Source organism: Epinephelus fuscoguttatus, linkage group LG9 (assembly GCF_011397635.1).
Source record: "Epinephelus fuscoguttatus linkage group LG9, E.fuscoguttatus.final_Chr_v1".
Classification (NCBI taxonomy): Eukaryota; Metazoa; Chordata; class Actinopteri; order Perciformes; family Serranidae; genus Epinephelus; species Epinephelus fuscoguttatus.
In genome coordinates this window covers 45,310,239-45,588,217 of record NC_064760.1, presented here as the reverse complement: position 1 = coordinate 45,588,217, position 277,979 = coordinate 45,310,239, and the positions used below count along the sequence as shown (strand labels likewise).

Sequence of the window (277,979 nt, the reverse complement as noted above, 5' to 3'; positions counted from 1 at the left end):
AATCAACACTGAGACTCTACTGCTAGCATATTTTAGATGCTCTGCCACTATTTGATCAAGGCCACATGCTTTATTCAGTGATAATTTCTCTATAGCATACAATACCTCATCTGGTCTTATAACCACACCATCATGGTGAGGAACATCTCCAACAATAAATGCTTCACCTCTAACACAATTAAAAATATCACAATGATGTTTCTTCCATAGCTCAGCAACATTCTCAGATCCAGTTATACCAGAGATGCTAGATGGTAGAGGCATCTTGTTGTTGTTAATAGCTTTAACTTCCTTCCAAAATTCATATGTTTTATTCTGCTGAAGCTTTCTGGCCATTGAATTAGACCTCATTGCATCCTCATTTCTTTTTATAAATCGTACGGCATACTTAAATCTAGCATTCGCCAGTTTCGTTCTTTCACACTCTGGGCAATGCCTTGCCTTTCCTGATGTCACCCAGTTAGTGAAGGCTTCTTTAGCTTCCGCATGTAATTCACGCACATATTCATTCCACCCAGGCCTTGTATTATGTTTAATCCTTTTTTGACAGAATGATTTACTGCTGTTAACTAGACACTTCACAATGGTTTCATACATGATACACAGATCCTTATTGTGTTTTTGGTTCTTACAGTTAATGTTACCACATATTATAGCCTCAATTGGTAGATCAATGTCATTAAGGTTATAATCAGTCAGTGACCTGTAATGTCTAAGGTCATCATCTTTAAGGCTCATCCAGTCTAATTTCCCACTCTGCTCATGGTTATTAATACTGTTACATTCAGGTAGACTACCAACATTTAACATCATGGAAAGCAGCTAATCCATACAATATTGCAACATTTTCTAAATTGTCATGAGCATCGGCTGTACACATAATGTGATCGAGCCAGGACGTTGTGTGCCATGCTTCACTAATGTACGTGTCTACAGGCAGGCTGGAGAGAGCCAGCTTGCTATCTTGACAAAACTGTATTAAGTGCTGACCAAAAAGAGACTTTTCATCTGAAATATCAGCATTTATTCACCCATCACGTTTATGTTGGTATATGCACTTTCCTCAGTGAATGAACCTATAATCTAATCTATCTAGGTATACCTCCTCATTTCTGTGACAATCATATGGAGTATATACATTTAAAATAATAATCATTTCTGTGACAATCATATGGAGTATATACATTTAAAATAATAAAAACATTAATATTATGTACGACTTTAATTGCTATACACCAGTCCACCTCAAGCCTGACAACAGTGATCAGTGGGTCATAGTTTTTGCACCACAGAATGGTCACACTGCCGGGTATTCTGCCACGCACTATTCCTGTGCTTAGGTCCGTTGTGAACTCTCCTGCCCCATGAAAATCACTGTGGACAGAATTAAGTTTATCCAAGTCTTGTTTGGCTAAAAACGTCTCTCATAGAAGCACCGCACAAAGGCACCTTCAGGCCAGAGCGTTGGATCGTACATTTCAGCTACCTCCTTGCACTCAGCGGTTACTTTAAAGAAGCTGAACCGGCTCTGTACAGTGTCTAACTTTTGACAGGTTACCTCACGGCCAAGTTTGTCTTTCAAGTAGCTGGCCAGAGTCTCCAAGTCTAAAGTAGGCGAGAATTTTGTCGCAAAAACACTCACCAGCTTTGTCTTTATAACTCGAATGCTCCCACCGGCACTAGTTCCAACAATGCCGCCTATCTTCTTCTCACTTGGGGGATTCAGAAGGGGTTTGTGCTTTGCCGTAGTATCTCCTGTGACATGTTTCAGCCAGTGGCCCACCTTGACTACACGGGACCAGGTTGAGGAGTTTGTCGCATCGCTCCACTTCGTGTGCGAGGCTCCCGTTGCTGCGCTGCTTGGCACATCCAGGCTCGAGGCTGAGCTTTCCACCCTCCGGCTCGAGTCTTCCTCACTGGTTTGGACCTCCACGCTGCTCTGGGTCTCCTCACTGGCTTGTGAAGCGGGCGCTCTCCCTCCGCTTGTACCAGGCCGTTCAATAGCACCCAGCCGTAGGTTTATATCAGCCGTTACAATACGCAGATTGTTACAGACACTTGTCTGCATAGACAAAGCCTGTTTCATGGCATGAACATCTGCACCTAGATGCTCCATCTTCCCCAGAAGGCAAGAAATGTCGAGGCTATTGAAAGTCACAGGTGGTAATTCATCAAGGAAGTGAGAGACAAAGCGAGGAGTGTCCTCACCCACCTCGCTGAGTAACCTGAGGCAACTCTTGCATCTTTTTGCGCCCCCGTATGTGCTACAAGCTTACGAGTGGTGCTTGGGCAAAGTTCAAAAAGCACTTTGGTAGAGTTCACAATCCACTCCGAGCCGAAGTGGTCGACAGCCACTGCAACAATGTCATCCTGGCTCAGAGTTTTCATTTTAACAGCTAGGAAATTTAGAAGTTCATCTTCCACAATAATTTTCCCTGTGTCTGTTCGGTAAATGTCTGGTTTTATCCGAGTTTTACTCACACCAGCAGCACCTCTGGCAGCACCGTCCGCCATCTTGCATCAACAGAGTGAGTTAGACAGAGGAATGTTTATAAAACTCTGTTTTTTAGGGGGAGGTTCAGTTAGTAAATATGTTCCTTACACACTAACAGAGTTAAACAAAAATGACACGTCATTGTCCTTCCCTCAGATCACTCCCCTACCTTCTCTTGAGATTTTTTTCCTGAGTCTGGCAGAGAATCATGGAATAAGATGTCCATCTTCTCTGCTCTGTTCAGCTTATCATTTTTAGTTTAATGGTTGTCAAAGTTTTCTTGCTCTTGTGATGATTCCAACAGGGAGGAAGAAAAAAATGAGAAATTGATTTGCAGAATGGAAAGGGAGATAAGAGAAACCTGCTGAATCTGAATTATTCTATCAGTGCCCATGTCAAAACATGTAACTGAGATACTCAGTGTTACAATAAAAGTAATGCCATCCCTTAAATCTGTTAAAAGGAAAGACTGATTTCTGCAAACCTCACTGCACACATTTTATGCTTTAAATTTTCAACTCTTTAGGGTGGAAGTCAATTAATCTACCCTGCTTGCCTGCTGCAGCTTCTTGCTGTTACGTAATTCATATTGGAAGAAGAAATGCAAAGACGTTTTAAGTGAGTAATAGGAAACAGGAGTAGCTGTTAACAAGAGGTCTGACATATGACTGTGTGCATTCATCATTTATAAAGGAAAGACTCAATGATGAAGAGATTGGATTTGGTGGTCATAGGTTAAGGACATTGTGACCTTGCATCTGTCTCATTCTTGTGAATGTGATACCTCAGATAATAGAAGAGGAGCAGCTGCGCACATCAAGTAAAAAGACAGGTACTGGACCAATAAGATCAGCATCAGAAATGAAGAGGAAAGTGACGCGTTTCAAGCAGTGCATACGCTGCTCTTCGTCAGAAGAGCACATGCTGCTCGAAACGCGTCACTGGTTTTTTGGGTCTGCTAAATAAATTTATATTGCACTTCAACTGGGAGCTAAAAGTGTGCGGACTTTCCTCTTCTTTTCTGAATGTGATATCTCAACAACACCTAGAAAAAAATATGTTCATCGTTGAGCCCCAATGGACATTTGTGCCAAATCTGAACAGATTAGATTTTGGTGGTCAAAGGTCAAGGTCACTGTGACCTCATCTGTTCCATTCTCATTAATGCAATATCTCAAGAACACCTAAGGGAATTTCTTCAAATTTGGCAAAAATGTTCACTTGGACTTAACAGTAAACCGAATAGATTTTGGTGGTCATTGGTCAAGGTCACTGTGACCTTGCATCTGTCTCATTCTTGTGAATGTGATATCTCAACAACATCTTGACAAAAATATATTCATCGTTGAGCCCCAATGGACATTTGTGCCAAATTTGAACAGATTAGATTTTGGTGGTCAAAGGTCAAGGTCACTGTGACCTCGTCTGTTCCACTCTCATGAATGCAATATTTCAAGAACAACTGATGGAATTATTTCTTCTTTCTTTTTTTTCTTTTTTTAATTTGACATAAACATCCAGTTGAACTCAATGGTGAACTGGTTAGATTTTGATGGTAATGGGTCAAGGTCACTTTGACCTTACATCCATCTCATTCTTGCGAACATGATATCTCAAAAACACCTTGAAGGAATACCTTCAAATTTGGCACAAACGTCCACTTGGAATTTGGTGGGCAAATATCAAGGTCACTATGACCTCATAAAACATGTTTTTAGCCATAATTCATATGTAATTATGACATTTTTTTAACAAATGATGATAAGTAAATGAAATTTTATATCCAAAAGTTCAAAGGTCATTTTCACTGTGACTTCATAATGTTTTGCAAAAACATTTTTCCATTCATTACTCAACATCATACCTTAAGAACAGAAAGGGAGACATTTGGTCAGATACCTATTGGTGATACTAATCAATTGTGCTGATTGTATAGATCTTCTGTGCTGCAGAGGGGAAGATGTGTGCTAAACATCCATGTTTTCACAGACATGGATGTACACTGTAAGTACAACTTGAGTGGTGCACAAACTCATACAACAGCAAGGCAGTAATTCTAGTTTAATTTATTATTTTCTATCTTTCCTTTTCTATTATACCCTCCATTCTCCTTTTCCCCTTGGACTATGCAGACCACCCGTCAGAGTATATTGGTCTGACAGGGAAACCTGTGAGAGGAATAACAACTATCCTGGATTAGCAGACAAATTCAGTCAGTCTTGGAACCCATCATCTATTGCCTGATGGCCATAAAGCCAGCAGACATCCACCATTTTTGCCTAAAACTTTAATGTGTCACTTAGAGCTACGTCACACAAAGCATTCTCATCCCAACTTGGTCAGTGGACTTCCACATCTACATATGATGTGCTGGTGATGCACTAGTGACATGCTGAGTCCGTTGTTGACATTCTGGGATGCTGTGTTTTTAGGTATCATTCTTATTGCAGATCAATTTAAAAAGAACCAAGCAAGCAATGAAATCCCAATGCCATCCACAGGAGGTCCATTTTTAAAGGGTAAAAGAACCTGAAGTCTGCACTGTGCAGCTGTTTTATAGAATGGAAGTATTGGATCAGGACTTGGTATTGGCAGATATTAAATGACTCAGATTGGTATGGAATGCAAAACAACTTATTCTGAGCCGATGTGGCCAGTAGATATCCAGGCCAAGACTTCCTCTTTCATGCACCGCTAATTTTGGCTAATTTCCATAAACAGATATCTGCATATGAATTATGTCCTGCTCAAGTTGTTTTGTACGGAAGCGCATTGCATTCACTGGATAAAAAAAAAATTAGACACCTTATCTCGTAATTACGAGATCCTGATCTCGTAATTATGAGAAAAGATCTCATAATTACGAGCGCAGCAGTGGCTGATGTGGCACCTTTCCTGATCTCGTAATTATGAGAAAAGATCTCTTAATTACGAGATTAGGATCTTGTAATTACGAGAAAAGATCTCGTAATTACGAGGTCAAGATCTCGTAATTACGAGATAAGGATCTCATAATTATGAGATCAGGAAAGGTGCCACATTAGCCACTGCTTCGCTCAGAACCACATACTGCACATACACGAAGGGGGGTCAGAACTACTGTAACCAGTTGCCACTCGGGTGATGCCATCTTGACTATATCCCATCTCTTTATTATAATGTGTATATATTATAAATTACGACGGAGTATTACACTAAGCAAGGACAACAGTGCGCACCATATATATTTTGATCTATTTTATACTTCAGAATTATATTGTTTGGCGTTAATTGTTGACAGAAAAGAGCGAATTTCATTCTGCAGGGAAACGTGTGTCCTTAATGTGAATATTGAATCTTGAATCTATGTTTTATGAAGACCCTGTGTGCGCTCAGAGCTGTGCCACAAGTTACGCACCGAAATCTGGCGGAAGAAAAATAATAATACGACGAAAAATAAGTAGGCTGTGTGTGACTAGCCTATGCGCTGATTTAGTTTCAGCACCACGGCAGTGGCCAGCTCCTGTTAAGATATAAACGGAATGAAAGCGGACAAGGTAATTACAGAACTTGTCTTGAGAAATAGCTTTCAATAGAGGCAACTTTTTAAATTAGGCTATTGCTTTCTTTTCACTTTCTGCATCCATTTAAGATTTTACTTGAGATCGCTCTTTAAGAAACTCTTAAAAGGAGCTGGCCACTACCGCGGTGCTGAAACTAAATCAATCAATGTCAGGCACATCGATCACTCACCACTTCATCAGCGCATAGGCTAGTCACATTATTATTATTTTTCTTCCACCAGATTTCGGTACGTAACTTGTGCCACAGCTCTGAGTGCACACAGGGTCTTCATAAAACATAGATTCAAGATTCAATATGCACAGTAAGGACACACATTTCCCTGCAGAATGAAATTTGTTCTTTTCTGTCAACAATTAACGCCAAACAATATAAATCTGAAGTATGAAATAGATCAAAATATATACGGTGCGCACTGTTTTAATATCTCCTTGCTCAGTGTAATATTAATGTGCCTGCCGCGGCTGGATCTGCGGGCATTTGGTCGCTAAGAAGACTGTTAAGAGTGGGTCAGCTCGATCATACAACTCCTTCTTAGTGAAAGATCTTCTTAAGCTAAGAGTGATCTGGGAAAAGCGGCCATTATCATGTCAACATACAGGGAAAATGTGTCCAGAGTTTATGACATTTACCGGGAGAGCTAGAGCCATTTGACTAAAGCTGACGTTATTACTGCTGTAGCATGATGTTATTAGGCTAAATACTACATTTCTAACAGTGTCTGAGCTGATTTATTGACACAGTATGCTTGTAGGCTGCTGTAACGTTAGGTTTACAGAGGAAATAACGGGATGTGACTTAATCATGTGAAAATATCGTTAGTGAAACAGAAACAAGCGTTAGTTACGGGACAGGAGTCAAGAGTCACAAAGACTCACGTAGGCTATGTTAAAAGTTATTTACAACCGGTGTATTTACTGTAGGCTATGCATCCGAGGTCCTTCGCCTGTGGAACAAGTAACAAGCAAGTAACAAGTAATGACCACTAACTTGTCCCCAAACGAACGCATGTTTCTGTTAGGCCTATGTGTTTCACTAACGTTCTTTATGTATTATGAAGGATGTCAGACTGGCCAATCAGTGGCAGAGCTGGGCCCGGAGTCACAAACAGCGCATTTCGACTGACACAGAACCAAAATGTCAGAACACCGGCATGCTGCCGGTTCCCAAACCTAATTAAGTAGGCTACTTACAATGGCATAAAAGACAATCTGACATTCTGATTGTTGTTGGTTATTTCCTTAAAAAACTACGACTTTATTCTCGTAATATTATGACTTCAGTCTCATTAAATAACGACTTTAATCTCATAATTCGACTTTATTCTCGTAGCCTAATATTATGACTTTTTGTCAGTTATGACTTTATTCTCGAAATCTCCGAATTTTTTTTCTTCAGTGTGGCCCTAATACTCCGTCGTACCCTAATACTCTGTTGTAATTTTCAATATATACACACTATAATAAAGATATGGGATATAGTCAAGATGGCACCACCCGAGTTACAGTAGTTCCGACCCCCCTTCATGGATGTGCAGTATGTGGTTCTGAGCAAAGCAGTGGCTAATGTGGTACCTTTCCTGATCTCATAGTTACGACATCCTTATCTCGTAATTATGAAATCTTTTTTCATAATTACGAGTTCAGGATCTCGTAATTACGAGATTTTTTCTCATAATTACGAGATAAGGGTCGTAATTATGAGATAAGGTGTCTAATTTATTAATTTTTTTTTATCCAGTGAATGCAATACGCTTCCGTAGTTTTGCATTCCATCCCAATCTGAGTCATTTGATATTAAGTATCTGGGATATCATTGCTTGCATGGTTCTTTTAAATTGATCTACTATAAGAATGACACCTAAATACATGGCATGCCAGAATGTCAACAACGGACTCAGCATGTCACTAACGTGTCACCAGCACTTCATATGTAGATGTGAAAGTCCACTGACCAATTTGGGATGAGAATGCTTCGTGTGATGTAGCTCTGTGTGACACATGAAAGTTATAAGCAAAAAAGGTGGCCTTCTCACAAACCTTCTCATTTTATAGCTAAACATTACAATAAAGGGTACTTTTATGAAAACATCTGAGGCATAAAAAAGGCAATACAGTAACAGTATCTTGATTCATATTTGATCAGCACTACCTAGTTTGACAGTTTGATAGCTTGGAACAAACACGGTGGAGTACCGCCAACAGTCTAAGGTGTCAAGGCCATATATCCTATTGCTCTGAGATGAACTCCTGTGCCCCCAGGCATTCATCATCCTAGAAGAACATTAGATTTCCCCAAGCAGTGTGCTCTTGCTTGTAGATGGAGGATAGATTACTTTATCTTTATTCTTTCAAATTGTTATGGGCTTGTTACTGGTTGCTTGGACTGCAGTTGTTACTGGCATGTTATAATGGGCTGTTTTCTTGTTAATATGGCCTTGTTATAATGCCAAGATTTATAGTAAAGTTGACGTTTAAAAGTTTTTTTTTCTTGTTTTTTTTTGTTAAATATAATGTTTGAAATAAAGTGAAGCTATAATTATTACTTGTTGTAATATGCCTTGGTAGTACATTTCCTGAAGTGTAAATTTTGAAAACAGACAAGTCATGTAACAGGCAAAAGTTGGCATGGTGTCCCGGAACTTCAACAACCAACACACCAAGGGTACCTTGCACGTCATATCTCGACATGGAAAGTCCAAGACCAAATGTCGATATGTGACGAGGTCAGAGTGAGAATGTATTGCACCTGTAATGATGCACAGATCAGATGAGTTGGACACAGTCTTGTGTGTGTTTGTGAAAGAGAGACACAGAGAGGGGAAGAGAAGGTGGACTATTGCAAGCAATTTAAATAAAGTTAATTGTTAACTTAGGTTCGGTTGCAGGGCCTCGCCTCAACTACACCCCTGATTACCTGTCAAGCCTACTTATACCTGGTCAACTCATCCTGCTCCATTTGTCACAGATTTCTCAACCCACCTTCCATTTCCCTTTCCGTCACCCGTCATCCTCCCTTCCTCATCCCTACTAACATTCCTCCACCCCCTCTTCCCTTCTTCCGTCATCTCTCCTCATTCAGTCTGGTGCATACCTCTCCCATAAGTACCGTCTGGGGGGCCTGTAATCAGCTCGGGTGGGAAAAATGAGACAGAATCCCCACACTGAGTCTCCCTCAGCCCGATCTCCAGTTCATCCTCCCAAACCATCCTAACAGAAGACATCCCCCTTCCACCTTCACCCCCACTTACATCTATTCACCATTCCTCAACAACTAACACCTCCTAAGTAAGGGTTAACGCCTGATGAGGTCTCCATTATCAGGAATTAATGGATGACGCGGAGGCATGAACCGCTCGATGCGAAGGGCATTAACCAACTTATACCATGGTCACTTACCAAAGAAATTAATTTTAAATCAATTATTTATGCTTTAATGTGTTTTACAGTTAAAATCATGAGTTTTTCACAAGCCACAGCTGAGCGGACTATTTAATCTCTGTAGTTCACAGGCGCTGCCATGGAATCCCGTTGTGACTGCAGCGTAGAGAGCATAGCGACTCTGATCAGTGAAGGGAAGTGAGATGATGGCTAAACGTTACGTGATATTATTCAGAAGATGATTATTTCAGAAAGCCAGTGCACTTCTTACCACTTGTGTGTTACAGACTCTGGTGGTCAGAGGATGATGTGCAAAAAAACCTTGAGATATTACTTTCATGATTCATTGGCGTTCATTTATAGGCCCAAGAAAATTTGTTTCAAATAATCGACATCCAAATAGTAGTCAAAATCATTTTTAATTGCAACAAATAATTCAAAGCATATAGTAGTCGAGATTAAATCATATAAACACATTAACAAATTAACGATTGTTTCCTATTTAAAATTAATTGCTACATTACCATTAATAGTGAAATTTGACAGTGATATGGGTAAGTCCATCATAGTGGCATTTGAACTGCCCATTTCGTTGTCTTCTTGGTGTTGGGCTCATCCTTCTCATCTTCTAAATTATTTAATTCTTCCGGTGTCACCTCCTTGTGCCGTTTCTCCCTTTTCTTTTCATTCTCTATCCTCTCTTCTTCTGCATCCCAGTCATGAAAATTATCAAATTCACCAAATAAATTAAATGAAACAATAAAATCAGGCAGTACAAGCTAGAAAAAGATGGACATTATTTTTCAAGGACAAAAATATGCCAATAGTGGTGAGTTGAATTGATGTACAATTAATGTACCAATGAATTAATGTTAAGGTTAATGGATAAACTTCAGTGCAATTATGTTTTTATAAATAACTATCACTTTTTCTTCATCTGGCCTTCTGTGATGAGAAACTATCATCAAATGTCTGAGAAACAGTTATTTCATTTTAATCTGCCAAGAGTATAAAAACTGACTTGTGCTGCTTATTTTGCAGGCCTGTTGGGCTACAATAAATAGAGCTAACAAAACATATTGTGCTCTATTGTTCCACAACTTACTTTTAATCATAGTGATAATAAGTACAATCATAGATGAAAGTGTGATGGTTGACTTATCCCACACTGTGCCACAGCAACAATCAAATAAGCTATGTGTCCATTAATATGAGAACTGAGACAGATATTCAAAAGTAACCCATAAGTTACTGCCCAAAGTAACTATTACTTTTATGCAGTAATTGGTAAAGTGATTCAATTACTTTTGAGATAAGTAACTAGTAACTGTAACAAAATATTAATTTTCAATAACTTGAACAACACATTATCACAGTGACCATCATAACCGACAAAAATATTATTAGATATGCATATTAAGTCAATGAAGTTAAATCATTTCCCTGGCCATCGTGTATATTGTTATATATGGACATATTCTTTAGACTGTTGGACCTGCTTTACTCCACTTACTTTAGATATACCTGTGTGTATGTGTAAATATCATCAGAATAACTCAGGAGTGTTGAGAAGGCCCCCAGGAAACTCATGACATTTGAGATGTTGACTTCTTTTGTTTGTTTGCAAAGTGAAAAAAAAATGATTCGAATTCTCAAAGTAATGGGGAAAAAGTGTTTATATGGACAAAATTAAAGATATTTGTAGCCTAAAGTCACATCACAGAGTGTCAGACCAACTGTAATCAGTTAATCAGCTCCCCTTCACATTCTTCGGAGGGAGTTCCCTGTTTATAAGAACACAAGGATTAAGTCATATTTCTCTCTGCTTATAACTGAGCATTAATGACTGATTTTGTAGAAAACTTGATCTTCATCTGAGAGCAGTAAAGTGTATAATGGAGATGTCCTTGACTACTGGATAATTAAAGTGGTGCTAGGCCTGAGATGTGGATGTGCGGGAACAAACAAGGTCTGATTTATTCTAATGTTTCCACTTCAGATACACTCAGGGGAAATTGTAATACTTAGCTTTGGCGTGGAATCAAAGAATCCGATTTCCTGGTCTCTCTGCTTATCTCATTACCAATTATCATTAACTGCTGCCACCGCCTCCTACTGAGTACAGAGCAGTCCTATTGAGAGGAAGTGTTCCTTCTGCTGATGTGTCTCACTGAGAAGTTAAACAGCTATCATTGACATAAACTCAAAGTCATTGTTACTCCTGCATCTCAAGGCAAAGGAATTAAATTCTAAGAATTCTAAGAATATCCAAAAACATGAGCTGAAGTTGGTGTGAGTGACATAAGATATTAATTGCTACCTGAAAATTATTCCAAAATTAGACATAAATTATTCCAAAATTAAAATAATAATAATAATAATAATAATAATACTAGCAGCGTGAGTTAAAAAAAGATTAGATTTATGAAAGTACCAATCATGTAAAATACCCTGGCTGCCTTTCAGTGTCAGACAATGGTTGTTTCGTTTTCAGCAGATATGCTAATACCTTGGTAATGATGCATAGCTTGTAAAAGGTTTTGTAAAATGTAACCGAACTCAGACCTGAGATTTGCAAGAAATTGCTGTTTTATTTGTGTATGGGATGAAAACACTGTGGTTTAGTTAAAATAAAAAATTAGAACCAACAACTCTGAAACATCAGTAAAAGGCTGTGTTTGTTTCTTCCTTCCACTACTTAGTGTGGAAACATCCTCAGCTGGCCTGCTTATATCTGACCATTACCCATTATTTTGTCATGCTGGTTTCAGATACCTAACCTCTCAGACCTCTAAGACCACATGTCTTAGTTTAGTTTAACATTTGTTTAAAGTTAAGATTGATCATCATCAAAATTTTCAATCTAGTTTAGTAGATTAAAGCCTCTGGAAACCCAAATCCACAATAGCCTTCTAACTATGTAATTTAGGGTCTTATGTGCATAATATTAAACATGTAAAACAATTAGAAATCTGTTTCCATCCAAATTCGAAATATCTGTCTTTTAAGTTTTTGTACATCCTTGAAATTGGGTTTGATTTGGCTGTGGTTATCTCTGAGATTTATTACACAATAAATTCCAAACCAATCATAAATCATTAGTCAGTTGTCTCATCCCGCCCCCCAGTGGCAGCGCAACAAAACCTTTCTGCTCCAGCTAAATTGAGAGAGACGGCTGGCTGGCACCGGTCTCTCCCGCTTTGACGGTCGGTGTGTGTGTCAGAGTAAAGACATATTTAATCTATTAAGACTGGATGTGTTTGAATGAAAAAGGCTATTATCAGAAAAACGGAGCAGATTTATGTTTTCAATGAAAATGTATCTCAATGAAGAAAGGCAAAGCGCTAGCCTCCCGTTCTCATTCATCTCAGCTAACGGCCAGGCTCAACCCGGCACGTCTGCAGCGCAAGCCCCGTAGCAGCTCGCCCCCCTGTAAATCAATTACAGCGGCTCCACCGGCAAAGGGAGTGGCGTGACAACTCTATTTTATGCAGCTCTTCTATTGTTTATCCGTGACACTGTGTCCGTGGCGGACATTTGAAAGCGAGTAGATGACAAACAGTACAGTAAACTTGTAGATAACTCAAATATATGTAATAACTTAGGTGGAAAATGCTTTAACATTTCATGCAGCCTACATGCAGCCTCTCGGCTCAGCAAACAGTAAACAACCCCGCTGGCTTCTCTACGTGTCGCTTCCGTACGCAGTCAGTGGAGCCCAAATGAATACGCTGCGACGCTACGCTGTACATCTGCAGCCGGTGGAGCCTGGCCGTAACATTGCATGTAAAAGTTATGCTAACTATTCTACGAAGTAACATTAATATGAATCACAAAACATTTTGAAACTTAACATTCAGTGACCACCTGAAAGGAATCATTTTCAGCTTCTGCTTCGTCCTCTGAATCGTCAGAGGGCTCAAACATGTACGGCTGGATTAAATTTGTGGCAGCCATTGCTGAGCCAGGGAGATGTCAATCAAAACGAGGGAGCTGTCAATCTGAGCGTTATCTGCCACGCCCACTCTGTCCTGGCAAGTGGTCTAAACAGCAAAATGACCTGTTTTTAAACCAGGTTTTCTAATAGTTATTAATGGTTATTTTCACTCAGACTTTTGTGGATGATTAATGAGACACTCGACTTTGATATAATATATGCATTTTTACTATTTCAAGCTGTGTTTCCAAAGGCTTTAATATATTTAGTTTGTTATCATTCAAGTATTTGTTTCTTTGGTTTCTTGTTTGATTTGAACTTTAATCCTCGTTTCCATCCCAATAACCACAACTGCCATATTTATGAGAAGTCAAGTGCCTACTTCCATGACATATGTCCAGTGATTGCCAACCATGCCCAAGTAGACCTAGAGACTGTTATTGTTGGGACACTCTACATGCATCTAACATATTGTTACCAATTACGGCAACAGAATTGACATTATCCTTAGACTGTTAATATGAACTATATAAGATCTTCACAGATATCAGCAAAGAGACTCAAACATGTTGCTACTGATTACAGCAACAGAATTGACATTATCCTTAGACTACTAATATGAACTATGGAAGATCCTCACAGATACAAGTATTGACAATGCTGACAAATGACAAAGACTTAATGCTGACAGTGCCACTGCTTTGAGTATTTTTATTTATTTATTTAATAGTTTATTTGTTTAAGAAGGGACATTGTACATCAATGAACATTCCTTTTAAAGAAAAAAAAAAGAAAATGTAGATGCACCCAGTTGCAGCCAGGGGCTGATTTACATTGGTAGTCCCTCTGCCAGATGTTTATCAGCATAGTTCCTAAAAAGTAATAAAAAATTTAGCTCCCAGGTCCCTCCCAAAAATTCCAGGCTTTTTTGCTAGAGCGCCAAATCCAAGATGGCCACCAGCAGCCATCTTGAAAAATTTACTTTTGAACCGGAGCACCTAGAATCATGTATGAAGACACTTTTTCATATAAGTCGACCATGATGATTTCAATTCTGACATCAGTTTGACGTTATGACATCATTTTGACCCAGAAATGCAAGATGACTGCCATCCAGTAGTGTGAAAACTTAACTTTTGAATGTAAAGGTTTTTTTCAAAGAAAATTATTTATAAAAGACACCCTCTAAAATGCATTTTACTTTTTAAGCTATATTTGATCATTTATTCAGGAAGATCATGTCAATACCTTTCAAATGATGTATAATACACCAAGGTTTAAACAAAAATGACTTTGTTGACACACAGTAAAAAATATCTTAAGACATGTATTAACCATGTTAATGTGTGTGTGTGCGTGTGCGTGTGCGCGTGTGTGTGTGGTCACTGCACTTTAAGTAGTTAGTATCAATTTTTAAAAAAAAAAAAAATTCCTTAACATTCCTACCCAGTTAGGCAAAAGTAAAAGGAAAATTGAATCACATTTCATAATCTGAAATATTTGTTAATAATCATCATATTTGCTAGCTTGATCACAACCACTACCAGTTGCTAACTTTAGCTATCACACACACACACGCACACTCATACACACAAACACACAGTAACACACAACTTACCGGGAATTAGAGCATAATTCCTCCCGGTCACTTACCACATACTTTCCCAGGAGTCAGAGTATCCCTCGGGGTCACTTAGCACATACTTTCCTGGGAGTTAGAGTATTACTCCTCCTGGTCACTTACTGCATACTTGTCCGAGAGTTAGAGTATCCCTCGCGGTCACTTACCATACACTTTCCAGGAGTTAGAGTATCCATCACGATCACTTAGCACATACTTTCCCGGGAGTTTCCCGAAACTTATGGTTTAATTTCCTCGTATGAATCTGTATGAAGTGCAATAAAAACAAATGCTTTTGCCCTTTGCTCATGGCAGTTGATTCAGTCACTTTTATGTAGCCTATGTGTCATCAGGCAATTTCACCCACACTCCAGGGTTTTAACATTTATGTTTTGTTTACATTTCATTGAATGAGTTTGAATATGAATATGTCAAGAAATGGGTCTATATTCTGCAAATTGCCTAATTTACGGGCAGGCTGGAGTACAAAGCAAACTTACCCCTCTCAAGTGCACATCTCTGGAAGTCTTGTAGTGCGATCCGAGGACGAAACACAAACAATACAGTCATGTAATAATATAGCCTACGTATATCTTAAAATACACAATAATGAGTCATGAAAAGTTATAAATGTTTTTATTATTTAATTACACAGAAACCACATGGTAAGTGCTGTTCTCACATCTACAGCGTACTTTCACCAAAACTTACAGGGAAACTAGCCAGTACTTTCCACCTAAGTAAATACTAACAAAAGAGACTGGGCTGGATTGTGAAGTTTGCACTGTTTGCCTGTCTTTAGTCTGAAAGTACTAGGTAATTTCCCCAAAACTTACAGGGAAACTAGGGAGTACTTTCCACCTAAGTGTATACTAACAAAAGAGACTGGGCTGGATTATGAAGTTTGCACTGTTTGCCTGTCCTAGTCTGAAAGAACAAGGTAATTTCCCTAAAACTTACAGGGAAACTAGCCAGTACTTTCCACCTAAGTAAATACTAACAAAAGAGACCGGGCTGGATTATGAAGTGTGCACTGTTTGCCTGTCCTTAGTCTGAAAGTACTGGGTAATTTCCCCAAAATTTATAGGGAAACTAGGCAGTACTTTCCACCTAAGTATATACTAACTAAAGAGACCGGGCGGGATTATGAAGTTTGCACTGTTTGCCCGTCCTTAGTCTGTAGCTTGGCACTCAGATGTTAACCCTTTAAAAACAGTTAGTTCAATGCTTCACAAGGTAACAATATTAGCAGAAAGTAATACAAAGACGAATCAAAGTGTAGTGTCCCTGACAAAAAAATAACAGAGTTCCACTGGTTGTCTTATTCAAGTTCAGTTTTGTTCCTTCTGTTATAAACTGTTCAGTTTAGTTTTAATCCTTTATTGTGACAAATGCACTTTTTAAGTCACAAGTCAAGTGGAAAAGGTCGTCGTGATAGTACTACCACACAGTGTGATGCTCAAGTGATGGAGATAGAAGAATGGATGGGCTCCTGTGGATAATAAATGATCTTGATCCAACTCCTTAGGTCAAGGCAGAGATCAGGTTCATGGGTGGCTCGCCATCTCTCTCGCCAGGTAGAATCTCAAATCCACACGTAATTTTCCATAGGATCTGAAAAACCTCACCTGTGTAGAAACAGAGCTATTACTATTTTGCATCATCAACTTCAATAGTTTGATGGCCATAATCAATATCACATAAATACATCACGGTAACACAAAGTGAGCAGATGAATAACTTACTAACTGTACAGTTTTTCTCAGCATGGAATATTTTGTCCTGTCTTTACATTTCAAATCATGAATTATTTGCCTTTTAATCCATAACTTGTGATTATTAAGCTTATTAATCAATTACAAATACTACGTATTTCCTTTTCAGCTACAAAGTTAATGTTTTTAACCATTTGTTTAACATTTTTCAACTTAACTATGAATAACAAAATCATGTATGCTATTAACAGACATATTTCGAAACTGTGGGCTACACCAGTACACACACTGTGTTACGCTTGACTATTCATCGTTAATAACATCCATAACCAACTGTAATGGTGCAAATGTATACAGTACACTACTAACACAAATACAAACGGCAATGACCTCGATGAAAAAACAACTGAAGCACTTTACAGTTACGAGTAGGTTGCAACGCCAAGTTAGTGTGGTGTCGAGGGAAGCACACACTTTACATGGCGGCGGACACCGATATCATCTGCAGCACGAGCTAACATCGCTAGCTGTGTTAGCATTAACTCACCAAGACGCTGATAAACACGGTAAAACTCCCATCGCACAGGTCCTCGGTTCCTCCCTCCTGCAAGTATCTCGGAGTGTTAGCTTTGTGTTTACATCAACATTTCTCACCATAGACATTGTGTAATTTGGCCTAGGAGTACAAGCTCCTCCCTAAGAGGTGGGACTTTCTACCTTTAACCAATGGGAAGTGTGCACCTCCCTGTTTGACCAATGACAGCTGGTCTAAGCAGAGTGACTGTGATTGACACCTTGTTTGATCAATAAGACTATGCCAGAGCGATGTAGTTAGATTGACAGGTAAAAACAAACAAACAAACAAACATTCAAGCAACTGGAAGACAACTGAGGGATGACACGGGAATATTGTAAGAAATAAACTCTACGTACAGAGAAAGTATACTGCACTTTCTATTCAAACTCATTCAATGAAATGTAAACAAAACATAAATATTAAAACCCTGCAGTGTGGGTGAAATTGCCTGATGACACATAGGCTACATAAAAGTGACTGAATCAACTGCCATGAGCAAAGGGCAAAAGCATTTGTTTTTATTGCACCTCATACATATACAGATTCATATGAGGAAATTAAAACATAAGTTTCGGGAAATTACATAAGTGACGAGTTATACTCTCCCGGGAAAGTATGTGCTAAGTGACCGCGAGGGGTACTCTAACTCTAAGTATGTGGTAAGTGATTGCGTCGTTATACACTAACTTCCTGAAAAATATGTGGTAAGTGACTGGGAGGAATTATGCTCTAACTCCCGGGAAAGTACATGTAAGTTCCCGGGAGTTATACGCTAACTCCTGGGAAAGTGGGCGAGAGGTACACTCTAAAATGTGGGCTGTGTTACCATAACTTTCATTAGAAAAAAACTTTACATTCGAAAGTGCCTAACTGGGTAGGAATGTTAAGGAATTTTTTTTTTAAAAAATTGATACTAACTACTTAAAGTGCAGTGACCACACACACAAGCGCACATGCACCAGCACACGCACACACACACACACACACACACACACACACACACACACACACACACACACATTAACATGGTTAATACATGTCTTAAGATATTTTTTACTGTGTGTCAACAAAGTCATTTTTGTTTAAACCTTGGTGTATTATACATCATTTGAAAGGTATTGACATGATCTTCCTGAATGAATGATCAAATATAGCTTAAAAAGTAAAATGCATTTTAGAGGGTGTCTTTTATAAATAATTTTCTTTGAAAAAACCTTTACATTCAAAAGTTAAGTTTTCACACTACTGGATGGCAGCCATCTTGCATTTCTGGGTCAAAATGATGTCATAGCGTCAAACTGATGTCAGAATTGAAATCGTCATGGTCATCTTGTATGAAAAAGTGTCTTCATACATGATTCTGCTCCGGTTCAAAAGTTAATTTTTCAAGATGGCTGCTGGTGGCCATCTTGGATTTGGCGCTCTAGCAAAAAAGCCTGGAATTTTTGGGAGGGACCTGGGAGCTAAATTTTTATAAAAGGTCTATAGATGTCAAATCAATCATCAAAACATGTTAGCCAGAAAATGGTCACGGAACTGAGGTTCTGGACCCTACTATATCATTTGTAAACATCCATTGCCTGAATGTCCAAGGGAAAAATCTATTCAGTGCACAGTTGAATCAAGAAAATGGTAAAATGAATGACAGAAATCTACAATTGATTTTATTTAATTCAGTTTTACAACTTAGGTGAAATCCAACCACAAGACACACACAATCTTAATTTGAGAAGAAAGAGTTACAAAATAAATATATATATTTTTTTCTTTTAGTACTGTTGTATTTTTTAACTGAGACCTGAGAAACCAATTGCATTCCTTTCATTTACCTTGTATCATGTTATGGAATGACAGTAAAACTCCTTGAATCCTTGAAATAAAAAAAATACTTTTTTTTTTTTTTTTTTTTTACATGTAACATGCATTTTTTTTTGAAAAATCACTTGCCTTGTCAAATGCAAATGCCAACAGAAATTTATATGATTTACAGTGGAATTTCCAGCATTTACTTTCTGTGGTTACATAGAACCTTATCAAACCTCTTTTACGAATGTCTTTTTATTTCCTTGAAGATCTGCAGCAGGCTTTTGGTTGAAATTGAGCATCCGCTAACATCTTTCAGATGTCATCATTCGTACAGGGAAGATTGGGGTGAGGAACTAACTATTGAAATACTACTGAAACACTTGCTGTCCCCAAATATAATGATTGTCAACCAATTTGCAAGATAGCAGCACAAATTGAAGAAGACAGAAGAAAGTCACCACCTACCCATGAGTGATCATCTGCACAGCATTGGATGGGGCTTTGCCTGCTTGGCCCAAAATTACGCCTTCAGCAAAGCTGTTTGTGCAGTCAGCTGGTGCCATATTGAAGTTTAAGCTCTGCACAAACACAAAGAGTATTACTTCAATTAGCAGTTGATTTAATTCAAATGCAGACCATATGTGATCACACTGGATGATTTATTTACATCTTTGTAGGTGATCCAAGATCAGTTCACCACACACACACATTCTCAATGCTAACATTCACCTCAGTGACTAACATTGTCCATAGCAGGTTCCCCAAAGTACAATTGCTAGTATAATATACAGTAACCCTCCTCATCACCATATTATCACTCTCACCACCATCATACCCATCAACTGCAGCATAGTGACAGAATTTCATGGCTACTTTCTCCCTTTGTTTCTTATAAAATGATGGCATTACCATCAATACAACTTCTTGATATAGCAACACATCAAAATGCAGAGGAAGTCAATTCAAACACCCCAGACTGCCTGCCAATAAAATATACATTGTCTTGCACTGGTGTGGTTTCCAGACATTAATAACCATATGTAGGCGGAGGCTGTCTCCCTCCTTGCCACTATTCGGCACTGTGTCAGCTTTTCAGGCACCGTGATTGCTGGGCGGTGCAATGCGCACCTTTATATACAGGTGTGTGGTCACGCCCCGTCCTTTCTTCCATTCCTCGCTTGCTCCTGTGGTGGCTGTGGCTTGGCGTGGCAGCCTTGTGTTTGGCGTGACAGCCTTTGTTTGGTGTGACAGCCCTGTGTCTGTTACCCCCCCCCCCCCCTTGAGGCACACAATGTTTTCTATGCAGGTAAGCACTCTGCCGTCTTCTCCTCTTTGTATGTGTGCGTAATGCGCATTTTGGTCACGCGAGTCGAAGTTATCCGCTGAAGCCCTGCTTTGTTTAGCTACCTGCCCGCTCTGGCACGTCAGTCTGCACGTTGTCTGCCTGTCCATCTCCATCTCCATCTGTCACTCCACTCCCGGCTGATTAATGTCTGTGCGTAATTCTCAGGCTGTGTGTTTGAGCCCCGTCCTCTGAGGCTCACATCCTCCGGTTGCCTAGGGTTTGCTGTGCCTGGTATGTATTAACTTGTTTCGAGGTTAGTTTCGATTCATTTAATTAATTTACTAAATATCAGGTTTCTGTGCTTCTTCTTTTAGGGCCCTCTTTAACTGTTTGGCCCGCTACTGACCACCAGTCCCTGAGCTGCGCTGCTGTTTTGGCTCTTCTTGTTTTGGTTCTTTTCTTTTTATTTCTTTTTCTTTGATCCTGTTTTTTTAGTTTGATTTTCTTTTGTAATTTTGTTTTATTTTGTGTTTTGTTTTGGCCTGCTTGGGGCAGACTCAGTCTTGGTCCAGCGCAACTGATCGCTATCTGGGCCCGCAATTATTTCAGAGGTCTGGCTATTTCACGGGCTGTTCTGGGGCCTGCATGATTGCCCACGCCCAGTGATTATGACTCGAATGTTTTAAGCCTTATGTATTAATTTGTTTTCTTTGATTGTGTTATTTAGAAATTAGTTTAGTAATTTTAATCCTTTGTATTTTGGTTTCATTTATTGTGTTAAATTGATCCAGTCATTCATATTTTCTTGTATTTGGTTTCAGTTATTGTGATGAATTAGTTTATTAAATTGTATTTCTTTCTTTTGGTTTCTTTAGTTATGTTTAGTTAATTTCTTTAGTCCACACCAGTTTTGTCTAGCCCTTGGGCATGTTTTATTAACATTTGTTCTGTTTTGTTTTGGTTTCATGTGTGTGTGACCGAGTGATTCATTTAAGGACCCCTTCTCTGATTTTGGTTGTCCTTGCCGCTTGGTAAGCCCCAGCCCTGTCTTTATTCCCTTCCTTGCCCAAGTACTAATTTTATAGTGTGTGTGACTGGTGTACAACTTTATTTAATTATTTTCCTTTGAATAATTTTGTTAATAAAATTTGTTTATCTTAAAATCTTCAGAATGCAGCAGCACGTGTACTAACAGGAACTAAGAAACGTGATCATATCTCTCCTGTTTTAGCTTCTCTGCACTGGCTCCCTGTAAAATCCAGAATTGAATTTAAAATCCTACTGTTAACTTATAAAGCTCTAAATGGTCAAGCTCCGTCATATCTTAGAGAGCTCATAGTGCCATATTATCCCACCAGAACACTGCGCTCTGAGAACGCAGGGTTACTCGTGGTCTCTAAAGTCTCCAAAAGTAGATCAGGAGCCAGAGCCTTTAGCTATCAGGCTCCTCTCCTGTGGAATCATCTTCCTGTTACGGTCCGGGAGGCAGACACCGTCTCCACATTTAAGACTAGACTTAAGACTTTCCTCTTCAATAAAGCTTATAGTTAGGGCTGGCTCAGGCTTGTCCTGTACCAGCCCTTAGTTAGGCTGACTTAGGCCTAGTCTGCCGGAGGACCCCTCTATAATACACCGGGCCCCTTCTCTCCTTCTCTCTCTCTCTCTCTCTCTCTCTCGTATCCTATTACTGCATCTAGCTAACCCGGCCATTCTGGATGTCACTAACTCGGCTTCTTCTCCGGAGCCTTTGTGCTCCACTGTCTCTCAGATTAACTCATATCACAGCGGTGCCTGGACAGCGTGACGTGTGTGGTTGTGCTGCTGCCGTGGTCCTGCCAGATGCCTCCTGCTGCTGCTGCCATCATTAGTCATTAGTCATACTTCTTCTGTTATTATACACATATGATTATTGTCACACATGTATACTGCCAGGTATTAATACATACTTTCAACATATTGTACCGCAGTAACCAGAACTATAACTATAATATTATTACTTTCATTAATGTTGTTGTAAGCTACTGTCATTACCTGCATCTCTCTCTCTCTCTCTCTCTCTCTCTCTCTCTCTCTCTCTCTCTCTCTCTCTCTCTCTCTCTGTCATATGGATTACTGTTAATTTATTATGCTGATCTGTTCTGTACGACATCTATTGCACGTCTGTCCGTCCTGGAAGAGGGATCCCTCCTCAGTTGCTCTTCCTGAGGTTTCTACCGTTTTTTTTCCCCGTTAAAGGGGTTTTTTTGGGGAGTTTTTCCTTATCCGCTGTGAGGGTCTTAAGGACAGAGGGATGTCGTATGCTGTAAAGCCCTGTGAGGCAAATTGTGATTTGTGATATTGGGCTTTATAAATAAAATTGATTGATTGATTGATTGATTAATTGAAAGCCATCTCGCCCCAGCAATATTAACGAATCTGTGTGACCTTGTCTATTTACCACTTTAGTTTTCAGAGGTTAGACCCCCATATATTAAGTTGGATGTCTGCAGACATGAGCAAGTTATAACTAAGGCTTTCTAGACACTTTAAATGCTTATTAGATAGATCAAAGACAGTATGTGGAGTAGACTATGTGTGTGTATATATATATATATATATATATATATAGCCTATGTGTGTGTGTATATATATATATATATATATACATATATATCTATCACACACACGTAGGCTATATATTATATATTTATAAAATCATTAAAAATTCAACATCACCCTCTAAACTTTTGGATATCGGGTGTCAGACTTGCATGTCCTGTACGCACACTGCTTCAGTAGCCTATGTGCCGAAGCAGTGTGCGTACCGGCGTTTTATTTCATATTTGTTTATTGTCCTAACGTAGACGGATTCACTATGAACTGTACGATTTATGAGCAGCAACAGCAGCAGGTCAGAGGATCCACCTAACTAACTTACCAGTTAACAGTGAGTCATTACGTTTGCTTTTGTGAACTAACTGACACATGCTGAGAGAACGACGAGCAACATTTGTTTATAGAAGGAGGTTGTTGTTGTTGTTGTTGTTGTGGCGGCGGCGATATAGCTAGAGATGTTATTCAGAGGATACGCAGAGTTTTTTTCATATTCCCAGTTCATTCGACTTGAGCAAGTGTTATAATGATGGGGGAAACCCTGCCTTCACCTCCCAAATGACAGCTGTAGTTTTAAAGCTTTGATCTGGGCTTTTAGGCGAGGGATCCTCCAGACAGGGACTGTTTTCAGTGACTGAAATACAGCAGCGAGAAAATAAAAAAGCTGGATACTGATAATAATCACCCAAAACTTGTAGTTTGACAACGTCTCTTATGTTAATGATCAGTGATATGACATAAGTATTCATAGGTTGATAGATGGAAATTAACAGTCCTTACTTCTGCTCTGTACAGTGTCCAATCATGTCGTTGAACCACTGTTTTGCCCTCCATCTGCGTGGGTCACGTCACTGAAAACTATGAATGATCTTTGTGATCTCCGAACAGTTTATCCATAAATTTGCTGATATTTCCTTTAAAACCGATGCTAATATTGTGAAAACTCCATATTTCTTGTGCTAGGAGCATGGCTGGTATTATGCCGAGATCTGCATGCCTGCTGAGAACTGCATGCACCTTGTGGGAGCACATGCACAGCTGAAAGGAAAGCTACCGTCTTGAGTTTTAAGGAAACATACTGTTTAAAAACGAAATAATCTTTGTCAGGTTCATCAGTGATGATCACTGATCTGAAGTCTAGTTTTTTAACGTTTAGCGTCATCAATGTTTTATTAGAATCGGTAACGTTTCCTCGATTGGTCTGAATAGTCTGCTTGATTAATCTCATTATTTCTTAATGCCAACTGCGCCCGCCAATGTAATAATGTCCACAAACATAATAAACCACAAACATAATAAAAATCTGCAGCATTTAATGTAATAAATACACAAATGTAATGAATTTTCCACCAAAGGTAACAGTGGCTGCATACTACAAACCTAACACGTGATTTCCCACAAATGTAATAACTATTACGTTTGCAGGGATTTATTACATTTGTGGGGAAGTGAAAATCTTTATTGTAATAACTTCCCACAAATGTAATATTGAATAACGGTCGTTGTGGTTGTTGTTTGTTTGTTTGCCTATACACCTACTAATACTACTGACCGTGGGTGCAAAATCCAGCTGCTGACTCTCCGCTCCGCTATCACACAACGGATCCCCCAGCGCCACCAGGGGGTGGCCTGCCAGTTAGTCCGACCACAGCACTTCCAACATGAAGCAGTCTGTGCATTTCTCCCTTACTGTGTCGGCACGGACTGTGAGGACAGTTGTGTTTATCTCATCGACGGGAAATCACATCCATCTGCTATATGTGACGTACATGTCCTTATTTGGATAACACATCCTGGTATTCCCCACACATAAAGCCTATTGACAGCGTAATGCGCTCTGGCTGCAGATGTATATTAAGCATTAATCCGTTCTTGCAGCATGTCTACAGAAAGTATTTTGTTAGAGACAAACCATCCATCTGTTTGTCATCTCACCTGTACTAACGTTTTGCCTAGCCTTGACGAATTCATCAGCTTGTAACAATTCGCTACTACAGAAACTGAGGCTTATGTCACAACGCTACCTTTACAGGTCACGGGTTCATGAAACCCCAAAAAAACTTTACTGTTTTTGCTTTCAAAATGTAGCAATAAATTGTATAAAATGGGAAAAGGACTCATATGGTTAGTTTAACTCAACAATTTTAGTGTAATTAAATTAAATCAAACTCAAATTAACACGCGTCCGGCTCGGACGATTCACTCAATTAACACAGTGCGTCATGCCGATACAGAAAACAAATAACCCCCACTCTGCATTTACCGCTTGTTTATTAATTCCAGTCACATTTTATGTGTGTGAGATCCTGCTTGTGCGTGCACCTTGAATATCATATGTAAGGCTATTTCATAACTAACATGGTGGTGAAAATATTTAACTTTGCTAGACAGCATTTCTCTGAGCCATTCGTTGAAAGGAAATAATTTATTTGCTGTGGAAAGAAGGCAACATAATGCAGAATTATAGGTTAAACAGTCTTTGCTTCCTTTAATTTAGTTTGGATAAAAGTAGTAGCCTAATAGTAGCTGCAGCAGCAACAGCGTTAGTTGCCAACAGCTGTCTTGTTTTTATTTCTTTATTACCTCCACCAAGGAGGTTATGTTTTCGCTGGCGTTGGTCTGTTTGTTTGTCTGTTTATTTGTCTGCAAAATAACTCGGATTTTGATGAAATTTTCAGGAAAGGTCGATAATGGGACAAGAAACAGATGATAAAATTTTGATGGTGATCAGTTGAAGTGAAGTGGATAAAATAATAAAATATCGGGAAATCCGAGCTGCTTGGCGGAGGTCTGTGCTCTCCAAGTGCTTTTCTAGTTACAGATATGCAACGTTATTTGGCCGTGGTGATCGCCGCTTGATGGTGGTTTGCAGGACTTCTGTTTTTCTGCTGATGTTGTTTTTTTATCCATGTACACTGTCTTGGTTCGTCGTGTCAGAGGTAGGGAGTTTTTGAGTATAGACATTTGTTTGTTTTTGCATCTTCAGCACTAAGGACGGCGCTTAAAGTGATTTTGTTATAACTGCTGCCTGTAACAGGCTCGGGGACATCTTCAGCACCAAGGACAGTGCTCAAACTACGGTAGTTCTTGTCTGCTTTTGTCATGTGGTGAATTCTACTGTTGGCCTCCTTATGAAAAAAATGTAATAAAATTTGCATTTGTTAGAACTTCTTAATGTTTTATTTGTGTGTAGCTTATGGCAGACAGTCAGCAGCCTAGTGAGTGGCGATGTGCGATGCACTATACAGCAGGGAAAAAAATACAATGATGTCACTCATTCATTCATTCATTCATTCTGTTGGCAGCCCCCGCTACTTAAAACAGCATCCCGTGTTGGGGGAATACCAGGATGTGTTATCCACATAAGGGCATGTACCTCACATATAGCAGATGATGTGATTTTCCGTCGATGAGATAAACGCAACTGTCCTCAGAGTCCGCGCATAGAGACATTGCAGCTGTTTAGTGGTACCGCTGCTCTGTGTTTACTGACAGGGGAAAGTTGCCTGGTCCCCCCTGAAATGTAACTTTCTGCGGAGCGGAGAGTCAGCAGCTGGATTTTGCACCCACGGTCAGTAGTAGTAATAGGTTTATAGGCAAACAAACATACAACAACCACGACAACCATTATTCATTGTATTATTACATTTGTGGGAAGTTATTACAATCAAGATTTTCACTTCCCCACAAACGTAATAAAGCCCTGCAAACGTAATAGTTATTACATTTGTGGGAAATCGCGTGTTATGTTTAGGCAGCGGCTATTACATTTGTGGAAAATTTATTACATTTGTGGGTTTATTACATTAAATGCTGCAGTTTTTTATTACGTTTATGGTTTGTGGACAGTTATTTTTAGCAGGCGTTACAGTTAACTCTTCACTATTTTGTGTGTGGCTGCGTTTTTAAGCATGGGATTTCAGATAGCTTTACGAAAACAAGGTTTTTAAATGCGGAAAATTAATGTAGGAAGTCATTCGCACTGTCAAGGCCCATCAAATAAAGTACGCTATGTGCTAATAAAGCCATGATGGTGTGTAGCAACCAAAAACGTAATAACGGCCAATAATGTAATAACTACCAATAACGTAATAATTTTGGCCATTTTAAATGTAATAAAGCCAATAATGTAATAACTTGCCAATAATGTAATAAAACCTTTGAGCCAATAACGTAATAACTTTTTGCCAATAATGTAATAAGTTATTACATTATTGGCTGGTTATTACATTATTGGCCTAGTATTTAAAAACCCTTTGAAAATGTAATAACTGGTGCTGATAATGTAATAATATTATATATGACTGCAGTTCTTGGGAATAATACACTTTTTTGCAGTTTTTGTGCAGTTCACTGAATTAAAATAAGTACAGTGGACAAATTTAAGATTTAGATTCTCTCTCTATCTCTCTCTTGCTTGCTCTCTCTCATTATTAATATTGATCAGAAAAAAATGATATTTGATCCTGTAAGATCCTGTGATGTCATCCAGGTGTTTAACAGAGGGTTTACTACAACTCTATGATATAACAGTCTATAGATCACATCTGGACTCTGTGAGGAACTGGAGCTGTTTTATAAAATATATGTGACATTAATTAATATCCATCTAATAAAAGACAACAGGTCTGAGACAACTGGAGCAGAACAATTGAACCTCTATGTAAGCTGATGGAGGATTTTCACTTCCACTCCAAACCTCTTCATTAGCTCTCTCTCTCTCTCTCTCTCTCTCTCTCTCTCTCTCTGGATGTTGAGGTGTCAAATGAATTAACAATATTTTTTTCTTGGACTATTATTTATTTCCAATCAAAAATTCTCAACTGTAATATACAATATACAGCATATTGTGTGAACAACAAAAATAAAATTAAAACTGTTCATCCTCAAATGAAAAATGGCTTCACAGTATGTGCATTCCAAAAAGCTAAACTGCATATATATATAAAATGAAATTAAAACTGTTCCTTCTCAAATGAAAAGTAGCTTTCACTCAAATGTAAAAACCAAACAAACAAAACAACAACAAAACAAACTTAAGACAGATGATGAAGGAGGAAAAATTAACATAAAACTGGCATTACTTTTTCCAGTAGATGTCCTTAACTTTGTACTGCCCAAAACTCAGATAGCTTAGAATTAGCCAGGCTTTCATCCATTGGCTATGTTTGCCAAACAACTCCCTTATCCGTGCACTGAGACCACTGCTGCGTCCAGCAGCCTTGTATAGCTTCATAATACTGATGGTGAAGTCATTTTCTTTGTCCAGCTCTAGGCTCTCCTCAAGTGTTTCTCTTATATAGAGGTTGGGATAAAATGCTGCCGACAGTGCCTGGAATGAGCGCGAGACTTGATTGAATGTCCCAAGCATGGACATATCTTGGATTAGAGCAAACTCAATAATTCTTGATAGGACTTCTGGAGGTAGGTATTGCTCTCCCAGCTCATTTCCAGCATCCTCAACCATGTTAACCAAAGGGGCCATAGACTGATCAACAGAATTATGTTGAAACACAGGTTCACCTTGAGACAGAAAGCCTGGTTCATCAGCTATACAGGCAGGTTCGTCAGACATAGAGGGGGGGTTGGCATCAGACTGAGAGCCAAGTTCAGTGTCAGACAGAGAACTAGGTTGGGGCACTTTCTGCAACTCTGCCTCCTGAATGGCCTGAATATATGGGTGAACATGTCCATCTAAACTAACGTAATGCTCCCCCTGTCCCTCAGCAAAATGTCCCAGAATCAAAACAGGCAAGTTTTCAAAGTATCCACCAGATGGTGATATTACGGAGGTGGCATCCAAACCAAGAGTCGACACAATAAGGAACTGAACGTTAAATATCTGCGATGCTCTCTGAAGAGTTAGATGGTCTCCGTATGTGCCATGTTGTGCCATCCCCTGTAAATATTCAGCCCATGTCTCCTCAACATACTCTGAAAGGGGTGTCCCATCCACTCCATATGGATGTGATGTTAAGTTAGCCACTATTTCTTCACGCAATGTTGCTGCAGAACGGAAAATTCCAATGGTGGCCAGTTGATCAGAAATAGCAGCAAATTGGCAGTTGCCATCAGGGACTGGGTCAAAGCGAATGTTCAGGTTTGATGATTCAAAATTCTCCAATCTGTCCTCATGTGAGAGAGGTATTCTCAGGTCCACTTTTTGGGCTGAAACTTTTGGCGCTGGCTTTCTTCTAATCTTGTCACACTAGTCACATCAGAAACTTGGAACCACCTTCGTGTTGGAGTGAGGCTATTTGGCATGTGAAACTCAACCTTGTATTTGTGCAATTTACGGTTTATTGCCACAATCACACCTGGTATCACAAAATGTTTCTGTGAGACTCTGTGATGGACACTCTTCACCCTGACCAAGACATGCTCATGTAGTCTATATATAGAGGGTTTAAACCTCCCAGATTGGTTCTGTCGACGTATGCAACGCTGGGTTGCTTCTTTTGCTCTTTTCCTGATCCTATTTCGTTTGTGCTCGAACAAAAGTCTCTGCTTTTCGGTGGGCATTGCTTTGTTGCTTGGTGGGCTGGGTTCTTCAAGGACTTCTTGAGAAATTAACTGGTTGGACCATGCATGACTTTGCCTTCCATAATACACCTGAAAAGGAGACATCCAACTCAAAACCTCCTTTGGATCTTCATTCATTACCTTTGCATAAATTGGCAAGTGCTTAACCCAGTTAACTCCTCCTTTTTGATATTGGACCAGGTCATACATTATCTTCTTCCTCAGGAGACGGTGACTTCTCTCCACTTTACCCTGGCTCTGAGGATGGTAGGGAGAGCTCTGAATTATTTTCACTTGTAAGGAATCCATAAGTTTTTTTTACAGCACCTTTGAACTCCTTCCCTTGGTCATGCTGTAAGACTTTTGGTGGACCATGCTCATTGTAAATGTCTTCAAGGTGTCTAGAAATCTCTGCACTGTGTTTACCTTTCAGTGGTCTTAGCCATACATACCTACTGAACACATCTATTACAGTCAGGATGTACCTATATGTGACCCGGCCATACTTGACCCTCCATTCACCCATGTCAACAAGGTCTACCTGATGTCGATCTTGAACTGCTTTGGCTTTGATAGATTTTGGAATGGCTTTGTTCCGGAATGTTGCCTTGTGAAGTTGGTAACGTCTTGATCGGTCCAAAATGTTTTTCACACTTGCTCGGCTGATCCCAGAGTACTGCTGCCTTAGGAGTATGTTTACGTTTCTTACACCAGAGCCTTTTGTTTTGTCCAAAGCCTTATTTACAACTGCAGAGATCGATGATTTCCTGGGTACCAATTTTCCATCAAATGTAAGTGACTGACCATCCTCACTGAGAGCGTAATGTTCCCTGTTCCGCCATAGTCGAATGAGTGCAGAACGCTCGATCCTGGATCTCTCTGCTACTGGAACTTTAAATTCTCCCTTAAGTGCCTTAAGTATGACATTGTAGGTCTCATCTGACATTGGCCTCTGTCCATGTCCTCTGCATTCCAAGCTGATGCAGATGAGGAGGATGAAGACTGTTGGAATTACTTTCATTTTTTCCAGATATGTCAAATACCTAAAATGATATTAAAAACAAAGTTATTCCCTTTTACACTCTAAGCACATGATGATATGACCTGACATACTGTATATTACAATACCACACACTAATGTTATAAATTAATTATGCAAGACACAGGCCCAGTGTAGCTACTGTCAAAGTCAATATTTCATGGTAAAGCAGGCTGATGAACTCATTAGGTTAGTAGCCTATATTTTTCCACTCATTCTTTCAGTGTCATTTTTACACCAGGTTTAGCTAATGTGATATGAATCTTTGAATGTACGATATAGACTACACATAAACATGGACATGAATAAAACTCTCAATTAATCTTCAATACACAAATTTTACATGAACAACTACACAACCATAAGCATACACAAGAATGCACACATGGCATTGTATCAGAATATTTTAACAGATTTAGCACTAACATTGTAATTCCTTTTCCTACACTGCCACTTGTTGTAAACCTAGTCTCACATAGCCGCCTTATTACTGATATAACTTGATAATACATAAACTAAATGCTACAGATACACACTTTCTCCTACTGTACAACATGAAGGAGACTGGACTTTAGTCAGTGACTTCAGGTGTCAACTAGTACTTTAGACAAATGACTAGCTAGCTAGCTAACTAGCTAGCTAGCAATTTTCTGTTGTCATGCTCTCTCAATGTTTACATATCCCTTGCACTTAATACATTTATGAGGAGGGATTCCAACTAAATTAAGAATGCTGCTAAATCTGAGAATTATTTACCTTTCCACATGCTGCAAGAAGTTCCCCAAGTCTGCAGAAAAAGTCTAATTGCCAGTCACATCAACTGGTTATCTTGACATGACTTTGCCATCTAGTGGTCAGGAGGATGTGCTGCAAAAGAAAACATTTCTCCGAGAAAGGGAATTTTGAATGGGTAAAATTGTGCTGCCACTTAATTAGCAACTTCAGTGACTATGAGTGTTCTGGAGATAACACTAAGCATCAAGTCCATTTGCAAACATATAATTAGCATGGTAGAAGTTTGCATCTCAATGTAGATTAGAAACAGGCACGCAGTGCAGAACTTAAAATGTTTCACAATTGTGTTGAAGTCACTGTGTGGTCATTGCGTGGCATCAACCTGAGCATAAACTAGACATATTCGACAGTGAAAATAAAAAAATAACAGTCATATATAATATTATTACATTATCAGCACCAGTTATTACATTTTCAAAGGGTTTTTAAATACTAGGCCAATAACATAATAACCAGCCAATAATGTAATAACTTATTACATTATTGGCAAAAAGTTATTACGTTATTGGCTCAAAGGTTTTATTACATTATTGGCAAGTTATTACATTATTGGCTTTATTACATTTAAAATGGCCAAAATTATTACGTTATTGGTAGTTATTACATTATTGGCTGTTATTACGTTTTTGGTTGTTACATGGTGTTCCTATCAAACTTTGATTTGAAGTTTGATGAGGGTGTTACGGGGTGCATGCATTTTTCGACAGAACTGATTGCTGCTGCTGAATAATGCATCCCGTTATTTATGCTTAGGTCATTATTAAATGAATGAAATTCACACTGTTGAGCCAAAAGGACCCAGAATATGAGCTGGTAAAATCCTTTGATTCACAGACCTCCTGAAATTACAGCCTGGATGCATTATTTGGCAGAGGTGTATTTATTACCTGCCGAGATTTGCATCCCTTGTTTATTCGGATAGACAAATATATTAGTAGTCTGCACCCATGGTCTGCAGACTGTTTAATCAAAGTTTGAAGAAATAAAAATAGTCCGTTTTTATTTGAGACTGATTTTTCTGAGGCCGTTTAGTCTGACGACTTTTTTTCTGATGCCTTTTGGTCCGATTACTTTTTTTCTGAGGTTGTTTAGTCTGACGACTTTTTTTCTGATGCCTTTTGGTCCGATTACTTTTTTTCTGAGGCCGTTTATTGTGACGTCTGACAGAGGTTTTCCTGAGACCTTATGCCTTTTCATCTAAGGTCTGATGCTGAAGTCTGACACCTGAGGATGTCCTAAAATGTATGCTGTACAGCTGACAAAAACAGGAAAAACTGAAATGAATAAAATCATAAACAAATGAGTTTTTGACTTAAGTTTTAAGATAATGCTTTTATTTCAGTTTTCTTAGACATTACAGTTGTACCGGACAGACCTAGTGACTTGACACAAGCAAAGCCTGTGTTAAGTCAAACTGGACTTTGACAGTTGAGCTAATTAATATTGGCAATTGATGGATTGCTACTATACCAGCGATCCCAGAGAGGGGGGGTATATGCAGAGCAACCCATTATCAAGACTAACTAAGAAACATCTGGTAGCACAGTGTTCCAACATCTGTAACCACCATTGGTACTTGCCATTGGAGGCAAGATGTTGTGCTTCTGCGGCTAACTTGGTGTAGTGTAGATGCTTCCGCTTATAAGCCTTGTCCACTGAGTCCTTGCAGGGTACACTAAGCTTGATGATGAAGACTTTTTTTAGAGAAGCAGACCAGGTCAGCATATCGGGCCTTAGGGTAGTGGCAACCATCTCTGGAGGAAATATGAGTTGCTGGCTAAAGTCAGCCAGCATCTTCCAGTTATAGGCTAAGCACAGCTGGCCTCATTCCAGTGGTGTGGAGCCGCCCCAGTTACCTTCGCCCCTTCATAGACAAAAGACATTGATCCTAGAGGGCTGGATGCAGCTGGTGGTGGTGGGGAGTCAGTGGTAGCTAGTCTGTTTCCAGGGTGGAGGCAAGGTTTTTCAGGACTTGATTGTGACGCCATATGTAATATCCCTGGGTGAGGCTGACTTAACATCCTGTGAGAATGTGTTTGAGGGTAGCTGCCATGAAACAAATGACACAGCCTGGGTCTTCACCCAGCCACTGAAGAAGATTAACTGGTATTAGAAGGAAGCTGCATATAGCTCTGATAATAAAAGCTCAGTCACCTTGCTTCCACTGCCCACATATCTTTAAGATGATCTTTCTACTTTCCACTTTCCATTTCGTCCACTGTCCCTGTTTGCCAAGGGAAACCACCTTGGCCCACTTTGCTGCCTCATCCAGACAGCTTACTTCCTCCACCACCATCGTTCATCGTATTATGTTACAGTGGCCTTATTACATGCTAGGGTACCTTGGAACTCCAAGACATTTCTTGATGTAGCTTGTAATCCTCCTCTCCAGTTTCTCCACTCTTGAGATTGGGACCTCCTAGACCAGGGGTCTGCAACCTTTGCCATTAAAAGAGCCATATTTGACCAAAAATAATCTGAAAAAAATCTGTGTGGAGCTGCAAAATATGTTTGAGCCTTATAATCAAGGTAAATAGCCTATTAAGTCTAAATTAGCGTATACATATGGTCTACATAAACATTTGTTAATATGTTTTACCACAAGGTGAACACTGTGCAGTACACTACATTCTCTATTTTATTCAATTTACTTTTTTGGATTTGGCATCCATAGCTAACCAGCCACTGCTATCGAGGTTCAGCAACACATTTCCATTGACTTCTTTTCTCAAAGGCTCAAGTAGCCACTGGACAGGGGCTAAAGAGCCACATGTGGCTCAGGAGCCACAGGTTCCCTACCCCTGTCCTAGACTGTAAGGGGCCATAGCACCAGGGGTAGAAGCCCAAACTGCAGGTCGTTAGGTACACTGCTAAAAAAATAAATAAATAAATAAATAAGGGAACACTTAAATCACAGCATCAGATCTTGATAACATCAAGATGGCGCCACGGAAGGCTGCTTCAGTGTTTTGGTGCGCATTGTTTTGCCTTGTTTTGTTTATAAACCCTGTTTTTTGCACCAGTTCCCGCATCTCTTTCACCAGAGAAGAGCTTATGAACATCAGGGGAACAACTCCAGCGCATTTTTTTCCCACTTCACTCAAGCTTTCGGTGGATTTGCTGGGCTTTTTGGCCAAAGGTACCCTCACCTTTGCTCGTGAAGTGAAACGCCGGAGGAGGGGGAAACGTGCCAGTGTGCTCGTGCCTCTCCGCCAACGCGGACACTGCACACTGCTGCCAGGTATATTTGTCTCCAACGTGCATTCGCTGGCCAACAAACTGGATGAACTTCAGCTACTGATGGTGAAAAACAGAGACTTCTCTACATCTGCAGTTTTGTGCTTCACAGAGACGTGGCTGTGTGGATGCAGCTGGCAAGCTGCCAACTCTTAAGAGCGGATCGTGACACAGAACTTTCCGGCAAAACTAAAGGTGGAGGTATTTGTTTTTACACTAACAGTAGCTGGTGTAATGACATGACGGTGATCCAGCAGCACTGCTCTCCTGATCTAGAATCTTTTTTCATCAACTGCAAACCCTTTTACTCCCCTCGTGAGTTTGCTTCATTCGTTCTGGTCGGTGTTTACATCCCACTGCAGCCCAACGTGCAGGAGACACAGCGTACGCTCGCCGACCAGATACTGTGTGTGGAGTGGACTTACCCAGAATCCTTATGTAGCAGCATAGAGGTGCTTATTGTCATTGTTTACAATGAGCGCTGCTGGGGGCCGCTAATGAGGTGGGCTGGTACAAAAGCGGCAGTCCTCCCACCGGTTCTTCCTTTGCGCTCCCATCGTCGCCTCTGCGTCACTTCCGGGTCGGAGGTCGTCTGGTCCGACAGGTATGGCTGCACGCTGCTTCACCTCGCTGGTCGTTTGTTTGCCCACGTGCTTAAGGCATTGGTGTTGTGTTGTAGGGCGACTGCCTGTGTGCTGCTCTGGCCCCCCTGTATGCGCTGCTGCGTTTGTTGGCTGTGGTAAGTGTCCTCTCTCTTTGTAGTATAGTTGATGCTATCAGGTGGCTAATGCTAGTGTGGTCGCAGGTAAACGCTGGTGGCTGCATGGAGCCCTCTCTCCCCCTCCCTCCTCTCGTGTGAGTGTGTGTGTGCCCGCGCTGCTGAAAAGGTATGTTATGTGTATTGTAGCACGCACCGAATCATGTTCAGTGTATTTAGCCATGCCAATAGCATTTTCCTTGGTTAGGTGCTAACTGTAGCCAGCTTATCGGGCCGCTGCTGCTTTGTCGCCGCTGCTGCTTTGTCTCCACTGCTGCTTTGTCTCCTGTTGTGTCTCCTGCTTGCCTCCATCACGTCTGCCGTTTGTCTCTGCTGCTGCTTGTCCTCACGGCACGGTGGCACGCTGTGGTCCTGTAAGCCGCTCTGCAGCTCTGCTTCCGCCATAGGCACTGTTGCTCTGTTTCACGTCCGGAGCAGGATGGTTGCTCGTCCGCCCGTCGCGGGCCGAGACATTATTTTTAACCGGGGTTTGGTCCCCCGTATTTTGAGTGAATGAGTGTGGGAGAGTGTGGGTTATATTCTATTAGCTTGTTTATTTTTATATTGTTTGGGTTGAACCTGATTTTGTTTGTTTGTATAATTTATTTGTTAATTAGGTTAATTTGAGAGATTTTGTATATGTAATTGGATAATTGTTTGGGGTTTGTTTTCTTTATTTAGCATTAATTTCTTTTTTTGCTTTGTCTATATTTGAGTATTTCAATTGGGCAGTTATTAGTTGTTATATTTTGTTAAGTTTAAACTTGTGATCTGCCCATTAATTACAATTTTTGTTAAATTTTGATTTATTGATTTTGTTTGTTTCATTGCAACCCCACTAATTTGTTTTATCATTCCCCTTTTCAGTTGCTGGAGGCCGGTGGTGGCGGTGCTGGTGTTTGGTGGTGGTATCCATCCTTCCGTCTTGTCCGCTGTGTTCCTGGGAGTGGGTTGCTTCACTGAGTGTGTCTGCCACGTGTGCCTGGTGATTTAAGTTGGTTTCTCTTTTTTTTGGTGGATCCTTCCCCTTCACTAGTCCTTGTCCACTCACTAGGCCTCAGCCCTGATTAGGTTCTTTCCCCCTCCCTGTGTGAATAGTTTTTTTTTTAAAAGAAAAATGATTGTTTAATAAAAAGTGTATTTTTTTTAAAACTTGGAACCACGTCTCATGCCCCTTTGAGGAAACGAACCTGTGTGTCTTGTATTGAAGAAGTAATTCCCTGGGTGAAATTCCCAGGGTGGCGTTGTCAAGCCCTTTTCTTGGTAACAGTATTAGCTTTATATCCTTTCACCTCCACCTCGCCACACTTAGTTATTGTCCTTGGCGACTTTAACAAAGGTAACCTCACACATGAACTCCCCAAATACAAAAAGTTTATAAAATGTCCGACCAGGGAGAAGAATATGCTGGATCACTGTTACACGACTGTCAACACCGCCTATCACGCCGTCCCCTGCGCCACACTGGGCCACTCTGACAGGCAGAAGTGAAAGGTCTGTAAACCTGTTGTGAGGTCATCTAAGAAGTGGAGCAGTGATGCTGTGGAGGATCTTCAGGCGTATTTCGCCACTACAGACTGGGATGTTTTCAGGACCGCCACCAATAGTCTGGATGAGTACACAGAGGCTGTGACATCATACATCAGCTTCTGTGAGGACTGCTGTATACCATCATGCACTACGGTGAGGTATAACAATGACAAATCTGATGGGAGTAAATTCATCTGATTTGCATATTGTGACGTCACGAGGCAGCGGCCATATCTGATTACATATCTCTCAGTAAAACTGAATTTTGAACAAATTTACACAGTAGATTTTTTTTTTTCGTCATCTTCAAAATGCCCAGTGGTCCTCAGTCTCAGACTTTTCTACAAGCCCCATGCACAAATGAAGTGACAGTAAAGCTTTCATCCACCTGCAGGTGGATCACTGACTTCCCGTCTGACAGGAGGCAGGACGTGAAGCTGGCGAGACATGTTTCTGACACCCGGACTATCAACACTGGATCCCCCCAAGGCTGTGTTCTTTCTCCTCTGCTCTTTTCCCTTTACACCAACAGCTGCATCTCCAGTCATCAGTCCGTCAAGCTCCTGATGTTCGCAGACAACACCACCCTCATCAGACTCATCTCTGATGGGGATGAGTCTGCCTACAGGTGGGAGATTGACCAGCTGGTGACCTGGTGCAGGCTGAACAACCTGGAGCTCAACGCTCTTAAGACAGTGGAGATGGTTGTAGACTTCAGGAAGAACCCAGTCCCACCCACCCCCATCACCCTGTATGATTCCCCAGTCAACACTGTGGAGTCATTCCGCTTCCTGGGGACCACCATCACCCAGGATCTCAAGTGGGAGCTGAACATCAGCTCCCTTACAAAGAAAGCACATCAGAGGATTGTTGGGATTCACAGGACCACAGATGGTTTATCATTTGGTAAAATCATCACTGGACAATTTAAAGGCTTTTTCCTCTGTATGCTCTTTGATTTCAAACAAAGATGGCTATGCAACACCCATCTCCACAGGAGATCTCACCTCGCACCTCAGTGAGACTCAAGTCCCAAAACTTGATTGGACCTTTACAGTGACATGTGAGTCTGATGTCACAGGCATCTGTAGATCTTTGCTCCCTTCCACAGACCTTTCTCTTCTTGCTCCAGCTGCTGTAGCAGCTGCACCCCTCTTTCCAGCTGGGCCTGGGACAGCAGGGGCCCAAACCCCTGCTCCATAGCCCAAACCACTAAAGGGAGGGCAATTGATCACAGACTCTGTTGCAAACACAACGCCATTGCAATTAGCTTTCCAGCAACAAGGAACTAAGTGAGTTAGCGCCCAGCGTCTAACTCTGCAAGGACCCCCGAGCGACCAGCTTCCTCGGATCAGAACCTTTGGAACAAAGGACACAACAAAGACGGCAGCTGAAACCACACCTTCTCAGCCTTCTTCTGCCGGCTAACAAAGCAGTACACCACCAAGTGACTCTTTCTCCCATCCACTCAAGGATCGGTAATGTAACAACTGGGCACAGCTTATCACAGCTTTACAGGCTAAGCAAGACTGTTTGACTTGTTGTATGTGATTTGATGCTGTTCAATGAGTTATTGTTGTGATTGTTGGCAGTTAGGTCATTGATTAGTTGGCTTCGCCAAAGCTAAGTGTTTAGTTTGCTAATACTGTTCACAAACAGATTCTTGCACACAACTAAACAATCTCTGCACTAATCCAGACCATTTGTAACACACGTCACATTGACATAGACTCATTAACAAACAGGCTTTCAACAGAGCTACACCCAAACAGGCATTTCAAAGTTCCCGCTTCTTTTCCTTTGTCTTTGTCCTGACCACATGGTCAGACAAGCACCTCCCCCGAAACTGAAGCAGCCTTGATTCGGCCATTTTGGTAGGTGTCTGTTGTCAGCCATTTTGCTTTGTAGGCCAAACGGCTCCTTGATCACCACACATGCCTTTGTCTTTCTCTTCTCTCTCTCTCTCTCTCTCTCTCTCTCTCTCTCACACACACACACACACACACACACACACACACACACACATATACACACCAAGCTTGTATATAGTTAGTTAGAATTTGTGTGTTTTGGTTTGCTTTGCTAATTTGTGAATAAATGTAATTCTTTGGAATCATGCCTGCTGTCTGTTTAATGTTGCACAATGGTGAATGAATAGTCAACCTCTGCTGTGCCAAGAACTCCAAAATCCTTCAGGCGTTACTGTTAATTTTGGTTGTTGTCATTAATTTAGTTATTAATCAAACTCCAAATTAATAGTTTAACGTATTTTATGAGACTGATATCTTTAACTGGCTATCATTTTTCCCTTTACAGGAATGGTGCCCCACGAGGTGATTTAATGTTAATTAAGTCACATTATTTAACATAATTATTAATTATTAATAATAACTATTAATTATTTCCGATTAAATCCCAACATATTAGGTGCCTCCATGTGAAACCTAGTGTGTTGACCCCAACATTTATGGTGCTGCCGAGTGAGGTAAAAATATGTTGACCCCAACAGGATGTACTTCCTGCTGCAGCTGAAGAAGTTCAACCTGCCAAAGACAATGATGGTGCACTTCTACACTGCCATCATTGAGTCCATCCTCACCTCCTCCATCACCATCTGGTATGCTGATGCCATTGCCAAGGACAAAAGCAGACTGCAGTGTATCATTCGCTCCACCGAGAAGGTGATTGGCTGCAATCTGCCCTCCCTTTAGGACCTGTACGCCTCCAGGACTCCAGGACTGAGGCGTGCAGGAAAGATTGTGGCTGATCCCTCCCACCCTGGACACAAACTCTTTGAGACTCTCCCCTCTGGCAGGAGGCTGCTGTCCATCAGGACTAAAATGTCACACCATAAAAACAGTTTCTTTCTGTCTGCAGCTGTCCTCACCAAGACCAGAGACCCCCACCTACTAGTGATATGCGAGTCGACCCGTAACCCGCGGGTCTCACGGGTTACCTGCGGGTCGGATTGGGTCAAGAAATGTTCACTTTATTGGCAGGGCAGGTGGGGCGGGTCATTAAAAATTAAATATGTCGGATATAGCCTACTTGTCAACAACACTGTTGTAGGTTAGGTAAATGCATGTTACGTAATGTAACCTTCGACCTGACGTCACAAAAGTGCCGAGCAGTGTCCACAACAAACTAGAATCAATGAAGTGGTAAGGATGGAAGAAGAAGTGAGGGAAAGTTGCTAAACCTCATATTTGGGACAATTTCTGTAAGGTAGTTAGTGCAGCAGACGACAGCAGCATTGGCTACGTGAAGTGCAATTCCTGTGATAAGATATACAAGCATGAGAGCCACAAGACAGGTACGTTAATAGCGGCGGGGGCGGGGTGGGGCGGGTTGTGATAATAGATGTGGTTGTGCAGGCGGGATGGAGCGGGTCAAATTATTTCGTAAATGCGGGACCCATCAGTAGGTGGCATCAGTACCACCTACTCTGCCCCCAACCCCCCTACAACTAACACTCAGTCATACACTGCATTCGGTTGATTTTGCACATCCGTACTTTGCACAACTGTTATTTGCACACAACCCTATTCATGTTTGCAGTGTACATATTTTTTTATATTATTATTATTATGGTTATTTGCTTTCAGATTTTATATTTAATTGTTTATAGTATGGGCAGCACGGTGGTGTGGTGGTTAGCACTCTCGCCTCACAGCAAGAGGGTTGCTGGTTCGATCCCGGGCGTGGGAGCCCTTCTGTGCGGAGTTTGCATGTTCTCCCCGTGTCAGCGTGGGTTCTCTCCGGGCACTCCGGCTTCCTCCCACAGTCCAAAGACATGCAGATTGGGGACTAGGTTAATTGATAACTCTAAATTGTCCGTAGATGTGAATGTGAGTGTGAATGGTTGTCTGTCTCTATGTGTCAGCCCTGCGATAGTCTGGCGACCTGTCCAGGGTGTACCCTGCCTCTCGCCCGATGTCAGCTGGGATAGGCTCCAGCCCCCCCGCGACCCTCGTGAGGATGAAGCGGTTAGAAGATGAATGTTTATAGTATGTCTAGCCTGATTGTCAGACTGAAGCTCCCAGAACCTTCAGTCTGACATTACCTCCATTGAAGGCGATTTACAAGGGGGAGGGAATTTGATTTTTCCCTAACCAATCAGTAGAGATCAACGACTCACCCAGAATCTGACGTCATTAGTATCCATGCCTCGGGGGTGCTGAAAACAAGCGAGCATTGCCTGTTTAAAATGTCTCCGTTGCCATGCACGTCCAGCTGCCGTTACATCTAGTTTAGCAGCTTCCTTAATTTGGTCCTCCGTTAACAAGAGTAGCGAAATACCTCAATAGCATCGTTAATGTGGTCTGTAGGATCTGTAGCGGCCGCCATTGTTACTATCCTCACCAGTTACCCACCAGCGCACAACTTGACATCAGCGTGGCGCTGATTGGCTAATTGCTAGACCCGCCCCCACCCCCGGCGTTCATTGGTCCTTCCATCGTTTGGACGAGATAAATCGCGAATTCATTGCAGTATGCCAGACCAGAGATGCAAGCCTACTCAGTTGAGTGGGCGGGGTCTATGGTCTGGAACCAGGCTGTATTTCCCTTTTATACTTGTGCTTCTAAATACTCTATATTTTTATATATTTTATATTCTTTCTTATGCAACAATACACCAAGCCAAATTCCTTGTATGTGAAAACCTACTTGGCAATAAAACCAATTCTAATTCTAATTTTGATAAATGAATCATTTAGGTTGAAAATCTTTACTGATGTACATTGTATAATTTGTTGAGAAGAAAATAACTTAATAATGGTCAATGGAAAACGAAATCATCAACTTACTGAGGATTCCAAATCACACCGAAAATCAAAGTACATTATTGAAATCACTGGCTGATCCAATATGTGAGAACTTTATCACGGCAACTTATGATGTGACTCAGTAGTGTATATGGCCCCTGCTTGCCTGCATGCACTCCCAGCAATGTCTGGGCATGCTCCTGATGAGTCTGCGGGTATTATCAGGGCATCAGTTAGCTTCTGGACAATGCGTGGGAGTACTTGGCGGTGTCGGATGCACCGATACATAACGTCCCATAGATGCTCAATTTGATTTAGGTCAGGGGAACCAGAGGGCCAGTCAGTGGCATCGATGCCTTTGTCATCCAGGAACTGCCTACACACTCTGGCCACATGAGGCCAGGTATTGTTCTGCACCAGGAGGAACCCAGGACCCACTGCACTAGTGTAAGGTCTGACAATGGCTCTGAGCATTTCATCCAGGAACCTAACAGCAGTCAGGGTACCGTTGGCTATGACATGGAGGTCTGTGTGACCCTCCAAGGATATGCCACTCCAGACCATCACTGACACTGCTGGATAATGTTACAGGCAGCACAGCTTTCTCCACAGCGTCTCCAGACACTTTCACGCCTATCACATGTGCTTAGTCTCATTTGTGAGGAGAACAGGGTGCCAGTGGTTGACCTGCCAATTATGGTGTTCTCTGGCAAAGCCAATCGAGCTGCCCTCATGGAATCTGTTTGTGACAATTTGATTAGAAACATCTACACCAGAAGCATGCTGGAGGTCATTTTGTAGGGCTCTAGCAGTGCTCCTTCTGTTCCTCCTTACACAAAGGAGCAGATACCGGTCCTGTTGCCAGGTTGATGCCCTTCTACGGCTCTGTCCAGTTCTCCTCATGTAACACCCAGTCTCCTGGTATCTCCTCCATGCTCTTGAGACTGTGCTGGGAGACACAGCTAACCATCTTGCGACCATACATATGGATGTGCCATCCTGGAGAAGCTGGACTACCAGAGCAACCTGACTGGGCTACAGGTACTGCCTTTTGCTGCCAGTAGTGACAAGGACACTAGCAGAACACAAAACTAGAGAAGAATCAGCCAGTAAGGATAAGGAGAGAGCAACTGTCTTTAGCCACCACATGCAAAACCATTCCCTTTTTGGGGGTTGTCTTGCTTTTGCTTCTCCATTGCGCCTTTTGTCACTTTCATTTGCATCAAAGCAAGTGAAACTGATTTACAATCACTCCTAAATAGACCGATTGACATTCCTGAAGTTTTACTGACTTGGAGTTACACAAATATTTCACATTTCAATTTATTTACATAAATCTGTGACTAAAATGAATAATTTATTTATTTTTTTTTTTAGATATGATGAATTTTCACAATAAATGTGAAAATGAATGCATAATAGCCTGTAGACAATCTTTCGCTGTATTTTGTTTTGTTTTGTTTTGTTTTGTTTTTGTTTTGCTGTATGTCATGTAACTCCGTAATGTAATTTTTTCAGTCTGTTGATTACGGTATGTTGTAAAGTCCTCTAAAGTACTATTCAGACGGGATTAGTTTTACATAGCATATGACACAACTTATTAATGAACCTACCCGTATCACTCCATCATCTCAGACCTTACTTGATTGGATCCTTGTCATGCACCCAGACAGATGTAACACTGGTGTACTACCTGACTACTTCAGTGACCTAAACTAATTAAAATTAGACCAGGTAAGAAACTTGACACAGAACAATTTATTAATGATGTATTAGGCATTAACTGGGATAGATATCAGCTGATCCCCAATGCTCAGGATGCTTGAGACTTTTTACACTCAGAGCTTACAAATGTCATAGATATACATGCTCCCTGGAAAATATCTAAGATCAAAGGAAGACACCTACCTTGGATTAATCCTGATCTTATTAGTCTTTTTCGTCAGAGAGATAAGGCGTGGGCGAATTTCAGGATGTCCAGGTCAAATGCCGATTGGGATCTGATTAATATAGGAACTCTATCTCTAATAATTTCAAAGACCCTAAAAGGTTTTGGAGCACTATTAAAACAATTTTAAATACAAATAATAAACATCATATAAACCAAATTAGAGATGGTAACACTATTATCCATGACTATTGCGCTGTTGCCCAGGTCTTCAGTTGGCATTTCTCCTCTGTTCTCTCTGGTCATATTCCTGATGAATCTCATTATAACCACTGTCATAATGAACTCTCTCGGCATATTAGTTTTTCCTTTAAGAAAATTACACCTACAGAAGTCCTATCTGCTATGAAAGAGTTAAATTCAAGCAGTGGCGCTGGTCTTGATGGGACTGAAGCCAGATATATTAAACTTGCTTCTCAGGTGCTTATGTTCCCACTCCCTGACCTTTTCAATCTGTCCTTATCTACCTGTGAGGTACCAGCTATCTGGAAGCCTCTCTTTAAAGACGGCGACAAACACAATTAAACAGTTATTCCAGCATCATAAGACTAATAATATCCTATCCCCTTTTCAATCTGGTTTTAGACCCAATCATTCAACTTCTACTGCTCGATTGAAATTTACCAATGATGTGTTCTCTGCTTGTGATGCTGGTAATCTCACAGGTGCCATCTTTCTCGATCTTACAAAAGCTTTTGATTTAGTTGATCATTATTTACTTCTTGACAAGTTGTATGCTGTGGGGTTATCCAGAAAAGCATTATTATGGTTAAACTCTTACCTTCACAATAGAAAGCAGTGTGTTGTTCTTCAAGGTCATAAATCTGAAATTTATGTTCAAGAGGTGTCCCCCAAGGTGAGACCCTGGGTCCACTTCTATTTCCCATTTTTATTAACAATCTTCCGGCAATCTGCTCCTACTCCTCTATTTAATTATATGCAGATGACACAGTCATCTATAGCTCCAAATCCAACCTTCCACAAATTCATACAGCTCTTCAATCTGACTTCAATACTGTACAGGACTGGCTCCTATCTAATAAATTATTATTAAAAAAAGCCAAATCTTTTACTATAGTTTTGTGAGTTATCATTCAAAATACATATTGATTCTGTTCTTCATAAAGTGAACTATGGAATTAGTGTTCTGTATCATTCCAGGAACTGTTTCACCCTTGTTGGGAATCAACATATATTTACCTCACTTGGCGGCACCATAAATGTTGGGGTCAACACACTAGGCTTCACATGGAGGTACCAAATATGTTGGGGTTTAATTGGCTATCAGAAATAATTAATAATAATTATTAATAATTAATAATAATTTTAAATGATGTGACTTAATTAACATTAAATCACCTCGTGGGGCACCATTCCCGTAAAGAGAAAAATGATAGCCAGTTAAAGATATCAGTCTCATAAAATAGGCTAAACTATTAATTTGGAGTTTGATTAATAATTAAATTAATGACAACAACCAGAATTAACAGTAACGCCTGAAGGATTTCGTAGTTCTTGACGCAGCAGAGGTTGACTATTCATTCACCCTTGTGCAACATTAAACAGACAGCAGGCATGATTCCAAAGAATTATATTTATTCACAAATTAGCAAATCAAACCAAAACACACAAATTCTAACTAACTATATACAAGCTTGGTGTGTGTGTGTGTGTGTGTGTGTGTGTGTGTGTGAGAGAGAGAGAGAGAGAGAGAGAGAGAAAGAAGAGAAAGACAAAGGCGGGTGTGGTGATCAAGGAGCCGTCTGGCCTACAAAACAAAATGGCTGACAACAGACACCTACCAAAATGGCCCAATCAAGGCTGCTTCAGTTTTGGGGGGAGGTGCTTGTCTGACCATGTGGTCAGGACAAAGACAAAGGAAAAGAAGCGGGAACTTAGAGATGCCTGGTTGGGGTATGTGACGTGTGTTGCAAGCGGTCTGGATTAGTGCACAGATTGTTTAGTTGCGTGCAAGAGTCTGTTTGTGGACAGTATTAGCAAAGTAAACTTAGCTTTGGCGAAGCCAACTAATCAGTGACCTAACTGCAAACTATCACAACAATAACTCAATGACAGCATTAAATCACATACAACAAGTTAAACAGTCTTGCTTAGCCTGTAAAGCTGTGATAAGCTATGCCCAGTTGTTACATTACTGATCCTTGAATGGATGGAAGAAAGAGTCACTTAGTAGTGTGCTGCGTTGTTAGCTGGCAGAAGAAGGCTGGGAAGATGGTCCCAGGTGCAGTCTTGGTTGAGTCCTTTTGTTCCAAAGGTTCTGATCCGAGGAAGGTGGTCGCTCGGGGTCCTTGCAGAGTTAGACTCTGGGTGCTAACTCACTTAGTTCTGTGTTGCTGGAAAGCTTGTTGCAAACCTTGTGTTTGCGAGAGTCTGTGATCAGTTGCTCTCCCTTTAGTGGTCTGGGCCTCTGGGCTGTTTCAAGCCCAGCCGGAAAGAGCGGTGTGAGCTGTTGAAGCTCCTGGAGCAAGAAGAGAAAGGTCTGTGGAAGATCTTGTACAGATGCCTGTGACATCACAGAGTCACATGTCACTGTAAAAGGTCTTGTCCAATCAAGTTTTGGGACTTGAGTCTCACTGAGATGTGAGGTGAGATCTCCTGTGGAGATGGGTGTTGCATAGCTCTCTTTGTTTGAAGACAAAGAGCATGCAGAGTAAAAAGCCTTGAAATCAGTGATGATTTTACCAAATGATAAATCATCTGTGGTCTTGTGAATCCCAACACCCTCAACACCCGGAAGAAATTAGCCTCTCAACTCATTCTTCCTTTTTTTGATTATGCTGATGTTGTGTACATGAATGCCTCCAAGACTAATCTCCTGCCTCTTAATACACCCTATAATAAGCTTTGTAAATTTGTTCTTGGTTGTCCCTTCACCACTCATCACTGATCCATGTATAGTTCACTTAACTGGTCATCACTTGAAACAAGAAGACATATTCACTGGCTTCAACTGATTTTTAAATGCATGCATTTTGACTATCCTCATTATCTAAAACAATATCTAGTCCAGTATTCATCAAGATATCAACTTAGACTTTCAACACAATCCTATTTCACTGTACCTTCTGTTCACAAATTAATTGGAAAGAGAGCTTTTAGATTTATGGCCCCATCACACTGGAATAAATTACCACCACATATTCGTTTCCTGACATCCTACATGTTCAAAAGCAGTTTGTCTTCTTATTTTAAGTTAAACTGCATATGCCTCAGGTGATGGATATTATTTATTTATTTATTTATTTTTATTTATTTATTTTTTTGAATAATCTCTGTTTTACATTTTACGAGTCATTATCTTGGAAATGTAATGGCATTCCACTCACTTTGCTTTTTTTTCTCTTTCTCTTTTCTTAAGCTACTCTATTATAGTTATCTGTGCACTTATTTCTCCAATGTGCTATTGTAACTTGTTTTACTTGTTGTGTGTTACCTGTATTGTTGGGTGTTATCCTTGTATTGTCCTGTCTTTCTTGTAACTGGCCTGTTTTGGGCGTTTATTTGTGAAATGTTTCTTGTATTGTTTTGTAATTTCATTTGTTTTTCATTGTTGTATCAAACCCCCTTGAAAACGAGATGATGCATCTCAAGGGGTTTATCCTTAATAAACTTTGAACATAGGGATGTGGACTAATGTCAGTTTACCACAGGATGTCTGTAATATAAATGTCTGATTTGCACGGGACAAGAAATCTCCGTAATTCTACCAGAGATGGGAGTGGTAACTCAGTTTGCGCCCTGGCATCACCTTCCTGTCGGCATGTGCATGCTATGTTGCTTCCTGTATGTGTCCTGTGTGTGGTGGAGGATGATGGTGGAGCAGGGCATAAAGCATCAGCTGAAGGATAGTAATAATTAATGATTAGCCCAATATGAATTAGTGCCCATGATCAGGATTGTGTGTCCACAATGATTAGCAATATGGATTTATATTAGGCCTACCTAACACAACCAGAAGTCTCGTGGCTCTGAGAAGTGCTTTCTTCTCAACCTTTTTGATTCGTCTTCAGCGTAGGGCTAGGCGATCATTAGAAGAATGTCCACTATGACAACAACACCGAATGCTTCTTCAAGCATCTCCATCATCCAAAAAAGCCGAAAACTAGTTGTAAACATGGAAAAATGGTTATAAACAGGACGTGACGAAATATTTACATACATTTTTACAGAGGATCGCGTTCGCACAGGATTAATATTGCCCAAGGTATTTTCTCCGGACCATTTCACAGAAGGTAAAAATCATCAAATTTTTATTGACATTATCTGTAATGATTACAAACATGTCTCCACGTTAAATTAATCCCGTCCAAATAGGGCTTAACACTAATTATGATTTGTGATACCAGGCTTTATAAATACAATTGATTTAGAATTGAATTAAAGTGAAACTACTTAAAGAGGCAACAGAGAGGATTCCTTTTTTTTTTTTAAGCTTGGCGCCACCTAGCGTCAGCAGTGTTGCTCGCACTGTCGCAAAGACCAAATTGACCGTGGGGATCAGAGATAATCAATAAAATGTAGGCTGTAAAGCCACCAGTATACCTCTGTGTATATGTAGAATGAAAAGGTGTATGGACACTATACTAAATAAATGAGTAAAGAGACTGAGCAATAATTATCAGATTTATCTGAAGAAAAAACAAATAGTAATGCAAATAATTATACCAGAATGCACAGTACCAGTACAAACAACTCACAGTAAATTATACCAATATGCACAGTATCAGTACAAACAACAGTAGACACATAAGGGATAATGTATAGTGAGCCGGTGACTGTTGAAAAATAATGGCAACGAAAATGGCAGCCGACCAACACTTGCTACCCGGTCCCTGGTTACGGCGATTTGCGATGCTGGCCAGCTAGGAATGAACTAGCAGCCAGTACAGTACAGTCCTCTCTCGTCTAGCTAACATGTATCCATGTTACTTACTGATCCTTTAGAAAGAAAGCTAGCTGGTGTAGAAACAAAAGTCAAATGGTCGGGAGCTGGGCCAGAAAGCTTGCGACCTCGTTCCTTTCCTCTCGAACGGACTTTCGTTGTTTTCTTCTAGATATCAAAAACTCAAATACTCAGAGGTAAAAAAAAAAATCACTGGAGACACTTAGAATCAGATGCAACTGAGTTTTATTGTGCACACAGGCATTAGCACAACACAACTCACTGAGTCAAACTCCAGAGCTAGACTGGAATTTCTTTGTTTGTGCACTTCGCTTTTATTGTGATGATTTCTGCTGAGTCGTCTTTTTTCCCTTAATCCTCCCCCCCTGGAGCTAAAACATAACGGTGTCATATTTCTCGTCTCCCCCTGATGGCTGCTTTAATCCCTGCACTCATTCATAATAGTATTCCCCACTCTCCTTTTCTCCCTTGGAGCCAGGTCCACCGTATAATGTTTTTCTGGGCAGTCTAAGACCCGCCTCCTCTTACCAGGGTCATATCAGGGCAAGCTGTAATTCCCCTAACTTTCCACCAGTGTTTCTGAGCCCATCCTCATGCTATTTTTAATCCTAGGTACTTCTCCACCACAATGCTTAAGTGCTGAGTGAGTGTATGTGTGTCATAAGAATACATGAAATAATAACCCAGTGTATGATTTGTAAAAGTCAACTTAAAGGTACAGTATATGTCTTCAGTAATTCAGTATATTACACTACACTGGACATCGGTTTTGAAGCCTTTTGGGTCACGGAGCTCCCTCCATCTCTTGAATGCCTGACTGAGGTTTACTCTTCTTTTTCCTCTTCTTTTATCACTCTCCTTTTTGTGCATCCTCACCTCCTCAGACAGATTAGCTCGTTTTCTTCTGGGAGGCTGTTTTCACTTACCTCCAAACTTTGTCCGTCTGCCATTGTGCTCCTGACTCAACTATCTCATGCCCCGGCCATTTCCTCATAAGGACCAGCTCCAGTCCCTGATTGGCTGACCAACCAGTTTCGCAATACATGACGCATTTCCTGCCGTAAAACAGATTTTTTCTGCGAAAATTCGTCTCTGGTGGCAGAAACTTATTGCAAAGATTGCAAAGCCATTAAGTAAATGCTGATAGTCTGATTTTACTGTGTATACTACCCTGTGCAACCCACATTATTTTCATAATGATATATATATAGGCAAAAATGCTGTCTGTTGCTTCTTTAAGAGTTTTGCCGAAGTTAATAAAATGGTGCTTCATTACAGAGCCAGAGCAAGTTGGAAAACCTGTGGCTTATTTATTTTGTATATAATGGTCATGGTCCACTCTGAGAAAGGGAGGGCAGGCTAGGTTGATTCATTAAATATTCATCCTCTGCATTATTAATGTCAAAGATGATAAATGTTTGGATTAATTACAGATGAAAGGAAAATGTAAAAACATTAATTAATAGATACTGCAAGCTGACCAGTGGAACTGCTAAAATCAACTTAACTGAACAGTAGTCTCAAGGCAGGAAAATGTTTACAGTGTTTTCCCATTAACACAGTTTTTCATTATCAAGGTTCCTGACATTACATTAAAGCTTTCTACCCAATGGCCATTTGGCAAGCCTTCAGCAAGAATACCTGCTTCCCTTTCCCTGTGAACAGAAAAACAAAAAAACAAAAAATCAAATCCCAATAGCTCATGGTAGCAGTGGCTAAAATCGAAACATAATCGAGGTAATCCTTGTTTTGACCCTCTCCAAGTCAGCGGCCTTAATGTATTTCTGTCTCAGGTGACTGAATAGGGGGTCCCTATTGATATAGCAATCCCTTCCCTTCTCAGCTCACCAACTAGCACACTTGCTTCATATTTTCAAAATCCACAATTAAAAAAGAAGAGAAGTGCAATAGCGGTTCTGGCACTGTGATCATGCTGTGTGTGGAAATTGTAAAACTCCGAAAAGGCCAAAGTAATCTGACAAATTCAGAGGGGACAATTAAACTATTACTGCCTAGATCTCTGAAAATCAATACATTAAGTGATAAATATCCCAACAGAAAATGTTTCTTCAGAGAGGGACATGGCTGTGTCACTTTAGCACATTGCAGTAAATTCTGTTTTTACAATATAATCCTTGCAATTGTGTTGCAAGGATGCCTCATTATTCTTGTGGGTCTCAGCACATGCCAGAATATTCTCAAGAGATCCTTACATGTTTTCATCATCATTTTTAATCCTGCTTTATTGCAACAGCTTGCTAACTGTAATGAGTTTCTCCTTAACGTGCAATTAATCCCTGTAAGTGTTCACCTGGGTATTGTATGTTGTCAGTATGGCCCGACAATAGGTTAGAGCCATTTTGAAGAAAATCCTTTGGGCTGTATCTAGGCACAATCATAACGCTGTAGTCTGGGAGCTTGAAGGCACAACTGCCATAAGTGATGCAAAGGTTTATGTAAAAATCACAACTTTCACATATTGGCATATTGTAGAGGCTTTAAGACTGAAATAAAAAGTAGAAATGATGGACCTTTGGTAAATTAAAGTAAGACACCCACACTTCCATGCCAATCAGTTCATCAGATCTTATTCAAGAACCACTCATATAACAAATTATTTCATGAGTGGTACGTACAAGTGGTTAAATATAACTCACATTCTCATAATGACAATTTTCCCTCGAGCACAAACACAACTCAATAGTAATCGAGGTATTTTGTTACAGTTGTGTCTGCAGATAGTCTATTTATTTGCCAAAAAAATACTTGTTTGACATAAGAATTATACTGCTACACTGAAAAAAGTGATTTTGGAGAGTGGTAAATATAATCTATGAAAACCGTATAAAATTTACTTGATTATTGTAGTCAGCCAAGGAATTATAAAGTAATGGGTAAATTTTACACATACTACCTATTCGTTAACAGTAACAACTGTTACATGGAAAAATAGGGTAACCTGCACCTGACAGGAGCCAGCACGTGTCATCTGGTGGTATGGACTCCTCTGGACCTTGTAATCCTGCTCATCCATAAAGATCCACCATGGGCAAGCAACATTAACATTTTAGAAACCATTTATAAGGATTGTTTCCTGCCTCACGCCCTATCACAGATGTGAAATGATTATTGTATTGACCCTGCATTCATGACCTGTTCTAGAGCAGGATTTTCATTCTGAATGGTGAAGCCTGCTGAAGCCTTCCTAAATTTTACTTGTTTATAAGGTATATTCACATCTGTGCAATTGTACCAGTTTAACTGCTGTTTTATGTATTATGTTGTTTTATATATTGTGAGAAAAAATAAGCCGTATCAAGAGGAATCAAATGGAAATGTTTCGGTGTAGTCAAAGTCAAGAATAAAGTGACTGGGAGCAATATAACCAGTGTGAAGATTTGTTTTTGTCAGCTAGTTCAGCTTGCCCTGCACCTAGCCTGTCAAAGTGGATGTCCAAGTACTTCTCTCAATTGTTCATTCAACTGATGGTGGATTAAACAAAATTATTTTTCAGAATATAATGTTGTGACAGACATAAACATAGACTTTAAAGAGAGAATCATTTATTTTTAAAATTTTCAGTTTGGGAAAACTGATTAGCAAGGGAAAAATAACTATTCAAATTTCAATAATACACATTTATACATGTCCAGGAAAAAACAGAAAAGGAATACACTTGAAGTGGATGTCCAAGTACTTCTCTCAATTGTTCATTCAACTGATGGTGGATTAAACAAAATTATTTTTCAGAATATAATGTTGTGACAGACATAAACATAGACTTTAAAGAGAGAATCATTTATTTTTAAAATTTTCAGTTTGGGAAAACTGATTAGCAAGGGAAAAATAACTATTCAAATTTCAATAATACACATTTATACATGTCCAGGAAAAAACAGAAAAGGAATACACTTGAATCACATTCAAGACATCAACCTAAGTTTCTTCACACATCAAATCACAACCATTTCGGTAGCACTTTATAATACAGCCCGTGTTTTACGACGTAACTCCCCGTGTCTTACGGCGTAACTTCCCGTGTCTGACGGCGTAACTCCCCGTGTCTTACGACGTAACTCCCCATGTCTTACGGCATAACTTCCCGTGTCTTACGGCGTAACTCCCCGTGTCTTACGGCATAACTTCCCGTGTCTTACCATATACTTATTGGGACTTTCATGGTAACTCTCTGACATCTACATGGCATTTTAGAGGAACCTGTTGTGTAGTTTCGCTTGTCTTACAGTAGACCTGCCGGGGTCTTACAGTGGAACTGCTACTGTCTTATGCTGTCACTCCCAGTGTCTTATAATGGAACTTCATGCGTCTTACCTTGCACTTACTGGGACTTCCCGGGTGACTCTCTGACATCTACCATGACATTTTGGGGGAGCCTATATGGTTTAGTTTCACTTATGACTTACAGTGTAACTCGCTATGTCTTACAGTAAAACGTCTTACAGTCCAACTCCTGATGTCTTACCATGTAGGCCTACTTATTAAAACTTATAACTATAAAATCAGATATGATTTACAGTTTTAAAATACACGAAAATCATACTGCAATATGTAACCTGTTTAATCACACAATGACAACTTCAGAGTTATAAAATATCTTTATTCTTTACCACGCAGACACCTGGTACTTACATGCTAAGTGCCCAAGACTTCCCCTGTAAGTACCAGGGACCGGGCTGTATTGTAAAGTGCACACTGTTCGCCCTTCCTTACCATGCAGGTACCTAGTACTTACACTCTAAGCACCCGAGACTTCTGCTGTACCTACCAGGGACTTTCCCTGTAATTACCAGAGACCTACACTGTACTTATCAGGGACCGGGCTGTATTGTAAAGTGCACACTGTTCGCCCTTCCTTACCATGCAGGTACCTGGTACTTACACTCTAAGCACCCGAGACTTCTGCTGTACCTACCAGGGACTTTCCCTGTAATTACCAGAGACCTACACTGTACTTATCAGGGACCGGGCTGTATTGTAAAGTGCACACTGTTCACCCTTCCTTACCATGCAGGTACCTGGTACTTACACTCTAAGCACCCGAGACTTCTGCTGTACCTACCAGGGACTTTCCCTGTAATTACCAGAGACCTACACTGTACTTATCAGGGAGCGGGCTGTATTATAAATTGCACACTGTTCACCCTTCCTTACCATGCAGGTACCTGGTACTTACACTCTAAGCACCGAGACTTCTGCTGTACCTACCAGGGACTTTCCTGTAATTACCAGAGACCTACACTGTACTTATCAGGAGCGGGCTGTATTATAAATTGCACACTGTTCACCCTTCCTTACCATGCAGGTACCTGGCACTTACACTCATTGTGTGATTAAACAGGTTACATATTGCAGTATGATTTTCGTGTATTTTAAAACTGTAAATCATATCTGATTTTATAGTTATAAGTTTTAATAAGTAGGCCTACATGGTAAGACAAAAGGAGTTGGACTGTAAGACGTTTTACTGTAAGACATAGCGAGTTACACTGTAAGTCATAAGTGAAACTAAACCATATAGGCTCCCCCAAAATGTCATGGTAGATGTCAGAGAGTCACCCGGGAAGTCCCAGTAAGTGCAAGGTAAGACGCATGAAGTTCCATTATAAGACACTGGGAGTGACAGCATAAGACAGTAGCAGTTCCACTGTAAGACCCCGGCAGGTCTTAGAGGAGTTACACCGTAAGACACGGGAAGTTACGCCGTAAGACACGGGGAGTTACGTCGTAAAACACGGGCTGTATTATAAAGTGCTACCACCATTTCTTCTAATGCTGGGATTTCAGCAAGGACACTTGAAAATATTGTATAATATGTTTACACCATGTCAGTCATGATATTTGATACCATGTTACACATCACATGTTACATAAAACCCCACCTCTCTCACGGTGATGACTCGGAGGAAAGGGAGAAGACACAGAGGAGCTTAATCTTGCTGAGGGTGGGCTTCAGCTGCAGGTTGTAGGTCTGGGTGCAGTTGTAGGTGATGTTGTGTTGTGTGAAGTGACTGAAGGTGTTGTGTGAAGTGACTGGCTATACAAAAAACGTTCAAGGCTGATATTGCCAATGTGGCAGACAGTGACAAACAATTCATGCTATTTCACGGAGTATGGGTTTCTGTAAATTTGTGAGACAAATGCATACTTTCAGTATCTTGTTGGCATGCTTCTTATACTGGTATGGGATGTAGGCCAAAATGTGAAACGTTTTCAGGTGCTGAATGGAACGCTCCACATGAATTCTCGCACTGGCAATAAGTCTGTTGTGGTTAACTTCCTCCATTGTGAAGTGTCCGTTGACAATAAACGTTGGGATGTTCAGCGAAACATCTGCAGGCAAAATGTCATGAACAGTGAAGCCCTTGTCAGCCATCACCATGTCACCTGGTTCTAGCTGTTGGAATACTCCGCAGTCAGCTGTTATTGCCTTGTCCGATGTGCTTCCACCATATAGGTCATTGACAAAGGTTATAATTCCACTGGGAGCCACACCGATCAGAGTTTTAAGCGTGGCGCATCCTTTGTAATGACTGTACAGATGACTCTGGGTGTCCAGTCTTTCTGTGTTGGAGACAGCCACTTCAGTACAGTCTAGCACAATGCGGCAGTTGGGAAATGGCCGGAAGCAATCTGGCAGGGATGTTTGGTTCTTGAATCTGGAGGGGATGTTGTTTTCCATCATGCCGACATACAAAATGTCATACAGAGCACTGGTGATGTTGATGAAGATGTTGGTGACTGTGGCACGGCTGCAATTAAACCTCGTAGAAAGGTCTAGGACACCACAATTCAGTCGGAGCTTCATCAAAGTCAGGAGCAACTGATCAATTAGGGGCATTATTTGGACATTCCAATCAAAGTGATACTGGAGATCAAATTTGGAAAGAAGGGCTTCCAAAAAGAAGACTGTGGCAGCATCTGGCAAGCCAGTGTAATAGTTGACTCTGTCGGGGTGGGAGGAGATTTGACTAAATGAAAATGTTTGTTTTTGTTTTTCCAATTCTTTTTTCAGTTTGTCATTTTCTTTTCTGAGCATCTCATTCTCAATTTCAAGCACCAAAACACTCAAAGTACTAGGGGTCTGTTGAGCAATGTCAAGGTGACTTGGGCCTGGGAGCATTTTCTTTTGGCGTTTGGTAGGATGGCTGATGTGGTCGGGGAAAGCCTTTCCCTCCTTCCAGGCAAACTGTGTCGGCCCAGATGCTTTGCCATTTGAAAAATGCCACCCACAGACCCTTGAGTTGAGGTTTGGGGTGAAATCATCACACCTGTAAAAAAAGAAAAAAAAAGAAAGAAGAAAAGATCATTACTTAAAGAACTAAGTGGCAATGAACATCTTACATCTCAGGCTCCCTCCAACTTGCAGAACCAACTTCGATTATCAGACATGTGTTGCTTTGCTATATATAGACATACTTAAGTGTTTTTTTTGCTTCATTTTTTCCCCATCATAGTCTAATGATTTTCTATGTAGCACAGATACTGTCATCCTTCTTCTTGTGTCAGTACAGGCAATATTGCAGTTGTGTCATCCACAAAGACTTTCAGGTAAATCACACCACTACCATATTACTATCACAAAAAGATTATGAGGTGTGGAAACAAGAGTGATAAATTCTGTTTAGCTAACTACATTCACAGCAGTGCATGTTCTGCATTGCTGTCAATCAAAACAGACACATACGCAGACACACACACTTTATTATTTTTGCTTTTAAGTTACATAGAGACAGGTAACGTTACATAAGCTAATGTTTAACGTTAGCGCTAACACTAGCTAGCTAACGTTAGCTACTGGCGCTAGCTTACACTAAGCTGTATTGTTCATAATTTGAGATCCAACTTACCGTATCAACTTCAGCCATCTTCTTTTCTCTTTTTCGTCCAGAGGAAAGCGGTAGTAAGATATGGTTTTATTTACATCGTTTCTGTTGTTGCAGCAGGGGACACAGCACTGCACCATTGGTCCGCGATTTGGATTGGACACGGAAGTGACGTTTTCGGCTATGATGACGTAGTGACTAGCCATCTGTGCTCCAAATTGCGCATGCGTCAGACCGCGTGTTTGAGCGAGTGGGAGAGGGAACTTTTGGACTTGGCCATCTTCCTCTCGTTCCGGCTGCCATCGAACCACTGCAGTGAAGGTAAGCTATTTACATAGGGCTATTGCTGTGTATAGTGGGAATGCAAATGGTAATTTATGAAATGATGAGATATTCCACTTCACTTGTATTTGGCATGAGTCTGTGTTGCGTGCCATTACTTGAAAGGAAAGTTTGAATCTGTCCCTGGCGGCACCATGGCTGTTTTACCATCTGGACAAATCGCTGCATGGAGAAACAAACATAACCAATATCCCATTATAAAACATATAACTGCCGGTAAGTAGGGTTTGCAATGAAATGTGTTCGCGGTGTGGTTTTTACAAGATTAGTCAGCATGCATGACTGTGTCTGACTGCTGGTTTTAAGGTCAGGAACTAGTCAACGCCCGCTTTTTCTAACGTTGAATGGGCGGAGGTTTGAATAGGCAACACACAGACTGTAAAGGAGATAGTTAAGCTTTTTTTAAGTGTGGTAAAAAACACCAACATGTCGCCAACATCTGAAAAGCTTCACACGTGTATTTGTTTACCTGTTAGCTCCGTCAGCATGGCTGCTAGAGTCGGTCTCTGCAGCGGTCCGTTATTTTATTTTATATTGGGTATTGTTGGAATGTCAGTGTTTAATAAATGTTTTCATAATTTTGTAATTTATTCTATGAAGCATGAATGTTAATTTATGCAGTTCCAATGCCTTTATTTTAGTGAGGTAAGTACACAGTCTGTTATTTCTGTATAACAGACCCTTGTCAAGTATAACAGACAGACAGACCGCTCTGATCAGAGGAGCACAGAGAAACCATGCAGGATATTTACCTTATGTTTAATTTCTACCTTCTTTAAAGAACTTAAGACTTATTGTAATGTTAGATAAATGACTTGTAACTTGTTAGCTGTTACAGGGAGAGTGGAGGTTCTATTCCATATCATGGCTTAAAACCAAACCTGCATGATCAGAGCCTTGGACCCGGTGTCACAGCTCTCGTCTCTGCGGCACTGCAAGTCCGCGCCCTGTAAAGCATAATCTCTGGGTTTATTTCTCCATAACAACCTCTGAACTATACATAATCCCTTATATATTTGTCTTCCCAGGTACATGTCTGATCATTTCTCTTGTGTAATATATTTTTTTTGTTCTTATTTCTGTTGCAGGCAGAGTCTGTATATGTGGACCCTCACTATTTGCCCTCTCTTCAGGTCCTCTCGTCTGTCCTACACAAGCAGAGACTCACAGACTCACTCAGAGACATACAATACAGCAGATGGCCGTATGGTGTCCCTTAAACACTTCATTTGCACATCTGAGTAAGTGTAATGGGTTGATTATTTCTGTTATATCAAATGTGTGTGCTCTTTTCAAGTACAGTTATTGAAAAAAACGGTAACACTTTATAATAACTATACACTATTAAGCATTAGTTAAGCATTGGTTAAGCATAATGTAAGCATTAGTTAATCCTCAATTCCTCATGAACTCATCATGAATTCACCATTAGTAATGCATTACAAAGCATTAGTAAAGACAGTTATAAATGCTCAACTAATACATTACTAAGCATTAGTCAAGCATTAGTAAATCCTTAATTTTTCATGAATTAACCATTAATTCAACATTAGTAATGCATTACAGAGCATTAGTAAAGACAGTTATAAATGCTCAACTAATACATTACTAAGCATTAGTTAAACATTATTAAAGTCTTAATTCATCATTAACTCATCATTTGTAAATAATTAGTTATACATTACTAAGCATTAGTAAACACAGTTATAAACGTTTTAAACTCAACCCATTTATAAGTACTTAAGCAGCAGTTGAGCATTAGTAAATGCTTAATTAATCACGAATTCATGATCTGTATAGCATTTATTATGCATTACTAAGCACTTAATAAACCTGGTTAAAAATGTTTTGTTGCTCATTGATAACCTCAGTTGTTAACACTTTATAAAGGGTTAGCAACCGTGTTAGTATATGTTTTACAAACACGTATTCATACTCAATGAATAACTTATTAATGCCTATTAATGCAGTTACTACTCATTAGTTACCCATTAGTTAAGTATATTCTGTGAGCCCATCTAAAGTGAGGACTATCTATGCTTTATAAAGCATTTATAAAGTATTTATAAATGACACAGAAGCAAAGATATACAAAGTGTCAGTTTTATTGGTCCCAAACAATACCAGCTCTTTTAAATACAAACTTTAAACAAATACAATCTATAAAATTTCAAGTAAACTTGACTCATTTTCTGTCAACCCACAAAGCCTTCACTGTCCTAAGCTAATAATTTGATGGGAAGTGGTGGGATCCCTATGGAGACCCAAGGCCCTTGAGTCTCCATAAGTCTCCATAGTTAAACATTGGAGGAAAATATGGCTATCATCAAATTGTTGGCCAAGGAATGTGACCAAAATGAAAGAATGAAAAAGGCTGTGTGGTTTGAGTAAGCCATAGGAAAAAGATGTTATTTTTGGCACGAACTAGCCCTTTAAAGTGCACCAAGTGTTTTACAGTAAAACAAAGACACAATTTCCAAATGTTCCAAAGATAAGTGTGTATATAAAAAAAAAACAAAAAAAAAACAAACTGACACAGGCTACATGGTGTACAACCCCAAGATGTAAACTAACTTTTGGATGACCTACTGAACACTGAACACCTTCAAAGATTCTTTGACAAACATCTTCAAATAACAACAGTCTGTGATCGCATAAAATAGAAAAATAAAATACAAGCTCTTTTAAATACACACTTTGGAAACCATAACATTTCGAATAAACTCCCCCAAGGAGTACTTCATCATTCACACACACCCGCTCTTCTTCCTCCTTCTTCCTCCCTCTCCCTCCTTCTCTCACACACGCACACACGTACACACACACACAATGACTATGTGGACTGAATGGCTTGCCAAAAAACAACACACTACCTGTATTTTCTTGAAACGTCATGAATTAACCTACCAAATGCACCATGACGGTGCTTTTTGGCAAGCCATTCAGTCCACTCAATGACTGCAAGGTGGTCTTGAAGCAAGGATTCTGTTCGGTTTCCCCTGAGCCTCCAAATCTTCTCTTTGTAAGTTCTCCAGGCCCTTTCGATATGTTGGGTATGGGCTCCAGTAAGGGGATCAACGTAGGACCTGCTATGGTTTACCGTGTGGTGCACATACCCTAATGCAGGGAGCACACGGTAAGCGCGCCACTGATCACTGATGATGTTGGACCCAACCCGCACATGTTGGGTGATCAGAGGCACCAGATGTGCTTGGTTTCTCCGCTCTACCAGGCGTAGAATTGGCCTTCGAGAGTTCTCCTTTACACCAAGCATCCCAAACACCCATTTTTTCCGGTTCCAGGCACCAGCCATTCTTCCTCTCCCATACTGATGCAGAAACAAAACAAATATGTAAACAGATTAGGTACAGTATGAACAAATACAAAACATCGGTTGACTGTATTTCATAATCATAGGAAGCAAATATTAGTAATACACACCTTTCGTTTGTGCCGAAAATGGCTCTCATCGATGGCGACAAACTCCCGTCTGCCGCCCATCCTCTGACCTGTACGTCTTCTCATTTTTTTTAATGCAGTTACACACACTCCCCTTAATCGTTTGGCCATTTTGCTCAGGGTTGCTGAGCTACCCGCAATGGTGTCATCTAGCATGTCGATCTGCCGCAGCCGTAGCCCCTGAGCAAATCTATAAAGACAAAAAATAAATAATGTTTATTGTGAACCTGACATGCTATGTGCACAGATTTCAGTAACTCAACCTAATCCAAATAATTGATAAAACATTCCATGCATGATTTTTCATATTGTATATTTTATGGCTACTACAAAGACACTGGCAATGTAGTCAGCTGTGAGCCTATGACACATGTTTAATGATACTGCTATTACTTGCTTACCTGTAGATGAATTCCATCCAATTACGGATGGGTATTTTTGAGTGGCTGAAGATGGATTTGTGCCTGACTGAAATTTGTTTTGCTCCATGTTCTGGTCATCGACAGACCCTAGAAGAATAGCAACAGGGGAAAAAAAGAATGATAAGAAGAATGATAACAAGGAATTTATTTATTCATTCATTCATTCATTTATTTAATTGCTCTAAATCACATGTTCTCAAAGTCTTTATAACTCCTAAACTGAAAACCATTGGACAAGGTTTTGTCCTGGAGTTACCCATCTGCTATGATTTATCTTTTATTACATGGGAGTGTAACACAAAACTAATTGTCATAGACCCCCTTTGGGTCCCGACCCACAGGTTGAGAACCACTTGGTTAACAGAGTAACAGACCTAATCTGGGGAGAGACACCACCTCCCTGCATAAACCCTGCAGCTTCATATTAAGCTTCCCCCAATAAATTCAAATTTAAGTATGCAATCCCATGCAAATGCATGACACAATTAGACAGACAGACAGACAGACACAGACACACATTGAAGTTATATGATGATATAATTGGGCTTCTTACCAGGAATACTGATCTTGACTGTTTGTCCTCCTCTTCAATTTCATCTGGTGATGGCATGTTGTGCATTTAATTTTCCTTTTAAGAAGTTTCTTCTTTTGAAGCCACTTTATTAGCTTCAGGGCTTTTCTTTTTGTCCTGTCCCCACTAATAAGATTCTTAAACTTTCTGAACCTGCTCATTGTTTCAAACGTGCGGTCTGAAGTGGTTTAGAATATAAATAGAATAAAAATAGACTCGAGGTGTTTTTCTAGAGCTGTGTCATCAATATGAGAAAATTAAAAAACCCGCGGTCTCGCTCTCCAGAACCGCGGAGGAGGCTGGGACTTGTAGGACGCTGGGACGTGTAGGACGCTACTGCGCATGCTCCTACCGTCAAAAACGCTTAGTGCGCATGCTCCAAAATGCGGAAGTCGGAGAGAGAGCCATATCACGCTGGAGAGATGGCAGCTGATCGTAGAGGCAAACAGGTTGCAGAAACGGAGTTGTCCTCAGTGTCAAGTGGGCGCGTCGTTGGTACGCGGAGACGGAACAAAAAAACCACTACGGAAGAGAGTGACATATTACCGGTGGAAGACGGAGATACCGTCGATAGTGGTGAGTACATTTCATTTTCATGTTTCCCTTCCCACATGGAATACAACCCCGGAACGTGTATTACGTGTTTGCTTGTGCGTGTGTTTGTGTGATCTAGACTCTAGATGCTAGAAGGGAGCATGGAGTCCCCGGGTTAATAGTTAGGAAGCAAATAATGGACCCTTATGGAACTGTTAGAGTGTACAAACCATTTGTACATTTCCGGGGCCAGTCAAACATTGACTTTATGTACAGTGGGGTCCCAGGAACACAAATGCCATTAAATGGGGGACCGTAGCCTAATGCATGCCAAACTGGGAATTTCTTGAAATGAAAGTTAATGATAATTACTGCTACAGGCCTACAGCTGTTTAATATGTGCCAATTTGGTGCCTTGAAATGAAAAAGTTTGAGAACCAGCAATCTAGATGATTCATTAATACAATAAACAATTTACTCTGTATTAGGTATGCGGGGAGGACATGCCAAAAAGAAGAAAGCAGCAGTGGAGAATGTGGAGATGGATTCTTTGGAAGAGAGGCTCATTGCAGATGCTAGTGGTGTGTACTGTACCCTTTGATTGACTTGTATCCCTTTGATGTTTACTGTACTGTGTGCTAGAGCTGTAGTAGTATGACTTGACCTGAACTTTACTTTCCATCAGGTGTGTCCATTGCCCCAACTAAAGTCCTGGCAAACAAAAAAATTGCAGATGAGTTGGAGCTGTATAAGCTGAAGGCAGGCTGGCAACAGGAGAGGATTGATGAGCTGACCAAGGAGAGAGATTTTCTGAAAGAACAGCTGGCAGCAGGTAAGTCAAAAGACACTTTACTATAATAACTCTGGACACAACTTAAGGCCACTATAATTGTATTAGATATTGTTGTATTATATTTTATTAATTTTTGTTTTCAATTAATTTCAATTTGTGTTTTTCTTCATTTCAGTTAAGTTGTTTGTTGTTTTGATTTATACAAAATGAGTCTGTTTGCAGAGCGCAGAACGGGGTGGGCTGGAAAATAAGGGGGGCGGACAGATAAGGGAAGGATTGAGGGCTCATCGTATCTAATAATAGCAGTTGTTACTAGGTAGAATTTTCAGACTTAGAAGAAAATGAAACAACATTGACCCTTAGCGGTCAGCAGACCCTTCATAATTTTGACCCCTGCGATGTAGCGCTGTGGATAGCATTGCGCCGACAAGGACATCTCCCAGCCATGGAGGTAGGCTACTACGAGGAGGAGAAGCCAGCTCTGCTAGTATGGCAGCAAAATGTGTTCCTTAACAACAATAAGATTTCCGTGGCTGAACTCTTAAAGCACCGTCCACACTGTCATATCATACCCATAATGTTTTCAGAGGCAGTATGTTTATTTGGAAGGCAACTGGAAACAAATTTCGGAATTCTTAATGCTGCTGACAGAAACAACAAACCAGCACACTATTGGATAGTATGGGCCCGCAATCCATCCTTTATTTGTCTGCTCCCTGCCAGGCCACTGTTCTTGGTCTCCGCAACCGTTCTGTGCACTGCATACTGACCCGTCTTGTTTGTACATAGTTCTGAAGCCCTCAAAAGTGTTCATTTAACTAGTAAGGGGAAGGGTCCGGGGGCGTGCTTTTCTGGTTAAAGGAACACAGCCAACCAGTTTTGTATCATTATTCGTTTGGGAATCATTGAGGTGGTTGATTTGAGTTGTGCACCACTGGTCCACACAACTCGGATAAACTCAATAACTGTCAAACTATATGAATGCATACAAAACAAGCTTTAAACTCTTTCATGTGAGATGATGCCGCATGTTTGATTTCTTTCTGTTTTAAATAGCTCTTAAAAAAGATGGTGCAGCATCCACCTCCACCCTGAACACAGCACCCAACTCCTCCCAGAAACGCAAGACTTCACGTTCCTCTTCTGACGGCTCAATGGAAACGTCCTCCGACAGTGAGAGAGAGTCGGAGTCGGAGTCTGACTCTGTCTCGCCTGACTCGTCTCCGGACAAAAAGAAGAACAAGAAAGACAAGAAGAAGACGGGGAAAGGGAAAAAGAAGGTGAAAAAGTCGAAGGAAAAGGAGATGGGCCCAAAGGCACGTCAGAGAGGTAAAAAAAAAAAATAATAATAAAAACACACAAATGAATAAATGCAGACATTGTTTAACTATGAGTGTCCCTACCCATTACAAGCTAACCATCTCCTCCCATTTACATTGTATGAAAAACTATGCAAACATTGCCAGATCGTTCACGATGGGAGGAGGGGCTAAATTCAAAGTCGACAATGCAAAACAAAGATATTAAAGGGATAGTTCAAACACAATTACATTTTCCCTATGGTTACCCCATGGAAATATGTATTTATTTATTGTCAGCCAATATCTTGATGATAGTTGTATTTGGTTATTGTGGTTAACTGTGGGGACACAAAGGACACTGTGTGCATAATATAGATTGTGTATGTGAATGTGTGTGTGTGTGTGTGTGTGTGTGTGTGTACACCTTTTAATGTGGATAAAACTAATTTTATGTTCTCTGTATTGCAGCCCTGAATCCGAAGCAGGCAGTGCTCAGGTATCAAAAAATACTAAAGGCATTCCGTAAAGGAGGGACCATGGGTGCTGCGTTCTCAACCGTCGGTGTAGATCGTAACACAGTGGTGGCCACTGCACCCATTGCTGAGCTTTTTATCGCTGCACCGAACAGATACAAGGACATCTTAGATGGTCACAAAACTGGTCGTGTAAAACTAGCAGTGTTTGCTTCCGAGAGCTCTCTGGCAATTGAACAGGATTCTGCTATAAAGGAGAATGTGAAAACACTTAAAAACAACAACAAGCTGCTGCCCCTCAACAAGAAGTGAGCTTGGGCTAGGGTGCACTGTGAGAATACCGGTCAAGTGGGCACACCAACATAAAATTTGATATTTTGTCCAATATTTTAAAAAAATGTAATATTTGAAAAATGTTACGTTGGTGTGCTCAGTTGTCCTCACTTGACCGGTTACCTACTTGAATAGCACTGTGATCCACTTGTGTACTTGTGTACTGTGATCCAGAAGTTGTTTTTCTTTGGAGTGTGATTGCTCTTTGTTTACAATTGTTTATTTAATAGAGCAGTTTTATTTGTCAGATAAGAATGTTTTATTTTTCCACCATATAGCCTTGGAGCTGTACACCATGTAGCCTGTGAGCTAGGGTGTGTCAGTTGATTTTTTACACACTGTTATCTAGTGTTATCTAGCAATATTTGAAAATTGTATATTTGTTTTACTGTAAAGCACTTTGTGCACTTTAAGGGCACACACACACACCAGAAGTAGGTGGCTGCCTGATTCTGGGATTCCGCCAGTGTGTTTCAATGGGAAACGAGCATATTCCTCCTATCCTAGGGATAGGGATAGTTCACCAGTTTACTCGAAATGTTATGGTTTCCAAAGTGTGTATTTAAAAGAGCTTGTATTTTATTTTTCTATTTTATGCGATCACAGACTGTTGTTATTTGAAGATGTTTGTCAAAGAATCTTTGAAGGTGTTCAGTGTTCAGTAGGTCATCCAAAAGTTAGTTTACATCTTGGGGTTGTACACCATGTAGCCTGTGTCAGTTTGTTTTTTTTTTGTTTTGTTTTTTTTATATACACACTTATCTTTGGAACATTTGGAAATTGTGTCTTTGTTTTACTGTAAAATACTTGATGCACTTTAAAGGGCTAGTTCGTGCCAAAAATAACATCTTTTTCCTATGGCTTACTCAAACCACACAGCCTTTTTCATTCTTTCATTTTGGTCACATTCCTTGGCCAACAATTTGATGATAGCCATATTTTCCTCCAATGTTTAACTATGGAGACTTATGGAGACTCAAGGGCCTTGGGTCTCCATAGGGATCCCACCACTTCCCATCAAATTATTAGCTTAGGACAGTGAAGGCTTTGTGGGTTGACAGAAACTGAGTCAAGTTTACTTGAAATTTTATAGATTGTATTTGTTTAAAGTGTGTATTTAAAAGAGCTGGTATTGTTTGGGACCAATAAAACTGACACTTTGTATATCTTTGCTTCTGTGTCATTTATAAATACTTTATAAATGCTTTATAAAGCATAGATAGTCCTCACTTTAGATGGGCTCACAGAATATACTTAACTAATGGGTAACTAATGAGTAGTAACTGCATTAATAGGCATTAATAAGTTATTCATTGAGTATGAATACGTGTTTGTAAAACATATACTAACACGGTTGCTAACCCTTTATAAAGTGTTAACAACTGAGGTTATCAATGAGCAACAAAACATTTTTAACCGGGTTTATTAAGTGCTTAGTAATGCATAATAAATGCTATACAGATCATGAATTTGTGATTAATTAAGCATTTACTAATGCTCAACTGCTGCTTAAGTACTTATAAATGGGTTGAGTTTAAAACGTTTATAACTGTGTTTACTAATGCTTAGTAATGTATAACTAATTATTTACAAATGATGAGTTAATGATGAATTAAGCACTTTAATAATGTTTAACTAATGCTTAGTAATGTATTAGTTGAGCATTTATAACTGTCTTTACTAATGCTCTGTAATGCATTACTAATGTTGAATTAATGGTTAATTCATGAAAAATTAAGGATTTACTAATGCTTGACTAATGCTTAGTAATGTATTAGTTGAGCATTTATAACTGTCTTTACTAATGCTTTGTAATGCATTACTAATGGTGAATTCATGATGAGTTCATGAGGAATTGAGGATTAACTAATGCTTAAATTATGCTTAACCAATGCTTAACTAATGCTTAATAGTGTATAGTTATTATAAAGTGTTACCAAAAAAACAATTACTTCACAAAAAGAGTTTTAAGGGCTGCCCACACCAACAACTATATGGCCAGACATCATGTCTTATTTATTTATTGTGATGTTTATTTAACAGGGACGATACATACAACATTGCCACAGAAAATGGGAACATTTGATGCATACTTACTCTCCTCTCCTCTGCTCTCCTCTCCTCTGCTCTCCTTTGCTCTCCTCCTCTCCTCTGCTCTCCTCTCCTTTCCTCTCCTCTGTTCTGCTCTCCTCTCTTCTCTTTCTTTCCTCATCTCCCTCTTCTTAAAATAATAATGACCATCAAAGATTATTTATTCAAATTTCCACTGAACTAAATCTCCATTTATTTATTTGGCAGAAGAATATTGAAGCAAGCCTATGCAAGTAAGCTCATCAACTATTAATATCTGTCTCAATTTATTTTCTTTCTCTGTCTCTACAGCTGAGGAAACACCCCAAACAACAATGGCGGTGCAGTTAAGAGTCATTTTAGAAGAACACAACATTCAAAAGTTGACACTTCCAATAGGAATTCCTAATACAGTGGAAGATCTTGTTTCCATAGTTACTGAAACTTTCCAGTTGCCTGGGGAATTTGGACTACTATACCTAGACAAAGACTTTGACAATCAGTTTTTCAGTGTCACCTCAACTGCTGACTTGTACGACAAGGCCACTCTTAAAGTGATCCTAAAAGAACCGATCGTCACCCTTGACCTACACCCAGTATATGAATCAGGACCATCATCTTCATTGAGCTCTCTGAGTTCAGTGAACACCCATCCTGCAAGTAATACTGAAACGGACATCTGCCCTGCAGATGATGATGCATCCTCACAGGTGTCCGACTGCGCATCATCAAGTTCCAAGGACACCATTATTCTCCCTGATTCATGTCGCCTTGCTGCATGGCCAGTGCCATTTCAAGTACCAGAGTTTTCCCGAGACATAGAACTAATCCTAGCAGAGGCAAACAAATCATATCATGCCACTGGAAGACTTCATGGATGCCAGTGTTAAATCAGCAATAATGCAAGAACTTTCAAAAGTGATTTTTTCCTACACTGCTTACCCATCAAGTCAGCAGATCTTATCAGTGGCTGAAGCCCTGGTTGGCAAGTTTCCATGTCTTAAGGAGCCGGGATCGTTTGCAGGGTTATATGGCTGGCAACAGTGCATAAAAAATAAGATGCACAATTACCGTGCCAAGCTAAAATCTCGAAAATATGCATACCCGGAAATCGAAGTCAACACATTAAGGAGGAAGCATCCAGCTGATGCAGTCCCATCAAAAAACGTGAAAAAGCCCAAAAAAGCTGAGGTTAATTACCTCCCTCCACACCCTATTGGCGAAAGCCAAGACACACTGGATAAAGAGAGGCTTGAATTACTCAACGAAGTGAAAAAAAAAAAAACAATGCAAAGATAATCGCAGATAAAATGAGTAAAACCTTCTCAAGCCGAAGAGTCGAAGTGGTGACCCTCAGCCCCTCTGTGAGTGTGTTTAAAGAAAGGTGGCCAGCATAATTCAGTGAGGCTCAGGTGAGAATGTCTGATAATTCACCAAGAAACATTCATGTGATTACTTTGAGATCTGGTCTGTCATTTAAAATTTCCTTTTTTGTCCTTTTACCTTCTCACTAGATCAAGGAAGAGTTCAGACGTATAATGACAGTTTCCTTGGAGGAGACATTCATGCTGAAGCTTGATGAGTACACACCAGGTCTTTTGCAGCTTATGCGTGCTAAAGGAGGAGCTGTTGGTTCCAAGATACGCCCTCTGCTGGACACTGTAAATGGCGTATGTTATTTTACTTTTTTCACAAATATGTAATAATTGATTTGAGTGAATTAAAAGTGAAATAATTTGTAAACTATTGCTTTGCTGTGCACAAAGTTGAGCTCCTTACCAACTTAACAAACTACAGTTTAACATCAATCTGTGAAATGTTAAAAAATGTTTGTTTTTAAGGAATTCGGCCTTAGTGTATGTTAATCACTGAGTTATACTAACTGTCTTTTCACTAAATTGTATCTCCCTACAGACACAGAGCATTGAGAAAAAAAGGGATGCAGTTGTCTGCTGCCTCATTGACTACCTCGGTGAAAGACAAGAAGATCTTTTCCATGACTGCCAGGTATGTCATATTGATAACAGATGATTGATTAACTCAAGGGATCCTCATGTCTTCCTCTACTCTCCTCTTTTCTTCTCTTCTCCTTTCTTCTCTTCTCTCTTTTCTTCTCCTCTGCTCTGCTCTCCTCTCCTCTCCTCTGCTAGAACTCTTAAAATTTCCACCACAACTGGAACAGCATCTTAAATAATATACTTAAATTAAAAATGTGTATGCTTTTTGTTTCTTCCTTTTTAACATGTAGGAATGTGAGGACTACACAGACAAAACAATGAAGGTGATCGTGATGCACAATATCATGGCTGAGGAGGATCCATCAGATGTGTCAATTGTGATTGAGGGGAACCAAGTGATGGAAGGATGTGGAAGCTGAACAAAGGCATGTGTACTGCTGATGGGACTGATATATGCCCTCAACCTCGAATATCCAAAGCAGCTGAAGAACACATTTGAAGCTTTTCAAAAGCTGTTTTTGGAACTTGATGGAGCAAAACTACTGAAGAAGGTCCACAGCCTCAAAAATAAGCTCATGCAATAGACACACATTTCCTCTCTTGTTCCAAAAGGATGTTTTGTCCGGACATAGCTAGATGGAGTTGTGATGGAGTGTAGTTTTTTATTTTTCTACTCTGCCCTCCTCTGCTCCACACACAGACACAGACACAGACACACACAAATATATAAATATGTACAGATGGATACATAAGTATGTCACAGCCTCTCTCAGCCCACTCCATTGCTCTCTGATTTCCCCAGATTGACAGAAAAGGAACACCGATAGAAAGTGGCCAGTCTAGTCAATACCACTGAGTGTAGCCTAAAGAAATTTGATCTCTCCCTCTATACCCTCCTCTTCCCATCCCCATTTGTGTGTTTCTTTTTTTCTCATCCTATCTCTGAGAGTGAGAGCAAGCACAGAAACTAAAGAATGTTGGTGTTCATCTGTTCTATCCTTATCCAGATGTTCGATACTGTACATGGACAGGAACGACCTTGTAGAGTTTGCATGTGTGCATTAGTCAATTATCCAGAAACAATATGTGAAGCTGTTAGCTTAGTGAGTTATAAAACAGGTTCATTACTTGAAATGTTGTGTGAAGCTGTTGTATTGCACTTTATTCTGTGTTTTTTGATCATTTGGTGGATCATTGCTGCATGTAAACAAGGTGGTTCTGTTATTTGTTGTGTAAATGCACCTGGACTGCAGATTTGGTCAGTCACTGTTGTGTAAAGCTGAAAAGACACAAGTAAGAGTTTGGATACAAGAAAATCTTCATGTAATTGGACATCCCTTGGAGCTCTGCTCTGATCTCCTCACTACTCCTTTTTCATATCGAGCAATCTGGATGTCCTAAAACAGGAAGATATGTTTTATTGTCCAGAAACAACATTTGAAGCTGTTAGTTCAGTGAGTTATAAAACAGGTTCATTACTTGAAATGTTGTGTGAAGCTGTTGTATTGCACTTTACTCTGTTGTTTTTTTTTGTGATGATTTTATGGATTAAAAACATTGAGATGATAACCATCTGAAAGTCTTTTTTGGGGGCTAAATCTTACCTTATCTGAATAAGTAATGTTACTAACTGATATTAATTAACTTTTATTAGTAATTATCAGGTATTACCTAGCAATTAAGAGATAATTTTACCCAGTTTTATTGAGTAAGTAGCTGTTGAATATATACATAAATGTGAGGTAAATTTAACCCAATTTATTGAAGTATTTCATAGCTTTTTATTTCAGTTATTTTATACTCAATATATGGAATTAAATCTACCCAAAAAAAAGTCGATGCAAATTGTTACCTCAGATTTATTGGGTAAATTCTATAGGTTACTTATTACAGTGTATACTTCAGTAAGACATTTTTTGTTATCTACTTTTAAGTCAAACCATTTCTTCTTCATTTCTGTAATTGTGTGCTAATGATACGGCATTGACTGCTGTAGGATTTTTTTTCCCTAATAACGTTACCTTAATAACACCACTGACACTGACAAAGTTAGTTTAATGTTGTGCACCTACACATGGCAATAATCAGATTGAAATAAATGAGAGTTCATTAAGTTGGAACACTTACACAAATAAACCTCACAAAGCTGAACTGAGAGTCTAAAGCCAAGCACTTGACCATTGTTAGTCAAACCAACAGTACCATCCTTAGAGCCACAATACTTGCATTGCAAAACAGGATGAGAGGTTTCGGGTAAGAATGCAAAAATGTTCTTGCATGAGGTTCAGTGTTTTGAAGAACTAAAAGACATTCAACTCATTTCTTATATCAAAAGCAAGCAGCTGTGATTTGGATTGAATGCTAATGTTAGCATGCTAACATGCTCACAGTAACAATGATAGCATACTGTTATTTAAGAACATTATTAGTTTTCGAGGTATTTAGTAAAAAAAAAAAAAAAATATATAAATATATATATATATATATATATATATATATATATATATATATATATATGAATGAATGAATGAATTTTTATTATTGTGTCATGCACAAAGTGCCCAGCCCAAACAGGCTTACAAGACACCAATAATCAACAAAAACAGACCAGAAACCAGAGTAGAAACATAAATTACAATTAATGTTGGACAAATATCCTATCCTGACGCTTCTTCCATGCTTTAGAAACAAAATTAGCCAACTTATAGACATTAAAATTAAACAACCATTCCATTTTATCGTCATCAGACCCCCAGAACATTTCTAAATTTTGAACGAATAAATCACTGAATATCTGTGTTCTTAGATCATCATAGAAAGGACAATACAGAAGAAAATGCGATTCGTTCTCAACTTCTCCCAAATCACACACTTCACATAATCTATCGTCCTCCTGGAGGTTTTTAAATCTGCCGACTTCGAGGTTCAGAGGGAGGATTCCTGTTCTCAACTGTGCAATTAAAGATCTTTGGCTTAGGATTCAGGGCCAAAGTTATGTTTAATTTGAATATACGTTCGTAATTTTGGTTTTAATAAAATCTCATTTAGCCATTTGATCTCAAATCCATCAAGTAACTTTTTTCTGATGGCATCTATGCTGCATGTTAAATTATTGCTATATATATATTGTAAATCACCTTCTCCAAAAATGTAATGAATCTCCTTAACCCATGGTGATTTGTGCAATTTACTCCAAAGAAAAATTTTCTTATTAACTCTGTTATCTGACATATTGAGCAGACGATTCCACATTCTTATCATTTCACATTTGCGTCTTATTGAACCAGGAATCCAACCCAAATCACCCTGAACAGCCAAAATAGGGGCAAACTTATGAACACCTAAGAAGCAGCGTGCAGCTCTGTTTTGAATAGAGTCTGCCACTTTACAGTCTTTAAAACCCCATATCCCTGAAGCATAATTTAATATAGGAGAGACACATGCATCGTAGAGTTGTGAATAAGTAGAATATCCAAGATCTCTACATATTTTAAGTTTGTTAACAACAGATCCTAGAGCTCTCCCAGCTGAATCCGCCAAGACTTTTGTTCCAGCTTCATAAGTCATAAATTCATCAAAAACAAATCCCAAATATTTATATTCAGGTGTAAATTCCAGTGTTGCAGAACCAAAAGTTATTATCTTCTGACTTCTTAAAATACATTTTTTCCTAAAATGAATTATCTGTGTTTTGCTTCGATTTATTGATAACCTCCATCTGCAACACCAGACCTTTAACAAATGTAACATCTTCTTATATATATATATATATATATATATATATGTATATACAGTACAGGCCAAAAGTTTGGACACACCTTCTCATTCAATGCGTTTTCTTTATTTTCATGACTATTTACATTGTAGATTCTCACTGAAGGCATCAAAACTATGAATGAACACATGTGGAGTTATGTACTTAACAAAAAAGGTGAAATAACTGAAAACATGTTTTATATTCTAGTTTCTTCAAAATAGCCACCCTTTGCTCTGATTACTGCTTTGCACACTCTTGGCATTCTCTCCATGAGCTTCAAGAGGTAGTCACCTGAAATGGTTTCCACTTCACAGGTGTGCCTTATCAGGGTTAATTAGTGGAATTTCTTGCTTTATCAATGGGGTTGGGACCATCAGTTGTGTTATGCAGAAGTCAGGTTAATACACAGCCGACAGCCCTATTGGACAACTGTTAAAATTCATATTATGGCAAGAACCAATCAGCTAACTAAAGAAAAACGAGTGGCCATCATTACTTTAAGAAATGAAGGTCAGTCAGTCCGGAAAATTGCAAAAACTTTAAATGTGTCCCCAAGTGGAGTCGCAAAACCATCAAGCGCTACATGAAACTGGCACACATGAGGACCGACCCAGGAAAGGAAGACCAAGAGTCACCTCTGCTTCTGAGGATAAGTTCATCCGAGTCACCAGCCTCAGAAATTGCAAGTTAACAGCAGCTCAGATCAGAGACCAGATGAATGCCACACAGAGTTCTAGCAGCAGACCCATCTCTAGAACAACTGTTAAGAGGAGACTGCGCGAATCAGGCCTTCATGGTCAAATAGCTGATAGGAAACCAATGCTAAGGAGAGGCAACAAGCAGAAGAGATTTGTTTGGGCCAAGAAACACAAGGAATGGACATTAGACCAGTGGAAATCTGTGCTTTGGTCTGATGAGTCCAAATTTGAGATCTTTGGTTCCAACCGCCGTGTCTTTGTGAGACGCAGAAAAGGTGAACGGATGGATTCCACATGCCTGGTTCCCACTGTGAAGCATGGAGGAGGAGGTGTGATGGTGTGGGGTGTTTTGCTGGTGACACTGTTGGGGATTTATTCAAAATTGAAGGCACACTGAACCAGCATGGCTACCACAGCATCCTGCAGCGACATGCCATCCCATCCGGTTTGCGTTTAGTTGGACGATCATTTATTTTTCAACAGGACAATGACCCCAAACACACATCCAGGCTGTGTAAGGGCTATTTGACCAAGAAGGAGAGTGATGGAGTGCTGCGGCAGATGACCTGGCCTCCACAGTCACCGGACCTGAACCCAATCGAGATGGTTTGGGGTGAGCTGGACCACAGAGTGAAGGCAAAGGGGCCAACAAGTGCTAAACACCTCTGGGAACTCCTTCAAGACTGTTGGAAAACCATTTCAGGTGACTACCTCTTGAAGGTCATGGAGAGAATGCCAAGAGTGTGCAAAGCAGTAATCAGAGCAAAGGGTGGCTATTTTGAAGAAAGTAGAATATAAAACATGTTTTCAGTTATTTCACCTTTTTTTGTTAAGTACATAACTCCACATGTGTTCATTCATAGTTTTGATGCCTTCAGTGAGAATCTACAATGTAAATAGTCATGAAAATAAAGAAAATGCATTGAATGAGAAGGTGTGTCCAAACTTTTGGCCTGTACTGTATATATATATATATATATATATATATATATATATATATATATATATTTGATCTGATAAGGGGCTGAAGTCAATACCAGTCTCACAGTGGTGTTACAGGAAAAGTCATGGGATCAAGTAACTAAAGGGTAAGTTTTCTAGGATTCATTAACGTCTCTGCAAATTTTGAAGGCAATCCGTCCAATAGTTGTTGAGATATTTCTGTCTGCACCAAGTATTGGACTGAGCCACAGATGGTCAAACCAACAGTGCCATCCTTAGAGCCACAACACTTGCATTGCAAAAACACGATGAGAGGTTTGGGGTAAGAATACATCAATTTTCTTGCATGAGGTTCAGTGTTTTGAAGAGCTAAAAGATATTCAACTCATTTCTTATATCAAAAAAAGCACTCCATGGGAACAGTAATCTGAGAAACCATTACATGACGGTGAATGTATGTATGCATCGTTTGGCTCGGTAAAGTTAAAGGATTTCTCTTCAACCCAGAGAAAGTCAAATTTGCTACCATTTCTCATCAAGGCAATGGGAATACTTCCACCCAGAGACAATCAATTCTACCATCTCTCATCTAAGCTCACATCCTGCATGAGGACAATAAGTAATAATGAAGTAAACAAATCCAAGTTGAGCTGATGGGGCTTAATACCTAAAGCAATTTCATTTTCTCAGATGTTCATCCCCACCAAACTTTGGAGACAAAGTTTGTGAACTCAATTTGGGAATTTGGACGGACAGACGTTGCCAGACCAAATCACAAATGCGAGTAAGTCTGCAACTTCAGCTTATTTTCAATTTCCAAGGGGCACTATCAATGGCCATAGACCAAATGCCTCTGGACGCAATTGGATAGACCTACGACCAATCAGAGCAACAAAGTATGTGATGTAGCCTTGAGTGATGGACAAATGTAAACAGACTACAGTGTACAGAGATGAGCTGTGATGGTGTAGCATCAGTATATCTTTGATATCTGAGTATTGCTGATTTAGCCATCTGAATGGGAAAAATAGTACTTTGACGGTAGCCATCGTGGTTGTTTTTTAAAAAGCCTCAATGGCACTCTTCTTTACTTATTTAGGTTTATGCTCACCATAGTGTTCCAGACACAAGGAGAGAGAGAGCCAAAAGTGACAACATTATGTACTTTGGGTAAAGCGTGAAGGCTACACAAGTTATCAGTCATCATCTCAAACTTACCCCATATTAGATAAATGGTTGTGTGTGTCTGCCAGCGCACGCAAAACATGACTTTGCACATTCACCTGGTTCCCTGAGTAGAATTGGGACATGTGAAAAATGAGCTCTGACACAGTTAAAGGAGCAGTGTGTAGGATTTAGTGGCATCTAGTGATGAGGTTGCAGATTGCAACCAACAGATACCCCTCCCCTCACCCCTCCTTTTCCAAAGATGTAGGAGAACCTATGGTTACCATAAGGTCACCGTAGTAACACAAATGGCCCTCTCTAGAGTTGGTGCTTGGTTTGTCTGTTCTAGGCTACTGTAGCAAAATGGCAGTGCAAAATGGCAGATTTAGAGGAAGAGGACTGGCACCCTGTGTAGTTATGAAAGGCTCTCTGTAATCTAACAAAAACACAATTTTTAGCCTCACATGATAATGCACAAATATAAACATATTTATGAATATTATATTCTTTTTCTGCCTAGTGATATGAATAAGTGGTTATGGATAATGCATAACTGAATGAATATTCCATTTCTGCCAATAGCTCCTACTATATCCTACACACTGGTCCTTTAACAACATGCTTCCGAAGCAGCCACATTTGGTGCATGCCTTTCTTGTTGACAAGCCAGTGTAAATAGGCATGACGATCTTGGTGTATTTTCCCTTAAATTCCTGCCTTTGGCTTTCAGTGAACTTTAGAATTGATTGCAGGGGCATTCTTAGGTTTACAAAGCTCTCAGTGGTTCACCACCTCAATATATTTCTGACATGTTTGTCAGTTATGAGCCATGCCACTCTGTTGGTCTGGTATTGGCCTTTTGAAAAATACCAAGAGTCAACTAAAAAACTGATAAAGCAGCTGTTTGCCTGTCAAGGTCTCAAGTCTCAAGCACTTGGCCAGACGAAATAACACAAACCTTGATATCTGTCAAAGAACATGCCCAGCTGGTGCACTTTAATCACCCTTCCCTAAGAAACAAAGAGAGAAGGTGCTTCCCCATTTGCTGTATGAAGTGCAAAGCCTTATATTGTATCTTAACTTGACTTCCTTGACTTGGCACATCCTACTCTATGTTAATGTTTCTGTCTCAGGTGATTGATAAGGGGTTCCTGTTGATAGGACAAGTCCTTTCCTTTTCAGCTCACTGGCCAGCACACTTGCTGAGCTGTTTCATAATGTCAAAATCCACAATTAAAGAAGAGGAGAAGAAAGGGGCAATAAAGGCTCTGGCACTATGCTCATATTGTGCTGCAGTATGGAAATTATAAACTCTAAAAAGGCCAAAGTAATTTGACAAACTCAGATGGAACAATTACTGCCTGAATCTCTGAAAGTCAATCTATTAATTGATAAATATCTCACCACATTCGGGTACATTTTATTTTACAATATAATGGCCTTCACTCTGTGGCAAGGAGGCTTGATTATTCTCATGGGTTTCGGCACATGCCAGGAAATTCTCAGTAAATCTTCACTTGCGCTTTTATCATCACTGTTGATCCTGCTTTGTTGCAGCAGATTGATAACCATAATGTGTTTGTCCTTAATGTCCAATTGAGCTCTGTAAGCATTCACCTGGGTATTCAATGCTGTCAGTATGGCCTTACAATAGTTTTGAACCATATTGAAGGAAATCTTTAGGGCCTTATGGTGCTTGATTTTGCAGATAATGACCAGGACTATAGCTACAGACTGTTGCACAATTCACAAAGCTGTAATATAGGAGCTTGAGGGCATAATTGTAAAGTGATGCAAAGATTTATATAAAAATTTGTGCATGGGGATATTGTGTGGAGTACTAAATATAAATGATGGACTTATGGTAAATTACAGTAAAGAAGAGCGGAACCATTGTAATCAATCAACAAAGGGTTTACCGCAGTAACCAGAACTATAACTATAATATTATTACTTTCATTAATGTTGTTGTAAGACATTACCTGCATCTCTCTCTCTCTCTCTCTCTCTCTCTCTCTCTCTCTGTGTCATATGGATTACTGTTAATTTATCATGTTGATCTGTTCTGTACGACATCTATTGCACGTCTGTCCATCCTGGAAGAGGGATCCCTCCTCAGTTGCTCTTCCTGAGGTTTCTACCGTTTTTTTTCCCCGTTAAAGGGTTTTTTTTGGGGAGTTTTTCCTTATCCACTGTGAGGGTCTTAAGGACAGAGGGATGTCGTATGCTGTAAAGCCCTGTGAGGCAAATTGTGATTTGTGATATTGGGCTTTATAAATAAAATTGATTGATTGATTGAAGGGTGTCGCACATGTACTAGTCATAGCAGTAGTTGCAAGATGGTGGATTACATTGGTAACCTGCAAGCTTTTATTTTGTTATCACAGATATTTGTTTTCCATTTCAAAAACAAGCATGAGCCGAGACTTCAACGAGATGTTGGGTATAATGGAGTAGAGATGCTTTTATTTTGCTTCCAAAACTTTTGCCTCCATAACTGTCTAAAACCTGTTATCTCACTTTTCCTTGCAACAAAGTGGTAGATATTATCACTTTTAGCAATGTATCACCAAGATATGGCAAGCAGGTCAACCAAGCACGGTAAGATGGGGAAGCTAATGATAGCAACGAGTTTGGGGGACAGGGCCTTTTCCATTGCTGCTCCCAACCTCTGGAATTCACTCCCTAAACACATCAGAGCTTCCTCCTCACTCTCCACCTTCAAGAAAACCCTCAAAACACATCTGTTCAAGACTGCCTACAACCTCTGAATTCAGTGTACTTCGCCCACCCCTTCTGGACTATTTCCCTCTCTACCTCCCTATGAATTTTTTTTTTTTAATTTGATTGCTGTTGTTGCTCTTTGTAAAGCGTCTTTGAATATCCTGAAAAGCGCTATATAAATCCAAAGTATTATTATTATTATTAAGTTCAGCATAGCAACCATAGCTAGCTTTCTAGAAGACCACCAAAAACCCCTATTTGCTGACTTTAGGGCATCCATCCAAACACTCAAAGCAGTGACTGACCAAGCTCAGAAGATTACAATGCTCAAGCCCATTGGCAACTGACAGGATAAGCGCACATTAGCTCTGGAAACAACTTGTGCTAAACTAACAGAGAGCAATGCTATACTATGGGGTGCCGTTTGTAAAGTGGCTCACGCTGAAAATAACATCAACATTTTTCCACATTTAGCTTCAAACAATGTTTAAAAAAGTGTTGTGAATTTTTTAACGTCACCTTTTACCACATTTACAGCAATATTTATTGACTTAGAAATATATTAAATAGTTAAGTCTAAATATTAAATGTGGCACCTAAATGTTAAATCTAAATATTAAATCTAAATCCAAATCTCAATCTAAATGTTAAATCTAAATGCTAAATCTAAATCTAAATCTAAATATTAAATCTAAATCTAAATTTTAAATCTAAATGCTAAATCTAAAACTAAATGTTAAATCTAAATTTGAAATCTAAATGGGGCGGCACGGTGGTGTGGTGGTTAGCGCTCTCGCCTCACAGCACGAGGGCGTGGGAGCCCCTCTGTGTGGAGTTTGCATGTTCTCCCCGTGTCAGCGTGGGTTCTCTCCGGGCACTCCGGCTTCCTCCCACAGTCCAGAGACATGCAGGTTGGGGACTAGGTTAACTGGTAACCCTAAATTGTCCATAGGTGTGAATCTAAATGTTCTGGGTGAAACTAAATATGTAGCTAATATGCAAATTCACACTGCCGGTCACCAAAAGTACCAAATTAAAAACTTGAGATGGTCAGACTGTGTTTATAGAATCAAATAACTAATTAAAACCAACTTATTGGGGGAAATGAACACTTGAACATACATTAGCGTGATAACTACCTAAAATAACAAAAAACATGTTTGGAGAAATTTTATTTGACGTGTACTTTGAGTTGTTAGTGTCCCTTCGGAGGAGAATCACCTTGTTGTTTATAAATACTTCCGGGTAGAAAACCAGCAGAGTTTAGCCACATATATATATATGAATATCTCACATTTTCCACGTCACTATATCACCATTTAGACTAATCTGGTGTTTGTAAAGTCTATAAGCACAATGATTGAACAACCATTACTATTTCTGTGTGCACGTTTTGTAAATAACATGGTTATCGTAGATTAGCTGGGCTAACCATTAGCTGTTTGCCCCATTAGCGGTGTCTGTAATGACTCATTAACTCTAAACGGTCCGTGAAAAAAATATTTTTTTCCAGCGGATGTCTTGGTTACAACATGATTGAGCTAACTGGAGTAGTTTCATGTCATATTCGACAACGGGAGGCTTTTAACAGATGACGTCCTGATGTTAGCTTTGCTGCTGCTGACCCTGCTTTCTAGACATTGTGATTTCCCAAAACTGATTAAATACCACACATAGCAACACAAAACTGCTTTGCCATTCTTATTCTTATTCTTATTCTTCTCCTTCTTTGTTTGCGATGGCAGACTAGACTATGGCACATTGCTGCCCCCTGCTGATACTACTGGTTTGCTTGTGCCGTGCCCCGTTACAGCAGCCTAGAAGCATGCTGTGTCAATAAATCAGCTCAGACACTGTTAGAAATGTAGTATTTAGCCTAATAATGTCATGCTACAGCAGTAATAACGTCAGCTTTAGTCAAATGGCTCTAGCTCTCCTGGTAAATGTCATAAACTCTGGACACATTTTCCCTGTATGTTGACATGATAATGTTTCCCAGATCACTCTTAGCTTAAGAAGATCTTTCACTACACTGTTAAAATCCAATTAGTTATCATTACTTAAAAAAAGCATGCAAACCGATTGCACCTAAAAAAACAAGTAAAGAGAAATAGGTATTGTAAGTTGTACTAACTAGTGTTTCTGTAGTAGAGTGCACTTAAACATGAGTTAAAGCAACTAAAACAATCAAGTACAATATACTTGATAACTTACTTTAGATGTACTCTCGACTTAGTAAAGACTACTCAGAATTACTATTTTAATCTACTAAATTTTTGCATGTGAAACTTACTCTGTGTGTAGTCCATACAACACACTTATCTAAGTTGGACTAACTTATGTGACATTCCCTGTAACTTAGCATTTCGAAGTTATATTTACTTCAACAGCAATCTGACTTACTTGCTAAAACCATGCAAACCGATTGCCTCGAAAAAAGCAAGTGTTACTTCGGTAACCTAAGTGCTTCAAATATCTAGACATGAATGAAAAACAGGTTCCAATCTCCTAAAATAATCCAATTAATACAGTTCAACATTATAAATCAAGGTAATAACACAGTTAAAATTTCAATTATATCCATTTTTTTTTTTAAAAATTTTCTTCCTTTTATATCAACAACAATACATTCAACTGTTGAATTTCCAGCATCACAATCATTTTGGAACAAAAATGATCCATCTGATTTTGAGTTGCTTATTTTAAACAGTGAGGTAACGGTGAGACAAGCTTAAGTGTGATACAGTAGTTGGTAACAAACTTTAGAAAAAGACACAAAGGTCTGAAAACAGGGTTGGTCCACACAAGATGGCACTGGTTTACATTCATTACATTTCAAAAAGTCAGAGCACACTTTAGTTTCAGGTCTGTTAACACATTATGCCACTCTAAAATCGTATTGTGCTGGTTTAAAACAATTTTAAGAGGCTGTGTGCAGCTATAGTCATGGCAAATACTGGCTTCTGTACACCACAATTTAAATGACAGTATAAAAAAAATAAGATCACATTTATTTAAACACCAAATTTTCACGTTACACTTCTCTGACAACTCACTGCTATAGGAGCACAATGGAGTCTGCTGGACTGTCTGCCTGCATATACACTAGTACCAAAATCTGTGTTGGTACAATAATGTGCCAGTAATACTTGCCAGATGATAAAAAATAAATAAGTATAAATCTGGAAAAAGAAAGTCCAACCCTGACCTTTAATTTGACATATAATCCTGAAAACACAGTTTTAATACTGTAATAACAATAATACACAGTTTATAGACCAACCTTTGTAAAGAACCAACATGCTGACAAGTGCAAAGTGGCTTCATTCAATGAGCGCAACAACATGAAAATGTAATGACTGGCAATGGATCTCACATATGTGTGAATGAATATACATACATCTACTGCCTCTAGATGTAACTTGCTGATGAACCCGTGGACTGACAATCTGGATGGAGTGTCTTAATTTAGTGAACAATAAAAAGCAACTGAATACACTCTCATTAACAAGTGAGATTTGCCACCACTCATACATTTATTTGCATTCTAACTCAACAGGAGATTTTTAAGACTTTGCAGTTTCGGTGGGAGTTTGTCCTCTCCCAAGCCAAGCATCACTCTTTGAATGAAGCCAGAAGTGTTTTTCATGGCTTTAGGGTAGTCCAAATGTAAAGCATACGACAGCCCAAACAAGAGGCAAAGTGTTTCAGGTAGGTTCTGGAGATGATCCATTACAATGCCTCCTTCAACAATGATGGCACTAGACACTGGGTCAAGGTGGAGCTGATTCAGAGAGAGTTGCACATCTTCAAGGACAACAGTCAGCACCCCCACAGATACTTGTGCCCAGGTCTCATCACTGTCACAATCCTGTAATGAAACCAAACAAAAAACATTACAACAGAAATGTTGTGCATTGTCAATTCGAAATTGTCACCATGTCACCTGTCCTGCCGACACTGCCTTCCAGCCTTGCGTATTAAGTTTTCACTTGACATCCACAAGTGTTGATAATAGTTTTATCAACATAAGTAGGCCTATAACATTTTATGATCAGTTGACAGGTGTCTAATAAAGAACATGAAAGAAGTCTTCCTCACATTCAATTAAGCATCATTATACAAGAGGGTGTGCTTTACCGTCATTATTGTCACAACAGTGATGCGGTCAGGAACGAGGCGCTTGCGCCGACTTCCGTGGAACGTAAAAAGTATTCTATTATTATATCAGTGGCATAAAATGGTCTTAAAATGACAATTATATTGTTAAATGCAATTATTTTTGGGACAATATGTTCAACAAAAGTAGTTATCATGATCCATCATAGCACTTGTGTCTGTGCAACCTGTAAAAAAATGTTTGTTTTTTTAAATCAAAATGGCACGGGACATCCTAAAAGTTGCTGACCCCTGCCTTACACCAAATCTATATCAATATAAAAAAACATTTAAGATTTTTTGAGGCATTTCTGCTTTATTTGATAGTGACAGTAGAGAGACAGAAAAGGCAGGGGAGAGAGAGGAGGTGACATGCACCAAAGCACTCCTTCCAAATTAGGGATGCACCGAAATGAAAATTTGGGGCCGAAGCCGAATAATATTAAACGCTTGGCCGAATACCGAGTACCAAGTACCAAGTACCGAATATCGTTGTTTAGTTTTTCATCAGTTTTTGCAGATGAACCCCTCCAGATTAGTGTTGTCGCGGTACCAAAATTGGGACCCACTGTACGATACCAATGAAAATATCACGGTTCTGAGTAGTATTAGGATACCACAGCAAAAATGAGGCAGATGTGCCTTTTGTCACTTTTGTCACAAGATAAATCACTTTTCTATAATACATCAATGATATTTCAATGGAATAAATTACTTATTGACTTATTCATACTTAAAAAACAGCATCAATAAGTGATTAACATAGGGGGGATCAAAATAAAATAAATCAATAAAATCAGAATCAACCAGCCACCCTCCTCCCCTAACGGTTCCTTCATAAGTAAAGAACAGTCCCTAAAATGCGGGGGAACTGCCCATTGGCCCGACAGCCCATTGTTCCAACCATATTAAACCCATTGTTCCGAAGTCCATTCTGAAATCATCATGATGCCCTGTGGTTAAGGTCTGGTTAGGTTGAGGCACAAAAACCACTTGGTTAGGGTTAGGAAAAGATCATGGTGTGGGTTAAAATGAAAAAGAAAGTGACAAACACATAAGCCGTGAATCTGCTCCGCCTCAAGCCTTTCCCAGCTGACCCAGAGCCGGTCGCGGCACACCATACGCCTGCCGCAAGCCGTTCAGCACCGGGGACAGTCGGACCAACGGGATGTCGAACTAATGGGCTGTCGGACCAATGACATGGACCCAAATGCGGTGAGGTTTGTGGGCCGTTACCTGCCACAATGACAGAAATGTGAACGGCTCATTGCTCCTCTGATACGCCACATACCTGTGTTCGGCTGGCTCGGCTGTTCAGGTACTACTGGGCAGTTATGATGCCAAGAAGAGGATATTACTGGAGCCGACTTCTCCATTGCCGAAGGTAAGCCGATGGCCGCCGTATTTGACAGGAATACATTACTGTCTGCGTCTGTGACCCCGGTTCAACCCACAACCGGTGGGATTCGCCTATCGTTTCTGCTGGTGGTTGAAATCTGTACTCACACAGTGTGCTAAATGATTTAAGCCTATTTTGCTCGCTCAAAACTATTTTTAGTTGCAAATGCGAGTGCGGTGATGGACGGATCACCACACTGCCGACATTTTACTCCGCCCGTCTCGGCACGCTGTTTGATTGTGTTATCAAAACACGCCACTATTATTCGGCCTTGCTTTTAACTTATTCCACCGAATACCGAATGTGTGGTTTTTTTTGCAATATTCGGCCGAATATATTCGGTTATCGAATATTCGGTGCATCCCTATTCCAAATCAAACCCCAGCTGCTGTGGTTTGGACTCAGCCTTGATATGTGATACGTCTCTACCAGATGAACTACCAGAAAAACCAAATGCATCTGCATTTAAAACTAGATTTTAATTTTTTAAAATTTTTTAAGTCAAATATGCAAGGTCAGGAGCGCCCTGTTGGCTCTTCTGGTAGAGCGTGTATCACATATGAAGGCTGTGTCCTTACCGCAGCGACCCTGGGTTTGAAGCCAACCTGGGCCATTTGCTGCATGTCATCCTCTCTCTCTCCCTCTGGATTTCCTGTCTCTCTCCACTGGATCACTCAAAATAAAGCAGAAACCACTAAAAATGTATGTACATGGTCTTGTATTTAAGTAACTCAGTTTTGGAGATGAAAGGTGTGTTCCTCTTACTTCACAGGTGCTAGGCTGGTAACCCTGTTGGCACAACAAACTAGAACACTGATGTGAGCCCAAAGTTGCTGCCTGACATGCTGACGTATTGCGGTAAGCGAGTTGTGTCATTTCCGGTGTTTCTGTGACAGCGTCTCTGTACTGCTCTGGTGAATTCTAGTAGCCTGTTTTCTCACTTCAGTTGCTTTAACGTCTACTTCAAGTCTTAACCCACACTAGTTCTGTTTAAGCACTTATAGCTCTCCTTTCTACAACTTTCTCGCTAATCTCTTAGCTGTTGTTTGCACGTTACTAGCCTTGGTAGCTACATTAGCTTTAAAGTTAGCGATGGCTTCTCCCTCTGCTCTTTCTTGCTCGGTGTGCCAAATGTTCAGTTATGCCTCTGCCTCCTTTAGCGACAGTGGTAATTGTAACAAGTGTAGCTTATTTGCTGCATTGGAGGCGAGGCTTAGTGAATTAGAAGCGCGGCTCCGCACCATGGAAAACCATTCAGTAGCTGCGGTAGATAGCCAACACCCTTTAGCCGGTGCGGAGCCACATAGCATAGCCTTAGCCTCTGCTAACTGTCCTCCGGTAACTCCCGTTCAGCCGGGAGGTTGGGTTACGGTTCGCCAGAAGCACAGTTCCAAGCCGAAGCCCACGGCTCACCACCAGCCTGTTCATGTTTCCAACCGCTTTTCCCCACTCAGCGACACACCCGCTGAGGATAAAACTCTGGTTATTGGCAGCTCTATTCTGAGAAACGTGAAGTTAGCAACACCAGCGACCATAGTCAAATGTATCCCTGGGGCCAGAGCAGGCGACATTGAATCTAATTTAAAACTGCTGGCTAAAGCTAAACGTAGATTCAGTAAGATTGTCATTCACGCCGGCGTCAATGACACCCGGTTACGCCAATCGGAGGTCACTAAAATTAATATTGCCTCGGTGTGTGAATATGCAAAAACGATGTCGGACTCCGTAGTTTTCTCTGGACCCCTCCCAAATCTGACCAGTGATGACATGTTTAGCCGCATGTCATCATTTAATCGCTGGCTGTGCAGGTGGTGTCCAGCAAACGATGTGGGTTTCGTTAATAATTGGCAAACTTTCTGGGGAAAAGCTGGTCTGATTAGGAGAGACGGCATTCATCCCACTTTGGATGGAGCTGCTCTCATTTCTAGGAACCTGGCAAACTTTATTAGTAATTTAAATCCCTGACAACCCAGAGTTGAGACCAGGACTCAGAGTTGCAGTCCTATACGCCTCTCTGAGCTTCTAGTTCAGTTACCCAGCCATAGTTTTCATAGTTTTATACAAACGGTGTCTGTCTCCCGACCACCTAAATTATTTAAATCTAAAATTAAACAAAGAGGAGTTGTGCATAACAACCTCATAAAAATTAAAACCTCTTCTGTGACAGAAAGACAAAACAGGAGAATTAAATGCGGACTGTTAAATATCAGGTCTCTATCGTCTAAAGCAGTGTTAGTAAACGAATTAATATCAGATAATCATATTGATTTACTCAGCCTCACTGAAACCTGGCTGTGTCCAGATGAATATGTTAGTCTAAATGAGTCCACTCCTCCCAGTCATAATAATACCCACATTCCTCGAGGCAGCGGCCGAGGAGGGGGAGTTGCAGCCATTTTTAACTCTAGCCTGTTAATCAGCCCTAAACCTAAACTAGATTATAATTCATTTGAAAGCCTCGTTCTTAGTCTTTTACATCCGACCTGGAAAACCTCGCAGCCACTTTTATTTGTTATAGTGTACCGTGCTCCTGGCCCATATTCTGAATTTGTATCTGAATTCTCAGAGTTTTTATCCAGTTTAGTTCTTAAATCAGATAAAGTTATTATTGTAGGCGATTTTAACATTCATGTCGACGTTGATAATGACTCCCTGGCTACTGCGTTTATCTCATTATTAGACTCCATTGGCTTCAGTCAGGGTGTACATGAACCCACTCACTGTTTTAACCATACCCTCGATCTAGTTCTGACGTATGGAATTGAAATTGATAATCTAAAAGTCTTTCCACAGAATCCCTCGCTATCGGATCATTATCTGATTACTTTTGATTTCTTTTTACTCGCCACTCAGCAACAGTTACTATACTAGATGTTTATCAGATAGTGCTGTCGCAAAATTTAAGGAAAAGATTACTCCATCATTAAATTCAATACCAAGTCCCTCAGTAACAGAGGTTTCCTGTACCGACTTTGATCATTTTGTCGATAGTGCTGTAGGCTCGCTGCGAACAACACTTGACTCTGTAGCTCCTCTTAAAAAGAAGTTAAAAAAGCAAAGAAAGTTCGCTCCTTGGCACAACTCTCAAACCCGTAAGTTAAAACAAATATCGTGAAAATTTGAAAGGAATTGACGATTAACCAAACTGGAAGAATCTCGTTTAATCTGGACAGACAGTCTCAAAACTTATAAGAGGGGCCTCCGCAATGCCAGAGCAAACTATTACTCAGCATTAATAGAAGACAATAAGAACAACCCCAGGTTTCTTTTCAGCACTGTAGCCAGGCTGACTGAGAGTCAGAGCTCTATTGAGCCTTGTATTCCTTTAGCCCTTAGCAGTAATGATTTTATGAGCTTTTTTAATGACAAAATTCTAACTATTAGAGGCAAAATTCATGACCTCCTGTCCTCAGATAGTACCTATCTAACCTCAAACACAGCTGTAAAACCTAATATATATTTAGATTACTTCTCCCCAATTTCTCTTCAAGAATTGACCGCATTGATTTCTTCATCTAAATCATCAACGTGTCTCTTAGACCCCATCCCAACTAGGCTACTTAAGGAGGTCTTTCCTTTAGTTAACACTCATATATTAGATATGATCAATATATCCTTATTAACAGGCTATGTACCACAGTCTTTTAAGGTAGCTGTAATTAAACCTCTACTAAAAAAGCCCACCCTGGATCCAGAGGTGTTAGCCAACTATAGACCAATATCTAATCTTCCCTTTATGTCAAAGATCCTTGAGAAAGTAGTCGCAGACCAGCTGTGTGATTTTCCCCATGATAATAATCTATTTGAGGAATTTCAGTCAGGATTTAGAGTGCATCATAGCACTGAGACAGCACTAGTTAAAATTACAAATGACCTTCTGATTGCTTCAGACAAAGGACTTGTCTCTGTACTTGTTTTTATTAGATCTTAGTGCGGCGTTTGACACAATTGACCATCAAATTCTACTGCAGAGACTGGATCACTTAATTGGCCTAAAAGGTTCTGCACTGAGCTGGTTTAAATCTTATTTATCTGATCGTTTTCAGTTTGTTCACGTTCATAATGAATCATCCTTACGTACCAAAGTTTGTTTTGGAGTTCCGCAAGGTTCTGTGCTCGGACCAATCCTATTTACTCTATATATGCTTCCTTTAGGTAACATCATTAGAAATCACTCTATAAATTTCCATTGTTATGCGGATGATACACAGTTGTATTTATCGATGAAGCCAGAAGAAAGTAATCAATTAACTAAACTCCATAACTGCCTTAAGGGCATAAAAACCTGGATGAGCACCAATTTCCTGATGTTAAATTTAGACAAAACTGAAGTTATTGTTCTTGGCCCCAAACAACTCAGAGACTCTTTATCTGATGACATAGTTTCTCTAGATGGCATTGCTCTGGCCTCTAGCACTACCGTAAGAAACCTCGGAGTAATATTTGATCAAGATTTGTCTTTTAATTCTCATTTAAAACAAACCTCACGGACTGCATTTTTTCATCTGCGTAATATTGCGAAAATTAGGCCTATCCTGACCCGAAAAGATGCAGAAAAATTGGTCCACGCTTTTGTTACCTCAAGGCTGGATTACTGTAACTCTCTATTATCAGGTAGCGCTAGTAAGTCCTTAAAAACTCTCCAGCTAATTCAGAATGCAGCAGCACGTATACTAACAGGAACTAAGAAACGAGATCATATTTCTCCTGTTTTAGCTTCTCTGCACTGGCTCCCTGTAAAATCCAGAATTGAATTTAAAATCCTACTGTTAACTTATAAAGCTCTAAATGGTCAAGCTCCGTCATATCTTAGAGAGCTCATAGTGCCTTATTATCCCACCAGAACTCTGCGCTCTGAGAACGCAAGGTTACTCGTGGTCCCTAAAGTCTCCAAAAGTAGATCAGGAGCCAGAGCCTTCAGCTATCAGGCTCCTCTCCTGTGGAATCATCTTCCTGTTATGGTCCGGGAGGCAGACACCGTCTCCACATTTAAGACTAGACTTAAGACTTTCCTCTTTGATAAAGCTTATAGTTAGGGCTGGCTCAGGCTTGCCCTGTACCAGCCCCTAGTTAGGCTGACTTAGGCCTAGTCTGCCGGAGGACCCCCCTATAATACACCAGGCACCTTCTCTCCTTCTCTCTCTCTCTCGTATCCTATTACTGCATCTTGCTAACTCGCCATTCTGGATGTCACTAACTCGGCTTCTTCTCCGAGCCTTTGTGCTCCACTGTCTCTCAGATTAACTCATATCGCAGCGGTGCCTGGACAGCGTGACGTGTGTGGTTGTGCTGCTGTCGTGGTCCTGCCAGATGCCTCCTGCTGCTGCTGCCATCATTAGTCATTAGTCATACTTCCACTGTTATTATACACATATGATTATTGTCACACTTGTATACTGCCAGATATTAATACATACTTTCAACATATTGTAACGCAGTAGCCAGAACTATAACTATAATATTATTACTTTCAATAATGTTGTTGTAAGCTACTGTCATTACCTGCATCTCTCTCTCTCTCTCTCTCTCTCTCTCTCTCTCTATCTCATTGTGTCATGTGGATTACTGTTAATTTGTTATGCTGATCTGTTCTGTACGACATCTATTGCACGTCTGTCCGTCCTGGAAGAGGGATCCCTCCTCAGTTGCTCTTCCTGAGGTTTCTACCGTTTTTTTTCCCCGTTAAAGGGGTTTTTTTGGGGAGTTTTTCCTTATCCGCTGCGAGGGTCATAAGGACAGAGGGATGTCGTATGCTGTAAAGCCCTGTGAGGCAAATTGTGATTTGTGATATTGGGCTTTATAAATAAAATTGAATTGAAATTGAAATTGAATACACCGAACTGTGAGTTAGCAAGCAGCCCATAATGTTTGTACTGAACTCATGGATATATTCGGCATTACATTTTTTTTTTTAATCTCACTCTCAGTGAGATACTGGTAAATACAAAGCTAGTTCCCTCAGAACTGTGTGTGCTCCTTTAAGATGTAACTATCAGAACTTACGAAGCAGGTGTCGGTCACTGGGGTCAACACCAAGTAGAACAGGGAGGCCTCGGAGTACAATGGTGCGCATTGCCGTTACATCTGGTTTCTAGAAGTGGATGATGAACAAATTAAGCTCAAGATAATGCAGCATTCAGAAGTTACAGTGCAAATATGTTCGTGAAAGTCTATATGAAACAAGTGTCACCACATTGTTTGACAGTGCAGCAAACAGTTACTGATTGGAGAATTGATTTTTAAGAAAAAATCCAAAGCTTTAACAGCAAATAGCAATATAAGTTCTATAGGGGTTGTAGGTTGTACTTATATTGTATCTTATACTGTATATTTCTTGGGACACGTTACTGTTATGTCTGTTACAAGTAAGAAAGATAGTTCAGAACAGATACTGTACTGTAGGGCTGAACGATATATCGTTATCGTATCTATATCAAGATATGAACATGCAAGATATTAATATCCCAAAAGGCAACGATATTCACGATATAATTTCCCTGTGAGTTTCCCCAGCTTGACCTGCATGTACAGCTCAGCCAATCACAAACATCCTTTTTACGCTTGCCTGAAATGTACAGCTAAGGCCAGCCAATCACAAACCTCATTTTCTGCCTGCCTTGGATTGACAGCAAAACCAGCCAATCACAAACATCCCCTTGAACGAGGGAGACGTGCTGCTCCTAGCAACTTGCTAGTACACACAACACATTTGCGACTAAAAATATTTTTTTTCAAGCAAAATAAATCATTCAGCACGCTGTGTGAGCACAGAACCAGCAGCAGAAACGAAAGGCAAATCTTACCGGTTGTGAGACGGGAATATGGCGGAGCGCTATGGCCGCTGCAAGATAACGCAGTTTACTGGCGTTTCGCTGTACGTGAAGAGCCTGGTGACGCAAGGGTACCGGCAACCGAGAAGCCCGGCTCCAGGTGAATAAGTTGGTGTCATGACTGCCCAGTAGTACCTGAACAGCCAAGCCGTGGCGGCACACAGGTATGTGACGTGTCAGAGGAGAAACGAGCCGTTCACTTTTCAACAAACCTCACCGCACTTTAGGGACTGTTCTTTACTTGTCAGGGGAGGAGGGTGGCTGGTTGATTTTTATTTTATTTATTTATTTTATTTTGATCCCCCCTATGTTAATCACTTATTGATGCTGTTTTTGAAGTATGAATAAGTCAATAAGTAATTTATTCCATTGAAATATCATTGATGTATTATAGAAAAGTGATTTATCTTTTTATAAATGACAAAAGGCACATCTGCCTCATTTTTGCTGAGGTATCGTGATACTACTCAGAACCGAGATACTTTCACTGGTATTGTACCGTGGGTCCCGATTTTGGTACCGTGACAACACTACTGAATGCTGTATGAACAGTGCCTTGCAATAAAAGACACGGCGAGGACATCTGGGGCCTCCTGTGTCAAGCCCAAGCAAGGTTGGATTGCCGATGCATTCAGTAGCATACTGCCATACCAATCGAGGTCCAGCAGGCACAAAGACATTACAAACGCTATAACGTACCATATTGTTACACATGATTCCCGTGTATTCAGTCACTAAAGAGGGCTTCCAGAAAATGGTTCGGACTCGTTTTTTTACATTTTTTTTATAAAGAATGCTTAGTTTTTGCTGAACCCATAGTCATATCGTATCGTATCGTATCGAGATATCTGGCATAAATATCGAGATATGAAATTTTGTCCATATCGTTCAGCCCTACTGTACTGTTGAGTTGAAGCACTGATATTTCAAGAGTGTTAGTGAACTGTTAAGTTAAAGTGCTGGTATTTCCTGACTGTCAGTGACCACGTCATGTTCAGTGACGCTGCAGCTAGCCCTTCACTCCTCCCCCTCCCCTTCGTCCTCTCCTGTCCACTTCTGTCAGTGAGTGTGTGTGTCGCTGGGTCGAAACTACTTCAAGAAAAAGAGGATTAAGTGCTATTTTCAGACTTTTTCCACAGCGGTTACGTTGTAAATATACTAATAAACACTCACATTCTGCCAGATTATGTTTAAATGCGCTGTGCGATTGTGTCGCTCTGAAATTGTTCCGCTGCAGCTGCAGCATCTCATCTCATCTCATGCCGTCTCGCCTGGATCAGCAGCAATCATAATGAATGCTGTAAAACCGCAAATTAAAGCCTCCGGCTTATAAAAGGGGCCGGCTCTTATTTATTAAAAATTGTTTTAGACCCGGCTACTAAAAGAGGCCGGCTGCAAATAAGTGCCCGGTTTTAAATTGAGGAAATATGGTAATAGCATTATAACCATGAAAAAGGTAGCATCCCCCCCAAAAAATACTACTGGTGCCTCTCCAACCATGTCCCATCTTCTCCCCCCTAACCACTGTTGTTGCAAAAAAAGCCGCAAAACAATCACTATTTGAAGTCAACGTACCATGAGAAATAAAGACCGAAGAAGCCTTTCATAGACTTACCCCTGAATCAATTTGGTGCACCAGCTTAGTCAGGGTCTCTCCCACACTTCCTTTCTTGGACCTGAAGATCGTGACAAGATGTGGTGTGTGGCGGTCCAGGCCATCAAAAAGTCCATCTGTAGGTTTTTGGTGACTATCCTGTTGAACTCTGCGAACACCTACAACACACAGCAAAAAAGCACAGTGGTTGGGCCAGTGTGGAAAAATACCTTCACAACTGTTAATAGTTTAATTGCCAAATACAACAGTAATTAGCAGATTGCCATTTACTAGTGTTGCATGGTACACCGGTACTAAAATAGTACCGCAGTACTAGAGTATTCCAAACGGTACTATACTGCATTTGGAAAATACCGGTACTTTGAAATTGATTCAATTCATTAATTTAGTTAATTTATTTGACTCATTTATGCACACAAACGCCTTTCTTGTTCCTATTGGAGCACAGATTGCACAAGTGGTGTGTATGACAACACCTGTATCAACATTCGCAGCTGGTGCACATCAAAAAAGACAAGAAAAAGTGAAAGGGAGACAACACAAGACAAAACCAACTTGGTGAAACATTTGAGCAACCAAACCGTGATGTCCGTACCGAGGTACTTTCGAACCACGATTTTTTGGTACAGTTACATCCCTAGTAGGGCTGTCAATGAATACCCACCGCAGCTGTCCTCTTTGCGAGTGGGCGTTGGCCTGGGCCAGACGCTGAAAGGATCGAGCTGGCCACGGAGCTGTGAGGTGCAGCGCAGCCGGTGTGGATGACACAATCGGTTAACATGGGCGCCGAAAGGAAACCGGCTTTGCTTCTCGGCACTTCGAGGCTGTTCGCAGCGCTTCCATGGGCGGTATGGCCTGACGGAGGGCGAGCGAGAGGTCCGCGGTCGTTTATAACGTAATGTTATAGATAATTGTTTTATGTGTTTTAATGCGTAGGTATGTAAATGTTTTCAAAGACATTAATGTTGAAATAAACATATCTACAAGTAGTTATGTTTCCTTGTATTAATACATATACAAGTATGTTTCCTTGTATTAGTTTGCCCTCTTGTGGACATAATGCAAAAAATAAAAATTCAAATGGTTCGAACCTATGAGTTATTTTTAGAAGGAATATTCGAACGTCATTTTTGAGCAATTTTGACAGCCCTAATCCCTGCTATTTATTATTCTAAAGGTTTGTAGCCAAAAGGACTTTTCCTTAGGAAAAGTACCGAAAAGTATCGAAATTCATATTGGTATGGGTACCGAAACAAAGATTTTGGTATTGTGACAACACTACCATTTAGTATTTAGTCACCAGGCAGAATGACAGAACAGAGGGGGTGGAGTACTGCAAAGAAAGGCTCAAAAAGGAAAACTATTTAATTTTATTATTATTTTTTTATTTTTATTATTTCAGTACTTACTTGTCTCTCCATAAAAAGAGCTGGCCACCGCTCCTTCAAGGCTTTCACTGGCGGTCCAGCCTCCACAATCCCCCTTCTCCGCATTGGGAAGGTCTGGTCCATCTTTGATGCAATGACAGTTCCACTGGGGTTCCTTTTTTTCATTTCTTCAACCAGGAGTTTTCTCGCAGTCGCTAGGTTATCTTCACTCTGCCCCTCAGGAATGTCCGGTAAGTAATTGACCTCATACCTTTTTGGTCTTTTGAAGCCATTTGTGGTCTACTCCTTTCCCAGCATTTATTGCAACCTCTATACACCCTGCTCTTTTCAGTTTACCATGATAGTTCCCCATTTTGTGTTTCAAGCTATACTTCCAGCCAGAACACCCATCTGGTGAACCTGGTTCTCTCAAGCAGAGATGTTTGCTGATGAGTGCAAGTGCCACAGATTGGAGCCGCTCAACAGTTGGGTAGGTATCAAATTTGTAAATTGTTTCAGCAAGCTTTTCCAGAATACCATGCTTCATGTCTTTTGGTACATTCCAGTGTGTTTTGTCTCGCATGTATGCAAGATTAGCCTGTCTCAGTCTAAATTCCACATCAACTGAGAAATTTGGAATGTCAAAAAACTCTGGCCATGGCTCTTGTCTCATTGATGAAGACGAGCTGTGTGTGGACAGAATCTCTGTATCATCAGAGGCACAGGAGGTATCAGATGTGCTGGCGGTGGCGGCTGTCACCAGCAGCAGAATGACTTTCACAGTACCTCTTGTAGTTGGCAAGTCTCCTATGTCATTGAGATTGCAGAGGGCATTATCGAAGTCAGGATCTTCATACATAACACTGAAGTCATACTGCAGCTTGCATTTTTCCTTGATTTTGGTCTTCAGCTCTTCAACCGTTTCTGGTTTTCCATCTAGTGACACTTTCTGTATGTCCTGTTCCATTATGATGGCTCTCAGTTTGTAGCTTTCCATGGTCCTAGAAAAAGTGAATATAACTTTAGTGCATAGTCCACATACTGTCATTCAGCATAATATGTAACACTTAAGTGTCACATATACATTGCCTTTCACTCGGTAGCAGGATAAGGGGAAAACGTCATTCAGCTCAGACAACTGGGTGACAGTGAGAGACCCTGCTCCACTGAGGCACAACTCATAAGCACGTAAATGTTCAACGTACCACGTGGTCAAAAGCCTGCAGACAAACAGGATTTCTGTGTTGATGACAACAATGTGTGTTATTTTCCTGAACTCTGGGAGACCTGAGCAACTGCCAACTGAAATGATCATATCTTTGCTGTATTTAACACCATGAACACAAGCAGAAGATGCAACCAGTACTGTGCTTTGTTTGGCATTTCGCTGATGAAGCAAACTCTGAACATTTTCAGGGAAAGATGCGACCAAAACTGACCTCACTTTATCAATTTCCAATGGAGGCTTGAAGAATGTTGAGGAGTCTAAATAAAAGGCTATCATCTTCTGGTGTCTTATAGCCAAGGTATGTGCCACATTCTTGAAATTGCGAGTGTCATGCACAACTTTTTTAAAAAATTTGTGCTTCCCCTCAAAACACATCGTTCACACATCTACTAGTGGGCCAAAGATTTTTATCATTTGAGGGTAGTGTTCAATGAAATGATGTTTTGGACGAAGTCGGTAGTTCGGAAAGGTTTCCTGCAGCAACTCTCTGTGTTCTGAGATTTTGCAATCCAGGAAGTGGATTAACTCGTCTGTGAAATGTGTGATGACATTACCAACTCCAGGATATCTTTAAGAAGCATCAGTATCTCCCATGCTTGGTCTCCCTCGGGGATATCATGGCCTATCATCAATGGAAACAGCCTCAGGAGAGACCAATTTTCATGGCCATTTCCCCCAGTAGTTCTCTTTGAGATGAAGGTCTTTGGAATGATCTGTGGTTGGTTAGCTTTATCAGAAAATGTATAAGGAAACTGCCTAATAGCCTTATTCAAAGAGTCTAAAGAAACATACTTCTTGGTAATCAAATCCTTCAGACATAGTGACAGTTCTGCTGGTATTATACCCTCCAAAAAATCGTGCAGAATGTCAGGTGGGAAACCATCCACCACATGGAAGTGTGTCAAGTTTTCCGTCAGTGGACACCCCCTTTTAACACCATGATGTCTGGCCGTAGTAGGGTCACATATAACCTCTTGCACATGTGTATCATGGTTCTCTCTTGTCCTTGGCTGGTGTTGCCCTTGTAGTGTAAAAGTCAAAAAAACCCTCATCAAGTGTTAGACTATATAGGTTGGATAAGATACAAATAGCTATATAACCATGTTTGTGTGTAGACTGTCACAAAAACTAATACTGCATTTATGTGAACTCTTATTGACATATATAACCTATCACGCTCTGTGTAATGATAAGCACATGCACTCACGTGACATGCACTCACATGATATTATGAACTTACAGGGAACTTCCTATAATTCACCATACGTCTCGTCGACCTCCACCAGCATATAAGCCAGAGCGCTGAAAGCAGGTTTTCAGTCGTCCTCCGAAGGCTGACTCATGAGTTTGACTGTGTTGTTGCCTGTGAACACAATAAACTCGATTGCATCAGATCCAGCCTATCTCCAGTGTTTTTCTAAGTACCTGCCAGCCGAACCTAAGATACTGAATTGAAAACAGAAGGCATTTTAGAAGGAACAAGGAGGGCAAGGTCGGGAGCCGTCAGGCCCAATTCCAGGCACCGATTTTTGTCACTTAAAGTGGCGCAGCCAGCCAGGAGGCAAGGAAGGTTGAAGCCAGAGATCGGGAGCACTGGGCTGTACGTCAGACACACAGGTGGCTCCACCAAATAAGGTAAGCAGAGCCTTTTTCTGTTTAAAACCGGGTGTGTCTGGGGTGCAGTGCTTGGAGCCGCCCAGGTCAAAGATATTTGACAAATTCCTCTCCTAAAGAACCTAGTTATATAATGCCCTGATTAATTGGAAAGTAATTAGAAATATCACTGAAAAAGCAACTAACATCACTGCAGACGGGTAACTCTGCTGCAATAAGGTGTGATCGTGGAGCGGAAAGAGTGAATGAGTGTGTGTGATAGACGACAGGCAATAAGGTAGTAAGAGTATTTAAAGTATTTAATGTATTAAAGAGACAAAAGTGCACAATAAGAGAAGAAAAGAGTCAGAGATACTCAAAAGCATATACGTGGTTACCAATGCCGAAACTCGCCAGCACTCCCTTTAGCCTGTAGGGGCGGGGGTGTTGAATGCTGAGCAAATCCGCGGATACCGCTGTTGGCTTGCCAAGTACAGCTTTAAGCCTATAAAAGGAGGGTGTGTCTAGGGGAGACATCAGGACTGCATAGGCGGTTTGCTGTAAGAATAAAAGGCCGAAAAAGCTTCTGTGGATACCGCTGTTTTGAGGAAAGTGACCTCCCAGCCAAGAAGGAGGGGGAGTCACCGTAGACAAAACAGGACTGAACGGGCAGAAAGCTAAAAGTGAAGTTAAAAAGCTCCTGTGGATACCGCTGTTTAGGGGGAAGACCTCTTAGCCAAGAGAGCAGAAAACAGGTCTGAACGGGCAGGAAGCTAAAGAAAAGGAAAAAGGGAAAAAAGAAAAAAGTTGACTGATCGATCTAAGTGTAAATACTGTAATATATCTAAAATTAATCTGTAAAAATAGTTCAAACATAATCCTTGAAGTCGTTGTGCATGTCATCTATATAGTGCTGTAAATACAGCAATCTATAGAGGAAATTGTAAAATTATAGATGTAGAAAAGTGTTGAATAAGATTATGCATGAAGAAAATTGGCAAACCATTTGGCAACGGACTGAATAGAATTAGAAAGATGGGGGCAAGTAGGCAACAGAGATCTAATTAAGTTGTCGAATAAATCAAATAAACAGGCTGCATGGTTGCAACGTTGTGTTAAAGGAAAATTAATAGGGCAAACACATAGAGTCACTACTAACAGCTAAAAGGTGAGGGCAAACATAATTCACAGAAGCACCTAAAAATAGATGGAAGACGGGGAAATCATTGAGGACGAAATTTGGGGAGAAGAACACTGTCTAACAGAGGGCCCTGTAGAATATAGCGGAGTGCGCACACACTTTTGGTTAGAACGGAGCTACATAGATAGCGAAGGGGCTGAGCATTGGCAAGACGAACAAGAGATCAAATAAAAACTCTGGCAAATCACTAAATTTGTTAATTTAAAGAGAGTAAAGGAAGGGTATCCAGGGACCCCGTGGGAAGCGATTTTCCGAAGGCTGTGGGTTCCTTATTCACTAAATCCACTACTACAGAGTCTGTGTGACAATTACCAGAACGCACCAGTAGCCACACTTCCTCTGCACCAAATACGCATACAAAATCCAGCAGGAGGGGAAATATACAATCCACGGCTGCAAATTGTCATTGTGCCCAGAAAAGTTGAGTGGGAAACAGGCAAATTTGGGTGTCTAAGTGAACGGAAACCCCAAGAGGACGGGTCCTGTAACTTAGAGTACAACCCTGATAGAGAAAAGAAAGACAAAACTGCTATAACAGTAGGGAAAATAGTGGTGTTAATATGCACAACAGAAACAGATGAACAACCAGAAATCCCAAGAGCTAGTACAGTAAAACAAGGCTTCATGGGAGCCAACCAGGGAAAAATGAAAGGAGGGGTTTTGACCCCGATACAAATGGCAATGAAACAACACCCAAGTCGAGCAAAGCGCATTCAGCGCTGTGTGACCAAATGGCACAAAAGAACATCAGGGAAGAATTGTTGGCTTATGGATGGTACCTTCAATTTGGCATGCTGTGATGAAGCAGAGTCAGAATTAAGACACATTGAAGCTCAAGACACCAAGGCAAGCTACAAACAAAAAAAACAAGAGAGCCAAAGAAAGAGAAGTGCTAGAATGGTTTAGACAAACTGGAACAAGAATAATGGTGCAGCTGGAGGAAAGAGACAAAGAGCACCAGACACAGGAAGAAGTAACGCCCACAGCACCACCCCCACCCATACCACCACTGCCCCCATACCTACAGGAGCCAACACAGCCAGCAATGGGACAGTACGCACTGAGAGGCTCAAAAGCTATGGAAATGGAGGGCCAATTAGAAGAGAGATTCACCGTGACCCTGACAAAAAATAATAAGCAGAGACTCAATAGCAAGGGGCTACAGGGGCCAAGGAAGAAATTAAAACTGGAAACAGAACCTCTCTCAGAAACAGAGAGCACTGATGGGTCAACAAGTGATGAGGGGGATGGAGAGCTCACTGAGAGTGAAACTGAACAACCTCCAATGATATACAAACATCGTAGTAGAAGGAGCAGTGACTGCACCGGAACTACAGCCAGAGATCCGACAGACAGCGCCAGTAATGAAGACTCTCGCTTCACGGAAGAACAACCACCACCTGCGGAACACAAAGAAAGAGGGAGGCAGAAGCAAGTGAAAAACAGAAGCAAAGCTCACCATAAAAGCTGTTCGAGCCTCTCCACGGAGAGACCTGGCTCCCCCGCAATAGAATTGCATAAGAAAAAAGGAAAAATTGAGGAATTGAAATCCAGGCCCATGAGTGCCTTTGGTTACGAGCACTGGCAACAGATGTTGGAATGGGAGACAAAGAACCGCCAGATGGTCAACTACCATTGACCCACCACCATATCCAGACCCACCGATGGAAAGTGAGCCACACAATGAAAGTGACCACAGTCTCCAAGGACACACCCCTAGAGGCGCGTCACTGATTGACACCCGAGGACAGGAGCTGCTTAAAGAGCTGGAAGGGATCAGCCGGAGAACTGAAGGCAGGCTGCAGCAAATGAGTCAACTATTGGACACAATACAAGAACAGCAGTTAAAAGAAGAGGGTCTCCAGCAGGAGCCAGAGGAGCCTCAAGCCAGCCCTACCACAGAGCACATCACCTTGACACTCCAAGGTACAATGAAATCAAACAAAACACAACCCAAAGAGGTACGGGACACCAACAGACGACCAACAACAGACAACAGAGCTCAGAGTCAAGGAGGCATGAAATTGAGAGGAGGAAAAGTCCTCGGAGGGACTGAAGATCTCCCATATCTGTTTGATGAGGAAGGTAACAGAACCACCATGCGTCCCCTTATAACACAACCTAATGGACAAAGGCAGTACGAGCCCTGGCCTTTCATGGACATGATAGGCCTGGCTGAGCACCTACCAGCACTCACCGATGGCGCAGATAAATGGATAATGGCTCTAAAAGAGACAACAGCTGGAATACAGCTAGCCTTGGGAAATGTCAAAGCTCTGCTCACCTATGTGGCCAGAAAGCAAACCACCCAGGAAATATTCACAGAAGCCAATGTGGGAGCGGCTATTGGAAACAATTACAGCGACGATATGGACTTTGGGCAGTGCCGCTCCAAGGTGTGGCGCCAACTGAGAAAACACTACCCGGCAAAGAGAGACCCATCCAAGTTGGAAGGGGAGACTTTGGGAGAAAACGAATGTCCGTCTAAGTTCCTACACACCTTCCAAAAGAAGTGGAAGGAAGAAACAGGAGAAGCATGGAATGCCAATAAAACCACTCAAAGTCTGTTCAAAATGATGGTCAAGAAGGCCATGCCTGAGAGTGTACAGCGATGTTTGGAAGATGTGGTAGGACTAATGAAAATGGATTGGTCACTGTTCTCAGAACACATCGTCCACCATGTTGAACTCTATAGAAAAGACAGAAAGAAAAAGAATGAAGAAGACAAACAACTAGACAACAAACTGACTCAGCTGCAGCTGGGAGAACTGAGCAAGCTGGTCAAAAAGGAAAAAGAGAAATCTAAAATTCAAGCTCCCATGGTAGCAGCGACTCAAGCAGCTCCTCCAACCATCCAGCCCCAAGCACCTCTGCAGCCACCCCCCACTGACCCCAATGCAACAGGAAAAGATACCACTGCCAACGCCACACATCACCATTATTATTACCAGCAAATACCAAGAGGCGGTGGCAATCAGCGAACCCCAAGAGGGCAGGGCCGTGGGGGACCTGGAGGAAATGCACAGTCTACAACTTTAAGGGGAGGATGGAAAGGAGGCAGAAACTACGTACCAGGAAACCACCATGTCTTCCAGGACGCACCCAACCAGCAACCAGGCCCTCCACACGTAGGAGCAGGCTACCCAGGAGCCAACCCAGCTCCACCTGACTGACAATGCTGGGGGTGTGGTCAACCAGGCCATATACGGGCCCAATGTCCTAGTAACCCATGGGATGGTCCAGCACAGAACTGGCCCAACATGGAACAACCACACCTCTGGTGGGGGTGCCCAGAGGAGCCTGAGGGGGAACTAATGTCACCAGCTATATTGCTACAATCACATGATGAACCAATCATACCTGTTGTCATCTATGACCGAGAGTATTCATTTATGGTAGACACAGGTGCTACATATTCATGCATTGGAAAAGAAGGCTCCAGGTTCCCCCTCTCCACGTCATCGATAAAAACAATAGGCTTCTCTGGGAAATCACAAGTTCTACCATTGACAGAGCCCGTTTCAATGCTCATTGCAGGAAAAACCATATGTGCACCCTTACTATACTCTGCCCATACACCAGTGAATCTTTTAGGAAGAGACATTCTATGCCCGCTACGAGCAAACATCATGTGCACCCAAGATGGACTGTATTTAGACTTCCCAGACGAACCCCCACAAAACACGATGTCACAACTTCCCCAGGGCACAACAGAAAAGCAACAAGCCCTAGCTTATTGGCTCCAGCTGAAACCAACACATCTCAAACGGAATTTCAAACAGAAATGGACAGAATGGGAAACGTGGATTCGCATGCACTATGACACAGCACATACCCCCACTCTGCCACTGCACTGCACGCTCATGTATGACAGAGATCAGACTCACGTAGATTACCAGGAATGTTGGGATGCAGGGATCAATAAAAAACCATATCTCATCACCAGTGAAGACATGTTTTTGGGGCCGGAGGGCGTGGCAGCGGCTGTCCGCCTACCGGAAGAATTATCTGGGTGGTTTCAGGTCCCAAAGTCCACGCCGCATGTCACACTGTTAGTGGCAGAAGGTTATGAGTCCCATCATCTCGGTCCTATGATCAGGCGTGCACTGTAGGTGCAAAAGTGGGTGCCTACAGAGAACAAATACATTCACATTTCAAAAGACAAACAATTTATCAGAATCTCAATCAAAGTAGGCGATGAGACTGTAGCAGACAAGGTAGTGGTAGATGGACACCCACACAAATGGCAGTCGCCACAGAACATGAGGACATGCTAAACTAAGTTCCACCACAGTTGTGGACAGCACACAAGACTGATGTAGGTTTGATAAAATCAGCGCAACCAGTTCACATTAAGCTAAAACCACATGTTAACTTACCATATCAGAAACAGTACCCTCTCAAGCAGCATGCGATTGACAGTATCAGACCAACAATTCAAGGCTTGGTTGAAGCAGGAGTTTTGGTTAAAACTAAGAGCCCCTGTAACACACCCATTTTTCCCATCAAGAAACCAAATTCAACAGACTACCGTTTAGTCCACGACCTAAGAGCTGTTAATGCGGTAGTAGATGGGAAAGTGCCACTCGTTCCAGACCCACACACGCTGCTTTCAAACATACCACCAGAAACCCAGTGGTATACAGTAATTGATTTGTGTTCAGCCTTTTTTAGTGTACCACTACATCCAGATTCTCAATATTTGTTCGCCTTCACATATGAGGGCCAGCAATTCACATACAGGCGCCCCCCACAAGGGTTCTCAGATTCACTGTCCAATTTTAACCGAGTGTTAACACAAGACTTAGCACATTTGAATGTACTAAGCACAGTGTTGCAGTACGTGGACGATCTGCTTATTTGTAGCCCCACAAAAGAGCAATGTGAAAGAGACTCCATTGCCGTGCTCATGGCCTTAGCAGAAGGAGGACACAAAGTCAGTAAAGCTAAACTACAGTTCTGCCAACAGTCAGTAGAGTACCTGGGGAGAAGACTCTGTGGGGACAAAAGGTGTATTGCACCCTCTCAGTTAGAGGCAGTGATCAAGGCCCCTCAACCGCAAACGGTGGGCCAAATGCTATCTTTTCTGGGCATGACAGGCTACAGTAGGCCTTGGATCTGTGACTATGCTATAAAAACTGCTCCCCTCAGGGCTATGATAAGAGCAGCAGGACAAACAAATAACACAGCACAGTTAACATGGACAGAGGAAGCGGAAGGTGCGTTCCAAGCCCTGAAAATAAACATGCAGTCTGCTCCTGCTTTAGGTACACCAAATTATGCTAAACCTTTCCATCTCTATGTTGCAGAAAAATCAGGCTTTGCATGTGCCGTCCTGATGCAAGACACACCCACAGGTAAACAGCCATTGGCATATTATAGTACTAAACTGGATAACATCGAGGCTGGCCTGCCACCCTGCTATCAGGGCCTGACAGCCACTGTTTTTGCCTTCCAGAAAGCCTCATCGCTGACCATGGGACATCCTGTGACGCTGTACACTTCCCACCAAATTCATGCACTACTGACCAGTCCACGATTCGTCTTAACGCAAGCCAGATGCACGGGCTATGAGGTAATCCTATCAGCCCCTGAACTCAATATTCAGCGCTGCACCGTCATTAACCCCGCCACTAAACTGATTTTACCAACAGAAGGTACTCCACACGACTGCATTCATGACACAGAGAAGTTTATGCGGGCCAGAGAAGATTTGCATAATCAGCCAATTCCTGCTGACCTCACATTGTTCGTAGATGGCTCATGTTTTCGTGATGCCACTGGTAGCCATGCAGGCTACGGGAATGTTCAGCTCAAAAATGATGACCACACCTTTGACACATTACAGGCACGTAAGCTTGCTCAGCCCTGCTCAGCCCAACTCGCAGAGATAAAAGCATTGACAGAAGCATGTAAATTAGCTGAAGGAAAATCGATAAACATCTACACGGACTCAGCATATGCCTATGGCGTGTGCCATGTTCACGCTAACATTTGGAAACAAAGAGGATTCCGCAGAGCTGATGGCACCCCTGTAACTCATGGAACTGCCATCCTTGACCTGTTAGAAGCCATGTTGCTTCCCACAGCCCTAGCTGTCATTAAATGTCCAGCCCACCAAAAGACCGACACATTGATAGCTACAGGCAATAACCTTGCAGATGAAGCAACCAAACAAGCAGCAATAGGGGCAGCAATGGCACCCATATTAACCATACAAGATTGTGAACCACTCACATCCTTGCCCTCCCTTATAGCCGTTCAAGATAGAGTAGATGAGGCCGAGAAACGTTTATGGGTAAAACGTGGAGCTATTAAGAATATGCAAACGGGCCCAATACGGGGGTCCATTGTATGGAGTTTGGCTAGATGCTCATGGCCGCATGGTAGTGACCATTGCGCAAGGGGGGAGATCCTAAGGAAACTGCAAGCAGTATGGTGGTCGCCATTCATGGCAGCCACAGTGGACAGAGTACTAAATGAATGTGACGTTTGTGCAGAATACAACATCAGGAAAGTTTTTTCAGCCCCATTGGCACACATACCACCCCCAGACGGACCATTCAGACACCTCATGTTGGACTACATAGACATGGGACCGCAGTCAAGAGTAAGGGGACTGAGATATGTCTTAGTGGTCATATGTAGATATAGTAGATGGGTGGAGGCAAAAGCCACTGCAAAATCAGACGACAAAACAGTTGCAAAATTTTTGTGTCAGGAAGTCTTCCCGAGATTTGGAATGCCAGATACCATATCATCAGGCAACGGCAGCCACTTTGTGTCCAATGTCATACAAGAGACACTAAAGCAATTGGGAATCAAACAAAAATTTGGCTGCATTTACCATCCCCAATCACAGGGAGCGGTAGAAAGGGCAAATGGCATCTTGAAAACCAAAATAGCCAAGATAGTGGCAGACAGCAGAAACAAGCTTAACTGGGTGGATGCTTTACCACTTGCACTAATGTCAATGCGCTCACAAGCCAGCCGAGTCACGCATCTAACACCGCATGAAATGCTTACGGGCCGGCCCATGCCGCTACCATACTTAAGAGGTCCCCATGAGGGACCGTCCCTGGAACAGTTGCAAGGTGAACTATTTGAATATTTACGAAGTCTAACTCGTATCCACAGGGCTGTGTTCCAGCAGGTGAAGGGTGCCACAGAGGACAGAGGGGTCGACATCCCTGCAGACCTCCAGAGAATACGGCCTGGAGAACAGGTGTACGTCAAGGTGTTCAAAAGGAAGTGGGACCAGCCGCGAAGGGAAGGTCCATACAAGGTCATATTAGCTATGCCAACTGCCTTGAAAGTTGAAGGTAAGGACGTTTGGTTCCATCTTAACCACTGCTGCAGAGCTAACACCCCAGAGAGACCACCTGTTCCCCGACCTAGAGCCAGACAGAGAGCAGTAACTCCAGAGCCACAAGGGGACGGCGAAGCCGCCCCAAGGGCAGTAAGAGATCAACAAGAAGGGGATGGCGACGCCTCCCCACAGGAACAGGGGACAAGAAGGTCTGCACGCGTGGCACAGAGACGCAGGGCAGAGAGAGCCCAGAGTGACAGCAGCGGTTCAGCCCAGAGTGAGAGCAGCGGGTCGTTACCAGGAAGGGTATCGACAGGAGCAGAGAGCCCCTGAGAGGAAGGCTCCTCATCCCCGGGGACTGACAGCCAACCTCGATCTCATGAGTCATCACCTACTAGTGATAGGACAGATCAAGAGGAGACAAGTACAGAGAGAAAGATGGCAGCAGAGGCAGAAGGACAGGAGGGAGTGGGAGCAGAGACAGAGGGAGAAGAAAGAGAGGAAAGCCTTAGCTCAGAAACAGGCGAAGAGACACAGACACGAGAGACTCAGACCCCGGAGAGGGAACAGCCCCCCGGCAGACCTAAGGGTCCAGTCAGCATGCAACAAGGAGCTAAAGTAGGAACAATAGCTGTAATATTACTAACCCTATTGCTCATCGCAATAAGAGTACACCAGAGTGAGGGAGCAGCACAGGGTAAGGAAGGCCAGAAAGAGAAAGGCGAATGCTTGCTGGCGCTAGGAGCCTTGGCTGCAAAACAGGGAAAGATACCTGACAGGGAAACAATACAACTAACCTACTATAAATCACATGCTTACGATGATGTATTGGTGGAGGGCTCAGGAGACATTAGACTGCATGGACGATCCACAGGATCACGCTGTAGCGTGGAAGGAATGGTGACGGCAAGAGTTTGGTGTAATATGAGAGGTTGTACTAATATGGAAGTAGGGTTCACTATATCCCTAAAAGTGGCACGACAATGGCTTCAATTAAACCCCAGATCCCCAAGGAAGCCTAGAGATGTGCTAGTGCAACGGGTAGAGTTAATAAGAACCACCACTTGGAAGTCCAATGCCTTCTATCAATGGCTGGAATACTCTGCTAAACAGGTAACCAATATTACGTGAGTAGCATGCCACAGACATCCCCGACATAGATAACTGCTGGAAGCAGGATAAATGTTTTGCTGCATGTGTCATGTGGATGGCAGCGGGCAAAGAGAGATGGACCAACACAACTGCAATTTGTCCAGAAAATCTTAAAAACGCCTCTGATCAGTTCCAGCAAGAATTCCAGGTACCTCCAGTAGTACATCTGACACCAGACCTCATATTCCCATTTTGCGTAGCACGAGGAAACAAGATAGAACATTGGCTAAACAATGCCACCCTCACTAACACTTCCCAGGAGGCGGAGAAGCTGATCTGATGCAGGTATGAAAAGGCTATAGGAAATGTGTCCTCGTCAGCAGGTACACTGCAGCTCTCAGAGGTGCAGAAGGTATGCAATACAACTCAAGAAGCCAAAATCCAATGCCACCAGGTGGTCAATGGAGGTAATGATTCCATAGTGCTAGGCCAAAATTATAATGATACCACCTGGATTTGGGTATTAAATTTGACCAATGGTACCGCTTCACTGGCAGACATATTTTGGATGTGTGAAAGTGATCTTCAGGTGAAAGCAGTACTGCCAGCCAATTGGACGGGACTCTGTGCCCCAGTAATGTTAACAGGGCCAATTACGATACTCAGTTTAACTAACAGCACCCCAGTGAGACGCCACAGGTCATCTGAAACTCAGGAACGTTCCTGGGAGGAGGATGCTAGTGTATACATTACATGGGACCAGGTACCACAAGGAGTCCCCAGGGACCAACAGGCTATAGCAGATGAATGGGTAGAGACAGGCAGAGTCTTGGGGTCCTGGCCAATTTGGGGAACCATAGCAAATGCTCAATATATAGCCGTTAATAGCCGTTGGGTAAATTATTTGTGGTATAACCATAGACATATATACATAGATGCCACATCGACTGCCTGAGCGCGTCCTCGCCGGCCGCCATCTTGGATGGGTCTCGCTTCGCCTCCACAGTGCATTCACTTCTATTGAGGAAGGAGCTGTATGCACAAGTAAAATAGAATAACTCGCTGAATTTTCAACTGATTTTCACGCGGTTTGGTTTGTTACAAACGGCACACATGTAGTTATGATACAGGATGCTTTCGTACATTAAAAATGCGGGATTTCATGCTTTAATACTTCCTACAGAGCAACAGCATGTTATTTAGGTCACAACACAGATATTTTATTCACCTCAACCCCAGAGTGGGATGGATATATATATATATATATATATAGCCTATATAGATATAGATATACACACACATATATATACTGTTTTAACACAATATACACAATACAAAACATAGTATAGCATATTAATAAATTTATTAATATATTTTAATAAAGAAAAAGCTCTATTGTTGATTGAGTTTATTTCTCAAACACACCCACTCTCTTTTATACCCACAGCCATCAGACTTAATAATTCTTTGTTAAATAGATGATCTTACAGACTTCTTTGAAATTTTCTTTTCGGGGATTAGTAAAGTTATTCTTATTACACTGACTGCTGTGATCCCTCAAAAGTAGTAAAAAACATTTTCAGTATATACATAAACACTGAAATTAATTTTGGTATTGTTATTATAACTATGAAAATGGGACTGTGGTCAAGATAATTTGAAAAAAGATACAGAAGGATGAGCAGCAGGGGATATTTGCAGCACAACTGGTGGAAAAGTAAATATGTGCACAAAGGTGTGCTAGGCAAGGCAAGGCAAGGCAAGTTTATTTGTATAGCACAATTCAACACAAGGTAATTCAAAGTGCTTTACAGAGACATTAAAAGCAACAAGACACAATTTAAAACAATAAAAACAGTCGATTGAAAAGGGAAATAGAAATTGAGAATGATAGTGATAATAATAAAATACAGTAACATAAAATAAAAACAGGCTCAATACATTGAACCGTCAGGATAAGAAAAGAAGTAAAATAATAAAAGGCATAAATCAGCAGTGTGTAGTTAAAAAGTACGGGCAGTAGAATACAGCAGGTAAGTATTTAATGTAAGAGTACGCTTCAGTAAACAATAGTGTTTTAGCCCTGATTTAAAGGAGCTGACAGTTTGAGCAAACCTCAGATCTACATATTATGCTATACGTAATATGCTATACTGTGTTTTGTATTGTGTATATGGTGTTTATACAGTATGTTTATACAGTATATAAATACTGTATATATATATATATCCCACTCTGGGGTTGAGGTTGAGGTAAATAAAAGCACTGTGTTGTGACCTAAATAACATGCTGTTGCTATCTGCAGGAAGTATTAAAGCATGAAATTCCGCATTTTTAATGTACGAAAGCATCCTGTATCATAACTACATGTGTGCCGTTTGTAACAAACCAAACTGCGTGAAAATCAGTTGAAAATTCAGTGAGTTATTCTGTTTTACTTGTGCATACAGCTCCTTCCTCAATGGAAGTGAATGCACTGTGGAGGTAAAGCGAGACCCATCCAAGATGGCAGCCGGCGAGGACGTCGGCTCCAATAGGCAGCGGCAGTCAATGCAGCATCTATGTATATATGTCTATGGGTATAACCAACAAAGATTTGTGAATTGGACTATAAGAGCCCTTGAAGGAGTAAATGAGCAATTACATGCCACATCCCTAATGACGGTGCAGAACAGACTTGTCATTGAGACCCTGCTAGCCCACGATCAAGGGGTCTGCGATATAATAGGGGAACACTGTTGTACTGTCATTCCTATGCACACGGGGGAGGGCGGCAATTTGACCAAAGCCTTGGAAGGCATGCGTACCTTACGAGATCAGCATGTGCAGCAGATACAGTAGAAATCTGCCTCCGATGTCTGCCAGATGGAGCACCAGTAACAGCACAACATCTGGAACTGACGGACGAGCTGCGTGACCAGCTTCATCTTGTTCCTGCGGTGCCTTTTCGCCGGCTGGTGCGTAGCTTTCCCCTCAACCTGCGGAAGAGGCTTCACAGAGTCCGCCACGGCACCTACGCGATCAGGAGGGGAGAGAATAAGGGAATGCATAAGGCACACATACGCCAACTTGAGCAGCAGGTGCTGGATCTGCGTGGCCAGGTCCGTGAACTGACTCAGGCCAGGGACACCTTGCAGCAGCGACTTAATGTTTATGAGGCCACACAAGAAGAGGTCGACGCACTAAAGGATCAGCTGGAAACATACCGGCGCTTGCGGATGCCAGCCTGTGGGGTCGAGGGACTGTAAGGGGACAATGTTAACAGCCACGGTAGCCATAAATCCTGCCAACTGTAACCTCTGTATGTGAAATTATAGTACTAACTGTAGTCACAATCACTGTATACAAATGTCATTCTATACCCTCATGCCACAAGATGACATTACTAGGCTAGCTCTTGCTCTCTGTGACTCATGTGTGATATATGTGTGATATCTACTAATGATCTACTGATGTAATCACTGGAAAATGAAAAGATGTATGGTGCTAACAAATCTTAAAGCTAATGTTATGGGAATATAAAGTCCCAAAGGGGGGATATATTTTTTTTCACCCCTTTTTCTGTGATTTAAAAGTGTTGTGTGGAACTATGGAGCCCCAAAGGGGGGAATGTAATGTAAAAGTCAAAAAAACCCTCATCAAGTGTTAGACTATATAGGTTGGATAAGATATAAATAGCTATATAACCATGTTTGTGTGTAGACTGTTACAAAAACTAATACTGCATTTATGTGTAATATGCAATATAACAGTGTAAACTCTTAGTGACACCTCAGTTGTGAACTCTTATTGACATATATAACCTATCACGCTCTGTGTAATGATAAGCACATGCACTCACATGACATGCACTCACATGATATTATGAACTTACAGGGAACTTCCTATAATTCACCATACACTGTGTAGTGATATAATGCAGTAACCTACACTCACATGATGTTGTGAACTTACGGTGACACTCATACAAGTTACCACGTGCTGTGTGATGAAGATAGCACACTCACTTGATTGTACTGCCTAATGTACTTAAGAGTTTATATTACACGGGAGAGGTCACACACACACTCAAATGACTGTACTGCTTAATGTGTACGTAATGGTTCATATCACACGGGAGCACGAGGGACTGTAGCATGTGAGTCCCCAGAGATCACTTTTTTTTTTTAAAAAAAATAGAGTGGGAGCGAGTCCGGAAATACTGGTGGCAGATTCCAGTTTGAGCCAGAAACAAAGGCAAAGTCTGCTACCAGTAAAAACGGATCGAGATGGGAAGGACTACAGAAATGGGTGGAGATCTCGTCGACCTCCACCAGCATATAAGCCAGAGCGCTGAAAGAAGGTTTTCAGTCGTCCTCCGGAGGCTGACTCATGAGTTTGACTGTGTTGTTGCCTGTGAACACAATAAACTCGATTGCACCAGATCCAGCCTATCTCCAGTGTTTTTCTAAGTACCTGCCAGCCGAACCTAAGATACTGAATTGAAAACAGAAGGCATTTTAGAAGGAACAAGGAGGGCAAGGTCGGGAGCCGTCAGGCCCAATTCCAGGCACCGATTTTTGTCATTTCACCCTGATCGGACCTCCTTAACCTGTATGTCATCTCGCTTACACAGACAAAACCGACAAAAGCTATCTGCTGCAAAACTCTCCTGGAATCCTGCCAAAGAGTGAGCCCATAAGTTGTCCGCTGCTACATATAACACAGTGCCTCTGACACTTTCGGCTAGTTGTTCTATATAAACACCATGTTCCTCAAGAGTTGCAAGATCCTGAATGAGAGGACGAAGAACCTCTGCATAGCCATGTTCTGTCACAGTGTTGACCTTACACAAAAGTGCTAGTTGAATGGAGTGAAGAGCTGATCGATATTTGGAGTCAAGATTAGCAAGTACCCAATATATGGCACACAGTTTGTGTTTTTTCTTGGAAGTTCCCAGTGGATTGGCCACTTCAAAATCTATATATAGCCCAAGAGCAATCCTAAATTCTTCCACATTCAAAAGAACATTTTCTTTGAAATGAGAGCCATCTCTAAATGAATGGTATCCTTCTGATGAATTCATCTCTCCACACAGCACCTTGTCCAAAATATCCTTATTGCTTAACAAAGCCTGTAGCATTTTCAGTATGGGGACATGTACAACAGACTGACGATCTCTGTCAAGAAGAAACTCAACTGGCATTACAACTGGAAATTCTCGCAGTATATAAGATGCTCTCCTGGCAGCTGTTGATAGGGATCCTCCTGTATTGGTGTACTTCAGCAGGACATTACTTTGTGAAACTACACTTAAAATTTCCCTCACTATGGAATTATCCACATCACCACAATGTTGACTGATAATCCTCTGGACTGCACTTTGTAGTAATGGCTGTGAAAGTAAATGAATCTGGTTGATCTGCTGAATTACTTCTTGTGCAGCACTTTCAGTTATGTGCAGGATTGCTTGCATTTTCAAAAAAAGTGCAGCCAGGTAACGTTCCAGCTGGATTTCCAAGTCCTGTATGTCATCTACAGACTCAAACTCACCCTCAGTGTCATCCTGTAAAGGGATTTCTTCCTCCACTTCAGTCAGCTGATCTGGACCTTCAATGTTTGACATTATTCCAGTTTTAAACTGTGATGTCGCACTCCCACTGTGTACTCTACTTTTATGTGCATTAAATGTTGCATATACACTGCTCTGAAAATTGCAGCCTTCATATGGACATACAACTCTATGTTTAAGTTTTAAATGGCTGCGTAAATGTTTGAAAAACTCGTCTTCAGTGCAGGGCTCCATGAATTCACATAACTGGCAATGAAACACAACTGTGGGTTTACTTGCTTGCCCAATGTCTGATTGAGAATGCCAAACAGATAAATGCACTTTGAGTACATTAAAAGATTTGAAAGTGCACAAGCAATCCATATGAAGACATGGTATTGGTTGTTGCCGAGTAAAACCTCCATGTTTTAGGCGACAGTGTTTTAACAACTGTCCTCTCTTGTCTGCAGAAAAGATGCACTGCTTACAGATCCAACGCATCTGGAAGAACGATTTTCAAAGGAGATTTTAAGTAAGGATAGTCTCTCAATTTAATCTAATTAAGGTGCAGCATTGTTAACACTTTCTCAAAAACTGTTCTACTGCTAGTTGTAACTCCTAAAGCTGAAATGTCCTCCAGAATATAAGCTACTGGCATCTCACCTCCAGTGCACTGAGGCCTGCGCTGACAAAGCAGCTCTTCAATAGCTCTGAGTACTTGTTCTGAAAAAGAGAAACATTTTTTTTAGTTAAAAGGAAGTTCCACTGATATTGTTATGATATGTAGATTACTGACACATTCCTTAATATGTGCATGCTTTACAGGTATTACAGGAACGTGTGTTTAATATTAAAGGACATTTCCCGGCAAATTCAACCTGGGGCTAGTTTCCGAATATTTCTGGTCTAAAAGAATGAATCTGAAGATTTTTTTGCACAGCAGCTTATAATGGGAGCGGACAGATCTTAGGCTGTTTAGGCTATTTACATCCCAGAATGCAATTTTTTTCACAGACAACGTCAGATGACTATTCAAACGTACACCAAGGGGTTTGTTTACTTCAAGGAAGCCCCCCCCCCCCCAGTGTATGTTTGAATAGCCATCTGACGGTGTCTGTGAAAAAAAATGCGGTTTTGTGAGATTTAAGATCTGAAAATATTAGGAAACTATAGCCCCAGGTTGAATTTGCCGGGCATTGTCCGTTAATGTAAACACATTTATAGAAATAAATCAAAAATCAAAAAAATGCCCGTGCACAGCAGAAGTCAAGGTGCTGGTACTGTGGCAAAAGTGTAACTGTGTAAAGAAAAAAACACGTGTTGTGGCTACATACCGCACACATGTAGCAACAACAGGTGTTTTTCTCTTTACACGATTACATTTATAGAAATATCTATTTAAGGAATCTGTAATGAAAACATTTCAAAAGCAGAATTTCCTTAGCATTAATTTAGCAGTAGTGTGACAACACAGCAAAGAAATTATAATTACTGGCAGAGAAAATGTTAAATTTAACATTTTAATTTTATTAGACCTTAAAGGTGCCCATGTAATTAATCAGTCTTCATTTATATAGCACATTTCTACGTACACCCAATGTGCTGCACATGATAGAAAGACACTGCAACAAAAACAAAAAGCACAGGTGAGCAAAGGCACAACAAAAAAAATAGAATAGCCTTATATAAATCTATCAACTAATAATGGAAGCACCTTACGTAAAAGTCAGGCTAAAAAGATATGTCTTCAGGTTTTGTTTTAAAATATCAGAGGTGGAGGTCATGATTTAAAAATACTTTTTACAGTAAAATTGCACCTTGAAAAACAACTTAGACCCAAAAAGTGACCAAAGTCCCATGGTGTTATAAAGTAATTGAGAAAGCACTGCAAAAAATGATATTAACAATTAACTATCATGGCACCTGGAGCTCTGACAATGAACACATTTTCTTAAACCCTTCATGTGTAAAACATTTGGATAATCAGTGATTATATTTTAGTCAAATCAGGTCATCTTCAAATCAAGAGAATTACAACATGGACAAGGAAATCCATAGAAGGATGCAAGATTTGGATAGCAAGCACTTTCTGGCTAGCTGGCTTTTGCCATGCTGTTGTCATGCATACTGAGCAGTTTACACAAGTCAAAGAAGTTACCAACATCTCTGACACTGAAAAATGTTTGGTTTACAATAAGCCTCCTGGAGATAACAGGGGATACTCCCTTTTTTTCTTTGTTGCAAAATAAAGAATGAGCCGATTTCTCACTCATTGTTGGTCACAGGTCGCTTAACGGGACTTACAGCTTATCATAGCTCGAGAGGGTCAAGGAGAGGACTTGTTGATCAGCGCACTCTGTGGGGCCACAGACCAGTGCGCAACATTAGCTTTTCAGCAGACTCACAACTGCAGTCAAATTTACACAGAGCAAACGACTCCTCTAGTCCATGTAAATTTCACTATGGCCGTGTGGTGGATTGCGGCAGCCCTAACGTTTAATGTACACACCCCAACTGTTGCTTTCACTAACGTGACTTATTCTTCCTTCACCCATGCTGTATTGAAGGTAAAAATGTGTACCGCTGGCTACTGTTTAACGTTACACCCAACACGTAAATGACGGAACTTCACAGTTAGCTTTACTGTTAGCTTTTACAAGCAAGTTAACTTATTGTTGCTGTAGCCTCTTGCCACCCTTCACCATTTCTCTAAGGAAGACAGTGACAGTGCATTACAAACCTCATTTAGGCCCTGTTTATACGACAACGATTTCAACTGAAAACGGTAAACTTTAGTTGTGTTTTGGTCGATCGTTTACACGACAGCAGCGTTTTGGGTGCCTGGAAACGCAACGATTTGAAAACGGGTTCCAGAGTGCAACGTTTTGGAAAGGGCAGCGTCTCCGTTGTCATGTAAACGTGCGATATGCAGTTCCTCTGAAAACGACTTTTCGCACATGCGCATTACGGTCCCAGTCACTAGGCATGCTGACCGTCACAACAACAATGGCGAGCTCTGTTTGTGCTGCTCACCCTGTTGATTTGAAGTGAAGTGTAGATCTGTTACTGTAGCAACTCCACCTCGTCGTCCATCCAGTCAAAGTTATCTGTGCATGTTTTCGCCATTGTGTCTTCTTTGTTTTGGTTTGTAATCACGGCGTTGTAGAGGAAGGTGCTTCAGCGCAGGCGCATGGCGTCATGCCGTGGTGTTTGCTTCGCAAATTTACACTGCCACCCACTAGCCTGGCGTGCATACTACAGCGTTTCCAGTAGATCCTGCGGCTCCGTGTGAACGGAGATCGTTTCAATAACGTTGTCATATAAACGCAGAAGTTTTTTAAAACGCAAAGGACAGACTTTTCTCTTTTGCACTGAAATCGTTGTCGTATAAACGGCCCCTTAACCTTGTCTCTACATCAGACACATTCATGCTGCGTTCACTGAAAATCGTAATTTCCACCTTACAAATTTCTAAACTTGGGGGAAACGGAAAACTCATGCTACAACATTTCAAATGTGGGACTTTCAAAGCTAGGGAACCGTTAAAATAGGTTTTAAGCAGATCACGGGATGACAGTGGGGAAACCGCCAAAACATGCCTGAACCATGGCCTGAACAGGCTCTGCTAGTCGCATATTAGCTAGCCGTTCCTGTTTGTCAGCTAGCGTTAGCTAGCTAATGCTAACGTAGTCATAGCAGGCATTAAGTAAGGGATAATGTATAGTGAGTCGGTGACTGTTGAAAAATAACTCCCGACAGGGGAATGGAACCCCGACGCGCAGCACATTAACAGACAAACTTGCTTGATAACTTACCTTATTATTCTTCAAAAGAGCCGAGTCTAGTCGAAATCCAGGGTCTCTTCAGCAGGTCAGCATGCGGCCCTGTCTGTCTGCTGGTCAAGTGCTGAGCGGGAGACTCTACTGCGCATGCGCATGATTTAAACGTTCTCATCCCACCTCGTCACCCCAGCCTCTCTTGCTACTTATTGTTGCAAGTGAGGTTCATAGAAAATCAGATAAAGACTCGTTTTTCAATTTTCGATTTCCAATTTCCAAACAAGAAACGGGAGACGACTCGTTTCCCGTTTTTTGTTTACCTACTTCAAAACGATAAAGGAAAATAGGATTGTTTCCCATTTTTTGTTTACCTACTTCAAAATGAATAATGAATGGCCGCAAAGTACACAGACCTAGTGACTGGGCAGGTAAGATTTTGCCACTTTGTTATTTTGCCTTTTTTATTTTTGGTGGTAATCCTGAGTGGGTGCACGCTTCAGTATATTACAGTTGGCTATTTCTATGGTCTTCTGCGATGCACTGAGTTCAGTGTTTAAAGCTACCTCGAGCTCGGCAGGCCACTGAAGACTAGCTAGGTTAGTTAGCTGTCATGGTAGGTACGTCAGGGTTGGGGTTCCTCAACAACTTGTTTCCTAGTTTTTGGCACTTTGCAGAGCAACTTGACTGTGATTTTGTTTTGCTTGAGATGACTAGTTTGTGTTTGGTCGCAGTTTTGTGTAGCTGGGATAAATACTTGAGTGCAGTAATTTGTGGTTTGTGACCGTTAGGGTGGTGGTCACTGCACTCCACATTTGTTGGGTCACTTGTTGGTTGCTGCTTAGGTGTAAGTTGGCAACATTTGTGTAGTGGTAGACTACATTGTGTCCATTTTGTGCTGTGGTTGTTGCAGTCCACTTTTTGGTGTGGTCACTTGTGTGTTACTGTTTCTGTATTTGTTATAGCAAATTCGTTGTGACCTTGTTTTGTGGTTTGGGATGTAGTCACCCCCACAGATCATTGGATCTGAGAGTGGTGGGTGTGGCTTCCCAATTTATCAGGTCCATTTGTGTTGCTGGTTTCCTGCATCCATCACAGTAACTTGTCTGTGGTTGAAGACCATATGGTGTCCATTTTGTGTTATGGTAGTGGCAGTTCACTTTTGTTGGATCTTTGTGTTGCTGTTGGTATGGCAGCAACTTTGTAGCTGGTCTACGTGTGATGATCCTTTTGGTATGTGTCTGTTGCACTCCACTGTTGTGTTGGTCACCTGTATTACTGTTTTTGGTGTTGGTAATGCAGTAACTTTGTTTGGCTTTGGGTTTCTTTTCACCTCATGGTCGTAGCCATTTTGCACCTGGTGGGAGTGGCACCCACTGAGTTGGCTACCTGTGCAGCTGCTGCTAATTCTCGAACTCAGTGGCAGCAGCTTAGTTGGCCCTGTATGATTTAAATCTTGTTTGATCCAAATTTGACCCAAGGAGACACCTTATCAGTCCTATTAATCTGGGTGTTTGGTTGTTTGTCTTAACATACAGCCTTGGTAAGTAGCACTCATTTTCTTACATTTTCAATGAATAAATGGCATTTGTCTCAACTGTGGGGTGTTTTAAGTGTAATGTATTTACCTTAACTGTCTCAGTATTTGAGATTGACAGTGTGACAAATTATTTTTTCAGTGACCACTCAAAGCGCTTTACACTACAGTCACGTTCACCCATTCACACACACATTCATACTTGAAGTCAGAGGCTATGGGCTACCATACAAGGTCATGCTATCCTGGTTTTCAGTTTTAACATATTCCGTTATCTTGTGGACTTTGTTTCTGAGTTTTCTGTTTGTGTTTCTTGTTTCATGTTTCTTTAGCTCACATTTAATCTGCTTCCTGTTTTATTTTGTAGGTTCTCTCCTCATGTGTCATGTCTGGTTTTACTTCCTGTCTTTGTGTGTTTTCTCACCTGTTTTCTGCCACACCTGTCTCATTAATCCTTGCCTGTTCCCTGAGTCTTCCCTTCACACCTATTTTGTGTTAGTGTTGTCTGCTCCACCCTTGTTGTTTGCCAATCCCTGTTTCATTCCTTTTGCCCATGTCTTCCTTCTCCAGCTGTGTCGAGTCCTTGTAATTAGTCTTCTTTCTATACCTGTGTGTTTCCCTTTGTCTTTGGTCAGTCCATATGCGTACCTTCTGTGTTTGTCCTGGGTTCATCCTGCCTTCATCCTACATCCATCCCTGGTCATCATGTCTTTTCCTGGTTGGTTGGTTTAGTTTGGATTTTGTTCTGCTCCCAGTTGGATTTGGAATCGTCTGTCTTATTGGAAGTTCTTAACCAGCTATATTAAAGCTCGCCTTTAGTTGAAAACTGCATACCTGCCTGTTGAATCTGCATTTGGGTCCTACTTTGAACTGAAATCCTAACAGGATGGCGAAACTCTCATAACCCCTCCAGCAGGTGCACTGTTACACAGTCAGGATGGAATCTGCATTGCTCCTCTTTGAGCCTTCTTCTGAGCCTTCTTTCAGGAACCTGAGAATAAACTGTACCAGTGAGATAGGTGACAAGTGCACAGCTGATAGGTACAGTGGTTTGCTTACATGACATAACAGAAGTTAATGTTGAAGGGATTCAATGTGGACAGATGCGCTTGCTTGCTGCTAGGGCGCTGTGTCAGGCCCATATATTCTCAAAGGGAAATATTTTGGCTGGACTGTATGACCAGAGAGATTTAAATATGTTGGACTTCGATAAATTTTCCTGGTAAAAAAACAAAACAAAAAAAAAAAAACAACAAATAATGGAAACCCTTGGTGCAGCATGGCTGATGATAAAGCTGCTGTCTGTGTGTCTGAGAGATTCAGAGAGAGAGAGAGAGAGAGACAGAAAAAGAGGGGAAGTAAAGGTGGAAGGTGGACTATTGCACAATGTTTCTGCAGGTTTTTAATAGATTACTCAGAGTGCTGCTTTGTCACTTAACCCACTTGCCTGAACCCCACAATATTTTCTAGTATGCGTATCTGAGCCATCCGTTCTGAAGGTTAGCATGCAGGTGGGTTGACGCGTCTCACTAGAAATAAGCAAATGAGCAAGCTTTCAACTCTCCAGAGTGAAGGCCTACAGGGGGTGAATATTTTATACTCAAAAAGATACATTTTCAGTGGAGCAGTAATTGAATGCTCATCAGAGTGACTCTACTTGCTTGTCCTACTTTACATACTGTGTGTATTACATGTTAATATGGTGTGTGGTCTTCCTGGTGTGACACACTGGGGTGCTTCTTGTTTGTGCTAGGAGCATTAAATGACATATATCTCTACACTGTAGGGGCGCTGTCTGTCCAGTTTGTATTGTACCATGTATTGTACTGTACATGATATAATACATGTACAGTACATGTATTGTATGGTTCATACATGTATACCATGTGCTATACAAACTGAACACACAGCTCTCCTCCCTATACAATTCTTTTATTGTTTTATATTCTTTACACAAGTCTTTTTTTGTGTCTGTGAAGTACACAGAACTCCTTGGGCATGAAAAGTGCAATACAAAAATCTATGTCTGTGTGTGTGCTATGTGCTTGCATGTGAGTGTAGGCATTTATTTTGGTTAGTGTCAGAGCTGAACAGAAGCTGATACTTTTTCCCGGCTACTCTTTGACAATGTTAAGGACAAGCACACATGAGCCAAGGCAAAAAAATCTGAAGTTTGTTTCAAAGTAGCTACACATAGACACAAACACACATACACATGCAGATTCACACTTACAACACACTTGGCTTTGGTCTTGCTTTGTTGCAGCTCCCAGTACCTGTGAGTCACAAAGGAAAGGCAGGCAGAGCTGTCTTTATACAAGCTGCTTAATAGGAAATATCAAACTGTGAGTGTGTTTGCATGACTGTGTGTATGTTAGTGGGTGAGAGAGGTTGCATTTTTGCAGTATGATGAGATAAGGGAGATATATGTGAATGTGTAAAGCCAATATGAATGTGCTCTCCTGCCTGTACTTTCTCTAAGTGTATGAAGATGTCAAGGGGAAAAGAAAATCACTTCCCCAGGGCTCATTACTCAGGATTAGAAACCAGTGAAACCTATATTCAAGACTCCTTCAACACATTGTTCTGAATTTAGAATACACTCCAAATGCCTCCAACAGGCCATTCTTCCTTATGTGTTGCTCTGAGCAATCCGATCTTTCATCTTGTGTTTCAGCGACTGCAGAGTGTTAATATTACGCTTCTCTGCACTGACTGTAACCTTGTTGACCTGGAGGTAATCAGAATTCTTTTATGCTGTAAACAATAGAAAGAGAGAGATTCAGCAGCAATGAAATGGTTATGAACAGATGGAGAGTAATTCTGACAACAATGGTTTCATCTGTTAGTATCATCTTGTAGTCTTTTATTGCCTTTGGAAAGAAGATGTGGTACTCCCAGGAGGCGGCGATGGTACATTAGCTCAACACCGGAGTCTGATATGTTACCATTCATCCATGTCTCAGTGAACACACGGACGCAGCAGTCCCTCACTCCTCGGTGAGTGGATCTCCACACTCAGATGTAATCCATTTTTGAGTCCAGCGAGCGGACGTTCACCAGAAGGCCGCTGGGTACAGCTGGTTTGATGGGGTTAGCTCTTAGCCTAGAGCTCTTAGCCTAGAGCTAACCCCTCCGCGCTCCCCCGCTCCTGCATCCTGTCACAGCGCTACTGCTACACGAGCAGTTACGTCAGTCTGATACCTCCATGTGGGGAAGACAGACAGGACAGGAGAAAATTCTGGCCAATCACTGCATTCGGTCCGAATACAATGATTGGTTGGAGTTTTCTTAGAACCATATGAGAATGGTGGAATTCACTTACATTTTAGTGTGCCATCAGCTTATTAATAGCATTTTAACCTAAACAAACAAAAGTGTAAAATTTCCAGAAAGGTAAGTGTTGCTTTAACTTGAGGCTCAATTTATTAATCAATTTATTTGTCACATGAAATCATACAATATAATTTCAGTGAAATACAGCCTCATGAAGTCCACTGGTTCTATTAGACTGACTGTCCTATATAGACGCCTTCCTTTCACTTAATCATTTCACATTTACTATTTTGCTGCTCTAGGCAATTTATGTAAAACTGCATTTGAGAGGTAGACAGATACAATTAAAGCACATAGATCTGCTAGTGTGCAAGATGCTGACAAACACAGTCAGCACCTGCTGCAGTTTCTGATTGAGTGTGTTTGCTGGACAGTGTAATTCACCAATTAAAGTGTGTGTGTGTGTGTGTGTGTGTGTGCATGTGTGCGTGCGTGCAAACGTGAAGTGGTGAGTGCAATACCAGGTCCTCATTGAGAACACTTTCAGAACATATTCAGGTGGCAATCAACAAGGTGACCACTGGACACGTTATTTGTAGATGTGACATCGAGGAGCTAAGAACTTGTGCACAGGAGCAAAGTTCCACAAAACATAAATACACAACATTTGTATAATAGAAGGTAGAAATCAGTGTTTAATTAGTTACATTAGCTTTAGTTAGTCAGCAGAATAGCCAATGTCAGTTAGCTCTGATTGATGTATTTAATTTCAACCTGGTCTCACTCTGGTCAAGTACTAGTCTCTCATCGAATACCAGTACTTGGTCAGTGACTTCTGGTGTCAGACACAGATGAAAAAAGCTGTCCTTTCACGTCAGCATGATACCAAGTCAGAATAGGATGTGCAAGAGGGGTGGTGAATGTGTCCAAATGCCACGACTTCTGGTGTTTGCTTCCCATAAGATTGTTAAACGAAACCCTTTTCTTTTGTCCGAAACCCAACCAAATGTACGGCATACATTTTAGGACATCCTCAGGTGTCAGGCATCAGCGTCACACCTTAGATGAAAAAAAAAAGTCGTCAGACAAAACGGCCTCAGAAAAAAAGCCGTCAGACTAAATGGCCTCCAAAAAGAAGTCATCGGACCAAAAGGCATCAGACTAAACAGCCTCATATAAAAAACGGATGATATATATATATATATATATATGTGTGTGTATATATAAAATCATTAAAAATTCAACATCACCCTCTAAACTTTTGGATATTGTAGTGTAATGTACTGATTTACTGAAGACATATACTGTACCTTTTAGTTGACCTTTAAAAGATATGTGTTGAAGCAATATAATCTGTGCAACTGACAAATTACACATATTTCATGTATTCTTATGACACACACACTCACTGTGCACTTAAGCATTGTGGTGGAGAAGTACCTAGGACTCACTGTGAATCATTTCTAAAAATAGCATGAGGATGGGTTCAGAAAACACTAGAGGAAAATTAGGGGAATTACAGCTTGTCCTGAGAATGACCCTAGTAAGAGGAGGCGGTCTTAGATCTAGGAAAAACATTACTCAGCAGAAATATGACACCATTATGGTGGGAAAAAAGTGACTCAGCAGAGGTGGGATATCGTTACGATCAGAGCCAAGTGGGAAAGAGATGACTCAGCAGAAATTCTACGATAAAAGAGCGAGCGCAAACAAAGAAATTTCGGTCTTGCTCCGGAGCTTGACTCATTGGGTTGTGATGTGTTTGTTGCCTGCGAGCACATTAAACTCAGTTGCATCTGATTCTACGTGTCTCCAGTGATTTTTTTTACCTCTGAGTATTTGAGTTTTTGATATCTAATGGAAGACAAAGAAAGTCCGTTTGAGAGGAGAAGAGCGAGGTCGCGAACTAACTGGCCCAGCTCCCGACCATTTGAATTATTTTTCTACATTATTTGGCGAAGCCAGCCAGGAGGACGAGGAGGTCGGATCCTGGGATCGGGGGGGCGCTTGGCTGCGCATCAGACGTACAGGTGGCCACCAGATAAGGTAAGCAGAGCCTTTTTCTGCCTAAACCGGGTGCGTCTGAGGTGCAGCTGAGAGCCGCCTGGGTCGGAGGTATTTGACAAATTCCTCTCCTAAAGAACCTAAAATGTGATGAAAAATTACTAACTAATAACACAACATTGGAACATAGATGATATATTGCTGGAGACAACTGAATCTAGTGCAACACAGTGTGTGTGTGTGTGTGTGGAAGTTAGAGAGATAAACATGGAGAGTGAATGCGGCAGTGAGTGAGTGTGTGTGTGTGTGTGTGTGTGGAACGTGGGGGAGTGAGCTAGAGTAACCAAGCAGGCAAAAGGAAGAGTGAATGTGTGTGTGAATGAAAGGTAAATATGTAACAAAAGTAGATAAGATAGTTAAAGTATTTAAAGTATTGAGAAAACAGAGAGAATAAAGAAGTGAAACCGGTAAAAGAGTCAGAGGTACTCAAAAGCACATATGTGGTTACCGCTGCCGAAACTTGCCAACACTCCCTTTAGCCTGTAGGGGCGGGGGTGTTGATGCCAGCCGGCAGGCTGCGCGGGCGGAGTGCTGGTAGTAAACCCGCGGATACCGCTGTTGGCTTGCCTGGCATACCCTGAGTGGGTGTGTTAGGGGAGACACCAGGACTGTGATAGGCGGTTTACTCTTAAGAGATAAAAGGTTTTAAAAGAAAAAGTTTCTGTGGATACCGCTGTTTTGAGGAAAGTGACCTCCCAGCCAAGAAGGAGGGGGAGTCACCGTAGACAGAACGGGCCTGCACGGACAGAGCTTAAGACGTTGCAACCAGAGAGAAAAAGAGAAACAAAGACCAAAAATAAGTCAACAAAGTTAACCGATCGATCAAAAAGTGTAAAAATTGTAAAAATCTGACTGTGAGCTGTAAGCGTGTTGTACATACATTATAATATATCTAGAAGTTAGGTGCGTAAAAACAGTATAGTGTTGCAAATACAGTTAAGGTGTTAAAAATACAGCTGTAAAAAGACTGACAAATCACTGGGAGGCTGACTTGACTGAGAGTACGAAGGGAGGAGGTGAGGACTGCAGCTAACACAGACTTGGGAACTCAGCCAACGGTAGTAGGCTTACACAAAACAGCTTTGTTATAATTTGGCATTTGGGTCTGATCTTCATTGGGTTAAAGGTCATTACAAGAAAATAGACAAATTGGGGTTTAAATGTTTTGTCATAATCTAACATCTGTGTTTGTTTTGTGAAATCTGTTTTAAAGTTGTTATATGAGGTAGTTATTAACAGTGTCTCAGTGAAACAAAACCAGACAAGGGCAACCTGACGGCGTCAACAAATTGTCTGGGGACTGGAAAGCTAACAGTACCAATGAAAAGTCCACATGTTTCACTGATTGAACCAGTTGCTCGAGTGAACTCCATACAAACTGGTTGGCTGTTAAAGGGAGAATAAAAAAGACATATCTGTTATTTTAATTTAATTTTGAAGATAAATAAAATAAGCGATAAGTACAGCTTAAAATAAGTAATTATAGCTTATATGAATAGGTTTATAATAAATAAAATAAGTAAATAAAGACAGGTTGAGATCAAACTGTTCAGAGCTGGGTGGAATAGAGCCAGCAGAAAAGAAATTAAATTAATAAATCAACCTGTTGCAGTAGGGAGGTGAGCACTGAGAGGGAGAAACAGTGAGGATCTAAAAATAGATGAATGAGGGAGAAATCATTGAAGACGAGATCTGGGGAGAAGAACACTGTTTAACTGAGGGCCCGATAGAATACGAGGGAATATGAACACATTTCGGGTTGGAAAGAAGCTACATAGACAGCGAAGGGGGTGAGCAGATAGAGAGAATCAAACTAAGCTGTTAAATAAATCAAGTACACAGGCTCCCTGCTGCAACATTGTGAGATCGAATTAGGCTGACTTCACTGGTACAATATTGTGGACCAGAGATAACACAAATAGGGAGAGTAATAAGGCAAACACATAAATTTCACCAGTGATAGGTCAAGAGGTGAGGTTATACATAACTCAAAAAACACCTGAAATAGGAGGAGAGAGCAGTGAAGCTTACAGGATTAATGAAGTCATATACAATGCCATCAGAAAAAGGCAGAGAGGGACAGTACAGAGTCAGCACGGGTTCAGCTGTTAAAACTCCAATTGGAAGATGCACGACGTAAAACCAACGATGCAAAAAAAAAAAAAAAAAAAAAAAAAAGGAAAAAAAAAACCAAAAAGATGGTTCGGCAGCTGCCGCCCTGCCCCAAACACACTCCAGATCTATTTCCGACCCCAGAGTGGGTTGATCCTCGCCCTCCCATTGGAGTGGCTCGAGAGGAGGTACAGGAGGATTCGGAGGCAGGGGTGGGGGTTGTGGCGGCCCAAGAGGGGGTCAGGACGGTAGAGGGTGTTTTATTTGTGGAGCCACCTTGAATCTCCCTGTGTCTAAACACCAAATATCATCCTCAGCAGTTGAACTAACTGGGTTCTCGGGACAACCACAAAATCTGCCGCTCACCAAACCGCTCACTACCACCATACTCCAGGCTGAACAGACATTTTCACGCAGATATGTTTCTTCTTTGTCATGCCCTGTGAATCTATTGGGGAGAGATGTGCTGCTGAAGTGTGGAGCTTCCATACTCTGCACCCGGATGGGCTGATAGTGACCTTCCCAAATGGCTACACTGTGAACTGCTCGTTAACAACTGTGCATTCCTCGCAAATGTTTTTATCAGCGGATACCTCCCCCAAGGCTGAAGGACATTGAGCTGGTATCTGCTGGGGCCTTCTCGAGCCAGAAACCACGGAGACGCCTGGCATTGGCACTCTCTATCAGTCTTGGCGTTCCTGGGTTCAGTCATTAAATCCCTACACCCTCCTCCCAATCCCCTCCATGTAACTCTTTATTATGACAGGATTGGCAACGAGCTATATCAACAGGCATCTTGTAATGAGATAGAAGGGAAAATGTGGGAGATAGGATCCACCTGCATATTGGTGGGAAATGGGGGAGTGGCTGCAGCTGTTGAACCGACCTCAGAGCAATTGTAGTAGTATGAGGGGACGAAGGAAGCCTCCCCTCACATATCCTTGACAGTGCATGCAAAAAGACTTAGGCAATATGTGTATTAAAAAAAAAAAAAAAACAGTATTCACAGATGGATGTTGTTTTAGACATCCAACGGAGGGACTGAAAGCAGCAGGGTAAGACAGACAGAGACAGGGTTTGAGGAAATGATTACACAAAAGTGTAACAGGAAAAGAATCATCTCAATTGGCTGAACTCCAAGCAATGATTATAGCATTAGAATGGTCAGAAGGGAAAAGAGTGAACATCTACACAGACTCTGCCTATGTCATAGGAGCGATCCATGTGGACACAGCGGATCAGATCTGGCTTTTTAACAGCAGCAAAGACCCCCATTAAGCATGAGAAGGACTTGAGGAGACTACGGGAGGCTCTGATGAAGCCGGCACAGGTAGCAGTGATTAAGTGCAAGGGTCACGACAAAGCAGGGACAGTTGTCTCCAGAGGGAATGACGCAGCAGATGTGACAGCCAAAAGAAAGGCAGGATACAGTCAGCAGTATGTAATGCTACAAACAGAGAGAACAGTGCATGACCTCCTGCCGCCCTGTGATGTAAATATGTTAATAGCAGAACAGCAGAAAGCCTCCAGAGGAGCTCACAGTATGGAGAGAAAGAGGATGCAAAGACAGTAATCAAATTTCTGATCAATCAATACATTCCCACGCATGAGTTTCCCAAAAGAATCAGAACCGACAATGGAACCCGTTCCAAAAACAGAGATCTACAAGAAGTAGAGAGCTTTGGGACTAAAACACACATTTGGCACAGTCTACCACCCTCAGTTACAGGGGGTGGTAGAGAGAGCAAATGGGATTCTGAAAACAAAATAGCAAAAATAGTAGCAGATAGTGGAAATAAACTTAACTGTGTGGATGCTTTACCGCTTGCACTAATATCAATGCACTCACAAGCTAGCAGAATCACGCATCTAACACCGCATGAAATGCTTACGGGCCGGCCCATGCCGCTACCTTACTTAAGAGGTCCCCATGAGGGACCGTCCCTGGAACAATTACAGGGCGAAATGTTTGATTATTTAAGTTTAACCCGTATCCATAGGGCTATCTTCCAGCAGGTGAAAGGCACCACCAAGGACAGAAGGGTCGAAATCCCAGAAGACCTTCAATGCATACTTCCTGGAGAGTGGGTGTACGTCAAGGTGTTCGAAAGGAAGAGGACCAGCCACGCAGAAAAGGTCCATACAAGGTCATATTAGCTACACCAACTGCCTTGAAAGTTGAAGGTAAGGACGTTTGGTTCCATCTTAACCACTGCTGCAGAGCTAACAACCCAGAGAGGGTGTCGACAGAGAGCACCTCAGAGGAAAACACCCCATCCTCAGTGGCTGGCGATGGAGCTCATGAGTCGCCACCTGGTAGCTGCAGGGCTGATGATGAGGGCCCAAGCGCAGAAAGAACAGAGAGAGGAGAGAGAGCAGAGGCAGAAAGAGAGCAGGGAGAAGAAAGCAGCAGCTCAGAAATAGGTGAAGATGGTAACCTGACTCAAGTTTACATATGTAGACAGAGACCAACAAGTACAACATTCCAATTGGAACACTAAAAACCTCATCAATTCTTGATTGGTTAGAAAAGTTCTCTGTTGGAAAAATCTTACAGACTATAGGAGTAATATTTGGACTCGGCCCTCCCTAGTACAGATCCTGATAAGAAGGGCCATGAGAACGGCCACGGACAATTTATTATGCTGATACAACAGCAGAAAAAGCTCCCCAAGAAAGGCGAATTGTGGAAACTAGATAAACCGCGGATAAGATCCTATGCACCCAAAAGAAAAAAGAAACGATTTATATGAAACCACGATTGATAATACGGACGTATGTGAGAATATGACTGACAATATAAACTTATATGAGCCAATGAAGGAGAATACGAGGTTGTATAGAGGGAGAGCCGATTCAGGGTAGGAAATAACCAAATAATTGGCAATAGATTCAGGAAAAACCTTGCTGTTACCAAACCCATACTAACAATCAACTGATTAACATTATATAGGTTATCTATCCTACGGGGCAATTAGGAGGAAAAGGAGGGAAGTGAATTGAACTAAACAATGTCCTTTCTAACACACAGATTGGTGCAGAGCATGGCCAGCATGTGGAGATCCCTGTATCCAAAGCAGCAGAATCCAGGGTTGGCCTACCAAGAGCGCCCAGCCATGTCAGAGGACCAGCCCCATTTGAGCCCAGGCTAGGGATGACCTACAGCGACAACTGGTCAGCCACCACGAGCTGCAACAGGAAATCGAGATGCTGAGGGACCAGGTGGCGCCCTACCGCGCCTGAGGATGACTGGCACATCCACCTATGAGCCCGATGGATAGTAACTAGGCGGCATTAACAGCAAAGATAACTATGTACCTTGCTTACTGCGACCTGTATATGAGAAGGTTATTGTAATTAATCATGCGTGCAATGGAAAATGGCAGCAAGAGCACCCAGTATAACTCTTGTATCCAAACACCACTACATTAATAACATTCAGAGCAATTAGATTATGGGAATTATTACCGAGACTGTTTATGTGTGATGTATACTGATAATGGTTCTGTAGTATGGGACTTTTCAAGTCCCACAGCAGGGAATATATATTTTTCCTCTGTTATGTTTTTGATTCATGTTGATTATTGTATGGGACTATGTAGCCCCAAAGGGGGGAATGTAGTGTAATGTACTGATTTACTGAAGACATATACTGTACCTTTTAGTTGACCTTTAAAAGATATGTGTTGAAGCAATATAATCTGTGCAACTGACAAATTACACATATTTCATGTATTCTTATGACACACACACTCACTGTGCACTTAAGCATTGTGGTGGAGAAGTACCTAGGACTCACTGTGAATCATTTCTAAAAATAGCATGAGGATGGGTTCAGAAAACACTAGAGGAAAATTAGGGGAATTACAGCTTGTCCTGAGAATGACCCTAGTAAGAGGAGGCGGTCTTAGATCTAGGAAAAACATTACTCAGCAGAAATATGACACCATTATGGTGGGAAAAAAGTGACTCAGCAGAGGTGGGATATCGTTACGATCAGAGCCAAGTGGGAAAGAGATGACTCAGCAGAAATTCTACGATAAAAGAGCGAGCGCAAACAAAGAAATTTCGGTCTTGCTCCGGAGCTTGACTCATTGGGTTGTGATGTGTTTGTTGCCTGCGAGCACATTAAACTCAGTTGCATCTGATTCTACGTGTCTCCAGTGATTTTTTTACCTCTGAGTATTTGAGTTTTTGATATCTAATGGAAGACAAAGAAAGTCCGTTTGAGAGGAGAAGAGCGAGGTCGCGAACTAACTGGCCCAGCTCCCGACCATTTGAATTATTTTTCTACAATATCGAGTGTCGGACTTGCATGTCCTGTATGCACACTGCTTCAGTAGCCTATGTGCCGAAGCGGTGTGCGTGCCAGCGTTTTATTTTATATTTGTTTATTGTCCTAACGTAGACGGATTCACTATGAACTGTACGTTTTATGAGCAGCAACAGCAGCAGGTCAGAGGATGCAACTAACTAACTTACCAGTTAACAGTGAGTCATTATGTTTGCTTTTGTGAACTAACTGACACATGCTGAGAAAACTACGAGCAACATTTGTTTGTAGAAGGAGGTTGCTGTTGTTGTTATTGTTGTTGTTGTTGTGGCGGCGGCGATATAGCTAGAGATGTTATTCAAGGGATACGCAGAGTTTTTTTTTATTATATTTATTTATTTATTATTATATTATTTATATTCCCAGTTCATTCGACTTGAGCAAGTGTTATAATGATGGGGGAAACCCTGCCTTCACCTCCCAAATGACAGCTGTAGTTTTAAAGATTTGATCTGGGCTTTTAGGCGAGGGATCCTCCAGACAGGGACTGTTTTCAGTGACTGAAATACAGCGGCAAGAAAAAAAAAAGCTGGATACTGATAATAATCACCCAAAACGTGTAGTTTGACAACGTCTCTTAGTTAATGATCAGTGAGATGACATAAGTATTCGTGGGTTGATAGATGGGGAAATTAACAGTCCTTATTGCTGCTCTGTATAGTGTCCAGTTGTATCGTTGAACCGCTGTTTTGCCCTCCAGCTGCGTGGGTCACGTCACTGAAAACTGTGAATGATCTTTGTGATCTCCGAACAGTTTATCCATAAATTTGCTGATATTTCCTTTAAAACCAGTGCCAGTATTGTGAAAAGTCCATATTTCTCATGCTAGGAGCATGGCCAGTGTTATGCCGAGATCTGCATGAGCTGGTAAAATCATTTGATTCACAGACCTCCTGAAATATAATTACAGCCTGGATGCATTATTCGGCAGAGGTGTATTTATTACCTGCCGAGATTTGCATCCCCTGTTTTTTCAGCCTAGGAGACTACCACATATCTGAAATTCACACTGTTGAGCCAAAATGACCCAGGATATGATCTGGTAAAACCATTTGATTCACAGACCTCCTGAAAGAAGAACTGGTAAAACCACTGCATCCCGATCCGTGTATCATTCGTTTTTCAAAATAAAACCAAAAATAAAAAAAATAAAAAATGACTCCTTTTCTCAGTATTTGTTTACAAAAGCAAAATGAAAAAAAACTGATAAGGATTCGTTTTTTCGATTTCCGATTTTGTGCTCAAATGAAAAATGGAAAAATCGGGGTAACACTTCCTAAGTCAGCCCGCGTTTCAGAGTGTACCTCTTGCCCACTTTCCCGGGAGTTAGCGTATAACTCCCGGGAACTTACATGTACTTTCCCGAGAGTTAGAGCATAATTCCTCCCAGTCACTTACCACATACTTTCCCAGGGGTTAGAGTATCCCTCGCGGTCACTTATCACATACTTTCCTGGGAGTTGGAGTATAACTCCTCCCGGTCACTTACCACATACTTCCCCGGGAGTTAGAGTATCCCTCGCGGTCACTTACCACATACCTTCCGGGAGTTAGAGTATCCCTCGCAGTCACTTAGCACATACTTTCCCGGGAGTTTCCCGAAACTTCACCCACACTCCAGGGCTTTAACATTTATGTTTTGTTTACATTTCACTGAATGAGTTTGAATATGAATATGTCAAGAAATGGGTCTATATTCTGCGAATTGCCTAATTAACGGGCAGGCTGGAGTACAAAGTAAACTTACCCCTCTCAAGTGCACATCTATGGAAGTCTTGTAGTGCCATCCGAGGACAAAACACAAACAATGCAATTATGTAATAATATAGCCTACGTATGTCTTAAAATACACAATAATGAGTCATGAAAAGTTATAAAATGTTTTTATTATTTAATTACACAGAAACCACTTGGTAGGTGCTGTTCTCACATCTAGAGCGTACTTTCACCAAAACTTACAAGGAAACTAGCCAGTACTTTCCACCTAAGTAAATACAAACAAAAGAGACCGGGCTGGATTATGAAGTTTGCACTGTTTGCCTGTCCTTAGTCTGAAAGTACTAGGTAATTTCCCCAAAACTTACAGGGAAACTAGGCAGTACTTTCCACCTAAGTATATACTAACTAAAGAGACCGGGCTGGATTATGAAGTTTGCACTGTTTGCCCGTCCTTAGTCTGTAGCTTGGCACTCAGATGTAAACCCTTTAAAAACAGTTAGTTCAATGCTTCACAAGGTAACAATATTACCAGAAAGTAATACAAAGACAAATCAAAGTGTCCTTGACAAAAAATAACAGAGTTCTACTGGTTGTCTTATTCAAGTTCAGTTTTGTTCCTTCTGTTATAAACTGTTCAGTTTAGTTTTAATCCTTTATTGTGACAAATGCACTTTTTAAGTCACAAGTCAAGTGGAAAAGGTCGTTGTGATAGTACTACCACACAGTGTGACGCTCAAGTGATGGAGATAGAAGAATCGATGGGCTCCTGTGGATAATAGGTGATCTTGATCCAACTCCTTGGGTCAAGGCAGAGATCAGGTTCATGGGTGGCTCGCCATCTCTCTCGTCAGGTAGAATCTCAAATCCACATGTAATTTTCCATAGGATCTCAAAAACCTCACCTGTGTAGAAACAGAGCTATTACTATTTTGCATCATCAACTTCAATTGTTTTATGGCCATAATCAATATCACATAAATACATCACAGTAACAAAAAGTGAGCAGATGAATAACTTTTAACTGTACAGTTTTTCTCAGCATGGAATATTTTATCCTGTCTTTACATTTCACATCATGAATTATTAGCCTATTAATCCATAACTTGTGATTATTAAGCTTATTAATCAATTACAAATACTACGTATTTCCTTTTCAACTACAAAGTTAATGTTTTTAACCATTTGTTTAACATTTTTCAACTTAACTATGAATAACAAAATCATGTATGCTATTAACACACATATTTCAAAACTCTACACCAGTACACATACTGTATTACGCTTGACTATTCATCGTTAATAACATCCATAACCAACTGTAGTGGTGCAAATGTATACAGTACACTACTAACACAAATACAAACGGCAATGACCTCAACGAAAAAACAACTGTAGCACTTTACAGTTACGAGTAGGTCGCAACGCCAGGTTAGTGTGGTATAGAGGGAAGCACACACTTTACACAGCGGCGGGCGCCGATATCATCTGCAGCACGAGCTAACCTCGCCAGGTGTGTTAGCATTAACTCACCAAGACGTTGCTAAACGCGGTAAAACTTCCATCGCACAGGTCCTCGGTTCCTCCCTCACGTCTCCTGCGAGTATCTAGGAGTGTTAGCTTTGTGTTTGCATCAACATTTCTCACCATAGACATTGTGTAATTTCACTCATTTCTCTTTGTCGTCTGCTCGTGTCATTCCTGGGCCTATGAGTACAAGCTCCTCACTGAGAGGTGGGACTTTCTACCTTTAACCAATGGGAAGTGTGCACCTCCCTGTTTGACCAATTACAGCTGGTCTAAGCAGAGTGACTGTGATTGACACCTTGTTTGATCAATAAGACTATGCCAGAGCGATGTAGTTAGACAGGTAAAAACAAACAAACAAACAAACATTCAAGCAACTGGAAGACAATTGAGGGATGATACGGGAAAATTGTAAGAAATAAACTCTACGTACAGAGAAAGTATACTGCACTTTCTATTCAAACTCATTCAGTGAAATGTAAACAAAACATAAATATTAAAACCCTGGAGTGTGGGTGAAATTGCCTGATGACACATAGGCTACATAAAAGTGACTGAATCAACTGCCATGAGCAAAGGGCAAAAGCATTTGTTTTTATTGCACTTCATATATATACAGATTCATATGAGGAAATTAAACCATAAGTTTCGGGAAATTACATAAGTGACGAGTTATATTCTCCCGGGAAAGTATGTGGTAAGTGACCGTGAGGGATTCTCTAACTCCCGGGGAAGTATGAAGTAAATGACCGCGAGGGATACACTAACTCCCTGGAAAGTATGTGGTAAGTGACCGGGAGGAATTATGCTCTAACTCCCGGGAAAGTACATGTAAGTTCCCAGGAGTTATACGCTAACTCCTGGGAAAGCGGGCAAGAGGTACACTCTAAAATGCGGGCTGACTTATGAAGTGTTACCAAAATCGGATAATGGTCGTTATCCGTTTTTGCCATTTTTGATCTAAACTAAGTTGAGTGACCCGGATATGACCATAACACTGGAAGTGACCAGACCGTTGCTATCAGGTTGCTATGGGCTCCTCTCCGCCCAGAGACCGGCCCTATTCTGCCCCTGATTGGCTAATACTTGCTGTTGGTTGTGGGTTTGATTGGTTAGCATGACTGTCAGGATTGGAGCCAACCAGAGGCAGAGGAGGGCCGGTGTCTGGGCATAGAGGCGCCAGAATAGCCCATAGCTAACGTTATGGGAAGACCGACCCAGCAGACAGCAAAATAAACTAATGTAGCTAGTATCATGGCCAGACTGGAGGATCATTGTGACATTTTCGGACAGTTTTTTGAGGATGGCAAAACGCATGCCGAGATGCTCAGCACCAACTCAGGCGAAAAAGACGTGTGTCAGATGTAGAACTGGAAACAACAATCCTATCATCAATAGATGAGGTAAGTGTTAACATTTTTTTAACATTGACAAATATATATGCTTTTCATATTCATTATTTTATGTAAATAGTTTTATTTTGTTAACACTTGAAGTGCGAAGAAACATGATTGCCTAAAAGGTTAAGGTGTGTTCACACTGGACCTGTTTTTTTTTTTTCCACTGTCACTCGGTTCACCCCTTGGATATTGCTTCATCGCTCAGTTGCAATCGCTCGTCAATGTGGCAGAAATCAACAGACTCGTTTTTTTCGCTTTGATGACGTCATTGAAGCAATCAGGGTATGGGGGGGGGCGGGTTGCTTGACTGTCATGACATGTCAGCTTCATTAAAAGTATAGCTGCAAATTAAAAGCAACAATAGATGTAAAAACACACAGAGACAATACATCTGTCTGAGCATTTATAGTCTACCTCCAACCGTGGCAGCGGCTGAAAATTATACATTTTGATACATACAGGTAGGTTATACATATTGCAAAACTCTGTAAAAGTACACCAAAGCATACATGTTCGTTTCCAAATATTTATTTGAAAACAAAACCATTCATACGGTCAATAAAAAAACATTTTGTTAATAATAAAAAACGAATGTAATCTCAACAGTGACCACGCCAGCTGGCGGCACTGTGGCTGAACCGTTTCCAATGTTGTGTGTGTGTGTGTGTGTGTGTGTGTGTTGTTAGTATGTCAGAGAGGTGGAGTATCAATTAAAAAAAGTTTCCACTAACTATTTCAGTGTTTATTTCTTTTATTCTTAAGAATTTTTCATTAAAATTCGTAATATAGCCAACAATATCATAGACCAAAAGTTAATCTAATTTATTACACGGCTCTATTAAATGCTGTATTCTGATTGTTCAGTCGCGGCATTCAGAGGTCTGATATTACTGTGTAATGACCGTTGCTATGTACAACAGTTACTTTTTAATTGGGCTAATGTAGTCGTTACCACTTCAAAATAATAATTTACAAGATACAGAGATGGAGTATTTTCATGATATAACTTTTAACATATTTGGTGAGCATGAAAATCTTGAGTCATGGTCATCTTGGTCCACTTTATAGCCTACATGCATTGTTAGGCTATTTTCTTTTCATTTTCTCTTGATTCCCTGTAGCTATTGTAGCGCAGATTCAGCCGTTGCCGGTAGTTTTTTTTTTTTCTCTCCTCCCGATTTAATTTATAAATCAATAAAAATCATATAATTAATCAATATTCTGTCTCAAATTATTTATTTAACTGATAATTAGCCATGGAATAGAAGTTCTATTCCCCTGTCGGGAGTTATTTTCCCAGTATTCACCAGCTCATTATACATTATCTCTTTCTTATTATTGTAGAATGTATTTAGCAAATCACCACTTTCAACTGGAGACACAGTGCAGCAGCAGCGCAGCAGCAAAAAAAAAAAAAAAAAAAAGGCATTACAAAAGCTGACAAATGGTGTTAATTAATTGACATGAGACACTGGAGAGGTTGTCAGTCCTATTCTATAGTCTGTAATATTTTTTTATTTTATCATAACTTCTCGGAAATTACTCAAAAATGCATTCATTGTGCGCTTCTGAGCACACGGGCAGCATAAACAATGAAGTTACATATGATGGTCTGGCAGATCATTGCGGTGCTTGGATGCAGCTGACAGTGACAGTTTTTTCAGCAGCCATTTTTCTTCCTACCAATAACCTATGGTTGAGGCAGCTCCAGCTCCGCTCACATGCTCTGACTCAGGCATCAGAGCCTCTGAGCTACAGCATTAGATGCATTGGCACTGTCCGTGGTGCTTTACACCAGGACTGCCAGGATTACAGCGCCCCTCCAAGTGCCGCAGTCCCGCCGGCTGGCGCGGTCACTGTTGAGATTACATTCGTTTTTTATTATTAACAAAAATGTTTTTTTATTGACCTTTTTTATTGACCGTATGAATGGTTTCGTTTTCAAATAAATATTTGGAAACAAAAATGTATGTTTTGGTGTACTTTTACAGAGTTTTGCAATATGTCCTGTCTGTATCAAAATGTATAATTTCGGTCGGTGGTATAAATGCTCAGAAGTCTAATGTGTTTCATTTTTGTAACTTATAAGTAGTATAAGGGGACCAGCTTTGCGCGTGCATGTGAAATGCGCGTGCACGTGAGACGTGCGTGCGTGCGTGCACGTGAACACCCCCGCCCCCCCCCCCCACACCGTCATATGAAATCCAGCTCTCATTGGTTAAACATAGCGCCTCCTTCTGGGGGGGCTGGTTTCCAATGAAACCCTAACTATTGGCTAATCAAAAGCCCCTCCCGTCATATGAAATCCTGCTCTCATTGGTTAAACATAGCGCCTCCTTCTGGGGGGGCTGGTTTCCAATGAAACCCTAACTATTGGCTAATCAAAAGCCCCTCCTTGCGCCCCTGCACCGGAAAAATGTCGACAGGTGTTGATTCATCACCTCGCCGGAAAGTAGCGACAAGTGTTGACTCAACACCTCACCTAGCCCAGACCACTGCGCATGGCGCCAGGATGTCCGAGATCAGAGGAATTAAGAATGCACGGATGTTTTTACAACGACCCCCCTGCTGTGCAGCATCTGTTCGGTGTAATAAATGTTCAGACATGTCCGGGCAAAACACGTGAAGAAAGTACAGTAGCCAATCATACAGCAAGGCTAGACCAACAACCAATCAGGGTTTTATGATGTGTGTCGTGTTTGTTTATTGTTTTACCCAAATGTATAAAAATCCCAGTGAAACAAGCAGAGGATCTTTTTTTTTTTTTTTACCAACATTCTTTTTATTGTTATCACAACATAACAACGAAAAACAAAGAAATACAATTACATGTCTTGAACAAACGTGTCAACCCCCCCACCCCCCGCCCTTTCAAATTATTCCAATTCTTGGTTGGGGATCAGGTTAGTGAGTTAGTCCATTGTATAGGAACAAAAAACATACATATATATATACAAATACACATACATATATATATATATACATACATACATACTTCTGCAATATTAGGTACTGCAAAGTGCCACTGTTTACATGTCCCCAGGCTCTTCCATCACATGTGACAAATCTGTTCTCAATACATAGCAAATGAAGGGGTCCCAGATCTGGTGAAAATTATGTTGTTGATGTTTTATTGTATATGTAATTTTCTCTAAGGGAAGAGTTGTAGATAGCTCAGACAGCCACCTGCTTACACTTGGACTTCTGGTGTTTTTCCATGAGAGGGCTATTACTCTCTTTGCCATTAACACACTTAAGTCTATAAATATTCGTTGATATTTTTTAATCTTCAAATTATCTGGATATAAACCTAATATAAATAACTGTGGGACTAAGGGTATTTGAATCTGTAAAATATTTTGAATACATTGTTTTATTTCTTGCCAGAATTTTTGTATTTCCGTACATTGCCAAACGCAATGGAAAAATGTACCTTTTTCCTTCTCACATTTATTACAAGTATCAGGTATAGCGCTATTATATCTGTTAAGTTTTTCTGGAGTGATATACGTTCGCATCAACCAGTTGTATTGTAGTAATTTCAGGCGGGTGTTAGTAGTTCTCGATTGTGCTTTAGAGCATGCCTCCTCCCACTTTTCTATTGGGATGTCCTCCTGTAGATCTTCCCTCCATGCCCCCAGCCGTCCTGCAGATGTTTCTGTACTTCCATCTACCAGGCATTTATAAATTTTGGAAATTAAACCCCTCCCTAAACAATTCATGTTCATTAATTTTTCTATAGTAGACATTTCGGGGATGCATAATGTTTGATTTTGGTGTATTCTAATGAAATTTCTCAACTGTAGGTATTTAAAAAAATGATTACAAGGTATGTTAAATTTATCAACTATTTCTCCAAATGTCATCAGCACCTTTTGTGAGTTATAAAGATCTCCTATTTTTCCTAGCCCCTTAGTAGCCCAAGATTTAAATCCCCCGTCTGTTTTGCCTGGAGGGAAGGAGTCATTTCCCCATATTGGGCTGAAGACAGAGAGAGAGGGCATTTCTCTCAGATATTTTTTAACTTGATGCCACACTACAATCATATTTTTCACAATAGGATTTTTTGTACTCTTTTTAAGGATTTTAGTGCTTGCTGAGTACAGGTATATTGGGAGGGGCAGACTTAGCTGGAGCTCCTCCATTTCTTTCCAGAGAGGAGCATCTCTTTCTGTGAAGTAAAACAACAGTGTTCTTAATTGTGCTGACCAATAGTACCAGAGTGGACTGGGACATTTAAGTCCTCCTCTGTCATAAGGTAAGTACAATAGTGACAGTCGTATCCGGGGACGTCTGTTATTCCACAAAAATCTAACAAACAATCTTTTAAGTTGAGTGAACAGATTACTTGGAGGAGGGAGTGGAAGATTTTGAAACAAATACAATAGTTTGGGCAGTATATTCATTTTAAGGACGTTTATTTTTCCTATTAGTGACATTGGTATGGGTGTCCACCTGTCCAGTAACATTGAGATTTCTTGCAGTAATGGTTCATAATTACTGGCTACAGTATATTTAAGTTGTGGGACAATTTGAATGCCTAGGTATGTAAAGCAATCCACAATTTTAAACTGAGTGGCTATTTTAGGAGGACTTTTACTTTCTAATTGATTTAAGAACATTATTGATGATTTTGATTTGTTTAATTTATATCCTGAATTTTTTCCAAATGCAAAAAAATGCATAAATGAGTTCTAATAATTCAGGAATGGATTTTTCCATCTTTTTAAGAAATATTATTATGTCATCCGCAAATAGAGCCAGACGGTGTTCCTGCTGTCCAATTGATATGCCTGTTATGTTTTGGTGCGTTCTTACCGCTATTGCCAGTGGTTCTATAGCCATAATGAACAGCAGAGGGGATAGGGGATCTCCCTGTCTACATCCTCTTTGTATCTTAATGGTTTTGGATATATTACGATTAGTCATGATTTCAGCATATGGTTCTGTATAAAGTAGTTTTATCCATTTATTAAAGTTTTCTCCAAAGCCAAAACGTGTGAGGATTTCAAATAAATAGAGCCATTCCACTCTGTCAAAAGCTTTTCAGCATCTAATGACAGTAATGCTGTATCTGCTGCTCCTTTTTCCTCAAATAAAATATTTAGAATTCTCCTAACATTATGGAAGCCTTGCCTACCTTGTACAAAGCCATTTTGATCTTTGTCAATAATATTTGGAATTATTTTCTCAAGTCTCCTGGCTATTATTTTACTCAAGATTTTTAAATCCACATTTAAAAGACTAATTGGCCTAAAGTTTTCACATTTGTTATTCGGTTTGCCCGGTTTTGGCAGCAAAGTAATTAGTGCTCCCCTTAAAGATGTTGGAAGGATTCCATTGTGAAAAGATTCCTTAAACATTTCTAATAATGGTGGCATCAGTCTATGCTTGAACATTTTGTAAACTTCAATGGGAATCCCGTCTGGTCCAGGGGTTTTCCCTCCTTTGATACTGTCAATGGCTACAGATAGTTCCACTAAAGTTATATCTTTCTCTAGTTCTCCCTTAATTACTTCTGATATCTTGGGAATGTTGATGTTGTCCAGAAAATGACTCATGTCAGATATATTTGGATCTATTTCTGAGCTATAAAGCTTTTCGTAAAATTTTTTGAAGTTTTCATTTATTTCAAGTGGGTCGACAATATTTTCATTATCGTCGTTTTGTAATGAGGTTATAAGTCTTTCATTCTGAAGTTGTTTGATACGCCATGCCAGCACTCTGCCAGGCTTTTCTCCTTGATCGTAGAATGTCTGTTTAAGTCGTAATAAGCTTGATAAAGCTCTTGTTGTAGATATTTCATTATACTGTGTTCTTAACAGAAGTAATCTTTGATGGGCATCTTGAGAACCCGACTGGTAGTATTCATCTTCTAATTTCTTTGTTTTTGTTTCTAATGATTTTGTTTTCTTGTAGGTTTCTTTAGCTTTAGAGCTAGTAATGTTAATTATTTGTCCCCTAATAAAGGCCCTAAACGCTTCCCATCTGATACTTACTGAGGCTTCTATTGTATTTGTTTCAAAATAGTACTTAATCTGTTCATCTAGAAAAGTAACAAAGCCAGTATCTGCTAACCATTTTATTTTAAATCTCCACTTGGGAATATCACTAGTCAATTTGGGATCATAATAGACTAAAGAATTTGGAGCGTGGTCTGACAGGAGTATGGCGTCATAGGAGACCTCCTTTATTTTATATTTTAGTAGTGCTGAAACCAGAAAGAAATCTATGCGGGAATATGACTCATGTGTACCAGAGTAACATGAATATTTTTTCCCATTGGGATTATCTTCCCTCCAAACATCAATTAGATTCATTTCTTTCATGAAGTAATGAATTACACCCCTGCTTCTCGGATGTGACTGGTCCACTCCTGAACTTTTGTCCTTCCGTGGATCTAAGGTGCAATTAAAATCACCTGCCATAATACAAGCACCAGGTAAAGAAGCAATGGTAAGAAATAGGTTTTGGAAAAACTTGGGTTCGTCTGTATTTGGAGCATAGATATTTATCAAAATTAATTGTTCCCTAAGAATTCTTCCCTGAATAATCAAGTATCGCCCTGCTTTGTCTTTGATAACTTTATGAATTTGTAGTGGAATAGAATCATGAATCAAAATCATGACACCCTTGCCTGAGAGGTAAAGGAGCTGACAGAATTTTACCCTTCCACCTCCTCCTTACTTTAAGCTCATCTTCATGTGTTAGGTGGGTTTCTTGAAGGAAAACTATATTAGACTGTAATATTTTAATCCTGTTCATAACTTGTTTGACCTTTTTTGTTTTTTGTAGCCCTCTGCAGTTCCAGGATGTAATTCTAACCTTAAGATCAACAGACATATGAACCAATTATTTTGAATTTTCCCAACACTTTGAGTAATTTCAGACCAAACAAAGGAAAAAAAGAACAAAAAACCAAATTATTTCCCTCTGCCATCATCAATCCACCTGAATGTTACCCCGTCAGGTGTTCCCCCACCTTCATATATTGAACCTCCAGAAAGCAAAGAGCTGGTCCACACAGCGTGAGGATCAGTATAGCTATGCTGATGTAAAAAATCCAAACAAAAACAACAAACAGAATAAGTGTAGCTACTCTGCTACTGTAATTCAGAAAATTCTTTTTTAAAACAGCCCAGTGAACGAAAAACGCATCCATGTTTGCTTAATTAAACAGTGCATATTAAATCAGAAAATTGTTCATTATCAATAGACAGGGGAAGGAGAGAGATCAGAATTCAGTGTAACAGCTTAACTTTCACTCTACACTCCACTCCTGCCTCTACACAGTATCAAGATGTCAGAAAAATGTTCCATCAGCAATTTTGGATTACATTTCCTACGGTGTCATCTATTCATCAATACCTCAGTCTGGATCATTATCCGACTGGATCTTCTTAATGAAGCGTTCGGCTTCGTCGGCGCTGTTGAAGATGTGTGATCGCTCCTTGTAGGTAACTATAAGCCGGGCAGGGGGGATCATACCGTACCGGAGCCCCAGTGAACGGAGTTGTCGCCTCGCCTCCTCGAACTCTTTTAGCTTCTTGTGCGTCTCTGCTGCCATGTCTTGGTAGAATCTCACCGGCTGATTTTTGTAGAGGACCTGCCTTTTCGCCCTAGCCGCTCTCATCACCGCTTCTTTGTCTTTATAATTTAGAAACTTCATTATGAGGGTTCTAGGTGCGGAGTTAGTTTTATGTTGTCTTCTTGGTCCAAGCCTGTGTGCTCTTTCCACCGTAATTTTCCCCCGGAGCGGCGCTAGCTCCAGCGCCTCCGGTATCCAGCTCTCCAGGAATCCACAGGTGTCTTCACCCTCCGCACCCTCAGGTAAATTAACAAGCCGTACATTGGAGCGACGTGATCGAGCTTCCAGGTCCAATACTTTCTCTTCCAGGTCTTTATTTTTCCCCTCTAGATTTTTCACCTTCTCTTGGAGCGCAGTCACATTGTCTTCTGTTGTTGAGATTCTCAACTCTGCCTGTGTGACTCTTTCTGAGCAGTCTGTAATGTCTCTCCTTATATTTTCAATCGCGGACATGATGCCATCAAATTTGGATGAGAACTCAGTCTTCATGGTGTTAATAGCTGCCAGTATTGTTGTCAAAGTGGTACCGGACTCCTCCCTGGCAGTAGTAATGTCTCCCTCCGACTGTTTTTCGGGGCTAGCACTAGCGTCTGGGCTAGCGCCAATGCTAGTTTCCATGGCCTCACTGTTAGCGGTGAGCTTGGCTTTGGCAGTTGGAGTTGCAAAATTAGTTAGGCTGGTTTGTTGTGTCCGGCCGCGATTTGTCTTCCTTTGTCTCATCGGTTTTTCTTAAACCCTCGTGTTGTAGTTGGGCCGAATGACGCCTAAAATTGAGCTTTTTAGAAAGGATTTGAAGGTTTGAGTAGCAGAGCAGTCTTACATGCGTCGACTCAGCAAGCCGCCATAACCGGAACCAGAGGATCTTTTTTAAAAAAAGTCTAGGTTGCGTGAAACACAGCGGACCCTTTTCTACAGCTTTTACTGCGGACAATGGCTTCAATTAACGGTAAGCGTGCCTAAACTATATTGGATAACATTGCTCTCTAGATACTTAATTTTTCTCAGAAAAAAACATTCTAAAAACAACAACTACAAAAAAAAAAAAAAAAAGTATTTCTCATTAGGTCCAGCTGCTGACGATTCCGGAGTTGAAAACCATGCCCCTGCACCCCGCCGCAGCAGCCGTAAGTTAACATATCATTTCGTAGTGTGCGTGCGTGTGTGTGTGTGTGTGTGTGTGTGTGTGTGTGTGTGTGTGTGATAGTGTGTGTTTACTTATTTTCATTATTACTGTTATTAAATTCTAAATCTAACGAATGTATTTTCGTTTTAAATCTTGATCTAATGAATGTATTTTATTATTATTATTTTAAAGAGTGTGTTACTAAGCTAAATAAATGGTATTACTTTCCAGCTGCAGCACAAAGACTCTCACTTTAGTTGAAAAGGCGCAGAACAGACCCTCCAGCCGCTGCTGCTAGAGATTTTATACCGTAAGACTGTTTTATTTTTATATTTTATTTATCATTAATGGGGAATGCTTATGCATCATTGCAAACATCTGTTTTACCTCCTCTTTCTCCACAGTGCACAGCGCAGGCCACTGAGACCCCTCCATCAGTTTTCTAGCGGGTTTAACACGTAAGACACAATGTTTTAACGCTACTTTATATGAATATTATGTTAATATGTGTCGGATACAGAATACTGCTAACATATCGTTTTGTTTGTTTTTTCGTTTTTTTCCATAACAGTGCCTGGGCGATTCACCAGGACTACCCGGCTGAAAATTTCCAGAGGGTTACACCGTCAGGACAAGGATTTCTCACATAAGACACGTCGTTATTTATTAATAATAATAATAATAATAATAATAATAATAGCAGCCTAATAATGATAATAATATTAATAATAATGATAACGTTAATGTTGTATTTTTTTTAATAAACAGTGCTCAACCGCCTGAGCTGACGGCCACGCAAGAAACAAGCGCCGCGGTAGCTGCGTTACTGGTTGTCCAGGGATTATCTGCGGGTGAAGCGGGGAGCGCACTAGGATCGGGCGGTGTCCAACGGCTGTTGAGGAGTGCTTCAACGGCACATTCGAGGAGGTCGGGGAGTCTGTGATCTCGTTTCCTAACGGTCGAGAGGAAGTCGGCGGAACAGCGGACGCCCAGCAGCGTGAGAGGGCATCGATCAGTGAGGAACACGGGCCATCTCCTCCTCCTCCTCCGCACCGGCGGCTATTTCACGAGGGAATATCTACAGAGGCTTTGTGGAGTCAGCAGGAGTCGCTCTTCCCACCACAGAACACCAGCCTACAGCATCAGCACGAAGTAAGATCTATTTTCTACGAGTACACCTGTGAAGGCTGGCGTTGCTGATACTGGTGCTGCTTCTGCTCCCGCAGCGGGGAGAGGTGTGTGTGTGGGGAATCTCCCCACAATCCCCACATTATTAAGAGGTGCTGACTATATTCCAGATTTTGATGATCTGTTAGACAGTACTGGTGATTACAGACACAGTAACTTACCCAACTTACTGACATTATCACCTATACCCGCTTCATATCCTCCCCCTCCCAGTGTTTTTGCTGACGTTGTTGTTGAAAACGGTGAGGAGGAGAGCATAGCATTTATTGATGTACATCCAGGCCAGGCCTCCAGCCCGCCTCAGCCTATCCCTTTTCCCCTGCCTCCTCCAGTAGGTGTTGTTGATGTTGATGAGAGTGTAGTGTTTGTTGATGCGTATCCAAGCCATCCCTCCAGCCCTCCTCGGCCTATCCCTCACCCCCTGCCTCATCCAGTAGGTGTAGGTGTAGTTGTTGATGCTGGTGTTGAGAGTGTATTGAACCATACGTCCCCGCCCTCCACCCAGCAGCTGCCTACCCGTCCTCAGCCTATTACCGACCCTGTCTCACCCTCTGATTCTCCCACCCCAGTGGCTGTTCTAGCAAGAGAGAACGCATTGCTCAAAATCAGGTGCAGGCATCAGGCTAGGCTAATCAGGCGCGAACAGCGTCAGAAAAGATTTGCCGAGACGCGATACCTCCTCCTGGCAAGCGGCGAAACCTGATTAGGAGCACTAAAACTAACGGCGCTACAGAGCCCTTAATACACAGGTACATTTGCTTAAACAGGCGTCGGCACCTTAATTGAATTACAGCACACAATCACAACATCAATAAATAACCTAGTAGACGCACTGTATAGAAAAACAGGAGCACATTGTTAAGTAAACGTAGATAATGGCACCACCGAGGAAAATGTTAAAAATGAATGAGCACCCAGGTCGGGATGCTCGTTATGACACCGATGACAAAAGCACACATTTTACTGATAATGTCCATTCGTCCCAGTGCACTACAGAGGGGTGGCGTGCTTTGACAGGTACAGTTAGGGAACGTTTTAACACACCCTCTGGACCAGATGTATTGGCTAGCCACAGCAGTGTTATGCGCTGGTCCAGATACATTATAAAAAGAATTCGGGGATTGAGAAGAGAACAGCACTGTTTTTAAGAGACAGAATTTTATGCCCATCATCATCAGCGTCATCACCATCACACGCTTGTGGTTCAGGTTCTGGTGTTGCTGCTACTCCCGCTACATCTAATGCTGATGTTATTGTAGAAATCGGTGTTAATAATAACAACAGTGACAACGATAATATAGCATCACCATGCCGCTGCTGTCAGTTCTGGGACTGTGAGTGTCTCTCGTGTGAATGTGTGCGTGATAATGGAGCCTCTGCTGAGCATGCTGCTATCAGTTCTGGGGCCGTGAGTGTCTCTGGTGTGAATGTGGGTGATGGCGGGGTCTCTGCTGAGCATGCTGCTATCAGTTCTGGGGCCGTGAGTGTCTCTGGTGTGAATGTGTGTGATCGCGGGGTCTCTGCTGAGCATGCTGCTGGCAGTTCTGGGGCCGTGAGTGTCTCTGGTGTGAATGTGTGTGATCGCGGGGTCTGTGCTGAACATGCTGCTATCAGTTCTGGGACCGTGAGTGTCTCTGGTGTGAATGTGAGTGATCGCGGGGTCTGTGCTGAACATGCTGCTGTCGGTTCTGTGAGTAACTCTATGGTCTGTCAACACGGCGCAGGAAATCCGGTAGAAGGAACACCTGCTGTTCCATCTACCAGTACAGGCGGTGCACAGTTGCGTGTCCGTGACATACCTAGATTCAACGCTGCGAATTTCGCCAGAGGGTCGATTTCAGAGGCGTTAGTCTTGATAACATCACCCAGGCAATTGACGGTGTTAGAGAGAGGTTGTCATGCGTGATTGGTGCAGCCTTAGAGGACTCTCCTGCAGGTAGTGTATTAAATGTGGTTTTGAGAGGACCATCTCTAGCCAGCGATGTGCAGGCTGTTTTAAGCTCTGACAACGCATATAACGCTGACGAGTTTTTGGAGGTGGTCTCTCAAGTTGTGCAGAGTAATGACACGTTGCTGACAGATGATGATCTGGAGTTTGTTGTGACTGTGGCACGGGGTAGTAGTGGTGGTGGTTCTAGACTGAGGCTAGGAAGCATCCCTTATGATGAAATTTTATCTAAGAAGGGAAGGCACCTGTATAACCCTGAAAACGACGGGTCTCAGAACAGTCTTTGTTTCTCTCTTTGTCTCGCCCATTTTGTTAATGAAAGCTTGTCTGCCACTGATAAAATGCAGTATGCTAAACAACTGCATAGCGCTGTAGGATTTGATGAAACCCACAAGGTGTCGCTCTCTGATATCACAAAATTTGAACATCACTTAAACATAAAAATCGTAGTATTCCACCATGGTTCAGGGCGTAAACACCTACAGTGTTACAAAACCCATGACGCTGTACACGCCAGCACTGTGTGGATGTACCTGCACAATGACCATTATTACCTGATTGTAAATAAAACCGGTTTCTTTGGCGGGACCTATGTGTGTGACTACTGTTACGGTTCATACACAGAACCGTTTAAGCACGTTTGTAAATACCTCTGCAATGTTTGTTATACACAGTGTCACATGCACACAGGGGCCACTGTAAAATGTACAGAGTGTAAACGAATCTGCAAGTCCAGACACTGCTATAATCAGCATAAACACCCTCACTCTAAACACGACGCAGCGCCGTGTGACAAAGTGAAATATTGTGAAGAGTGTGGTAAAACCTACAATGCGGCAAGAACGCAGCATAAATGCAAGCCACCAAAGTGCACACACTGTGGCGAGGGCCTAAATGAGAGCGATGCTGTACACCAATGTTTTATCCAGCCGCTGAAAAAACAAAACCCACACACAAAATACATATTTTTTGATTTTGAGACACGTTATCACGAGGGCAAGCACGAAGCAAACTTTGTGTGTGCTATGGACACAGAGGAAACAAATTTTGTTTCAACACCCTGAAATGCGTTGACACGTTTGTTAAACGGTACCGGCAGCCAAAATATAAGGGGTACACATTTATTGCACACAACGCCTCTGGGTTTGATAATTACATACTGCTGGAATATTTTGTGCAACAGGGGATCCCTCCCACAGTAACCATGTGTGGCAGTAGGGTCATCCTGATGTATGACAAGGCGTTCCAGCAACGCTGGATCGATTCTTTCAGCTTTCTACCCATGCGTTTATCCAGGACACCGGCTGCCATGGGTTTTGAGGACATGGAGAAGGGGTATTTTCCGCACAAGTTCAACACCAGGGCGAACGAGTACTATGTGGGGAAATACCCCGACCCCTCTTATTACGGGTACAACACCATGTCTGACAGCGACAAGCATAGGTTTATGATCTGGTATGACACCGTCCGTGAGAAAACCTTTGATTTCCAGACAGAAATTCGCCACTACTGTGTTAATGATGTAGAAGTGCTTCGCAAGGCCTGTCTAATTTATCGTGAGACATTTATCAGGTGCACAGACCTCGACCCGTTCGCGTTCACGACACTGGCGTCGAGTTGCATGGGCGTTTTCAAAACGCGTTTTCTACCCAAAGACACCCTTGCCCTCACGTATGAAGGCGCATACACACGGCAGAATAAAACCTATTCTGAGGTGTCTATGCAGTGGCTGGAATACATGGCCAGGGTAGAAGGCTCCGAGATTAGACACGCTTTGAACCACGGTGAGCAACAATTTGGGCAGTTTTTTGTGGATGGGTATAACAGGGCCACAAACACATGCTACGAGTTTGCGGGATGCTTTTTTCACGGACGTGTCAAGTGTTGCGTCCAGACCGAAGTAAATCCTGTCACCAAAAAACCCTATGGCAGTCTGTACCACTCATTCTGTGAAAAAATATCAGCGTTGAAAAGTGTGCATGGTCTGCGTGTGGTGGTGATGTGGGAATGTGAGTGGGAGGCGCTAAAACGTTCAGACCCATCTGTTCAGGCGCACCTCAACACTTACAGGCTCAAAGAACGCCTCGACCCACGACAAGCCCTTTTTGGAGGGCGTACAAACGCCATCAAGATGTACCACAAGGCTGATAACGCAGATGAGAAAATCAGATACTACGATTTCACAAGCCTGTATCCTACTGTACAGTCAAAAACAATACCGGTTGGACACCCTCAAATTATCCACCGAGATTTTGGTCCGGTAGAAAACTATTTCGGGTTTGTTAAGTGTACCGTGCTTCCTCCCAGAGGTCTGTACCACCCCGTACTGCCCTACAGGTGTCACAAAAGGCTCATGTTTCCGTTGTGTGGCAGGTGTGCTGAGGAGTTAAACCAGACCAGTGTCTGTGCGCATACTGACGCCGAGCGACAGCTGTCAGGTGTGTGGGTCTCGTTTGAACTTCAGAAGGCTGTCGAGAAGGGGTACCAGATTGTCTGCATTGATGAAGTGTGGCATTTCCCAAACAAGACAGACACCTTGTTCAAGGAATATGTCAAGACGTTTTTGAAGTGTAAGCAGGAGGCGTCAGGCTACCCCGGGCATGTCATTACTCCTGCAGAGAAAGCCCAGTACATACGTGACTACCATGAAAAGGAGGGGATTTTACTCGATGCTGACAAAATCTGTGTCAACAAGGCGGTCAGGAATTGTAACAAGCTTCTCCTGAACTCATTGTGGGGCAGATTCAGCATGCGGAGTAACATGCCCTCCTGCGAGTTAATTACAGAACCGGAGAGATTCACGCAGCTCATGTTCAGCGACCATTATGGCGTCGTCAGTTTGGGTTTATATCCGATGACGTGGCCATTGTCCAGTGGTGTCACGCAGATGGTAAGGCGTCCAGAGTGAATGATGTGAATGTGTTCATAGGGGCTATGACCACCGCCTATGCTAGGCTGATGCTGTATGACTTGTTGGACAGGCTACAGGAGCATGTGCTGTACTGTGACACGGACAGCGTCATTTTCACGTCCGGCCCAGGTGATTGGGTTCCCCCTCTAGGCTCATACTTGGGTGACTTAACCGACGAGATCAATGACGGTGATGTGTGCGGGCTCCCAGAGGAAGATTATATCACAGAGTTTGTGTCTGGGGGTCCAAAGTGTTACGCCTACTGCACAAAACTTGGTAAAACGCAGGTCAAGTGCAAGGGTGTCACACTTAACGCCAAAAATGCAGCAGTGCTCACCCACGAGTCGCTTAAGGGGTTGGTCCAGTCCTTTGTGACCAATCAGAACACTCAGATGCATGTGATCACAGAGGCGGAAACCATCAGATCAGGGATAAAAAGAAGTTTCATCTTAAAAATGACGTAGTACACAAAAAAGTCAAGGTTGTGTATAACAAGCGCAGAGTCCTGTCAGACTACAGCACGCTACCTTATGGCTACTAACATCTCTTTTGACTCAAGACTGCAGCATCCGTTTAGTTTGGTGGTGAGTGGTCCTCAAATTGTGGGAAGACATATTTTGTCAAGGGTCTTATTGAAAATGCATCTACAGTTATTTCACATAACATTGATAATTTGGTCTACGATACTCATGCTGGCAACCTTTATATGACCAACTCCTTAAATTAAGAGACATCAACTTTGTTAAAGGGTTACCCGATTCCCTGTGTGACGACGAGCTATTACCCCGGACAAGACTAATCTACTCGTCATAGACGATTTAATGAATGACGCAAGTGACAATATAGAAGTTCAGAATGTATTCACCAAATATGTCCACCATAGAAATCTCAGCTGTATATATCTGGTTCAAAATTTGTTTATACAAGGCAAGGCTAGCAGAACCATTAGTTTAAACACAAACTACCTTGTCTTGTTCAAAAACCCTAGGGATAAATATCAGGTTACACTCCTGGGCAAACAGATGTTTCCTGGAAACACTAAATATTTTTTAGAGGCGTTTACTGACGCCACTAGTTCCGCATACAGGTATCTCCTCATAGATTATAAAGCTGTCACTCCAGACCACTTGAGGCTCAGAACCGCTTTGTTGTCAAATCAGCAGGTTGTTTATATGCCTAAAAACAAAGGGCTAAATAATGTCGCCACGTGCAGAGGAATCTAGCCATGTTGGAGTTGTTATATAAAGCAACGCCGGGTATGAGAAGGGTCACTGTGTGTGGCGCTAGCGCAGACTTTATCGATGCACTCTGTGAAATAGCTTTAAATTGTATTTGAGAGGTAACATCCCTTTGACAGAAAAACAGTCGCTCAGTTAAAAAAGAAGAGGCATCATCAGACTGGTTGCGGACAAAATGTTAAACATTTAAAGAAGAAAAGAGGATTAACCAGAGCGGCGGGTTTTTACTACCACTACTTGGAGCAGCTATACCATTTATCACAAGCCTGATAAGCAGAGGTTAAGAAAGAAGAAGAATATGGAGCATGCGCAGAAGATGTTTTTGGTTCCTCAGCATCAGCTTGACATGTTAAAACAGCAGCAGCAGCAGCAGCAGCAGCATCAGGACCAAAACACTGCAAGCATAAGACAGGTAGTACAAAACGACCTTGACCGAGCCATGTCTGACATATTGAAACTACCGGACACAGACAATGTGGCAAAAAATACTCTCAAGTACTGCAGCGTTATTTGGCATTGGTGAGACAGGGTGAGCGTGAAAAAACTGTACTGACCCTGTCAATGCCTGATACCGAAATTAGACCAGAGGACCGCAGACCTGACGATGATGATGGGCATAAAAAGGACACGGTTTTAGAGGGTGTGTTAAAACACATTCCTAAAAGAAGTCAGAGAAATGCTGAATACATTCTAGATGCAATTACCCGCTCAAAGCATGTTTTATCCTGGACAGACAACGCTGAAATTGTTGTTAACGGCCGTCCCTCCACGGTACTCATTTGTATGACCTGGTGAAAAGTGTCACTGCATCACACAATATTTCAGACATTTCTAGACCACTGGGGTGGGACGTGTTCCTAAAAACCCTAGCCCATTTAAACATACCTTTAATGGCCATCCCTAACAAACAGGTGCGTGGGGATATAGCTGAGTATAAAAGAATCGGAGACGCCCCTAGTTTTTCATCCCATAAAAGCAAGGGGAAAAAACGGTCGGTAATAGGCTCACCGGGGTGCTTTAGCTCCCCACTAAGGATACCTGCTTCAACACGTTCACTACCTCACAGACTAAACACTTCACAGTGGGAGGATTTTTAATAATAAAAGGGTGTGTGTAATTTTGTTAAATTTGTTCTGATTTCTTTATATTTTTATTATTTACTTTTTAAGGTCGTTTGAATGTATTTTTGTTTTTGTTTTTTTTAACTCTTGACCACTTGAATGTATTTTTGTTTTTAACTCTTGAATGTATTTTCATTTTTAATGTATTTTCGTTTTTTAACTCTTGACCAATTGAATGTATTTTTGTTTTATCTCTTGACCATATGAATGTATTTTTGTTTTAACCCTTGACCTATTGAATGTACCATCGTTTTTTCATCATTACTATTATTAAAATTCTTGACCTATTGAATGTATTTTTGTTTATAACTCTTGATCAATTGAATGTATTTTTTATTTTTCATTATTACTATTATTAAATTCTTGACCAAATGAATGTATTCTACAAATGTGTTAAATAAATGGAATGTCTGAACTGCGGATCATGCTTTCTCTCTCTATTTATTAGAATTATTCACAGTCACACAGCATGTTGCTGCACTGTACACATGTGAAATTATATCCACGGCATACAGAGGGCTGTATTTTGTTTACAAACTTGCACACCATAGCATCATTGCGTGCCAGATTAGCACTATACATGTTTAACATTCTTGTAAAAGGAATTCCTCTTTGTATATGACACAGAAAAAAGACACAATGATGTCCACAGGCTGTAGAGTAGTTGTTCTGAACCTGCCTCTGGGAATAATACACGTCTGCAGAGTTTTCAACGAGGTATCTGTATATCTCCGATGGAAATTTGTCGCTGTCGGGAGGGTTTCCAAAACTGTCGAAAAAATATCCATGCTTCTGTTTCGTAATATAAATAGCGAGCTAGTGTTCACCGGGCATGTTAGAGGGATGTGTATTCACAACCAGCATGGCGGGGAACACTGTGCCTTTATGGTTTGACAGTTGGTCGCATGCCAGGACTCCTAAAAAATTTGTCCCGTTAATGATTCTTTTATTGAGGATGCCGGTCAGCTCTATAGTGTTCATGGCTGATACCGCTTCTTCTTTTTAGTAATAATCCAAAAGTACTTGTCTCTTGTTTGATATTTCGATAACAGAATCGTAAACAGCATAACACACGAGGTTAACGGTGCGCTGTAGAGGTACTCTGAAACGGACTTCCAACCTCACATTACCGCTTTTAATCAGTGATACATTCCCTGCACGACCGTCGTCAGGTTCCAGATTGAAGCAGAATAACGTGTAACCATTCCCGAAATCATTACGTGATATGGCCAGAGACCTGTCTTTTAAATGACGTCCTGTAGTTTGTACCAGCTGGAAATTCTCACATACTGGCCTCTCTGAAATAGTGGCTGAAAGGGCTTTGCAGGGTGAGACTGCCCGTCTGCGTACAAGCTAATAAACTCTGTATCATAATGCTGAAAATAGAAGGGGTTCCGGTTATAGCTCCCCGAATATGCCTCATGGTCAACAAAGCCTATGATGACGAATTTGGGGATTTGTCCCATGTAAAGATTTTCCTGGTTGCACACTCTTGTTCCTGCAGGTATGGAAAATGTTTTCAGAGCCACTCTGTCAATAGCGTATTTAGCGTTAGTGTGCTGCAGTGCCCTGCTATGAGCCAATCTAACGGCAGGTGCCACGGCCACCTTTTTCACAAATAAGCTAGCCGATACGATCTTCACGGCGTATTGATTATTTTGCGCAGTCATTAAGGCAAACTCGTCCTTTGATCGAATAAATTTTAGGGAAATGTCTATACCGCTTTAGCAATAACTTTTCCTGAAAAACAAATCGGAGTGTATCGGTGCTATTAATTCCACAGTGCGACTGTTGACGGTGTATCGCCTCTTTCGCTAGGCCTTCGTTATCTCCGGTTATGGAGGCAGCATTCATGTGGTCTGCTGTGTCTTTACAAAACAGGCCGCTGCTAAACTGCGATCCAAGGTGTCCTTTCCGTAGTTGATTAAACACTGATTATCCTCGGTACGGGTATGTGTTGGAAGATTGGGTTATAAGCCTGTCTCCTAACATGATATCCACCTGCGAGAATAACGCACTCGGGTAATTTACAAAACCCACATCTGCGGCTTGGGTCAAATCGGTACCATCGGGGTTCGTGATTCTCGCGCGCATGTACAGGTAGGTATCGTTTAGATCAATGTAATCCTCGCCGCAGGCTGATATAAAAATTCCAGAGGCCCGGCATCCCGTAATGCCAAACCGGGTATTTCGACAAATGTAGATTTTTCAATGGATGTCTGTGTGTACGGCACTGTGAACAGATCCAGCTCCGTCTTCACACATTCTTCCGACTGGTTGTGTATGAGTGCCATGGCTGTTGATGTTGTTCCTCTTCTCAGACTAGAATATGTCTTTACGCAGAATCACCGCGCGTCTTTTGGAAGTTGTGCTTCTCTTGGTGGCCGACTTCTTTCTGATGCGTCGTGTCACTTTGACGGTCGTTTTACGCTTTTTGGACCTGTCGGAGCTGCGACCCCTCGATGAGGGGGGTCTTTTGGACAGTCTTTTTCTGATCACCATCAACCCGTTTCCTTCCTGTCGTCTCGATACAGCGCTTCTGGCAATGTTGGACGCCATATCCCCTACAATGTTTACAGCTGCGTTTTTAAATGTGGCTTGGCGATGCTGAATCCTTTTTAAATAACGGTACAGCCATTCTAAGCAGGCCTCAAATATGCCGCCTAAACCGTTATATTGTGTACTTGAACCTATAAATCCGGGTAATTCACCACCCGCTTGGTTCATGTAATATGTCATATATCGGGCATCGCCATCACACATATGGTGTGTAGGCCATTTTCTCAGGTCTAGAAATACTGCTTCACAGGTCTAAAGTGTAGTTTAACAATCACTTTTCCGCACGTGAATGGTATATACTGGTTTTGATTGTTTTTAACGATATCTCGATAGCGTCAATGACAGATTTGGAGAGCGATGTATAGTGTGGCTTGTCATATGTCAGAGTGGGCATACGACCTACCTCCGGCGTTATATTTATACATCGGAGGAGCGGCACGTGGCTGTCTCCCACTAGCTGATAATCAACAATATCGCTGTAAATGTATATATTATAAACTCCCCCAAAAATATCTGCGGGGTGAGGAAAGGCGCAGATTTTCTTAAAAATAGGGGTCACCGGTATCTCAAACGGCTCACCGGGCTTAAAACCCAATATTTCGGCCAGTTTCCCGCGGAACGTCACCTTATATCCTTCTCCTCCCGAAAAATGAACGTGATTTGTAATGTTGTTATATTGAAGACCTAAGCGCGATGTTATCGGGTTACCGATGCATTTAGCATTAAATTCTTTAGTATTCTGGGAATGGAGTCGTAAAACCCGCAAACAGTGTTATAGTGGCTGTCTGGTTGGTTTTACTATCGATATTAACACGCCCGCGTCAGAAGCAGGGAACGCGTTGACCACACCCTAGGGTACTGAAGTTCAATAACCCCACCTCGTACGGTTCGCTCAGAACGATCGGTTTTGCTAATTTTGTTCGGTAGCGCCATATCTTGTTATTAGGATACACGTAGCGATGCATTACTCGGTAACGTGACATAAAATCCGTTCTTGTTCTCCATCTTCTTGATGTTGTTGGGACGTGCGACAATTCCAAAGTGGCTGTGTAAACAGGTAACATCCCGTGATATATATATATATATATATATATATATATATATCACGTCAACGATGTCCTTTTCAGAGACCCACGAGTTAAATTTCTCAGGCCACCCCAACCATTTCACAAGCGCCATCTTTTTCCGGCCTATAGTTTTTCTGGATATTATTTTCTCTATTTTAAACACCTTGTTTTTGTCAATGATTACCGGCTGTAGCTCAGGCTCGTAAAAATGTGCCTTTTACCTCTTCACCCGAGCAATCTGATATTCTATACACAGGCTGGTCGCGGGCTATGTGCCTAGTTATTGTAAAAAACTCGTCTGTATATGTTTGTTCATAACCTTTTCTAAACACCCCGCGGAGTTTTGATATTCTCACAGTGTCCCCTACATTATATTTGAACGATACGATCCTCTGCGGTTTCTTCTTCTTCTCCTTGTACAGCGTGTTAAAGACGAGCTTCTCGTTGTCTTTGTTTACATCGGATGGGGCCATCTTTATCGATCTGTGGTGAGACTTGTTGTAAGCGTTGACGAGGTCCTGGACGACATCAACATATCTACGCGAATTAACAGACGTTAGATATCTCCACATGCGGGTCTTAAATGTTCTGTTGAAACGTTCAACCGTGCTAGCCTTAGTCTCGTTTGAGGTAGAGAAATGTTTAATTTTATACATCTCCATTAGATGTTGAAACTGTTTGTTATAAAACTCTGTCCCCTGATCGGTTTGGAGTTTTACAGGTATGCGGCCTTCGTTCAAAATGTCTTCAAGCGCCTTTGCAACAGATGTACCGGTCTTGTTTTTAAGACACCTAACCCATGCATATTTAGAAAATACATCGATACATGTCAGCAGGTAGCACACATTGTCATTTTCTGCTGAATATTCACTCATGTCCACCAGATCGGCCTGGAACTGTTTGTCAATACCGCTAACCAACACCCTATTTCTAGGGAAGTGTACAGCTGCTTTAGCGTGGAGGGTATACACATCTTGCCCCTGTAAGTAACGCTTTACTTCAGGCATCCCCGGAGCCTCCCCAGTGCATTTTCTAACAGCATCGCAAAGTTTTTGTACACCTCCAAGACCCCCTGGGTGTGCGGGGTCGTGGTAAATCTTGTCTAGTGTGCGCTCCATATTCAGTCAACAACACAAGTGGCCAAGATGAGGTCAACACACCGTCTTCTATTTATTTATGGTTTTTCAACATGTTTAGGTATTTTACACACACCGTCACATCTCTGTCTATCATGTGTCGCACTAGGTGCTGAACTGCATCACAAACATCTAATGGTACACCATTTTTAATCATCAAAACACACGCATCACAAAGAAATGCACAAAGACAAATAACATGGCGTGTTGCAAACGCCTCAGACTCATTACAGTTTGTGAAATATGCCGTTACCACATCTTTAACCGCTGATGAACTGTGTGCTGCCGCACACACTGTATCATTCCAATTTTTAACACTTGTCCTTATAACGCGTTTAAATGGTTGTTGAATGTAACACATTCGCGAGGGACACCGTCACCGTAATTACCCGTACAGAAGTGATGTCAGTCTGTTCATGGCATGGCGTCTTTTCCACGTGAAAAGATATGTGGCTAATGTGATCCCAAAGAACAACATCATTTTTTCTGCGGTAAATATTACAAATCTGTCAATATGCAGCAGCAGCACTTGGTCCACACGGTGAAGGCGTTGCGTAAAGCGGTCTCGTGCTTGTGGTCCTCCTCCGTCTCCATTTCCTCTTTGGCAGATGGTCCGTCACATCCGGGTCTGAGATAGTGTCTCAGAGTCTCGGCCGCTCCTAAAAGCCTGTCTTGTGAGAAAGCCCCCGGTGATATCTGCGCAAACAGGTAATGCAGAGCTTTTCCTAGAGACGGGTTGAATACAGAGTCCAGAATCTGGTCAAAATACATACATCTGATCTGATCAAAATCATACAAGCAAGAGTGTCGACTGACTCGGGTGGCTGATTTTACACCCGTTGCAGAGAGCTCTTGTTTTTTCCAGCCCTGCGTGATACTGGCAGCGTGATAGAAAGTCTTTGATCGTGTCCACGTCGTCTTTTGTCAGGGACCGTGTCGAGACATGTCCCTTCTCCTCCTCCTTCTTCTCCTCCTTCTTCTTCTTCACATGCAGCGCCTCAAGCGGCTTCATATGAGGTGTCCAGGGTTCCACACCACCGCAATCGTTTTCCCAACACCCTCTAGTATCATCGTCGTCATGGGTGCTGATCAAGACACTGCCTGTAAAAAAAAAAAAAAAAACAGAAAAACAACATTAAAATCATATACAGCGTTTATCATAATTTAAAAAAGACAAAAATACAAAAGTTATGCTAACCTAGGCTTTATCAGTAGTCGATGTGTCTGATGATTTTCGGGCGGCACAGGGAAGGAAGGTGACTACCCCGCGCATTAGTCTGCGCATCATCGAAAAGAAGACGTTTTCTAACACTCTGGTAAGAAGAGAGGATCCTGTCTCTTCTGATGCCCTTGTCAGCTTCGTCAAACAATTTCTGCAGAGATCTCCAGTCACACCACTGAATAAAGAAAACAGTTTTAAACCACTCACGCTCTTGAAGCGTAAGAGGGTAGGGTTGTTGTCCCCACGCGTCGCGCCTCTGCTCGCGATCACAGATTCTCGATCTTTGCACACACTGAGAAAAGTCCTCCCGCCGTTGTTAAAACGATCCGTCTCAATGCGGTACATCTCGGGGCCCGTTTTGCTGACCCACTGCGAGACATAAATACTCTCTGGGAAACCAGGTTGGTCTAGGTCAGGGCAGACCTCAGACCAAAACAATTTCCAATCTCTATGCCTCAAATTGACCGACCATGTTTCAACGCCTGGAACCACACTGCGACCGGTGGCCGCACTGAGTGTGACAACAGAGTCCTGATATTTAACATTGTAAACATACCCATTAACACCCTCCAGCTCTAGCTCAAATTCACGATTCTCCGACGTAACGAGCCCACTTCCTACACGCCTCCTTTCTTGTAGGGGCCCGAGCATCCACAACCGTCGCGGTCATCAGACATACCTGGGCGCTCGCTTGACCCGATGCCGCTGTTGCTGGTGCAGGAAGACATGGTTGCAGAAACGTCTTGCAGAATACAGGCGATCGTTGAAGAAAAAAATCAGAGCTCGTCCCGCCGTAGCTTCGCCGTCCGAGAAGTTGAGGATGTCCTGCTAAGAAAATCCCTTGTGTATATATATACACCACATACATCCACCCGCAAGGAGGGGCTTTTGATTAGCCAATAGGAGGCGCTATGTTTAACCAATGAGAGACGGATTTCATATGACGGTGTGTGGGGGGGTGGGGTGGGGGGGGTGAGCCGGAAGGGGCGGAGTGGGTGTGGGGGTGGGGCGAACCGGAAGGGGCGGAGTGGGGGAGGGGCATAGTGGGGGAGGGGGGGGGGGGTTCACGTGCACGCACGTCTCACGTGCACGCGCATTTCACATGCACGCGCAAAGCTGGTCCCCTTATACTACTCTTATAGGCTTCAGAAAACATACAAGACACATTTTTAGGAAAAGTCATAGGAAGAGAAGCTTGTAGGTTTTATCTAAACAGAGTTATTTGCATTAGCCTATGTTGTGGCGGTTCTAGGACAAGTGCACTTACATTGATCACTTCCATAAAATAAAACGAGAAATTAGAGAAGACTGAAAAAATTGTTAAAATTAAATTAGGGAACTGATCACAGATACATTGTGTCTGTGTGTTTTTACATCTATTGTTGCTTTTAATTTGCAGCTATACTTTTAATGAAACTGACATGTCATGACAGTCATGACTTTGTATGTAAACTTGACCGTAAAATATACGTTATTACATTACTAAAGAGCACAGTAAAATATTCGCCTCGCTCTACTCGCACGAGTTTGACCGCTGGAATGTTTGTTTTTACTCGCAACATTCACATGAGTAACAGTGTGTTCACACCGCTAGTAAATCAGACAAGTATGCCAGCTGGAAAGCAAGCTACATCAGTTGTGCTAACTGGGGCTAATGCTAGTGCTAACTTTGTTGATAGAAAACTACAGCCGATAGTTGGAATCAATTTTCGAAACTTACCAGGCAGACCGACCTCCACTCACTTTCCTCCACGCCAGGTCTTTCTTGGTCCGAAGCTTATAATTTGGGGACATAACGTCATAAAGCTCAGGGTGGCCACGAACAGCTATTATTAGCTTGTCCTCCATTTTCGAAACAGCGCGGGGAAGTTGTTGACCATTGAGGTCCATCCAGATGTGGCAGAGAAGTGTGTGAAGGCTACCTGTGTTCTCCATAACTTCCTGCGGGGGACAACCCAGACACCTGCAGTGAGGGCGAGCATCCCAGTCGCCGACGGTGAAGTGGAGCCACTGCCAGGTTTGGGCAGAATTGCTGCCAACAACTCAACAAGAGAGGCCATCAGGGTTAGGGAGACCTTCACATCCTTCTTCTCTGCAGAGGGAGCTGTGCCATGGCAAGACACCTTGTAGTGCACAAGCACACAAAACGGCTCTTTCTTCACACATTACTAAAGAGCACAATTCCTGCACTGAATATTAGCACCAAAATAAATATCCATCTGTCTCCAGTGAGTTTTTTGCATGTGAAAATCAATAAATATTCACTGAATCCGGCAATCACATGTTGCCTGAATGAATGTTGTTTACTACAGCGAGACAGTGGCAGTTTTTGGCGTGTGAAAATCAATAAATGTTCACTGTATCCGGCAAGTCACATGTTGCCTGAATGAATGTTGTTTACTACAATGGCAGCAGCACGTCAGTGATGACAGGAAAATGTCAACGCTGATAGGCTGCCCTGACACAGCATAAAGCGAATATTTTGCTCGAGTTCAATATTTTGAACTTGCGTGAAGAGGTGAATGACGCGAATTTCACGTGTTCGCTCCATTCGCATCGCGCCATTCGCATCATTCGCACCACCGACACAAATTCGCATCTATTCGTGTCTTTACATTGACTTTGTATGTAATCTTATCGCGCGAAAAATTTGCCTCGCGCCCAGAGTGAACACACTGTGAGACAAGTGCAGTTTAATGCTGCATTCCAATGGTGTTGGAAGATCTGAATTCCCAAGTTGGTAAGTCGTTCTTCCGACTTTGTTGTGTTCATGTGCTATAAAGTCGTAATGTGGGAAAAACATGGATGCTACAAAAGAAGATGAGTTATATTTTAATTCTCAGACATATAAACAACAGGTTGTCGATTGTTTCCACCTCATATTAGTGATTTTGTCCGTTGTTGCACCTATACATTCCCTATAACCACTAGAATATTGCTTTACCTGACTTGCTTATGCTAATAAATAGCTTTTCTAACTAATCTAGGTCACTCTACATGGACAGCATACCATATTACACATTACATGTCAGTAAAAAATTGATATGCAATACATGAATTAATAAAAAGTTTCCTACCATTAACCAAACATTCTCTTTCGTCCAACATTTTTCTGTTAAAATGACATCAATATCAAGTCAAGTCGGCAACTCGTGTACCAAAATTATCTCTGAGTTGCCGAGTTGTTTTTCCAACATGAGGGGCCGTTCATGTGAATTTTCCCAGTCGGAAAGTCATTTTTACAATTATTCTGACATCACATGAATGCAGCATATGTTTAGGTTGTGTTTATTAAGTTCAAGCCTTGGGATATTTAATCATATACCTTATGATGTGTGTAATTTGTAAAAGGTGGTTGTCAAGTTTCACATAACTTACATGACAGTTTTTGTTGTAACACTTTTAATGTTAATCTTTAATTAGTCTTAGTTACATGGCTAGGCAGAAGGCTTTTGAATTACTTAATTTAACTTTTTTTTGTCTGACAGGTCCAACTTATGGACGAAAGTTCATGACAGGATACCTGTCATCAGTGGGAGTTAGGGCAGGTGAACCTCGAGTGGGAAGGATTCTTAGAGAGGTGCACAAGCCATATAATGAGCTGCGTCGCCAGGTAAGTCATCTACATTAATTATATTCGTGAACAAAAAGATGATTTTTGAATGATTTTTGACCTCATGAAAAGTTAAATTTAAACTTAAAGTATGCATATTAGCAGTACATGCATGTATTAGATTTGTAAATAATTTGAATATCTCAGCTGATTTATTGCACTGTTATTGCACTTTTCATTGATTGAATTTTACTTGTTTTAGGGAGCACGTCATATAAATCCAGTTCCTTACCATGCGGAATACATGGGCAACAAACTCCACCTAGACCAGAATGAGAAGCTGGGAATGTTTCGAGTGACACATGTATTGGCTATTGATGGTTTCAGCAGCAAAATTGTTGCTGAATCCACAATGCCAGTGAAGAACAACCTTATTATTTATGAGGAAGTTTACAGGCAAGTACAGTCAAGGTTAGAAATAAAGTATAATAAGCACTACATAGGGTTATTGTACTGTGTGTACTACGTGCATTTGAATATGAAATAAATAACTAAACAAGGGATTGTATCACCTAGTCCTAAACAGAACTGAACTGAATCTATCATATCAACATATATATATCCATATAATTTACACATTTTTCTATTACAGGAAAGCAGTTGCCAACAATGGAATGTGGTACCAAATCAGAGTGGATCATGGCAGGGAGTTTTATTTGACCCTGTACATGCAAGAAAAGCTGTCTCAACACAGACATAATGTCAACAGGCTACCTTATGTGCAGACAACTTCTTCAAGGGTGAATTTTGTCCTATTGATTACATATAAAGATAATAAGTATTTTCATTTAATTTCATTTGTTTATGCACAAATACATTAATCTCAAATGAGAAGAGATGATGTATGCCAGATTTGGCTATGAGCGTGTTTACATCTGCAGTCCCTGGGCAGGTACAGCTTTTTTTTTGTAAAAAAGTACTGTAGTTAGTTGTTATGGTTAATGTTGACATGGTTAGTGTTGACCTTTCAAAACTAAGCAAAATGTATTTCCAGTGAAAAATATTTTTATTTACAAACCCAAATCAGAAAAAAGTCAGCCGAGTGTATAAAATGCAGGGTACTGAGTAGGTGACACTGGCAATAAGCGAGGAGAGAAGAGATCATCAAAGTGTAACATAAAAAGGAAAAAGCAACAAGGCTGTCTTTTGGATTTTTCCAAAAGAGAAGGCTAAGCACGAAGCCTATTCAGCACAGCAGGCATGATAAAGATTTGATTCCAGGTGATGTAAACTTGTACAATCACTGCTGACATCAGCTGTTACCCATTACTTCATTATTCTGTGTTTCACCTCATTACTTGTTCTAAATTATCCCATCTGTCCCAGCATCTTGGGATGAGGTGCACGCTTGAATGGCAGGAATTGATAGATATTTACACATCAATTAAAGCTCAAATATTTGGACTTCACATTGTTTACAACAAAATGAAAGATCAAAGGACATTTACAAATCATTACTGTCTGCTACCTGTGTTTTACATACCAGAGCAACTTTTTCTTGATCTGAAGTGTTTTCAAACAGTCTTTGAAAGTTTTTCTTGTGTTTAAACAGAACCTGAGAGCGGAAAGAATTTGGCCAGAGGTCAACAATCGGGTAAACTACCCCCTAAAACAGGCCCTGGTCCACCTGCTGGATCAGGAGTTACTCGACATGCAGGATAATCTAACCAAACTGGCAACCAACCTGGCATGTCAAGTGAGTCAGACAGGACTTGGCAGAGTTGTGCAGTCCTGGAATGCCCATAGGATACCAGGTAAGTTGTGATAATATTGGTATGTAGTTTTAAAGCAAGTGACAAAATTTTGTCCAAAACTTAAAAAAAATCTTCACACCAATTTTAGGCAAAGGGATCCCAAACTGCTGAGGCAGCACACATGTACGAGCAGGAGTTGGGGTAATCCCTGATGTGGGTATCTGCCTTTGGCACTGACCAATTTTCATCAGAGCAAGACCAATGTCGTGCTGAGCAGCTGTTTGGAGAGAGGTTTCCAGACATCTCTCTTCTTTTTGGAACAGCAGTTAACCATAACTATAGCATGTTTCAGGAGGCACTGTTCTACCTGATAAATGTTACTGAAAGACATGCAAGATAAATGTAAATGGTGATGAATAAATATGAAGTTTGTTCAGAACATTGCATATTTTTTAATGTCCAAAATACAAGCAAAGTATAAAATCTCATAAAACCTGTACTTAGCAAAAAAGTGCTTTTTAAGCTTTAACATTAAACACTGTTACATTATAAAACACAATTCTCTGAAAACTGGTAATTGGTATCATTTACAAAAACACAAATACAAAAAGTAAACATGTGACAGTACTGAAAAAAGTGCTTTTTAAGCTTTTACATTACACATTATTATAAAACACAATTCCCTGAACTGGTATTTGTATCATACCAAGTGCAAAATCTCATAAAACCTATATTGAGTGCCATAATAACTTGAAACATGACAGTACTGAAAAAATGCTTTAAGCTTTAACATTAGACATTGTTACAAAACTCAATATACTTGATTTTGAACTATATGAACAAACATTTGTTGCCACTGTAACAGATAGAACTGACGGCAGGAATAACTTCTCCAGTGCTGCCAGTGCTTCAGAGAGTCCAGCCACTTCGTGGATGCTGCCCTCCAAATCCACAGCACGACATTTTGGGCAGTGACTGCATCTGTTGTTCCACTCCATAATACATGCCTTACACCCGATAAGGTTTCTGCAGCAGGTTGAAAACACTAGCTTATCGACAGGACCTGTAGATAAAAAAAAAAAACAAAAAAAACAAAAACATTGCCATTTATTTTCATTGTGTTAGAAGAGGGGAAGAAGGAAGGAAGGAAAGGAGGGAGGAAGAAAGGAAGGAAGGGATGAAGGGAGGAAAAGAAAGAAGGAAAGAAAGAAGGAGTAAAGAAAGATGGGAGGAGGGGAAGAAGGAAGGGAAAAAAGGGAGGAATGAAGGAAGGGAAGAAAGAAAGTAAAAAGAAAGGGAGGAAGGAAGGAAAGGAGGGAGGAAAGAGGGACAGGGGAAGACGGAAGGGAGGGAGGGAGGGAGGGAGGAAAGAAGGAAGGAAGAGGGACAGAGGGGAAGAAAGAAGGAAGTTAGAAAGGAGGATGGAGGAAGGCGGGAGGGAGAAAGGACAGAGGAAAAGAGGAAGACAGGGAGGACACACACTCAAAAATAGAGGTACCAGCGTGTACCTAAAAGGGTACAAATGCTTGTCGCTGGGGGTGTACCTTTTTGAAAGACATTTCTGTACCCTTCAGTCCTGGTCCATTTCTGTACCTTATCAAGTTGTACCAGTTAAAGTACAATTATGTACCCTGCAAGACATAAATGTACCTTTAAACTATAGTACAAAAATGTTCCCATTGAAAAGGGTACAGTTGGGTACTTATAAAGGTACCCCCCAGCGACAACCTATTCTGGACTTTAAAGAGACAAAAATGTACCTCAATTGTCCACAATATTTGCTTTGTGACTGTTTATTTTCATTAAAAGATGATACAAATTTCATTGTGAATATATATTGTCACATAAAATAAATACATGTCAAAGTCTTAAACCATCACATCAACATATTTACACAGAATACCTCAAGGAAACAAACAATCTATCATCAACTAAATACGTGTCTAGAGCTTGATAGTCTCTCATTTCCTGGATTGAGCAGAATCCAGTCACTGTCAATTGTCACTTGGTAAGCATGGAAATGACTGTCATAAGAGCAAGGAAATAACAGTTTCCCACACAACACCCAAAAAGTGTCAACGTTCAGAATGTACTTGACTTTCAAGAACAAAGGGATGGCTTCAGTGTGTACATGGCCTACTACAAAAACATCCTCAAGGGCATATTTGACACCACTGACAGATATAGCAGACACACGCTGAAGCACTTTATCCTGAAACTGCACATCTTTAAAACTTTTGTTTAATTGCAGAGCATTCTGTAAATCACCTGGCAGAGATGAAAATGGCACACAAATGCTTTTGCTGAGTGCATTTTCAAAGTCACCTAGGAACCTATCTGAAGAAAACTCCCAGCATTGTTTCATCTGATGATGGTTGCTGAGAGTCGCAGTTATGTTTACAAAGTTCCTGCATTTGCTGGCTATATTTTTGAAATACTGATGCTTGCTTTCATACCTCATACACCACAAAGGGCGAAGAGGACCGTACATCAATATCAGTCTAGGATAGTGAATCAAGTAGTGACACTTTGGTGTTAAAACATCTCCAAAGACTTCAGTAGTCTTATCAAGGAATTCTTGAATCAGCAATTTTAAATGAGCAAGCTCATCTTTTCTCACATTTGTAGCCATTATGATATCTGCGATTTCTGAATATAGTAAGAACACATGCCAATATGGACTACCAGGTGGAATATGGTGAGCCATTAAAAAAGGCAAGAGCCTGAATAAGCACCATTTTTGACTGGCTGATCCAACTATGTTAGAATTTCGAAGATTTTTTTCAGTCAGTGGCACTGGTTTGTTTGGTCTGTCATTCTTCCCGATGTTTAAATTTTTCAGCTCATCATTGATTTCATGTATGGTTATGTGCTTTTCATTATGAGCTTTACAAATGACCAGCTTCATCACCAGAGGCATAACTCCCTCCAGCAAGTCATGCATTACATCTGGGGGAAGACATTTTGTCACATCAAAGTAAGGCAGTGCATCAAATGTACAATTACCATAGACACCGTACAAAGCAGCACTCTCTTTGTCATTTTTCACACAGTCTATGTGGTATTTATGTACTTCAGTTGTTCTAAGAACAAAACTGTCCTCACAAAACTTTTGTTGTATCTCTGAATGTGAGGCCATACAAAATCGACATATTCGGCCAGTATTGAAAGACATTGAAAACCGCCCAATCATATGAGCAGAGAGGTTGTCACATGAAATGGTTGCTAGAGCAGCATGAACTGTGTGCTCTACTTCATCAAGACAGACAGTGAAACCCTCTGTGGACAGCATCTTGAGGTCAGCTATCAAGGGTTGTAGTATAGTTTCAAGCCCACACTCTTTTAAATGTGAATGGCAAACCATTAAGGCTAAATGAATGTGACTCAACTTTGAACGATATTTTGCACTTATGTTCCCTACTGTATAATAAAAAGCACAGATTTTGTACTTATTTCTTTTAGCACCAAGTGGGTTCACAATTTCAAACTCGTCTTCATAAAAATGAAGTCTTAGAGCTTGAGGGTGATCTTGGAAAAATGAGTGCTCTTTAAAACACATCCCATCACTGTAATCAGTCAGAATGTCATCATCATCTTGGTTTCTGTGGTTATCCAGAACAATCTGTTCCACACATCCTCCACCTGACAATATTTTCTTAATACCTGTGTGATTGGAACATAAGAATAATTACCAATTTTCATTCCTGAATTGTCTCTTACTGTGTAACTGATGGGTTCTGTCATGTTCATTTTTGATTTGCAGTGTTCTTTTATCATGAATGGTGACCGAATTAAATCACATGCTTTCTGGAAAAAGTCTGAATTAGACAAAACCTGCTCAAGTTCTGGACAATCACTGATGTGGAGACCATTCTTATCCAAATGATAAGAAATAAATGAGTCGTAGTTTTCTTTGAAAAAACACAACAAAAAATTAAGATCATCAACAGTGTCTTGTTGGACAGAGAGGGAGAGATTATTTTTTTGAGTACACTTGAGAATGAAGCTAAACAAATGGTCTCTTAAATTCTCAAGCAAACTGTCCATACTAGGTGGTGCGGGCTGCTGAACTGTGTGTGTGTGTTCAACTTGTGTGTGTGCGTGTTCTTCGAAATGTTCTTCAGTTGCTTCAGAGCAGTTTGAAATACCGTCTTTGTGTTTTCGATAAACATGCCGCCTAAAAGAATGATACTTGAAAAAAGCTGACTGGCAGTTACTTATCCCACAAGTTATGGTGAAATGAGGTTCATGGGCATGTACAAGTCCAACATGCTGAATCAGTTTCCTAAGTGTAAAGGTCCTTTTTGAACATTTTGAACATTTATGCAGGCCAGGCATGTTTAGTAAAGGTGGTTGAGCACTCGAGTGACAGTTACTGGCAGGGGTTTGTCTCCCTGCACGATGATGTTTGCGACACGACTCTGGAGAAACATCAGTGTCTTTTTGAAGTATGGGGGATATGTCATGTTAAAGACGAAGTATGTGCAGAAGGCTGCAATGTAGGCCTGATCCAGTGAACAGCAGGAACAAACCTCAATTCCTTCAACTTTCACCACACTGTGACACTGTCTGGAGAGGGCAATTTTCCAATCCTGGTCTTTCACTTGAATAGTTGGGTATGGAGTTACAGGATTATTCTACATAAGAGGAAAAAATGTTAGTATACATAATGAGATGGATCTGGTAAGGCATGCACAGTGATCCAAAAGAACATTAACTTGTGGCCAGTGGCTATGCACGGCACCAGGTATTTACCTCTCCAAGGATGATGAGATCTTCAATTTTCTCCTTGAAGATTGTTGGCAAGAGGAGGAGTCCCCCCTTGAAGTCAATTCCTAGGTCATACAGATAGTACAACTGTAAGTGCAAATGCACCTCATCAAATTTCGATTGGTATGAATAACGTGCAAATTCCCACAGACAGGCAACTGCATTAGAGACGCTATGTTACTTCAAGTCATGTAAGAAAGAAACTGAAAAACATTAAGATGATGTTGCATTATACATCCCGTTATCGTTCCATGCAACTGTTACCATTCTCTTTAAAAGGACTGCATGACACAATTATGTCACAAAATTGACTATTTGTATTTGCTCAAATCAGCACCTGTAATGTCCTCAGCCAGTGCATCCTCTCTTGCCTCCATGTACACCTTCTTTAGTGGCAAATCCTTGACAAGTTTAAGAATGTTTGGAAGAACAAATGTGAAGTTCTCACTGAAGCGGTGGCAGATGTTGACTGCAGAGGGGTGCATAGCATCAACCTCATCGCACAACTGAAAATTTTAAAAAAAGCAAAATAGGGGAAAGAAAGACATTTTATGTAAAGAATTTAAACAACCTTTCACAAGCTTAATATACAGACTGGGGATAAATTTAAAGTGCTTTAATTTGTCCCATCCGTAGCTCAAGTTGGCATCAGCTTTAGAGCTGCAACAGTTACTTGAATAATTGATTATTAAATTAATTGCCAACTATTTCGATAATCATTTAATCAGTTTGACCAATATTTTGAAAGAAAAAAGTAAAACTCTCTGATACTAACTTCTAAATTGCAAAACAAGTGATGGATTAATCAAGTAAATGGTCAGCAGATTAGGTGATTATGAAAATTATTGTTACAAGATAGACTTGAAAAATAATTGACAATATTATGACCAGATTAAGTAATCGATGAATCCAGAAAATAATAAACAGATTAATTGACAATGAAAATAATCGTTAGTTGCTGTCCTCATCAGCATAACAGTTCTTACCCCCGCAGATGTTCGTAGGAATGGATATCTCTTTAAGAGATCCTCAGTAGACATTCCTTCTGCTATTTCTCGGCGTCTCCATGCAAAGGTTTTCATCATGCGGTCTTTCACCAGCTTCGTGTCGGGATGCAGCTTTCTGTATTGCTCAAGCAGCACCTTGATATGACCCTCAATGGAGGCTGCATCCTCCCCCACAATGCACGATTCCTTTATCAAAGCAGATATCACTGATTATCGATCATGTGCACACAATATGACTAGATATCATGCCTTAGCTCTTGAGAGGCTGAGGGTGTGGGGACTTACTAGAGATAGCTTCAGTCGTTTCGGACATGAGCCTGCAGATTCTTCTATGGTCTTCAATTTTCTTGCTTGCCCAAACGTCTCTTTGACCTGTTTTACTTTCTCATTGTGGATTAGTGGAGCCCGTTCTGCTTTGAATTTTCTCTTGAGTTGGCTGTGCCAGGTATGCTAGTTGTTCCAAATGGATATCATTAGTCAATTATGCATACTTTATGTTAATCTGGAATCTTTTAAAGAAGAAACAAAAGGTGAGGTACTTACATAACCATTCCCGTGAACGTCCCTTAAGAAAGGATACTTCACAATCAGTGCTTTGATGACCTGTATGTAGTCTGAGTGGGTTGGATACCTGTCTCAAACAGTGACAAAACAAACCATGAGGTTGAATTTTCAAAATAAATTGTAAAAAAAAAAAAAAAAAAAAATTGCCAGAAGCCAAAATGACTGTAGTCATGAATTAATAATTTATTTGATGAGAAATGATAAAAATTACAATTTAGGCCTGAGAACATGATGTATGATTTTATGCTGTTATGGCATTATTGATATTATTGTGTAGTATTTGGAAAAGAACCCTTACATTGTGTACCGTGACAGCATTTCATAGAGAGTCCCAATTATTTTGTTGCGGTACTTTTGTTCCTTGTGGACTGGCTCTTTGGCATCTAAGCAGCTCTGGACATCGTGTGGGAATTGTGGAACGGAAATGACGACAGGCAGTCTGTGGCAAGTAGGTTCTGAACTGCAATACAACAGGAGAACAACATTATCTCTGCCATTTTGCAAGCACTTTAATGCAGATGCAAATTGACACATTTAATACATAATACCTCTGGTTTGCTGGGGACACAGGAGTTTCAGATGTATTTTGTTCTGGGTTGACGGCTTGTAAAGTAACGATGACTTCCTTGTAGCGGTTTGTGAAGTCTCTGAACTTCAGCTGCTTCTTGAAAGACTTGTCAAAGAGATATGCAATCATGCTCTTTGTGAGTCCACAGTCTACTGTCTCTCCATCCACATCATTGTCTGAAATATAAATATGTCATGTAAATAAAAAGGCTATTAAAGAGACAGAAGCACAGAAACTGTGGACATACAAGGCATGATAACTAGACTGAAAATACATAAATAAAATGCTCCGTTTTTTGCAACCAAATAAAATAAAGCATTTTATCTTCGAAAGTATGCTGCTACTGATGAAGGAAACCTAAGCCTATTTCTCTGCTTACTGTAGTGGTAGCAAAATGTATTTTAACTATCCAACTCTAGTTTAAAATAAAAATAACACAAACATCTATACTTATTATCTATAAAAACTTTAAAGGCAACAAGAATCTACATCAGTCAGTTCTTCAAACAGAAGATCTGATTTTACTTGATGAAAAACTGTGCATTTTGGTCCTTGCAATATTTATTTAAAACAACAACAACAACACATGACATTGAATTTTTCATGGTACTTCCAGACATTAGCAAGAAAAGTGACACAACACTATGTCCTGAAGTCATCCTAATACAGAACAGGATAAGAACTGTTCCAGAGTGAGCAACATGTGGAAAAACAAGATAACTGATTGTTTCTGTAAGTGGTAACATACAAATAGGCCGGTATATAAAACCAATGTAATTTTTAACCCCCAAGTCCAACAGCTTTCATGGAGGATGGAGCAGCCAATAACCTTTATTATATGTTAATTCACATCAATTGGCTTATTGGTTAAATCTTTACAGTTTACCTTGTATTCATCACTACTGAGAGCACTGATCCACCCTTGGTCTGCCTGTCTATCACGATCTGTATCTTAATCTCTTTTTTGTTTAAACGTGCAATATGTAATTTTCTGCTGCTAGGGGTCTCAAACCAAAACAATAACAGAAGACGGAGTTTGATGACGTCACGAAGTAGCATGGGATCATGGGTGTTGTAGTTATATAACAGATACAGATCGCTTCACACCGGTCTGCAGCATAGGCCGCTGGCCGGAGCGCTGGAGCCCCGGCAGGCAGCAGCGCTTGCAATACACTGGTGAAAATGAGCATCACAAGCGTCTCTTTGCATCTACACTACGTCAATTGTGCTGGATTCATCATTTCAGCTGACACTAGTTCTGCTGAAAAAGCCATAGCTCTCTTTTTTAGCAACTGTCTCGCTAACCTCAGTTATTTACACTCTATTCAGAAATGCTACTTACTTTAGCTGAGCGGTTAGCAATCTGCTAGTTATTTGAGCAAACTGTTAGTTACTTAGCTTTACAGTTAGCGATGGCTTCTCCCTCTCTGCTTTCTCTTGCTCAATGCGTCGTATGTTTAGCTATTCCTCCTTCCTATGCCTCTTTTATAAATGCAGTTCATTTACATCAGCTCAACATGATAGAAACCTATCGTTAGATGTTGTGGTTAGCCAGCCTCCGCTCCACACCACTCAGCAGTGGAGGCCGCTGGCCGGAGCGCTGGAGCCCCGGCGGGCAGCAGTGCTTGCAATACACTGGTGGAAATGATTGATATTTCCATAACATCAGCCAGATCTTTGTTTACCTGTCTAGTAGAACACACGCGAGGTCGGCGTCGAATTGTAGTCCTAGATTTTCACGGAGCTCTCTCCATCTCGGAAAGGCCACACCAATATTTATCCTTGATTCAGCTCTCTTCTTATCCCAAATTCTTCTGGGATCGCTTGGTTGACCCGTGCGTTTCCGTTTTACCGGGTTGTTTACCGGGACAGCTTCGGTGTCAGAAGGTGCAGCAACCGTCAATGCATAATCATGATCCATGACGACTTAGCTTAGCCTAGCAACAGTAACGTTCATTCTCTGACGTCTCATCCGGTCTGCTTCTTCTTCTTCTCCTTCATTTAATGGCTATGGTAACTGGAGTTACGTCGCCATTGACGTGCACCATAATGACACGGTCCGTTACTGTTATTAATATTTCATATTCATCTGGGTTTGAAAAATTGTTGGAAACTCCTAAACATCATAGGCTAGTTAGCTTATCTCTCCATGACAGTTTACGGTGCTGCAGGGCCATGTACCCCATGAAGCTGAGATGGTACAAATTTGTACTTTTCTTTGTTCTTTGTCATATCACTTTGAGCGGGAAAACGGGAGTCCTAGCTAACAAAAACTTCACAGTGATGTGGCTAATGGCTGATGCAATAACTTAAGCTTACTAATGATATTTTTGATAACTATATTTACATATTAGCAGTGCAGAGAGACGTTTTTGTATAGCTACCGCCGGTTAGTCACTGTAATACTGGATAAAACTTAGCTAACAGCTAGCTATTACCCATGTTAAAGATAGCTGTTCAGATATTTGCTAAATTTAGCTCATTGGTTAAAATTAATGCTGTAAAAATCAAAATCACACTTAACTTACCTCTAAATTTTTGAGCCTCCTCCTCTGAAACGTCAATACCTCCTTCCACCACCAACTTTTCTGACAGTTCCTCTGTTGACAGACCCCTGAGCGCCATGCTTAACTTCCTGTCCTTTGACCTCAGCACTGGAGTCTGAGCCAGCAGCGTCTTTGGCCTTTAGCCTGTGGTATTAATGCGCTGTTGCTTGGCAACCATTTTGCTGTACTGGGGAACTATATTGCTTGGCGCATTTATGTTGCTGTGTTTTTATTGACTTAAGAAGAACTCCGTTTAACTCAACTTTATTCATATAGCACCTTTCATACAAATATACAGCCCAAAGTGCTTCACAAAGCAGGAAACCTCTTAAATAGCTGATAGTTCCAGGATGGTGTAAAAGTGTGCTTTAACCCGTAATTAAAGATAATAAAAGCAAAATACACAACAATAAGTAAAATCTTGAAGGATAAATATGATAATAAAACAAGATCATGTTAAAAATGATGAATAAAAGTTAATAAAATAAAAGATGCTAATAATTAATTAATAAATGAATAAATAAATTTATTTATTTCATCATCATCATCATCATTATTATTATTATTATTATTAATAATAATAATAATAATAATGACTCTAAATACCTAAACTATAATTATACTACTATTAGTATTAGAAGTACTACTGATAATAGTTATTGTCTATGAGCTACACACATTTTTCAATGCTGCAGGTACCCTTAGGGTTGAAATGGTACAAATTTGTACTTTACATCACTTTGAACCCTTTCTGATCGTCTAAATGTACACTTCTGGCCTCTTAAAGACCAATATTGTACTTTTGAGAGAACATTCTTAAAAAATGTACCTATAGGTACAGAAATGTTCTTGTCTCGTACCTCTATTTTTGAGTGTGCAGAAGGAAGGAGGGAGGGAGGGAGAAAGGACAGAGGAAATGAGGAAGACAGGGAGGAAAGAAGGAAGGAAGAGGGACAGAGGGGAAGAAGGAAGAAAAGAGGATGGAGCAAGGAAGGTAGGAAGGAGGGACAGAGGGAAAGAAGGAAGAGAGGAGGGAGAGAGGAAAGAAGGAAGGAAGAGGGACAGGGGAAGAAGGAAGGAAGGAAGAAAGGAGGATTAAGGAAGGAAGGTAAGGAGGGAGCAAGGAAGAAAGGGCAGAGGGGAAGAAGGAAATAGTAAAACAGTGCCAACCTTTGCAGACAAGACAGGTGAAGACCATTCTTAAAGAAGCTACTTCAGCCTCTGAAAGAGACAGGGTTGTTATCATTGTGGAATGTGCAAATCCACTCAAATCCTTGATGATCTTCGACACTTCTCTTAGTCCCTGGCTGCTTCAACAACCTCCTCAATGTCGGCTATAACGTTGTGAAGGCCAGTATCTTCTTTTCAACTGAAAAACATTTTAAAAAATGTACAATGTAACATTTAATTAGACTTTAAAGGGATAGTTGGACATTTTGACAAATTTGCCTATTGCCGTAATCCCTATAGTCATATGAGTAGGTACATTACCTTTAATTATCAGTGCCTGTTGTTCTGAGATTGGTGGGACAGAGCTGCCTGCTGCTCGGAGCACACAATGGAGTGAAGTGACAAAAATCGGTGCCTGGAATTGGGCCTGACGGCTCCCGACCCTGTCCTCCTTGATTCTTCTAAAGTGTCTTCTGTTGTCAATTCAGTATCTTAGGTTCGGCTGGCAGGTACTCAGAATAACACTGGAGATAGGCAGAATCTGGTGCAATCGAGTTTATTGTGTTCACAGGCAACAACACAGACAAACTTACGAGTCAGCCTCCGGAGGATGACTGAAAAACTGCTCTCAGCGCTCTGGCTTATATGCTGGTGGAGGTCGAGGAGATCTCCACCCATTTGTGTAGTCCTTCCCATTTCGATCCGTTTTTACTGGTGGCAGACTTTTGCCGTTATTCCGGCTCAAGCTGGAATCTGCCACCAGTATTTCCGGAATAGCTCTCACTCTATTTTTTAAAAATCATGTGATCTGTGGGGACTCACATGTTACAGTCCCTCGTGCTCTTATTTTAGAAAAGCATGTGATCCCTGGTGACTCACACACTACAGTTCCTCGTGACACAATCATTTGAGTGTGTGTGTGACTCTTAAGTGCATTAAACAGTACAATCAAGTGAGTGTGCTATCTTCTTTACCCAGCACGTGGTAACTTGTATGAGTGTCACTATAAGTTCACAACATCATGTGAGTATAGGTTAGTGCATTATATCATTACACAGCGCGTGATAGGTTATGTGTCACTAAGAGTTCACAACTAAGATGTCACTAAGAGTTCACACCGTTACATCGCATGTCACACATGAATGCAGGATTAGTTTTTGCAAAAAGTCTACACACTAACATAGTCATATAACTATTTGTATCTTATCCAGTTTAAATGGTCTAATATCTGATGAGGGTTTTGACTTTTACACTACAGGAGGTGAACAGTACAGCCCCCTCTCTCCCTCAAAACTAATCAAATACACCATCAAATGACTCCAAAACGCTGTTGTGGACAACTTGTAGCTTACACTTTCACCACGCTATGAAATAATAATGTAATATTACGAGACAGAGTTGTTTTGAAGCCAAAACACAGCCTGAACTACATTCCAGACATACAGTACTTGCTGGGCGGAGTGATTTCAAACAGCGTATGTTTAGTGCAGTTCTTTATCTGATCGTTTTCAGTTTGTTCATGTTCATAATGAATCGTCCTTACGTACTAAAGTTTGTTTTGGAGTTCCGCAAGGTTCTGTGCTCGGACTAATCCTATTTACTCTATATATGCTTCCTTTAGGTAACATCATTAGAAATCACTCTGTAAATATCCATTGTTATGCGGATGATACACAGTTGTATTTATCTATGAAGCCAGATGAAAGTAATCAATTAATTAAACTTCATAACTGCCTTAAAGACATAAAAACCTGGATGAGCACCAATTTCCTGATGTTAAATTCAGACAAAACTGAAGTTATTGTTCTTGGCCCCAAACAACTCAGAGACACTTTATCTGATGATATAGTTTCTCTAGATGGCATTGCTCTGGCCTCTAGCACTACCGTAAGAAACCTCAGAATAACATTTGATCTAGATTTGTTTTTTAATTCTCATTTAAAACAAACCTCACGGACGGCATTTTTTCATCTGCGTAATATTGCAAAAATTAGGACTATCCTGACACGAAAAGATGCAGAAAAATTGGTCCACGCTTATGTTACCTCAAGGCTGGATTACTGTAACTCTCTGTTATCAGGTAGCTCTAGTATGTTCTTAAAAACTCTCCAGCTAATTCAGAATGCAGCAGCATGTGTACTAACAGGAACTAAAAAACGTGATCATATTTCTCCTGTTTTAGCTTCGCTGCACTGGCTCCCTGTAAAATCCAGAATTGAATTTAAAATCCTACTGTTAACTTATAAAGCTTTAAATGGTCAAGCTCCGTCATATCTTAGAGAGCTCATAGTGCCATATTATCCCACCAGAACTCTGCGCTCTGAGAATGCAGGGTTACTCGTGGTCCCTAAAGTCTCCAAAAGTAGATCAGGAGCTAGAGCCTTCAGCTATCAGGCTCCTCTCCTGTGGAATCATCTTCCTGTTGTGGTCCAGGAGACAGACACCGTCTTCACATTTAAGACTAGACTTAAGACTTTCCTCTTTGATAAAGCTTATAGTTAGGGCTGGCTCAGGCTTGCCTTGTACCAGCCCTTAGTTAGGCTGACTTAGGCCTGGTCTGCCGGAGGACCCCATATAATACACCGGGCCCCTTCTCCCTTCTCTTCTCTCTCTCTCTCGTGTCCTGTGAGTGCATCTTGCTAACTCGGCCATTCTGGATGTCACTAACTCAGCTTCTTCTCCGGAGACTTTGTGCTCCACTGTCTCTCAGGTTAACTCGTATTGCAGCGGTGCCTGGATAGTGTGACGTGTGTGGTTGTGCTGCTGCTGTGGTCCTGCCAGATGCCCCCTGCTGCTGCTGTTATCATTAGGCATACTTCTACTGTTATTATACACATATGATTATTGTCACACATGTACACTATCAGATATTAATATATTATTATTAATTATAATATTATTACTTTCATTAATGTTGTTGTAAGCTACTGTCATTACCGTCTGTCCTGCATCTCTCTCTCTCTCTGTCTCTGTCTCTCTCTGTCTCATTGTGTCATATGGATTACTGTTAATTTGTTATGCTGATCTGTTCTGTACGACATCTATTGCTCGTCTGTCCGTCCTGGAAGAGGGATCCCTCCTCAGTTGCTCTTCCTGAGGTTTCTACCGTTTTTTTTCCCTGTTAAAGCGTTTTTTGGGGGGGAGTTTTTCCTTATCCGCTGTGAGGGTCCAAAGGACAGAAGGATGTCGTATGCTGTAAAGCCCTGTGAAGCAAATTGTGATTTGTGATATTGGGCTTTATAAATAAAATTGATTGAATTGATTGATTGATTACTCCCGTCATCAAAACAAGTTTGTTGAGAAGAAGCCAGAATATACAGAGGAAGAGTTACAGGTATTGGAAGAAGAGAGAGCAGGAAGAGAGGCTGAGGCTGCCGAGCAACCAGGGGCTGAGGGGAGACCCAGAGCCGGCATGGATTGGTGGTGTAAATGTGGGGCTTATTGGCCACTTTATTAGGTACACGTGTGCAATCTAATACAATCCAATACAACAGGTCTGCCACACATTTACATTTTCAGTTTTTGTTGACATTGTCAGAAAGGTGATTATTCTACTTCATTATTGAGGTCGTAGTGGGTGGTGTTGGTGTACTGGAGTGCAATATATTTAAAAGTGTTCCTAATATTTTGTCCCCCTCAATTAGACAAAATTAGGAGGCCACCCCAGTACACCACCACCATTCACTATGACCTCAATAATAAACAAAGTAGAATCATCACTTTCTAGACAATGTCAACAATAACCAAAAATTTATAAGCTTATAAATTATCAGGGAAAAAAATCATGGTATAGCCAAAGTGGCCAGTGACTGCATGTTACATACATATGTTGATGGTGGGATGGGACGAGAGTATGCCTCAAAATAATCATCAGAACATGGGGAGAACATGCTAACTCCACACTCATAAATCACCACAACTCCTGAGGGAACAACAACATAAAATGTTCCCTAGCAGTCTGTTTATTCCCAACAATGAGAAGTAATGCCAGTTACTTCATTATATGCTCTGGGCAAGCACTTATCCATAACATAATCACAACAACATTTGCATTTTAGCCTTATTTACCATTGCTTGGGTTGTAGGCTAATGTTACTCAACATGGAGGTAATGTTACAGCAGAGAGATTGCTGAGCAAAATACACAAAGATTACTTAACATGTCTGCTCGTTTTGTGATGCTGGTATGGCAGTACTATCTTTCAAGAAAAGCATTTGAACCATTCGTGAGCTTCTGCTAGAGTCCTCCGGTAAAAATGGTTGGAGCAAACAAACATTTTCCGGATCATTTCCACAGGCGTGTTGGGATCGATGTCCAGCACAAATAGCCATTGTTTCATCCTGTCCGTATTTTTGGTTGGTACTACGTGAAACTTCACTCTGCTCCATGTCTTCGGCTTGTTACGGCAACATTTTACAATACATGTGTAAAACATGATTTACAACAACACTCTGTAAACTTTTCTCAAACTTTCTGGTGCGTCCAGCTGACGATACCGCAAATGCAAGGCTGCAAGCAATAACTACGGCACTGTCTCAGGTACGCACTGTGTCACTCCGCCCAGTGGTTTACTGAAGAAAGTAGTTCCGAGTATTTGCTTCATGTGTCGTAATATTACTTAATTATACATTATTATTTCATAGCGTGGGGAATGCGCAAGCCATGTGTTGTCCACTAGAGCGTTTTGGAGTCATTTGATGGTGTATTTGATTATTTGTATTTGATTATCTCTGCCCCACCGATCTCAGAACAGCAGGCACTGACAATTAAAGGTAATGCACCTACTCATATGACTATAGGGATTACGGCAATAGGCGAATTTGCCAAAATGTCGAACTATCCCTTTAATAATTATTTCACACACTACGCATCAGTAGTAAGAACCATCGTAGCTTTGCTGACATGTCGTCCAAAAGAAACCACATGGTGTGCAAAAAGAAGGATTGAAAAATTTAAAAAGTTGTAAAATAATAATATTCAGTTCAGTTACCTCAGCCTCCTTCTTTTGTTGACTTGTAGCAGCTCCATCTGTGCTTTGGGCACTGCAAATACCTTTCTGGAGTTTTGCTTCCAGTATGCTGACCCTGCCATTTGAAAATTGGACATGATGATTTTCTTATCTTTCAACCAAATATTTTCTGTATTGTTGAAAATTTATATCCTATAGGTTGGTTAAGAATTTAAAAACATTACACTAAAAACAAATTTGAAGTGCCCAAGCTAGCTATGAATGCAAAATGTACTTTAATGTGAGAATTATACTTATGTGTATGCACCTCATCTAGTTGTTAAGTGTGTGAACTCTTTGTGCGGAAAATAGCATTTACACAGAAATCATTTCAAACATACCCCTGGTTCCATCAGAATCAACTATTTAGTTGCCCAGACTATCTGTCAAAATAATTGACTCCTGCTGTCCAAGGGCTTCCGTCACTTTATTGATGATCGACTGCACGCAAGCCTCAAACTCTGAGAAGCGGACTGTCACCATCTTGTTGGTCTCCAGCTTTCCATTCACGACTCCAGCAATGAAGACATTCCTGAATATTGATGAGAACATACTTTTTTTTTTATATATATACACAGCCAAGTATATTACAAATAACCAATATGAAACATATCAAACAATATGTCATCTGATGCAAGGTACAATGTCACATGCTGTTTTCATACTAGGAAAGACTATGTATTACAATTAATTAATCTGTATAATGAAACATGGTAAGGCTTTTATGTATTTATTGATGTTATTTTTAATATTACTCTGTCAGAGGGTGTACAATCCTGCTCGCTGACATCATCCCACTGAAAATAGCCATGATTTTAGAATGTTAAATTGATGATGGAAATTGAAATGAAAGGTCATTTTTGCATTTATTTTTTACTGAATGAAATACAAAACTAATGATTATGATGTTGTTGGCCTCATGTTCCTTCATATCTTTAGGATAATCATCTCCAAAGCAGTGTAATGCTTCACTTAAAATGTGATGCTGTGACACATTTTACCTTCATCCAAAGACTGCAGCTCCTGTGATTTGGATATTGCACTTAGCCATATTACAACTACGATAATATTTGGATTAACTATCGAACCATAATATACAGCAATAACAATAACCCCTTAATGTAGGGTTGGTGCCATCAAGCCCTTGGCTAAAGAAGCTTAATTTTGCTGATAAGTTCTAAGTGGAGCAGTGACAGATGATAAATATGCAGGGGATTACCAGCAAACAGAATTGGACACACCTCTGCAAATAATGTAGCACAAAAAAGTAAAAGCAAGAAGTAAAAGTTTTCTTTCATTACCTCACAAAAGTTTTAGTGGTGGTGCTCCTTGAAATTGGACAGGAGGAGCTTGTGGCTGTGCTGGTTGGGCGGTGATGCCGATTTCTCAACAGCGGTGCTGTCACCATGTACTTCATAGTGACTTCTGGCGATGAGGTCAAAGGAGCAGAAGTCACCATCAGGTCGGGGAAATACGGCCACGTTGGTGTCGTCTGTCAAATAGACAGTTTCCTTTTGGACCTATGACAGGTGTTTAGGTTAGAAGAAGCACTGTTCTTATTCATATGAACACACATGCAACCACACCACACATGCAACCACACATTGATATTGCCGGTTTATAAGTTATTTAAGGTCATAATGTAAATTTTTAAATACATCATCAAAGTCATGTAACCTAGCTCTGCAGATTCCCCACAAGGAGGGATCAAACGGCGCTAAAACTCATAACTTTTAAAGTTCATAAACTAAAGCCTTCAGATAATTAACATTATTATTACTATTTGTGAAGACTAGGCTACTGGATCGCTTGCAAGCAGTAACTTATTTTTCTTTAGAAGTAAGAATAATGTTAGCAATAGTTTCTGTTTGGCTATGTGTGCTAACATTACCTCGTGTAGGTAACATTAGCACACATAGCCAAACAGAAATTTTTGCATTGTTTTAATGTAACTTAAATACCATAAGTTCGGTCTAGTATCACTTTATTGTTTTAAATACAATGTTGGGGTCAACACATTAGGCTTCACATGGAGGCACCAAAAATGTTGGGAACATCAATTGGGGCTTCACACGGCGGCACCAAATATGTTGGGATTTAATTGGCTATCAGAAATAATTAATAATTATTATTAATAATTAATAATTATGTTAAATAATGTGACTTAATTAACATTAAATCACCTCGTGGAGCACCATTCCCGTAAAGGGAAAAATGATAGCCAGTTAAAGATACCAGTCTCATAAAATAGGCTATTAATTTGGAGTTTGATTAATAATTAAATCAATGACAACAACCAAAATTAACAGTAACGCCTGAAGGATTTCAGAGTTCTTGACACAGCAGAGGTTGACTATTCTTTCACCCTTGTGCAACCCTTTGGGGTCTAGGGGATAATTGGCCCTTTTTGACTACTTTTCATTTTACCTTTAAATTTCACCTTAAAAAACTGTTTTCCTTGCCTTGTTTGGTATCATTCTTTTCAGCACAACCTCACCTGTATGACTTTACAATTATTTTTGCATTTTGACACACTGTATTAACACACTGGACCTAAAATCACACATAAAACATAAAATCCGAGTAGGAAAAAGTTTGATTTTTGACTGTGAAAACCACAAACATGTCTAACAAACCATTTTTGTAACTTAGAATGGAAATATAAATTGTGAACTCAAAAACTTATGAACAAATTTGGCAAACAACAAAGTTATATGGAACTGTTTACATGAAAATGCAGGCAATGCCTCAGGCGTTTTTTGAACAACTATTTACAACTATTTACAAAACAATCAGATGTCACACAACTTATTTGTGCCACTCTGAAAAGCAGTTCCTGACCACCACAACACAGAGGGGCACATCACAGGCCTGACACTTCCAGGGTGTGTCACTCCTCCTGTTGTCCACCTGGAGGCAATGTTTGCACCTCTGTCTGCCTTTTGTGGCTTTTTGGCTTGCATCTGTGACTGTGACAATGGGCACAGGAACATGATCAGCTCTCCTGCTCTGAGGAACACCTTCCTTGTCCATGCCACAAAGCTGACCACCATGAAATCTTTATGTTTCATGGGCTGCACCTGCTTGGCATTGCTCATCTCACGGTGCAAGATGAAGGCATTTGTTGTTGCAATGTCCAAGAAGTGCAGCAACATGGTCCTGTACCAGTGACCAGTTTTTCTGTGGGTGGAGTAATACTGTATGAGCTGATCTGACAGCTCAACCCCACCCATACTCTGGTTGTAGGCCACGATTAGTGTGGGACAGGGAAAGTCTCGCACAGCCCAGCGTCCATCTCCGTCCTTCATCCTTCTCCGCACTGTGTCACCTGAAAATGCAGGATGGATGGTGGAGCACACAGACACCTCCCGTGTCCATTCACTTCACAAACACAAGTGGGCCCTCTCTGACCCATCTCACTGATCCTCTTTCACATCTTTTGGTGACAGCATTTTCCCTCCCTCTGGGGCATCCTTTTCTGCTCTCCCTGTAGGTGCCACACGCTCCAAATTTCATGCTAGCCAGGTCCATGAACAGTTTGGGACTGGTGTAAAAATTGTCCATGTAGACGTGATATCCAGTGCCAAGACAGGATGGCTGAATAAGCTTCATGACCACATCATAAGACAGCCAATGTTCACTCACAGTTACTGCCTTGCCAGTGTATATGCTGAAATTGATGGTGTAGCCACTGCTTGACTTGGCCAATACAAAAAGTTTAATCCCCCATTTAGTTGGCTTGTCCTTCATAAATTGTGTCATGCCAGTTTTTGCCTTAGTCGCCACCATCCTTTCATCCACTGCCAGCTCCCTCCTCGGGTGGTTATAAGCCTGGCAGGCACTGAGGATATCATCATAAAGAGGCCTGACTCTAAACAGTTTGTCATGGCCTGATGTTCCCTTCTGTCTGTCATTATGAACATCCTCCTCAGGATCACTGAGGTGGATGTTCCAAAATATGGATCTGAACCTGTCTCGTGTCATCACTTTGGCTGGAAGGTGTACAGACAAAACGTGATTTTGTCTCCAGTAGTCTTGGAGACTTGGCAACGACACCAAAGACATGTACATAAGAAGACCAAAAAACTTGTACAGATCATCTGTCTCATATGTCAGTCCATTTGTACTTTTTCCCTAACTCCTTGTTTTTTTGCAGCATTTTTGTTTGTGTTGCTGCAGATTTGCTTGACTGTGTCAGTGGCAAAAAACAACAGAAACAGGTCTTTTGGACTGTGTGGAGAAAGTGTCTCTACCTGGACTCCTGGTGTTCTCCGTGGCTGGAACCTGCTTACTGCTGGGGCAGTGTCAGCATCCTCCTCTGTCTTCCAGGGCTCAGAGTGGAGGCGTGGCTCTGGCTCTTCCGCCTGTGTCAGTGGAGACCGTAACCGTGTGGGTGCGCTACGTCGTCTCCTCCTCTGTGCGGACCTCCAGGTGCCACTCGGTGCGCTCGTCGGAGGCTCCTTTTCCTCTCTCTCCTCTTCCAACACAAACGATGGATCATCCCCTTCATCATCAAAGTCCCCACTCTCTGGCTCCGACTCCGGATCCGCGTTTCCCTCCGCTACATCCTGCTCAAAGAGGAGATGCAGTGCCTGCTCCATATTCAGGAGTCGCCTCATTGTTTTGACACGCAAAACAAAACAACGACTGCACGACACACTAAACACACTGCACTATACACCAAACACACTACACTACACACTAACCATACACTCCAAACACGCTAAATATCACCAAATCTCTAACTATTTCTCCGCTCACTATCGCTATTGCTGTTTCTCTCTTGCCGCTGTAACTCCCACAAACCTTCCCCTCTTTCTAGCAACAAATGCTGCTGTTGCCATACTATTTTTTGATTGGTTGATGTGGCGTATTTTTCCACCAATAGGAAAGGGGGTGTGGTGGGGGGGGGGGGTTTCCTGCTGTTGTTGCTTTCAGCACTTTTGTCAGGCCGAAAAGCCCGTTTTTACCATTACTTCCTGCACCAAATGTGACAAAAATATTCAGGAAAATCATGGTGTTTATGATTTATCATAAGTCTGGTTTTATATGGCCTATCAACACAATTTAAAAAGTGGTACAAAGTTTGAAGTTCGCACTTTCCACACAAATTGAAATGGAGACTCAGTGAGGCTGTGTCTTGCTGCTACGTCGTCTTAAATCGGTCACATGATTTTGACGCGCCGGCGCGGTTCTGGACTGCAGAGGGTTAAACAGACAGCAGGCATGATTCCAAAGAATTATATTTATTCACAAACTAGCAAGGCAAACCAGAACACACAAATTCTAACTAACTATATACAAGCTTAGTGTGTATATGTGTGTGTACAGTACAGGCCAAAAGTTTGGACACACCTTCTCATTCAATGCGTTTTCTTTATTTTCATGACTATTTACATTGTAGATTCTCACTGAAGGCATCAAAACTATGAATGAACACATGTGGAGTTATGTACTTAACAAAAAAAAGTGAAATAACTGAAAACATGTTTTATATTCTAGTTTCTTCAAAATAGCCACCCTTTGCTCTGATTACTGCTTTGCACACTCTTGGCATTCTCTCCATGAGCTTCAAGAGGTAGTCACCTGAAATGGTTTCCACTTCACAGGTGTGCCTTATCAGGGTTAATTAGTGGAATTTCTTGCTTTATCAATGGGGTTGGGACCATCAGTTGTGTTGTGCAGAAGTCAGGTTAATACACAGCCGACAGCCCTATTGGACAACTGTTAAAATTCATATTATGGCAAGAACCAATCAGCTAACTAAAGAAAAACGAGTGGCCATCATTACTTTAAGAAATGAAGGTCAGTCAGTCCGGAAACTTGCAAAAACTTTAAATGTGTCCCCAAGTGGAGTCGCAAAAACCATCAAGCGCTACAATGAAACTGGCACACATGAGGACCGACCCAGGAAAGGAAGACCAAGAGTCACCTCTGCTTCTGAGGATAAGTTCATCCGAGTCACCAGCCTCAGAAATGGCAAGTTAACAGCAGCTCAGATCAGAGACCAGATGAATGCCACACAGAGTTCTAGCAGCAGACCCATCTCTAGAACAACTGTTAAGAGGAGACTGTGCGAATCAGGCCTTCATGGTCAAATAGCTGCTAGGAAACCACTGCTAAGGAGAGGCAACAAGCAGAAGAGATTTGTTTGGGCCAAGAAACACAAGGAATGGACATTAGACCAGTGGAAATCTGTGCTTTGGTCTGATGAGTCCAAATTTGAGATCTTTGGTTCCAACCGCCGTGTCTTTGTGAGACGCAGAAAAGGTGAACGGATGGATTCCACATGCCTGGTTCCCACTGTGAAGCATGGAGGAGGAGGTGTGATGGTGTGGGGGTGTTTTGCTGGTGACACTGTTGGGGATTTATTCAAAATTGAAGGCACACTGAACCAGCATGGCTACAACAGCATCCTGCAGCAACATGCCATCCCATCCGGTTTGCGTTTAGTTGGACGATCGTGTATTTTTCAACAGGACAATGACCCCAAACACACCTCCAGGCTGTGTAAGGGCTATTTGACCAAGAAGGAGAGTGATGGAGTGCTGCGGCAGATGACCTGGCCTCCACAGTCACCGGACCTGAACCCAATCGAGATGGTTTGGGGTGAGCTGGACCGCAGAGTGAAGGCAAAGGGGCCAACAAGTGCTAAACACCTCTGGGAACTCCTTCAAGACTGTTGGAAAACCATTTCAGGTGACTACCTCTTGAAGCTCATGGAGAGAATGCCAAGAGTGTGCAAAGCAGTAATCAGAGCAAAGGGTGGCTATTTTGAAGAAACTAGAATATAAAACATGTTTTCAGTTATTTCACCTTTTTTTGTTAAGTACATAACTCCACATGTGTTCATTCATAGTTTTGATGCCTTCAGTGAGAATCTATAATGTAAATAGTCATGAAAATAAAGAAAACGCATTGAATGAGAAGGTGTGTCCAAACTTTTGGCCTGTATTGTATATTGATGCACTTTTTCACAACACACATTTCTTTTTGTCTCACTGAATAAACATTCAACACTTGCAGTTTTTAAAAACAGTGCATTTGTAATAAGAAACAGTTGAATTCATTTCCATTATATTTTATGAAACATATAAATGGAAATGCGTGCAAACTGGAAACAACTTCGTTGTATGGAACCAAAGGTAACAACAGATATCTTAAATCACAAGATAAAATGCGTAGTTAGACTAACAAATGATTCGGTGGCGACAGACGTCCACGCATCACATGAAACTGCAATCCTACCTGCCTTCAACAGTGAGGCCATGACTTCTGTTTTGGTTTGGTTGTAGAGTGTCGGCGAAAAAGCGTCGGGATGGGATGGTGTATCTGGGCTCCAGTGTATGCAGCAGTCCTCGAAATCCCTGATTTTCCACGACAGAATAAGGATGCCAATCCTTGGCAATAAATGCCGCGATGGCCTTCATAATTCGCTTCACCTTTTCAGATGAGGGTGGCAGCTTTCTAATTGCTTCCTCGATTGTTCTCCGGTCGGTAGCGCCACTAGTTGCCGCAGCAACAACAGCCTGCTGTCTCCCTGACTCCTCTGTCAGGTGGAATCGAGTTACATGGCTTCTCATGTTTGTTGTGTTGCCAAAGTATTTTATTTTAGCACGACACAGCTTACATATAACGTGGCTCTTGTCCAGTTTGCTTCCGCCGTCAATGTTGTAGAAGGAGCTGTTAAATTAGAAGGAGCTGTTCGGATCTCACAGCGAGGTGGGTGGTGGTCAGCCATGTTTGTTTTCCTCTGTGCGCATGTCGGCGTGTCTGCTCCAGGTGTGCATCCCAAAGTGTCCCGGAGATGACACGTACCGCGCTTCTTAGTTCCGCATTATTTAGAACCTTCTGTATTACTCTAATTAACAGATTTAAATAATCGAAATTTGGACGTTTGTGAATCGATTCAGATTCCAAATCGCGATGCATCTAAGATTCGGAAATTTCCCCCACCCCTACTGCCTTACTCTTACAAAATCTAGGGGACAGATGCAGCTTTATACTCTCAAATTGGTTTTGTACTTTTGTAAGAGCAATTTTGTTCAATGGCACATTCTGTAATTATTTAAAATGTTGGTTTTATTTACAGATTGTGACACATTTCCAAAATGTTTAGTAATCTGTTATGATACATTGCACTTACTGGGACTGTGTTTAATTTGAAGTACATACTGTATATCAAGTTAAGATACTACCTAAGTTACTTCATCCTTTTATTTCTACATGCAAGACGCAGGTCTCGAAGACTCTAATGAACTACATGATTTTGCAGTAACTGAATATATTCCAGATACCACCTCAGGAACTTAAGACAGTATTGCTATCCTTAAAACAAAACAAACAAAATGGCAGTCTTCTGATAATATATTGAACTCAGGGAATGAGGAACTTGTAACATGTCAACATCCACCTAAACAATCACAGGGGTTGTCATGAACAAAACCAGAGACAGGACCCAAATGCAAGACTCAAAGACGAGGGTTTCCCAAAAAATGTTGTTTAATAACAGACCGGGTTAGGTACACAGGAGGGCAGTCAGACGAGGCAGAGGTATCCAAAAACGAGAGGCAAAAGGCAAGGTCGATAAACAAACAGGATCAAAAAAAAACTAGAGAGCAAGACAGGAACAATGCTGGAACGTGACATGAAATTCAACGAACTGGCGACGAGACAGAGTGAGACAAGAGGTAAAATACAAGAGGTAATGGGGAGTGATTGGAGACACGTGTGGGGAGACACAATCAGGGGCAGGTGCGCACATGACGGGGGGAAGGGACAGGACACAAACCTGAAACAGAGACAGGGGTGAGTGATCTTCAAAATAAAACAGGAAATGCAGAACATGAAACATAAACAGATACTAAACCAAGACATGACAGGGGTAGGATTTATGTACTGTGCAAAATGCTAAGATAGATAGATTCTTTATTGTCGTTACACATTCCTGTATAACAAAATTTTGTTTGGCAACTCGCCTTATCACAGCAGCAATGAGTAAAATCAGCATAAAATATCAGCATAAGGTAGAAAAGAAAAACATTAAATATAAAATATTGAATATAAAATTAAAATGACTATAAATAGTGGTTAAATTTAAGGTTTAAGTAAAGTGCAGAGAGTGAGGTGCAAAATGTCCAGCTCAGGCTTTCAGCAGAGCTTTTACAGCCTTTGGGAAGAAGCTGTTTTTAGTCTTTCTGTCTGAGGCCTCATAATCCTGAGCCTGCCAGAGGGGAGGGTGTCAAAAAGACATTGTCTGGGGTGTGTGCAGTCAGACCTGATCTTTTCGGCTCCGTTGCAAGTCCTTCCTCTCCTCTGAGGTGCAGCTGGAGAACCACACCATGCGTCCATAGCTCAGGACACTTTCTGTGGTGCACTAGTAGAAGTTGGTGAGGAGTTTCTGTGGAAGCCCAGTTTTTCAGAGGGACCACAGGAAGAAGAGTCTCTGCTGCGCCCTTCTTCACCACTTCTCTGGTGTTCACTCCCTATGCCAGTTTACATGGGAGTGAATGAGAAAATCAGCGCTTCCTTTGCTTGGGAATTCATTGACCCAAATGTTTAAGTGTGAATTATCCATGGTGACACCAGTGCGACCAGGACAAATTTTCCCACGTTTTTTGGTATAAATTGTTTACGTACAGTGAAAAATTGTGGCCTTGGCAGCCAGTTAAAGACAAAAGTTTTAGATGATTTTTAGCGCCCTCTCCACTCTAGCTCACAGCATTCCGTGCAATACGCATACATTATAAACAGACAATTTCTCCACATTTGCTCATGGTTCTTTCAGAGGCACAGATTAAAAATGGTAAAAGATATGAAAAAGATATGACATGAGTGAATAGATGAAACCAGTGGCAACATTTGAGAGTTAGAATGGAGTCTGTAGCACAAAGTATGGAGAAGCTGTATAGGCTAGAAAAAGCCCAAAGATTGGTCCCTTTCTCCCCCTGCTGCCATTCATTTCCTATGGGGCAGCTTTCGAAGATCGTCAGGACGTTTTGTTGCACGACACCTTAAGGAGCCCATAAAATCCAAATCACTCGTGGCCATTTTAGTGTGCCTAGGTGGTTAGGTGGCGCTAGAGAGCCCATTTTGGCACTTTAGGGGTTCATTTTTTCATTTATGAAATTTTACGCCAGTCCTGACATGCGTGCCAATTTTGGTGAGTTTTTGAGCATGTTTAGGGGGTCAAATTCCTGCTCAAATGAACATTGTGAAACCAACCCTATGATGGGGCTGGTTGGTACGAATGCACAACATGACTTAAATCCCAAATCACCAAAATTTAGAAAACATTTCTGTACATTAAAACATTCATTTATAGCTGAGAGCTAAATCTTTCATTTGCTGCTGATAGAATATTCTAACATAAATTATACAAGAGAAATATGGCAGGGAGTGAAGAGTATGTCAGCCTAGGTCTCCCCTAACTATAGCAAATGTTGAATAAATTAGTAATGAATTGCAAATTAGAAGAGAGATATTAGACTACATTTCACCTGTCTTTCAGTCTTGATGGGCACTAGATTGACTGGGGTGATAAGGCAGTGGTTGATCAGCAAAGTTTCCCAGAGGGCCAACAAGTTGATCATAGGGTACCACTGAGCTCTTTGATTGCCTGCTTGAAAGGCTGCAGGAATTGTGCAAGCATCCAGAACATGTCCTTGGATATATGACTTATTCAATGTATCTCTCCTTGATCAAGCAAAATGGACCAAATGTCTTCAAATCCACCAAGCTCAGAAGCAGTCATCTCCAGTTTAGTATTCAACCTTGTTTCATGTTCTTGTTTTAAAGACTGCTTGAGTTGAAGATGTAATCCAGAGTATTTAGAAAATGCCATCATCCTACTCATTATCTTTCCTAGACTATTTGGAGGTATGCTTCAGCACTGTATTCACCATGTGTGTTATGCAGATTTTTTGTGCTCATTGGGTGAGCACTGCCAGCATATTTGCAGCTTGGTCACTGACAAACAGCAGTCTGTTGACCTGTTTTGGGGTCAGACCAAATTGACCCAATTTCTTGACCAATTGTCCTCTTAGGCTAAGGGCCGTCTTTGGGTGGGAATGTGAACCTTCCTGGAGTCATCTGTCCTCATATCGGTGGATGCTCTACACTCATATGGAAAGTCAAGCCTGAAAGACAGGTTTTTGTTGGCACCATCCATTGTCCCTCCCGCCCACCCTATAGGGACTGTCCAGCTCCTTATATTACGTTCTTACCAGCAGTGTTTCAAACTGATGCCATCTAGCGCCATATCATACTGCAGCGAGGTGCCATCTGGCTGTGTTTTTGTAACTGGCAATGTCTGTCAGCGTATCATACATTCATGTCCTATTACTGCATGTCACTAACTCAACTTCTTCTCTATAGCCTTTGTGCTCCACTGTCTCACAGGTTTCCTCGTATCGCAGCTACGCCTGGATCATGGGTCGTGGTTACGCTGCTGCCGTATTCCTGCCTGACGCCAACTACTGTTATTATTGACATACTTCTACTATTTTTATAAACATAAGATCATTATTGTCACATATATATACTGTAATGTATTAATATATACTTAAAACATATATACAACCAAAATACTATAATTACTATAATATTATTACTGAAATTAATGTTATTGTAGCCATTGTCTTTTCTATTTGCCTCTCTCTGTCTCTCTATTTGTTTCTCTCTCTCAATGTATCATTTTGTCATATTATTGTACATTTATTATGTTGATCTGTTCTGTACCCACAACATCTATTGCACGTCTGTCTGTCCTGGAAGAGGGATCCCTCCTCAGCAGCTCTTCCTGAGGTTTCTACCATTTTTTTTTTATCCTTTAGCCCTATGGGCCCTACGCCCAGGGCTGCCCCTGACGAAATTGGGGCCCTAAGCGAAATTTTATTTGGAGGCCCCCATCCCAAATGTATCATAGGTACAAAATGACTGTACAACAACTTGCCATTTAACTTGACAACCTTTACTGGCAATAACAAATGTACTGTAGATACACTAGTTTGGCTGTATGAGTCAAATAAAATAAAAAATTCAACCTGAGATAAATAAATAAATAAATATTAAATAAAAATAACTTCAAACTGAAATAAATAAATAGTCACAAATGGCCATCAATTACTCATCAAAAGAAAGTAACTTCCACCACCTCAATCCCCCACCCTTGATTAAACACTGAAAATAAAATAAAAGAGGGAGACAGGTTTTTCCTATTTAATCTTATTTTGTTATATTTCTCCCTCTCCCCTCTCTGGAGGTGTCCGATCTCCCTCAGCCCTCCGCCTCTCCCATCTTAATTAAACACTGAAAACAGAAATAAAATACAGAGACATTCTTTTCTATTTTCATCTTATTTAGCTATATTTCTCCCTCTCCCCTCTCTGGGAGCACCCAACCTCCCGGCCCCACACATACCCCCGAGGCTTGGGTCTCCCCCTCCGTGGAGCCCGCCCTCCTGTCCCCGCACACCCTCCCTTCCCTGCACACACTCCTGAGGCTCTTTTGGACGACATGTCGACAACTCTTCACCTGCTGCAGCTCTGTAAGTGCCTGCCAGCGCACCCCTCTTATTGTTCAGATGTGGAGTGCTGTCAATCATTGCAGCGACGCATGGGCGGTCAGGTCTCTTTTCTCCTTCCTCGAGCTGATTCTGTGTGCGCCTCACGGTAGTGCGTGTGCGCATCCATTGCGCATATGCGCAAATGCATCCCCTCGCACAAAATGTGGCCCCCCATGGAAGATGAGGCCCTACACACAGCGCGTGTTCTGCATTTAGGGAGGGGCGGCTCTGCTTATGCCTTTTTTGGGATATTTTTACTGCCTTTACTTTTGAGCTCATATCAGTCATTATAAAGGCTACATACACATGCTATATCTTGTTTTTTTTTTGGTTTGTTTTTTTCAGGACAATCTGGGCTATCCAGATTTGCCATCATTCCATGTCCTTCTATGTGCCTGTATTTTATATCAATTTTTATATCAATGAAAAAAACAAATCTGTGTTATTAAATTCTTACATTTTTAATGTCTCTCACCATAGCAAGCTGAAAGTTGATATATTCTGCCATATATGGAGAGGGGAGACTCTCTGGAATCTGGCAATATAAGAACCATGATGGTGGGACATTCTGTCACTTCACAGTTGTCCAAAGCATGTGGTTTGTGCCAGGCGGATAATGATTGCCAGTATTTTTTCATTATTGCAAGAAATTCCATTGACTCATTCACAAGTCAAAAATGTGTTTTATCTGAAAGAAACATGCAATATTTACATCTAAGATAATAGAAAAATAGTCAACCAAGTGCAATGATGTCCTCCAAGATAATATTTGCCACTTTGCAGTAAAAAAAATTCTGGTTTTCTTGTCAACATGGTCTTGACTTACTTCTCTGTGCTTCATGCTGCTCTTTGACCTGACCTGAATGTTTTTTTGTTGTTGTTTTTCAGTTTCAGTTATATATTGGGGGGACATTTAGAGCATTGGGGACGTGTCCCCCCTCAATGTATATGGTGACTACTGCCCTGTCACGCATGCATAATTAGGTCTCAGTTGTCTGGGTGGGCAAAGGTGAAGTGCGCTGGTCTTGTCATACAAAGTTTGATGGAGTGTCAACTGGACAACATGGAGATATTTGCATCTTGAAAGCCGGACTACAAATGTGGATAGACAGGGAGAAACACACTCAAGTCTAACACGTGGTAAGATATGATATTCCTCACTATATGAAGTGGCTGATAACAAGATCTGTATAATGGATTGTAAAGAAATTTGTCAGGTTTTTATTTTGTAGACAGTCGATCTGGATTTATAGCATGATGGGATGACAGTACAATGATGTGCATGGTATCACTGGAAAGCTCTGGTCCTGTGCTTTCAAGTGATATGCGTGGCATTTCTGTGTGACCCTGCATTCGCGAGTAAACCATCCAAGAGTAATGTGTGTGCAAAGCTGTATGAAAGTTTTGTTATTCATAATTTTAGTGTAACTATCATTTTTTTTGCTGTAAAAAACACTGGACTACTGAAAGCTATGGTTCCACTGTTTCACGTGATATGCGTAGCTTCTCACTATGATGCATGGTCGCAGAGAAAATCCGTAGAGAAGAACAGGTGTGAATTTGGACGCACTATGTGTCGTTCGGGCTCATAAGGTTAAAGAGGTTTTTGGGGAAGTTTTTCCTAATCCGCTGTATGGGTCCAAGGACAGAGGTATTGTGACTTGGGATAGCGGGCTTCATTAATAAAACTGAACTAAACTAAACTGAACTGAACTGAACTGAACTGAACTGAATACTGCTGTGACAGGTGCCATCCACCAAACTGGTAACATATACCTGACTAGCAACACAGTGAAGGAGGTATCCATCTTTTCTCTGCTACGCCTCCTTGCTTACCACTGCTTCTAAACATTTTTTGTTTGTTTTTTTCTTCCTACAGCCTAATGTCATGACATGGCTTTAAAGCCATGACAAAAAAGAGGGTGACGCAGGCTGAAAGCAAAATAATTAATAATTTATTTACACAGAAAGAATCATTTTAACACAGGAAACACAAAAACAAATTAAAGTAACAATGAGGTGTGATTATCAGTAGAATCAAATCAAATCAAATTTTCAGCAATCACCACAATACTCAGTGTGTCTTCAGAACTTATCTGCTCTTGAACTGACTTTACAGGCTTAATTTTACAGTATGTTGTGGATTCTCTAGCAGCACCTGTCTGAATGATCATGTATCCAGGCTGTTGATATTACTCTAACAGGATGTTGACAGAACAACCAAAATTATTATAATTATTATGTCACTGAGTACTGTTGTGTATCACTGAATAAGTATGTTTTCTCATAAATATAAAGGCATTTTCAGATTTTTTTTTTTCAAGATGTTAATAGAGATATAGTCTCGCTCACCAGACCTTTCTCAAGAAAAGAAAGGTCTGGCTGGGCCGACTTTCACTTTGAGATTGGAGAAAAAAACGCCCTGGCTGCTTGTACTTCTTTCAACCAATCACAATCGTTCTGGGCGGTGTCACAGCAACGGTGCACTTGCAGGGATGTAGCCATTTTTCTGCCATATTTCGCGTCCTGTAGGTGATATTTTTGTGGGCGTGTTACACCAAAACCTAGTTCCCCCTGGCAATATTTTTGCAAGACCAAACACTGCAAAAGTTAGTAAAGGACGTGTTGAAAACGGCTGAAAACTGCTACACAACCGGAGGTGGTAGGGCAGGACTTCAGTGGGTGGCTTGTTCTGCCCAATGAGAGGCTGATCTCAGCGAACTTCCTCCCACTCAGACTAATAGAGATATGATTATATATCTGATTAACCCTAGAACACTAATGTTACAATTAGTAACATCATCACTAATGTCGGGTATATTTTACCCGATATAATGTAGATAAAATGTACTTCTCATCCAAATATATTAAAGTTCAACAATACATGGCAAGTTTAAGTACTCTTCTTATATTTCCCCTTATACAATGTCTCATAAAACAAAAAAAAGGTTTCATGGGGGGACCCTATAAAAAGGCTCTAATATTAGTGAAAAGTTAGGAAATTGTTAAAGAAACAATACTCAAAAAAAAAAAAAAATGGCGCTAGGAACTTGTTCTTTGGCCCACATGTTCCTGGGACATACAGTACAGGCCAAAAGTTTGGACACACCTTCTCATTCAATACGTTTTCTTTATTTTCATGACTATTTACATTGTAGATTCTCACTGAAGGCATCAAAACTATGAATGAACACATGTGGAGTTATGTACTTAACAAAAAAAGGTGAAATAACTGAAAACATGTTTTATATTCTAGTTTCTTCAAAATAGCCACCCTTTGCTCTGATTACTGCTTTGCACACTCTTGGCATTCTCTCCATGAGCTTCAAGAGGTAGTCACCTGAAATGGTTTCCACTTCACAGGTGTGCCTTATCAGGGTTAATTAGTGGAATTTCTTGCTTTATCAATGGGGTTGGGACCATCAGTTGTGTTATGCAGAAGTCAGGTTAATACACAGCCGACAGCCCTATTGGACAACTGTTAAAATTCATATTATGGCAAGAACCAATCAGCTAACTAAAGAAAAACGAGTGGCCATCATTACTTTAAGAAATGAAGGTCAGTCAGTCCGGAAAATTGCAAAAACTTTAAATGTGTCCCCAAGTGGAGTCGCAAAACCATCAAGCGCTACAAACGAAACTGGCACACATGAGGACCGACCAGGAAAGGAAGACCAAGAGTCACCTCTGCTTCTGAGGATAAGTTCATCCGAGTCACCAGCCTCAGAAATGGCAAGTTAACAGCAGCTCAGATCAGAGACCAGATGAATGCCACACAGAGTTCTAGCAGCAGACCCATCTCTAGAACAACTGTTAAGAGGAGACTGCGCGAATCAGGCCTTCATGGTCAAATAGCTGCTAGGAAACCACTGCTAAGGAGAGGCAACAAGCAGAAGAGATTTGTTTGGGCCAAGAAACACAAGGAATGGACATTAGACCAGTGGAAATCTGTGCTTTGGTCTGATGAGTCCAAATTTGAGATCTTTGGTTCCAACCGCCGTGTCTTTGTGTGCAGCAGAAAAGGTGAACGGATGGATTCCACATGCCTGGTTCCCACTGTGAAGCATGGAGGAGGAGGTGTGATGGTGTGGGGGTGTTTTGCTGGTGACACTGTTGGGGATTTATTCAAAATTGAAGGCACACTGAACCAGCATGGCTACAACAGCATCCTGCAGCGACATGCCATCCCATCCGGTTTGCGTTTAGTTGGACGATCGTGTATTTTTCAACAGGACAATGACCCCAAACACACCTCCAGGCTGTGTAAGGGCTATTTGACCAAGAAGGAGAGTGATGGAGTGCTGCGGCAGATGACCTGGCCTCCACAGTCACCGGACCTGAACCCAATCGAGATGGTTTGGGGTGAGCTGGACCGCAGAGTGAAGGCAAAGGGGCCAACAAGTGCTAAACACCTCTGGGAACTCCTTCAAGACTGTTGGAAAACCATTTCAGGTGACTACCTCTTGAAGCTCATGGAGAGAATGCCAAGAGTGTGCAAAGCAGTAATCAGAGCAAAGGGTGGCTATTTTGAAGAAACTAGAATATAAAACATGTTTTCAGTTATTTCACCTTTTTTTGTTAAGTACATAACTCCACGTGTTCATTCATAGTTTTGATGCCTTCAGTGAGAATCTACAATGTAAATAGTCATGAAAATAAAGAAAACGCATTGAATGAGAAGGTGTGTCCAAACTTTTGGCCTGTACTGTATGTTGGCATGATAATTAATGACAAACACTAACTTCATTTAAAATCCACCCAAAAAATTTTTACTCTCAAACACTAACGTTGGGTGAAAATCACCTGAACACCTGCCTGTTGAAAAAAACAGGTACGTGAGCAGGTAAACACACCTACCTTCAATAACGCCTTTGAGCAGACTGAAGCTACCCAAGGACCCACACAACTCAGACAAAAGCAACACAATTAAAATCACACGATCACAATCACATGGGTGAAAATGGGGACAACCCTCCATTCCAAAACAACGTCATTCCGAACCACCCCCACACCGAAACTGATTTTCAAGTCCATATCGAGTTTCCTGCATCAAACACTGCCGCCCGCTCTCCGGCCGCACTCGCACAATTCTGAAATTCGTTGTACTACAACAGCTTGAAATGAATGTTCAACTCATTGTTTTTTTATTGAAAATATTTCACTGTCTTCATTTATTATGTATAATTTCGCTATCAGCAAACACATTTAAAAGGAGACGCTTGTCAAGTCTTTATACGCGTGTTGTCCGTGGTGCTGAAATCCCCACTCCCGGCCGCACTCGCACAACACGTATCGTTCCCCCCCTCTGGTCAGACAGACTAGTGATAATCTGGCTTCTGGTCGGAGTAAATATATTAAATGCATTTATAAAACGGAAAGGTGAAATCAGTCAATCTGATTGTTTCGTAACTGTGATATAATGAGCATATACCCACAGCTACAATTTTAAAGCCTTATTACAGCATATCACCAGCTAGAAGCAATGATGTAGGCCTATCCATAACAACAATAAGCTGAATGGAGCTGTAGTTGTAGGGGGAGGCTGGTCAGAGTGGATCTGTGATTCAGTGTCCGGCTGATTGGAGGCACCTGTTGACAAACTGCGGGCATTGTCCCCAATATTCGGAATAGCAGGGCCTTTAGAAAAAATGGGAAACCCTGCCATTACGAAGAATGGAGGTCTATTTTCGGAAAGGTGGGGTTTCGGAAAGGTGGGATGTAACCGGTAAAAATCACCCAACGTTAGTGTTCTAGGGTTAAATAAGCCTTGGTAACTTCCCCATACTGTAATAGTATGGGGAAGTTAGCTGTGACTGTTTGGTGTTTGTACCAGTTCTGTTGGACATGATGAGTAATTCATTAAAAAAAGAATCTTTTTTTTTCTTATATTCAATTTGATGACTTTGCTTTCCTCCAACTGCAGCAGACTTCTCGTTTCGTCTCATTCTCTATAATGACTGTACCTGTAAACTTTCAGTCCAGACCTCTGTCTCAGCTTCAAGAGTCACTCCAACACGGCCTCATCATCTTCCTCTCTGCACTTCCCCTCAAGGAGTTCCTTGCTGCCGGCACAAGTGTAGTTGCAATACTGTCATAACTTCCTGGGATCAGCAGATCTTAGAAGCGAGTCAGCTCTGATATGGGCTTTAAGAGCGCATCTAACCCGGAATACATAGAGATTGGTGATCATTTTCAGTGGATGCACTATTTAGGACAGATGCATTTAAGGAAGTTAATAAGCTATATTTGGAATCTTTAAATCTGTTTTTGACTCGAAAGGCCCAGTAGGTAGGATATATTGGCAGAAATGGAATATAATATAATACGTATGTTTTATGTAATAATCACTTTAAAATAGAAATTGTTGTGTTCTCCTTATCTTAGAATAAATTGTTTATATCTACGTAGGGAGCGGGTCCTAGTTTATGGAGGTCACCATGTTGCACTGCCATGTTTCTACAGAACCCCAGAACGGACAAACCAAACACTGGCTCTGACTAGGGACATTGACCACTGTATTTAAAAGTCCCTCTGCGACAAGAGCTTTGGAAAAACACTGGTTTGATTTCCAGAGAAAGAGACCTCTGTGGATAATTCCAACACATCCTACTCCAACCTCATCACATATTGCCATTTAGATATGGACTTTCCACGTCAACATATGATGTGCAGGGCACCCTGGGTGTGTCTGCGGTTGCAATGTATTGTCATGGAATGGTTCGTATGATATCTTACAAATGTACATCCCACAAATCACGTGACATCCTTGATGAAAAGTTAGGTAACTAATGTAAAGTTACTGAGGTTAGGTTTAAGAAAAGAAACAACCTTAAAGTGACTCAGAGTTTACACGGATGTGAACACCCGTCTCCAGGGAAGAGTCCATTTTTTTGTGACCCATCCACCACCCCAACCTGCCTCCTTACAAGCACACGGGACTGCTTCCTTGTTTACTACTGTCAGCACATTGGTCACGTGATCTCAGCCTTTTAAAATATGTGGGATTTGTATTAATTTGGGTGCATTACCTTTGTAAGAAAACATACCAAAAATCTGTGCAAACAGCGTGGTTGTTGATGTTCTGGGACATCTTCAGCCTATTACATGCATTGTGTCTGTACAACATACACTTCCGTTTTAACAGGAAATGTAGTTTGCATACAGTCTTTCAAAATACTAAGTCAGCACTACAGCACAAATTGAAGTTGTAGTTTTTTAAAATCCAACAGCAAATGCATGTGGTTACATTTTAGGTTGATATGGGAGGCAAACACCTCCTGCTGCCCCTTGCTGTGGTCACTCAGGAAATGAAGACAAATAAAAATATTCATTCTGTTTCACATGTAGTCAGGAGGCCAGAGCTCAGCTGCAGTGGTAGAAAAGTCCTCTTACACTGCAGCATTTATATTTTATATTAATATTATTTCAATGTTGATTCAAATTGATCCAGCACAGCACTGAGACCAATTTGCTCTGTTGAAGTGTCTTCTGTCTGTCTACATGTCAAATGTGGATTCCCTCACAGATAGAGGAAAGTAGTGAAACATGCTCTTCCTCCAGATAACATGTGGGAAAGTAAGAATAAAACAGAGAGATGAAAAGTTGGTCTGATCCCTTTTAAAAAGAATTTTCATTTTTTTCTGTCTGTTACTTAAAAAGATACAATAAAAGTAGATGTGCTAAGCCCCCATCCCAGCCTTCACATTGCATAACAGCAATATTACTGCATAAACTAGGATGTGAGGAAGAGATAATCAGATGGTAGGCAGACAGAGGGGATGGAAAAACAGAAATGGTTTCTTTGGCTTTTTAAGAAAGGTTTAAAGCATATTGAGTTAATTTGCTCTAAACCAAATTTGGCAGGTACACTGACTTGCAGCCAATAACAAAATTATTAACTTCTGTACCAACACGGTTTACAGCACATACACAGTTTCTAAAAATCAGCTGTTCTTTTAATATTCCCACACACAGCATATTTTTAATGATTATTATCATATTGTTATCATATCATGATGATCAGATCATTAAATATTTTGCTGAGATGTTTTGTAAGATCAGAGATTGTTGTTTTAATGCATAAAGTATAAGTAGTAACATGACTGAAGGAGTGACTGATTATAGCTTCTATTCTGTCTTTAAAGGCTCCGATGTTGTGTTCACACTGGGTGTGAGTAAAACAACTGAATGTGCGCGGCATGTAAAATCAATGTAAAGATGCGTGTAGACGTGAATTCCCGCCGGGTGCCGCAATGGACGGGATGCGGTGCACATGACCAAAGTAGCAAAATTACACGTCATACACTTATTTGCAAGAGTTGAAAAATCTGAACTTCACTGACCAATTGACACTGCGATAGCCAATCAGCTTTGAAAATTTAGGAGAAGGGGCGGCACGGTGGTGTGGTGGTTAGCACTCTCGCCTCACAGCAAGAGGGTTGCCGGTTCGATCCTGGGCGTGGGAGCCCTTCTGTGCGGAGTTTGCATGTTCTCCCCGTGTCAGCGTGGGTTCTCTCCGGGCACTCCGGCTTCCTCCCACAGTCCAAAGACATGCAGATTGGGGACTAGGTTAATTGATAACTCTAAATTGTCCATAGGTGTGAATGTGAGCGTGAATGGTTGTTTGTCTCTATGTGTCAGCCCTGCGATAGTCTGGCGACCTGTCCAGGGTGTACCCTGCCTCTCGCCCGATGTTGCTGGGATAGGCTCCAGCCCCCCCGCGACCCTCAAGAGGATGAAGCGGTTAGAAGATGAATGAATGAATGAATTTAGGAGAAGCTGATTGTGTCAGTCTGTGGCTACCCTGAGCTGTACGACACCACTTCTGACTTTTATAGACACAAGAACGGGGCATGGTGGCTTAGTGGTTAGATCAGGCACCCCATGTACAAGGCTGTTGCCGCAGCAGCCCGGGTTCGACTCCAGCCTGTGGCCTTTTGCTGCATGTCATTCCCTCTCTCTCTCCCCCCTTCACGCTTGGAAGGGAAGAAACAAAAATAAAAAGCTTGCTTGCAGAAGTGAGTGAGGAGGATAGATTATCTGGTAAGTTGTAAAAACATTTTTCTCTTAGTTTTGCATGTTAGCATGCTGAGGAAGCCGCTCCTCTCTGGCGAAAACGTGTCTTTTGGGCACCCGAATACATAATTTCACAAGTCAACACAAAATATTCCAGGGTTCAAACTCGAATGAGTAACACAATGCGAAAATTTGCATCGCGTTTGGGTTTAGCACAATATAAGATATGTGTTATTCAACCAAGGACCCTATGCATAAGCAGTCTCTGTGGGCCTGCCTTTCCTCTCTTGATACAAGTCTTTGTTTTAGAATCACAACTGACTATTTTAACCAAAAAAGAAAAGAAAATCATAATGGAGATGGGTTTGCATTGTTGAGGGCATATAGCATTGCGGTCAAGCCAGCCGTCTCTCGTTTACGTTAAGTCAAGCCAGCCGCTCCAACATTTCAAGTGCTCCCGTATTGCAGACTTTACGGCAAATGCACGGAGGCGGTTAAGAAAGTCAGCGCTAGCATGCTACAGCGTGGACGTACTTCCGGTTTTCAGAATAAAATATGTGTGAAAGACAATAAAAAAAAAATGTGAAAAAATGTGAACGGCAATAAAAAGAGACGTGTCAGTGTGATCCTGCAATGGTTTTGAATCATTATGTCACATGACCTTGAGGCTACTGACAAAAATTATATTTATTATTAAAACCAAAAAAAATAAAATTTAAAAAGTCGTAATAAAGTAGTAAGTAAAAAAGTAGTAGTAGTGGTAGTAGTAGTAGTAATGATAATAATAATAATAATAATAATGATAATAATAAGAAGGAGTAATAAACTATAATAAAAAGAGGTGTATCTCAACCAGCCAGTGGGGTACTATGGTCCTACACTGATTTTGAGTCATTAGGTCACATGACCTGGAAGCTATTGAGCTAAAATGCTAATATTTACATTAAAAAATATATTAAAAATGAGAGAAATATTAAAATTTAATAAAAAGAGGTGTATCTCAACCAGCCAGTGTGGTACTATAATGCTGCACTGATTTTGAGTCATTAGGTCACATGACCTGGAAGCTATTGAGCTAAAATGCTAATATTTACATTAAAAAATATATTAAAAATGAGAGAAATATTAAAATTTAATAAAAAGAGGTGTATCTCAACCAGCCAGTGTGGCACTATGATCCTGCACTGATTTTGAGTCATTAGGTCACATGACCTGGAAGCTATTGAGCTAAAATGCTAATATTTACATTAAAAAATATATTAAAAATGAGAGAAATATTAAAATTTAATAAAAAGAGGTGTATCTCAACCAGCCAGTGTGGCACTATGATCCTGCACTGATTTTGAGTCATTAGGTCACATGACCTGGAAGCTATTGAGCTAAAGTGCTAATATTTACATTAAAAAATATATTAAAAATGAGAGAAATATTAAAATGTAATAAAAAGAGGTGTATCTCAACCAGCCAGTGTGGTACTATGATCCTGTACTGATTTTGAGTCATTAGGTCACATGACCTGGAAGCTATTGAGCTAAAATGCTAATATTTACATTAAAACAATTATTAAAAATGAGAGAAATATTAAAATGTAATAAAAAGAGGTGTATCTCAACCAGCCAGTGAAGTACTATGATCCTGTACTGATTTTGAGTCATTAGGTCACATGACCTGGAAGCTATTGAGCTAAAATGCTAATATTTAGGTACATTAAAAAACTAGCCTACTAAAATAGCGATTTCATTTTTAAAAATCATTGAATTAACATAGTATCTTACTCATGATATTGTATGTTGTGAAAAAAAATAAAAATGACTTAGTATCATCAATAGCCTATGTAAACCAGTGGATGGCGCTAATGAAGCTGAACTTCCAGAACAGTCCAAGTAGGCTAGAGAAAGGTAGACATCTTCTGGGGAGAGGCACGTTGATTAAGCATCTGTAAATTAACTTGATGGGTTGTTTTAAGAAAGGCCAAAGAAAGAAGACTCAAGACCTCTGGCAATTAGCCGGAGGTAGGGATGCTCTTGTGAAAACCTTCATCAAACATAATTTATCTGACAATGTGACACCTGAGCAGTGGTTGGCAGTCACACTGGACATCTTTAAAACTAGCGGCACAAAATACAGCACTTGGTTGAAGGTCATCTGGACAGAGGACAGAAGAGGACTGGACAGAGGTGCTTAAAGGTAGGCTACCATTGAAAAGCAATTATACGGGTGGTGGTTTGGCTAATGACCTAATGACTCAAAATCAGTGCAGGATCATAGTACTTCACTGGCTGGTTGAGATACACCTCTTTTTATTACATTTTAATATTTCTCTCATTTTTAATATATTTTTTAATGTAAATATTAGCATTTTAGCTCAATAGCTTCCAGGTCATGTGACCTAATGACTCAAAATCAGTACAGGATCATAGTACCACACTGGCTGGTTGAGATACACCTCTTTTTATTACATTTTAATATTTCTCTCATTTTTAATAATTGTTTTAATGTAAATATTAGCATTTTAGCTCAATAGCTTCCAGGTCATGTGACCTAATGACTCAAAATCAGTACAGGATCATAGTGCCACACTGGCTGGTTGAGATACACCTCTTTTTATTACATTTTAATATTTCTCTCATTTTTAATAATTGTTTTAATGTAAATATTAGCATTTTAGCTCAATAGCTTCCAGGTCATGTGACCTAATGACTCAAAATCAGTACAGGATCATAGTGCCACACTGGCTGGTTGAGATACACCTCTTTTTATTACATTTTAATATTTCTCTCATTTTTAATATATTTTTTAATGTAAATATTAGCATTTTAGCTCAATAGCTTCCAGGTCATGTGACCTAATGACTCAAAATCAGTGTAGGACCATAGTACCCCACTGGCTGGTTGAGATACACCTCTTTTTATTATAGTTTATTACTCCTTCTTATTATTATCATTATTATTATTATTATTATTATCATTACTACTACTACTACCACTACTACTACTTTTTTACTTACTACTTTACTACAACTTTTTAAATTTTATTTTTTTTGGTTTTAATAATAAATATAATTTTTGTCAGTAGCCTCAAGGTCATGTGACATAATGATTCAAAACCATTGCAGGATCACACTGACACGTCTCTTTTTATTGCCGTTCACATTTTTTCACATTTTCTTTTTATTGTCTTTCACACATATTTTATTCTGAAAACCGGAAATACGTCCACGCTGTAGCATGCTAGCGCAGACTTTCTTAACCGCCTCCGTGCATTTGCCGTAAAGTCTGCAATACGGGAGCACTTGAAATGTTGGAGCGGCTGGCTTGACTTAACGTAAACGAGGGACGGCTGGCTTGACCGCAGTCATATAGCCCATTGCAAATGGCACCATTTTTAATGTAATCTGAGTTCTTCTGAAAACACAGGTGAAGTTCCATGGTGGCAATCTGAATCATTTTCTCCTTACTATGATGTCCCTGTCTTCAAAAGAACTGCATGAAAATGGGACAACACAATCTTTTTAGACTAAGACAAAAATTATTTGAGGTATTACATTTGCTAAATTCACAAGAAGGCATGATTAATTATGAATTTGCTTCAGAAAGTGTTTCACAAAGTTTCACTCAACAACTCACTAAACGGTTTGACTTTGAAGGCAGTCTGTCATTAATGTAGTGTCATGATGAAATCAGCTAAAACAGACAGTGTAAAATGTAATTTTTACTTACAGAGTAAAGCTGTGGTTCAAAGCACAACAGTATCAGTATCACCTGCTATGAGGTTGTCATGTCACATGTCTTCAGCAGTGGCTTCGTCTTCTTGTTCCTGTCCTCCACTGGAATCAGCTGCTGCTGCTCATCTGTCCAAAGACACATTATTCTGTCTTTCTCCTCTTTACTCAGTGCCGGCGGACTGTTAATGTTATTATTGCTGCAGCTAGCAGGATTTTATGTGGCACTGGCATCATTGACAGAAACAATATATTTGCCGCAGCGGCCCGGGTTCGACTCCAGCCTGTGGCCCTTTGCTGCATGTCACTCCCTCTCTCTCTCCCCGCTTCACGCTTGTCTGTCCTGTCAAATAAAGGCTAGAAATGCCCAAAAAATATCTTAAAAAAAAAAAAAAGAAACAATATATTTTTTATATAAATAACTGTGATATGTTGAAACATTTTGCAGCAATAGCATCCTTTTTTTCTTCTCCTCTCTCTGACCTTTTCCCTTTTTTGTTATCCATTTAATTTGTAATTTTATTCATCTCCACTCTTTCTGTCTTTGCTTCATTTGATTATTTTCTGCTTGGCGTTTGACCTCTGATATTACAGTGACAGATCCACCTGCAATCTGCTGCTGCTGCTGCTGGAGAGATGGTTAATGAGAGTGAAACAAAACAGTGAAAGCGCCAGCCGTCAAAATGAAACGCTGGAATACAGAACTGAAGGGAACTGCAGAGTTGGATGAGAAATATCTGTGAGTTCATCACTATGTGTATTTCATCCATGTTTTAATGAATAAAATAATGGTTAGTGCAGACTTAAGCGCTGTTTTTATTCTATGTGAGATATTAGTTTTGGAGAATAACATCAGAATGGATAGAGAAGGAATGATAAGGAAAAGTTAGTGGTCTTAACTGGCAGGGGTAGACTGGCCATCTGGCATATCTGGAAGTCTCCCACTGAGTTGGTGTGCCTTTTGGGCCGACACAACTGTTTTTTTTATTATTTTTTTTTTTTTTAGTAGTAGTAATAAAGGTAGGCCAGCCCATTGGTATATTTTATTGATTGACACTGTGCTGGATCAGTCACATTTTTATACCCCTCCCCCTCTGGGCTCAGTGCCTTCATTAAATAGTATCTGCAACAACAAGTGTGCCAAAATGGATCATACAAAACACAAGGGAGGCGTGGAGAAATTACAAGTCAGAAGAGTTTTAACCTGGACTTTTAACACTACTACACACTACTACCAATATGGTTCCACGAATCAGAATCTCCAGCTCACTGTATCGTAAGCCTGTCATAATGTAAGCCTGTTCAAGTCCCCATCTGGACCAAATATGGAGCGTGGACTGGTGGCTGTAGAAGTGCCAGTTCACCTCCTGGGCACGGCCGAGGTGCCCTTGAGCAAGGCACTAAGCCCCCTAACCGCTCGGGGTACCTGACCAAGGCAGCACCCTCACTCTGACATCTCTCCACTTTGTGCATGTATAGGTCCTGTTTGTGCATGTGTGTGTCTTTCAGACCTGTGTGTTAATGACAAAAAAAGAGTGAAAAAATTGAATTGAAATTGAATTTCCCCTCAGGGGGATTAAGAAAGTATATAATATATATACATATATATATACATATATATATATATATATATTGCATTTTATTTGAGTGCCTCTCAAAGCACTCAAGGACACTTTACAAAAACATGCAGCAATGCATCCATAGATCATAAAGTCAAAAGATTCAATAACATACAATAATAAGTTAGTAAAATAGCTACACAAAAATCATAATTGTAACATTTTGGTATAAAATCATCATCATGAAGTCATCATCAGTGCAAGTCTTGGTGTTTGTCACCATTAAATCAGACCAAATATGCCAAATAATTGTTTTTAATGTATGTGCTTATATTTCTTTATCACAAAGCTGCAAACATAAAGGTACCAGAAATGTCAAACACTGCCATGTGGCATATGGTTGTTACTGAATTCAAATCACAGTCATATAGACCACACACTGCTCTGATGACGTGTGTACAGTGGAGGTTATGATGCATCTTGCTTATTTGAATGAGTTGTTGCTTTGGGCTATAACTTTTTTTTTCCTCATTGCAAAAATATATTTCTAGAAAGCACCATGGCATCTGGCAGCAGATGAAACACTGACTGCCTCTGGGGAATAAAGAGAAATGAAATAAATAAAGAAAGTGGGACAAGGGATTGGAAAAGAAAACATTGCATTAATCAGCTGGCAGTGGTTTTGGACCAGCAAGCTATGGACCACAATGGAACTTTGCATTAGTTGTGGAAGTCAGCTCATTCCAGCTGCCCTACTTTTCACAGCAAACACAAATACCTGTGCAAGCTGCTCCTTATATCTAGCACATATGCACCAAACTGACCCTCCATGATAAGTTACCCACTATAGCCTTAAAAAAAAATCCTCTTCTCACCCCCTACGATGCTGTACCTGGAATCTGCTGGAGCCACTCTCCTAGTCTGGGGGTCACAGCCCCGTGTGCTCTGATTACCACTGGCATCACTTGCCTTTACTTCCCACATCTTTTGTTGCTCCTCTGTCAGGCCTTGGTATTTTTTGAGTTTCTCTTGTTCCTTCTTCCTGATAATGCTGTTGCTCAGGATTCCCACATCTACCACCACTGCCTTCTTCTGTTGTTTGTCGATCAAAACTTTGTCTGGTTGGTTAGCCATCACCTGTTTGTCAGTCTGGATCTCTAAGTTCCACAGGATCTTAGCTTGGTCATTCTCAACCACCTTAAGAGGTGTACACTATGCCAGCTACTTGGTTATGGTGTTCCCTGTATGCTCTTCCTGCCTGCATCTTACACAGTGCTATTATGTGCTAAACTGTCTCAGGAGCATCTTTGCACAGCCTGCACTTGGGGTCCTGTCTGGCCACCCTTCCTGTCGTACTCAAAGATTCTTAAACTTTATGCTTCACTTCTCTGTAGAGCTTAGGTATGGCTGTGTCGGTGAAAACACATTGGGACGGAGTCACATACCTGAGTTGCAGTGTTTTTGGTATGTTACAAAAACCTTTGTTTTCAACAATGCTGTATAGACGCAGATCTTTGTACATGAAGTAGGTGATAAAGTGTGTCATTTTTTAAGCTCTCTCAGAGTTGGATGGTAGTTTTTTCGAAGTAAGTATGCCATGTGTTGGTTGATTTTTCAACAAAGCGGGTTTAGCGTTAGCTTGGCCATCAGCGGCTAATGCTATCTCCGGATGGTGGAGTGTGAGGTGAGTCTTCGTGTTTGTTGTATTCCCAAAGTATTTTATTCTCATATGACACTGCTTGCAAATTGCATGTGTGATATCCAAGTCCTCCTTTCTTCTGTGTTAAAAAATCCAAAATAAGTCCAGATGTTTGATTTAAATGCCGACGGTGCATTTCTGATTTCTTTCTCCAGCGCCTCCATCTTTGTTTTGATAAATTTTCTGCAAAATGTTGCTGACTGATGTCTGCTGACCTCAACAGGGAAAACAAAAACATCAGTAGTATCTAGTGGACCGAAAAAGCAATTGATTCTATTTTTCTAGTACCAAACGTTGCATTAACGTGTATTTGCAAAAATTAAAAATGTATACAATACAAGATTCTTACTTGGCAACTGTATATTGTTACAATATCACCACGCAAAATATCGCAATACTATGCTATATCGCTCCTCCGAGAACCGTCACCTTATCATGGTGGAGGAGTTTGAGTGCCCTAATGACCCTAGGAGCTATGCTGTTGGGGGCATTTTGCCTCTGGTAGGGTTTTCCATGGCAGATTGGTTCTGGGCGAAGGGTCAGATGAAGAACGGTTCAAAAGACCCTTCATGATGGACAAAAGCAAGGGCACGTGTATCCTGCCCGGAGGGTTACCGGGGCCCCGCCCTGGAGCCAGGCCTAGGGTTGGGGCCCGTGGGCGAGCACCTGGTGGCTGGGCCTTCGCCCATGGGGTCCAGCTGGGCCCAGCCTGAACCGGCTACATGGGCTCATCCCTCTGCAGGCCCACCACCCGCAGAGGGATCCAGAAGGGATCGGTGCTATATGGATTGGGCAGCAGACCAAGGTGGGGGCCTTGGCGGTCTGATCCTCGGCTACAGAAGTTGGCTCTTGGGACACAGAATGTCACCTCTCTGGTGGGGAAGGAGCCATAGCTTGTGGAAGAGGTTGAGCACTACCGGCTAGATATTGTCGACACATGGTTCCGGCTCTGGAACCCAAGTCCTTGAGAGGGGTTGGACTCTCCTTTGCTGGAGTGGCTCTGGGTAAGAGGCGGAGGGCCGGGGTGGACTTTCTGTTAGCCCCCAGACTCTGCCTGTACGTTGGGGTTCACCCCGGTAGACGAAAGGGTTACTTCCCTGCGCCTTCGGGTCAGGGAACCTGCGCTTATGCGCCGAACAACAGTTCAGAGTACCCGCCCTTTTTGGAGTCCCTGGGACGCGTGCTGGACAGTGCCCCGACCAGAGACTCCATTGTTCTGCTGGGGAACTTCAACGCTCACGTGGGCAATGTGGGAACCCAAGTGGTGTTCAGTTATTGGACTTCTGTGCGGGTCGCAGTTTGGCCATAACTAACACCATGTTCAAACATAAGAATGTCCATCGGTGCACGTGGCACCAATACAGCCTAGGTCACAGGTCAATGATTGACTTTGTAGTCGTATCATTTGACCTGCGGCCATATGTTCTGGACACTCGGGTGAAGAGAGGAGCAGAGCTGTCAAATGACCACCAGACCAGCAGACCTGGCATGCCCCAAAAAACAGTGAGGGTCTGCTGGGAACGCCTGGCAGAAGAACCTGTCCAGATGATCTTCAATTCCCACCTCCAGGAGAGCTTCGACCACGTCCCGAGGGCGGAGGGGGACATTGAGTCCGAATGGGCCTTGTTCTGCTCTGCCATTGTCGAGGCAGCGGTTGTGAGCTGTGGCTGCAAGGCCGCTGGGGCCAGTCACGGCGGTAATCCCCGAACCCGCTGGTGGACACCAGAGGTTAGGGGAGCTGTCAGGTTGAAGAAGGAGGCCTACAGGGCATGGTTGGTCTGTGGGTCTCCAGAAGCAGCTGACGGGTACCGGCGGGCCAATTGGAATGCAGCAGCGGCAGTCACGGAGGCTAAAACTCGGGTGTGGGAAGAGTTCAGTGAGGCCATGGAGAAAGACTATCGATAAGCTCCAAAGAGGTTCTGGCAAACCGTCTGGCGCCTCGGGGGGGAAGGCGGCAACTTGCTCACACTGTTTACAGTGGGGGCGGGGAGCTGCTGACGTCAACTGGGGACATTGTCGGGCGATGGAAGGAATACTTTGAGGAGCTCCTCAATCCCACCAACACATATTCCAGTGAGTAAACAGAGCCGGGCAACTCTGAGGCAGTGGAGCCCCGGGGGTGGATGAGATTTGCCCTGGATATCTCAAGGCTCTGGATGTTGTAGGGCTGTCCTGGCCGACACGCCTCTGCAACATTGCGTGAACACTGGGTGCAGTGCCTCTGGAGTGGCAGACCTGGGTTGTGGTCCCCATTTTCAAGAAAGGGGACCAGAGGGTGTGTTCCAACTACAGGGGGATCACACTCCTCAGCCTATCCGGTAAGGTCTACTCCAGGGTGCTGGAGAAGAGGTCCAATCGATAGTTGAACCTCAGATTGAGGAGAAGCAATGTGGTTTTCGTCCCGGACACGGAACCGTGGACCAGCTCTTTACCCTCACCAGGGTGCTGGAGGGGGCATGGGAGTTCGCCCAACCATTCCACATGTGTTTTGTGGATTTGGAGAAGGCTTACGACCGTGTCCCCAGGGGCATCCTGTGGAGGGTGCTACGGGAGCATGAGGTTGGTGGCCCCTTGCTAAGGGCCATCCAGTCCGTGTACCGAAGGAGCGTCTGGTTCGCGTGGCCGCGAATTCTGTCCACTTTCATGGACACTTTCATTGACAGAATTTCTAGGTGCAGCCGAGTGGTGGAGGGTGTCAGGTTCGGTGACGGGAGGATCTCGTCCCTGCTTTTTGCGGATGACATGGTCCTCCTAGCTCCATCGAACAGTGACCTCCAGCTCTTGCTGGGACAGTTCGCAGCCGAGTGTGAAGCGGCTGGGATGAGAATCAGCACCTCCCAGTCTGAGGCCATGGTCCTCTTGGGATCTTGTTCACAAGTGAGGGTAGGATGGAGCGGGAGATTGACAGGCGGATTGGGGCGGCGTCAGCAGTGATGCAGGCGCTTAACCGGTCCGTTGTAGTGAAAAGAGAGCTTAGCCAGAAAGCGAAGTAGCCGAAATGAGTTTCCTCCGGAGGGTGGCTGGGCTCAGCCTTAGGGATAGGGTGAGGAACTCGGACATCCGGGAGGGACTCGGAGTAGAGCCGCTGCTCCTCCACATCAAGAGGAGCCAGTTGAGGTGGTTCGGGCATCTGGTAAGGATGCCTTCCAGATGCCTCCCTCGGGAGGTGTTTGGGGCATGTCCAACCGGGAGACCTCGGGGCCGCCCCAGGACATGCCCCCCCCCCCCCCCGAACACCCCTAATGAATATATATTGTATGTATACATATTATAAGTGAGCTATGATGAAGGCTATTCTTTCTAGAAATAGGTGAAACTGCATGGAGAAAACACCCAGTAGCTAATAAACATATATATAAAAAAGCATAACTGACATAATTTGAATTACCTTTAAGTTTCAAGCCTTGAAATCTATTTTTTTTTTAATCAGAAAAAGTCAGACTCAATGCAATTCAGTTTTTATAAATACAGTTACAACCAGCTTACCCTGTTTTAAAGAGGAGATGAAACACTGAATAATATGACTGTAATTCTTTTAAATTTGACTTTAGGCAAGATATGAAATTGCAATCAAATATGATGTCCACCTAGATTTGCAGGACTAGTTTCACCAGCACGGCACAGCTAACTTTCAACAAGCTAGCAGATGATGTCACGGAGTTTACTTTGAGCGCAACATGAGTACAACACTGTACTTCAGACGACTTAAGCTAGTTTTTAACCTTAACAAGTGTTGGGAAATTTTCAAAGTTTTGATGAGATACAAAGAACAACAGACAAAGTTAAAATTTAACTGCCAATGCTTCTGAGCCAGTAAGACCAAATACAGTGATAAGACCTGTTCCCATGGCGTCTGACAACAGCAGCAAGGGTGAAAGTGAGGAGCTGCCTGAACCACACATTCTCTCTCCGACCTCCTTATATATCAGTGCATGGTCATGGACTTTCCACGGGCAAATGTGGAATATGACGTGCATAGTCCCTGGGTGCATTGTGTAGTGTAAAGAGTTAATTCCTAATCAAGTAAAAGTGTTATACTGCATAAGTTGATTAAGAAACAAAGCCATATAACCATCATATAACCATGTTTTATGTATAAGTTTTTATAAAACTGAGTGAGATGCATCTATATGTGTTAAGGCACTGTTATACATGTCAAAGTATTCACAATATAGAGTTATGAGCTCACATTGTATCCACACACTGAAGAACACACATATAACCTATCATGTTCTGTATAAGGATAACACACACACATTCAAATGTTTGTAATACCTGATGCACATTTAAAGGTTCGTATTGCATGAGAGCACAGGAGGCTGCATAAAGAAAGTCCCCAAAATTCACATTTTTTTAAAAATAAAGTGAAAGCGAATTCAGAGCTAAGGGTGGAAGATTTGGGAAATTGCAGGCTCAAAATGAAAGTGATACACCATTAAAAACGGGCCTGTTCATGATTGGACAAAAAGAAAAAGGTTGCCACCAATAGATTTGGATTAGAGTGGGATGGATTAGCAGAAAGAGGTGGAGACTCTACCCAGTCTCCACCAGCATAAAAGCAGACGTGCTGAGAAGCGAGTTTCAGTCCTGCTCTGGAGCTTGACTCATGAGTTGTATGTGTTGAAGCTTGTGAACACATTAAACTCAATTGCATCGGACTCTGCCTGTCTCCAGTGTTTCTTTGAGTATTAATTAGCTGAATCCAAGGTACCAGATCGACATCAGAGGACAACTGAGAAGCAATGCCTACAAGGTCGGGAGCCTACAGGCCCAATTCCAGGCACCGATTTTTGCCCCTTCAATTGGATGTTGACTTTCTGGGACACCGTGTCAATGTAAACCTGTTACATGCATTGTCTGTTTTCAAAATACACTTCTGTTTTTACAGTAAATGTACAGCTTTCATACAGTCTCTTTAACATTAAATGCATTAAGTTGGCACAAAACCATGAATTGGATTTTCTTTCCTTCAACAACAAATGCAAGTGTTACGTTAAGCCACTGCACGTGTGGTTGGGCTTAGGCAACAAAAGCACATGCTTGGGTTTAGGAGAAAGAACAGGATTGGGCTTTACAATACAAGGGAAGCCAACATCAGCCTCCTGGGTGAAAGTTGGTGGTTGTTGGACCCATCCACCACCCCTCCTACTCGGACTTCCACCTCCCTAACTTTTGTTGTTGTCCAGCTGTGTTTCCCCGACACCGTCGGGTGCTGTCACACAATAACAGTGACCAGCAGCATATTATGCGAACGTGAAAGGACAACTTGTCCGTCAGTGTCTGATGCCGGAGGTCACTGCCCAAGCGGCGGAATTCGACAACTTTGGAATGAGACCAGGTTGGCCTGAACTTGACTAACTTCACATTCAATGTCAGCTTGAAAAACTACACAAACACCAATGTCCACACCACCACTCCACACCAATGTGATGCATTTTCTGTATCTCAAAGCATCGATACAAATAAACCAACGGTATGACTCACTATCAGAGGAACTGTAGGGGTTGAGCATCACTTGGATGGATATGGACGTGCTGACGTATTGCGGTAAGCGAGTTGTGTCATTTCTGGTGTTTCTGTGACAGCGTCTCTGTACTGCTCTGGTGGATTCTACTAGCCTGTTTTCTCACTTCAGGTGCTTTAACATTGCTTTAACATCTACTTCAAGTCTTAACCCACACTGGTTCTGTTTAAGCATTTATAGCTCTCCACCTTTCTACGACTTTCTCGCTAATCTCTTAGCTGTTGTTTGCACGTTACTAGCCTTGGTAGCTACATTAGCTTTACAGTTAGCAATGGTTTCTCCCTCTGCTCTCTCTTGCTCGGTGTGCCAAATGTTCAGTTATGCCTCTGCCTCCTTTAGCGATAGTGGCAATTGTAATAAGTGTGGCTTATTTGCTGCGTTGGAGGCGAGGCTTAGTGAATTTGAAGCGCGGCTCCACACCATGGAAAACCATTCAGTAGCTGCAGTAGGTAGTCAGCCCCTGTAGCCGGTGCAGAGCCTTAGCCTCTGCTAACTGTCCTCCGGTAACTCCCGTTCAGCCGGGAGGTTGGGTTACGGTTTGCCAGAAGCACAGCACCAAGCCGAAGCCCACGGCTCACCACCAGCCTGTTCACATTTCCAACCGCTTTTCCCCACTCAGCGACATACCCACTGAGGATAAAACTCTGGTTATTGGCAGCTCTATTCTGAGAAACGTGAAATTAGCAACACCAGCGGCCATAGTCAAATGTATCCCTGGGGCCAGAGCGGGCGACTTTGAATCAAATTTAAAACTGCTGGCTAAAGCTAAACGTAGATTCAGTAAGATTGTATTATACGCCTCTCTGAGCTTCTAGTTCAGTTACCCAGCCATAGTTTTCATAGTTTTATACAAACGGTGTCCGTCCCCCGACCACCTAAATTATTTAAATCTAAAATTAAACAAAGAGGAGTTGTGCATAACAACCTCATAAAAATTAAAACATCTTCTGTGACAGAAAGACAAAACAGGAGAATTAAATGCGGACTGTTAAATATCAGGTCTCTATCGTCTAAAGCAGTGTTAGTAAACGAATTAATATCAGATAATCATATTGATTTACTCAGTCTCACTGAAACCTGGCTGTGTCCAGATGAATATGTTAGTCTAAATGAGTCCACTCCTCCCAGTCATAATAATACCCACATTCCTCGAGGCAGTGGCCGAGGAGGGGGAGTTGCAGCCATTTTTAACTCTAGCCTGTTAATCAGCCCTAAACCTAAACTAGATTATAATTCATTTGAAAGCCTCGTCCTTAGTCTTTTACATCCGACCTGGAAAAACTCGCAGCCACTTTTATTTGTTATAGTGTACCATGCTCCTGGCCCGTATTCTGAATTTGTATCTGAATTCTCAGAGTTTTTATCCAGTTTAGTTCTTAAATCAGATAAAGTTATTATTGTAGGCGATTTTAACATTCATGTCGACGTTGATAATGACTCCCTGGCTACTGCATTTATCTCATTATTAGACTCCATTGGCTTCAGTCAGGGTGTACATGAACCCACTCACTGTTTTAACCATATCCTCGATCTAGTTCTGACGTATGGAATTGAAATTGATAACCTAAAAGTCTTTCCACAGAATCCCTCGCTATCGGATCATTATCTGATTACTTTTGATTTCTTTTTACTCGATTACACGCCACTCAGCAACAGTTACCATACTAGATGTTTATCAGATAGTGCTGTCGCAAAATTTAAGGAAAAGATTACTCCGTCATTAAATTCAATACCAAGTCCCTCAGTAACAGAGGTTTCCTGTACCGACTTTGATCATTTTGTCGATAGCGCTGTAGGCTCGCTGCGAACAACACTTGACTCTGTAGCTCCTCTTAAAAAGAAGTTAACAAAGCAAAGAAAGTTCGCTCCTTGGTATAACTCTCAAACCCGTAAGTTAAAACAAATATCGCAAAAATTTGAAAGGAATTGGCCATTAACCAAACTGGAAGAATCTCGTTTAATCTGGACAGACAGTCTCAAAACTTATAAGAGGGGCCTCCTCAATGCCAGAGCAAGCTATTACTTAGCATTAATAGAAGACAATAACAACAACCCCACGTTTCTTTTCAGCACTGTAGCCAGGCTGACTGAGTCAAAGCTCTATTGAGCCTTGTATTCCTTTAGCCCTTAGCAGTAATGATTTTATGAGCTTTTTTAATGACAAAATTCTAACTATTAGAGGCAAAATTCATGACCTCCTGTCCTCAGATAGTACCTATCTAACCTCAAACACAGCTGTAAAACCTAATATATATTTAGATTGCTTCTCCCCAATTTCTCTTCAAGAATTGACCGCAGTGATTTCTTCATCCAAATCATCAACGTGTCTCTTAGACCCCATCCCAACTAGGCTACTTAAGGAGGTCTTTCCTTTAGTTAACACTCATATATTAGATATGATCAATATATCCTTATTAACAGGCTATGTACCACAGTCTTTTAAGGTAGCTGTAATTAAACCTCTACTAAAAAAGCCCACCCTGGATCCAGAGGTGTTAGCCAACTATAGACCAATATCTAATCTTCCCTTTATGTCAAAGATCCTTGAGAAAGTAGTCGCAGACCAGCTGTGTGATTTTCTCCATGATAATGATTTATTTGAGGAATTTCAGTCAGGATTTAGAGTGCATCATAGCACTGAGACAGCACTAGTTAAAATTACAAATGACCTTCTGATTGCTTCAGACAAAGGACTTGTCTCTGTACTTGTTTTATTAGATCTTAGTGTGGCGTTTGACACAATTGACCATCAAATTCTACTGCAGAGACTGGATCACTTAATTGGCCTAAAAGATTCTGCACTAAGCTGGTTTAAATCTTATTTATCTGATCGTTTTCAGTTTGTTGACGTTCATAATGAATCATCCTTACGTACCAAAGTTTGTTTTGGAGTTCTACAAGGTTCTGTGCTCGGACTAATCTTATTTACTCTATATATGCTTCCTTTAGGTAACATCATTAGAAATCCCTCTATAAATTTCCATTGTTATGTGGATGATACACAGTTGTATTTATCGATGAAGCCAGAAGAAAGTAATCAATTAACTAAACTCCATAACTGCCTTAAAGACATAAAAACTTGGATGAGCACCAATTTCCTGATGTTAAATTCAAACAAAACTAAAGTTACTGTTCTTGGCCCCAAACAACTCAGAGACTCTTTATCTGATGACATAGTTTCTCTCGATGGCATTGCTCTGGCCTCCAGCACTACCGTAAGAAACCTCAGAGTAATATTTGATCAAGATTTGTCTTTTAATTCTCATTTAAAACAAACCTCACGGACTGCATTTTTTCATCTGCGTAATATTGCGAAAGTTAGGCCTATCCTGACCCGAAAAGATGCAGAAAAATTGGTCCACGCTTTTGTTACCTCTAGGCTGGATTACTGTAACTCTCTATTATCAGGTAGCTCTAGTAAGTCCTTAAAAACTCTCCAGCTAATTCAGAATGCAGCAGCACGTCTACTAACAGGAACTAAGAAACGAGATCATATTTCTCCTGTTTTAGCTTCGCTGCACTGGCTCCCTGTAAAATCCAGAATTGAATTTAAAATCCTACTGTTAACTTATAAAGCTCTAAATGGTCAAGCTCCGTCATATCTTAGAGAGCTCATAGTGCCATGTTATCCCACCAGAACACTGCGCTCTGAGAATGCAGGGTTACTCGTGGTCCCTAAGGTCTCCAAAAATAGATCAGGAGCCGGAGCCTTCAGCTATCAGGCTCCTCTCCTGTGGAATCATCTTCCTGTTGCGGTCCAGGAGGCAGACACCGTCTTCACATTTAAGACTAGACTTCAGACTTTCCTCTTTGATAAAGCTTATAGTTAGGGCTGGCTCAGGCTTGCCCTGTACCAGCCCCTAGTTAGGCTGACTTAGGCCTAGTCTGCCGGAGGATCCCCCTATAATACACCGGGCACCTTCTCTCCTTCTCTCTCTCTCTCTCTCTCTCTCTCTCTCTCTCTCTCTCTCTCTCGTATTCTATTACTGCATCTTGCTAACTTGGCCATTCTGGATGTCACTAAATCGGCTTCTTCTCCGGAGCCTTTGTGCTCCACTGTCTCTCATGTTAACTCATATCGCAGCGGTGCCTGGACAGCGTGATGTGTGTGGTTGTGCTGCTGCCGTGGTCCTGCCAGATGCCTCCTGCTGCTGCTGCCATCATTAGTCATTAGTCATACTTCTAGTGTTATTATACACATATGACTATTGTCACACATGTATACTGCCAGATATTAATACATACTTTCAACATATTGTACCACAGTAGCCAGAACTATAACTATAATATTATTACTTTCAATAATGTTGTTGTAAGCTACTGTCATTACCTGCATCTCTCTCTCACATACTCATTTACAATACCGAGCTGGGACATCTTCCGCCTTTCTTTCCTCCAACACTGACTGACAGCTGACTCCACTCATTCACACTCACCACTGCCCCAGGGCCGCTACAATATACTATTTACAGAGATAGCACTGGCGATCTGAACCGGTCAGTGGCGAAAAAAGCACTTTTATACGGGACGCATTTGGCCCCCATTACCGTTTTAGCTCGTTTCGCGGCTCAATACTGAACCAATTTTAGAACGAGTGGTACCCATGAATCATAGGCACACATACACATGGGGAAAAATACCGAAGTTGTCCTTTGATGCTTTTTTGTTTGTTTCTGAATATGTGAAGCACTTTGTGTTACATTGCAATGTATGAAAAGTGCTATACAAATAAAGTTTGACTGATTGATTCAAGGTTTGCTGTGTCTCCCAGCACAGTCTCAAGAGCATGGAGGAGATCCATCGTTACACAAGGAGAGCTGGACAGGGCCGTAGAAGACCATCAACCCAGCAGCAGGGCTTCTCTCTGTTCCTTTGTACACGGAGGAACTGGAGGAGCACTGACAGAGCCTTACAAAATGACTAGGCTACTGGTGTGCATGTTTCTGACCAAACTGTCAGAAACAGAGTCCATGAGGGTGACATGAGGATATGACGTCCTCCAGTGGGACCTGTGCTCACAGCCCAGCACCATACAGCTTGATGGGCATTCTTCAGAGAACACCAGAACTGGCAGGCCCACCACTGGCACTCTGTTCTCTTCACAGATGAGAGCAGGTTCACACTGACCACATGTGACAGGCATTACGTTATGCTGCCTGTAACATCATCCAGCATGTCTGGTTTGGTGGTGGGTCAGTAATGTTCTGGGGAGGCATATCCTTGGAATGTTCCCTGACTACTGTTAGGTTGCGGGAAGAAATCCTCAAAGTGATTATCAGACCTTATGCTGGTGCAGTGGGCCCTGGAGTCCTCCTGGCACAGGACAATGCCTCATGGGGCCACAGTGTGTATGCAGTTCTTGGATGACAACGGCATTGATGCCATAGACTGGCCCTCTCGTTTTCCTAACCTAAATCCGATTGAGCACCTTTTGGATATTATGTATCGGTGCATCTGATACCGCCAAGTACACCACAGACTGTCCAGGAGCTCACTGATGCCCCAATCCAGGTTTGGGTGGAGATGCCCCAGGACACCATCTGCCAACCCATCGGGAGCATGCCTAGACATTGTTAGGTGTGCATACAGGCACGCCAGGGCCATACACACTGCTGAGTCACATTATGAGCTGCCATGATATAATTCATAGAAAGCTGGATCAGAATGCAATTTCAATTAATTAAGACAGGTTAACAGAGCGTTTGATGTAACTTTGGGATCACGCTCTGAGAGTGAGTAGACCAGCAGACCAGGTCCAGCTGTCATCTTTACCTTACTACGTGCCTGACTGAATGAATGATTGAACATAGTAAATGAATGAGTTACACACAGTCTACAGTGAGGATACTTTTGTAGAGCAGGTAATTCATTCAGCTAGTTTTCAGCTAGCCTGTGGGCTTGAAAGACCTCCGCAAACACACATCAAGCTAGCTTAGCTTTATGGCTAAGTTAGCCAGAACAACTATGCCCCATGAAGACGATCTTTAACTCAAAAAAAAAGCAAACAAAAAGATTGCTGACCTTAAAGAGGACATCCACCGGCTCTCTGATGAACTGAAAAACAAAGAGTCTCTTCTGGCCAGCTGCTTGGATGTGGCTGATGAGCAGTCACTACAGATTGTCTCTCTGACTGCAGCCCTCCAGGACACAGCTCCGTGGGACCCCTCCACCTGTCCTTGGTCTTCCTCCTGCTTGACACCTAACCATCAGTCGTCCTGGGCTGAGGTGGTGGTCCGGGGTCACAAGACAGTTGTGGAAGGGACCACTTCACCTCCTCGCCTGAGCCTCTCCAAACGCTTTGCGGTTCTCTCTGGGGATAATCTGGTTCCTTCTCGTCGTGACCTGGACCCCTCTCTGAGTGCAGTGCCTGCAGACACTGCAGCTTCTCCACCGGCAGCAGGTGGTGTTCGGCAAGCAGCTCTCCGCTCTGCCGAGGGGCCACATCGGCAGCTGTCTTCCCGGGCAATGACCTCTGCATCTTGGCATAAGATCCTGAAGGAGGCTGTGCTGCATCTCCCTAAACCAAGAGATAATCCTCCTCCCTGGACTGGTGCCGCTGCCTCGCCGCAACACTCATCTGCCCAGACTCCTCTCCCGGCGACCTCAACATATGGTCCGGACGCTGATTGCCCGCTGCCTTCCCCCGGTAAGCCACAGCTATCCTCTCCTCGTCCCCTCCTCCCCCCAATCACTCTGATAGTGGGGGACTCCATAGTGAGAAACATCCGTTTCTTTAACGCTGCCACTCTCTGTTACCCTGGAGCCACAGTCCTGGTCATCCTGGATAAGCTCCCGGGGCTGCTGCGCTCCCTACCGTCCTCCATTAACCGAGTGGTAATACATGTTGGGACGAACAATTTAGCTCGTCAACACGCTAACCAAAAAGGATTTCAGTGCCCTTTTTAACTTTTTAAGTAGCTGTGGAAAGTTTGTTTTTATCTCCGGCCCGATCCCCACACTTGGGCATGGAACATGGCACTTCAGCAAGATCCTCTCTCTCCATACCTGGCTTCTGTCCGCCTGCAATGTATGTGGCTTTGGATTTATTGACAATTTTAATCTGTTTTGGAACCGTTCCTCCTTCTTCAGGACTGATGGACTTCATCCCAACAGGCTGGGTAGGCACATGCTAACCGCTAACATTCGGCACACTGTTCAATCTGCTCCTCATGACTGATGGTTTACATCACATGCCCCCTCCACAGAAACTCTACCTCTACCTGCGCCAATAGTGACACCTGGGAGTACTGTTCCCTCTGCCAGCTCCCCCTACTGGCCTCATTTGTCACTAACACTTTCACCAGAAACATTCCCAATAGGTGAAGAGCATCCCGTCCACACAGCAAACCTCAAGGCAACAATAAGATCCTACACCCTATTCACTGTGTTTCTCCTCCCCCTGCTCTGTCTCCTTACAAGTTTGGCCTCCTGAATGTGAGATCTCTTTGCAACAAGTCTTTTATAACTAATGATTTTATTGTTTCAAATGACTTTCACATTTTTATGATTACTGAGACATAGCTGTCCCCTGGGGACATTGTCCCCCTGATTGAAGCTAACCCTACTGACTTTGCTTATTTTCATATCTCCAGACCATCTAAAAGAGGGGGTGGCCTAGCTGTTTTTTATAAGTTAGGCCTCAGCAAGTGCCATCCTGTTACTTTTGGTAATTTTAACTCCTTTGAAGTTTTAAGTTTTCTCATCTCCGGCCCTCCCCCCTTACTCTGCATTTTAATTAACAGGCCACCTACATCAGTTGATTTTATCTTTGAGCTTTCTAAGCTTTTGTCGATTGTCACACCAAGATATGACAAGGTGCTTATTCTTGGTGATTTTAATAGCCATGTATGCTGTCCCACCCATTCCCTTACCTTCAGCTTTTTAGATCTAACAGTCTTTAACTTTATGCAATCTGTCAGAGGAGCCACACATTCTAAAGGTCATACTTTAGACCTGGTAGTCTCATCTGGGTCCTCACTCGACCTTCTTAATTTGGTAGACTTGCCTGTCACTGATCATAAGTCCTGCTAAAGCTCTCCATTTCCACTCCCTGCTCTACAACTTGCTCTTACATTGTATTGTTATTGGTGCGTTTATTATTAGGGACCTCAGCTGAAGGGCGAGGACCCTATTGTTTTTGGTGCGTTTATTATTAGGGACCTCGGCTGAAGGACAAGGACCCTATTGTTTTTGATGCGTTTATTAGGGACCTCGGCCACTCTGACAGACACAGCCCTCTGTGTGTGTGTGCGTGAGTCACAATCTTTAAAGGACAGATTAAAGCAGCAGAATCTTCATTTGAAACAGCATCTACACATTATATATCAGTGTTTTCCATCTCCCACATACTACTACAGCCTTTATTACTGATAATACTGTTGCTACTTTTGTGATTATGACTGTTAAATACATATTGTAATGTACTGTTCAACACATTTTAAAGCCATTTCAATCTGCCTGCCCTCACAGCTTGTCTCTCCCTCTCAGTGACGGACTCAGGATGTTTGAAGGGCAGGGGCAAAAAGCAAAAAAGGGCACCTACTGCATGGCATGGGGCCCCATTGGTGCGCAAGAAGCTCAAGAGGGCAGCCAAAAGGGCACATCCGCTTGCCAAAAATGACCTTGCGTACCCTTGACATTGCTTGTTTTCTCGACATTTCGACTCTTACGAATTATTACAGCCCGTAGGAATGTCGTAGAAAGATCAAACCAAAACTGGCTTGTTCGTCTCATCGAGACCTACAAATCATGACACCCCTAACCTAAGTCCAACAGCAAGTGAGCTAGTGCCTCTGAAAGTAACATGAGTAAATGTGGAGAAATTGTCAGCTGTGAGCTAGAGTAGAGAGGGGTCTAAAGTCCTCTACAACCTTTGTCTATAACTGTTTACTTGAGCTGGAGGCTGAAACGGCGAGAGTCCGAGGTCCTGCCCAATGTTGCTTGCAGCTTTAATTTTTAAAAGACACTGCATGTAATGAACAGAAATTGTACATGTCCTGTGAACACTAAAGTTTAATTTGAAGATGCTGCATGTTTGTAATGAGTGGAAACACACACCTCCAAAAGAGTCACTGTAGGGGAACTAGAGTGTCATAGCATAAGGTGTAGGGCCACTGACCAACCTGCTGTATTTGACTTGGGAGTGAAAATATGTTGCACATGCAATTGTGGGGCTGTGCTTGCATATGCAACTGACCTGACCTGCACATCATAGATGTAATCCACTACGATGAAGTGATAATTAAGTTTATTCAGAATTTTTACTTTTTTTTACATTGGACAAAGCACACTGCATTTCTTCTGGGTAGCAGTTTATACTCCGGCAGAGCAGGGTTATATACAGCTTAATGATAGTAGTATGGCCTCTTCAATTTGAGCTCAGTCTCCTACAAAATCAGTTCTGACAAAGCAGTTGGTTGCAGTCAATTGATGATGGAAATTCATGTGCCAAAGTATACCAAAGTTTTTGACAGATTTACCATAAAACTTCAATCAAAAGCCTTGTCCCATTTAATGTCCAGTCTCCTTATTAGCCTAATGTAGCTACACATAACATGAGTTAGCTGTTTAGATTACACATACAAATATACATGTTTAAACTTTTATCAATATGGAGATGATACACATTGTTAGCTCAGTTGATTTCATTTTACTGAAACCATGAGCACCAGAGAAGACAATTCAGATTCACCAGCATGACGAGAAAAGATTATTATTCAAAGTTTATTAAGGATAAACCCCTTGAGATGCATCATCTGGTTTTCGAGGGGGTCCGATACAACAACGAAAAACAGATGAAATTACAAAACAATAATACAATTTATTCCAGTGTGATGGGGCCATAAATCTTAAAGCTCTCTTTCCAATTAGTTTATGAACAAAAGGAACAGTGAAATAGGATTGTGCTGAAAGTCTAAGTTGATATATTGATGAATACTGGACTAGATATTGTTTTAGATAATGATAGTCAAAATGTGTGCATTTGAAAATCAGTTGAAGCCAGTGAATATGTCTTCTTGTTTCAAGTGATGACCAGTTAAGTGAACTATGGAACAGTGATGAGTGGTGAAGGAACAACCAAGAACAAATCTGCAAAGCTTATTATAGGCTGTATTAAGAGGTAAGAGATTAGTCTTGGAGGCATTTATATACACAACATCAGCATCAAAAAAGGAAGAATGAGTTGAGAGGCCAGTTTCTTTCGGGTGTTGAGGGTGAAACAGTTGCTAGAACAATATAGAACACTAATTCCATAGTTCACTTTATGAAGAACAGAATCAATATGTATTTTGAATGATAACTCGCTATCCAGTCATAGACCTAGGTATTTAAATTTATCAACTCTATGCAGAGATGAGCCAACTTTACATAATACGCCAGGGCCACACTGCCAACGAAGTGCTGCGAAGCGCAGTGCACCGTAATTCTCGCGCGAGCCCGTTCACATCAGACGTGCATTTCTCCACGCCGGTCAACAAGCGCTTCTGCTCCCAGCTGTTGTCTCGTCACATTTGGGGCTGTTTTTCCATCATGGGTATCTCTCTCTGTTTGCGTGTGTGTGCCTCAACCCCCACCCCATATAGCCGGCCCACACTCTCTCTCTCTCTCTCTCTTTCTTGTGTGTGTGTGTGTTAGTGGGTGTGAGTGTGTGTGTGTGTGTGTTCATCTCTCTCGCGCTCTGTTTAGATACCACTGACTAACATGTACAGCCTATATTCCTGCCCAGCTTGAGACATTCGCTCGCGGCTTGTGCAGAAAATAGACTAGATGCCGAAACGATTGCTGCAGTGCCGGCCACGAAGCTGCGTGGCACACAATCGGTTAACATGGGCGCTGAAAGGAAACTGGCTTCGCTTCTCGGCGCTTCAAGGCTATTCGCAGCACTTCCACGTCCAGTGTGGCCCTGGCGTTATGTTTAAATTGTTGGATTTTGCTTTAATATTATGGTTTGTGTCAAAAACCATAGTATAAGATTTGGCTTTATTTAATAATAATTTATTAAATAGGAGCCAGTCCTGTACAGTATTGAAGTCAGATTGAAGAGCTGTATGAATTTGTGGAAGATTGGGTTTGGAGCTGTAGATGACTGTGTCGTCTGCATATAATTGAACAGAGGAGTAGGAGCAGATTGCCGGAAGATTGTTAATAAAAATGGGAAATAGAAGTGGACCCAGGGTCTAACCTTGGGGGACACCTCTTGAACATAAATTTCAGATTTATGACCTTGAAGAACAACACACTGCTTTCTATTGTGAAGGTAAGAGTTAAACCATAATAATGCACTTCTGGAAAACCCCACAGCATACAACTTGTCAAGGAGTAAGTAATGATCAACTAAATCAAAAGCTTTTGTAAGATCGAGAAAGATGGCACCTGTGAGATTACCAGCATGACAAGCAGAGAACACATCGTTGGTAAATTTCAATAGAGCAATAGAAGTTGAGGCGGCACGGTGGTGTGGTGGTTAGCACTCTCGCCTCACAGCAAGAGGGTTGCCGGTTCAATCCCGGGCATGGGAGCCCTTCTGTGCGGAGTTTGCATGTTCTCCCCGTGTCAGCGTGGGTTCTCTCCGGGCACTCTGGCTTCCTCCCACAGTCCAAAGACATGCAGATTGGGGACTAGGTTAATTGGTAACTCTAAATTGTCCATAGGTGTGAATGTGAGCGTGAATGGTTGTTTGTCTCTATGTGTCAGCCCTGCGATAGTCTGGCGACCTGTCCAGGGTGTACCCTGCCTCTTGCCCGATGTCAGCTGGGATAGGCTCCAGCCCCCCCGCGACCCTCAAGAGGATGAAGCGGTTAGAAGAAGAATAGAAGTTGAATGATTGGGTCTAAAACCAGATTGAAAAGGGCATAGGATATTATTAGTCTTAAGAAGTTGGAATAACTGGTTAAAAATGATTTTCTCAAAGACTTTGACAGTAGAGCAGATGATGGATATGGGTCTATAGTTATTTGGATCGAGACTGTTGCCACCTTTAAAGAAAGGAGTGACGCGTGACTGCTTCCAGATAGCTGGTACCTCACAAGTAGATAAGGACAGATTGAAAAGGTCAGTGAGTGGGAACATAAGCACCTGAGAAGCAAGTTTAATATATCTGGCTTCAATCCCATCAAAACCAGCGCCACTGCTTGAATTTAGCTCTTTCATAGCAGATAGGACATCTGTAGGTGTAATTTTCTTAAAGGAAAAACTACTATGCCAAGAGAGTTCATTATGACAGTGGTTATAATGAGATTCATCAGGAATATGACCAGAGAGAACAGACGAGAAATGCCGACTGAAGACCTGGGCAATAGCGCAAGAGTCATGGATAATAGTATTACCATCTCTAAGCTGGTTTATATGATGTTTATTATTTGTATTTAAAATTGTATTAATATTGCTTCAAAACCTTTTAGGGTCTTTGAAATTATTTGAGATAGAGTTCCTATAGTAACCAGATTTTGCATTGCGGGATAAGGTCTTGGAGAGATTTCTTAATTGTCTATTGTCTGTCTCGACTATTAAGATCAGGATTAATCCAAGGTAGGTGTCTTCCTTTGTCCTTAGTTATTTTCCAGGGAGCATGTATATCTATGACATTTGTAAGCTCTGAGTGTAAAAAGTCCCAAGCATCATGAGCATTGGGGATCAGCTGATATCTATCCCAGTTAATACCTAATTCATCATTGATAAATTGTTCTGTGTCAAATTTCTTATCTTGTCTAATTTCAATTAGTTTAGGTGGCAGTTTTGGAGTTTTTATTTTCCAAACACAGAATATTATGGAGTGGTCACTGAAGCAGTCACGTAGTACACCAGCATTACATCTGTCTGGGTGCGTGACAAGGATCCAATCAAGTAATGTCTGAGATGATGGAGTGATACGGGTAGGTTCATTAATAAGTTGTGTCATATGCAGACTCTGAAAAATATTTCTGTGTTTAGTAGAGGACCTATCTAACCAGTTTTTATTAAAATCCCCTAAGATGATCATTTCATTTTTGCAGGTAATAGAATTTATGGTGGAAATTAAATAGATGTGGTGACTCCCTTCCTCTGAAGCTGTCATAAAGTCAGAATATGTGTTCGTTCCCCGATAACCTGCTAAGTTCTTTATATTACTTTTAGTCCATAAGGGACCACCGATCAAAAGGATCAAAAGTCTTTTTCCCAAAAGTTAATCTGAGTTTTGAATATCGTGTTAACAGGAAAAGGTGGGGTTGTGACAGCATGCCGGGTGTCGTGAAACAAGTGTCAACATAACCCATTATTCGAAGCCTTCATTTTACACAAGTAATATTCATACTGGTTCAAATAAACAATTTGATTGTATTTCCCATCTTTGCTGAGCAACAGTTTTTGTGTAAAAGAAATTAAAAGCCTGTCCCATATAAACACCTGTCCCAAATATAAGCCTGTTGATTTCAGTGATTTAAGACAATAGCCCAGGCTATTAATTGAAGTTTTACAGTAGCTTGCCTCAATATGTGAATCCATTAATCGCATTCTAGAAAGGAATTAATTTCAGCCCTTAATAATTTCACTGTCGTAAATACAAGTGTGACCTGCAAGAATCGAATCTGCAAAAACCATATTTGCTACCAACATGTAAAATGGTCTTGCAAGATTTAAGTCATAACAGTTATATATGTATTATGTATAGTTATTGAAATTGTTGACAACTGACACCTAAACAGCAGTGAGTTAAATACACTGCTGTACAGCTTTTATCACAGTCCGCTACACATGCTTTATATTCTGTAACATTACCTCACCTGCTTTTTTCCCTCATTTATCATTCTACAGTGTTCAGCTTACATTGTCATTCATCATTCAGTGAGTGGAGAGGAAGAACTGTTAGTTCTCCATCTTGTTCCATTACAGCAGAATGTGCTGAGTATAATTTAGCATTAATGAGTCACTCTGTGTGTGTGTGTGTGTGTGTGTGTGTGTGTGTGTGTGTGTGTGTGTGTGCGCGCGCGTGTGCGTGTGTGCATGAAACTTCTGCAATCTCATGTTCTTGTACAGCATGTGAGCCCTGTTTCCTGTGCATGTATGATCGTGTGTGAGCATGTGTACGTGTGCATTTCTTAATGGGTGTGTATTAAACGGCTAATGAAGGATTTGTGGTTCCAGATGGGAAGACACAGTTTGACTTCCTGATTCATGATCTGTCACATCCACTTTACCTTTCTCCACCTCTCAGTGGAAGTGGAACTCAAGCATAGCTACTGCACTGTGGAAAGTGACGATCAGGATTAAAGAGAATTTGCAGACTCTCCTTACATTTTAAAAAGGGATTGGACTGGAAAGGGGCTTATATTGTTATTTCTGGATTTCTCAGCACCAACATGAATTGCATAAACATGTTAAGTTGAATTATTTTTCATTTAAATCCAGAAAAAAACAGATCACATATACTGTATACTCTTGTGTGTTAAGTATGTTGAATTTTAAGTAAGATCAACTATAACACCAACTGTTAGCACTAATCATGTTGACTCTATATTAACTTGGTGTTAACTGTGATCTTGATGTTTTATTGGGACGAGGAAAAAAATGTGTGTTTATTTAAAGAGTTAATGCATGCAGTGCTAATGGGTGTGATTGGATGTCCCTGCTAACCTTTGGAGGTGATCAGATACCACAGGAGTCAGCCAAGTGTAAATCCAATTCATACAGTCTGAGAGGGAAAATGAAGGCTGCAATCCAATCAGCTCTATGATCTGCTCCTACTAATCAGTGTACCATTGTTTACTGCAAACAGGACTGAGGCCTTAAAGTGCGGGTAAAGCAAAAATAAGTATGTCTCACACCACAGAAAAGTGTGTCATTAATCACACAGCCCAATGTGAATGATAAAAAAATGAACAGAAGAACAAGATGCCGCTCAGCTACAGACTCTGGCTAGCTGCTAATCCAGTAGAGACCGTCCAAACCTGAAGAACAAGAGAGCCGCTGCACAGCATTAGTCCCTAGCTCAGCAGCTAACTTTAGCACAAAGCACACAACCACAGCAGTGAGTAGTAACTGCTGGTGGACCTGGTAGCTTATTTGGGCTGAAAGACTGAAAGGTACGTTGGTGACGGCTGTTTAGCTTGTGTTTATATGATTGTGGCATTTAACAGAGATGTTTATTCAGACTAGTAGACTGAAAGAACTAAAAGAGCTATTATTAGCGTTGAGATCACCTTGCTCACCTCTCAACTCACCAGTGCATCATCTGGCAGATTTTCACTGGCTGTCAAGATGTTACACAAGCTACAGATTGTACCTCTGCACCACAAACACAAAACCCCCGTTTCCACCAAACACTTGCAGTATGGTATCTTTGGAACTAAAAGTTCAGACATGGTACCTAGACCCTAGGTCATATGACACACTAAGTATCTGGTAGATGCTGTCCGCCCGCTTTATTAACCGTCATCGGTTGTCCATGTATCATATTGCCGCGACATGTCCTGTCTGGCTGACCAGGGGCATATTATTACACCGTGAAAGGTGGCTTTTGGTGTAAGGTGTTTGATGCTGAAATCACTAACAAAGTGGCACTATTTGATGAGTTGGGAATAAGAATGGGCTGCCTCACACATTATTTTGTTCTGACTGGTTGCAGGTCATGTTTTGTTGCTCTGTCCATCCAGTCTATCCAATTGCATCCAGAGGCATTTTAGTCTGAACCTATTTTTAACATCTGCTGTAAATCAAAATCAAATTGTGCCAAAAACTGTAGTTCTTTGAAGAGCCTCTTGAGGCTGACTCCAGAAACCAGTCAATCCCCATAGACTCCCATGTTAAAATGCTCAGCTTTACAGCAACATGTTTACAGCCTGGTACAAAAAACAGTTTTGGTCTCGATAGCGTTCATAACAGGTTTATGGGGGTGAATTTTTTTACATTTTGTTAAGGCTTAAAGTTACACATTAAAAAAGGGCAGGGCCTCTTTGAGTGACAGGCTGTCTGCCAATAGTGTCGGCTTCTCCATCAGATTAACCCCTCATTCTCCACAGCTCCACCCTCTCGCCCAAATATGGTCAGTTCTGGTTCCAAAAAAACATGATGGTGACAGCCAAAATCCCGAACTCTTGACTTTGAAATTGAAGTGCACAAACCAATGGGTGATGTCACAGTAATTACCACAGTTATTTTTACACTCTTTGTTTTCAAGATGCGGCCAAAGTCATGATAACAAGTACATATACACAGAGGGAGAATTAAATTTAATTTGACATTGGAAGATGTGTGAATGTGGTTGAACTTTGCAAAAAACTAATAAATGGATCTTGAGTTAAGATAATTTAGTCAAAGACAAGATAAATGTTTGTATATCCCAGGTACAGTGGTGTTATATAAATTCACAGCGGGGTTGACGGAGAATGATGTAGAGGACCCAGAGACAGCCAGGAGCACACAACATGCTAGCTGTTGAAATTATTTACACTTTCACTCAAAAGTCATGTGTGCATCCTTATAAAATAGTCTGTGCTGCAGGGCTGCTGCTGCACTGAGCACTAGCCAGCTAACAAAATGCTGGTACGTTTTGGCTCTGTTAATTCCTACAGAGGTGCCGCAGTAATAAACCCTGCTCTGGTGCACATTGCTGAAGAGCTGATGCTTTGGTAATGAATGTATCCAGGTAAACTGAGGTTATAGTGTGCTGTAAAACATTATGCTCTCACCTATTAAGATCAAATTTAAGGAGATAAACATACACGGACAAAGCAGCTACTGCACATTATCATGCATAATTTGTTTCTACAATATGAAATGCTTTGTTTTACTTCTGTAAGGTCTTGTCCTCTACTGCCCTCACTAATGGCTGATAAAGTTGAAATACCCCAAATGTACAAATGTCCAATATAATGACTTATACTGATTTAATAGCTGCTCTTTTAGTTGATTTAACACAATGTTATTTTTTGGAAACATAATTTCTTCCAGTGTGCAGCTCCACTCCCCACAACCCTTGTGCAGTTTGCATCATTTGAGACCTTAATGTGTAGTAATTAATGAAGCCAGATAAAGCAGTCTCTTCGCTGAACTGCTTCTACACTGAGTGCTTAAAAACACTGTTTCTATTGAATGAGTTTATATTGCAATGAGCTACAGAGTGTCGTATAAACCCTTTGATATATGTGAGGTTTGTACTATTCAAATTTTAAGTAAGAGACGTGCATATCACATCCCAGGTTACAGATATCCCTTTAAAGCTGCTCAAGGGAAGTTCAGACAGGGTAAGCTGATCTGTATTTTCGTCGAACAATCCCTTACAAGTTTGTGTTTTTGATGACTGATAGACAATCATGGAGGTGATCACTCTTTGAACTCTTTTGATGTTCAGTATTGTCCTGTTTTAGTTGCACGAGCGTTCTCTGCATTGCTGTTAAACACTCAGGTCAGCTATCTGAAGTGAAAAATCAATTTTTTTTTCAGACATTGTAAAAAAAACTTGTTTTTTTTTTTGTGCCAATACAGCCTGTGGGGGATAATGCCATTTGCAAATAGCTCTCTGATGAACTCATCATAGCATTTCTACCTGTGTGTGTGTTCAGTATTTTGTGTTATGCAGCACTTTGGGGAGGATACAAGGGTAGGGAAGTTAATCACAGTGCTTATTTTTCAGAACCTCAGCATATTCTTGCTATTTTTTTTTTCTCTGGCAGAGATTTTATCTTCAAATAAATACGGATACAACAACCTGCACCACTGTAAAAAGATGACAAAAATAGAAGCACCTGCACAATGTAATCCAATCCAATCTAACAGCACTATAATGAATCCAACCCTTGTTAAATGTTTTCTTTATTTCTCAACCCTTGTGAAAATCAATGATCAGAAGCTTTACACGGTGCAGTTGTTCCTATAATAGGGGGCCAGGCTTGGCGCTGGAAAGAGTAAAAGCAGAATGTAGAAGCCTGTAGACAGTGGTCGAATTGAGGGGGGATGAGGGGAGATGCCATCCTCTTTGTTAGAAAATTGACCAAAAAGCATCCCCCTTGTTAATCTATAATCTGTGTGTGCAGGCACGGACATAATTTGAGAGAGGGACACAGGGAACATGTCCCCTGCACTTCCCGTATCTGTGCCCTCTGTCCCCCGCACTTTTTGAAGCCGTTACAACCGTTCAATTTGTTTTTAACATGTGGTAACGTGTTTTTCCGAGCCGTCTTTAAACGCACCATGAGCAGACTGCGTCGGGCGCATACACATGCTGTCATGTTGTGATCTGAATCAATCGCACAGATGAGACAGTGGATGGACAGTGCCGCTGTGTTAACTATGTTCAGCAAACCAGCTAGCAAGAAGTAAAAAACCTTGTAGCTACAGTTTTTTCCAAACAAACCGTGTAATGCTGTTGCATGTAGATAATGTTAGCTAAATGATGACTAATTAATAGATGCCAATGTATCAAGTTAAGCTAGTTAACAAGAACACTAATATTAATGTTACCTATGTTAACTACCTTGCTAGCTAGTTTCATGCTAGGAAAAAACCCATTCCTCCTTAATAAGAACTTGTGCTCACTAAAGCTTTGCACATATTTTTTAATCTTTATTGCTACAATAAAAAGAGCAGGGTCAGGGAGGAGACAGTGGACCAGAGGCCAGCAAGGATGATCATGCAGGGTCCTTACAGGTGAGGAAAGATTATAACTGGCTGAGAGAAAATATTTAGAGTACAAAAGTGACTGTGCGATTAATTTCCACAGCTATGTCACCACTACTATTCCTAATTCTGTTCATGAATTTTGCTTTGCACATTTATTATCTATATTAATGCAATAGACAGAAGAGGGAAAGGGAGAAACCAGGCAGGTATCAGGACAGGGACCTGGCAGCATCACCAATTATCAGCCCAAGGAGTAAGGAGAAATTATAACTGGCTAAGGAAATGTCTCTAGGATAAGAGTGACTCTAAGATTAATTTTCACAGCTATTTTAGAACTACTCTTATTTATACTCTAAACATTTTTTTGTCTGTGGTTGTGGTTCCCTTGGTGCTAGGCTAACCTGTTAGACCAAAGTCATGATTAGTGGGAGAGTGATCAATGGGTAATGTAGTCAGTTATTATTTTGAGAGGCTGGGTTCTTCTTAGCACCCTTAGAAGGCAGAACATTTCTGGATAGAACTGACAGGTACCCCTTTTCCACCAAAATGAAACAGACTCTGTTTGGGGTCCCACACCTAATTTTGAACTGTTGAGAGGATTTCCACCAAAAATAAATAGATTCAAAACCAGAAAAGTTGGTTCCCAACTTAAACCAAAAAATAGCAGGTTGTTCTTTACCTGAAGTGCAATCCGTGATGGCATCAGTGGGCATGTCATATCCTGCAAGCAGAATTGGGTAAGGGTTACTTTAAAAGTAATCAAAGTACGTTACTGCGTTACTTTTTTTGAAAGTAACCAGTTACTTTACTGCATTACTCCCTGAGTAAAGTAACTCAAGTACTTTTAAAGTACTTCCAATGTAACTCACTAAGAAAAGTAACTCAAGTACTTTAAAAATACTTTTGAGTATTCTACGTTTCCTATTGGGCAATGGTCCACAGGGCGCTAAGCTTGCATTTTTTTGTCTCCAAAATTAAAGTTATGGACCACTTGCCCTTCACTGAAGTCCAATTCTCCCATCACAGCCGTCACTTTGACCAGTAGAAACACAGAACGATCTGCTGCCCTAGACAACTGTATGACAACAGCACCCCAGTGTTTTTAATATTTCCTCTAGGGATGTTACCACACAGAGGAACCGGGGGAAATGATGGTGTGAAACAGCAGAGGTACTTTGTCAACCAGTTAACGTTACTGTCATTAGCATCAAGCTAGCAAACAATTTTACATTCTCACGGTCGGACATAAAGTCATAACATTAACAAATAGTGGCGGGGCTTTTACTCACCACAACTGCAGAGGCTACCAGCTTCATGTGAAACAGACTACATTATAAAAGGGCCATTATTTATTAATCCCTCTTTGTTTATATTTACTTTTTATCCACTCCCGTTGTCTTTATAAAGTTAACATATCGTGCCATCGTTTCAAACTCAACACTTCCTGAATTTCTTTCAGATTAAAAGCCCCTTATAACCTCGGCTGAGAGAATCCCACCATTTTCTAAATAGGCTTTTATTGTGAAATATTTGTAGGAACTAGTTGTGGAGGATATAGTAGCTTGAATGTTTGCGTACGGCACATCAAATGGAGCTCCTGCCGTCTGCTGACGCTTTTAGGTGACTACAACAACATGTCGGCTGGCACATGAACAGACACAGTGACTGAAATAATAGTAAAAGTCATAAAAATAGGACAAGAATAACCCGATGACATCACACATATTGTGAAAGACGACCGGGGATAATTAGTGAGTACCATCGTGCAGTGTGTCATGTCTGTCGGCCAAGTCACGGCACGAGTTTATGACTCCACAATCGTGTAATGTGAAATATTATGACTTTCAGAATGGGCAGAAAAGTCATGTAGTGTGTACCAGACATAATGCAAGTGCTCCTGAGTCTGACCTGTCTGTCAGCGAGTCCGCCTCCATCTATTGAGTTGTGGGGATTTTACTGACGATCCTGCGGAATGTTTTAGACTGCACCATAGACAATGGCAGTATTTCATCCACATAGCTAGCCACAAGCGTCATGGCTTCTTTCGGACTGATAGGTTTAATGTTATCTCTGTTATTAGAACCAAAAGACAGTCGTTGCTGTTTCGGAGCTGAAGGACCAGCATTCTAAAAGTAACGGCAGTAACTGATGGCTTGTTTGAAAATGTACTCAAGTATTTGATTACTCAAACAGCAAACTAACGCGTTATGTTACTCATTACTGCAAAAAGTAATCAAAGTACTCTAACTTGTTACTTTGTAACTTTTACTTTGTAACGTGTTATACCCAACTCTGCCTGCAAGTTGGAAAGAGGATGGACAAGGCAACAATGGAGAAGTCAAGTGAGAAATCGTCAAAAAAAAAAAAACAGACTGTATCAATAATAGTTCTTCCATGCATGTTTGGGGGTAAAAACTGTAGATGGTAAATGGATTGCACTTGTATAGTGCTTCCTGACCTTTTAAAGAACTTTTTACACCACGTCAAATTCACCCATTCACACACACATTCACACACACATTCGCACACTGGTGGCTACTCCATAACTGCACTTACACACTTATGGAACAGCCATCAGGAGCAGTTTTGATGTTCAGTACTTTGACATGCAGACTGGAGGAGCCAGGGATCGAGCCACCGATCTTCCACTTGGTGAACGACTTGTTCTACTTCTGAGCTACAGCCACCCCAAATATCTGTAATGATATCTGTAATAAGGGCCTGTGTCCACATAGCATGTTTTTTTTTTTCACTGGCGTCCTTTTTCAGTTGATCTGAATGATGAGACAGCGTATGCATCCACCTAGAGAAAACGTGCCGCATCCATGTCTTTTTTAAGAGCACTCAGGGCTTTTTTGTGAGGCCACTATGGCTTCTATTTGAAAATTACTGAACTTTTCAGGAAGGTACTGGTAGCCTACTTGTGGGAGCAGTGACCAGTGGACAATAAATGTTTCTGGTAAATGTTATGCTTTGCTTTGTAAGCTTGTTGTTAACTGTGTATTCAACCCTCTGTTAAAACGGGAACTGCCCATTGGTCCGACAGCCCATTGTTCCGACCATATTAAACCCATTGTTCCGAAGTCCCATTGTTCCGAAATCATCATGATGCCCTGTGGTTAAGGTCTGGTTAGGTTTAGGCACAAAAACCACTTGGTTAGGGTCAGGAAAAGATCATGGTGTGGGTTAAAATGAAAAAGAAAGTGACAAACACATAAGCCGTGAGCCTGCTCCGCCTCAAGCCTTTCCCAGCTGACCCAGAGCAGGTTGCAGTGCACCATCAAGGTAGAAATACGCCCACCGGGAGCCGTTCAGCACCGTGGACCGTCGGACTAATGGGATGTCGGACCGATGGGCTGTCGGACCAATGACATAGACCTGTTAAAACAGCATTACATTAGCAACCTAGCTGATGTAAATGTCAAGATACTGTTCTCATAGAAACCTACCCATGTGTAGCACATCATTAAAAAAAAGTGCCCCCCACCGCCCATATCACCTGCCACATGCCTAACAGAACCATTGTCACCATCTTGTGATCAAAGACAGCCTGGGATAAAATTCTTAAAGTGTCAGAAATTTAGGACAACAATCTTACTGTGTGACTGATGTAATGACCTATGTCTACTAACCAATCAATAGAAATGCAGCATGAAATGACGCACTGGCGCTAAACCCAAACAGACAGAGAGCAGCTCACCATGGAGGAAAACAAGCTAAAAGAAATGTGTGGGATTCCAGCAAAGTCGTGGCAGCAGAAGCCTCGCCTGTACGCTGTTTCCTCCAGCTTTTACCATGATAGTACTCACTATGTGAAGCTATTGCATCGTATGTCGCAGCCTGCAATTCAGTAGCCGTTGTCATCGTACAGACTGCATACATCAAACTTGACGTCGTACCCAAGCTTATATAGATCCAGGTCACACACTGTAGCTTGCACTAAACTTCTAAGCCTGCTAAAATCTCAGTCTGTAGGAGGCAGAAGACATGTTTTCAGCCCCTAGTGTTCAATATATGACCTCTGGAGGATGTGTCATTAAAATACACTTGTCATTACAACACATTCTCATCCCAAGTCCTCACATATCTGCGCTTTTGTGACGTGTCACGTCTACATATTACACGCTGAGTGTCCTCCTGCATCTGCTGTTGGCATTCCAGGATGCCACAACCAATGCTGGGATGTCAACAAAAGCACCTGTTAGGTTTTAAAAAAAACACATCATGGTTTGTTTCTACATTCAAATAGGAAATGAACAGCAGGCTCCCAAGTAAAAGTCCAGGGTTATTTGACCATCCACCACCACTCCCACCCACCCTGTAGGGACTTTACAGCTCCTCATATTATGTTGTTACCAGCAGTATATCATACCTCCGTGACAGGTGCTGTCCCACTGACTGGCGGCATATCATAATACCACAAAAGGTTACATCTGGCCATGTTTCAAACTGACACTGGCCACTGGCATATAAAAATGCTCACTGCTTGCTAAGTTTCCTCTAAATAGTGCTTCAAAAATTCAATTTTTAGCTTGAAACAGCCGGGTTTTTTTTTTTTTTTTTTTTTTTTTTTACCAAAAATAGTGTTTGTGTGTGTGCAAAAGATGAATGCATTCTGGGGTCGGGAATGCTTTGAAATCATGGTTGGAGCAGTACCAGAGCAAAACTACAGCAAGATGTAGCAGGAGATAAGGCGATTCTCTACTTTTTTTTAAAAAAAAAAATCATGTCTGCGCTCCATCAAGAGTCTTGCTGTTCCGCCTACATACTTTGATTATCAGTAACCACAGACATAGCCAAATCAGCCAGGATTAAAATCTTAAGGGTTATAACTTTAAACTCTTTGTACCATCTTATTAACTAGTGTGTTCTAGTTTATAGTTCAGTACCTCATCTGTTTTCAGGTATAATGGCAGTCTGTCTGACCTTTGTGCAGACTAATAAACTGCAAATCCATGTAAACTGACCATAATGTATCTCTCTGAAAGCATTCTCTTGGTTTCATAGACACCCTGATATCATATCAAGTTATACCATTTTCCTGAAATGACTCCAGTGAAATCAATATTACCCAGTATAGCGCCACATAACCCTGCACGATTCCAACACCAAAATGAGTTTGATGTCCCTCTGAAGCACTCGATGAGAGCCAAATGAATTATAGAAGGGACCTGGATGAACTCCACATGACTCCAACGGCAACTCGATGACTTTATATGTCTCCGGATGACTTCAGTGACCTGAAGGTGAGCTAAGCAGACACAGTGACTTGATATGGATGTAAGACACCTTTACAGAGTTCATATAGACCCACAGGACTGCAGCAGCTAGTGCGCTTCTAATTGTCAGACAAAAAGAGAGGAAAAAAAGTGCAGCACTTAAACTACGATTAATGATTAAGGTGTACTATAAATAATTACTTCAGATATGTAATTGTGTGTGTGTGTGTGTGAGTGCGTGCACAGACACACACACTCACACACACGCACACAAAAACCTCCTGTGAACTTGAACCTTACTATGCGTGACTCCAGCGAGGCAAAAATGTGTTTGTGTGCATGTGTGAGAAGTGGAAAATCAACATGGCCAGTCTGTATCAAATGCCTTGGGGAATCGGCCAATCAATAATGCAGTGAACTGCAATACATTCACTCTGTCTCTCTCTCTCTCTCACACACACACACACACACACACACACACAAACACATACATGCTGCAGTCCCAAGGGGGCTGTTTGTGTGTGTTTGTGTCCATGTGTGTAACAGAAGGAAAGAAAGAAAAGGTTGTGTGTGTGAGAGAGGAGTGTGTGTGTGTGTGTGTGTGTGTGTGTGTGTGTGTGTGTGTGTGTGTGTGTGTGTGTGTAAAAGTGTATAAGAACACTCTCACTCACACACACACACACACACACACACACACACTTAGCTACAGGGAGTTAAGGCGCTTCCTGCAGGTGTTGTTGATATTGTGAATGTAAATCCATAAGGCTTTGTGAGACTTCATAGCACACAGCCCATAACTGATGCTGCAGCTTCTCACCAGCACTCACAGCTTATAGATTCATCTTATGGAATATTTCTGTCTAACATTTCACCACATCCTGCGCTATTAAAGTCTTATCTGCTCAGTTATCTTGCAATTTAAGAGGCATATTTATCTTACCTGAAACAAAGAAAAAAGCCCCCTGTGGACCTGTGAGAAAATGGACCTGCTTCTGAACGAGCCTAAATCCACAAAAAGTTGTTATAACTCTCTGTTCCCTGATATGCTTCTTGAAATTGTGACTGTTTTCGATAGAAAAACGATAGCAATAGGTGTTGGTTCAAATCCTTTAACAACTTATGGTCTAATGACACCTCTCTCTGTCCCCTACGAGAGGCAAAGGCAGGAGTGTGAGACTTTGACACCAGACTGTGGCTTTTATCCCATCTCTTACAGACAGACAGCATTAGTTAAAGTTAGGGAAAGATTGTGGTCGCAAATAACAATTGTAATTGCCTAAACCCAACCTTGACTACAGAGATCAATAGCTTTTCCAAACTCTGAGAAAGTTTTACAACTTTTCAATCCTTGTGGTTTAAAAACTCCTACCACTCTGATTCCAAAAAAAGTGAAAAACAGAATGTAATGATTTGCAAATCTTTTTGACCTACATTAAATTGATTAGAGTGCAAGAAAATATATTTAATGTTTAACTGGTAAACTTTATTGTTTTTTGTAAACATACACTAATTCTCAATTAAATGCCTGAAACACTTTTCAAAGAGGTTGGGACAAGGGCAACAAAAGACTGGGAATGATGTGAAATCATTCCAACAAGGCTTTCCATGGGTAAACACATTGATTGGTAATAAGTAATAGCCATCGTTGGATATAAAAAGGACATCCTCACATGGCTCAGTTGTTCACAAGCAAGAACACAATTGCAAAGCATTTATGGATTTCACAGTCTACAATCCTTAATATCATCAAAAGACTGAGAAAAACTGGAAAAACCTCTGGATGTAAGGGGCATGGCTGAAAACCAGTATTGAATTCAGGAACACTGTAAACTTGTCAGTAAACACAGTACATCACTGCATCTACAAATGTAAGGTCAGATTCTACCATGCTAAGTGAAAGCCATACATCAACAAGAAACACCACCGACTTCTCTGGACACAAGCACTTCTGAGATGGACTGACACAAAGAGAAAAGTTGTGCTGTTGTCCGACAAGTCCACATTTCAGATTGTTTTTGGAAATCATGAATGTCGTGTCCTCCAGGCTAAAGAGGAAGAGGACCATCCAGATTGTTACCGGCTCAAAGTTCAATGCCAGCATCTGTGTTGGCATGGGGGTGTGTAAGTGCCCATGGCATCATGGGTAAGTACACATCTGTGAAGGCACCATGAATGCTGAAAGGCACATACAGGTTTTGGAGCAACATATGCTGCCATCCAGATGACATCTTTTTCAGGGACATCCCTGCTTATTCCAGAAAGACAATGAGACATATTCTGTACGTGTTCCAACAGCGTGGCTTTGTAGTAAAAGAGTGCAGGTACTAGACTGACCTGTCTGCAGTCCAGACCTGTCTCCTATTGAACATTTGTGGCACATTATAAAGCACAAAATATGACAACAGAGACCCAGACTGCTGAGCAACTGAACTTGTATATCAAGCAAGAATGGGAAAGAATTTCACTTTCAAAACTTCAACAATTAGTGTCCTCAGTTCCCAAACACTTACTGAATGTTGTCAAGAGAAAAAGTGATGTAACACAGCAGTAATGTGTGTATTTACGAAAAACAATAGTTTATCAGCATGAAAATTTGAACACAGGTCAAAAATGATTTACAGATCATTGCATTCTGATTTTATTCACATTTTATACAGCATCCTAACTTTTTTGGAATTGGGGTTGTAGTACAAAGAGTATTTACTGACACTGACCTGACATTAATAATGGGGGCGTATGCAAAAAATAAATCTGTGCCACAGACAAATTATCAGAAGGCTAAATCTTGGTAGGGGCAGGTTTTTATTGGGAAGCTTCAGCTCAGATGTCAGAAGAAAATGTTGGCATTGTATGTTTCTATTAATCACAACTACTTGCATTTGTCCATTTCATACACGTGATATCAACATTTATGACATAGTACATGAGCCGACTTTGTCATCAGGAGGTGGAGGAGACATGGGATAGTGTGACACATGAGAAGCTGTTGGTGTCGTGTAAAAATTGGAATCGATTACATAAAACATGCTAAAGTAATGTATGCATTGTTTGCAGAAACATACACACACAAAAAAAAGGAAATGTCGCTATTGTTGGCTATAAAACATAGTATTGTGTTTAAATTACTCAAAATTGTGAGTTTTTCATATCAACTCGAGTTAGTTGTGGTGTTTGAAAGTAAAAATGTGCAATGTCAGGTTTACTTGGCTGTATTATTTTCCCCAACACAACTGTTATGTAAAACTTATGTAAAACATTAAAAGGGTGGCTTGTCCCTTTAAGGACACCGTACATCTCTCTGTCATTCACGGTCACGCGAGATTACGTTACTGTCGCCATTATCTTTTTTTGTGACACATGGAGATACAAGCATTGGATTAAATCTGCAGCCATCCTCGAAAAAGCAGTAAGTATATATCTTTTAATTGCTATTATTTCATAAAACAATTAGTATTAAGTGTTTTGTATCAAGTATGTTGTAGTTGAGAGACTGGGGTGTAATCTCATTTCAAGTAAAAACTCATGACGTGGTGACTAGCTTGCACTTCAATAACAGGGCTGTGCAGTGCCACAGTTTTGATAACATTTGCTGTTATCACATGTGTGCTGAAGCGAGTGTCCAGTATGGATTAGGGGTGGATCGGTTAATGAAAAAAATCTAAACCTTTCAGTCCTACTGTCTCGGTTCAGAGCGCATGTGAGCCGGTTCATATGCTCGAGTAACAGAGGCGAAGGACCTGCGAAGGAGTGTTGGGTCCGTGTACTTTGCGGCCATTCATTTTTCGTTTTGATGTTGGTAAACAAAAAATGTTGTCTCCCGTTCTCTCTCCGAAATATACCGAGTTGGTCAGTATATCGATGCTGTATGGAGTTGGATTTGTTGTTGTTTATTTAGTTTAGTTATTTAGTTGCATGTAAAATGTTTTTACAGCCTTGTAGCCCAGGTTCTGCTGTTTAATTTGATGTGCAACATCACTATATTCGTTTTTGATCAGTGTAATGTTATTGTTTCACACTGTGCTTGCAAAGTCCTCTCAAAGTCCCCCAATTGGGCTTAACAGGTTCGAATAAACACTTAATAGAAAATCAGATAAAGGCTCGTTTTCCTTTTTTCGATTTCCAATTTCCAAACGAGAAACGGGAGACGACTCGTTTCGTGCTTTCATATTATCAGGTGCATTCAGTGTATACAATATTTTAATTAACACAACCTTAAGTGCAAACATGTAGTGCTATCTGTATATTTTCTCACAAGTTGGTTAATTGCATGGTAAATTAAAAGGGAGATGGTAACTTTTCCGGCCATGATTAATTGCCATACTCATGCATGTTTGTTTTCCTCGTCTCTCTCCACCAAAGAGACTGGATGACAAGAGCATTCACTGCCGTGCATTGACTGGAAGCCAGGAGAGTTGGTTCATCAAAGCTCTTGTCATCAAGTGTCTTTGTCTCTGTGGGGGAGGCGGGGCTATGAGCTACACACACACACAGTGCGATCTTCGTGAGGGGGAGACAAGGCAGAGAAAAAAGAGAGTTGAGCCTAAGAGAAAGACAGGGAACTTGTTCCTAAACCAAATGCCACGGCCCCTGTGTGGGAGTGTTTTGGATTTAAACCAAATGACAGAGGGGAGCCCAGTAATTTGGACGAGCCAGTGTGCTGGGTTTGTTCTAAAACCATCTCAACAAAAAGAGCGAATACGACCAACTTAACTGCACACCTGAGAGTGAGAGACTGAGAGTCTATTTTTTGTATTCATTTATTTCGATATTTTTACATGTTATTTGGATATTTAAATTTTCTTTTTTGCATTCCTAAATATTCTTGTTAAATAGATGTTTATTTCTCTTTAAAAGGGTGTACTTGCATCATTATGCCTTTATTATCATTATATAAGTTTAAAAAATGGTCTAAAAACAGCAAAATTACAACAATAATAAAAATGGTCTTAAAAGCACAATATTACGCAATATTATCGCTTGTCGCAATAATTTCTGACGCAATTAATCGCCCAGCAAAATATGTTATCGTGACAGGCCTAGCTGTGATTTACTTGTAACAAATGTGATTCACACTGACTCGGGCAAGTACTACAGTATTCCATCGATTTATTATTTTCCTTGCATTTAATCATAGCCATATACTTTAATGTGTAACTGACTGAGCAACAAATGAATTATAGGTTATATTTTTGGTTATATTTTTACTGAAGGGGCAGTGGGTTGCAAAAGTAGGGGAGGCCTGGCATGGCAGTTGAAGGAGAACTACTGTTTTCTCTGCATAGCACAGTCTTTAATGTATTGACTCTAATCTCACTTTATTTTTTCAACAGATATGAATATGGTCTTGTAAAGAGTGTGGGACAACTGTATCAACAAGATTCCATCTTCTAAAACACTACAGGTTAGTTCATGGCAATTTTGGCCGCAGACACCCCTACCCATGCACTTATTCTGATTGCCTGTGTGTTTTCAAAACATGGAATGCTCTTCATAGTCATTTAAGCAGGTCACATGCAAATCAAAAATGTGTTACTGCAGCTACATTTAACTGTCAGTTGTGTAGAACTAACATAGCATCAGCACAAGAATATTTCTGTCAGAGCCATGAAACAGTAAATTGTATGTTTCAGGGCTGTTCTTTCCAGACAAATATTTATGGTACTTTCAAGTCTCACAGAAATAGAAAACACACTCCGTATTCTCTTCAAGATTTTAAAGTTGGTATTGTAAAAACAAGAGAAGCAGAAGATTCAGCAGATGGTGACACTGACTCAGCTCATAGTGTTGAGTGTAATGTTGATTGTGATAGTGATATAGAACCTGAAACAAAAGAACAGAATTTATCTAAGACTATAGAACTGAAATTAGGATCTCTTATACTAAAACTTGAAAACTACTTCCATGTTCCGTGCACAGCAGTAGATGAACTGCTTGCTGAATTGTATTATTTGATAGGATCTGCGTCTGTGCCCATATCAAACAAAGTCATTCTAGAAACCTTTAGGAATCACAATGTCTGTGTGGACCAGATTGTGATTAAAGAACTGACCACTGCATTATCTTCATGTAATCCTTTGTTAAAAGCTACAGCAAAGGATGGCCCACTAGGTACTGCTCATAAACGTAGCAAGTATTACAAGGAAAATTTTGAAGTCATTGATCCAGTAGAGTATGTACTTGAGTCTATGGGGTGCCGTTTGGAAAGTGGCTCACACTGAAAATAACATCAACATTTTGCCACATTTAGCTTCAAACAATGTTTAAAAAAGTGTTGTGAATTTTTTAACGTCACCTTTTACCACATTTACAGCAGTATTTGTTAACTTAGAAATATATTAAATAGTTAAATCTAAATATTAAATGTGGCTCCTAAATGTCAAATGTTAAATTTAAATATTAAATCTAAATCTAAATGTTAAATCTAAGTATAAAATCTAAATCTAAATGCTAAATATAAATCTAAATCTAAATATTAAATCTAAATGTTAAATTTAAATGCTGAATCTAAATCTGAATGTTAAATGTTAAATCTAAATGTTCTCGGTGAAACTAAATATTTAGCTAATATGCAAATTCACACTGCCGGTTACCGGAAGTACCAAAATAAAAGCTTCAGATGGTCAGACTGTGTTTAATATTTAGATTTAACATTTAACATTTAGGTGCCACATTTAATATTTAGATTTAACTATTTAATATATTTCTAAGTTAACAAATACTGCTGTAAATGTGGTAAAAGGTGACGTTAAAAAATTCACAACACTTTTTTAGACATCATTTGAAGCTAAATGTGGCAAAATGTTAATGTTATTTTAAGGGGAACTGCCCATTGGTTCGACATCCCATTGTTCCGACCATATTAAACTCATTGTTCCGAAGTCCGTTCCGAAATCATCATGATGCCCTGTGGTTAAGGTCTGGTTAGGTTTAGGCACAAAAACCACTTGGTTAGGGTCAGGAAAAGATCATGGTGTGGGTTAAAATGAAAACGAAAGTCACAAACACATAAGCCGTGAGCCTGCTCCGCCTCAAGTCGGTCGCGGCGCACCATACGCCCGCCGCGAGCCGTTCAGCACCGCGGACAGTCGGTCTAATGGGATGTCAAACCAATGGGCTGTCGAACCAATGACATGAACCCATTTTCAGCGTGAGCCACTTTACAAACAGCACCCCATATGAGTCAAGAACAAAATGAACTTTCCAGTATGTTCCTGTTCTGAAAACATTACAGCAGTTACTCAAACAGAAAAATATACTCAGTAAGTTGTTGATAGTCATGCAGACCAGCATTCTGTAAATGGGGAGTATACGTGTTATCAAGATGGTTGTCACTTTAAAAATAATGAGTTTCTCTCAGGTGAGGTATTAAGACTCTCATTGTGCCTTTACATAGACGACTTTGAAATTTGTAATCCTTTAGGGACCTCATGCAAAAAGCATAAACTTTGTGGGGTTTTTTGGATTTTAGGGAACTTGCAAACAGTTTGTCAGTCATCACTGAACTCAACTTATCTTGCATTGCTTTGTAAAAGTGAAGATGTGAAGACATTTGGCTATAAAAAAATATTTGAGCCTTTTCTGCTTGATCTTGCCACATTAGGGCAACAGGGGGTTTTCACTGATCATCTAGGAACATTCATCAGAGGTATTGTTCAGTGTGTAGTGGCCGATAACCTTGGCGCTCATGGATTAGCTGGACTGGTGGAGCGTTTCTCTGGAAATTTTGTCTGTCAGTTTTGTACTGCTACACGCGGTGAAATTCAGTCAAACAAGGTCAAAGAGGGTGGCTTCAGTCTCAGAACTGAAAAGCTACATCATGCACATATAGCAAGTGCATGTGAAAATAAGCATCCCTGTTGTGGAGTCAAAACTGCAAGTGTTTTAGCTGAGAGCCTTTCATTCTTTGAGGTTATGGCAGGTTTTCCCCTAGATCTTGCTCATGACCTTTTTGAGGGGATAGTACCCGTTGAACTTGCTGAATGCTTTGGATTGCTGATAGCCAAGAAGTATTTCACTTTTGATGGTGTAAATGAACTGATTCAGGCTTTCCCATACAAATGGGGGGACAAAACGAATCGTCCTCATTTATTACCACGTGCTTTCCAAACTAAAAAAAAAACATTGGTGGCAACTCACATGAGAATTGGTGTTTATTATGACTAACACCACTGATTATTGGAAAACTAATTCCAGAGGATGAACCAGCTTGGCAGATAATATTATATTTGAAGGATATTGTCAAACTGGTTGTTTGCCCTGTACATACCAATGAGTCAATTGCATACTTGGCTTGGAGAATAAAATATCAGAGCACAGATACAGGTATTGCACACTTTTCCCAGAAAGAAAACTTCTACCAAAGCACCACTACCTGGAACATTATCCAGCATTGATCCTTCACTTTGGTCCACTTGTTTCTTTCTGGACTTTGAGGTTTGAATCCAAGCACAGTTATTTTAAACAAGTTGTGAGGCATACAAACTGTTTTAAAATGATTACACTGTCTTTGGCCAATAAACATCAGCTCATGATTAGCCATAGTATTTTTTCATCTAGCTGTGAAAAAAACTCTGGAGGTTGAACGAGTCTCAACAGTCCCTCTTGATGTCCTTAAAGAGGAGGTAGCAATTAGCCTCAGTCAGAAGTACCTTGATCTCACTGTTGTTAATCTTGCACAGAATGTATCTGTTGATGGCATCAGTTTCAGAAGTGGCATGATAATAGTGCATGGATTTGTTTGCGGACTGCCAGACTTTGCCAAAATTGTGCAGATGTGTGTTTTGAAAGATGGACTTGCCTTCATAGTTAAAAAAAATTAAGCTCATGGTACAGAGAACACTACAGATCTTTCGAGCTGGATCCTTCTCCAAGGGATGTTTCTGTGATTGAACTGAGTCAACTTGTGGATCGTTACCCTCTCTGTGATTACAAAGTTGGCACTCTATGAATGGTTACTTTGAAAAGATACATTAATTCCTCAGGTAATATTAAAGGAATACTTGAACATTTTGGGTAAAATGGAGTTTTTTTTTCCTGACTTACCCAGACTGACATGAGATGTTCAATACCATTTTCTCCTCCTTACACCCGCTGGTTCATTTGGTATTGGTTAGCATTTCGTGTAGCTTGGCAAAGACTCTTAAGTCTATAGGTGGCAGTAGCATACTTCTGTGAAAGTGAAAAAACAAACCTCACAGCTTAGAAGCTGTCTTATTTACAGTGTATTGTTTGTATTTGAAATACATTTTGAATTAAAAAAGACAAGGACAGTAGTTTAGGAGAAGCTAGATGGCTGGCAGGAACTAGAGGTGCATCTAAAAATTAAAATATTGTGGGAAAGTTTAATAGAGATTTTAGGAAGTGAAAAAATATATATATTTTCAGACATCATGAAATTATGTATTTTGTTTTTTTTACTTTCTAAAATATCTTATAAAAAAATATTGAACTTTTCCACGATATGCAAAATGTTAGATACCAGCTGAACCAATGGACATACAGAGGAGAAAATGGTATCAAAGATCATCTCTTCCACATTGAGTGGTTCTCAATCCAGTCTAAGTACCATCTGTCATGCAAGGTTTTCTTCCAGCTCTTCTCATGCACATGTGGCGAGTTGGAGGTGAAAGGATGTAAAGCTAATACTGTTACCAAGAAAAGGGCTCGACAACGCCACCCTGGGAATTTAACCCAGGGAATTACTTCTTCAATACAAGACACACAGGTTCGTTTACTCAAGGGGCATGAGACGTGGTTCCAAGTTTTAAAAAAAAAATACTTTATTAAACAATCATTTTTCTTTTTTTAAAAAAACATTCACACAGGGAGGGGGAAAGAACCTAATCAGGGCTGAGGCCTAGTGAGTGGACAAGGACTAGTGAAGGGGAAGGATCCACCAAAAAAAAGAGAAACCAACTTAAATCACCAGGCACACGTGGCAGACACACTCAGTGAAGCAACCCACTCCCAGGAACACAGCGGACAAGACGGAAGGATGGATACCACCACCAAACACCAGCGCCACCACCACCGGCCTCCAGCAACTGAAAAGGGGAATGATAAAATTAGTGGGGTTGCAATGAAACAAACAAAATCAGTAAATCAAAATTTAACAAATTGTAATTAATGGGCAGATCACAAGTTTAAACTTAACAATATAACAACTAATAACTGCCCAATTGAAATACTCAAATATAGACAAAGCAAAAGAAATTAATGCTAAATAAAGAAAACAAACCCCAAACAATTATCCAATTACATATACAAAATCTCTCAAATTAACCTAATTAACAAATAAATTATACAAACAAACAAAATCAGGTTCAACCCAAACAATATAAAAATAAACAAGCTAATAGAATATAACCCACACTCATTCACTCAAAATACGGGGGACCAAACCCCAGTTAAAAATAATGTCTCGGCCCGCAACGGGCAGACGAGCAACCGTCCTGCTCCGGACGTGAAACAGAGCACCAGTGCCTACGGCGGAAGCAGAGCTGCGCAGCGGCTTACAGTACCGCAGCGTGCCACCGTGCCGTGAGGACAAGTAGCAGCAGAGACAAACGGCAGACGTGATGGAGGCAAGCAGGAGACAAAACAGGAGACAAAGCAGCAGCGGCGACAAAGCAGCAGCGGCCCGATAAGCTGGCTACAGTTAGCACCTAACCAAGAAAAATGCTATTAGCATGGCTAAATACACTGAACATGATGCGGTGCGTGCTACAATACACATAACATACCTTTTCAGCAGCGCGGGCACACACACACTCACACGAGAGGAGGGAGGGGGAGAGAGGGCTCCATGCAGCCACCAGCGTTTACCTGCGACCACACTAGCATTAGCCACCTGATAGCATCAACTATACTACAAAGAGAGAGGACACTTACCACAGCCAACAAACGCAGCAGCGCATACGGGGGGGCCAGAGCAGCACACAGGCAGTCGCCCTACAACACAACACCAATGCCTTAAGCACGTGGGCAAACAAACGACCAGCGAGGTGAAGCAGCGTGCAGCCATACCTGTCGGACCAGACGACCTCCGACCCGGAAGTGACGCAGAGGTGACGATGGGAGCGCAAAGGAAGAACCGGTGGGAGGACTGCCGCTTTTATACCGGCCCACCTCATTAGCGGCCCCCAGCGGCGCACATTGTAAACAATGACAATGAGCACCTCTATGCTGCTACACACACATGATTCAATCAAGGGCTTAATTCTGGTTGGTTGAAAAATATCTACCTGATCAGGGTGTTTAATGAAAGTGCGTGGCCCTTGGTTGATTTAGTTGTGCAAAATCAACCAAGGGCCAAAACAAAACTTTTTAAGGACAAGGGGTCCATGAGGACTGGGTTGAAAACAACTGAATGGGGAGAGTGTAGGGTAGACAATATTAGACTACATTTAAATTGATATGGAAGTGTAATAAAATACTTCACTATATATGTTACTGAACTCTATATAAATCTGCGTTCTGCCACTCAGCTTCATCGGTAGCTCCCCAGATTCTTGCCTGTGGAATGCTAATCTCCTGTTTTTCACCTGTTCATTTATGCATATTGCAATTTTGCATTCATAAAACGACTCAAAATAGTTCGAAGTAAATATGAACAAGTTCCAAACATGATTCAAAGAAAATAATAAGGAAGATGTGGTCTAATCTGTCTTCAGTGCTTATCGCTTAGTTTTCATAATAAACCTGTTTGAATGAGATTCAGTGATCCAGAAGATCTGGAAAGTGGATTCAGTGAAGCGGGTCTACTCATTCAAACAGCTTCATTATGAAAATTAAGTGGTAAGCACTGAAAACCGATAAGACCATGTCTTCCTTATTTGATCCAATGCATGAATGAAGTGGTGAAAAGGAAATCTGCACATGCATCTTGAGTTTATATTGAGCTCATAAATATATACAAACAAGTATTTTACTAAACTTCCATATCATTTAAGAATAATAGTCGGATGTGACAGTAGACACGATGTCTACTCCAGCAAAGCTTCGGATTGTTCTAGGAGAAGATAATTGTGTGAAGCTCACTTTGCCTTCTGGAATACCAGACTCTGTGTACAGTCTTAAACTTGAGATTCAAAAACAGTGTGGAGTTGAAGGAGAGTTCAGACTGTAGTACATGGACAATGATTTTGACCAATTTATGAACCTGACTTTAACAGCAGATATCCAAGACAAAGGAACAGTAAAAGTGATTATGCCAAGTGAGCAGTCAACACAGTCAGCCAGCCATACTTAATATGCACCTTTTCATGGCCTGGATGACTCCCCTGCAGACACTGATATACTCTCATCCCGAGTCAACCACCTCAACCTCGTCACTAAGACTTCAAGGCTGGCCACGCAGCTTCCCCATTCCTTCATTCACCTATGACGTAGAGATGCAGCTGTCAAAGGCAAACCAGGAATTCCTTGCTGAAGGCAAGCACTTGAGCCCAAGTCCGAAACTCAAGTCAGACATTTTGGATGCCTTGGTGTCTGAAATACTCAATTACACACCATACCCTTCGAGTGCACAGTTAGATGATGTTGCAGAAGCTTTGATCATAAAACATCCATGCTTAAAGGAACAGGGCTCTCTTACTGGATTCTATGGTTGGAAAATCAGTATGAAGTATAAAATGGGCAACTATTGCACTAGGCTTAGGAGTATGGGATGCCCGGAACTGAGCATCAACTCCATGAAAAAACAGAAAGCGTGGGGCGTCGGTGGCTTAGTGGTAGAGCAGGCACCCCATGTACAAGGCTGTTACGGCAACGGCCCAGGTTCGACTCCAGCCTGTGGCACCTTGCTGCATGAGGCAAGTCTTGAATTTGAATTTCCTAAGTATATTGTCTTGGCTTCATGTACTGAATAGTCCTATGTGGTATAGCTTAAAACTGACATCGCTATTTCGGAACAAACTGCAACATTTGATATTTGTCCAATTCATTTTTCCTCCTAAACCATTGTAAATACTCAAATTATTAATTTCATATTATCCACTTCATATTATCCACATCACTGAAATCAACTAAAGTGTTTGTCATCAGGCAAAAATAATTTGCTCCTAAGTAAGAAATGCCATATTTGGTTTAAAAGACAATGACAGTTGTGTATCAAGATCCATTTTTAAAGAAATATTAGGGGGAGCACGTGCATATTGAGCTTTGCAAGTAATCAGGGTGAGGTACCCCACAAAAACACACTACCTATATTCTGCTATAACCCCGTTACCTTTAATCTTGTGCAGTGTGCATGTAAACGTAATATAGGTCTCATATCAAGTCTCATATCAATCAATCAATCAATCAATTTTATTTATAAAGCCCAATATCACAAATCACAATTTGCCTCACAGGGCTTTACAGCATACGACATCCCTCTGTCCTTAAGACCCTCACAGCGGATAAGGAAAAACTCCCCAAAAAAACCCTTTGACGGGGAAAAAAAAACGGTAGAAACCTCAGGAAGAACAACTGAGGAGGGATCCCTCTTCCAGGACGGACAGACGTGCAATAGATGTCGTACAGAACAGATCAGCATAATAAATTAACAGTAATCCATATGACACAGAGAGAGAGAGAGAGAGAGAGAGAGAGAGAGAGAGAGAGAGATGCAGGTAATGACAGTAGCTTACAACAACATTAAAGAAAGTAATAATATTATAGTTATAGTTCTGGTTACTGCGGTACAATATGTTGAAAGTATGTATTAATACCTGGCAGTATACATGTGTGACAATAATCATATGTGTATAATAACAGAAGAAGTATGACTAATGACTAATGATGGCAGCAGCAGCAGGAGGCATCTGGCAGGACCACGGCAGCAGCACAACCACACACGTCACGCTGTCCAGGCACCGCTGTGATATGAGTTAATCTGAGAGACAGTGGAGCACAAAGGCTTCGGAGAAGAAGCCGAGTTAGTGACATCCAGAATGGCCGAGTTAGCAAGATGCAGTAATAGGATACGAGAGAGAGTGAGAGAGACAGAGAGAGAGAGAGAGAGAGAGAGAGAGAGAAGGAGAGAAGGGGCCCGGTGTATTATAGGGGGGTCCTCCGGCAGACTAGGCCTAAGTCAGCCTAACTAGGGGCTGGTACAGGGCAAGCCTGAGCCAGCCCTAACTATAAGCTTTATCAAAGAGGAAAGTCTTAAGTCTAGTCTTAAATGTGGACGGTGTCTGCCTCCCGGACCGTAACAGGAAGATGATTCCACAGGAGAGGAGCCTGATAGCTAAAGGCTCTGGCTCCTGATCTACTTTTGGAGACTTTAGGGACCACGAGTAACCCTGCGTTCTCAGAGCGCAGTGTTCTGGTGGGATAATATGGCACTATGAGCTCTCTAAGATATGACGGAGCTTGACCATTTAGAGCTTTATAAGTTAACAGTAGGATTTTAAATTCAATTCTGGATTTTACAGGAGCCAGTGCAGAGAAGCTAAAACAGGAGAGATATGATCGCGTTTCTTAGTTCCTGTTAGTACACGTGCTGCTGCATTCTGAATTAGCTGGAGAGTTTTTAAGGACTTACTAGAGCTACCTGATAATAGAGAGTTACAGTAATCCAGCCTTGAGGTAACAAAAGCGTGGACCAATTTTTCTGCATCTTTTGGGTCAGGATAGGCCTAATTTCACAATATTACACAGATGAAAAATGCAGTCCGTGAGGTTTGCTTTAAATGAGAATTAAAAGACAAATCTTGATCAAATATTACTCCGAGGTTTCTTACGGTAGTGGCAGGGGCCAGAGCAATGCCATCTAGAGAAACTATGTCATCAGATAAAGAGTCTCTGAGTTGTTTGGGGCCAAGAACAATAACTTCAGTTTTGTCTGAATTTAACATCAGGAAATTGGTGCTCATCCAAGTTTTTATGTCTTTAAGGCAATTATGGAGTTTAGTTAATTGATTGCTTTCTTCTGGCTTCATTGATAAATACAACTGAGTATCATCCGCATAACAATGGAAATTTATAGAGTGATTTCTAATGATGTTACCTAAAGGAAGCATATATAGAGTAAACAGGATTGGTCCGAGCACAGAACCTTGCGGAACTCCAAAACAAACTTTAGTACGTAAGGACGGTTCATTGCGAACGTCAACAAATTGAAAAAGATCAGATAAATAAGATTTAAACCAGCTTAGTGCTGAACCTTTTAAGCCAATTAAGTGATCCAGTCTCTGCATTAGAATTTGATGGCCAATTGTGTCAAACGCCGCACTAAGATCTAATAAAACAAGTACAGAGACGAGTCCTTTGTCTGAAGCAATCAGAAGGTCATTTGTAATTTTAACTAGAGCTGTCTCAGTGCTATGATGCACTCTAAATCCTGACTGAAATTCCTCAAATAAATTATTATCCTGGAGAAAATCACACAGCTGGTCTGCGACTACTTTCTCAAGGATCTTTGACATAAAGGGAAGATTAGATATTGGTCTATAATTGGCTAACACCTCTGGATCCAGGGTGGGCTTTTTTAGTAGAGGTTTAATTACAGCTATCTTAAAAGACTGTGGTACATAGCCTGTTAATAAGGATATATTGATCATATCTAATATATGAGTGTTAACTAAAGGAAAGACCTCCTTAAGTAGCCTAGTTGGGATGGGGTCTAAGAGACACGTTGATGATTTGGATGAAGAAATCACTGCAGTCAATTCTTGAAGAGAAATTGGAGAGAAGCAATCTAAATATATATTAGATTTTACAGCTGTGTTTGAGGTTAGATAGGTACTATCTGAGAGCAAGAGGTCATGAATTTTGCCTCTAATAGTTAGAATTTTGTCATTAAAAAAGCTCATAAAATCATTACTGCTAAGGGCTAAGGGAATACAAGGCTCAATAGAGCTCTGACTCTCAGTCAGCCTGGCTACAGTGCTGAAAAGAAACCTGGGGTTGTTCTTATTGTCTTCTATTAATGCTGAGTAATAGTTTGCTCTGGCATTGCAGGCCCCTCTTATAAGTTTTGAGACTGTCTGTCCAGATTAAACGAGATTCTTCCAGTTTGGTTAATCGCCAATTCCTTTCAAATTTTCGCGATATTTGTTTTAACTTACGGGTTTGACAGTTATACCAAGGAGCGAACTTTCTTTGTTTTTTTAACTTCTTTTTAAGAGGAGCTACAGAGTTGAGCGTTGTTAAAGCGAGCCCTACGGTGCTATCAACAAAATGATCAATTCGGGAGAGGTTAAAGTCGGCACGGGAAACCTCTGTTACTGAAGGTATTGGTATTGAATTTAACGGAAGTAATCTTTTCCTTAAGTTTTATGACAGCACTATCTGATAAACATCTAGTATAGTAACTGTTGCTGGCGTGTAATCGAGTAAAAGAAATCAAAAGTAATCAGATAATGATCCGATAGCGATTCTGTGGAAAGACTTTTAGGTTATCAATTTCAATTCCATACGTCAGAACTAGATCGAGGGTATGGTTAAAACAGTGAGTGGGTTCATGTACACCCTGACTGAAGCCAATGGAGTCTAATAATGAGATAAACGCGGTAGCCAGGGAGTCATTATCAACGTCGACATGAATGTTAAAATCGCCTACAATAATAACTTTATCTGATTTAAGAACTAAACTGGATAAAAACTCTGAGAATTCAGATACAAATTCAGAATACGGGCCAGGAGCACGGTACACTATAACAAATAATAGTGGCTGCGAGGTTTTCCAGGTCGGATGTAAAAGACTAAGAACGAGGCTTTCAAATGAATTATAATCTAGTTTAGGTTTAGGATTGATTAACAGGCTAGAGTTAAAAATGGCTGCAACTCCCCTCCTCTGCCTCGAGGAATGTGGGTATTATTATGACTGGGAGGAGTGGACTCATTTAGACTGACATATTCATCTTGACACAGCCAGGTTTCAGTGAGACTGAGTAAATCAATATGATTATCTGATATTAATTCGTTTACTAACACTGCTTTAGACGATAGAGACCTGATATTCAACAGTCCGCATTTAATTCTCCTGTTTTGTCTTTCTGTGACAGAAGAGGTTTTAATTTTTATGAGGTTGTTATGCACAACTCCTCTTTGTTTAATTTTAGATTTAGATAATTTAGGCGGTCGGGGGACAGACACCGTTTGTATAAAACTATTAAAACTATGGCTGGGTAACTGAACTAGAAGCTCAGAGAGGCGTTTAGGACTGCGTCTCCGAGTCCTGGTCTCAACTCTGGGTTGTCAGGGATTTAAATTACTAATAAAGTTTTCCAGGTTCCTAGAAATGAGAGCAGCTCCATCCAAAGTGAGATGAATGCCGTCTCTCCTAATAAGACCAGGTTTTCCCCAGAAAGTTTGCCAATTATTAACAAAACCCACATCGTTTGCTGGACACCACCTGGACAGCCAGCGGTTAAATGATGACATGCGGCTAAACATGTCATCACTGGTCAGATTTGGGAGGGTCCAGAGAAAACTACGGAGTCCGACATCGTTTTTGCGTATTCACACACCGAAGCAATATTAATTTTAGTGACCTCCGATTGGCGTAACCGGGTGTCATTGACGCCGACGTGAATAACAATCTTACTGAATCTACGTTTAGCTTTAGCCAGCAGCTTTAAATTAGATTCAATGTCGCCCGCTCTGGCCCCAGGGATACATTTGACTATGGCCGCTGGTGTTGCTAACTTCACGTTTCTCAGAATAGAGCTGCCAATAACCAGAGTTTTATCCTCAGCGGGTGTGCGCTGAGTGGGGCGGTTGGAAACGTGAACAGGCTGGTTGTGAGGCTTGGGCTTCAGCTTGTAGCTGTGCTTCTGGCGGACCGTGACCCAACCTCCCGGCTGAACGGGAGTTACCGGAGGACAGTTAGCAGAGGCTAAGGCTATGCTATGTGGCTCCGCACCGGCTACAGGGGGCTGGCTAACTACCGCAGCTGCTGAATGGTTTTCCATGGTGCGGAGCCGCGCTTCTAATTCACTAAGCCTCGCCTCCAACGCAGCAAATAAGCTACACTTGTTACAATTACCACTGTCGCTAAAGGAGGCAGAGGCATAACTGAACATTTGACACACCGAGCAAGAAAGAGCAGGAGAAGGAGAAGCCATGGCTAAGCCAATGTAGCTAACAAGGCTAAGAGCGTGCAAACAACAGCTAAGAGATTAGCGAGAAAGTCGTAGAAAGGAGGAGAGCTATAGGTGCTTAAACAGAACCAGTGTGAGTTATGACTTGAAGTAGACGTAAAAGCAGCGTTAAAGCAACTGAGGTGAGAAAGCAGGCAAGTGGAATTCACCAGAGCAGTACAGAGACGCTGTCACAGAAACACCGGAAATGACACAACTTGCTTACCGCAATACGTCCACATATGAGAGGGGCAAGATTTTTACCCACTTCCTTCAAACTTGCTTACCCCAGCTTGAAAGGCAAAATATTCACATTATAGATAAAGTCTACATACAAAGTTAAATTCCCAAATGCCAGAATATGGGAAGTAAGCATAATGCAAAAAAATATTTTTTAATAGGTTACAAATGTACAAAATGTGAGTCGTAAAGCAATGCATTTTAGCACAAATTCTTAAAAAATATTATCTAGATATGATGTAGTTTTCTATTTTTAACTACATTTGATTGAGTGAGTCAACACCCATACAGTATGACTGTATGGGTATTCAGCAATTAATTCGCTGAAAATTTGTACTAAATTTAGTGATTGTAGTGAGAATATATGAGACCGAGATATGTTCTGTGATTTTGGATATGATAATATTCTGTTATGGCATAACTGTTGTCTCTTCCTGGTTTTAAAGGCTGCATTACAGTAAAGTGATGTCATTTTCTGAACTTACCAGACTGTTGTAGCTGTTCTATTTCCCTAACCCACTTCGTTATTATAAAAGGCATTACTGATGGTTATCGATCAAAATTTTCTTTGGTATTTTGCGAAGGCAACGCCAGTCATTCCCACAGTATCATCATAACATAAATATTTCTGGTTATTGTTCAAAAATATTGACATTTGATTGTGTCCATATCGCCCAGATCTGACTCAACTTTAAAGCTAGATTCTGTATAAAGTACCTTAACTTGTTTCGTATTATTTTGGCTTACTTAAACATTTTAAGCTGTGTGTTAACCTTCCTCTGTATTTTGTGTTTTTGTCTTGTTGAAACACGTGCCTAGGTAAGTGCAGAATTCACGTGGATTACCACCATCCCGCTCATCCCGAAGTTTATGTTGCAGCTGGACATCTACATGGACAAGTTGTCCAGAGTGTTTCATAAGAAAGGAGGAGCAGCAGGACGCAAAATCACAAACATTATGGCTGTCATTGACCAGGTGTGTGTATAATTACTTGCATAGTAATTATACCTCAGTTGCTGTGGATACTTGGCATCGTAATCCACCCCTCCCCCTTACAGTAACACAATTCACGAAACACTCAGTAGCCAACTGCTGCATCCCACACTAACTTGCTCTGCCCTTGTTTATAAGCGGCAAGTTGGCACATGCACCTGTAGCTAACTGTGATTTTATGGATGTGTGAGTGACCTCTGCATGATCCCTTTTATTATATAGTTTATAATTATCAAATTCCAAGTGAAGAATACTTTAATGTGCACTGTCATTATTGTTTAAGTGTAAAATATCCTGCCTGTGTTGTATATCTTTGTCGGAAGTATTGGATAACCACATTTCATGAAACATTGCAAAAACAAATTTATTTTTATTTTATTTTTTTAGGGTCCGACCGTTACTGAATTTTTGGGGCAAATATTGATTTTAGGGAGCAAAAGAAAATCTGATACCAATATACTGACCAATATTCTGTGTAAACACACTTTTTCCAATGATATGTCAAATGTGGCTTTCAGATATTTGTGACAAAGATATATTATAGAGGCAGGATATTTTTTACAGTATAACAATGAGATCAGTAGACTAAAACTGGGGCTTTCATAAGTATAAACAACTAATTTATAAATAAAAAGGATCTAAAATACATACAATGTTGTCAATATAATATATAGGCCTGATGTGCTGACGTATTGCGGTAAGCGAGTTGTGTCATTTCCGGTGTTTCTGTGATAGCGTCTGTGTACTGCTCTGGTGAATTCTAGTAGCCTGTTTTCTCACGTTAGTTGCTTTAACGTTGCTTTAACATCTACTTCAAGTCTTAACCCACACTAGTTCTGTTTAAGCACTTATAGCTCTCCTTTCTACGACTTTCTCGCTAATCTCTTAGCTGTTGTTTGCACGTTACTAGCCTTGGTAGCTACATTAGCTTTAAAGTTAGCGATGGCTTCTCCCTCTGCTCTTTCTTGCTCGGTGTGCCAAATGTTCAGTTATGCCTCTGCCTCCTTTAGCGACAGTGGTAATTGTAACAAGTGTAGCTTGCGTCGGAGGCGAGGCTTAGTGAATTAGAAGCGCGGCTCCGCACCATGGAAAACCATTCAGTAGCTGCGGTAGTTAGCCAGCCCCCTGTAGCCGGTGCGGAGCCACATAGCATAGCCTTAGCCTCTGCTAACTGTCCTCCGGTAACTCCCGTTCAGCCGGGAGGTTGGGTTACGGTTCGCCAGAAGCACAGCTCCACCAGCCTGTTAATGTTTCTAACCGCTTTTTCCCACTCAGCGACACACCTGCTGAGGAGAAAACTCTGGTTATTGGCAGCTCTATTCTGAGGAACGTGAAGTTAGCAACACCAGCGGCCATAGTCAAATGTATCCCTGGGGCCAGAGAGGGCGACATTGAATCAAATTTAAAGCTGCTGGCTAAAGCTAAACGTAGATTCAGTAAGATTGTTATTCACGTCGGCGGAAATGACACCCGGTTACGCCAATCGGAGGTCACTAAAATTAATATTGCCTCGTGTGTGAATATGCAAAAAACGATGTCGGACTCCGTAGTTTTCTCTGGACCCCTCCTACCTGACCAGTGATGACATGTTTAGCCGCATGTCATCATTTAATCGCTGGCTGTCCAGGTGGTGTCCAGCAAACAATGTGGGTTTCGTTAATAATTGGCAAACTTTCTGGGGAAAACCTGGTCTTATTAGGAGAGACAGCATTCATCCCACTTTGGATGGAGCTGCTCTCATTTCTAGGAACCTGGAAAACTTTATTAGTAATTTAAATCACTGACAACCCAGAGTTGAGACCAGGACTCAGAGGTGCAGTCCTATACGCCTCTCTGAGCTTCTAGTTCAGTTACCCAGCCATAGTTTTCATAGTTTTATACAAACGGTGTCTGTCCCCCAACCACCTAAATTATTTAAATCTAAAATTAAACAAAGAGGAGTTGTGCATAACAACCTCATAAAAATTAAAACGTCTTCTGTGACAGAAAGACAAAACAGGAGAATTACATACCCTTTCCAAAAAATTAGAATATCATGGAAAAGTCATTTCATTTCCATAATTCCATTCAAAAAGCTAAACTTTCATAGATTATAGATTCAGGGCCCACAATTTAAACAATTTCAAGTATTTATTTGTTTATTTTTACATAATTTGGGCTTCCAGCTCATAAAACCCACGAAAACAGGAATTCAAAAAATTAGAATACTGTGAAGAAATCACCATTTACTTCTCAGTTTTTGCAGAAAAAAAAGAAAGAAATTAGGATCACATCAAATCAATCAAAATATGGTACTTTCAAAACGATATGTCAATCTTCAATACTTGGTTGGGAATCCCTTTGCCTTAATCACTGCCTCGATGCGCCGTGGCATTGAGGCAATCAGCCTGTGGCATTGCCTGGGAGTTATGGAAGCCCAGATTTCCTTGATGCTTGCTGTCAGCCCTTCTTTGTTTTTGGGTCTGGTGTCCCTCATTTTCCTCTTGATAATACCCAATAGATTCTCAATGGGGTTTAGGTCCGGCGAGTTGGCTGGCCAGTTAAGCACTGTGATGGCATGGGCATCAAACCAGGTTTTGGTGCTTCTGGCGGTATGGGCAGGGGCCAGGTCCTGCTGGAAGATGAAATCTGCATCACCATACAGATCCTCAGCAGAAGGAATCATGAAGTCCTCTAAAACATTCTGGTAGACTGCTTTCTTAAATCAAAGGTCACCGCAACAGAGTTTACCAACACCTGCACCGGACATTGCACCCCAAATCATGACTGACTGTGGATATTTCACACTGGACCTCAAGCAGCTTGGGTTCTGTTCCTCACCCGTCTTCCTCCAAACCCTTGGACCTTGATTCCTGAATGAAAGGCACACTTTACTTTCATCGGAAAAGAGGACCTTGGACCACTGGCCAACAGTCCAGTCCTTCTTCTCCTTGGCCCAGTTGAGACGCTTCCTACGTTGGCTCAGGCTCAGAAGTGGCTTGACCCGAGGAACCTGACAGTTGTAGCCCATCTCCTGGATGCGTCTGAATGTGCTGGTTTTTGAAGCTGTGACTCCTGCCTCATTCCACTCTTTCTGGATCTCTGCCAGATTCTTGAATCTTCTCTGTTTGATAATCCGCTGAAGCCCACGGTCATCTCTTTTGCTGGTGCATCTTCTCCTGCCACATTTTGCCCTTCCACTAGACTTTCCGTTGATATGCTTGGACACAGCACTCTGTGAACAGCCAGCCTCCTTAGCTATGAACTTTTGTGGCTTACCCATCCTATGGAGGGTATCAATGATGGTCTTCTGGCCAGTTGTCAAGTCTGCAGTCTTCCCCATATTGAACCGAACTGAGACAATTGAACCAAACTGAAGCAATTTAATGACACCTGGGGAAACCTGTGCAGGTGCTTTGAGTTTAGTAGATGATTAGTGTGTGACACTCAGTTTAAAACATTCATGCCCTGCAAAATTTGGGCTGATTTCTTCACAGTATTCTAATTTTTTGAATTCCTGTTTTCGTGGGTTTTATGAGCTGGAAGCCCAAATTATGTAAAAATAAACAAATAAATACTTGAAATCGTTTAAATTGTGGGCCCTGAATCTATAATCTATGAAAGTTTAACTTTTTGAATGGAATTATGGAAATGAAATGACTTTTCGATGATATTCTAATTTTTTGGAAAGGGTCTGTAAATGCGGACTGTTAAATATCAGGTCTCTATCGTCTAAAGCAGTGTTACTAAACGAATTAATATCAGATAATCATATTGATTTACTCAGTCTCACTGAAACCTGGCTGTGTCCAGATGAATATGTTAGTCTAAATGAGTCCACTCCTCCCAGTCATAATAATACCCACATTCCTCGAGGCAGCGGCCGAGGAGGGGGAGTTGCAGCCATTTTTAACTCTAGCCTGTTAATCAGCCTTAAACCTAAACTAGATTATAATTCATTTGAAAGCCTCGTTCTTAGTCTTTTACATCTGACCTGGAAAAACTCGCAGCCACTTTTATTTGTTATAGTGTACCGTGCTCCTGGCCCGTATTCTGAATTTGTATCTGAATTCTCAGAGTTTTTATCCAGTTTAGTTCTTAAATCAGATAAAGTTATTATTGTAGGCGATTTTAACATTCATGTCGATGTTGATAATGACTCCCTGGCTACCGCGTTTATCTCATTATTGGACTCCATTGGCTTCAGTCAGGGTGTACATGAACCCACTCATTGTTTTAACCATACCCTCGATCTAGTTCTGACGTATGGAATTGAAATTGATAATCTAAAAGTCTTTCCACAGAATCCCTCACTATCGGATCATTATCTGATTACTTTTGATTTCTTTTTACTCGATTACACGCCACTCAGCAACAGTTACTATACTAGATGTTTATCAGATAGTGCTGTCGCAAAATTTAAGGAAATGATTACTCCGTCATTAAATTCAATACCAAGTCCCTCAGTAACAGAAGTTTCCTGTACCGACTTTGATCATTTTGTCGATAGCGCTGTAGGCTCGCTGCGAACAACACTTGACTCTGTAGCTCCTCTTAAAAAGAAGTTAAAAAAGCAAAGAAAGTTCACTCCTTGGTATAACTGTCAAACCCGTAAGTTAAAACAAATATTGTGAAAATTTGAAAGGAATTGGCGATTAACCAAACTGGAAGAATCTCGTTTAATCTGGACAGACAGTCTCAAAACTTACAAGAGGGGCCTCCGCAATGCCAGAGCAAACTATTACTCAGCATTAATAGAAGACAATAAGAACAACCCCAGGTTTCTTATCAGCACTGTAGCCAGGCTGACAGAGTCAGAGCTCTATTGAGCCTTGTATTCCCTTAGCCCTTAGCAGTAATGATTTTATGAGCTTTTTTAATGACAAAATTCTAACTATTAGAGGCAAAATTCATGACCTCCTGTCCTCCGATAGTACCTATCTAACCTCAAACACAGCTGTAAAACCTAATATATATTTAGATTGCTTCTCCCCAATTGCTCTTCAAGAATTGACCGCATTGATTTCTTCATCTAAATCATCAACGTGTCTCTTAGACCCCATCCCAACTAGGCTACTTAAGGAGGTCTTTCCTTTAGTTAACACTCATATATTAGATATGATCAATATATCCTTATTAACAGGCTATGTACCACAGTCTTTTAAGGTAGCTGTAATTAAACCTCTACTAAAAAGCCCACCCTGGATCCAGAGGTGTTAGCCAACTATAGACCAATATCTAATCTTCCCTTTATGTCAAAGATCCTTGAGAAAGTAGTCATGACCAGCTGTGTGATTTTCTCCAGGATAATAATCTATTTGAGGAATTTCAGTCAGGATTTAGAGTGCATCATAACACTGAGACAGCACTAGTTAAAATTACAAATGACCTTCTGATTGCTTCAGACAAAGGACTTGTCTCTGTACTTGTTTTTTTAGATCTTAGTGCGGCGTTTGACACAATTGACCATCAAATTCTACTGCAGAGACTGGATCACTTAATTGGCCTAAAAGGTTCTGCACTGAGCTGGTTTAAATCTTATTTATCTGATCGTTTTCAGTTTGTTCACGTTCATAATGAATCGCCCACGCATCAAAGTTTGTTTTGGAGTTCCAAGGTTCTGTGCTCGGACCAATCCTTTTTACTCTATATATGCTTCCTTTAGGTAACATCATTAGAAATCACTCTATAAATTTCCATTGTTATGCGGATGATACACAGTTGTATTTATCGATGAAGCCAGAAGAAAGTAATCAATTAACTAAACCCCATAACTGCCTTAAAGACATAAAAACCTGGATGAGCACCAATTTCCTGATGTTAAATTCAGACAAAACTGAAGTTATTGTTCTTGGCCCCAAACAACTCAGAGACTCTTTATCTGATGACATAGTTTCTCTAGATGGCATTGCTCTGGCCTCTAGCACTACCGTCAGACACCTCGGCGTAATCTTTGCTCAAGATTTGTCTTTTAATTCTCATTTAAAACAAACCTCACGGACTGCATTTTTCATCTGCGTAATATTGCGACAATTAGGCCTATCCTGACCCAAAACGATGCAGAAAAATTGGTCCACGCTTTTGTTACCTCAAGGCTGGATTACTGTAACTCTCTATTATCAGGTAGCTCTAGTAAGTCCTTAAAAACTCTCCAGCTAATTCAGAATGCAGCAGCACGTGTACTAACAGGAACTAAGAAACGAGATCATATTTCTCCTGTTTTAGCTTCTCTGCACTGGCTCCCTGTAAAATCCAGAATTGAATTTAAAATCCTACTGTTAACTTATAAAGCTCTAAATGGTCAACCTCCGTCATATCTTAGAGAGCTCATAGTGCCTTATTATCCCACCAGAACTCTGTGCTCTGAGAACGCAGGGTTACTTGTGGTCCCTAAAGTCTCCAAAAGTAGATCAGGAGCCAGAGCCTTCAGCTATCAGGCTCCTCTCCTGTGGAATCATCTTCCTGTTACGGTCCAGGAGGCAGACACCGTCTTCACATTTAAGACTAGACTTAAGACTTTCCTCTTTGATAAAGCTTATAGTTAGGGCTGGCTCAGGCTTGCCCTGTACCAGCCCCTAGTTAGGCTGACTTAGGCCTAGTCTGCCGGAGGACCCCCCTATAATACACCGGGCACCTTCTCTCCTTCTCTCTCTCTCTCGTATTCTATTATTGCATCTTGCTAACTCGGCCATTCTGGATGTCACTAACTTGGCTTCTTCTCCGGAGCCTTTGTGCTCCACTGTCTCTCAGATTAACTCATATCACAGCGGTGCCTGGACAGCGTGACGTGTGTGGTTGTGCTGCTGCCGTGGTCCTGCCAGATGCCTCCTGCTGCTGCATTTATCATTAGTCATACTTCTACTGTTATTATACACATATGATTATTGTCACATATGTACACTCTCAGATATTAATAAATACTTTCAACATATTGTACCACAACAGCTAGAATTATAATTATAGTATTATTACTTTCATTAATGTTGTTGTAAGCTACTGTCATTACTGTCTGTCCTGCATCTCTCTCTCTCTTTGTCTCTGTCTCTCTTTCTGTCTCATTGTGACATATGGATTACTGTTAATTTATCATGTTGATCTGTTCTGTACGACATCTACTGCACGTCTGTCCGTCCTGGAAGAGGGATCCCTCCTCAGTTTCTCTTCCTGAGGTTTCTACAGTTTTTTTCCCCCATTAAAGGGGTTTTTTTGGGGAGTTTTTCCTTATCCGCTGCGAGGGTCATAAGGACAGAGGGATGTCGTATGCTGTAAAGCCCTGTGAGGCAAATTGTGATTTGTGATATTGGGCTTTATAAATAAAATTGAATTGAATTGAATACTAATACTGATGTGTTTGTGATAGGCCAATATTGGCTGATCATATAGGTCAACCAATATCTGAAAGGTATCACTTTCTGGAATTCTTCCATCTTGTAAATGTCAGTGATGTGTTTATACAGTATATTTCCTGTCGTGTTTTGCAGAGTGACTCGATTGCAACAAGGAGATCTTGCAGCCTCCAAGCTCTAGCTGTGTATCTCAGTGAAAACCCTGAAAAGCTAGTGAAGGAGTACAGCGTAAGTGTCATCAGTTTGTTTTAAAGCGATATTTTCATTGAAGTGAACATTTAATGTAGGGCTAAATATGCTCTCAACAATGTGTCCATCACATTTTGTAACTCGCCAAGATGTAACGCCTCTGTGACGAAAGGGAAGTGTAGACTTTTACCTCCACATTCACTGTCATTGCGCCTACAAATATCGCAGAGTATATGATTTGTACACTTTAAATAACCTATCCAGTACCAGCTGTTAGAGGATTTTTTTCCCTTGATAGGGACTTATTAGGGTCTTTTCATTTTCACATTTTCTCGCAAAATGTATTTTTTTTTAAATTTATTTTTATTTGTTTTGTCCAGTTCCATCATGGACGCATTGCATAATAATCTACTTTAAGAAAAAAGATAATTACACAAAAACTAAGCACAGAAATAACAAATAGAAACATCCTTTTATTACTGAGTGTATAGATATAGTATCTCGGAAACCTCAGATTTGAAACATGTTATATGCAAGTTTTACTTTTATTAGGCTTTTCAATGCAAGTGAATGTGGAGGTAAAATTCAAATCTGACTCCCTTGTCACTGAGGCATATTCAATTTTGGTGAGTCAATTACAGTATGTATTGGACACATTCATTGGAGCATATTAAATAATCAACTGCTCATCTGCCAATGGCTCTTGTCGCTTAGCCAACAATTTTCTCCTTATGAGGAAGAGGAGCAGCTTTCTGTATTTATAAAGTTTGTGATGTCACAACCATCAGAAATTGCTTTGTCACTATCAGCAGATTTATAGTTCACTATGAGCCCACCAGTGCTGTCTACAAGAAATTGGCAGTTGATGACATGGGAATGGCCATAGCCATAACTCTACATACTGGAGTTACTGCTCACCTGGTAAAGCACATACCAAGGCTGAGTCCTTAATGCAGCTGCCTGGGTTCAAATCTGACCTCAAGCCATTTGCTACGTGTCTCGTCTGCTCTCTCCCCTGCCCTACGCCTCTCTCGCTCTCAAATAAAGCAGAAATGCAAAAAATAATGATAATAAATAAATAAAATAAATATAATCTCAAAAAGAAAAAAAACTCCACTTATATGGAGTTAGATCTGTGTCTTTATTACATGCGAGAAAATAAATGATATGAGGAAAAAAAACATGTTTGAGAGAAAAAAAATATTTGAGAGAAAAAGTTTTCACACTGATAGCAATACATAATATTTGAGACTAAAAAAAGTTTTGAGAGAAAGTATTTTGTCATAGAATATAAAAAAAATAATTTGAGATTTAAAAAATGATTTCTGAGAAAAAAAAAAACTCAAAAACTTTTCACTCTCAAATATTATTTTTTTTGCTATCAGTGTGAAAACATTTCCTCAAAAAAAAAAATAGTTTCTCTCAAAACATTTTTCTTCTCTCTCTCAAAACCTAAGTCTTTGCTCTCGTGTCAGTTTTGCTTTCGCTGTGAAAATAATGTCATGGGCGGGGCCCACGTTCCTATTGGCCAGTCTCAATCGAATTGACAGCTTGGTGAGGATCGTCTTGGGAGTCGAATTCAGCTGAATCATTCATCCACCATGGGCGATTCACCGGCATAGATGTGCTGCGTTATTTGGGAGCGGATATGCATACATTAACGTTATGCATGTGTGGCCAAATGGAGAGGAGAGGGAATGAACCAACAACGCCACCTGTGGAACTGCACCTTAGGGAATACACTCAAACCTGTAGACTACTCTTAACAACAGAAGGACACACAGATTTGTACACCGGTAAATATGGGGACAGGAGACGGACTTCCAAATATAACAACACGGAGCTCCAAAGCCGCATGAATGCACAACCGTGTTACAGTGTGCTTTAATCAGTCCGTGGAAAACCGGCAGAACAGCAGTGGAAAACGGAGCGACTGCACCAGGGCTGGAAGCCGTAGATAGCCGTCCTTCGGGATGTCCAGCTGGCGGCCCACGTCACTGCAGAGTGCAGCCCCACACAGAGTGCAGAGGAGGAGAAGAAGCCACAAGCTGTGGCCTCAGCTACAGCAGGACAGAGAGCAGGACAACCTGTTAACATAAAATTAAGAGGAAGAGGATGGGGAAGAGGAGACACCACGCTTTTCAAAGTCCCCTCTGAAGCTGCACACAACAGGAACGGCCAACGCCGCTGTAAAGCAAAGAGTCCCGGCAGCTGTGACATCATAATACGCTTTAACAGTACACAAACATTGCAGCATGCCTACCTTATGAGTCCAAAGTTTGGGTACAGAAACCAGAGTACGCCACACACAAAGCACGCCAACCGGAGCACGCCACATACAGCCCTCGCCAGGTAAACGCCAGGTAGAAGTGAGCGCGCCCGTGAGGGGAAGACCAAATAACGCAGGTGCCACCACTGCGCAATTAGGCTCCGACAGCTGGAAATTAGGCCCAGCTGATGCCAATTAAGGGCGTAGGTGTAGCAGCGCTCACCCTGCCACACATGCAGTATGTTTACATGGACAGTTTAATTCCACTTTTAATCAGAATGAACGGCCATTCCGATTAAAAGTGGTCATGTAAACGGTCATTCCGATTGAAAAATGGTCATTCCGATTGAAAATTAAATCCGATTAAAGGGGGTGGTTTATTCCGTTTGTCATTCCGAATGAAAGAATTTTGTGGGCATGTATACACTCATTCCTCTTTAAGTTCATTCCGGTCTTTCTGCGCATGCTCATTTCCTTGCCCTTCTGGTGCGATGATGTATATAGCACGCATAGCAATGGGCTGCATAGCAACGGGCTGAGCTAGAGCAGTCGGACTCGTTGCACTCACCGGTTTTCATTCGCCATAGCACGGTCTTCTGCCTCCCTTCTCCTGCTCAACAGATGAAGCATTAGCAGAACAAGGTTGTTGTCGTACTGCTGCTTTAAGAATATAAGCAAAACACGCCCGAAAAAAGGCACTAATAACGGCGTCGTCAAACATCTTGTTATCCGGAGCAAGGACTACAGTGTTTTCTTCCGGTAAGCGTAAACACGTAACATCTGCCCCGCCCCCTATCCAATCAGAAACCTTCCCTGCCCCAAACCTTGCGCAGACCTGAATAAAGGCGATTGAACTGATCTCCCATGTAAACCCTCATTCGGAATGAATATTTCCCATGTAAACTACCTGGAAAGACTTTAATTCCGAATGATTTCATTCAGATTCATTTCATTCCGAATGAGAAGCCATCATGTAACCGTAGCCATGGAATGTTGGAAGACAAAAGCACCATAGTAAGGTAACCTTAATGGGATAACCTGGTTTACGGTAGCTAGCTAGATGTAAAATTAACACTAGATGGCTAGTGCAGTTAATAACACAATCTTAGTAAAATAACGTTAGGTGAGAAAAGGGATTCATCATAGGAATGATTTTGATAACCAACTTGCTCAGCTAGCTACCCATCGAGTTGTGTGTGTCATCATCTTACCCAAACATTGGAGTCTCCGCTCCCAAATGACGCAGCGCATCTGTGCCGCTGAATCCACCATGGTGATGAATGAGTCAGTTGAATTCGACTCCCAAGACGATCCTCACCTAGCTGTCAATTCGATTGAGACTGGCCAATAGGAACGTGGCCCCGCCCATGACATTATTTTCACAGCGAAAGCAAAATGTTGACACGACAGCAAAAACTTCTGAGAGAAACTTTTTTTTTTTTGAGAAAAAATGTTTTCACACTGATAGCAAAAAATAATATTTGAGAGTAACAAATAGTTTCTATGACAAAATACTTTCTCTTAAAACTTTTTTTAGTCTCAAATATTATTTTTTGCTATCAGTGTGAAAACTTCTAAAAAAATTTTTTTTTTCTCTCCAACATTTTTTTTCTCGCATATCATTTATTTTCTTGCATGTAATAAAGATACAAATCTAACTCCATACACTTAATAGTGGAGTCAGTTAAGGTGAATAGTAAAATCGTACATGTTTCATATGAATTATGTGCTGTCAGTGGGAGCTTCTGTAAGATTTGGTGTGGGTTTTTTTTTTTAAGTTTTTATGAAAGAATCTTGTCCTTTTTTTGTCTGTTTTTAGAGCGAGAACCCTGATGAAACCCACACAGAAATGGATAAAACGGTCATTGGCATCTATGTGATTAAACACCAGGTGCAGTAGCTGATCAGCCTCCAGAAGATGCTGACATCATAGTTGAAGGTGTGCAGATGCTTCAGGGACTTGTGCCCTACTGTTAGGAATCATCCATGACCTGAACCTGAGCTACCCAACTGACCTCAGGTACACTTTTGAATTCATTCAAAGATCCTGATGGAGCTTGATACATACAGACTTTCAGCCAAAATCCAGGTACTCAAAAACAAACTGATGGAATGAATGCATTAACCTGCTGCAGTGTTGTGACCTGGAGGCTATTCAGTGTGCTGAAATATGTAGTTTTGTTATCCTGTTCACCTGAGCTGTGGTTTTGACTGCCTGTTAACCTTTTGTCATTTCTTACTGTTACTGTTTTACCTGAAAGGTAGACGTTTCAAATTGAACTCTTAAGCAGTGGTATGAAACTACTGACCAGGGACCCGACCTGTTGATGCTTTCGTAAAGGCCCCCATTAAGATTTTGTTAACTGGGCCCACAAACATGATAAAACTGTTTTGATTTTTTGTTTTCACCCAATTGTTCTGTGTACAACAGTTTTGGTTGGTATAAGCTTCTGGCTAACCTCATGGTGTATGAGCTTGTAACCCTTGCTTGAGGTATAGCCCCTGCCATGGTTGGAGCTAAAAGTTGGTTGGAGCTCCAAAAATGTTTGTTTATTGGCAATATGTTTAATGAGATGGTAAGAAACACGATTTAACACATTTCTTGTGGCTCTAGCCTTCATAATGTTATGTTTAAAAAAATGTACTAACTGTAAGGGTGCTCTTTAAATCTGTGGTACAGTTTTTGTGGTTTTTTTGTACAGACTGTTTTGAGAATGCTCTGAACACTTAATTAAAGTGCTGCTTAGAGAACTTTTGTGATTTCTGATTTTCACTGCCAACATTTATTCTGGTGATTGGGTTGAAATCTTATAGTATAGGGGCAGCCAGAAAGCTAGAATTACCACCCCACGGTTGTATGCCTCCACACAAATATCTCTAAGTTTACATCCATGTCTGTGAAAATATGGACGCTTCACACAAATTGTCCCCCCGACAGCACAGAAGATCTATACAATCCACACAGTTTCAAGGTGGACACCTAAGATAAGTGTCACCAATTAAGTATCTGACCAAACATTTCCCCTTTTGTCTATGAGGTATGACAATGAGTAATGAGCAGGTTATAATGGCCAGAAAAGTGTTTTATGCAGAACATTATGATGTCACAGTGAAGCCGATCTTTGTCCTTTTGGATATAAAATGTCATAGCTTCTTTATTTTATCCTTTTAGACATTTGTGTGAAGTTTTGTCATTAGCTTATCGTGGTGGGAATACTCCCTCATGCAGGAGAATGTGTGTAGGGTGAATGCAGCCTGGGCCTGACTCCTCCCTTGGCCAGCCTCCTAATCAGGGCCAGGCAATATATAGCACCTGCAGGCCATTGTTCTCCCTCTTCCTGGGGCTTTAAAATTTCCTCCTCAAAAAGTAAATTCATGATCTTTGGGTATAAGAGGAAAATTCCTGCCGTAAATATTTTTTTATATGATTGTCCAGTAGAAAGAGTCAAAGTTTTTAAATTCCTGGGATTATGGATGGATGAAAGACTTACATGGAAAGGCCATATAGAAAAAGTAGTTTGTAAGTGTGAGAAAGTAATAAATATCCTCCGAAGTCTGGCTGGAAGCAACTGAGTGAGTGTCATCAGTCCTACCACCCTACAGTTCGACTACCCATTCTGACTACCCAGTAGTCAAATCATAGAGTCCTATTTTTTGAGATCCATTTGTCCAACCTCCCAATAATCCAACCATATTTGTGCCATTTTTCCGACCCGTTAATGTTAATTAAAATGGATACCTCGATCAGAGATTTTATCAGATAGCCTGACTTAACTGCCTTATATTATACAGGTAACAGCTCAGCACAGCATTACAGAATTAAGTGTTTTCACGTGTAAAAAGCCGTGAAGTTGACTCGCCAATTCTCGCTATTGAGGGAAGTCACTTAACGATATGACACTCTTGGTTACGGTTGCACACAAAACTAGCCCCGCCCCAACCACAAAAATTATATAGGCTAAACAACAACAAAAATACAATAAAAGGGCTATAAAAGAACATAAAATGGGCTATTTTAAGTAGCCTTCAACACAGTCCGAAACGCCCTCTGGGTAATATGCAAAACCACTGGCTGACATCACTCACCAGCCAGCACACTAGCAAAAACATTGAGTTGTGAGCACTAGATAGTCACGTGACGCCGTGGCGCATTCGGTAACACATCGAGAAGGGTCCAGCTGCAGGCTTGAGCGCCGCAGTTTCAGGAAAGCAGAAATAATACCCTTGATTTTTCACAACTGCGCCACCCAGTGATGTTTAGAAAAAACATCGGCATTTAACACACAGACAAACACATGCTGTTATTCCGCCATCTTGTTTTTGAGCTGGTAAATGAAGGGTCCTATTTCTGCGGTCCTAAAACTGTGGTCACTGCAAGCCTGCAGCTGGTTACTATTGAACACATAAGCAATTAAAGGCTAAGTTCGGTTTTTTGACACCTGGACCTTATTTCTAGGATTAAATACGCTCGTAGACTCACCCAGACAATTTTGGTGGAGCTCGGAGCCGTTTTTGAGCAATTTAGATCCATCCGACGGCGTTTTCTCTCATGCCATAGAAGCGGACGGGGCCAAAAATCGAAGCCCCTAAATTAGACATTATCTGCTGCGAAACTCGCTCATTTCACCTACATTTTATAAATGAATGGCCAGTGTTATCGCCATGTCAGCTCAACTTCGTTGTTATGGTCATCCGGGGCTTTACAAGGATTGGTAACTTTTGGTGACGTCATAGACGAGCGCCGCAGGAGCGCAGCTGAGTACAGCCGCTGTTGTTGCTAGGATACATGGCTACACGGCTATTCTTGTGCAACATGGCGGAATATTTATCCGATGTAGAAGTGTCTGACGACGACTTTGAGTATGATGGATGTCCGTATCGTTTTGAGCCAGAATACACCAACGAGGAGCTATTTGAAAGGAGGATGCACAGGGAAAGAGCTGAACAGCTGGCCAGAGAACAAGCAACCACTGCACGTCCACGAGTGGGGGCTAACTGGTGGTGTTGTTGTAGACACTGCACGGCAATGGTAACAGAGGAGGAGTGCCTTTGCTGCTCAGAGTGGGACTTGAGACCAGAGGAAACACGTATTGATGCCCCCCAAAATACGTGTCTCACTACACTCGAAGATTTTTCTGCCATGACAAACCGGGCTGTGGTAGAGACTTTTTTTCATGTCCCGAGAGTCAACTGGCAGACGCAGCCGAAGCCAGCAGGACCGAACGGCCAACTTTCGATAGAGTAAGTAGCCCATACAAATGCAAAAAGGGTATATTTTCTATGAGTGTTTGCTTTATAAGTAAATAACTTGGGTATGGTGTCTTTACTTTGTAGTTATGTATGATCTGGAATGTAGACAGCAGACTCAGGCTATTACACAGAAAAAATAATGTAGAAACACGGTTGACAGTTTCATAGATATGAGTTTGGCATTTAGGAAATTCAGTTCAGTGTGGTTTATTAAAAAAAAATCCATTGATAATCACTCCTGAATATCTTTTCTAACTTCTGTTTACTTTGTGCTAATTCTCTGTCCTGTAGGCAATGCAGACTGGTGGCATACCGGATTGTTATAGAGTGGGCACTTGCAGGGGAACACCTTGGACCTGGGAACAGGAGGATAATTCCTAGCTGCATTGTCTCTGCAATCAGAGGAAAATACCCCTCTCCCACAGGCAGTTATGTGGGATTCACTGAGGCTCAGGACATTTTCAACAGCATCTGATTAGCAAGACAAAAGACTCAATTTTTCTTGGACAGTTTGTGTGAAGGCTGTTACATTTGCTTTGTTTTTGCTATTGTCTTTGTATCTATTTCTATGCATATGTGTAAACACACAAATACTTATATTATTGTACATAATTGCCTTTTGTTTTTTGACAATTCATTTATGACCACTATTCAATACAAAGTCATAAAACAAACTTGTTTTATTTTTTCCCATTATAAGAGTCAGTACGAAATATAACAACAGCAGAGTCCAGACATAACACAAGTGTAAAATAAAAACATATTTTAGCACACAACAGAAAAATAGTGAAAAAAAAGAAAACTTTTCAAAAACTTCCAAAACAAGATAAACAAAAAGAAAAAAAAAATAGAGTTGCAAGGCCCAAGAGGCAATGTCAAAAATACAGAAAGGCAAGCAGCACTCAAGTGTGTATCTTACATTTGTTCTTCTATTTGTCTCACACGGCAGGCACAGGATCAGCAACAGAAACGTGTTGCAAATTTTGTCAGTGTTTGTAACACACACTGAGGAAGACTAAAGTCAATACACGTTTCTGTTATTGATCCCGTGCCTGCCGTGTGAGACATATAGAAGAACGTATGTAAGATGTACACTTGAGTATTGCTGGCCTTTCTATATTTTTTTGCATAGAAAATAAAAATCAGACATCATGACTGTCACAAAAAAAAAAACTAATATGGGGCTGCCAGTCACCAGAGTGTTTCCCACAGGTCCACTGAATTTTTATTTGGCTGCCTCTGGTGATTATTGTTGTCTCTGTTATTAGATTTTTGCATTCGGGACAGGTTTTAAAAAGTTGGAGGAGGTGGGACTCGTTCACCGGCCACTTTTTTTCTGACCATCCTTTTGCAGTTTCTCCATTAGAACTTGCTGAAGCAGCTGAAGTTCCTGTGCTTGAAGAGAGCCTGAACTTGAAGGTTTGAAGCTGGTGTCAGCAGGGTCCATACTCAAATCCCTGAAACTCATACTGATGTCTTCAACTTCATGGTCCAATTCATCTTCAGCTTCACTCTAAAAACCCAACATAGTTGTGAAATTATTATCTAAATGCACTTATGGTAAAGAAACAACTTTTATCATAGTAATGCGTTGATATTTTTTTTTTATGCAGACATGTTGGCCTTTTTACAAATACAAGACAAGGCCACTTACTTGCAGTATAGGTGATGTAGAGATCGATGGGTTTCTGGTCCTGGAAGTATGGGTTGATGTGGATGGGATAGTGTCCTGGTGCACATAAAATAACACATAGTGTCACTGTAAATATGAAAGGGGCAAAATACATTCTCTGCTAATATACATAAAAGGTACTCAGCTCTACTTACCACAGCGTGGGACCATGTTGGAGCCAAAGCATATGGGGTGCCGTTTGTAAAGTGTCACGCTGAAAATAACATCAACATTTTGCCACATTTAGCTTCAAACAACGTTTAAAAAAGTATTGTGATTTTTTTAACGTCACCTTTTACCACATTTACAGCAATATTTGTTAACTTAGAAATATATTAAATAGTTAAATCTAAATATTAAATGTGGCACCTAAATGTTAAATGTTAAATCTAAATATTAAATCTAAATCTAAATGCTAAATCTAAATGCTAAATCTAAATCTAAATATTAAATCTAAATCTAAATCTAAATGTTAAATCTAAATGCTAAATATAAATATAAATATAAATGTTAAATCTAAATATTAAATCTAAATGTTAAATCTAAATGTTTTGGGTGAAACTAAATATTTAGCTAATATGCAAATTCACACTGCCGGTCACCGGAAGTACCAAAATAAAAGCTCGAGATGGTCAGACTGTTTATAGAATCAAATAACGAATTAAAACCAACTTATCGGGGGAAATGGACACTTGAACATACATTAGCGTGATAATAACTACCTAAAATAACAAGAAACGTGTTTGGAGAAATTTTATTTGACGTGTACTTTGAGTTGTTAGTGTCCCTTCGGAGGGATTAACAACCTAAACTAAGCTAACAACCGTCAGTTCTTAGCCCCGTTAGCAGTGTCTGTAATGACTCATTAACTCTTAAACGGTCCGTGAAAAAAATATTTTTTTCCAGCGGATGTCTTAGTTACAACATGATTGAGCTAGCAAAGCAGTTTTGTGTTGCGAAATGTCGAATGTCTAGAAAGCACCAGTGGCCGCAGCAGCAGCAAAGCTATCAGGACGTCATCTGTTAAATGTCTCCCATTGTCGGATACGACATTAAACTACTCCAGTTAGCTCAATCATGTTGTAACTAAGACATCCGCTGGAAAAATATTTTCTTCACGGACCGCTTAGAGTTAGTGAGTCATTACAGACACCGCTAACGGGCTAACAGCTAACAGTTAGCCCCGCTAATCTACGATAACCATGTTATTAATTTCAGACCGTGATAGTAATGTTTGTTCAGTCATAATGTTTATAGGCTTTACAAACACCAGATTAGTCTAAACGGTGATACAGTGACGTGAAAAACGTGAGATGTGCATATATATATGTTGCTAAACTCCGCTGGTTTTCTACCTGGAAGTATTTGTAAACAACAAGGTGATTCCCTCAGAAGGGACACTAACAGCTTAAAGTACACATCAAATAAAATTTCTCCAAACACGTTTCTTGTTATTTTAGGTAGTTATTATCACGCTAATGTATGTTCAAGTGTCCATTTCCCCCGATAAGTTGGTTTTAATTCGTTATTTGATTCTATAAACAGTCTGACCATCTCGAGCTTTTATTTTGGTACTTCCGGTGACCGGCAGTGTGAATTTGCATATTAGCTAAATATTTAGTTTCACCCAAAACATTTAGATTTAACATTTAGATTTGGATTTAGATTTAATATTTAGATTTAACATTTATATTTATATTTATATTTAGCATTTAGATTTAACATTTAGATTTAGATTTAATATTTAGATTTAGATTTAGCATTTAGATTTAGATTTAATATTTAGATTTAGATTTAGATTTAGCATTTAGATTTAGATTTAATATTTAGATTTAACATTTAACATTTAGGTGCCACATTTAATATTTAGATTTAACTATTTAATATATTTCTAAGTTAACAAATATTGCCGTAAATGTGGTAAAAGGTGACGTTAAAAAAATCACAATACTTTTTTAAACATTGTTTGAAGCTAAATGTGGAAAAATGTTGATGTTATTTTCAGCGTGAGACACTTTACAAACGGCACCCCATAAAAGCAAAGTATTTCCCTGATAGTGATCGTTTTGTGCTGGTTGTTTTCTGAGGTGGACTGGTGAGCACAAGAGTAAGTGCAGAGGCCAAATGAGATCCAGACAATCCTGTAGGCTCCTTAGCTGCTCTGTGTTGGAGTGGATTGTGGGAGTGCTTCAAGCTCTGATTCAAGAAGACATTCAACACTGGCACTTCCCTAAAGAAAAAAAAAAGTGTTATACACAGCGTCATCTACAGCAACTTTTACCTTACTCATCTGAGTGTGCCAATGTACCCACGTCCTTTAGTGCACTTTATTCTACATTTTTGTGCATATGACTACTTGTAAGTGTGCGCTAACAATGCAGACCCGTGGTGATTGCAGCTCGAGTCACAATTTATTGCCTGCAGAGAATAACCATATCATATGCATTGCGAGTTAGTTTTTCAAAAACTAGCATGGACTAGAGTAAATTATATTGCGTTACAGTGCAGTATTCTTTTGCAGGAATGTATTTTTAGTAGGCTACTCCCGCTCAGAAATAGGTCGTGAAGATAGCTATTCATTTTATACAAGGAGCTTTATACGCTGGCCGACGTGCACTGGTTATCGACCAATATTATTACATCTTCAAAAGAAATGCATTACCTCCGCTGCGTCTGTTTTGCAATAACAGTCAAACGAGTCAAACAATCGGGATGGCATTCCTCCTGAGGTACTGACGCTGAGCTTCCTGGCCTTTTGTCTTCGTAATAAAGTCTTCTGGAGCGAAGTGAGCACTGCAGACCCGAGGACTCACCCTCCTCAGTTCTTCCATAGGAGTATTCGGGTCCATTTTCAGAACAACAAGCCAGAGCTTTAGTAACTCCGGGTTTGTCAAAGGAAGCCTGTGGAAGGTGAACTTTGTCCAACTAGTCATTTTGTTTGGACAAAGTGGAAAAACGCAATGACGAACCATGTTTGTAGCCGTGTAGCTCCTAGCCTAGCGCCGGCTGTACTCAGCTGCGCTCCTGCGGCGCTTGTCTATGACGTCACCAAAAGTTACCAATTCTTGTAAAGCCCCGGATGACCATAACAACGAAGTTGAGCTGACATGGCGATAACACTGGCCATTCATTTATAAAATGTAGGTGAAATGAGCGAGTTTCGCAGCAGATAATGTCTAATTTAGGGGCTTCGATTTTTGGCCCCGTCCGCTTCTATGGCATGAGAGAAAACGCCGTCGGATGGATCTAAATTGCTCGAAAACGGCTCCGAGCTCCACCAAAATTGTCTGGGTGAGTCTACGAGTGTATTTAATCCTAGAAATAAGGTCCAGGTGTCAAAAAACCGAACTTAGCCTTTAAAGGTTATATGTATAGCTGTTTCAGCATAACAAATATTAAAAAAAAAAAAAAAAATACATCCATACAACGTCTAGAAAGGTGTAGAATTAAAGTCTATTTTCCTGAAAAAGATAATTACAGTAGAGAAATAATTGTTTTAGAAATTTTGACGGGCCCAAAATATGTCAATATTTTGATTTGGTTTGGCTCAGGGTTGCCAGATTGTGATAGCTGCAGAGGTATGGCGTCGTCCCAGCGCTAACCGTCGCAAATTCAGCATTGGTTCAGCTTTTGATCAATGGTGTCAGCTGAAGGCAGAAAAAGGGCTAAAAAAGCCACGCAGAGGTTGCCGCTTTCCTTCTGGACAGGTAAGCTAATGTTTGCTAACTAACGCAGCGGGGTTGTAAAAAGATATGTATTTGCTGAATATATCAAATATCTAGTAAAGCTGAACTAGTAATGACACTGCAGCTAGATGAAATATGTTAAGAAAAAGTAAGGATGATGGTTAACTTCAGATATTTTAGCAAGTTCTCTAGAAACGGCATTTTTGGGACTGTGATTGCTGCGGTTATAGAGTTGTCAAATAGTGCTGGAAAAAAGTAAATCTACTGAATATATCAAATATCTAGTACAGCTGAACTATCATGTTATTATCATTATTATTGGTGGGAAATTATAACAGAGGAATATATTTGCCATTTTAATATCAAGAACACTTTCATGTTTTTGTGTGTATACAGGATGTTGTTGAATCAGGGAATCCATGTGTCCACCATGACAAAGGATCCTAATTGACTAATTACGTTAGCATTAGTGGTGAGTAGAGTTTAACATGCTTTACGGAGATTGTTACAGTGTGTTATAGGGTGCACAAGAGAGGATTCATGATTTATTATTATCATTATTTTTTTAATTATAATACCACAAAAGACTCTTCACTTGACATCGCTGTCTCCAGTGTATGTCGTTTATGAACCTGGCAACCTATAGAATTAAAGAGTGGAGCGAGAGTGGGCAAGTGTGAGTGCGACACCTACTGACCAGGAAGTATGAATCCTATATCTATCACCTTTAAAACAATAGAGTTTACTTTGAGTATTTCTGTTCTTTTTTTTCATGTCACCCAACACAATTTTATAAACACAATCATTTACACCATGCAACTACCAGATTTTCACACTGTTTACACATTCATATAAAGTTGACACTGTCCCTACTGATTTCGTGAGATATCAGTCAATTATTTTAGGCCTGCAGTAATAGAAACTCCTTTATCCACTTTGACCGCAAGGTGTCAGTAAGCACTTATTATTACTTATTATTACTGTTGTTGTTGTAGTTGTTATATTTGTACATTATAAAACATATGGCCCATATATACAACTGAGAATCGTTAATTTGCTACTTGAAGAAAAAAACTCACTTACTTTTGATAAGTTTGACTTTTCCTCACGACAGAATCGTAATAAAACTCTGCAGAACTGTAGAATCTTGTGAAATTTTCATTAATGTTACTCTGCTGCTATCGTCTTCAGGTCACCTTACCCGTAATTCACCTTATCCAAAGGGTGAAATAGCACCACCTACCCCATCGCCCTTGAGATGGACCATCTCATTTTTGATACAGGATGGTGAGTGATGTCAGCCAGTGGTTTTGCATATTACCCAGAGGGCGTTTCAGACCGTATTGAAGGCTACTTAAAATAGCCCGTTTCATGTTCTTTTATAGCCCATTTATTGTATTGTTTTGTTGTAGTTTAGCTTATCTTATTGTTGTGGTTGGGGCTGGGCTAGTTTTGTGTGCAACTGTAACCAAGAGTGTCATATCGTTAAGTGACTTCCCTCAATAGCGAGAATTGGAGAGTTAATTTCATAGCTATTTGCACGCGAAAACATTGGGTTCTATAAAGCAGTGCTGAGCTGTGCCTGTATAATATAAAGCAGTTACGTCAGGCTATCTGGTAAAACCTCTGATCGAGGTATCCACTTTAACAAACGTTAACAGGTCGGAATAGCAGCGGTCGTAAAAATAGCACAAGTATGGTCGGATTATTGGGAGGTCGGACTAATGGATCTCAAAAAATAGGAAAAAAATAAAAATAGGAATTTCTTTCTTCATAAGATGGACTGGGTACAGGCTAAGGCCTTGAGAATCTGCAATGGTGCTTTCAAAACGAAACCTATCCCTGCTTTACTTATTGAAATGGGGGAAATGCCACTGGAAAATAGGAGACATAAACTAGGGCTCCATTACTGGGTTAAACTAAGTGATATAAGATGTAGTTCTGCAGCGAAGAACCTTTTAGATAAGTATTGGGAGTTTTTAGATAAAGATAAGAAGTCAGATTTTCCATACCATATAAAGCAGCTGGCAGGGGATATTGGGTTGGAGTGTGAAACAGTGGTTGGGTCTGTTTGGTCTCCTGTTTCCCCTTGGTTTCTACCTGAACCTGAGGTTCTGAGGAAAAAATAGTCCTTGTAAAGATGTGAGGATGGCTCAAAGGATCCTGTGTCTGGGAAAACTGGATTGGGGTTTATGTGGCAGATGAGAAACTTTTATTTAGCATCTGCTTGTCAGATAGCATATCTGTTTTCTCTGCTAAACTGTTGGCAATCCAAAGGGCAATGGAGTGGATAGAAAATAATAAACCTCAGAGAAGTGAAATATGTTCGGATTCTGCTGCTGCTTTGATGGCTCTGGAAGAAGGGACATTAAGAGCCCACCCTGACCTGGTTATGGAAATCGTGTGCTGCCTATCAAGAGCTGACAACTCAGGATGTCAAGTGTGTTTTGTGTGGGTGCCGGGTCACTTGGGAGTTGAGGGCAATTAAGTTGCTGACAGATTAGCGGAAGAATCCTTAGCCAAAGAAAATATAGATCTGAATGTTTGAATGGGAATGTTACAGCACCTGTAAAGAAGAGTGGTTCATGTGTTGTTTCCCTGTAATATACAGTACAGGCCAAAAGTTTGGACACACCTTCTCATTCAATGCGTTTTCTTTATTTTCATGACTATTTACATTGTAGATTCTCACTGAAGGCATCAAAACTATGAATGAACACATGTGGAGTTATGTACTTAACAAAAAAAGGTGAAATAACTGAAAACATCTTTTATATTCTAGTTTCTTCAAAATAGCCACCCTTTGCTCTGATTACTGCTTTGCACACTCTTGGCATTCTCTCCATGAGCTTCAAGAGGTAGTCACCTGAAATGGTTTTCCAACAGTCTTGAAGGAGTTCCCAGAGGTGTTTAACACTTGTTGGCCCCTTTGCCTTTACTCTGCGGTCCAGCTCACCCCAAACCATCTCGATTGGGTTCAGGTCCGGTGACTGTGGAGGCCAGGTCATCTGCCGCAGCACTCCATCACTCTCCTTCTTGGTCAAATAGCCCTTACACAGCCTGGAGGTGTGTTTGGGGTCATTGTCCTGTTGAAAAATAAATGATCGTCCACCTAAACGCAAACCGGATGGGATGGCATGTCGCTGCAGGATGCTGTGGTAGCCATGCTGGTTCAGTGTGCCTTCAATTTTGAATAAATCCCCAACAGTGTCAGCAGCAAAACACCCCCACACCATCACACCTCCTCCTCCATGCTTCACAGTGGGAACCAGGCATGTGGAATCCATCCGTTCACCTTTTCTGCGTCTCACAAAGACACGGCGGTTGGAACCAAAGATCTCAAATTTGGACTCATCAGACCAAAGCACAGATTTCCACTGGTCTAATGTCCATTCCTTGTGTTTCTTGGTCCAA

At 41.1% G+C, this 277,979-nt stretch overlaps 2 protein-coding genes, 2 long non-coding RNA genes and 1 pseudogene across 6 annotated transcripts; 4 read left to right on the top strand and 1 right to left on the bottom strand.

Moving 5' to 3' along the window:
- Positions 1-35,143: 35,143 nt before the first annotated feature.
- Positions 35,144-36,399, top strand: LOC125894723 (uncharacterized). Its single transcript, XR_007450097.1, has 3 exons — positions 35,144-35,165; positions 35,241-35,300; positions 36,186-36,399. It is a non-coding gene; the product is annotated as an uncharacterized LOC125894723 (long non-coding RNA).
- Positions 36,400-61,537: 25,138 nt separating this feature from the next.
- Positions 61,538-64,574, top strand: LOC125894704 (coiled-coil domain-containing protein 106-like). Its single transcript, XM_049586285.1, has 5 exons — positions 61,538-61,699; positions 62,146-62,238; positions 62,343-62,489; positions 63,507-63,779; positions 64,220-64,574. Exons 1-5 carry the CDS (start codon positions 61,546-61,548, stop codon positions 64,534-64,536), a joined length of 984 nt encoding a protein of 327 aa, XP_049442242.1. The 5' UTR covers positions 61,538-61,545; the 3' UTR covers positions 64,537-64,574.
- A 17,023-nt stretch (positions 64,575-81,597) lies between these two features.
- LOC125894217 (uncharacterized) lies at positions 81,598-218,292 on the top strand (annotated as a pseudogene).
- On the top strand, positions 144,721-147,465 carry LOC125894710 (uncharacterized). The gene is made up of 2 exons (XM_049586297.1): positions 144,721-146,657; positions 147,157-147,465. The coding sequence occupies exons 1-2, from the start codon at positions 145,988-145,990 to the stop codon at positions 147,171-147,173; spliced, it is 687 nt and encodes a 228-aa protein (XP_049442254.1). The 5' UTR covers positions 144,721-145,987; the 3' UTR covers positions 147,174-147,465.
- A 26,410-nt stretch (positions 218,293-244,702) lies between the features above and the next one.
- On the bottom strand, positions 244,703-245,928 carry LOC125894727 (uncharacterized). Of its 3 annotated transcripts, XR_007450102.1 has the most exons (4): positions 245,899-245,928; positions 245,764-245,823; positions 245,616-245,697; positions 244,703-245,537 (listed from the first exon to the last, which is right to left on the bottom strand). It is a non-coding gene; the product is annotated as an uncharacterized LOC125894727 (long non-coding RNA). The 3 variants fall into 3 exon arrangements; XR_007450101.1 differs by having other exon boundaries at positions 244,703-245,697; XR_007450103.1 differs by having other exon boundaries at positions 245,764-245,910.
- Between the last annotated feature and the right edge of the window lie 32,051 nt (positions 245,929-277,979).

Bases quoted from the DNA above. Each gene is read 5' to 3' on its own strand.
- LOC125894704 (XM_049586285.1), top strand. From the start codon at position 61,546: ATGGCAGCTGATCGTAGAGGCAAACAGGTTGCAGAAACGGAGTTGTCC. The intron at 61,700-62,145 runs GTGAGTACATTT...ACTCTGTATTAG, and splicing joins CGGAGATACCGTCGATAGTG to GTATGCGGGGAGGACATGCC. The intron at 63,780-64,219 runs GTAAAAAAAAAA...TCTGTATTGCAG, and splicing joins CCCAAAGGCACGTCAGAGAG to CCCTGAATCCGAAGCAGGCA.
- LOC125894710 (XM_049586297.1), top strand. From the start codon at position 145,988: ATGTGTGGCAGTAGGGTCATCCTGATGTATGACAAGGCGTTCCAGCAA.